The sequence below is a fragment of the Symphalangus syndactylus genome, chromosome 20, assembly GCF_028878055.3.
Source record: "Symphalangus syndactylus isolate Jambi chromosome 20, NHGRI_mSymSyn1-v2.1_pri, whole genome shotgun sequence".
Lineage (NCBI taxonomy): Eukaryota > Metazoa > Chordata > Mammalia > Primates > Hylobatidae > Symphalangus > Symphalangus syndactylus.
The window spans coordinates 3025149-3313506 of NC_072442.2; positions in this window are offsets into that span (position 1 = coordinate 3025149).

Consider the following 288358-nt stretch of genomic DNA (forward strand, 5'->3'; position numbering starts at 1 on the left):
GTGTTTCAAAACTGCTCAATCAAAAGTATGGTTTAACTCTGTTAGCTGAATGCTCAGATCAGAAAGAAGTTTCACAGAATGCTTCTGTGTAGTTTATATTTGAATATACTCCTTTTTCCACTACTACTCTCTTAGCGCTCCAAATGTCCAGTTGCATTTTCTACAGAAAGAGTGTTCAGATCTGCTCAATCAAAAGTATGGTTTAACTCTGTTAGCTGAATGCACAGATCAGAAAGAAGTTTCACAGAATGATTCTGTGTAGTTTATATTTGGAGACATTCCTTTTTCCACTATTACCCTCTTAGCGCTCCGAATCTCCACTTGCATTTTCTACAGAAAGAGTGTTTCAGAACGGCTCAATCAAAACTAAAGTTCAACTCTTTTAATGAACAAACAGAACAGAAAGAAGTTTCACACAATTCTTCTGTGTAGTTTTTATTTGTAGACATTCTTTTTCCCAATATAGGCCTCTTAGCGCTCAGAATGTCCAATTGCAGTTTCTACAGAAAGAGTGTTTCAGAACGGCTCAATCAAAAGTAAGGTTCAACTCTGTTAGTTGAATGCACAGAACAGAAAGAAGTTTCATACAATGCTTCTGTGTAGTTTATATTTGAACATATTCTTTATTCCACTATTACCCACTTAGCGCTACGAATGTCCAGTTGCTTTTTCTACAGACAGAGTGTTTCAAAACTGCTCAATCAAAAGTATGGTTTAACTCTGTTAGCTGAATGCTCAGATCAGAAAGAAGTTTCACAGAATGCTTCTGTGTAGTTTATATTTGAATATATTCCTTTTTCCACTACTACGCTCTTAGCGCTCCAAATGTCCTTTTGCATTTTCTACACAAAGAGTGTTCAGATCTGCTCAATCAAAAGTATGGTTTAACTCTGTTAGCTGAATGCACAGATCAGAAAGAAGTTTCACCGAATGATTCTGTGTAGTTTATATTTCAAGACATTCCTTTTTACACTATTACCCCCTTAGCGCTCCGAATCTCCACTTGCATTTTCTACAAAAAGAGTGTTTCATAACTGCTCAATCAAAAATATGTTTTATCTCTGTTAACTGAATTTACAGATCAGAAATAAGTTTCACAGAATGCATCTGTGTAGTTTTTATTTGACGATATTCTTTTTCCCAATGTAGGCCTCTTAGCGCTTAGCATGTCCAATTGCAGTTTCTACAGAAAGAGTGTTTCACAACGGCTCAATTAAAAGTAAGGTTCAACCCTGTTAGTTGAATGCACAGAACAGAAAGTATTTTCACAGAATGCTACTGTGTAGTTTTTATTTGAATATATTCCTTTTTCCACTATTACCCTCTTAGCGCTCCGAATGTCCACTTGCATTTTCTACAGAAAGAGTGTTCAGAACTGCGCAATCAAAAGTATGGTTTGACTCTGTTAGCTTAATGAACATATCAGAAATAAGTTTCACACAATGCTTCTGTGTAGTTTTTATTTGAAGATATTATTTTTCCCAATAGAGGCCTCTTAGCGCTCAGAATGTCCAATTGCAGTTTCTACAGAAAGAGTGTTTCAGAAAGGCTCAATCAAATGTAAGGTTCAACTCTGTTTGTTGAATGCACAGAACAGAAAGAATTTTCATACAATGCTTCTGTGTAGTTTATATTTGAACATATTCTTTTTTCCACTATTACCCACTTAGCGCTACGAATGTCCAGTTGCATTTTCTACAGACAGAGTGTTTCAAAACTGCTCAATCAAAAGTATGGTTTAACTCTGTTAGCTGAATGCTCAGATCAGAAAGAAGTTTCACAGAATGCTTCTGTGTAGTTTATATTTGAATATATTCCTTTTTCCACTACTACTCTCTTAGCGCTCCAAATGTCCAGTTGCATTTTCTACAGAAAGAGTGTTCAGATCTGCTCAATCAAAAGTATGGTTTAACTCTGTTAGCTGAATGCACAGATCAGAAAGAAGTTTCACAGAATGATTCTGTGTAGTTTATATTTGGAGACATTCCTTTTTCCACTATTACCCTCTTAGCGCTCCGAATCTCCACTTGCATTTTCTACAAAAAGAGAGTTTCATAACTGCTCAATCAAAAATATGTTTTATCTCTGATAACTGAATTTACAGATCAGAAATAAGTTTCACAGAATGCATCTGTGTAGTTTTTATTTGAAGATATTCTTTTTCCCAATGTAGGCCTCTTAGCGCTTAGCATGTCCAATTGCAGTTTCTACAGAAAGAGTGTTTCACAACGGCTCAATTAAAAGTAAGGTTCAACTCTGTTAGTTGAATGCACAGAACAGAAAGAATTTTCACAGAATGCTACTGTGTAGTTTATATTTGAATATATTCCTTTTTCCACTATTACCCTCTTAGCGCTCCGAATGTCCACTTGCATTTTCTACAGAAAGAGTGTTCAGAACTGCGCAATCAAAAGTATGGTTTAACTCTGTTAGCTTAATGAACATATAAGAAATAAGTTTCACACAATTCTTCTGTGTAGTTTTTATTTGAAGATATTATTTTTCCCAATAGAGGCCTCTTAGCGCTCAGAATGTCCAATTGCAGTTTCTACAGAAAGAGTGTTTCAGAAAGGCTCAATCAAAAGTAAGGTTCAACCCTGTTAGTTGAATGCACAGAACAGAAAGAAGTTTCATACAATGCTTCTGTGTAGTTTATATTTGAACATATTCTTTTTTCCACTATTACCCACTTAGCGGTACGAATGTCCAGTTGCATTTTCTACAGACAGAGTGTTTCAAAACTGCTCAATCAAAAGTATGGTTTAATTCTGTTAGCTGAATGCTCAGATCAGAAAGAAGTTTCACAGAATGCTTCTGTGTAGTTTATATTTGAATATATTCCTTTTTCCACTACTACTCTCTTAGCGCTCCAAATGTCCAGTTGCATTTTCTACAGAAAGAGTGTTCAGATCTGCTCAATCAAAAGTATGGTTTAACTCTGTTAGCTGAATGCACAGATCAGAAAGAAGTTTCACAGAGTGATTCTGTGTAGTTTATATTTGGAGACATTCCTTTTTCCACTATTACCCTCTTAGCGCTCCGAATCTCCACTTGCATTTTCTACAGAAAGTGTGTTTCAGAACGGCTCAATCAAAACTAAGGTTCAACTCTTTTAGTTGAACAAACAGAACAGAAAGAAGTTTCACACAATTCTTCTGTGTAGTTTTTATTTGTAGACATTCTTTTTCCCAATATAGGCCTCTTAGCGCTCAGAATGTCCAATTGCAGTTTCTACAGAAAGAGTGTTTCACAACGGCTCAATTAAAAGTAAGGTTCAACCCTGTTAGTTGAATGCACAGAACAGAAAGTATTTTCACAGAATGCTACTGTGTAGTTTATATTTGAATATATTCCTTTTTCCACTATTACCCTCTTAGCGCTCCGAATGTCCACTTGCATTTTCTACAGAAAGAGTGTTCAGAACTGCGCAATCAAAAGTATGGTTTAACTCTGTTAGCTTAATGAACATATCAGAAATAAGTTTCAAACAATGCTTCTGTGTAGTTTTTATTTGAAGATATTATTTTTCCCAATAGAGTCCTCTTAGCGCTCAGAATGTCCAATTGCAGTTTCTACAGAAAGAGTGTTTCAGAAAGGCTCAATCAAATGTAAGGTTCAACTCTGTTTGTTGAATGCACAGAACAGAAAGAATTTTCATACAATGCTTCTGTGTAGTTTATATTTGAACATATTATTTTTTCCACTATTACCCACTTAGCGCTACGAATGTCCAGTTGCATTTTCTACAGACAGAGTGTTTCAAAACTGCTCAATCAAAAGTATGGTTTAACTCTGTTAGCTGAATGCTCAGATCAGAAAGAAGTTTCACAGAATGCTTCTGTGTAGTTTATATTTGAATATATTCCTTTTTCCACTACTACTCTCTTAGCGCTCCAAATGTCCAGTTGCATTTTCTACAGAAAGAGTGTTCAGATCTGCTCAATCAAAAGTATGGTTTAACTCTGTTAGCTGAATGCACAGATCAGAAAGAAGTTTCACAGAATGATTCTGTGTAGTTTATATTTGGAGACATTCCTTTTTCCACTATTACCCTCTTAGCGCTCCGAATCTCCACTTGCATTTTCTACAGAAAGAGTGTTTCAGAACGGATCAATAAAAAATAAGGTTCAACTCTTTTAGTTGAACCAACAGAACAGAAAGAAGTTTCACACAATTCTTCTGTGTAGTTTTTATTTGTAGACATTCTTTTTCCCAATATAGGTCTCTTAGCGCTCAGAATGTCCAATTGCAGTTTCTACAGAAAGAGTGTTTCAGAACGGCTCAATCAAAAGTAAGGTTCAACTCTGTTAGTTGAATGCACAGAACAGAGAGAAGTTTCATACAATGCTTCTGTGTAGTTTATATTTGAACATATTCTTTTTTCCACTATTACCCACTTAGCGCTATGAATGTCCAGTTGCATTTTCTACAGACAGAGTGTTTCAAAACTGCTCAATCAAAAGTATGGTTTAACCCTGTTAGCTGAATGCTCAGATCAGCAAGAAGTTTCACAGAATGCTTCTGTGTAGTTTATATTTGAATATATTCCTTTTTCCACTACTACGCTCTTAGCGCTCCAAATGTCCAGTTGCATTTTCTACAGAAAGAGTGTTCAGATCTGCTCAATCAAAAGTATGGTTTAACTCTGTTAGCTGAATGCACAGATCAGAAAGAAGTTTCACAGAATGATTCTGTGTAGTTTATATTTGGAGACATTCCTTTTTCCACTAGTACCCTCTTAGCGCTCCGAATCTCCACTTGCATTTTCTACAGAAAGAGTGTTTCAGAACGGCTCAATCAAAACTAAAGTTCAACTCTTTTAGTTGAACAAACAGAACAGAAAGAAGTTTCACACAATTCTTCTGTGTAGTTTTTATTTGTAGACATTCTTTTTCCCAATATAGGCCTCTTAGCGCTCAGAATGTCCAATTGCAGTTTCTACAGAAAGAGTGTTTCAGAACGGCTCAATCAAAAGTAAGGTTCAACTCTGTTAGTTGAATGCACAGAACAGAAAGAAGTTTCATACAATTCTTCTGTGTAGTTTATATTTGAACATATTCTTTTTTCCACTATTACCCACTTAGCGCTACGAATGTCCAGTTGCATTTTCTACAGACAGAGTGTTTCAAAACTGCTCAATCAAAAGTATGGTTTAACTCTGTTAGCTGAATGCTCAGATCAGAAAGAAGTTTCACAGAATGCTTCTGTGTAGTTTATATTTGAATATATTCCTTTTTCCACTACTACGCTCTTAGCGCTCCAAATGTCCAGTTGCATTTTCTACACAAAGAGTGTTCAGATCTGCTCAATCAAAAGTATGGTTTAACTCTGTTAGCTGAATGCACAGATCAGAAGGATGTTTCACCGAATGATTCTGTGTAGTTTATATTTGAAGACATTCCTTTTTCCACTATTACCCCCTTAGCGCTCCGAATCTCCACTTGCATTTTCTACAAAAAGAGTGTTTCATAACTGCTCAATCAAAAATATGTTTTATCTCAGTTAACTGAATTTACAGATCAGAAATATGTTTCACAGAATGCATCTGTGTAGTTTTTATTTGAAGATATTCTTTTTCCCAATGTAGGCCTCTTAGCGCTTAGCATGTCCAATTGCAGTTTCTACAGAAAGAGTGTTTCACAACGGCTCAATTAAAAGTAAGGTTCAACCCTGTTAGTTGAATGCACAGAACAGAAAGTATTTTCACAGAATGCTACTGTGTAGTTTATATTTGAATATATTCCTTTTTCCACTATTACCCTCTTAGCGCTCCGAATGTCCACTTGCATTTTCTACAGAAAGAGTGTTCAGAACTGCGCAATCAAAAGTATGGTTTAACTCTGTTAGCTTAATGAACATATCAGAAATAAGTTTCAAACAATGCTTCTGTGTAGTTTTTATTTGAAGATATTATTTTTCCCAATAGAGGCCTCTTAGCGCTCAGAATGTCCAATTGCAGTTTCTACAGAAAGAGTGTTTCAGAAAGGCTCAATCAAATGTAAGGTTCAACTCTGTTTGTTGAATGCACAGAACAGAAAGAATTTTCATACAATGCTTCTGTGTAGTTTATATTTGAACATATTCTTTTTTCCACTATTACCCACTTAGCGCTACGAATGTCCAGTTGCATTTTCTACAGACAGAGTGTTTCAAAACTGCTCAATCAAAAGTATGGTTTAACTCTGTTAGCTGAATGCTCAGATCAGAAAGAAGTTTCACAGAATGCTTCTGTGTAGTTTATATTTGAATATATTCCTTTTTCCACTACTACTCTCTTAGCGCTCCAAATGTCCAGTTGCATTTTCTACAGAAAGAGTGTTCAGATCTGCTCAATCAAAAGTATGGTTTAACTCTGTTAGCTGAATGCACAGATCAGAAATAAGTTTCACACAATGATTCTGTGTAGTTTATATTTGGAGACATTCCTTTTTCCACTATTACCCTCTTAGCGCTCCGAATCTCCACTTGCATTTTCTACAGAAAGAGTGTTTCAGAACGGATCAATAAAAAATAAGGTTCAACTCTTTTAGTTGAACCAACAGAACAGAAAGAAGTTTCACACAATTCTTCTGTGTAGTTTTTATTTGTAGACATTCTTTTTCCCAATATAGGTCTCTTAGCGCTCAGAATGTCCAATTGCAGTTTCTACAGAAAGAGTGTTTCAGAACGGCTCAATCAAAAGTAAGGTTCAACTCTGTTAGTTGAATGCACAGAACAGAGAGAAGTTTCATACAATGCTTCTGTGTAGTTTATATTTGAACATATTCTTTTTTCCACTATTACCCACTTAGCGCTATGAATGTCCAGTTGCATTTTCTACAGACAGAGTGTTTCAAAACTGCTCAATCAAAAGTATGGTTTAACCCTGTTAGCTGAATGCTCAGATCAGCAAGAAGTTTCACAGAATGCTTCTGTGTAGTTTATATTTGAATATATTCCTTTTTCCACTACTACGCTCTTAGCGCTCCAAATGTCCAGTTGCATTTTCTACAGAAAGAGTGTTCAGATCTGCTCAATCAAAAGTATGGTTTAACTCTGTTAGCTGAATGCACAGATCAGAAAGAAGTTTCACAGAATGATTCTGTGTAGTTTATATTTGGAGACATTCCTTTTTCCACTAGTACCCTCTTAGCGCTCCGAATCTCCACTTGCATTTTCTACAGAAAGAGTGTTTCAGAACGGCTCAATCAAAACTAAAGTTCAACTCTTTTAGTTGAACAAACAGAACAGAAAGAAGTTTCACACAATTCTTCTGTGTAGTTTTTATTTGTAGACATTCTTTTTCCCAATATAGGCCTCTTAGCGCTCAGAATGTCCAATTGCAGTTTCTACAGAAAGAGTGTTTCAGAACGGCTCAATCAAAAGTAAGGTTCAACTCTGTTAGTTGAATGCACAGAACAGAAAGAAGTTTCATACAATTCTTCTGTGTAGTTTATATTTGAACATATTCTTTTTTCCACTATTACCCACTTAGCGCTACGAATGTCCAGTTGCATTTTCTACAGACAGAGTGTTTCAAAACTGCTCAATCAAAAGTATGGTTTAACTCTGTTAGCTGAATGCTCAGATCAGAAAGAAGTTTCACAGAATGCTTCTGTGTAGTTTATATTTGAATATATTCATTTTTCCACTACTACGCTCTTAGCGCTCCAAATGTCCAGTTGCATTTTCTACACAAAGAGTGTTCAGATCTGCTCAATCAAAAGTATGGTTTAACTCTGTTAGCTGAATGCACAGATCAGAAAGATGTTTCACCGAATGATTCTGTGTAGTTTATATTTGAAGACATTCCTTTTTCCACTATTACCCCCTTAGCGCTCCGAATCTCCACTTGCATTTTCTACAAAAAGAGTGTTTCATAACTGCTCAATCAAAAATATGTTTTATCTCAGTTAACTGAATTTACAGATCAGAAATATGTTTCACAGAATGCATCTGTGTAGTTTTTATTTGAAGATATTCTTTTTCCCAATGTAGGCCTCTTAGCGCTTAGCATGTCCAATTGCAGTTTCTACAGAAAGAGTGTTTCACAACGGCTCAATTAAAAGTAAGGTTCAAATCTGTTAGTTGAATGCACAGAACAGAAAGAATTTTCACAGAATGCTACTGTGTAGTTTATATTTGAATATATTCCTTTTTCCACTATTACCCTCTTAGCGCTCCGAATGTCCACTTGCATTTTCTACAGAAAGAGTGTTCAGAACTGCGCAATCAAAAGTATGGTTTAACTCTGTTAGCTTAATGAACATATCAGAAATAAGTTTCACACAATTCTTCTGTGTAGTTTTTATTTGAAGATATTATTTTTCCCAATAGAGGCCTCTTAGCGCTCAGAATGTCCAATTGCAGTTTCTACAGAAAGAGTGTTTCAGAAAGGCTCAATCGAAAGTAAGGTTCAACTCTGTTAGTTGAATGCACAGAACAGAAAGAAGTTTCATACAATGCTTCTGTGTAGTTTATATTTGAACATATTCTTTTTTCCACTATTACCCACTTAGCGCTACGAATGTCCAGTTGCATTTTCTACAGACAGAGTGTTTCAAAACTGCTCAATCAAAAGTATGGTTTAATTCAGTTAGCTGAATGCTCAGATCAGAAAGAAGTTTCACAGAATGCTTCTGTGTAGTTTATATTTGAATATATTCCTTTTTCCACTACTACTCTCTTAGCGCTCCAAATGTCCAGTTGCATTTTCTACAGAAAGAGTGTTCAGATCTGCTCAATCAAAAGTATGGTTTAACTCTGTTAGCTGAATGCACAGATCAGAAAGAAGTTTCACAGAGTGATTCTGTGTAGTTTATATTTGGAGACATTCCTTTTTCCACTATTACCCTCTTAGCGCTCCGAATCTCCGCTTGCATTTTCTACAGAAAGAGTGTTTCAGAACGGCTCAATCAAAACTAAGGTTCAACTCTTTTAGTTGAACAAACAGAACAGAAAGAAGTTTCACACAATTCTTCTGTGTAGTTTTTATTTGTAGACATTCTTTTTCCCAATATAGGCCTCTTAGCGCTCAGAATGTCCAATTGCAGTTTCTACAGAAAGAGTGTTTCAGAACGGCTCAATCAAATGTAAGGTTCAACTCTGTTTGTTGAATGCACAGAACAGAAAGAATTTTCATACAATGCTTCTGTGTAGTTTATATTTGAACATATTCTTTTTTCCACTATTACCCACTTAGCGCTACGAATGTCCAGGTGCATTTTCTACAGACAGAGTGTTTCAAAACTGCTCAATCAAAAGTATGGTTTAACTCTCTTAGCTGAATGCTCAGATCAGAAAGAAGTTTCACAGAATGCTTCTGTGTAGTTTATATTTGAATATATTCCTTTTTCCACTACTACTCTCTTAGCGCTCCAAATGTCCAGTTGCATTTTCTACAGAAAGAGTGTTCAGATCTGCTCAATCAAAAGTATGGTTTAACTCTGTTAGCTGAATGCACAGATCAGAAAGAAGTTTCACAGAATGATTCTGTGTAGTTTATATTTGGAGACATTCCTTTTTCCACTATTACCCTCTTAGCACTCCGAATCTCCACTTGCATTTTCTACAGAAAGAGTGTTTCAGAACGGATCAATCAAAACTAAGGTTCAACTCTTTTAGTTGAACCAACAGAACAGAAAGAAGTTTCACACAATTCTTCTGTGTAGTTTTTATTTGTAGACATTCTTTTTCCCAATATAGGCCTCTTAGCGCTCAGAATGTCCAATTGCAGTTTCTACAGAAAGAGTGTTTCAGAACGGCTCAATCAAAAGTAAGGTTCAACTCTGTTAGTTGAATGCACAGAACAGAGAGAAGTTTCATACAATGCTTCTGTGTAGTTTATATTTGAACATATTCTTTTTTCCACTATTACCCACTTAGCGCTATGAATGTCCAGTTGCATTTTCTACAGACAGAGTGTTTCAAAACTGCTCAATCAAATGTATGGTTTAACCCTGTTAGCTGAATGCTCAGATCAGCAAGAAGTTTCACAGAATGCTTCTGTGTAGTTTATATTTGAATATATTCCTTTTTCCACTACTACGCTCTTAGCGCTCCAAATGTCCAGTTGCATTTTCTACACAAAGAGTGTTCAGATCTGCTCAATCAAAAGTATGGTTTAACTCTGATAGCTGAATGCACAGATCAGAAAGATGTTTCACCGAATGATTCTGTGTAGTTTATATTTGAAGACATTCCTTTTTCCACTATTACCCCCTTAGCGCTCCGAATCTCCACTTGCATTTTCTACAAAAAGAGTGTTTCATAACTGCTCAATCAAAAATATGTTTTATCTCAGTTAACTGAATTTACAGATCAGAAATATGTTTCACAGAATGCATCTGTGTAGTTTTTATTTGAAGATATTCTTTTTCCCAATGTAGGCCTCTTAGCGCTTAGCATGTCCAATTGCAGTTTCTACAGAAAGAGTGTTTCACAACGGCTCAATTAAAAGTAAGGTTCAAATCTGTTAGTTGAATGCACAGAACAGAAAGAATTTTCACAGAATGCTACTGTGTAGTTTATATTTGAATATATTCCTTTTTCCACTATTACCCTCTTAGCGCTCCGAATGTCCACTTGCATTTTCTACAGAAAGAGTGTTCAGAACTGCGCAATCAAAAGTATGGTTTAACTCTGTTAGCTTAATGAACATATCAGAAATAAGTTTCACACAATTCTTCTGTGTAGTTTTTATTTGAAGATATTATTTTTCCCAATAGAGGCCTCTTAGCGCTCAGAATGTCCAATTGCAGTTTCTACAGAAAGAGTGTTTCAGAAAGGCTCAATCAAAAGTAAGGTTCAACTCTGTTAGTTGAATGCACAGAACAGAAAGAAGTTTCATACAATGCTTCTGTGTAGTTTATATTTGAACATATTCTTTTTTCCACTATTACCCACTTAGCGCTACGAATGTCCAGTTGCATTTTCTACAGACAGAGTGTTTCAAAACTGCTCAATCAAAAGTATGGTTTAATTCAGTTAGCTGAATGCTCAGATCAGAAAGAAGTTTCACAGAATGCTTCTGTGTAGTTTATATTTGAATATATTCCTTTTTCCACTACTACTCTCTTAGCGCTCCAAATGTCCAGTTGCATTTTCTACAGAAAGAGTGTTCAGATCTGCTCAATCAAAAGTATGGTTTAACTCTGTTAGCTGAATGCACAGATCAGAAAGAAGTTTCACAGAGTGATTCTGTGTAGTTTATATTTGGAGACATTCCTTTTTCCACTATTACCCTCTTAGCGCTCCGAATCTCCACTTGCATTTTCTACAGAAAGAGTGTTTCAGAACGGCTCAATCAAAACTAAGGTTCAACTCTTTTAGTTGAACAAACAGAACAGAAAGAAGTTTCACACAATTCTTCTGTGTAGTTTTTATTTGTAGACATTCTTTTTCCCAATATAGGCCTCTTAGCGCTCAGAATGTCCAATTGCAGTTTCTACAGAAAGAGTGTTTCAGAACGGCTCAATCAAATGTAAGGTTCAACTCTGTTAGTTGAATGCACAGAACAGAAAGAAATTTCATACAATGCTTCTGTGTAGTTTATATTTGAACATATTCTTTTTTCCACTATTACCCACTTAGCGCTACGAATGTCCAGTTGCATTTTCTACAGACAGAGTGTTTCAAAACTGCTCAATCAAAAGTATGGTTTAACTCTGTTAGCTGAATGCTCAGATCAGAAAGAAGTTTCACAGAATGCTTCTGTGTAGTTTATATTTGAATATATTCCTTTTTCAAGTACTACGCTCTTAGCGCTCCAAATGTCCAGTTGCATTTTCTACAGAAAGAGTGTTAAGATCTGCTCAATCAAAAGTATGGTTTAACTCTGTTAGCTGAATGCACAGATCAGAAAGAAGTTTCACCGAATGATTCTGTGTAGTTTATATTTGAAGACATTCCTTTTTCCACTATTACCCTCTTAGCGCTCCGAATCTCCACTTGCATTTTCTACAAAAAGAGTGTTTCATAACTGCTCAATCAAAAATATGTTTTATCTCTGTTAACTGAATTTACAGATCAGAATTAAGTTTCACAGAATGCATCTGTGTAGTTTTTATTTGAAGATATTCTTTTTCCCAATGTAGGCCTCTTAGCGCTTAGCATGTCCAATTGCAGTTTCTACAGAAAGAATGTTTCAGAACGGCTCAATCATAAGTAAGGTTCAACTCTGTTAGTTGAATGCACAAAACAGAAAGAATTTTCACAGAATGCTACTGTGTAGTTTATATTTGAATATATTCCTTTTTCCACTATTACCCTCTTAGCGCTCCGAATGTCCACTTGCATTTTCTACAGAAAGAGTGTTCAGAACTGCGCAATCAAAAGTATGGTTTAACTCTGTTAGTTTAATGAACATATCAGAAATAAGTTTCACACAATGCTTCTGTGTAGTTTTTATTTGAAGATATTTTTTCTCCCAATATAGGCCTCTTAGCGCTCAGAATGTCCAATTGCAGTTTCTACAGAAAGAGTGTTTCAGAAACGCTCAATCAAAACTAAGGTTCAACTCTGTTAGTTGAATGCACAGAACAGAAAGTAATTTCATACAATGCTTCTGTGTAGTTTATATTTGAACATATTCTTTTTTCCACTATTACCCACTTGGCGCTACGAATGTCCAGTTGCATTTTCTACAGACAGAGTGTTTCAAAACTGCTCACTCAAAAGTATGGTTTAACTCTGTTAGCTGAATGCTCAGATCAGAAAGAAGTTTCACAGAATGTTTCTGTGTAGTTTATATTTGAATATATTCCTTTTTCCACTACTACTCTCTTAGCGCTCCAAATGTCCAGTTGCATTTTCTACAGAAAGAGTGTTCAGATCTGCTCAATCAAAAGTATGTTTTAACTCTGTTAGCTGAATGCACAGATCAGAAAGAAGTTTCACAGAATGATTCTGTGTAGTTTATATTTGGAGACTTTCCTTTTTCCACTATTACCCTCTTAGCGCTCCGAATCTCCACTTGCATTTTCTACAGAAAGAGTGTTTCAGAACGGCTCAATCAAAACTAAAGTTCAACTCTTTTAATGAACAAACAGAACAGAAAGAAGTCTCACACAATTCTTCTGTGTAGTTTTTATTTGTAGACATTCTTTTTCCCAATATAGGCCTCTTAGCGCTCAGAATGTCCAATTGCAGTTTCTACAGAAAGAGTGTTTCAGAACGGCTCAATCAAAAGTAAGGTTCAACTCTGTTAGTTGAATGCACAGAACAGAAAGAAGTTTCATACAATGCTTCTGTGTAATTTATATTTGAATATATTCTTTTTTCCACTATTACCCACTTAGCGCTACGAATGTCCAGTTGCATTTTCTACAGACAGAGTGTTTCAAAACTGCTCAATCAAAAGTATGGTTTAACTCTGTTAGCTGAATGCTCAGATAAGAAGGAAGTTTCACAGAATGCTTCTGTGTAGTTTATATTTGAATATATTCCTTTTTCCACCACTTCGCTCTCAGCGCTCCAAATGTCCAGTTGCATTTTCTACACAAAGAGTGTTCAGATCTGCTCAATCAAAAGTGTGGTTTAACTCTGTTAGCTGAATGAACAGATCAGAAAGAAGTTTCACCGAATGATTCTGTGTAGTTTATATTTGAAGACATTCCTTTTTCCACTATTACCCTCTTAGCGCTCCGAATCTCCACTTTCATTTTCTACAAAAAGAGTGTTTCATAACTGCTCAATCAAAAATATGTTTTATCTCTGTTAACTGAATTTACAGATCAGAAATAAGTTTCACAGAATGCATCTGTGTAGTTTTTATTTGAAGATATTCTTTTTCCCAATGTAGGCCTCTTAGCGCTTAGCATGTCCAATTGCAGTTTCTACAGAAAGAGTGTTTCAGAACGGCTCAATTAAAAGTAAGGTTCAACTCTGTTAGTTGAATGCACAGAACAGAAAGAATTTTCACAGAATGCTACTGTGTAGTTTATATTTGAATATATTCCTTTTTCCACTATTACCCTCTTAGCGCTCCGAATGTCCACTTGCATTTTCTACAGAAAGAGTGTTCAGAACTGTGCAATCAAAAGTATGGTTTAACTCTGTTAGCTTAATGAACATATCAGAAATAAGTTTCACACAATGCTTCTGTGTAGTTTTTATTTGAAGATATTATTTTTCCCAATAGAGGCCTCTTAGCGCTCAGAATGTCCAATTGCAGTTTCTACAGAAAGAGTGTTTCAGAAAGGCTCAATCAAATGTAAGGTTCAACTCTGTTAGTTGAATGCACAGAACAGAAAGAAGTTTCATACAATGCTTCTGTGTAGTTTATATTTGAACATATTATTTTTTCCACTGTTACCCACTTAGCGCTACGAATGTCCAGTTGCATTTTCTACAGACAGAGTGTTTCAAAACTGCTCAATCAAAAGTATGGTTTAACTCTGTTAGCTGAATGCTCAGATCAGAAAGAAGTTTCACAGAATGCTTCTGTGTAGTTTATATTTGAATATATTCCTTTTTCCACTACTACTCTCTTAGCGCTCCAAATGTCCAGTTGCATTTTCTACAGAAAGAGTGTTCAGATCTGCTCAATCAAAAGTATGGTTTAACTCTGTTAGCTGAATGCACAGATCAGAAAGAAGTTTCACAGAATGATTCTGTGTAGTTTATATTTGGAGACATTCCTTTTTCCACTATTACCCTCTTAGCGCTCCGAATCTCCACTTGCATTTCCTACAGAAAGAGTGTTTCAGAACGGCTCAATCAAAACTAAGGTTCAACTCTTTTAGTTGAACAAACAGAACAGAAAGAAGTTTCACACAATTCTTCTGTGTAGTTTTTATTTGTAGACGTTCTTTTTCCCAATATAGGTCTCTTAGCGCTCAGAATGTCCAATTGCAGTTTCTACAGAAAGAGAGTTTCAGAACGGCTCAATCAAAAGTAAGGTTCAACTCTGTTAGTTGAATGCACAGAACCGAAAGAAGTTTCATACAATGCTTCTGTGTAGTTTATATTTGAACATATTCTTTTTTCCACTATTACCCACTTAGCGCTACGAATGTCCAGTTGCATTTTCTACAGACAGAGTGTTTCAAAACTGCTCAATCAAAAGTATGGTTTAACTCTGTTAGCTGAATGCTCAGATCAGAAAGAAGTTTCACAGAATGCTTCTGTGTAGTTTATATTTGAATATATTCCTTTTTCCACTACTACTCTCTTAGCGCTCCAAATGTCCAGTTGCATTTTCTACAGAAAGAGTGTTCAGATCTGCTCAATCAAAAGTATGGTTTAACTCTGTTAGCTGAATGCACAGATCAGAAAGAAGTTTCACAGAATGATTCTGTGTAGTTTATATTTGGAGACATTCCTTTTTCCACTATTACCCTCTTAGCGCTCCGAATCTCCACTTGCATTTTCTACAGAAAGAGTGTTTCAGAACGTCTCAATCAAAACTAAAGTTCAACACTTTTAATGAACAAACAGAACAGAAAGAAGTTTCACACAATTCGTCTGTGTAGTTTTTATTTGTAGACATTCTTTTTCCCAATATAGGCCTCTTAGCGCTCAGAATGTCCAATTGCAGTTTCTACAGAAAGTGTGTTTCAGAACGGCTCAATCAAAAGTAAGGTTCAACTCTGTTAGTTGAATGCACAGAACAGAAAGAAGTTTCATACAATGCTTCTGTGTAGTTTATATTTGAACATATTCTTTTTTCAACTATTACCCACTTAGCGCTACGAATGTCCAGTTGCATTTTCTACAGACAGAGTGTTTCAAAACTGCTCAATCAAAAGTATGGTTTAATTCTGTTAGCTGAATGCTCAGATCAGAAAGAAGTTTCACAGAATGCTTCTGTGTAGTTCATATTTGAACATATTCCTTTTTCCACCACTTCGCTCTTAGCGCTCCAAATGTCCAGTTGCATTTTCTACACAAAGAGTGTTCAGATCTGCTCAATCAAAAGTATGGTTTAACTCTGTTAGCTGAATGAACAGATCAGAAAGACATTTCACCGAATGATTCTGTGTAGTTTATATTTGAAGACATTACTTTTTCCACTATTACCCTCTTAGCGCTCCGAATCTCCACTTGCATTTTCTACAAAAAGAGTGTTTCATAACTGCTCAATCAAAAATATGTTTTATCTCTGTTAACTGAATTTACAGATCAGAAATAAGTTTCACAGAATGCATCTGTGTAGTTTTTATTTGAAGATATTCTTTTTCCCAATGTAGGCCTCTTAGCGCTTAGCATGTCCAATTGCAGTTTCTACAGAAAGAGTGTTTCAGAACGGCTCAATTAAAAGTAAGGTTCAACTCTGTTAGTTGAATGCACAGAACAGAAAGAATTTTCACAGAATGCTACTGTGTAGTTTATATTTGAATATATTCCTTTTTCCACTATTACCCTCTTAGCGCTCCGAATGTCCACATGCATTTTCTACAGAAAGAGTGTTCAGAACTGCGCAATCAAAAGTATGGTTTAACTCTGTTAGCTTAATGAACATATCAGAAATAAGTTTCACACAATGCTTCTGTGTAGTTTTTATTTGAAGATATTATTTTTCCCAATAGAGGCCTCTTAGCACTCAGAATGTCCAATTGCAGTTTCTACAGAAAGAGTGTTTCAGAAAGGCTCAATCAAATGTAAGGTTCAACTCTGTTAGTTGAATGCACAGAACAGAAAGAAGTTTCATACAATGCTTCTGTGTAGTTTATATTTGAACATATTCTTTTATCCACTGTTACCCACTTAGCGCTACGAATGTCCAGTTGCATTTTCTACAGACAGAGTGTTTCAAAACTGCTCAATCAAAGTATGGTTTAACTCTGTTAGCTGAATGCTCAGATCAGAAAGAAGTTTCACAGAATGCTTCTGTGTAGTTTATATTTGAATATATTCCTTTTTCCACTACTACTCTCTTAGCGCTCCAAATGTCCAGTTGCATTTTCTACAGAAAGAGTGTTCAGATCTGCTCAATCAAAAGTATGGTTTAACACTGTTAGCTGAATGCACAGATCAGAAAGAAATTTCACAGAATGATTCTGTGTAGTTTATATTTGGAGACATTCCTTTTTCCACTATTACCCTCTTAGCGCTCCGAATCTCCACTTGCATTTTCTACAGAAATAGTGTTTCAGAACGGCTCAATCAAAACTAAGGTTCAACTCTTTTAGTTGAACAAACAGAACAGAAAGAAGTTTCACACAATTCTTCTGTGTAGTTTTTATTTGTAGACATTCTTTTTCCCAATATAGGCCTCTTAGCGCTCAGAATGTCCAATTGCAGTTTCTACAGAAAGAGAGTTTCAGAACGGCTCAATCAAATGTAAGGTTCAACTCTGTTAGTTGAATGCACAGAACCGAAAGAAGTTTCATACAATGCTTCTGTGTAGCTTATATTTGAACATATTCTTTTTTCCACTATTACCCACTTAGCGCTACGAATGTCCAGTTGCATTTTCTACAGACAGAGTGTTTCAAAACTGCTCAATCAAAAGTATGGTTTAACTCTGTTAGCTGAATGCTCAGATCAGAAAGAAATTTCACAGAATGCTTCTGTGTAGTTTATATTTGAATATATTCCTTTTTCCACTACTACTCTCTTAGCGCTCCAAATGTCCAGTTGCATTTTCTACAGAAAGAGTGTTCAGATCTGCTCAATCAAAACTATGGTTTAACTCTGTTAGCTGAATGCACAGATCAGAAAGAAGTTTCACAGAATGATTCTGTGTAGTTTATATTTGGAGACATTCCTTTTTCCACTATTACCCTCTTAGCGCTCCGAATCTCCACTTGCATTTTCTACAGAAAGAGTGTTTCAGAACGGCTCAATCAAAACTAAAGTTCAAATCTTTTAATGAACAAACAGAACAGAAAGAAATTTCACACAATTCTTCTGTGTAGTTTTTATTTGTAGACATTCTTTTTCCCAATATAGGCCTCTTAGCGCTCAGAATGTCCAATTGCAGTTTCTACAGAAAGAGTGTTTCAGAACGGCTCAATCAAAAGTAAGGTTCAACTCTGTTAGTTGAATGCACAGAACAGAAAGATGTTTCATACAATGCTTCTGTGTAGTTTATATTTGAACATATTCTTTTTTCCACTATTACCCACTTAGCGCTACGAATGTCCAGTTGCATTTTCTACAGACAGAGTGTTTCAAAACTGCTCAATCAAAAGTATGGTTTAACTCTGTTAGCTGAATGCTCAGATCAGAAAGAAGTTTCACAGAATGCTTCTGTGTAGTTTATATTTGAATATATTCCTTTTTCCACCACTTCGCTCTTAGCGCTCCAAATGTCCAGTTGCATTTTCTACACAAAGATTGTTCAGATCTGCTCAATCAAAAGTATGGATTAACTCTGTTAGCTGAAAGAACAGATCAGAAAGAAGTTTCACCGAATGATTCTGTGTAGTTTATATTTGAAGACATTCCTTTTTCCACTATTACCCTCTTAGCGCTCCGAATCTCCACTTTCATTTTCTACAAAAAGAGTGTTTCATAACTGCTCAATCAAAAATATGTTTTATCTCTGTTAACTGAATTTACAGATCAGAAATAAGTTTCACAGAATGCATCTGTGTAGTTTTTTTTTGAAGATATTCTTTTTCCCAATGTAGGCCTCTTAGCGCTTAGCATGTCCAATTGCAGTTTCTACAGAAAGAGTGTTTCAGAACGGCTCAATTAAAAGTAAGGTTCAACTCTGTTAGTTGAATGCACAGAACAGAAAGAATTTTCACAGAATGCTACTGTGTAGTTTATATTTGAATATATTCCTTTTTCCACTATTACCCTCTTAGCGCTCCGAATGTCCACTTGCATTTTCTACAGAAAGAGTGTTCAGAACTGCGCAATCAAAAGTATGGTTTAACTCTGTTAGCTTAATGAACATATCAGAAATAAGTTTCACACAATGCTTCTGTGTAGTTTTTATTTGAAGATATTATTTTTCCCAATAGAGGCCTCTTAGCGCTCAGAATGTCCAATTGCAGTTTCTACAGAAAGAGTGTTTCAGAAAGGCTCAATCAAAAGTAAGGTTCAACTCTGTTAGTTGAATGCACAGAACAGAAAGAAGTTTCATACAATGCTTCTGTGTAGTTTATATTTGAACATATTCTTTTTTCCACTGTTACCCACTTAGCGCTACGAATGTCCAGTTGCATTTTCTACAGACAGAGTGTTTCAAAACTGCTCAATCAAAAGTATGGTTTAACTCTGTTAGCTGAATGCTCAGATCAGAAAGAAGTTTCACAGAATGCTTCTGTGTAGTTTATATTTGAATATATTCCTTTTTCCACTACTACTCTCTTAGCGCTCCAAATGTCCAGTTGCATTTTCTACAGAAAGAGTGTTCAGATCTGCTCAATCAAAAGTATGGTTTAACTCTGTTAGCTGAATGCACAGATCAGAAAGAAGTTTCACAGAATGATTCTGTGTAGTTTATATTTGGAGACATTCCTTTTTCCACTATTACCCTCTTAGCGCTCCGAATCTCCACTTGCATTTTCTACAGAAAGAGTGTTTCAGAACGGCTCAATCAAAACTAAGGTTCAACTCTTTTAGTTGAACAAACAGAACAGAAAGAAGTTTCACACAATTCTTCTGTGTAGTTTTTATTTGTAGACATTCTTTTTCCCAATATAGGCCTCTTAGCGCTCAGAATGTCCAATTGCAGTTTCTACAGAAAGAGAGTTTCAGAACGGCTCAATCAAAAGTAAGGTTCAACTCTGTTAGTTGAATGCACAGAACCGAAAGAAGTTTCATACAATGCTTCTGTGTAGTTTATATTTGAACATATTCTTTTTTCCACTATTACCCACTTAGCGCTACGAATGTCCGGTTGCATTTTCTACAGACAGAGTGTTTCAAAACTGCTCAATCAAAAGTATGGTTTAACTCTGTTAGCTGAATGCTCAGATCAGAAAGAAGTTTCACAGAATGCTTCTGTGTAGTTTATATTTGAATATATTCCTTTTTCCACTACTACTCTCTTAGCGCTCCAAATGTCCAGTTGCATTTTCTACAGAAAGAGTGTTCAGATCTGCTCAATCAAAAGTATGGTTTAACTCTGTTAGCTGAATGCACAGATCAGAAAGAAGTTTCACAGAATGATTCTGTGTAGTTTATATTTGGAGACATTCCTTTTTCCACTATTACCCTCTTAGCGCTCCGAATCTCCACTTGCATTTTCTACAAAAAGAGTGTTTCATAACTGCTCAATCAAAAATATGTTTTATCTCTGTTAACTGAATTTACAGATCAGAAATAAGTTTCACAGAATGCATCTGTGTGGTTTTTATTTGAAGATATTCTTTTTCCCAATGTAGGCCTCTTAGCGCTTAGCATGTCCAATTGCAGTTTCTACAGAAATAGTGTTTCAGAACGGCTCAATTAAAAGTAAGGTTCAACTCTGTTAGTTGAATGCACAGAACAGAAAGAATTTTCACAGAATGCTACTGTGTAGTTTATATTTGAATATATTCCTTTTTCCACTATTACCCTCTTAGCGCTCCGAATGTCCACTTGCATTTTCTACAGAAAGAGTGTTCAGAACTGCGCAATCAAAAGTATGGTTTAACTCTGTTAGCTTAATGAACATATCAGAAATAAGTTTCACACAATGCTTCTGTGTAGTTTTTATTTGAAGATATTATTTTTCCCAATAGAGGCCTCTTAGCGCTCAGAATGTCCAATTGCAGTTTCTACAGAAAGAGTGTTTCAGAGAGGCTCAATCAAAACTAAGGTTCAACTCTGTTAGTTGAATGCACAGAACAGAAAGTAATTTCATACAATGCTTCTGTGTAGTTTATATTTGAACATATTCTTTTTTCCACTATTACCCACTTGGCGCTACGAATGTCCAGTTGCATTTTCTACAGACAGAGTGTTTCAAAACTGCTCAATCAAAAGTATGGTTTAAATCTGTTAGCTGAATGCTCAGATCAGAAAGAAGTTTCACAGAATGCTTCTGTGTAGTTTATATTTGAATATATTCCTTTTTCCACTACTACTCTCTTAGCGCTCCAAATGTCCAGTTGCATTTTCTACAGAAAGAGTGTTCAGATCTGCTCAATCAAAAGTATGGTTTAACTCTGTTAGCTGAATGCACAGATCAGAAAGAAGTTTCACAGAATGATTCTGTGTAGTTTATATTTGGAGACATTACCTTTTCCACTATTACCCTCTTAGCGCTCCGAATGTCCACTTGCATTTTCTACAGAAAGAGTGTTTCAGAACGGCTCAATCAAAACTAAGTTTCAACTCTTTTAGTTGAACAAACAGAACAGAAAGAAGTTTCACACAATTCTTCTGTGTAGTTTTTATTTGTAGACATTCTTTTTCCCAATATAGGCCTCTTAGCGCTCAGAATGTCCAATTGCAGTTTCTACAGAAAGAGTGTTTCAGAACGGCTCAATCAAAAGTAAGGTTCAACTCTGTTAGTTGAATGCACAGAACAGAAAGAAGTTTCATACAATGCTTATGTGTAGTTTATATTTGAACATATTCTTTTTTCCACTATTACCCACTTAGCGCTACGAATGTCCAGTTGCATTTTCTACAGACAGAGTGTTTCAAAACTGCTCAATCAAAAGTATGGTTTAACTCTGTTAGCTGAATGCTCAGATCAGAAAGAAGTTTCACAGAATGCTTCTGTGTAGTTTATATTTGAATATATTCCTTTTTCCACTACTACTCTCTTAGCGCTCCAAATGTCCAGTTGCATTTTCTACAGAAAGAGTGTTCAGATCTGCTCAATCAAAAGTATGGTTTAACTCTGTTAGCTGAATGCACAGATCAGAAAGAAGTTTCACAGAATGATTCTGTGTAGTTTATATTTGGAGACATTCCTTTTTCCACTATTACCCTCTTAGCGCTCCGAATCTCCACTTGCATTTTCTACAGAAAGAGTGTTTCAGAACGGCTCAATCAAAACTAAAGTTCAACTCTTTTAATGAACAAACAGAACAGAAAGAAATTTCACACAATTCTTCTGTGTAGTTTTTATTTGTAGACATTCTTTTTCCCAATATAGGCCTCTTAGCGCTCAGAATGTCCAATTGCAGTTTCTACAGAAAGAGTGTTTCAGAACGGCTCAATCAAAAGTAAGGTTCAACTCTGTTAGTTGAATGCACAGAACAGAAAGATGTTTCATACAATGCTTCTGTGTAGTTTATATTTGAACATATTCTTTTTTCCACTATTACCCACTTAGCGCTACGAATGTCCAGTTGCATTTTCTACAGACAGAGTGTTTCAAAACTGCTCAATCAAAAGTATGGTTTAACTCTGTTAGCTGAATGCTCAGATCAGAAAGAAGTTTCACAGAATGCTTCTGTGTAGTTTATATTTGAATATATTCCTCTTTCCACTACTACGCTCTTAGCGCTCCAAATGTCCAGTTGCATTTTCTACACAAAGAGTGTTCAGATCTGCTCAATCAAAAGTATGGTTTAACTCTGTTAGCTGAATGCACAGATCAGAAAGAAGTTTCACCGAATGATTCTGTGTAGTTTATATTTGAAGACATTCCTTTTTCCACTATTACCCTCTTAGCGCTCCGAATCTCCACTTGCATTTTCTACAAAAAGAGTGTTTCATAGCTGCTCAATCAAAAATATGTTTTATCTCTGTTAACTGAATTTACAGATCAGAAATAAGTTTCACAGAATGCATCTGTGTAGTTTTTATTTGAAGATATTCTTTTTCCCAAGGTAGGCCTCTTAGCGCTTAGCATGTCCAATTGCAGTTTCTACAGAAAGAGTGTTTCAGAACGGCTCAATCAAAAGTAAGGTTCAACTCTGTTAGTTGAATGCACAGAACAGAAAGAATTTTCACAGAATGCTACTGTGTAGTTTATATTTGAATATATTCCTTTTTCCACTATACCCTCTTAGCGCTCCGAATGTCCACTTGCATTTTCTACAGAAAGAGTGTTCAGAACTGCGCAATCAAAAGTATGGTTTAACTCTGTTAGCTTAATGAACATATCAGAAATAAGTTTCACACAATGCTTCTGTGTAGTTTTTATTTGAAGATATTATTTTTCCCAATATAGGCCTCTTAGCGCTCAGAATGTCCAATTGCAGTTTCTACAGAAAGAGTGTTTCAGAAAGGCTCAATCAAAACTAAGGTTCAACTCTGTTAGTTGAATGCACAGAACAGAAAAAAATTTCATACAATGCTTCTGTGTAGTTTATATTTGAACATATTCTTTTTTCCACTATTACCCAATTGGCGCTACGAATGTCCAGTTGCATTTTCTACAGACAGAGTGTTTCAAAACTGCTCAATCAAAAGTATGGTTTAACTCTGTTAGCTGAATGCTCAGATCAGAAAGAAGTTTCACAGAATGCTTCTGTGTAGTTTATATTTGAATATATTCCTTTTTCCACTACTACTCTCTTAGCGCTCCAAATGTCCAGTTGCATTTTCTACAGAAAGAGTGTTCAGATCTGCTCAATCAAAAGTATGGTTTAACTCTGTTAGCTGAATGCACAGATCAGAAAGAAGTTTCACAGAATGATTCTGTGTAGTTTATATTTGGAGACATTACTTTTTCCACTATTACCCTCTTAGCGCTCCGAATGTCCACTTGCATTTTCTACAGAAAGAGTGTTTCAGAACGGCTCAATCAAAACTAAGGTTCAACTCTTTTAGTTGAACAAACAGAACAGAAAGAAGTTTCACACAATTCTTCTGTGTAGTTTTTATTTGTAGACATTCTTTTTCCCAATATAGGCCTCTTAGCGCTCAGAATGTCCAATTGCAGTTTCTACAGAAAGAGTGTTTCAGAACGGCTCAATCAAAAGTAAGGTTCAACTCTGTTAGTTGAGTGCACAGAACAGAAAGAAGTTTCATACAATGCTTCTGTGTAGTTTATATTTGAACATATTCTTTTTTCCACTATTACCCACTTAGCGCTACGAATGTCCAGTTGCATTTTCTACAGACAGAGTGTTTCAAAACTGCTCAATCAAAAGTACGGTTTAACTCTGTTAGCTGAATGCTCTGATCAGAAAGAAGTTTCACAGAATGCTTCTGTGTAGTTTATATTTGAATATATTCCTTTTTCCACTACTACTCTCTTAGCGCTCCAAATGTCCAGTTGCATTTTCTACAGAAAGAGTGTTCAGATCTGCTCAATCAAAAGTATGGTTTAACTCTGTTAGCTGAATGCACAGATCAGAAAGAAGTTTCACAGAATGATTCTGTGTAGTTTATATTTGGAGACATTCCTTTTTCCACTATTACCCTCTTAGCGCTCCGAATCTCCACTTGCATTTTCTACAGAAAGAGTGTTTCAGAACGGCTCAATCAAAACTAAAGTTCAACTCTTTTAATGAACAAACAGAACAGAAAGAAATTTCACACAATACTTCTGTGTAGTTTTTATTTGTAGATATTCTTTTTCCCAATATAGGCCTCTTAGCGCTCAGAATGTCCAATTGCAGTTTCTACAGAAAGAGTGTTTCAGAACGGCTCAATCAAAAGTAAGGTTCAACTCTGTTAGTTGAATGCACAGAACAGAAAGATGTTTCATACAATGCTTCTGTGTAGTTTATATTTGAACATATTCTTTTTTCCACTATTACCCACTTAGCGCTACGAATGTCCAGTTGCATTTTCTACAGACAGAGTGTTTCAAAACTGCTCAATCAAAAGTATGGTTTAACTCTGTTAGCTGAATGCTCAGATCAGAAAGAAGTTTCACAGAATGCTTCTGTGTAGTTTATATTTGAATATATTCCTTTTTCCACCACTTCGCTCTTAGCGCTCCAAATGTCCAGTTGCATTTTCTACACAAAGAGTGTTCAGATCTGCTCAATCAAAAGTATGGTTTAACTCTGTTAGCTGAAAGAACAGATCAGAAAGAAGTTTCACCGAATGATTCTGTGTAGTTTATATTTGAAGACATTCCTTTTTCCACTATTACCCTCATAGCGCTCCGAATCTCCACTTTCATTTTCTACAAAAAGAGTGTTTCATAACTGCTCAATCAAAAATATGTTTTATCTCTGTTAACTGAATTTACAGATCAGAAATAAGTTTCACAGAATGCATCTGTGTAGTTTTTATTTGAAGATATTCTTTTTCCCAATGTAGGCCTCTTAGCGCTTAGCATGTCCAATTGCAGTTTCTACAGAAAGAGTGTTTCAGAACGGCTCAATTAAAAGTAAGGTTCAACTCTGTTAGTTGAATGCACAGAACAGAAAGAATTTTCACAGAATGCTACTGTGTAGTTTATATTTGAATATATTCCTTTTTCCACTATTACCCTCTTAGCGCTCCGAATGTCCACTTGCATTTTCTACAGAAAGAGTGTTCAGAACTGCGCAATCAAAAGTATGGTTTAACTCTGTTAGCTTAATGAACATATCAGAAATAAGTTTCACACAATGCTTCTGTGTAGTTTTTATTTGAAGATATTATTTTTCCCAATAGAGGCCTCTTAGCGCTCAGAATGTCCAATTGCAGTTTCTACAGAAAGAGTGTTTCAGAAAGGCTCAATCAAAACTAAGGTTCAACTCTGTTAGTTGAATGCACAGAACCGAAAGAAGTTTCATACAATGCTTCTGTGAAGTTTATATTTGAACATATTCTTTTTTCCACTATTACCCACTTAGCGCTACGAATGTCCAGTTGCATTTTCTACAGACAGAGTGTTTCAAAACTGCTCAATCAAAAGTATGGTTTAACTCTGTTAGCTGAATGCTCAGATCAGAAAGAAGTTTCACAGAATGCTTCTGTGTAGTTTATATTTGAATATATTCCTTTTTCCACTACTACTCTCTTAGCGCTCCAAATGTCCAGTTGCATTTTCTACAGAAAGAGTGTTCAGATCTGCTCAATCAAAAGTATGGTTTAACTCTGTTAGCTGAATGCACAGATCAGAAAGAAGTTTCACAGAATAATTCTGTGTAGTTTATATTTGGAGACATTCCTTTTTCCACTATTACCCTCTTAGCGCTCCGAATCTCCACTTGCATTTTCTACAAAAAGAGTGTTTCATAACTGCTCAATCAAAAATATGTTTTATCTCTGTTAACTGAATTTACAGATCAGAAATAAGTTTCACAGAATGCATCTGTGTAGTTTTTATTTGAAGATATTCTTTTTCCCAATGTAGGCCTCTTAGCGCTTAGCATGTCCAATTGCAGTTTCTACAGAAAGAGTGTTTCAGAACGGCTGAATTAAAAGTAAGGTTCAACTCTGTTAGTTGAATGCACAGAACAGAAAGAATTTTCACAGAATGCAACTGTGTAGTTTATATTTGAATATATTCCTTTTTCCACTATTACCCTCTTAGCGCTCCGAATGTCCACTTGCATTTTCTACAGAAAGAGTGTTCAGAACTGCGCAATCAAAAGTATGGTTTAACTCTGTTAGCTTAATGAACATATCAGAAATAAGTTTCACACAATGCTTCTGTGTAGTTTTTATTTGAAGATATTATTTTTCCCAATAGAGGCCTCTTAGCGCTCAGAATGTCCAATTGCAGTTTCTACAGAAAGAGTGTTTCAGAAAGGCTCAATCAAAACTAAGGTTCAACTCTGTTAGTTGAATGCACAGAACAGAAAGAAATTTCATACAATGCTTCTGTGTAGTTTATATTTGAACATATTCTTTTTTCCACTATTACCCACTTGGCGCTACGAATGTCCAGTTGCATTTTCTACAGACAGAGTGTTTCAAAACTGCTCAATCAAAAGTATGGTTTAAATCTGTTAGCTGAATGCTCAGATCAGAAAGAAGTTTCACAGAATGCTTCTGTGTAGTTTATATTTGAATATATTCCTTTTTCCACTACTACTCTCTTAGCGCTCCAAATGTCCAGTTGCATTTTCTACAGAAAGAGTGTTCAGATCTGCTCAATCAAAAGTATGGTTTAACTCTGTTAGCTGAATGCACAGATCAGAAAGAAGTTTCACAGAATGATTCTGTGTAGTTTATATTTGGAGACATTACTTTTTCCACTATTACCCTCTTAGCGCTCCGAATGTCCACTTGCATTTTCTACAGAAAGAGTGTTTCAGAACGGCTCAATCAAACTAAGGTTCAACTCTTTTAGTTGAACAAACAGAACAGAAAGAAGTTTCACACAATTCTTCTGTGTAGTTTTTATTTGTAGACATTCTTTTTCCCAATATAGGCCTCTTAGCGCTCAGAATGTCCAATTGCAGTTTCTACAGAAAGAGTGTTTCAGAACGGCTCAATCAAAAGTAAGGTTCAACTCTGTTAGTTGAATGCACAGAACAGAATGTAGTTTCATACAATGCTTCTGTGTAGTTTATATTTGAACATATTCTTTTTTCCACTATTACCCACTTGGCGCTACGAATGTCCAGTTGCATTTTCTACAGACAGAGTGTTTCAAAACTGCTCAATCAAAAGTATGGTTTAACTCTGTTAGCTGAATGCTCAGATCAGAAAGAAGTTTCACAGAATGCTTCTGTGTAGTTTATATTTGAATATATTCCTTTTTCCACTACTACTCTCTTAGCGCTCCAAATGTCCAGTTGCATTTTCTACAGAAAGAGTGTTCAGATCTGCTCAATCAAAAGTATGGTTTAACTCTGTTAGCTGAATGCACAGATCAGAAAGAAGTTTCACAGAATGATTCTGTGTAGTTTATATTTGGAGACATTCCTTTTTCCACTATTACCCTCTTAGCGCTCCGAATCTCCACTTGCATTTTCTACAGAAAGAGTGTTTCAGAACGGCTCAATCAAAACTAAGATTCAACTCTTTTAGTTGAACAAACAGAACAGAAAGTAGTTTCACACAATTCTTCTGTGTAGTTTTTATTTGTAGACATTCTTTTTCCCAATATAGGCCTCTTAGCGCTCAGAATGTCCAATTGCAGTTTCTACAGAAAGAGTGTTTCAGAACGGCTCAATCAAAAGTAAGGTTCAACTCTGTTAGTTGAATGCACAGAACAGAAAGAAGTTTCATACAATGCTTCTGTGTAGTTTATATTTGAACATATTCTTTTTTCCACTATTACCCACTTAGCGCTACGAATGTCCAGTTGCATTTTCTACAGACAGAGTGTTTCAAAACTGCTCAATCAAAAGTATGGTTTAACTCTGTTAGCTGAATGCTCAGATCAGAAAGAAGTTTCACAGAATGCTTCTGTGTAGTTTATATTTGAATATATTCCTTTTTCCACTACTACGCTCTTAGCGCTCCAAATGTCCAGTTGCATTTTCTACACCAAGAGTGTTCAGATCTGCTCAATCAAAAGTATGGTTTAACTCTGTTAGCTGAATGCACAGATCAGAAAGAAGTTTCACCGAATAATTCTGTGTAGTTTATATTTGAAGACATTCCTTTTTCCACTATTACCCTCTTAGCGCTCCGAATCTCCACTTGCATTTTCTACAAAAAGAGTGTTTCATAGCTGCTCAATCAAAAATATGTTTTATCTCTGTTAACTGAATTTACAGATCAGAAATAAGTTTCACAGAATGCATCTGTGTAGTTTTTATTTGAAGATATTCTTTTTCCCAATGTAGGCCTCTTAGCGCTTAGCATGTCCAATTGCAGTTTCTACAGAAAGAGTGTTTCAGAACGGCTCAATCAAAAGTAAGGTTCAACTCTGTTAGTTGAATGCACAGAACAGAAAGAATTTTCACAGAATGCTACTGTGTAGTTTATATTTGAATATATTCCTTTTTCCACTATTACCCTCTTAGTGCTCCGAATGTCCACTTGCATTTTCTACAGAAAGAGTGTTCAGAACTGCGCAATCAAAAGTATGGTTTAACTCTGTTAGCTTAATGAACATATCAGAAATAAGTTTCACACAATGCTTCTGTGTAGTTTTTATTTGAAGATATTATTTTTCCCAATATAGGCCTCTTAGCGCTCAGAATGTCCAATTGCAGTTTCTACAGAAAGAGTGTTTCAGAAAGGCTCAATCAAAACTAAGGTTCAACTCTGTTAGTTGAATGCACAGAACAGAAAGAAATTTCATACAATGCTTCTGTGTAGTTTATATTTGAACATATTCTTTTTTCCACTATTACCCAATTGGCGCTACGAATGTCCAGTTGCATTTTCTACAGACAGAGTGTTTCAAAACTGCTCAATCAAAAGTATGGTTTAACTCTGTTAGCTGAATGCTCAGATCAGAAAGAAGTTTCACAGAATGCTTCTGTGTAGTTTATATTTGAATATATTCCTTTTTCCACTACTACTCTCTTAGCGCTCCAAATGTCCAGTTGCATTTTCTACAGAAAGAGTGTTCAGATCTGCTCAATCAAAAGTATGGTTTAACTCTGTTAGCTGAATGCACAGATCAGAAAGAAGTTTCACAGAATGATTCTGTGTAGTTTATATTTGGAGACATTACTTTTTCCACTATATCCCTCTTAGCGCTCCGAATGTCCACTTGCATTTTCTACAGAAAGAGTGTTTCAGAACGGCTCAATCAAAACAAAGGTTCAACTCTTTTAGTTGAACAAACAGAACAGAAAGAAGTTTCACACAATTCTTCTGTGTAGTTTTTATTTGTAGACATTCTTTTTCCCAATATAGGCCTCTTAGCGCTCAGAATGTCCAATTGCAGTTTCTACAGAAAGAGTGTTTCAGAACGGCTCAATCAAAAGTAAGGTTCAACTCTGTTAGTTGAATGCACAGAACAGAAAGAAGTTTCATACAATGCTTCTGTGTAGTTTATATTTGAACATATTCTTTTTTCCACTATTACCCGCTTAGCGCTACGAATGTCCAGTTGCATTTTCTACAGACAGAGTGTTTCAAAACTGCTCAATCAAAGTATGGTTTAACTCTGTTAGCTGAATGCTCAGATCAGAAAGAAGTTTCACAGAATGCTTCTGTGTAGTTTATATTTGAATATATTCCTTTTTCCACTACTACGCTCTTAGCGCTCCAAATGTCCAGTTGCATTTTCTACACAAAGAGTGTTCAGATGTGCTCAATCAAAAGTATGGTTTAACTCTGTTAGCTGAATGCACAGATCAGAAAGAAGTTTCACCGAATGATTCTGTGTAGTTTATATTTGAAGACATTCCTTTTTCCACTATTACCCTCTTAGCGCTCCGAATCTCCACTTGCATTTTCTACAAAAAGAGTGTTTCATAGCTGCTCAATCAAAAATATGTTTTATCTCTGTTAACTGAATTTACAGATCAGAAATAAGTTTCACAGAATGCATCTGTGTAGTTTTTATTTGAAGATATTCTTTTTCCCAATGTAGGCCTCTTAGCGCTTAGCATGTCCAATTGCAGTTTCTACAGAAAGAGTGTTTCAGAACGGCTCAATCAAAAGTAAGGCTCAACTCTGTTAGTTCAATGCACAGAACAGAAAGAATTTTCACAGAATGCTACTGTGTAGTTTATATTTGAATATATTCCTTTTTCCACTATTACCCTCTTAGCGCTCCGAATGTTCACTTGCATTTTCTACAGAAAGAGTGTTCAGAACTGCGCAATCAAAAGTATGTTTTAACTCTGTTAGCTTAATGAACATATCAGAAATAAGTTTCACACAATGCTTCTGTGTAGTTTTTATTTGAAGATATTATTTTTCCCAATATAGGCCTCTTAGCGCTCAGAATGTCCAATTGCAGTTTCTACAGAAAGAGTGTTTCAGAAAGGCTCAATAAAAACTAAGGTTCAACTCTGTTAGTTGAATGCACAGATCAGAAAGAAATTTCATACAATGCTTCCGTGTAGTTTATATTTGAACATATTCTTTTTTCCACTATTACCCACTTGGCGCTACGAATGTCCAGTTGCATTTTCTACAGACAGAGTGTTTCAAAACTGCTCAATCAAAAGTATGGTTTAACTCTGTTAGCTGAATGCTCAGATCAGAAAGAAGTTTCACAGAATGCTTCTGTGTAGTTTATATTTGAATATATTCCTTTTTCCACTAATACTCTCTTAGCGCTCCAAATGTCCAGTTGCATTTTCTACAGAAAGAGTGTTCAGATCTGCTCAATCAAAAGTATGGTTTAACTCTGTTAGCTGAATGCACAGATCAGAAAGAAGTTTCACAGAATGATTCTGTGTAGTTTATATTTGGAGACATTTCTTTTTCCACTATTACCCTCTTAGCGCTACGAATCTCCACTTGCATTTTCTACAGAAAGAGTGTTTCAGAACGGCTCAATCAAAACTAAGGTTCAACTCTTTTAGTTGAACAAACAGAACAGAAAGTAGTTTCACACAATTCTTCTGTGTAGTTTTTATTTGTAGACATTCTTTTTCCCAATATAGGCCTCTTAGCGCTCAGAATGTCCAATTGCAGTTTCTACAGAAAGAGTGTTTCAGAACGGCTCAATCAAAAGTAAGGTTCAACTCTGTTAGTTGAATGCACAGAACAGAAAGAAGTTTCATACAATGCTTCTGTGTAGTTTATATTTGAACATATTCTTTTTTCCACTATTACCCACTTAGCGCTACGAATGTCCAGTTGCATTTTCTACAGACAGAGTGTTTCAAAACTGCTCAATCAAAAGTATGGTTTAACTCTGTTAGCTGAATGCTCAGATCAGAAAGAAGTTTCACAGAATGCTTCTGTGTAGTTTATATTTGAATATATTCCTTTTTCCACTACTACGCTCTTAGCGCTCCAAATGTCCAGTTGCATTTTCTACAGAAAGAGTGTTCAGATCTGCTCAATCAAAAGTATGGTTTAACTCTGTTAGCTGAATGCACAGATCAGAAAGAAGTTTCACCGAATGATTCTGTGTAGTTTATATTTGAAGACATTCCTTTTTCCACTATTACCCTCTTAGCGCTCCGAATCTCCACTTGCATTTTCTACAAAAAGAGTGTTTCATAGCTGCTCAATCAAAAATATGTTTTATCTCTGTTAACTGAATTTACAGATCTGAAATATGTTTCACAGAATGCATCTGTGTAGTTTTTATTTGAAGATATTCTTTTTCCCAATGTAGGCCTCTTAGCGCTTAGCATGTCCAATTGCAGTTTCTACAGAAAGAGTGTTTCAGAACGGCTCAATCAAAAGTAAGGTTCAACTCTGTTAGTTGAATGCACAGAACAGAAAGAATTTTCACAGAATGCTACTGTGTAGTTTATATTTGAATATATTCCTTTTTCCACTATTACCCTCTTAGCGCTCCGAATGTCCACTTGCATTTTCTACAGAAAGAGTGTTCAGAACTGCGCAATCAATAGTATGGTTTAACTCTGTTAGCTTAATGAACATATCAGAAATAAGTTTCACACCATGCTTCTGTGTAGTTTTTATTTGAAGATATTATTTTTCCCAATATAGGCCTCTTAGCGCTCAGAATGTCCAATTGCAGTTTCTACAGAAAGAGTGTTTCAGAAAGGCTCATTCAAAACTAAGGTTCAACTCTGTTAGTTGAATGCACAGAACAGAAAGTAATTTCATACAATGATTCTGTGTAGTTTATATTTGAACATATTCTTTTTTCCACTATTACCCACTTGGCGCTACGAATGTCCAGTTGCATTTTCTACAGACAGAGTGTTTCAAAACTGCTCAATCAAAAGTATGGTTTAACTCTGTTAGCTGAATGCTCAGATCAGAAAGAAGTTTCACAGAATGCTTCTGTGTAGTTTATATTTGAATATATTCCTTTTTCCACTACTACTCTCTTAGCGCTCCAAATGTCCAGTTGCATTTTCTACAGAAAGAGTGTTCAGATCTGCTCAATCAAAAGTATGGTTTAACTCTGTTAGCTGAATGCACAGATCAGAAAGAAGTTTCACAGAATGATTCTGTGTAGTTTATATTTGGAGACATTCCTTTTTCCACTATTACCCTCTTAGCGCTCCGAATCTCCACTTGCATTTTCTACAGAAAGAGTGTTTCAGAACGGCTCAATCAAAACTAAAGTTCAACTCTTTTAGTTGAACAAACAGAACAGAAAGAAGTTTCACACAATTCTTCTGTGTAGTTTTTATTTGTAGACATTCTTTTTCCCAATACAGGCCACTTAGCGCTCAGAATGTCCAATTGCAGTTTCTACAGAAAGAGTGTTTCAGAACGGCTCAATCAAAAGTAAGGTTCAACTCTGTTAGTTGAATGCACAGAACAGAAAGAAGTTTCATACAATGCTTCTGTGTAGTTTATATTTGAACATATTCTTTTTTCCACTATTACCCTCTTAGCGCTACGAATGTCCAGTTGCATTTTCTACAGACAGAGTGTTTCAAAACTGCTCAATCAAAAGTATGGTTTAACTCTGTTAGCTGAATGCTCAGAATAAAAAGAAGTTTCACAGAATGCTTCTGGGTAGTTTATATTTGAATATATTACTTTTTCCACTACTACGCTCTTAGCGCTCCAAATGTCCAGTTGCATTTTCTACAGAAAGAGTGTTCAGATCTGCTCAATCAAAAGTATGGTTTAACTCTGTTAGCTGAATGCACAGATCAGAAAGAAGTTTCACCGAATGATTCTGTGTAGTTTATATTTGAAGACATTCCTTTTTCCACTATTACCCTCTTAGCGCTCCGAATCTCCACTTGCATTTTCTACAAAAAGAGTGTTTCATAACTGCTCAATCAAAAATATGTTTTATCTGTGTTAACTGAATTTACAGATCAGAAATAAGTTTCACAGAATGCATCTGTGTAGTTTTTATTTGAAGATATTCTTTTTCCCAATGTAGGCCTCTTAGCGCTTAGCATGTCCAATTGCAGTTTCTACAGAAAGAGTGTTTCAGAACGGCTCAATCAAAAGTAAGGTTCAACTCTGTTAGTTGAATGCACAGAACAGAAAGAATTTTCACAGAATGCTACTGTGTAGTTTATATTTGAATATATTCCTTTTTCCACTATTACCCTCTTAGCGCTCCGAATGTCCACTTGCATTTTCTACAGAAAGAGTGTTCAGAACTGCGCAATCAAAAGTATGGTTTAACTCTGTTAGCTTAATGAACATATCAGAAATAAGTTTCACACAATGCTTCTGTGTAGTTTTTATTTGAAGATATTATTTTTCCCAATATAGGCCTCTTAGCGCTCAGAATGTCCACTTGCAGTTTCTACAGAAAGAGTGTTTCAGAAAGGCTCAATCAAAACTAAGGTTCAACTCTGTTAGTTGAATGCACAGAACAGAAAGAAATTTCATACAATGCTTCTGTGTAGTTTATATTTGAACATATTCTTTTTTCCACTATTACCCACTTGGCGCTACGAATGTCCAGTTGCATTTTCTACAGACAGAGTGTTTCAAAACTGCTCAATCAAAAGTATGGTTTATCTCTGTTAGCTGAATGCTCAGATCAGAAAGAAGTTTCACAGAATGCTTCTGTGTAGTTTATATTTGAATATATTCCTTTTTCCACTACTACTCTCTTAGCGCTCCAAATGTCCAGTTGCATTTTCTACAGAAAGAGTGTTCAGATCTGCTCAATCAAAAGTATGGTTTAACTCTGTTAGCTGAATGCACAGATCAGAAAGAAGTTTCACAGAATGATTCTGTGTAGTTTATATTTGGAGACATTCCTTTTTCCACTATTACCCTCTTAGCGCTCCAAATCTCCACTTGCATTTTCCACAGATAGAGTGTTTCAGAACGGCTCAATCAAAACTAAGGTTCAAATCTTTTAGTTGAACAAACAGAACAGAAAGAAGTTTCACACAATTCTTCTGTGTAGTTTTTATTTGTAGACATTCTTTTTCCCAATATAGGCCTCTTAGCGCTCAGAATGTCCAATTGCAGTTTCTACAGAAAGAGTGTTTCAGAACGGCTCAATCAAAAGTAAGGTTCAACTCTGTTAGTTGAATGCACAGAACAGAAAGGAGTTTCATACAATGCTTCTGTGTAGTTTATATTTGAACATATTCTTTTTTCCACTATTACCCACTTAGCGCTACGAATGTCCAGTTGCATTTTCTACAGACAGAGTGTTTCAAAACTGCTCAATCAAAAGTATGGTTTAACTCTGTTAGCTGAATGCTCAGATCAGAAAGAAGTTTCACAGAATGCTTCTGTGTAGTTTATATTTGAATATATTCCTTTTTCCACTACTACTCTCTTAGCGCTCCAAATGTCCAGTTGCATTTTCTACAGAAAGAGTTTTCAGATCTGCTCAATCAAAAGTATGGTTTAACTCTGTTAGCTGAATGCACAGATCAGAAATAAGTTTCACAGAATGATTCCGTGTAGTTTATATTTGGAGACATTCCTTTTTCCACTATTACCCTCTTAGCGCTCTGAAACTCCACTTGCATTTTCTACAGAAAGAGTGTTTCAGAACGGCTCAATCAAAACTAAGGTTCAACTCTTTTAGTTGAACAAACAGAACAGAAAGAAGTTTCACACAATTCTTCTGTGTAGTTTTTATTTGTAGACATTCTTTTTCCCAATATAGGCCTCTTAGCGCTCAGAATGTCCAATTGCAGTTTCTACAGAAAGAGTGTTTCAGAACGGCTCAATCAAAGGTAGGGTTCAACTCTGTTAGTTGAATGCACAGAACAGAAAGTAGTTTCATACAATGCTTCTGTGTAGTTTATATTTGTACATATTCTTTTTTCCACTATTACCCACTTAGCGCTACGAATGTCCAGTTGCATTTTCTACAGACAGAGTGTTTCAAAACTGCTCAATCAAAAGTATGGTTTAACTCTGTTAGCTGAATGCTCAGATCAGAAAGAAGTTTCACAGAATGCTTCTGTGTAGTTTATATTTGAATATATTCCTTTTTCCACTACAACGCTCTTAGCGCTCCAAATGTCCAGTTGCATTTTCTACAGAAAGAGTGTTCAGATCTGCTCAATCAAAAGTATGGTTTAACTCTGTTAGCTGAATGCACACATCAGAAAGAAGTTTCACCGAATGATTCTGTGTAGTTTATATTTGAAGACATTCCTTTTTCCACTATTACCCTCTTAGCGCTCCGAATCTCCACTTGCATTTTCTACAAAAAGACTGTTTCATAACTGCTCAATCAAAAATATGTTTTATCTCTGTTAACTGAATTTACAGATCAGAAATAAGTTTCACAGAATGCATCTGTGTAGTTTTTATTTGAAGATATTCTTTTTCCCAATGTAGGCCTCTTAGCGCTTAGCATGTCCAATTGCAGTTTCTACAGAAAGAGTGTTTCAGAACGGCTCAATCAAAAGTAAGGTTCAACTCTGTTAGTTGAATGCACAGAACAGAAAGAATTTTCACATAATGCTACTGTGTAGTTTATATTTGAATATATTCCTTTTTCCACTATTACCCTCTTAGCGCTCCGAATGTCCACTTGCATTTTCTACAGAAAGAGTGTTCAGAACTGCACAATCAAAAGTATGGTTTAACTCTGATAGCTTAATGAACATATCAGAAATAAGTTTCACACAATGCTTCTGTGTAGTTTTTATTTGAAGATATTATTTTTCCCAATATAGGCCTCTTAGCGCTCAGAATGTCCAATTGCAGTTTCTACAGAAAGAGTGTTTCAGAAAGGCTCAATCAAAACTAAGGTTCAACTCTGTTAGTTGAATGCACAGAACAGAAAGAAATTTCATACAATGCTTCTGTGTAGTTTATATTTGAACATATTCTTTTTTCCACTATTACCCACTTGGCGCTACGAATGTCCAGTTGCATTTTCTACAGACAGAGTGTTTCAAAACTGCTCAATCAAAAGTATGGTTTAACTCTGTTAGCTGAATGCTCAGATCAGAAAGAAGTTTCACAGAATGCTTCTGTGTAGTTTATATTTGAATATATTCCTTTTTCCACTACTACTCTCTTAGCGCTCCAAATGTCCAGTTGCATTTTCTACAGAAAGAGTGTTCAGATCTGCTCAATCAAAAGTATGGTTTAACTCTGTTAGCTGAATGCACAGATCAGAAAGAAGTTTCACAGAATGATTCTGTGTAGTTTATATTTGGAGACATTCCTTTTTCCACTATAACCCTCTTAGCGCTCCAAATCTCCACTTGCATTTTCCACAGAAAGAGTGTTTCAGAACGGCTCAATCAAAACTAAGGTTCAAATCTTTTAGTTGAACAAACAGAACAGAAAGAAGTTTCACACAATTCTTCTGTGTAGTTTTTATTTGTAGACATTCTTTTTCCCAATATAGGCCTCTTAGCGCTCAGAATGTCCAATTGCAGTTTCTACAGAAAGAGTGTTTCAGAACGGCTCAATCAAAAGTAAGGTTCAACTCTGTTAGTTGAATGCACAGAACAGAAAGAAGTTTCATACAATGTTTCTGTGTAGTTTATATTTGAACATATTCTTTTTTCCACTATTACCCACTTAGCGCTACGAATGTCCAGTTGCATTTTCTACAGACAGAGTGTTTCAAAACTGCTCAATCAAAAGTATGGTTTAACTCTGTTAGCTGAATGCTCAGATCAGAAAGAAGTTTCACAGAATGCTTCTGTGTAGTTTATATTTGAATATATTACTTTTTCCACTACTACTCTCTTAGCGCTCCAAATGTCCAGTTGCATTTTCTACAGAAAGAGTTTTCAGATCTGCTCAATCAAAAGTATGGTTTAAATCTGTTAGCTGAATGCACAGATCAGAAAGAAGTTTCACAGAATGATTCTGTGTATTTTATATTTGGAGACATTCCTTTTTCCACTATTACCCTCTTAGCGCTCTGAAACTCCACTTGCATTTTCTACAGAAAGAGTGTTTCAGAACGGCTCAATCAAAACTAAGGTTCAACTCTTTTAGTTGAACAAACAGAACAGAAAGAAGTTTCACACAATTCTTCTGTGTAGTTTTTATTTGTAGACATTCTTTTTCCCAATATAGGCCTCTTAGCGCTCAGAATGTCCAATTGCAGTTTCTACAGAAAGAGTGTTTCAGAACGGCTCAATCAAAAGTAGGGTTCAACTCTGTTAGTTGAATGCACAGAACAGAAAGAAGTTTCATACAATGCTTCTGTGTAGTTTATATTTGAACATATTCTTTTTTCCACTATTACCCACTTAGCGCTACGAATGTCCAGTTGCATTTTCTACAGACAGAGTGTTTCAAAACTGCTCAATCAAAAGTATGGTTTAACTCTGTTAGCTGAATGCTCAGATCAGAAAGAAGTTTCACAGAATGCTTCTGTGTAGTTTATATTTGAATATATTCCTTTTTCCACTACTACGCTCTTAGCGCTCCAAATGTCCAGTTGCATTTTCTACAGAAAGAGTGTTCAGATCTGCTCAATCAAAAGTATGGTTTAACTCTGTTAGCTGAATGCACACATCAGAAAGAAGTTTCACCGAATGATTCTGTGTAGTTTATATTTGAAGACATTCCTTTTTCCACTATTACCTTCTTAGCGCTCCGAATCTCCACTTGCATTTTCTACAAAAAGAGTGTTTCATAACTGCTCAATCAAAAATATGTTTTATCTCTGTTAACTGAATTTACAGATCAGAAATAAGTTTCACAGAATGCATCTGTGTAGTTTTTATTTGAAGATATTCTTTTTCCCAATGTAGGCCTCTTAGCGCTTAGCATGTCCAATTGCAGTTTCTACAGAAAGAGTGTTTCAGAACGGCTCAATCAAAAGTAAGGTTCAACTCTGTTAGTTGAATGCACAGAACAGAAAGAATTTTCACATAATGCTACTGTGTAGTTTATATTTGAATATATTCCTTTTTCCACTATTACCCTCTTAGCGCTCCGAATGTCCACTTGCATTTTCTACAGAAAGAGTGTTCAGAACTGCGCAATCAAAAGTATGGTTTAACTCTGATAGCTTAATGAACATATCAGAAATAAGTTTCACACAATGCTTCTGTGTAGTTTTTATTTGAAGATATTATTTTTCCCAATATAGGCCTCTTAGCGCTCAGAATGTCCAATTGCAGTTTCTACAGAAAGAGTGTTTCAGAAAGGCTCAATCAAAACTAAGGTTCAACTCTGTTAGTTGAATGCACAGAACAGAAAGAAATTTCATACAATGCTTCTGTGTAGTTTATATTTGAACATATTCTTTTTTCCACTATTACCCACTTGGCGCTACGAATGTCCAGTTGCATTTTCTACAGACAGAGTGTTTCAAAACTGCTCAATCAAAAGTATGGTTTAAATCTGTTAGCTGAATGCTCAGATCAGAAAGAAGTTTCACAGAATGCTTCTGTGTAGTTTATATTTGAATATATTCCTTTTTCCACTACTACTCTCTTAGCGCTCCAAATGTCCAGTTGCATTTTCTACAGAAAGAGTGTTCAGATCTGCTCAATCAAAAGTATGGTTTAACTCTGTTAGCTGAATGCACAGATCAGAAAGAAGTTTCACAGAATGATTCTGTGTAGTTTATATTTGGAGACATTACTTTTTCCACTATTACCCTCTTAGCGCTCCGAATCTCCACTTGCATTTTCTACAGAAAGAGTGTTTCAGAACGGCTCAATCAAAACTAAAGTTCAACTCTTTTAGTTGAACAAACAGAACAGAAAGAAGTTTCACACAATTCTTCTGTGTAGTTTTTATTTGTAGACATTCTTTTCCCCAATACAGGCCACTTAGCGCTCAGAATGTCCAATTGCAGTTTCTACAGAAAGAGTGTTTCAGAACGGCTCAATCAAAAGTAAGGTTCAACTCTGTTAGTTGAATGCACAGAACAGAAAGAAGTTTCATACAATGCTTCTGTGTAGTTTATATTTGAACATATTCTTTTTTCCACTATTACCCTCTTAGCGCTACGAATGTCCAGTTGCATTTTCTACAGACAGAGTGTTTCAAAACTGCTCAATCAAAAGTATGGTTTAACTCTGTTAGCTGAATGCTCAGAATAAAAAGAAGTTTCACAGAATGCTTCTGGGTAGTTTATATTTGAATATATTCCTTTTTCCACTACTACGCTCTTAGCGCTCCAAATGTCCAGTTGCATTTTCTACAGAAAGAGTGTTCAGATCTGCTCAATCAAAAGTATGGTTTAACTCTGTTAGCTGAATGCACAGATCAGAAAGAAGTTTCACCGAATGATTCTGTGTAGTTTATATTTGAAGACATTCCTTTTTCCACTATTACCCTCTTAGCGCTCCGAATCTCCACTTGCATTTTCTACAAAAAGAGTGTTTCATAACTGCTCAATCAAAAATATGTTTTATCTGTGTTAACTGAATTTACAGATCAGAAATAAGTTTCACAGAATGCATCTGTGTAGTTTTTATTTGAAGATATTCTTTTTCCCAATGTAGGCCTCTTAGCGCTTAGCATGTCCAATTGCAGTTTCTACAGAAAGAGTGTTTCAGAACGGCTCAATCAAAAGTAAGGTTCAACTCTGTTAGTTGAATGCACAGAACAGAAAGAATTTTCACAGAATGCTACTGTGTAGTTTATATTTGAATATATTCCTTTTTCCACTATTACCCTCTTAGCGCTCCGAATGTCCACTTGCATTTTCTACAGAAAGAGTGTTCAGAACTGCGCAATCAAAAGTATGGTTTAACTCTGTTAGCTTAATGAACATATCAGAAATAAGTTTCACACAATGCTTCTGTGTAGTTTTTATTTGAAGATATTATTTTTCCCAATATAGGCCTCTTAGCGCTCAGAATGTCCAATTGCAGTTTCTACAGAAAGAGTGTTTCAGAAAGGCTCAATCAAAACTAAGGTTCAACTCTGTTAGTTGAATGCACAGAACAGAAAGAAATTTCATACAATGCTTCTGTGTAGTTTATATTTGAACATATTCTTTTTTCCACTATTACCCACTTGGCGCTACGAATGTCCAGTTGCATTTTCTACAGACAGAGTGTTTCAAAACTGCTCAATCAAAAGTATGGTTTAACTCTGTTAGCTGAATGCTCAGATCAGAAAGAAGTTTCACAGAATGCTTCTGTGTAGTTTATATTTGAATATATTCCTTTTTCCACTACTACTCTCTTAGCGCTCCAAATGTCCAGTTGCATTTTCTACAGAAAGAGTGTTCAGATCTGCTCAATCAAAAGTATGGTTTAACTCTGTTAGCTGAATGCACAGATCAGAAAGAAGTTTCACAGAATGATTCTGTGTAGTTTATATTTGGAGACATTCCTTTTTCCACTATAACCCTCTTAGCGCTCCAAATCTCCACTTGCATTTTCCACAGAAAGAGTGTTTCAGAACGGCTCAATCAAAACTAAGGTTCAAATCTTTTAGTTGAACAAACAGAACAGAAAGAAGTTTCACACAATTCTTCTGTGTAGTTTTTATTTGTAGACATTCTTTTTCCCAATATAGGCCTCTTAGCGCTCAGAATGTCCAATTGCAGTTTCTACAGAAAGAGTGTTTCAGAACGGCTCAATCAAAAGTAAGGTTCAACTCTGTTAGTTGAATGCACAGAACAGAAAGAAGTTTCATACAATGTTTCTGTGTAGTTTATATTTGAACATATTCTTTTTTCCACTATTACCCACTTAGCGCTACGAATGTCCAGTTGCATTTTCTACAGACAGAGTGTTTCAAAACTGCTCAATCAAAAGTATGGTTTAACTCTGTTAGCTGAATGCTCAGATCAGAAAGAAGTTTCACAGAATGCTTCTGTGTAGTTTATATTTGAATATATTACTTTTTCCACTACTACTCTCTTAGCGCTCCAAATGTCCAGTTGCATTTTCTACAGAAAGAGTTTTCAGATCTGCTCAATCAAAAGTATGGTTTAAATCTGTTAGCTGAATGCACAGATCAGAAAGAAGTTTCACAGAATGATTCTGTGTATTTTATATTTGGAGACATTCCTTTTTCCACTATTACCCTCTTAGCGCTCTGAAACTCCACTTGCATTTTCTACAGAAAGAGTGTTTCAGAACGGCTCAATCAAAACTAAGGTTCAACTCTTTTAGTTGAACAAACAGAACAGAAAGAAGTTTCACACAATTCTTCTGTGTAGTTTTTATTTGTAGACATTCTTTTTCCCAATATAGGCCTCTTAGCGCTCAGAATGTCCAATTGCAGTTTCTACAGAAAGAGTGTTTCAGAACGGCTCAATCAAAAGTAGGGTTCAACTCTGTTAGTTGAATGCACAGAACAGAAAGAAGTTTCATACAATGCTTCTGTGTAGTTTATATTTGAACATATTCTTTTTTCCACTATTACCCACTTAGCGCTACGAATGTCCAGTTGCATTTTCTACAGACAGAGTGTTTCAAAACTGCTCAATCAAAAGTATGGTTTAACTCTGTTAGCTGAATGCTCAGATCAGAAAGAAGTTTCACAGAATGCTTCTGTGTAGTTTATATTTGAATATATTCCTTTTTCCACTACTACGCTCTTAGCGCTCCAAATGTCCAGTTGCATTTTCTACAGAAAGAGTGTTCAGATCTGCTCAATCAAAAGTATGGTTTAACTCTGTTAGCTGAATGCACACATCAGAAAGAAGTTTCACCGAATGATTCTGTGTAGTTTATATTTGAAGACATTCCTTTTTCCACTATTACCTTCTTAGCGCTCCGAATCTCCACTTGCATTTTCTACAAAAAGAGTGTTTCATAACTGCTCAATCAAAAATATGTTTTATCTCTGTTAACTGAATTTACAGATCAGAAATAAGTTTCACAGAATGCATCTGTGTAGTTTTTATTTGAAGATATTCTTTTTCCCAATGTAGGCCTCTTAGCGCTTAGCATGTCCAATTGCAGTTTCTACAGAAAGAGTGTTTCAGAACGGCTCAATCAAAAGTAAGGTTCAACTCTGTTAGTTGAATGCACAGAACAGAAAGAATTTTCACATAATGCTACTGTGTAGTTTATATTTGAATATATTCCTTTTTCCACTATTACCCTCTTAGCGCTCCGAATGTCCACTTGCATTTTCTACAGAAAGAGTGTTCAGAACTGCGCAATCAAAAGTATGGTTTAACTCTGATAGCTTAATGAACATATCAGAAATAAGTTTCACACAATGCTTCTGTGTAGTTTTTATTTGAAGATATTATTTTTCCCAATATAGGCCTCTTAGCGCTCAGAATGTCCAATTGCAGTTTCTACAGAAAGAGTGTTTCAGAAAGGCTCAATCAAAACTAAGGTTCAACTCTGTTAGTTGAATGCACAGAACAGAAAGAAATTTCATACAATGCTTCTGTGTAGTTTATATTTGAACATATTCTTTTTTCCACTATTACCCACTTGGCGCTACGAATGTCCAGTTGCATTTTCTACAGACAGAGTGTTTCAAAACTGCTCAATCAAAAGTATGGTTTAAATCTGTTAGCTGAATGCTCAGATCAGAAAGAAGTTTCACAGAATGCTTCTGTGTAGTTTATATTTGAATATATTCCTTTTTCCACTACTACTCTCTTAGCGCTCCAAATGTCCAGTTGCATTTTCTACAGAAAGAGTGTTCAGATCTGCTCAATCAAAAGTATGGTTTAACTCTGTTAGCTGAATGCACAGATCAGAAAGAAGTTTCACAGAATGATTCTGTGTAGTTTATATTTGGAGACATTACTTTTTCCACTATTACCCTCTTAGCGCTCCGAATCTCCACTTGCATTTTCTACAGAAAGAGTGTTTCAGAACGGCTCAATCAAAACTAAAGTTCAACTCTTTTAGTTGAACAAACAGAACAGAAAGAAGTTTCACACAATTCTTCTGTGTAGTTTTTATTTGTAGACATTCTTTTCCCCAATACAGGCCACTTAGCGCTCAGAATGTCCAATTGCAGTTTCTACAGAAAGAGTGTTTCAGAACGGCTCAATCAAAAGTAAGGTTCAACTCTGTTAGTTGAATGCACAGAACAGAAAGAAGTTTCATACAATGCTTCTGTGTAGTTTATATTTGAACATATTCTTTTTTCCACTATTACCCTCTTAGCGCTACGAATGTCCAGTTGCATTTTCTACAGACAGAGTGTTTCAAAACTGCTCAATCAAAAGTATGGTTTAACTCTGTTAGCTGAATGCTCAGAATAAAAAGAAGTTTCACAGAATGCTTCTGGGTAGTTTATATTTGAATATATTCCTTTTTCCACTACTACGCTCTTAGCGCTCCAAATGTCCAGTTGCATTTTCTACAGAAAGAGTGTTCAGATCTGCTCAATCAAAAGTATGGTTTAACTCTGTTAGCTGAATGCACAGATCAGAAAGAAGTTTCACCGAATGATTCTGTGTAGTTTATATTTGAAGACATTCCTTTTTCCACTATTACCCTCTTAGCGCTCCGAATCTCCACTTGCATTTTCTACAAAAAGAGTGTTTCATAACTGCTCAATCAAAAATATGTTTTATCTGTGTTAACTGAATTTACAGATCAGAAATAAGTTTCACAGAATGCATCTGTGTAGTTTTTATTTGAAGATATTCTTTTTCCCAATGTAGGCCTCTTAGCGCTTAGCATGTCCAATTGCAGTTTCTACAGAAAGAGTGTTTCAGAACGGCTCAATCAAAAGTAAGGTTCAACTCTGTTAGTTGAATGCACAGAACAGAAAGAATTTTCACAGAATGCTACTGTGTAGTTTATATTTGAATATATTCCTTTTTCCACTATTACCCTCTTAGCGCTCCGAATGTCCACTTGCATTTTCTACAGAAAGAGTGTTCAGAACTGCGCAATCAAAAGTATGGTTTAACTCTGTTAGCTTAATGAACATATCAGAAATAAGTTTCACACAATGCTTCTGTGTAGTTTTTATTTGAAGATATTATTTTTCCCAATATAGGCCTCTTAGCGCTCAGAATGTCCACTTGCAGTTTCTACAGAAAGAGTGTTTCAGAAAGGCTCAATCAAAACTAAGGTTCAACTCTGTTAGTTGAATGCACAGAACAGAAAGAAATTTCATACAATGCTTCTGTGTAGTTTATATTTGAACATATTCTTTTTTCCACTATTACCCACTTGGCGCTACGAATGTCCAGTTGCATTTTCTACAGACAGAGTGTTTCAAAACTGCTCAATCAAAAGTATGGTTTATCTCTGTTAGCTGAATGCTCAGATCAGAAAGAAGTTTCACAGAATGCTTCTGTGTAGTTTATATTTGAATATATTCCTTTTTCCACTACTACTCTCTTAGCGCTCCAAATGTCCAGTTGCATTTTCTACAGAAAGAGTGTTCAGATCTGCTCAATCAAAAGTATGGTTTAACTCTGTTAGCTGAATGCACAGATCAGAAAGAAGTTTCACAGAATGATTCTGTGTAGTTTATATTTGGAGACATTCCTTTTTCCACTATTACCCTCTTAGCGCTCCAAATCTCCACTTGCATTTTCCACAGATAGAGTGTTTCAGAACGGCTCAATCAAAACTAAGGTTCAAATCTTTTAGTTGAACAAACAGAACAGAAAGAAGTTTCACACAATTCTTCTGTGTAGTTTTTATTTGTAGACATTCTTTTTCCCAATATAGGCCTCTTAGCGCTCAGAATGTCCAATTGCAGTTTCTACAGAAAGAGTGTTTCAGAACGGCTCAATCAAAAGTAGGGTTCAACTCTGTTAGTTGAATGCACAGAACAGAAAGAAGTTTCATACAATGCTTCTGTGTAGTTTATATTTGTACATATTCTTTTTTCCACTATTACCCACTTAGCGCTACGAATGTCCAGTTGCATTTTCTACAGACAGAGTGTTTCAAAACTGCTCAATCAAAAGTATGGTTTAACTCTGTTAGCTGAATGCTCAGATCAGAAAGAAGTTTCACAGAATGCTTCTGTGTAGTTTATATTTGAATATATTCCTTTTTCCACTACAACGCTCTTAGCGCTCCAAATGTCCAGTTGCATTTTCTACAGAAAGAGTGTTCAGATCTGCTCAATCAAAAGTATGGTTTAACTCTGTTAGCTGAATGCACACATCAGAAAGAAGTTTCACCGAATGATTCTGTGTAGTTTATATTTGAAGACATTCCTTTTTCCACTATTACCCTCTTAGCGCTCCGAATCTCCACTTGCATTTTCTACAAAAAGACTGTTTCATAACTGCTCAATCAAAAATATGTTTTATCTCTGTTAACTGAATTTACAGATCAGAAATAAGTTTCACAGAATGCATCTGTGTAGTTTTTATTTGAAGATATTCTTTTTCCCAATGTAGGCCTCTTAGCGCTTAGCATGTCCAATTGCAGTTTCTACAGAAAGAGTGTTTCAGAACGGCTCAATCAAAAGTAAGGTTCAACTCTGTTAGTTGAATGCACAGAACAGAAAGAATTTTCACATAATGCTACTGTGTAGTTTATATTTGAATATATTCCTTTTTCCACTATTACCCTCTTAGCGCTCCGAATGTCCACTTGCATTTTCTACAGAAAGAGTGTTCAGAACTGCGCAATCAAAAGTATGGTTTAACTCTGATAGCTTAATGAACATATCAGAAATAAGTTTCACACAATGCTTCTGTGTAGTTTTTATTTGAAGATATTATTTTTCCCAATATAGGCCTCTTAGCGCTCAGAATGTCCAATTGCAGTTTCTACAGAAAGAGTGTTTCAGAAAGGCTCAATCAAAACTAAGGTTCAACTCTGTTAGTTGAATGCACAGAACAGAAAGAAATTTCATACAATGCTTCTGTGTAGTTTATATTTGAACATATTCTTTTTTCCACTATTACCCACTTGGCGCTACGAATGTCCAGTTGCATTTTCTACAGACAGAGTGTTTCAAAACTGCTCAATCAAAAGTATGGTTTAACTCTGTTAGCTGAATGCTCAGATCAGAAAGAAGTTTCACAGAATGCTTCTGTGTAGTTTATATTTGAATATATTCCTTTTTCCACTACTACTCTCTTAGCGCTCCAAATGTCCAGTTGCATTTTCTACAGAAAGAGTGTTCAGATCTGCTCAATCAAAAGTATGGTTTAACTCTGTTAGCTGAATGCACAGATCAGAAAGAAGTTTCACAGAATGATTCTGTGTAGTTTATATTTGGAGACATTCCTTTTTCCACTATAACCCTCTTAGCGCTCCAAATCTCCACTTGCATTTTCCACAGAAAGAGTGTTTCAGAACGGCTCAATCAAAACTAAGGTTCAAATCTTTTAGTTGAACAAACAGAACAGAAAGAAGTTTCACACAATTCTTCTGTGTAGTTTTCATTTGAACATATTCTTTTTTCCACTATTACCCACTTAGCGCTACGAATGTCCAGTTGCATTTTCTACAGACAGAGTGTTTCAAAACTGCTCAATCAAAAGTATGGTTTAACTCTGTTAGCTGAATGCTCAGATCAGAAAGAAGTTTCACAGAATGCTTCTGTGTAGTTTATATTTGAATATATTACTTTTTCCACTACTACTCTCTTAGCGCTCCAAATGTCCAGTTGCATTTTCTACAGAAAGAGTTTTCAGATCTGCTCAATCAAAAGTATGGTTTAAATCTGTTAGCTGAATGCACAGATCAGAAAGAAGTTTCACAGAATGATTCTGTGTATTTTATATTTGGAGACATTCCTATTTCCACTATTACCCTCTTAGCGCTCTGAAACTCCACTTGCATTTTCTACAGAAAGAGTGTTTCAGAACGGCTCAATCAAAACTAAGGTTCAACTCTTTTAGTTGAACAAACAGAACAGAAAGAAGTTTCACACAATTCTTCTGTGTAGTTTTTATTTGTAGACATTCTTTTTCCCAATATAGGCCTCTTAGCGCTCAGAATGTCCAATTGCAGTTTCTACAGAAAGAGTGTTTCAGAACGGCTCAATCAAAAGTAGGGTTCAACTCTGTTAGTTGAATGCACAGAACAGAAAGAAGTTTCACACAATGCTTCTGTGTAGTTTATATTTGAACATATTCTTTTTTCCACTATTACCCACTTAGCGCTACGAATGTCCAGTTGCATTTTCTACAGACAGAGTGTTTCAAAACTGCTCAATCAAAAGTATGGTTTAACTCTGTTAGCTGAATGCTCAGATCAGAAAGAAGTTTCACAGAATGCTTCTGTGTAGTTTATATTTGAATATATTCCTTTTTCCACTACTACGCTCTTAGCGCTCCAAATGTCCAGTTGCATTTTCTACAGAAAGAGTGTTCAGATCTGCTCAATCAAAAGTATGTTTTAACTCTGTTAGCTGAATGCACACATCAGAAAGAAGTTTCACCGAATGATTCTGTGTAGTTTATATTTGAAGACATTCCTTTTTCCACTATTACCTTCTTAGCGCTCCGAATCTCCACTTGCATTTTCTACAAAAAGAGTGTTTCATAACTGCTCAATCAAAAATATGTTTTATCTCTGTTAACTGAATTTACAGATCAGAAATAAGTTTCACAGAATGCATCTGTGTAGTTTTTATTTGAAGATATTCTTTTTCCCAATGTAGGCCTCTTAGCGCTTAGCATGTCCAATTGCAGTTTCTACAGAAAGAGTGTTTCAGAACGGCTCAATCAAAAGTAAGGTTCAACTCTGTTAGTTGAATGCACAGAACAGAAAGAATTTTCACATAATGCTACTGTGTAGTTTATATTTGAATATATTCCTTTTTCCACTATTACCCTCTTAGCGCTCCGAATGTCCACTTGCATTTTCTACAGAAAGAGTGTTCAGAACTGCGCAATCAAAAGTATGGTTTAACTCTGATAGCTTAATGAACATATCAGAAATAAGTTTCACACAATGCTTCTGTGTAGTTTTTATTTGAAGATATTATTTTTCCCAATATAGGCCTCTTAGCGCTCAGAATGTCCAATTGCAGTTTCTACAGAAAGAGTGTTTCAGAAAGGCTCAATCAAAACTAAGGTTCAACTCTGTTAGTTGAATGCACAGAACAGAAAGAAATTTCATACAATGCTTCTGTGTAGTTTATATTTGAACATATTCTTTTTTCCACTATTACCCACTTGGCGCTACGAATGTCCAGTTGCATTTTCTACAGACAGAGTGTTTCAAAACTGCTCAATCAAAAGTATGGTTTAACTCTGTTAGCTGAATGCTCAGATCAGAAAGAAGTTTCACAGAATGCTTCTGTGTAGTTTATATTTGAATATATTCCTTTTTCCACTACTACTCTCTTAGCGCTCCAAATGTCCAGTTGCATTTTCTACAGAAAGAGTGTTCAGATCTGCTCAATCAAAAGTATGGTTTAACTCTGTTAGCTGAATGCACAGATCAGAAAGAAGTTTCACAGAATGATTCTGTGTAGTTTATATTTGGAGACATTCCTTTTTCCACTATTACCCTCTTAGCGCTCCAAATCTCCACTTGCATTTTCCACAGAAAGAGAGTTTCAGAACGGCTCAATCAAAACTAAGGTTCAAATCTTTTAGTTGAACAAACAGAACAGAAAGAAGTTTCACACAATTCTTCTGTGTAGTTTTTATTTGTAGACATTCTTTTTCCCAATATAGGCCTCTTAGCGCTCAGAATGTCCAATTGCAGTTTCTACAGAAAGAGTGTTTCAGAACGGCTCAATCAAAAGTAAGGTTCAACTCTGTTAGTTGAATGCACAGAACAGAAAGAAGTTTCATACAATGCTTCTGTGTAGTTTATATTTGAACATATTCTTTTTTCCACTATTACCCACTTAGCGCTACGAATGTCCAGTTGCATTTTCTACAGACAGAGTGTTTCAAAACTGCTCAATCAAAAGTATGGTTTAACTCTGTTAGCTGAATGCTCAGATCAGAAAGAAGTTTCACAGAATGCTTCTGTGTAGTTTATATTTGAATATATTACTTTTTCCACTACTACTCTCTTAGCGCTCCAAATGTCCAGTTGCATTTTCTACAGAAAGAGTTTTCAGATCTGCTCAATCAAAAGTATGGTTTAAATCTGTTAGCTGAATGCACAGATCAGAAAGAAGTTTCACAGAATGATTCTGTGTATTTTATATTTGGAGACATTCCTTTTTCCACTATTACCCTCTTAGCGCTCTGAAACTCCACTTGCATTTTCTACAGAAAGAGTGTTTCAGAACGGCTCAATCAAAACTAAGGTTCAACTCTTTTAGTTGAACAAACAGAACAGAAAGAAGTTTCACACAATTCTTCTGTGTAGTTTTTATTTGTAGACATTCTTTTTCCCAATATAGGCCTCTTAGCGCTCAGAATGTCCAATTGCAGTTTCTACAGAAAGAGTGTTTCAGAACGGCTCAATCAAAAGTAAGGTTCAACTCTGTTAGTTGAATGCACAGAACAGAAAGAAGTTTCATACAATGCTTCTGTGTAGTTTATATTTGAACATATTCTTTTTTCAACTATTACCCACTTAGCGCTACGAATGTCCAGTTGCATTTTCTACAGACAGAGTGTTTCAAAACTGCTCAATCAAAAGTATGGTTTAACTCTGTTAGCTGAATGCTCAGATCAGAAAGAAGTTTCACAGAATGTTTCTGTGTAGTTTATATTTGAATATATTCCTTTTTCCACTACTACTCTCTTAGCGCTCCAAATGTCCAGTTGCATTTTCTACAGAAAGAGTGTTCAGATCTGCTCAATCAAAAGTATGGTTTAACTCTGTTAGCTGAATGCACAGATCAGAAAGAAGTTTCACAGAATGATTCTGTGTAGTTTATATTTGGAGACATTCCTTTTTCCACTATTACCCTCTTAGCGCTCCGAATCTCCTCTTGCATTTTCTACAAAAAGAGTGTTTCATAACTGATCAATCAAAAATATGTTTTATCTCTGTTAACTGAATTTACAGATCAGAAATAAGTTTCACAGAATGCATCTGTGTAGTTTTTATTTGAAGATATTCTTTTTCCCAATGTAGGCCTCTTAGCGCTTAGCATGTCCAATTGCAGTTTCTACAGAAAGAGTGTTTCAGAACGGCTCAATCAAAAGTAAGGTTCAACTCTGTTAGTTGAATGCACAGAACAGAAAGAATTTTCACAGAATGCTACTGTGTAGTTTATATTTGAATATATTCCTTTTTCCACTATTACCCTCTTAGCGCTCCGAATGTCCACTTGCATTTTCTACAGAAAGAGTGTTCAGAACTGCGCAATCCAAAGTATGGTTTAACTCTGTTAGCTTAATGAACATATCAGAAATAAGTTTCACACAATGCTTCTGTGTAGTTTTTATTTGAAGATATTATTTTTCCCAATAGAGGCCTCTTAGCGCTCAGAATGTCCAATTGCAGTTTCTACAGAAAGAGTGTTTCAGAAAGGCTCAATCAAAAGTAAGGTTCAACTCTGTTAGTTGAATGCACAGAACAGAAAGAAGTTTCATACAATGTTTCTGTGTAGTTTATATTTGAACATATTCTTTTTTCCACTATTACCCACTTAGCGCTACGAATGTCCAGTTGCATTTTCTACAGACAGAGTGTTTCAAAACTGCTCAGTCAAAAGTATGGTTTAACTCTGTTAGCTGAATGCTCAGATCAGAAAGAAGTTTAACAGAATGCTTCTGTGTAGTTTATATTTGAATATATTCCTTTTTCCACTACTACTCTCTTAGCGCTCCAAATGTACAGTAGCATTTTCTACAGAAAGAGTGTACAGATCTGCTCAATCAAAAGAATGTTTTAACTCTGTTAGCTGAATGCACAGATCAGAAAGAAGTTTCACAGAATGATTGTGTGTAGTTTATATTTGCAGACATTCCTTTTTCCACTATTACCCTCTTAGCGCTCCGAATCTCCACTTGCATTTTCTACAGAAAGAGTGTTTCAGAACGGCTCAATGAAAACTAAGGTTCAACTCTTTTAGTTGAACAAACAGAACAGAAAGAATTTTCACACAATTCTTCTGTGTAGTTTTTATTTGTAGACATTCTTTTTCCCAATATAGGCCTCTTAGCACTCAGAATGTCCAATTGCAGTTTCTACAGAAAGAGTGTTTCAGAACGGCTCAATCAAAAGTAAGGTTCAACTCTGTTAGTTGAATGCACAGAACAGAAAGAAGTTTCATACAATGCTTCTGTGTAGTTTATATTTGAACATATTCTTTTTTCCACTATTACCCACTTAGCGCTACGAATGTCCAGTTGCATTTTCTACAGACAGAGTGTTTCAAAACTGCTCAATCAAAAGTATGGTTTAACTCTGTTAGCTGAATGCTCAGATCAGAAAGAAGTTTCACATAATGCTTCTGTGTAGTTTATATTTGAATATATTCCTTTTTCCACTACTACGCTCTTAGCGCTCCAAATGTCCAGTTGCATTTTCTACACAAAGACTGTTCAGATCTGCTCAATCAAAAGTATGGTTTAACTCTGTTAGCTGAATGCACAGATCAGAAAGAAGTTTCACCGAATGATTCTGTGTAGTTTTTATTTGAAGACATTCCTTTTTCCACTATTACCCTCTTAGCGCTCCGAATCTCCACTTGCATTTTCTACAAAAAGAGTGTTTCATAACTGCTCAATCAAAAATATGTTTTATCTCTGTTAACTGAATTTACAGATCAGAAATAAGTTTCACAGAATGCATCTGTGTAGTTTTTATTTGAAGATATTCTTTTTCCCAATGTAGGCCTCTTAGCGCTTAGCATGTCCAATTGCAGTTTCTACAGAAAGAGTGTTTCAGAACGGCTCAATCAAAAGTAAGGTTCAACTCTGTTAGTTGAATGCACAGAACAGAAAGAATTTTCACAGAATGCTACTGTGTAGTTTATATTTGAATATATTCCTTTTTCCACTATTACCCTCTTAGCGCTCCGAATGTCCACTTGCATTTTCTACAGAAAGAGTGTTCAGAACTGCGCAATCAAAAGTATGGTTTAACTCTGTTATCTTAATGAACATATCAGAAATAAGTTTCACACAATGCTTCTGTGTAGTTTTTATTTGAAGATATTATTTTTCCCAATATAGGCCTCTTAGCGCTCAGAATGTCCAATGGCAGTTTCTACAGAAAGAGTGTTTCAGAAAGGCTCAATCAAAAGTAAGTTTCAACTCTGCTAGTTGAATGCACAGAACAGAAAGAAGTTTCATACAATGCTTCTGTGTAGTTTATATTTGAACATATTCTTTTTTCCACTATTACCCACTTAGCGCTACGAATGTCCAGTTGCATTTTCTACAGACAGAGTGTTTCAAAACTGCTCAATCAAAAGTATGGTTTAACTCCGTTAGCTGAATGCTCAGATCAGAAAGAAGTTTCACAGAATGCTTCTGTGTAGTTTATATTTGAATATATTCCTTTTTCCACTACTACTCTCTTAGCGCTCCAAATGTCCAGTTGCATTTTCTACAGAAAGAGTGTTCAGATCTGCTCAATCAAAAGTATGGTTTAACTCTGTTAGCTGAATGCACAGATCAGAAAGAAGTTTCACAGAATGATTCTGTGTAGTTTATATTTGGAGACATTCCTTTTTCCACTATTACCCTCTTAGCGCTCCGAATCTCCACTTGCATTTTCTACAGAAAGAGTGTTTCAGAACGGCTCAATCAAAACTAAGGTTCAACTCTTTTAGTTGAACAAACAGAACAGAAAGAAGTTTCACACAATTTTTCTGTGTAGTTTTTATTTGTAGACATTCTTTTTCCCAATATAAGCCTCTTAGCGCTCAGAATGTCCAATTGCAGTTTCTACAGAAAGAGTGTTTCAGAACGGCTCAATCAAAAGTAAGGTTCAACTCTGTTATTTGAATGCACAGAACAGAAAGAAGTTTCATAAAATGCTTCTGTGTAGTTTATATTTGAACATGTTCTTTTTTCCACTACTACCCACTTAGCGCTGCGAATGTCCAGTTGCATTTTCTACAGACAGAGTGTTTCAAAACTGCTCAATCAAAAGTATGGTTTAACTCTGTTAGCTGAATGCTCAGATCAGAAAGAAGTTTCACAGAATGCTTCTGTGTAGTTTATATTTGAATATATTCCTTTTTCCACTACTACGCTCTTAGCGCTCCAAATGTCCAGTTGCATTTTCTACAGAAAGAGTGTTCAGATCTGCTCAATCAAAAGTATGGTTTAACTCTGTTAGCTGAATGCACAGATCAGAAAGAAGTTTCACAGAATGATTCTGTGTAGTTTATATTTGGAGACATTCCTTTTTCCACTATTACCCTCTTAGCGCTCCGAATCTCCACTTGCATTTTCTACAGAAAGTGTGTTTCAGAACGGCTCAATCAAACCTAAGTTTCAACTCTTTTAGTTGAACAAACAGAACAGAAAGAAGTTTCACACAATTCTTCTGTGTAGTTTTTATTTGTAGACATTCTTTTTCCCAATATAGGCCTCTTAGCGCTCAGAATGTCCAATTGCAGTTTCTACAGAAAGAGTGTTTCAGAACGGCTCAATCAAAAGTAAGGTTCAACTCTGTTAGTTGAATGCACAGAACAGAAAGAAGTTTCATACAATGCTTCTGTGTAGTTTATATTTGAACATATTCTTTTTTCCACTATTACCCACTTAGCGCTACGAATGTCCAGTTGCATTTTCTACAGACAGAGTGTTTCAAAACTGCTCAATCAAAAGTATGGTTTAACTCTGTTAGCTGAATGCTCAGATCAGAAAGAAGTTTCACAGAATGCCTCTGTGTAGTTTATATTTGAATATATTCCTTTTTCCACTACTACGCTCTTAGCGCTCCAAATGTCCAGTTGCATTTTCTACAGAAAGAGTGTTCAGATCTGCTCAATCAAAAGTATGGTTTAGCTCTGTTAGCTGAATGCACGGATCAGAAAGAAGTTTCACCGAATGATTCTGTGTAGTTTATATTTGAAGACATTCCTTTTTCCACTATTACCCTCTTAGCGCTCCCAATCTCCACTTGCATTTTCTACAAAAAGAGTGTTTCATAACTGCTCAATCAAAAATATGTTTTATCTCTGTTAACTGAATTTACAGATCAGAAATAAGTTTCACAGAATGCATCTGTGTAGTTTTTATTTGAAGATATTCTTTTTCCCAATGTAGGCTTCTTAGCGCTTAGCATGTCCAATTGCTGTTTCTACAGCAAGAGTGTTTCAGAACGGCTCAATCAAAAGTAAGGTTCAACTCTGTTAGTTGAATGCACAGAACAGAAAGAATTTTCACAGAATGCTACTGTGTAGTTTATATTTGAATATATTCCTTTTTCCACTATTACCCTCTTAGCGCTCCGAATGTCCACTTGCATTTTCTACAGAAAGAGTGTTCAGAACTGCGCAATCAAAAGTATGGTTTAACTCTGTTAGCTTAATGAACATATCAGAAATAAGTTTCACACAATGCTTCTGTGTAGTTTTTATTTGAAGATATTATTTTTCCCAATATAGGCCTCTTAGCGCTCAGAATGTCCAATTGCAGTTTCTACAGAAAGAGTGTTTCAGAAAGGCTCAATCAAAAGTAAGGTTCAACTCTGTTAGTTGAATGCACAGAACAGAAAGAAGTTTCATACAATGCTTCTGTGTAGTTTATATTTGAACATATTCTTTTTTCCACTATTACCCACTTAGCGCTACGAATGTCCAGTTGCATTTTCTACAGACAGAGTGTTTCAAAACTGGTCAATCAAAAGTATGGTTTAACTCTGTTAGCTGAATGCTCAGATCAGAAAGAAGTTTCACAGAATGCTTCTGTGTAGTTTATATTTGAATATATTCCTTTTTCCACTACTACTCTCTTAGCGCTCCAAATGTCCAGATGCATTTTCTACAGAAAGAGTGTTCAGATCTGCTCAATCAAAAGTATGGTTTAACTCTGTTAGCTGAATGCTCAGATCAGAAAGAAGTTTCACAGAATGATTCTGTGTAGTTTATATTTGGAGACATTCCTTTTTCCACTATTACCCTCTTAGCGCTCCGAATCTCCACTTGTATTTTCTACAGAAAATGTGTTTCAGAACGGCTCAATCAAAACTAAGTTTCAACTCTTTTAGTTGAACAAACCGAACAGAAAGATGTTTCACACAATTCTTCTGTGTAGTTTTTATTTGTAGACATTCTTTTTCCCAATATAGGCCTCTTAGCGCTCAGAATGTCCAATTGCAGTTTCTAAAGAAAGAGTGTTTCAGAACGGCTCAATCAAAAGTAAGGTTCAATTCTGTTAGTTGAATGGACAGAACAGAAAGAAGTTTCATACAATGCTTCTGTGTAGTTTATATTTGAACATATTCTTTTTTCCACTATTACCCACTTAGCGCTACGAATGTCCAGTTGCATTTTCTACAGACAGAGTGTTTCAAAACTGCTCAATCAAAAGTATGGTTTAACTCTGTTAGCTGAATGCTCAGATCAGAAAGAAGTTTCACAGAATGCCTCTCTGTAGTTTATATTTGAATATACTCCTTTTTCCACTACTACGCCCTTAGCGCTCCAAATGTCCAGTTGCATTTTCTACAGAAAGAGTGTTCAGATCTGCTCAATCAAAAGTATGGTTTAACTCTGTTAGCTGAATGCACAGATCAGAAAGAAGTTTCACCGAATGATTCTGTGTAGTTTATATTTGAAGACATTCCTTTTTCCACTATTACCCTCTTAGCGCTCCCAATCTCAACTTGCATTTTCTACAAAAAGAGTGTTTCATAACTGCTCAATCAAAAATATGTTTTATCTCTGTTAACTGAATTTACAGATCAGAAATAAGTTTCACAGAATGCATCAGTGTAGTTTTTATTTGAAGATATTCTTTTTCCCAATGTAGGCCTCTTAGCGCTTAGCATGTCCAATTGCAGTTTCTACAGAAAGAGTGTTTCAGAACGGCTCAATCAAAAGTAAGGTTCAACTCTGTTAGTTGAATGCACAGAACAGAAAGAATTTTCACAGAATGCTACTGTGTAGTTTATATTTGAATATATTCCTTTTTCCACTATTACCCTCTTAGCGCTCCGAATGTCCACTTGCATTTTCTACAGAAAGAGTGTTCAGAACTGCGCAATCAAAAGTATGGTTTAACTCTGTTAGCTTAATGAACATATCAGAAATATGTTTCACACAATGCTTCTGTGTAGTTTTTATTTGAAGATATTATTTTTCCCAATATAGGCCTCTTAGCGCTCAGAATGTCCAATTGCAGTTTCTACAGAAAGAGTGTTTCAGAAAGGCTCAATCAAAAGTAAGGTTCAACTCTGTTAGTTGAATTCACAGAACAGAAAGAAGTTTCATACACTGCTTCTGTTTAGTTTATAATTGAACATATTTTTTTTCCACAATTACCCACTTAGCGCTACGAATGTCCAGTTGCATTTTCTACAGACAGAGTGTTTCAAAACTGCTCAATCAAAAGTATGGTTTAACTCTGTTAGCTGAATGCTCAGATCAGAAAGAAGTTTCACAGAATGCTTCTGTGTAGTTTATATTTGAATATATTCCTTTTTCCACTACTACTCTCTTAGCGCTCCAAATGTCCAGTTGCATTTTCTACAGAAAGAGTGTTCAGATCTGCTCTATCAAAAGTATGGTTTAATTCTGTTAGCTGAATGCACAGATCAGAAAAAAGTTTCACAGAATGATTCTGTGTAGTTTATATTTGGAGACATTCTTTTTTCCACTATTACCCTCTTAGCGCTCCGAATCTCCACTTGCATTTTCTACAGAAAGAGTTTCTCAGAACGACACAATCAAAACTACGGTTCAATTCTTTTAGTTGAACAAACAGAACAGAAAGAAGTTTCACACAATTCTTCTCTGTAGTTTTTATTTGTAGACATTCTTTTTCCCAATATAGGCCTTCTAGCGCTCAGAATGTCCAATTGCAGTTTCTACAGAAAGAGTGTTTCAGAACGGCTCAATCAAAAGTAAGGTTCAACTCTGTTAGTTGAATGCACAGAACAGAAAGAAGTTTCACAGAATGCTTCTGTGTAGTTTATATTTGAACATATTCTTTTTTCCACTATTACCCACTTAGCGCTACGAATGTCCAGTTGCATTTTCTACAGACAGAGTGTTTCAAAACTGCTCAATCAAAAGTATGGTTTAACTCTGTTAGCTGAATGCTCAGATCAGAAAGAAGTTTCACAGAATGCTTCTGTGTAGTTTATATTTGAATATATTCCTTTTTCCACTATTACCCTCTTAGCACTCCGAATCTCCACTTGCATTTTCTACAAAAAGAGTGTTTCATAACTGCTCAATCAAAAATATGTTTTATCTCTGTTAATTGAATTTACAGATAAGAAATAAGTTTCACCGAATGCATCTGTGTAGTTTTTATTTGAAGATATTCTTTTTCCCAATGTAGGCCTCTTAGCGCTTAGCATGTCCAATTGCAGTTTCTACAGAAAGAGTGTTTCAGAACGGCTCAATCAAAAGTAAGGTTCAACTCTGTTGGCTGAATGCACAGTACAGTAAGAGTTTTCACAGAATGCTACTGTGTAGTTTATATTTGAATATATTCCTTTTTCCACTATTACCCTCTTAGCGCTCCGAATGTCCACTTGCATTTTCTACAGAAAGAGTGTTCAGAACTGCGCAATCAAAAGTATGGTTTAACTCTGTTAGCTTAATGAACATATCAGAAATAAGTTTCACACAATGCTTCTGTGTAGTTTTTATTTGAAGATATTACTTTTACCAATAGAGACCTCTTAGCGCTCAGAATGTCCAATTGCAGTTTCTTCAGAAAGAGTGTTTCAGAACGGCTCAATCAAAAGTAAGGTTCAACTCTGTTAGTTGAATGCACAGAACAGCAAGAAGTTTCACAGAATGCTTCTGTGTAGTTTATATTTGAACATATACTTTTTTCCACTATACCCACTTAGCGCTACGAATGTCCAGTTGCATTTTCTACAGACACAGTGTTTCAAAACTGCTCAATCAAAAGTATGGTTTAACTCTGTTAGCTGAATGCTCAGATCAGAAAGAAGTTTCACAGAATGCTTCTGTGTTGTTTATATTTGAATATATTCCTTTTTCCACTACTACGCTCTTAGCGCTCCAAATGTCCAGTTGCATTTTCTACAGAAAGAGTGTTCAGATCTGCTCAATCAAAAGTATGGTTTAACTCTGTTAGCTGAATGCACAGATCAGAAAGAAGTTTCACCGAATGATTCTGTGTAGTTTATATTTGAAGACATTCCTTTTTCCACTATTACCCTCTTAGCGCTCCGAATCTCCACTTGCATTTTCTACAAAAAGAGTGTTTCATAACTGCTCAATCAAAAATATGTTTTATCTCTGTTAACTGAATTTACAGATCAGAAATAAGTTTCACAGAATGCATCTGTGTAGTTTTTATTTGAAGATATTCTTTTTCCCTATGTAGGCCTCTTAGCGCTTAGCATGTCCAATTGCAGTTTCTACAGAAAGAGTGTTTCAGAACGGCTCAATCAAAAGTAAGGTTCAACTCTGTTAGTTGAATGCACAGAACAGAAAGAATTTTCACAGAATGCTACTGTGTAGTTTATATTTGAATATATTCCTTTTTCCACTATTACCCTCTTAGCGCTCCGAATGTCCACTTGCATTTTCTACAGAAAGAGTGTTCAGAACTGCGCAATCAAAAGTACGGTTTAACTCTGTTAGCTTAATGAACATATCAGAAATAAGTTTCACACAATGCTTCTGTGTAGTTTTTATTTGAAGATATTATTTTTCCCAATAGAGGCCTCTTAGCGCTCAGAATGTCCAATTGCAGTTTCTACAAAAAGAGTGTTTCAGAAAGGCTCAATCAAAAGTAAGGTTCAACTCTGTTAGTTGAATGCACAGAACAGAAAGAAGTTTCATACAATGCTTCTGTGTAGTTTATATTTGAACGTATTCTTTTTTCCACTATTACCCACTTAGCGCTGCGAATGTCCAGTTGCATTTTCTACAGACAGAGTGTTTCAAAACTGCTCAATCAAAAGTATGGTTTAACTCTGTTAGCTGAATGCTCAGATCAGAAGGAAGTTTCACAGAATGCTTCTGTGTAGTTTATATTTGAATATATTCCTTTTTCCACTACTACGCTCTTAGCGCTCCAAATGTCCATTTGCATTTTCTACAGAAAGAGTGTTCAGATCTGCTCAATCAAAAGTATGGTTTAACTCTGTTAGCTGAATGCACAGATCAGAAAGAAGTTTCACCGAATGATTCTGTGTAGTTTATATTTGAAGACATTCCTTTTTCCACTATTACCCTCTTAGCGCTCCGAATCTCCACTTGCATTTTCTACAAAAAGAGTGTTTCATAACTGCTCAATCAAAAATATGTTTTATCTCTGTTAACTGAATTTACAGATCAGAAATAAGTTTCACAGAATGCATCTGTGTAGTTTTTATTTGAAGATATTCTTTTTCCCAATGTAGGACTCTTAGCGCTTAGCATGTCCAATTGCAGTTTCTACAGAAAGAGTGTTTCAGAACGGCTGAATCAAAAGTAAGGTTCAACTCTGTTAGTTGAATGCACAGAACAGAAAGAATTTTCACAGAATGCTACTGTGTAGTTTATATTTGAATATATTCCTTTTTCCACTATTACCCTCTTAGCGCTCCGAATGTCCACTTGCATTTTCTACAGAAAGAGTGTTCAGAACTGCGCAATCAAAAGTATGGTTTAACTCTGTTAGCTTAATGAACATATCAGAAATAAGTTTCACACAATGCTTCTGTGTAGTTTTTATTTGAAGATATTATTTTTCCCAATAGAGTCCTCTTAGCGCTCAGAATGTCCAATTGCAGTTTCTACAGAAAGAGTGTTTCAGAAAGGCTCAATCAAAAGTAAGGTTCAACTCTGTTAGTTGAATGCACAGAACAGAAAGAAGTTTCATACAATGCTTCTGTGTAGTTTATATTTGAACATATTCTTTTTTCCACTATTACCCACTTAGCGCTACGAATGTCCAGTTGCATTTTCTACAGACAGAGTGTTTCAAAACTGCTCAATCAAAAGTATAGTTTAACTCTGTTAGCTGAATGCTCATATCAGAAAGAAGTTTCACTGAATGCTTCTGTGTAGTTTATATTTGAATATATTCCTTTTTCCACTAGTACTCTCTTAGCGCTCCAAATGTCCAGTTGCATTTTCTACAGAAAGAGTGTTCAGATCTGCTCAATCAAAAGTATGTTTTAACTCTGTTAGCTGAATGCACAGATCAGAAAGAAGTTTCACAGAATGATTCTGTGTAGTTTATATTTGGAGACATTCCTTTTTCCACTATTACCCTCTTAGCGCTCCGAATCTCCACTTGCATTTTCTACAGAAAGAGTGTTTCAGAACGGCTCAATCAAAACTAAGGTTCAACTCTTTTAGTTGAACAAACAGAACAGAAAGAAGTTTCACACAATTCTTCTGTGTAGTTTTTATTTGTAGACATTCTTTTTCCCAATATAGGCCTCCTAGCGCTCAGAATGTCCAATTGCAGTTTCTACAGAAAGAGTGTTTCAGAACGGCTCAATCAAAAGTAAGATTCAACTCTGTTAGTTGAATGCACAGAACAGAAAGAAGTTTCATACAATGCTTCTGTGTAGTTTATATTTGAACATATTCTTTTTTCACTATACCCACTTAGCGCTACGAATGTCCAGTTGCATTTTCTACGGACACAGTGTTTCAAAACTGCTCAATCAAAATTATGGTTTAACTCTGTTAGCTGAATGCTCAGATCAGAAAGAAGTTTCACAGAATGCTTCTGTGTTGTTTATATTTGATTATATTCCTTTTTCCACTACTACGCTCTTAGTGCTCCAAATGTCCAGTTGCATTTTCTACAGAAAGAGTGTTCAGATCTGCTCAATCAAAAGTATGGTTTAACTCTGTTAGCTGAATGCACAGATCAGAAAGAAGTTTCACCGAATGATTCTGTGTAGTTTATATTTGAAGACATTCCTTTTTCCACTATTACCCTCTTAGCGCTCCGAATCTCCACTTGCATTTTCTACAAAAAGAGTGTTTCATAACTGCTCAATCAAAAATATATTTTATCCCAGTTAACTGAATTTACAGATCAGAAATAAGTTTCACAGAATGCATCTGTGTAGTTTTTATTTGAAGATATTCTTTTTCCCTATGTAGGCCTCTTAGCGCTTAGCATGTCCAATTGCAGTTTCTACAGAAAGAGTGTTTCAGAACGGCTCAATCAAAAGTAAGGTTCAACTCTGTTAGTTGAATGCACAGAACAGAAAGAATTTTCACAGAATGCTACTGTGTAGTTTATATTTGAATATATTCCTTTTTCCACTATTACCCTCTTAGCGCTCCGAATGTCCACTTGCATTTTCTACAGAAAGAGTGTTCAGAACTGCGCAATCAAAAGTACGGTTTAACTCTGTTAGCTTAATGAACATATCAGAAATAAGTTTCACACAATGCTTCTGTGTAGTTTTTATTTGAAGATATTATTTTTCCCAATAGAGGCCTCTTAGCGCTCAGAATGTCCAATTGCAGTTTCTACAGAAAGAGTGTTTCAGAAAGGCTCAATCAAAAGTAAGGTTCAACTCTGTTAGTTGAATGCACAGAACAGAAAGAAGTTTCATACAATGCTTCTGTGTAGTTTATATTTGAACGTATTCTTTTTTCCACTATTACCCACTTAGCGCTACGAATGTCCAGTTGCATTTTCTACAGACAGAGTGTTTCAAAACTGCTCAATCAAAAGTATGGTTTAACTCTGTTAGCTGAATGCTCTGATCAGATAGAATTTTCACAGAATGCTTCTGTGTAGTTTATATTTGAATATATTCCTTTTTCCACTACTACGCTCTTAGCGCTCCAAATGTCCAGTTGCATTTTCTACAGAAAGAGTGTTCAGATCTGCTCAATCAAAAGTATGTTTTAACTCTGTTAGCTGAATGCACAGATCAGAAAGAAGTTTCACAGAATGATTCTGTGTAGTTTATATTTGGAGACATTCCTTTTTCCACTATTACCCTCTTAGCGCTCCGAATCTCCACTTGCATTTTCTACAGAAAGAGTGTTTCAGAACGGCTCAATCAAAACTAAGGTTCAACTCTTTTAGTTGAAAAAACAGAACAGAAAGAAGTTTCACACAATTCTTCTGTGTAGTTTTTATTTGTAGACATTCTTTTTCCCAATATAGGCCTCCTAGCGCTCAGAATGTCCAATTGCAGTTTCTACAGAAAGAGTGTTTCAGAACGGCTCAATCAAAAGTAAGGTTCAACTCTGTTAGTTGAATGCACAGAACAGAAAGAAGTTTCATACAATGCTTCTGTGTAGTTTATATTTGAACATATTCTTTTTTCACTATACCCACTTAGCGCTACGAATGTCCAGTTGCATTTTCTACGGACACAGTGTTTCAAAACTGCTCAATCAAAATTATGGTTTAACTCTGTTAGCTGAATGCTCAGATCAGAAAGAAGTTTCACAGAATGCTTCTGTGTTGTTTATATTTGATTATATTCCTTTTTCCACTACTACGCTCTTAGTGCTCCAAATGTCCAGTTGCATTTTCTACAGAAAGAGTGTTCAGATCTGCTCAATCAAAAGTATGGTTTAACTCTGTTAGCTGAATGCACAGATCAGAAAGAAGTTTCACCGAATGATTCTGTGTAGTTTATATTTGAAGACATTCCTTTTTCCACTATTACCCACTTAGCGCTCCGAATCTCCACTTGCATTTTCTACAAAAAGAGTGTTTCATAACTGCTCAATCAAAAATATGTTTTATCTCTGTTAACTGAATTTACAGATCAGAAATAAGTTTCACAGAATGCATCTGTGTAGTTTTTATTTGAAGATATTCCTTTTCCCAATGTAGGCCTCTTAGCGCTTAGCATGTCCAATTGCAGTTTCTACAGAAAGAGTGTTTCAGAACGGCTCAATCAAAAGTAAGGTTCAACTCTGTTAGTTGAATGCACAGAACAGAAAGAATTTTCACAGAATGCTACTGTGTAGTTTATATTTGAATATATTCCTTTTTCCACTATTACCCTCTTAGCGCTCCGAATGTCCACTTGCATTTTCTACAGAAAGAGTGTTCAGAACTGCGCAATCAAAAGTATGGTTTAACTCTGTTAGCTGAATGCTCAGATCAGAAAGAAGTTTCACAGAATGCTTCTGTGTAGTTTATATTTGGATATATTCCTTTTTCCACTACTACTCTCTTAGCGCTCCAAATGTCCAGTTGCATTTTCTACAGAAAGAGTGTTCAGATCTGCTCAATCAAAATATGGTTTAACACTCTTAGCTGAATGCACAGATCAGAAAGAAGTTTCACAGAATGATTCTGTGTAGTTTATATTTGGAGACATTCCTTTTTCCACTATTACCCTCTTAGCGCTCCGAATGTCCACTTGCATTTTCTACAGAAAGAGTGTTCAGAACTGCGCAATCAAAAGTATGGTTAAACTCTGTTAGCTTAATGAACATATCAGAAATAAGTTTCACACAATTCTTCTGTGTAGTTTTTATTTGAAGATATTTTTTTTCCCAATATAGGCCTCTTAGCGCTCAGAATGTCCAATTGCAGTTTCTACAGAAAGAGTGTTTCAGAAAGGCTCAATCAAAAGTAAGGTTCAACTCTGTTAGTTGAATGCACAGAACAGAAAGAAGTTTCATACAATGCTTCTGTGTAGTTTATATTTGAACATATTCTTTTTTCCACTATTACCCACTTAGCGCTACGAATGTCCAGTTGCATTTTCTACAGACAGAGTGTTTCAAAACTGCTCAATCAAAAGTATGGTTTAACTCTGTTAGCTGAATGCTCTGATCAGAAAGAAGTTTCACAGAATGCTTCTGTGTAGTTTATATTTGAATATATTCCTTTTTCCACTACTACGCTCTTAGCGCTCCAAATGTCCAGTTGCATTTTCAACAGAAAGAGTGTTCAGATCTGCTCAATCAAAAGTATGGTTTAACTCTATTAGCTGAATGCACTGATCAGAAAGAAGTTTCACCGAATGATTCTGTGTGGTTTATATTTGAAGACATTCCTTTTTCCACTATTACCCTCTTAGCGCTCCGAATCTCCACTTGCATTTTCTACAAAAAGAGTGTTTCATACCTGCTCAATCAAAAATATGTTTTATCTCTGTTAACTGAATTTACAGATCAGAAATAAGTTTCACAGAATGCATCTGTGTAGTTTTTATTTGAAGATATTCTTTTTCCCAATGTAGGCCTCTTAGCGCTTAGCATGTCCAATTGCAGTTTCTACAGAAAGTGTTTCAGAACGGCTCAATCAAAAGTAAGGTTCAACTCTGTTAGTTGAATGCACAGAACAGAAAGAATTTTCACAGAATGCTACTGTGTAGTTTATATTTGAATATATTCCTTTTTCCACTATTACCCTCTTAGCGCTCCGAATGTCCACTTGCATTTTCTACAGAAAGAGTGTTCAGAACTGCGCAATCAAAAGTATGGTTTAACTCTGTTAGCTTAATGAACATATCAGAAATAAGTTTCACACAATGCTTCTGTGTAGTTTTTATTTGAAGATATTTTTTTTCAAAATATAGGCCTCTTAGAGCTCAGAATGTCCAATTGCAGTTTCTACAGAAAGAGTGTTTCAGAAAGGCTCAATCAAAAGTAAGGTTCAACTCTGTTAGTTAAATGCACAGAACAGAAAGAAGTTTCATACAATGCTTCTGTGTAGTTTATATTTGAACATATTCTTTTTTCCACTATTACCCACTTAGCGCTACGAATGTCCAGTTGCATTTTCTACAGACAGAGTGTTTCAAAACTGCTCAATCATAAGTATGCTTTAACTCTGTTAGCTGAATGCTCAGATCAGAAAGAAGTTTCACAGAATGCTTCTGTGTAGTTTATATTTGAATATATTCCTTTTTCCACTACTACTCTCTTAGCGCTCCAAATGTCCAGTTGCATTTTCTACAGAAAGAGTGTTCAGATCTGCTCAATCAAAAGTATGGTTTAACTCTGTTAGCTGAATGCACAGAACAGAAAGAAGTTTCACAGAATGATTCTGTGTAGTTTATATTTGGAGAAATTCCTTTTTCCACTATTACCCTCTTAGCGCTCCGAATCTCCACTTGCATTTTCTACAGAAAGAGTGTTTCAGAACGGCTCAATCAAAACTAAGGCTCAACTCTTTTAGTTGAACAAACAGAACAGAAAGAAGTTTCACACAATTCTTCTGTGTAGTTTTTATTTGTAGACATTCTTTTTCCCAATATAGGCCTCTTAGCGCTCAGAATGTCCAATTGCAGTTTCTACAGAAAGAGTGTTTCAGAACGGCTCAATCAAAAGTAAGGTTCAACTCTGTTAGTTGAATGCACAGAACAGAAAGAAGTTTCATACAATGCTTCTGTGTAGTTTATATTTGAACATATTCTCTTTTCCACTATTACCCACTTAGCGCTACGAATGTCCAGTTGCATTTTCTACAGACAGAGTGTTTCAAAACTGCTCAATCAAAAGTATGGTTTAACTCCGTTAGCTCAATGCTCAGATCAGAAAGAAGTTTCACAGAATGCTTCTGTGTAGTTTATATTTGAATATATTCCTTTTTCCACTACTACGCTCTTAGCTCTCCAAATGTCCAGTTGCATTTTCAACAGAAAGAGTGTTCAGATCTGCTCAATCAAAAGTATGGTTTAACTCTATTAGCTGAATGCACTGATCAGAAAGAAGTTTCACCGAATGATTCTGTGTAGTTTATATTTGAAGACATTCCTTTTTCCACTATTACCCTCTTAGCGCTCCGAATCTCCACTTGCATTTTCTACAAAAAGAGTGTTTCATACCTGCTCAATCAAAAATATGTTTTATCTCTGTTAACTGAATTTACAGATCAGAAATAAGTTTCACAGAATGCATCTGTGTAGTTTTTATTTGAAGATATTCTTTTTCCCAATGTAGGCCTCTTAGCGCTTAGCATGTCCAATTGCAGTTTCTACAGAAAGTGTTTCAGAACGGCTCAATCAAAAGTAAGGTTCAACTCTGTTAGTTGAATGCACAGAACAGAAAGAATTTTCACAGAATGCTACTGTGTAGTTTATATTTGAATATATTCCTTTTTCCACTATTACCCTCTTAGCGCTCCGAATGTCCACTTGCATTTTCTACAGAAAGAGTGTTCAGAACTGCGCAATCAAAAGTATGGTTTAACTCTGTTAGCTTAATGAACATATCAGAAATAAGTTTCACACAATGCTTCTGTGTAGTTTTTATTTGAAGATATTATTTTTCCCAATAGAGGCCTCTTAGCGCTCAGAATGTCCAATTGCAGTTTCTACAGAAAGAGTGTTTCAGAACGGCTCAATCAAAAGTAAGGTTCAACTCTGTTAGTTGAATGCACAGAACAGAAAGAAGTTTCATACAATGCTTCTGTGTAGTTTATATTTGAACATATTCTTTTTTCCACTATTACCCACTTAGCGCTACGAATGTCCGGTTGCATTTTCTACAGACAGAGTGTTTCAAAACTGCTCAATCAAAAGTATGGTTTAACTCTGTTAGCTGAATGCTCAGATCAGAAAGAAGTTTCACAGAATGCTTCTGTGTAGTTTATATTTGAATATATTCCTTTTTCCACTACTACGCTCTTAGCGCTCCAAATGTCCAGTTGCATTTTCTACAGAAAGTGTGTTCAGATCTGCTCAATCAAAAGTATGGTTTAACTCTGTTAGCTGAATGCACAGATCAGAAAGAAGTTTCACCGAATGATTCTGTGTAGTTTATATTTGAAGACATTCCTTTTTCCACTATTACCCTCTTAGCGCTCCGAATCTCCACTTGCATTTTCTACAAAAAGAGTGTTTCATAACTGCTCAATCAAAAATATGTTTTATCTCTGTTAACTGAATTTACAGATCAGAAATAAGTTTCACAGAATGCATCTGTGTAGTTTTTATTTGAAGATATTCTTTTTCCCAATGTAGGCCTCTTAGCGCTTAGCATGTCCAATTGCAGTTTCTACAGAAAGAGTGTTTCAGAACGGCTCAATCAAAAGTAAGGTTCAACTCTGTTAGTTGAATGCACAGAACAGAAAGAATTTTCACAGAATGCTACTGTGTATTTTATATTTGAATATATTCCTTTTTCCACTATTACCCTCTTAGCGCTCCGAATGTCCACTTGCATTTTCTACAGAAAGAGTGTTCAGAACTGCGCAATCAAAAGTATGGTTTAACTCTCTTAGCTTAATGAACATATCAGAAATAAGTTTCACACAATACTTCTGTGTAGTTTTTATTTGAAGATATTATTTTTCCCAATAGAGGCCTCTTAGCGCTCAGAATGTCCAATTGCAGTTTCTACAGAAAGAGTGTTTCAGAAAGGCTCTATCAAAAGTAACGTTCAACTCTGTTAGTTGAATGCACAGAACAGAAAGAAGTTTCATAAAATGCTTCTGTGTAGTTTATATTTGAACATATTCTTTTTTCCACTATTACCGACTTAGCGCTACGAATATCCAGTTGCATTTTCTACAGACAGAGTGTTTCAAAACTGCTCAATCAAAAGTATGGTTTAACTCTGTTAGCTGAATGCTCAGATCAGAAAGAAGTTTCACAGAATGCTTCTGTGTAGTTTATATTTGAATATATTCCTTTTTCCACTACTACTCTCTTAGCGCTCCAAATGTCCAGTTGCATTTTCTACAGAAAGAGTGTTCAGATCTGCTCAATCAAAAGTATGGTTTAACTCTGTTAGCTGAATGCGCAGATCAGAAAGAAGTTTCACAGAATGATTCTGTGTAGTTTATATTTGGAGACATTCCTTTTTCCACTATTACCCTCTTAGCGCTCCGAATCTCCACTTGCATTTTCTACAAAAAGAGTGTTTCATAACTGCTCAATCAAAAATATGTTTTATCTCTGTTAACTGAATTTACAGATCAGAAATAAGTTTCACAGAATGCATCTGTGTAGTTTTTATTTGAAGATATTCTTTTTCCCAATGTAGGCCTCTTAGCGCTTAGCATGTCCAATTGCAGTTTCTACAGAAAGAGTGTTTCAGAACGGCTCAATCAAAAGTAAGGTTCAACTCTGTTAGTTGAATGCACAGAACAGAAAGAATTTTCACAGAATGCTACTGTGTAGTTTATATTTGAATATATTCCTTTTTCCACTATTACCCTCTTAGCGCTCCGAATGTCCACTTGCATTTTCTACAGAAAGAGTGTTCAGAACTGCGCAATCAAAAGTATGGTTTAACTCTGTTAGCTTAATGAACATATCAGAAATAAGTTTCACACAATGCTTCTGTGTAGTTTTTATTTGAAGATATTATTTTTCCCAATAGAGGCCTCTTAGCGCTCAGAATGTCCAATTGCAGTTTCTACAGAAAGAGTGTTTCAGAACGGCTCAATCAAAAGTAAGGTTCAACTCTGTTAGTTGAATGCACAGAACAGAAAGGAGTTTCATACAATGCTTCTGTGTAGTTTATATTTGAACATATTCTTTTTTCACTATACCCACTTAGCGCTACGAATGTCCAGTTGCATTTTCTACGGACACAGTGTTTCAAAACTGCTCAATCAAAATTATGGTTTAACTCTGTTAGCTGAATGCTCAGATCAGAAAGAAGTTTCACAGAATGCTTCTGTGTTGTTTATATTTGATTATATTCCTTTTTCCACTACTACGCTCTTAGTGCTCCAAATGTCCAGTTGCATTTTCTACAGAAAGAGTGTTCAGATCTGCTCAATCAAAAGTATGGTTTAACTCTGTTAGCTGAATGCACAGATCAGAAAGAAGTTTCACCGAATGATTCTGTGTAGTTTATATTTGAAGACATTCCTTTTTCCACTATTACCCACTTAGCGCTCCGAATCTCCACTTGCATTTTCTACAAAAAGAGTGTTTCATAACTGCTCAATCAAAAATATGTTTTATCTCTGTTAACTGAATTTACAGATCAGAAATAAGTTTCACAGAATGCATCTGTGTAGTTTTTATTTGAAGATATTCCTTTTCCCAATGTAGGCCTCTTAGCGCTTAGCATGTCCAATTGCAGTTTCTACAGAAAGAGTGTTTCAGAACGGCTCAATCAAAAGTAAGGTTCAACTCTGTTAGTTGAATGCACAGAACAGAAAGAATTTTCACAGAATGCTACTGTGTAGTTTATATTTGAATATATTCCTTTTCCCACTATTACCCTCTTAGCGCTCCGAATGTCCACTTGCATTTTCTACAGAAAGAGTGTTCAGAACTGCGCAATCAAAAGTATGGTTTAACTCTGTTAGCTGAATGCTCAGATCAGAAAGAAGTTTCACAGAATGCTTCTGTGTAGTTTATATTTGGATATATTCCTTTTTCCACTACTACTCTCTTAGCGCTCCAAATGTCCAGTTGCATTTTCTACAGAAAGAGTGTTCAGATCTGCTCAATCAAAATATGGTTTAACACTCTTAGCTGAATGCACAGATCAGAAAGAAGTTTCACAGAATGATTCTGTGTAGTTTATATTTGGAGACATTCCTTTTTCCACTATTACCCTCTTAGCGCTCCGAAGGTCCACTTGCATTTTCTACAGAAAGAGTGTTCAGAACTGCGCAATCAAAAGTATGGTTAAACTCTGTTAGCTTAATGAACATATCAGAAATAAGTTTCACACAATTCTTCTGTGTAGTTTTTATTTGAAGATATTTTTTTTCCCAATATAGGCCTCTTAGCGCTCAGAATGTCCAATTGCAGTTTCTACAGAAAGAGTGTTTCAGAAAGGCTCAATCAAAAGTAAGGTTCAACTCTGTTAGTTGAATGCACAGAACAGAAAGAAGTTTCATACAATGCTTCTGTGTAGTTTATATTTGAACATATTCTTTTTTCCACTATTACCCACTTAGCGCTACGAATGTCCAGTTGCATTTTCTACAGACAGAGTGTTTCAAAACTGCTCAATCAAAAGTATGGTTTAACTCTGTTAGCTGAATGCTCTGATCAGAAAGAAGTTTCACAGAATGCTTCTGTGTAGTTTATATTTGAATATATTCCTTTTTCCACTACTACGCTCTTAGCGCTCCAAATGTCCAGTTGCATTTTCAACAGAAAGAGTGTTCAGATCTGCTCAATCAAAAGTATGGTTTAACTCTATTAGCTGAATGCACTGATCAGAAAGAAGTTTCACCGAATGATTCTGTGTGGTTTATATTTGAAGACATTCCTTTTTCCACTATTACCCTCTTAGCGCTCCGAATCTCCACTTGCATTTTCTACAAAAAGAGTGTTTCATACCTGCTCAATCAAAAATATGTTTTATCTCTGTTAACTGAATTTACAGATCAGAAATAAGTTTCACAGAATGCATCTGTGTAGTTTTTATTTGAAGATATTCTTTTTCCCAATGTAGGCCTCTTAGCGCTTAGCATGTCCAATTGCAGTTTCTACAGAAAGTGTTTCAGAACGGCTCAATCAAAAGTAAGGTTCAACTCTGTTAGTTGAATGCACAGAACAGAAAGAATTTTCACAGAATGCTACTGTGTAGTTTATATTTGAATATATTCCTTTTTCCACTATTACCCTCTTAGCGCTCCGAATGTCCACTTGCATTTTCTACAGAAAGAGTGTTCAGAACTGCGCAATCAAAAGTATGGTTTAACTCTGTTAGCTTAATGAACATATCAGAAATAAGTTTCACACAATGCTTCTGTGTAGTTTTTATTTGAAGATATTTTTTTTCAAAATATAGGCCTCTTAGAGCTCAGAATGTCCAATTGCAGTTTCTACAGAAAGAGTGTTTCAGAAAGGCTCAATCAAAAGTAAGGTTCAACTCTGTTAGTTAAATGCACAGAACAGAAAGAAGTTTCATACAATGCTTCTGTGTAGTTTATATTTGAACATATTCTTTTTTCCACTATTACCCACTTAGCGCTAGGAATGTCCAGTTGCATTTTCTACAGACAGAGTGTTTCAAAACTGCTCAATCATAAGTATGCTTTAACTCTGTTAGCTGAATGCTCAGATCAGAAAGAAGTTTCACAGAATGCTTCTGTGTAGTTTATATTTGAATATATTCCTTTTTCCACTACTACTCTCTTAGCGCTCCAAATGTCCAGTTGCATTTTCTACAGAAAGAGTGTTCAGATCTGCTCAATCAAAAGTATGGTTTAACTCTGTTAGCTGAATGCACAGAACAGAAAGAAGTTTCACAGAATGATTCTGTGTAGTTTATATTTGGAGAAATTCCTTTTTCCACTATTACCCTCTTAGCGCTCCGAATCTCCACTTGCATTTTCTACAGAAAGAGTGTTTCAGAACGGCTCAATCAAAACTAAGGCTCAACTCTTTTAGTTGAACAAACAGAACAGAAAGAAGTTTCACACAATTCTTCTGTGTAGTTTTTATTTGTAGACATTCTTTTTCCCAATATAGGCCTCTTAGCGCTCAGAATGTCCAATTGCAGTTTCTACAGAAAGAGTGTTTCAGAACGGCTCAATCAAAAGTAAGGTTCAACTCTGTTAGTTGAATGCACAGAACAGAAAGAAGTTTCATACAATGCTTCTGTGTAGTTTATATTTGAACATATTCTCTTTTCCACTATTACCCACTTAGCGCTACGAATGTCCAGTTGCATTTTCTACAGACAGAGTGTTTCAAAACTGCTCAATCAAAAGTATGGTTTAACTCCGTTAGCTCAATGCTCAGATCAGAAAGAAGTTTCACAGAATGCTTCTGTGTAGTTTATATTTGAATATATTCCTTTTTCCACTACTACGCTCTTAGCGCTCCAAATGTCCAGTTGCATTTTCAACAGAAAGAGTGTTCAGATCTGCTCAATCAAAAGTATGGTTTAACTCTGTTAGCTGAATGCACAGATCAGAAAGAAGTTTCACCGAATGATTCTGTGTAGTTTATATTTGAAGACATTCCTTTTTCCACTATTACCCTCTTAGCGCTCCGAATCTCCACTTGCATTTTCTACAAAAAGAGTGTTTCATAACTGCTCAATCAAAAATATGATTTATCTCTGTTAACTGAATTTACAGATCAGAAATATGTTTCACAGAATGCATCTGTGTAGTTTTTATTTGAGGATATTTTTTTACCAATGTAGGCCTCTTAGCGCTTAGCATGTCTAATTGCAGTTTCTACAGAAAGAGTGTTTCAGAACGGCTCAATCAAAAGTAAGGTTCAACTCTGTTAGTTGAATGCACAGAACAGAAAGAATTTTCACAGAATGCTACTGTGTAGTTTATATTTGAATATATTCCTTTTTCCACTATTACCCTCTTAGCGCTCCGAATGTCCACTTGCATTTTCTACAGAAAGAGTGTTCAGAACTGCGCAATCAAAAGTATGGTTAAACTCTGTTAGCTTAATGAACATATCAGAAATAAGTTTCACACAATTCTTCTGTGTAGTTTTTATTTGAAGATATTTTTTTTCCCAATATAGGCCTCTTAGCGCTCAGAATGTCCAATTGCAGTTTCTACAGAAAGAGTGTTTCAGAAAGGCTCAATCAAAAGTAAGGTTCAACTCTGTTAGTTGAATGCACAGAACAGAAAGAAGTTTCATACAATGCTTCTGTGTAGTTTATATTTGAACATATTCTTTTTTCCACTATTACCCACTTAGCGCTACGAATGTCCAGTTGCATTTTCTACAGACAGAGTGTTTCAAAACTGCTCAATCAAAAGTATGGTTTAACTCTGTTAGCTGAATGCTCTGATCAGAAAGAAGTTTCACAGAATGCTTCTGTGTAGTTTATATTTGAATATATTCCTTTTTCCACTATTACGCTCTTAGCGCTCCAAATGTCCAGTTGCATTTTCAACAGAAAGAGTGTTCAGATCTGCTCAATCAAAAGTATGGTTTAACTCTATTAGCTGAATGCACTGATCAGAAAGAAGTTTCACCGAATGATTCTGTGTAGTTTATATTTGAAGACATTCCTTTTTCCACTATTACCCTCTTAGCGCTCCGAATCTCCACTTGCATTTTCTACAAAAAGAGTGTTTCATACCTGCTCAATCAAAAATATGTTTTATCTCTGTTAACTGAATTTACAGATCAGAAATAAGTTTCACAGAATGCATCTGTGTAGTTTTTATTTGAAGATATTCTTTTTCCCAATGTAGGCCTCTTAGCGCTTAGCATGTCCAATTGCAGTTTCTACAGAAAGTGTTTCAGAACGGCTCAATCAAAAGTAAGGTTCAACTCTGTTAGTTGAATGCACAGAACAGAAAGAATTTTCACAGAATGCTACTGTGTAGTTTATATTTGAATATATTCCTTTTTCCACTATTACCCTCTTAGCGCTCCGAATGTCCACTTGCATTTTCTACAGAAAGAGTGTTCAGAACTGCGCAATCAAAAGTATGGTTTAACTCTGTTAGCTTAATGAACATATCAGAAATAAGTTTCACACAATGCTTCTGTGTAGTTTTTATTTGAAGATATTATTTTTCCCAATAGAGGCCTCTTAGCGCTCAGAATGTCCAATTGCAGTTTCTACAGAAAGAGTGTTTCAGAACGGCTCAATCAAAAGTAAGGTTCAACTCTGTTAGTTGAATGCACAGAACAGAAAGAAGTTTCATACAATGCTTCTGTGTAGTTTATATTTGAACATATTCTTTTTTCCACTATTACCCACTTAGCGCTACGAATGTCCGGTTGCATTTTCTACAGACAGAGTGTTTCAAAACTGCTCAATCAAAAGTATGGTTTAACTCTGTTAGCTGAATGCTCAGATCAGAAAGAAGTTTCACAGAATGCTTCTGTGTAGTTTATATTTGAATATATTCCTTTTTCCACTACTACGCTCTTAGCGCTCCAAATGTCCAGTTGCATTTTCTACAGAAAGTGTGTTCAGATCTGCTCAATCAAAAGTATGGTTTAACTCTGTTAGCTGAATGCACAGATCAGAAAGAAGTTTCACCGAATGATTCTGTGTAGTTTATATTTGAAGACATTCCTTTTTCCACTATTACCCTCTTAGCGCTCCGAATCTCCACTTGCATTTTCTACAAAAAGAGTGTTTCATAACTGCTCAATCAAAAATATGTTTTATCTCTGTTAACTGAATTTACAGATCAGAAATAAGTTTCACAGAATGCATCTGTGTAGTTTTTATTTGAAGATATTCTTTTTCCCAATGTAGGCCTCTTAGCGCTTAGCATGTCCAATTGCAGTTTCTACAGAAAGAGTGTTTCAGAACGGCTCAATCAAAAGTAAGGTTCAACTCTGTTAGTTGAATGCACAGAACAGAAAGAATTTTCACAGAATGCTACTGTGTATTTTATATTTGAATATATTCCTTTTTCCACTATTACCCTCTTAGCGCTCCGAATGTCCACTTGCATTTTCTACAGAAAGAGTGTTCAGAACTGCGCAATCAAAAGTATGGTTTAACTCTCTTAGCTTAATGAACATATCAGAAATAAGTTTCACACAATACTTCTGTGTAGTTTTTATTTGAAGATATTATTTTTCCCAATAGAGGCCTCTTAGCGCTCAGAATGTCCAATTGCAGTTTCTACAGAAAGAGTGTTTCAGAAAGGCTCTATCAAAAGTAACGTTCAACTCTGTTAGTTGAATGCACAGAACAGAAAGAAGTTTCATAAAATGCTTCTGTGTAGTTTATATTTGAACATATTCTTTTTTCCACTATTACCCACTTAGCGCTACGAATATCCAGTTGCATTTTCTACAGACAGAGTGTTTCAAAACTGCTCAATCAAAAGTATGGTTTAACTCTGTTAGCTGAATGCTCAGATCAGAAAGAAGTTTCACAGAATGCTTCTGTGTAGTTTATATTTGAATATATTCCTTTTTCCACTACTACTCTCTTAGCGCTCCAAATGTCCAGTTGCATTTTCTACAGAAAGAGTGTTCAGATCTGCTCAATCAAAAGTATGTTTTAACTCTGTTAGCTGAATGCGCAGATCAGAAAGAAGTTTCACAGAATGATTCTGTGTAGTTTATATTTGGAGACATTCCTTTTTCCACTATTACCCTCTTAGCGCTCCGAATCTCCACTTGCATTTTCTACAAAAAGAGTGTTTCATAACTGCTCAATCAAAAATATGTTTTATCTCTGTTAACTGAATTTACAGATCAGAAATAAGTTTCACAGAATGCATCTGTGTAGTTTTTATTTGAAGATATTCTTTTTCCCAATGTAGGCCTCTTAGCGCTTAGCATGTCCAATTGCAGTTTCTACAGAAAGAGTGTTTCAGAACGGCTCAATCAAAAGTAAGGTTCAACTCTGTTAGTTGAATGCACAGAACAGAAAGAATTTTCACAGAATGCTACTGTGTAGTTTATATTTGAATATATTCCTTTTTCCACTATTACCCTCTTAGCGCTCCGAATGTCCACTTGCATTTTCTACAGAAAGAGTGTTCAGAACTGCGCAATCAAAAGTATGGTTTAACTCTGTTAGCTTAATGAACATATCAGAAATAAGTTTCACACAATGCTTCTGTGTAGTTTTTATTTGAAGATATTATTTTTCCCAATAGAGGCCTCTTAGCGCTCAGAATGTCCAATTGCAGTTTCTACAGAAAGAGTGTTTCAGAACGGCTCAATCAAAAGTAAGGTTCAACTCTGTTAGTTGAATGCACAGAACAGAAAGAAGTTTCATACAATGCTTCTGTGTAGTTTATATTTGAACATATTCTTTTTTCCACTATTACCCACTTAGCGCTACGAATGTCCAGTTGCATTTTCTACAGACAGAGTGTTTCAAAACTGCTCAATCAAAAGTATGGTTTAACTCTGTTAGCTGAATGATCAGATCAGAAAGAAGTTTCACAGAATGCTTCTGTGTAGTTTATATTTGAATATATTCCTTTTTCCACTACTACGCTCTTAGCGCTCCAAATGTCCAGTTGCATTTTCTACAGAAAGTGTGTTCAGATCTGCTCAATCAAAAGTATGGTTTAACTCTGTTAGCTGAATGCACAGATCAGAAAGAAGTTTCACCGAATGATTCTGTGTAGTTTATATTTGAAGACATTCCTTTTTCCACTATTACCCTCTTAGCGCTCCGAATCTCCACTTGCATTTTCTACAAAAAGAGTGTTTCATAACTGCTCAATCAAAAATATGTTTTATCTCTGTTAACTGAATTTACAGATCAGAAATAAGTTTCACAGAATGCATCTGTGTAGTTTTTATTTGAAGATATTCTTTTTCCCAATGTAGGCCTCTTAGCGCTTAGCATGTCCAATTGCAGTTTCTACAGAAAGAGTGTTTCAGAACGGCTCAATCAAAAGTAAGGTTCAACTCTGTTAGTTGAATGCACAGAACAGAAAGAATTTTCACAGAATGCTACTGTGTATTTTATATTTGAATATATACCTTTTTCCACTATTACCCTCTTAGCGCTCCGAATGTCCACTTGCATTTTCTACAGAAAGAGTGTTCAGAACTGCGCAATCAAAAGTATGGTTTAACTCTGTTAGCTTAATGAACATATCAGAAATAAGTTTCACACAATGCTTCTGTGTAGTTTTTATTTGAAGATAGTATTTTTCCCAATAGAGGCCTCTTAGCGCTCAGAATGTCCAATTGCAGTTTCTACAGAAAGAGTGTTTCAGAAAGGCTCTATCAAAAGTAAGGTTCAACTCTGTTAGTTGAATGCACAGAACAGAAAGAAGTTTCATACAATGCTTCTGTGTAGTTTATATTTGAACATATTCTTTTTTCCACTATTACCCACTTAGCGCTACGAATGTCCAGTTGCATTTTCTACAGACAGAGTGTTTCAAAACTGCTCAATCAAAAGTATGGTTTAACTCTGTTAGCTGAATGCTCAGATCAGAAAGAAGTTTCACAGAATGCCTCTGTGTAGTTTATATTTGAATATATTCCTTTTTCCACTACTACGCTCTTAGCGCTCCAAATGTCCAGTTGCATTTTCTACAGAAAGAGTGTTCAGATCTGCTCAATCAAAAGTATGGTTTAACCCTGTTAGCTGAATGCACGGATCAGAAAGAAGTTTCACCGAATGATTCTGTGTAGTTTATATTTGAAGACATTCCTTTTTCCACTATTACCCTCTTAGCGCTCCAAATCTCCACTTGCATTTTCTACAAAAAGAGTGTTTCATAACTGCTCAATCAAAAATATGTTTTATCTCTGTTAACTGAATTTACAGATCAGAAATAAGTTTCACAGAATGCATCTGTGTAGTTTTTATTTGAAGATATTCTTTTTCCCAATGTAGGCCTCTTAGCGCTTAGCATGTCCAATTGCAGTTTCTACAGAAAGAGTGTTTCAGAACGGCTCAATCAAAAGTAAGGTTCAACTCTGTTAGTTGAATGCACAGAACAGAAAGAATTTTCACAGAATGCTACTGTGTAGTTTATATTTGAATATATTCCTTTTTCCACTATTACCCTCTTAGCGCTCCGAATGTCCACTTGCATTTTCTACAGAAAGAGTGTTCAGAACTGCGCAATCAAAAGTATGGTTTAACTCTGTTAGCTTAATGAACATATCAGAAATAAGTTTCACACAATGCTTCTGTGTAGTTTTTATTTGAAGATATTATTTTTCCCAATATAGGCCTCTTAGCGCTCAGAATGTCCAATTGCAGTTTCTACAGAAAGAGTGTTTCAGAAAGGCTCAATCAAAAGTAAGGTTCAACTCTGTTAGTTGAATGCACAGAACAGAAAGAAGTTTCATACAATGCTTCTGTGTAGTTTATATTTGAACATATTCTTTTTTCCACTATTACCCACTTAGCGCTACGAATGTCCAGTTGCATTTTCTACAGACAGAGTGTTTCAAAACTGCTCAATCAAAAGTATGGTTTAACTCTGTTAGCTGAATGCTCAGATCAGAAAGAAGATTCACAGAATGCCTCTGTGTAGTTTATATTTGAATATATTCCTTTTTCCACTACTACGCTCTTAGCGCTCCAAATGTCCAGTTGCATTTTCTACAGAAAGAGTGTTCAGATCTGCTCAATCAAAAGTATGGTTTAACTCTGTTAGCTGAATGCACGGATCAGAAAGAAGTTTCACCGAATGATTCTGTGTAGTTTATATTTGAAGACATTCCTTTTTCCACTATTAACCTCTTAGCGCTCCCAATCTCCACTTGCATTTTCTACAAAAAGAGTGTTTCATAACTGCTCAATCAAAAATATGTTTTATCTCTGTTAACTGAATTTACAGATCAGAAATAAGTTTCACAGAATGCATCTGTGTAGTTTTTATTTGAAGATATTCTTTTTCCCAATGTAGGCCACTTAGCGCTTAGCATGTCCAATTGCAGTTTCTACAGAAAGAGTGTTTCAGAACGGCTCAATCAAAAGTAAGGTTCAACTCTGTTAGTTGAATGCACAGAACAGAAAGAATTTTCACAGAATGCTACTGTGTAGTTTATATTTGAATATATTCCTTTTTCCACTATTACCCTCTTAGCGCTCCGAATGTCCACTTGAATTTTCTACAGAAAGAGTGTTCAGAACTTCGCAATCAAAAGTATGGTTTAACTCTGTTAGCTTAATGAACATATCAGAAATAAGTTTCACACAATGCTTCTGTGTAGTTTTTATTTGAAGATATTATTTTTCCCAATATAGGCCTCTTAGCGCTCAGAATGTCCAATTGCAGTTTCTACAGAAAGAGTGTTTCAGAAAGTCTCAATCAAAAGTAAGGTTCAAATCTGTTAGTTGAATTCACAGAACAGAAAGAAGTTTCATACACTGCTTCTGTGTAGTTTATATTTGAACATATTCTTTTTTCCACAATTACCCACTTAGCGCTACGAATGTCCAGTTGCATTTTCTACAGACAGAGTGTTTCAAAACTGCTCAATCAAAAGTATGGTTTAACTCTGTTAGCTGAATGCTCAGATCAGAAAGAAGTTTCACAGAATGCTTCTGTGTAGTTTATATTTGAATATATTCCTTTTTCCACTACTACTCTCTTAGCGCTCCAAATGTCCAGTTGCATTTTCTACAGAAAGAGTGTTCAGATCTGCTCAATCAAAAGTATGGTTTAACTCTGTTAGCTGAATGCACAGATCAGAAAGAAGTTTCACAGAATGATTCTGTGTAGTTTATATTTGGAGACATTCCTTTTTCCACTATTACCCTCTTAGCGCTCCGAATCTCCACTTGCATTTTCTACAGAAAGAGTGTTTCAGAACGGCTCAATCAAAACTAAGGTTCAACTCTTTTAGTTGAACAAACAGAACAGAAAGAAGTTTCACACAATTCTTCTGTGTAGTTTTTATTTGTAGACATTCTTTTTCCCAATATAGGCCTCTTAGCGCTCAGAATGTCCAATTGCAGTTTCTACAGAAAGAGTGTTTCAGAACGGCTCAATCAAAAGTAAGGTTCAACTCTGTTAGTTGAATGCACAGAACAGAAAGAAGTTTCATACAATGCTTCTGTGTAGTTTATATTTGAACATATTCTCTTTTCCACTATTACCCACTTAGCGCTACGAATGTCCAGTTGCATTTTCTACAGACAGAGTGTTTCAAAACTGCTCAATCAAAAGTATGGTTTAACACTGTTAGCTGTATGCTCAGATCAGAAAGAAGTTTCACAGAATGATTCTGTGTAGTTTATATTTGAATATATTCCTTTTTCCACTACTACGCTCCTAGCGCTCCAAATGTCCAGTTGCATTCTCAACAGAAAGAGTGTTCAGATCTGCTCAATCAAAAGTATGGTTTAACTCTGTTAGCTGAATGCACAGATCAGAAAGAAGTTTCACCGAATGATTCTGTGTAGTTTATATTTGAAGACATTCCTTTTTCCACTACTACCCTCTTAGTGCTCCGAATCTCCACTTGCATTTTCTACAAAAAGAGTGTTTCATATCTGCTCAATCAAAAATATGTTTTATCTCTGTTAACTGAATTTACAGATCAGAAATAAGTTTCACAGAATGCATCTGTGTAGTTTTTATTTGAAGATATTCTTTTTCCCAATGTAGGCCTCTTAGCGCTTAGCATGACCAATTGCAGTTTCTACAGAAAGAGTGTTTCAGAACGGCTCAATCAAAAGTAAGGTTCAACTCTGTTAGTTGAATGCACAGAACAGAAAGAATTTTCACAGAATTCTACTGTGTAGTTTATATTTGAATATATTCCTTTTTCCACTATTACCCTCTTAGCGCTCCGAATGTCCACTTGCATTTTCTACAGAAAGAGTGTTCAGAACTGCGCAATCAAAAGTATGGTTTAACTCTGTTAGCTTAATGAACATATCAGAAATAAGTTTCACACAATGCTTCTGTGTAGTTTTTATTTGAAGATATTATTTTTCCCAATATAGGCCTCTTAGCGCTCAGAATGTCCAATTGCAGTGTCTACAGAAAGAGTGTTTCAGAAAGGCTCAATCAAAAGTAAGGTTCAACTCTGTTAGTTGAATGCACAGACCAGAAAGAAGTTTCATACAATGCTTCTGTGTAGTTTATATTTGAACATATTCTTTTTTCCACTATTACCCACTTAGCGCTACGAATGTCCAGTTGCATTTTCTACAGACAGAGAGTTTCAAAACTGCTCAATCAAAAGTATGGTTTAACGCTGTTAGCTGAATGCTCAGATCAGAAAGAAGTTTCACAGAATGCTTCTGTGTAGTTTATATTTGAATATATTCCTTTTTCCACTACTACGCTCTTAGCGCTCCAAATGTCCAGTTGCATTTTCTACAGAAAGTGTGTTCAGATCTGCTCAATCAAAAGTATGGTTTAACACTGTTAGCTGAATGCACAGATCAGAAAGAAGTTTCACCGAATGATTCTGTGTAGTTTATATTTGAAGACATTCCTTTTTCCACTATTACCCTCTTAGCGCTCCGAATCTCCACTTGCATTTTCTACAAAAAGAGTGTTTCATAACTGCTCAATCAAAAATATGTTTTATCTCTGTTAACTGAATTTACAGATCAGAAATAAGTTTCACAGAATGCATCTGTGTAGTTTTTATTTGAAGATATTCTTTTTCCCAATGTAGGCCTCTTAGCGCTTAGCATGTCCAATTGCAGTTACTACAGAAAGAGTGCTTCAGAACGGCTCAATCAAAAGTAAGGTTCAACTCTGTTAGTTGAATGCACAGAACAGAAAGAATTTTCACAGAATGCTACTGTGTAGTTTATATTTGAATATATTCCTTTTTCCACTATTACCCTCTTAGCGCTCCGAATGTCCACTTGCATTTTCTACAGAAAGAGTGTTCAGAACTGCGCAATCAAAAGTATGGTTTAACTCTGTTAGCTTAATGAACATATCAGAAATAAGTTTCACACAATTCTTCTGTGTAGTTTTTATTTGATGATATTATTTTTCCCCATAGAGGCCTCTTAGCGCTCAGAATATCCAATTGCAGTTTCTACAGAAAGAGTGTTTCAGAAAGGCTCAATCAAAAGTAAGGTTCAACTCTGTTAGTTGAATGCGCAGAACAGAAAGAAGTTTCATACAATGCTTCTGTGTAGTTTATATTTGAACATATTCTTTTTTCCACTATTACCCACTTAGCGCTACGAATGTCCAGTTGCATTTTCTACAGACAGAGTGTTTCAAAACTGCTCAATCAAAAGTATGGTTTAACTCTGTTAGCTGAATGCTCAGATCAGAAAGAAGTTTCACAGAATGATTCTGTGTAGTTTATATTTGAATATATTCCTTTTTCCACTACTAATCTCTTAGCGCTCCAAATGTCCAGTTGCATTTTCTACAGAAAGAGTGTTCAGATCTGCTCAATCAAAAGTATGGTTTAACTCTGTTAGCTGAATGCACAGATCAGAAAGAAGTTTCACAGAATGATTCTGTGTAGTTTATATTTGGAGACATTCCTTTTTCCACTATTACCCTCTTAGCGCTCCGAATCTCCACTTGCATTTTCTACAGAAAGACTGTTACAGAACGGCTCAATCAAAACTAAGGTTCAACTCTTTTAGTTGAACAAACAGAACAGAAAGAAGTTTCACACAATTCTTCTGTGTAGTTTTTATTTGTAGACATTCTTTTTCCCAATATAGGCCTCTTAGCGCTCAGAATGTCCAATTGCAGTTTCTACAGAAAGAGTGTTTCTGAACGGCTCAATCAAAAGTAAGGTTCAACTCTGTTAGTTGAATGCACAGAACAGAAAGAAGTTTCATACAATGCTTCTGTGTAGTTTATATTTGAACATATTCTTTTTTCCACTATTACCCACTTAGCGCTACGAATGTCCAGTTGCATTTTCTACACACAGAGTGTTTCAAAACTGCTCAATCAAAAGTATTTTTTAACTCTGTTAGCTGAATGCTCAGATCAGAAAGAAGTTTCACAGAATGCTTCTGTGTAGTTTATATTTGAATATATTCCTTTTTCCACTACTACGCTCTTAGCGCTCCAAATGTCCAGTTGCATTTTCAACAGGAAGAGTGTTCAGATCTGCTCAATCAAAAGTATGGTTTAACTCTGTTAGCTGAATGCACAGATCAGAAAGAAGTTTCACAGAATGATTCTGTGTAGTTTATATTTGGAGACATTCCTTTTTCCAATATTACCCTCTTAGCGCTCCGAATCTCCACTTGCATTTTCTACAAAAAGAGTGTTTCATAACTGCTCAATCAAAAATATGTTTTATCTCTGTTAACTGAATTTACATATCAGAAATAAGTTTCACAGAATGCATCTGTGTAGTTTTTATTTGAAGATATTCTTTTTCCCAATGTAGGCCTCTTAGCGCTTAGCATGTCCAATTGCAGTTTCTACAGAAAGAGTGTTTCAGAACGGCTCAATCAAAAGTAAGGTTCAACTCTGTTAGTTGAATGCACAGAACAGAAAGAATTTTCACAGAATGCTACTGTGTAGTTTATATTTGAATATATTCCTTTTTCCACTATTACCCTCGTAGCGCTCCGAATGTCCACTTGCATTTTCTACAGAAAGAGTGTTCAGAACTGCGCAATCAAAAGTATGGTTTAAATCTGTTAGCTTAATGAACATATCAGAAATAAGTTTCACACAATGCTTTTGTGTAGTTTTTATTTGAAGATATTATTTTTCCCAATAGAGGCCTCTTAGCGCTCAGAATGTCCAATTGCAGTTTCTACAGAAAGAGTGTTTCAGAAAGGCTCAATCAAAAGTAAGGTTCAACTCTGTTAGTTGAATGCACAGAACAGAAAGAAGTTTCATACACTGCTTCTGTGTAGTTTATATTTGAACATATTCTTTTTTCCACAATTACCCACTTAGCGCTACGAATGTCCAGTTGCATTTTCTACAGACAGAGTGTTTCAAAACTGCTCAATCAAAAGTATGGTTTAACTCTGTTAGCTGAATGCTCAGATCAGAAAGAAGTTTCACAGAATGCTTCTGTGTAGTTTATATTTGAATATATTCCTTTTTCCACTACTACTCTCTTAGCGCTCCAAATGTCCAGTTGCATTTTCTACAGAAAGAGTGTTCAGATCTGCTCAATCAAAAGTATGGTTTAACTCTGTTAGCTGAATGCACAGATCAGAAAGAAGTTTCACAGAATGATTCTGTGTAGTTTATATTTGGAGACATTCCTTTTTCCACTATTACCCTCTTAGCGCTCCGAATCTCCACTTGCATTTTCTACAGAAAGAGTGTTTCAGAACGGCTCAATCAAAACTAAGGTTCAACTCTTTTAGTTGAACAAACAGAACAGAAAGAAGTTTCACACAATTCTTCTGTGTAGTTTTTATTTGTAGACATTCTTTTTCCCAATATAGGCCTCTTAGCGCTCAGAATGTCCAATTGCAGTTTCTACAGAAAGAGTGTTTCAGAACGGCTCAATCAAAAGTAAGGTTCAACTCTGTTAGTTGAATGCACAGAACAGAAAGAAGTTTCATACAATGCTTCTGTGTAGTTTATATTTGAACATATTCTCTTTTCCACTATTACCCACTTAGCGCCACGAATGTCCAATTGCATTTTCTACAGACAGAGTGTTTCAAAACTGCTCAATCAAAAGTATGGTTTAACACTGTTAGCTGTATGCTCAGATCAGAAAGAAGTTTCACAGAATGATTCTGTGTAGTTTATATTTGAATATATTCCTTTTTCCACTACTACGCTCCTAGCGCTCCAAATGTCCAGTTGCATTCTCAACAGAAAGAGTGTTCAGATCTGCTCAATCAAAAGTATGGTTTAACTCTGTTAGCTGAATGCACAGATCAGAAAGAAGTTTCACAGAATGATTCTGTGTAGTTTATATTTGGAGACATTCCTTTTTCCAATATTACTCTCTTAGCGCTCCGAATCTCCACTTGCACTTTCTACAAAAAGAGTGTTTCATAACTGCTCAATCAAAAATATGTTTTATCTCTGTTAACTGAATTTACATATCAGAAATAAGTTTCACAGAATGCATCTGTGTAGTTTTTATTTGAAGATATTCTTTTTCCCAATGTAGGCCTCTTAGCGCTTAGCATGTCCAATTGCAGTTTCTACAGAAAGAGTGTTTCAGAACGGCTCAATCAAAAGTAAGGTTCAACTCTGTTAGTTGAATGCACAGAACAGAAAGAATTTTCACAGAATGCTACTGTGTAGTTTATATTTGAATATATTCCTTTTTCCACTATTACCCTCGTAGCGCTCCGAATGTCCACTTGCATTTTCTACAGAAAGAGTGTTCAGAACTGCGCAATCAAAAGTATGGTTTAAATCTGTTAGCTTAATGAACATATCAGAAATAAGTTTCACACAATGCTTTTGTGTAGTTTTTATTTGAAGATATTATTTTTCCCAATAGAGGCCTCTTAGCGCTCAGAATGTCCAATTGCAGTTTCTACAGAAAGAGTGTTTCAGAAAGGCTCAATCAAAAGTAAGGTTCAACTCTGTTAGTTGAATGCACAGAACAGAAAGAAGTTTCATACACTGCTTCTGTGTAGTTTATATTTGAACATATTCTTTTTTCCACAATTACCCACTTAGCGCTACGAATGTCCAGTTGCATTTTCTACAGACAGAGTGTTTCAAAACTGCTCAATCAAAAGTATGGTTTAACTCTGTTAGCTGAATGCTCAGATCAGAAAGAAGTTTCACAGAATGCTTCTGTGTAGTTTATATTTGAATATATTCCTTTTTCCACTACTACTCTCTTAGCGCTCCAAATGTCCAGTTGCATTTTCTACAGAAAGAGTGTTCAGATCTGCTCAATCAAAAGTATGGTTTAACTCTGTTAGCTGAATGCACAGATCAGAAAGAAGTTTCACAGAATGATTCTGTGTAGTTTATATTTGGAGACATTCCTTTTTCCACTATTACCCTCTTAGCGCTCCGAATCTCCACTTGCATTTTCTACAGAAAGAGTGTTTCAGAACGGCTCAATCAAAACTAAGGTTCAACTCTTTTAGTTGAACAAACAGAACAGAAAGAAGTTTCACACAATTCTTCTGTGTAGTTTTTATTTGTAGACATTCTTTTTCCCAATATAGGCCTCTTAGCGCTCAGAATGTCCAATTGCAGTTTCTACAGAAAGAGTGTTTCAGAACGGCTCAATCAAAAGTAAGGTTCAACTCTGTTAGTTGAATGCACAGAACAGAAAGAAGTTTCATACAATGCTTCTGTGTAGTTTATATTTGAACATATTCTCTTTTCCACTATTACCCACTTAGCGCTACGAATGTCCAATTGCATTTTCTACAGACAGAGTGTTTCAAAACTGCTCAATCAAAAGTATGGTTTAACACTGTTAGCTGTATGCTCAGATCAGAAAGAAGTTTCACAGAATGATTCTGTGTAGTTTATATTTGAATATATTCCTTTTTCCACTACTACGCTCCTAGCGCTCCAAATGTCCAGTTGCATTCTCAACAGAAAGAGTGTTCAGATCTGCTCAATCAAAAGTATGGTTTAACTCTGTTAGCTGAATGCACAGATCAGAAAGAAGTTTCACCGAATGATTCTGTGTAGTTTATATTTGAAGACATTCCTTTTTCCACTACTACCCTCTTAGCGCTCCGAATCTCCACTTGCATTTTCTACAAAAAGAGTGTTTCATATCTGCTCAATCAAAAATATGTTTTATCTCTGTTAACTGAATTTACAGATCAGAAATAAGTTTCACAGAATGCATCTGTGTAGTTTTTATTTGAAGATATTCTTTTTCCCAATGTAGGCCTCTTAGCGCTTAGCATGTCCAATTGCAGTTTCTACAGAAAGAGTGTTTCAGAACGGCTCAATCAAAAGTAAGGTTCAACTCTGTTAGTTGAATGCACAGAACAGAAAGAATTTTCACAGAATTCTACTGTGTAGTTTATATTTGAATATATTCCTTTTTCCACTATTACCCTCTTAGCGCTCCGAATGTCCACTTGCATTTTCTACAGAAAGAGTGTTCAGAACTGCGCAATCAAAAGTATGGTTTAACTCTGTTAGCTTAATGAACATATCAGAAATAAGTTTCACACAATGCTTCTGTGTAGTTTTTATATGAAGATATTATTTTTCCCAATATAGGCCTCTTAGCGCTCAGAATGTCCAATTGCAGTGTCTACAGAAAGAGTGTTTCAGAAAGGCTCAATCAAAAGTAAGGTTCAACTCTGTTAGTTGAATGCACAGACCAGAAAGAAGTTTCATACAATGCTTCTGTGTAGTTTATATTTGAACATATTCTTTTTTCCACTATTACCCACTTAGCGCTACGAATGTCCAGTTGCATTTTCTACAGACAGAGAGTTTCAAAACTGCTCAATCAAAAGTATGGTTTAACGCTGTTAGCTGAATGCTCAGATCAGAAAGAAGTTTCACAGAATGCTTCTGTGTAGTTTATATTTGAATATATTCCTTTTTCCACTACTACGCTCTTAGCGCTCCAAATGTCCAGTTGCATTTTCTACAGAAAGTGTGTTCAGATCTGTTCAATCAAAAGTATGGTTTAACACTGTTAGCTGAATGCACAGATCAGAAAGAAGTTTCACCGAATGATTCTGTGTAGTTTATATTTGAAGACATTCCTTTTTCCACTATTACCCTCTTAGCGCTCCGAATCTCCACTTGCATTTTCTACAAAAAGAGTGTTTCATAACTGCTCAATCAAAAATATGTTTTATCTCTGTTAACTGAATTTACAGATCAGAAATAAGTTTCACAGAATGCATCTGTGTAGTTTTTATTTGAAGATATTCTTTTTCCCAATGTAGGCCTCTTAGCGCTTAGCATGTCCAATTGCAGTTACTACAGAAAGAGTGCTTCAGAACGGCTCAATCAAAAGTAAGGTTCAACTCTGTTAGTTGAATGCACAGAACAGAAAGAATTTTCACAGAATGCTACTGTGTAGTTTATATTTGAATATATTCCTTTTTCCACTATTACCCTCTTAGCGCTCCGAATGTCCACTTGCATTTTCTACAGAAAGAGTGTTCAGAACTGCGCAATCAAAAGTATGGTTTAACTCTGTTAGCTTAATGAACATATCAGAAATAAGTTTCACACAATTCTTCTGTGTAGTTTTTATTTGATGATATTATTTTTCCCCATAGAGGCCTCTTAGCGCTCAGAATATCCAATTGCAGTTTCTACAGAAAGAGTGTTTCAGAAAGGCTCAATCAAAAGTAAGGTTCAACTCTGTTAGTTGAATGCGCAGAACAGAAAGAAGTTTCATACAATGCTTCTGTGTAGTTTATATTTGAACATATTCTTTTTTCCACTATTACCCACTTAGCGCTACGAATGTCCAGTTGCATTTTCTACCGACAGAGTGTTTCAAAACTGCTCAATCAAAATTATGGTTTAACTCTGTTAGCTGAATGCTCAGATCAGAAAGAAGTTTCACAGAATGATTCTGTGTAGTTTATATTTGAATATATTCCTTTTTCCACTACTAATCTCTTAGCGCTCCAAATGTCCAGTTGCATTTTCTACAGAAAGAGTGTTCAGATCTGCTCAATCAAAAGTATGGTTTAACTCTGTTAGCTGAATGCACAGATCAGAAAGAAGTTTCACAGAATGATTCTGTGTAGTTTATATTTGGAGACATTCCTTTTTCCACTATTACCCTCTTAGCGCTCCGAATCTCCACTTGCATTTTCTACAGAAAGACTGTTACAGAACGGCTCAATCAAAACTAAGGTTCAACTCTTTTAGTTGAACAAACAGAACAGAAAGAAGTTTCACACAATTCTTCTGTGTAGTTTTTATTTGTAGACATTCTTTTTCCCAATATAGGCCTCTTAGCGCTCAGAATGTCCAATTGCAGTTTCTACAGAAAGAGTGTTTCTGAACGGCTCAATCAAAAGTAAGGTTCAACTCTGTTAGTTGAATGCACAGAACAGAAAGAAGTTTCATACAATGCTTCTGTGTAGTTTATATTTGAACATATTCTTTTTTCCACTATTACCCACTTAGCGCTACGAATGTCCAGTTGCATTTTCTACACACAGAGTGTTTCAAAACTGCTCAATCAAAAGTATTTTTTAACTCTGTTAGCTGAATGCTCAGATCAGAAAGAAGTTTCACAGAATGCTTCTGTGTAGTTTATATTTGAATATATTCCTTTTTCCACTACTACGCTCTTAGCGCTCCAAATGTCCAGTTGCATTTTCAACAGGAAGAGTGTTCAGATCTGCTCAATCAAAAGTATGGTTTAACTCTGTTAGCTGAATGCACAGATCAGAAAGAAGTTTCACAGAATGATTCTGTGTAGTTTATATTTGGAGACATTCCTTTTTCCAATATTACCCTCTTAGCGCTCCGAATCTCCACTTGCATTTTCTACAAAAAGAGTGTTTCATAACTGCTCAATCAAAAATATGTTTTATCTCTGTTAACTGAATTTACATATCAGAAATAAGTTTCACAGAATGCATCTGTGTAGTTTTTATTTGAAGATATTCTTTTTCCCAATGTAGGCCTCTTAGCGCTTAGCATGTCCAATTGCAGTTTCTACAGAAAGAGTGTTTCAGAACGGCTCAATCAAAAGTAAGGTTCAACTCTGTTAGTTGAATGCACAGAACAGAAAGAATTTTCACAGAATGCTACTGTGTAGTTTATATTTGAATATATTCCTTTTTCCACTATTACCCTCGTAGCGCTCCGAATGTCCACTTGCATTTTCTACAGAAAGAGTGTTCAGAACTGCGCAATCAAAAGTATGGTTTAAATCTGTTAGCTTAATGAACATATCAGAAATAAGTTTCACACAATGCTTTTGTGTAGTTTTTATTTGAAGATATTATTTTTCCCAATAGAGGCCTCTTAGCGCTCAGAATGTCCAATTGCAGTTTCTACAGAAAGAGTGTTTCAGAAAGGCTCAATCAAAAGTAAGGTTCAACTCTGTTAGTTGAATGCACAGAACAGAAAGAAGTTTCATACACTGCTTCTGTGTAGTTTATATTTGAACATATTCTTTTTTCCACAATTACCCACTTAGCGCTACGAATGTCCAGTTGCATTTTCTACAGACAGAGTGTTTCAAAACTGCTCAATCAAAAGTATGGTTTAACTCTGTTAGCTGAATGCTCAGATCAGAAAGAAGTTTCACAGAATGCTTCTGTGTAGTTTATATTTGAATATATTCCTTTTTCCACTACTACTCTCTTAGCGCTCCAAATGTCCAGTTGCATTTTCTACAGAAAGAGTGTTCAGATCTGCTCAATCAAAAGTATGGTTTAACTCTGTTAGCTGAATGCACAGATCAGAAAGAAGTTTCACAGAATGATTCTGTGTAGTTTATATTTGGAGACATTCCTTTTTCCACTATTACCCTCTTAGCGCTCCGAATCTCCACTTGCATTTTCTACAGAAAGAGTGTTTCAGAACGGCTCAATCAAAACTAAGGTTCAACTCTTTTAGTTGAACAAACAGAACAGAAAGAAGTTTCACACAATTCTTCTGTGTAGTTTTTATTTGTAGACATTCTTTTTCCCAATATAGGCCTCTTAGCGCTCAGAATGTCCAATTGCAGTTTCTACAGAAAGAGTGTTTCAGAACGGCTCAATCAAAAGTAAGGTTCAACTCTGTTAGTTGAATGCACAGAACAGAAAGAAGTTTCATACAATGCTTCTGTGTAGTTTATATTTGAACATATTCTCTTTTCCACTATTACCCACTTAGCGCCACGAATGTCCAATTGCATTTTCTACAGACAGAGTGTTTCAAAACTGCTCAATCAAAAGTATGGTTTAACACTGTTAGCTGTATGCTCAGATCAGAAAGAAGTTTCACAGAATGATTCTGTGTAGTTTATATTTGAATATATTCCTTTTTCCACTACTACGCTCCTAGCGCTCCAAATGTCCAGTTGCATTCTCAACAGAAAGAGTGTTCAGATCTGCTCAATCAAAAGTATGGTTTAACTCTGTTAGCTGAATGCACAGATCAGAAAGAAGTTTCACAGAATGATTCTGTGTAGTTTATATTTGGAGACATTCCTTTTTCCAATATTACCCTCTTAGCGCTCCGAATCTCCACTTGCATTTTCTACAAAAAGAGTGTTTCATAACTGCTCAATCAAAAATATGTTTTATCTCTGTTAACTGAATTTACATATCAGAAATAAGTTTCACAGAATGCATCTGTGTAGTTTTTATTTGAAGATATTCTTTTTCCCAATGTAGGCCTCTTAGCGCTTAGCATGTCCAATTGCAGTTTCTACAGAAAGAGTGTTTCAAAACGGCTCAATCAAAAGTAAGGTTCAACTCTGTTAGTTGAATGCACAGAACAGAAAGAATTTTCACAGAATGCTACTGTGTAGTTTATATTTGAATATATTCCTTTTTCCACTATTACCCTCGTAGCGCTCCGAATGTCCACTTGCATTTTCTACAGAAAGAGTGTTCAGAACTGCGCAATCAAAAGTATGGTTTAAATCTGTTAGCTTAATGAACATATCAGAAATAAGTTTCACACAATGCTTTTGTGTAGTTTTTATTTGAAGATATTATTTTTCCCAATAGAGGCCTCTTAGCGCTCAGAATGTCCAATTGCAGTTTCTACAGAAAGAGTGTTTCAGAAAGGCTCAATCAAAAGTAAGGTTCAACTCTGTTAGTTGAATGCACAGAACAGAAAGAAGTTTCATACACTGCTTCTGTGTAGTTTATATTTGAACATATTCTTTTTTCCACAATTACCCACTTAGCGCTACGAATGTCCAGTTGCATTTTCTACAGACAGAGTGTTTCAAAACTGCTCAATCAAAAGTATGGTTTAACTCTGTTAGCTGAATGCTCAGATCAGAAAGAAGTTTCACAGAATGCTTCTGTGTAGTTTATATTTGAATATATTCCTTTTTCCACTACTACTCTCTTAGCGCTCCAAATGTCCAGTTGCATTTTCTACAGAAAGAGTGTTCAGATCTGCTCAATCAAAAGTATGGTTTAACTCTGTTAGCTGAATGCACAGATCAGAAAGAAGTTTCACAGAATGATTCTGTGTAGTTTATATTTGGAGACATTCCTTTTTCCACTATTACCCTCTTAGCGCTCCGAATCTCCACTTGCATTTTCTACAGAAAGAGTGTTTCAGAACGGCTCAATCAAAACTAAGGTTCAACTCTTTTAGTTGAACAAACAGAACAGAAAGAAGTTTCACACAATTCTTCTGTGTAGTTTTTATTTGTAGACATTCTTTTTCCCAATATAGGCCTCTTAGCGCTCAGAATGTCCAATTGCAGTTTCTACAGAAAGAGTGTTTCAGAACGGCTCAATCAAAAGTAAGGTTCAACTCTGTTAGTTGAATGCACAGAACAGAAAGAAGTTTCATACAATGCTTCTGTGTAGTTTATATTTGAACATATTCTCTTTTCCACTATTACCCACTTAGCGCTACGAATGTCCAATTGCATTTTCTACAGACAGAGTGTTTCAAAACTGCTCAATCAAAAGTATGGTTTAACACTGTTAGCTGTATGCTCAGATCAGAAAGAAGTTTCACAGAATGATTCTGTGTAGTTTATATTTGAATATATTCCTTTTTCCACTACTACGCTCCTAGCGCTCCAAATGTCCAGTTGCATTCTCAACAGAAAGAGTGTTCAGATCTGCTCAATCAAAAGTATGGTTTAACTCTGTTAGCTGAATGCACAGATCAGAAAGAAGTTTCACCGAATGATTCTGTGTAGTTTATATTTGAAGACATTCCTTTTTCCACTACTACCCTCTTAGCGCTCCGAATCTCCACTTGCATTTTCTACAAAAAGAGTGTTTCATATCTGCTCAATCAAAAATATGTTTTATCTCTGTTAACTGAATTTACAGATCAGAAATAAGTTTCACAGAATGCATCTGTGTAGTTTTTATTTGAAGATATTCTTTTTCCCAATGTAGGCCTCTTAGCGCTTAGCATGTCCAATTGCAGTTTCTACAGAAAGAGTGTTTCAGAACGGCTCAATCAAAAGTAAGGTTCAACTCTGTTAGTTGAATGCACAGAACAGAAAGAATTTTCACAGAATTCTACTGTGTAGTTTATATTTGAATATATTCCTTTTTCCACTATTACCCTCTTAGCGCTCCGAATGTCCACTTGCATTTTCTACAGAAAGAGTGTTCAGAACTGCGCAATCAAAAGTATGGTTTAACTCTGTTAGCTTAATGAACATATCAGAAATAAGTTTCACACAATGCTTCTGTGTAGTTTTTATATGAAGATATTATTTTTCCCAATATAGGCCTCTTAGCGCTCAGAATGTCCAATTGCAGTGTCTACAGAAAGAGTGTTTCAGAAAGGCTCAATCAAAAGTAAGGTTCAACTCTGTTAGTTGAATGCACAGACCAGAAAGAAGTTTCATACAATGCTTCTGTGTAGTTTATATTTGAACATATTCTTTTTTCCACTATTACCCACTTAGCGCTACGAATGTCCAGTTGCATTTTCTACAGACAGAGAGTTTCAAAACTGCTCAATCAAAAGTATGGTTTAACGCTGTTAGCTGAATGCTCAGATCAGAAAGAAGTTTCACAGAATGCTTCTGTGTAGTTTATATTTGAATATATTCCTTTTTCCACTACTACGCTCTTAGCGCTCCAAATGTCCAGTTGCATTTTCTACAGAAAGTGTGTTCAGATCTGCTCAATCAAAAGTATGGTTTAACACTGTTAGCTGAATGCACAGATCAGAAAGAAGTTTCACCGAATGATTCTGTGTAGTTTATATTTGAAGACATTCCTTTTTCCACTATTACCCTCTTAGCGCTCCGAATCTCCACTTGCATTTTCTACAAAAAGAGTGTTTCATAACTGCTCAATCAAAAATATGTTTTATCTCTGTTAACTGAATTTACAGATCAGAAATAAGTTTCACAGAATGCATCTGTGTAGTTTTTATTTGAAGATATTCTTTTTCCCAATGTAGGCCTCTTAGCGCTTAGCATGTCCAATTGCAGTTACTACAGAAAGAGTGCTTCAGAACGGCTCAATCAAAAGTAAGGTTCAACTCTGTTAGTTGAATGCACAGAACAGAAAGAATTTTCACAGAATGCTACTGTGTAGTTTATATTTGAATATATTCCTTTTTCCACTATTACCCTCTTAGCGCTCCGAATGTCCACTTGCATTTTCTACAGAAAGAGTGTTCAGAACTGCGCAATCAAAAGTATGGTTTAACTCTGTTAGCTTAATGAACATATCAGAAATAAGTTTCACACAATTCTTCTGTGTAGTTTTTATTTGATGATATTATTTTTCCCCATAGAGGCCTCTTAGCGCTCAGAATATCCAATTGCAGTTTCTACAGAAAGAGTGTTTCAGAAAGGCTCAATCAAAAGTAAGGTTCAACTCTGTTAGTTGAATGCGCAGAACAGAAAGAAGTTTCATACAATGCTTCTGTGTAGTTTATATTTGAACATATTCTTTTTTCCACTATTACCCACTTAGCGCTACGAATGTCCAGTTGCATTTTCTACCGACAGAGTGTTTCAAAACTGCTCAATCAAAATTATGGTTTAACTCTGTTAGCTGAATGCTCAGATCAGAAAGAAGTTTCACAGAATGATTCTGTGTAGTTTATATTTGAATATATTCCTTTTTCCACTACTAATCTCTTAGCGCTCCAAATGTCCAGTTGCATTTTCTACAGAAAGAGTGTTCAGATCTGCTCAATCAAAAGTATGGTTTAACTCTGTTAGCTGAATGCACAGATCAGAAAGAAGTTTCACAGAATGATTCTGTGTAGTTTATATTTGGAGACATTCCTTTTTCCACTATTACCCTCTTAGCGCTCCGAATCTCCACTTGCATTTTCTACAGAAAGACTGTTACAGAACGGCTCAATCAAAACTAAGGTTCAACTCTTTTAGTTGAACAAACAGAACAGAAAGAAGTTTCACACAATTCTTCTGTGTAGTTTTTATTTGTAGACATTCTTTTTCCCAATATAGGCCTCTTAGCGCTCAGAATGTCCAATTGCAGTTTCTACAGAAAGAGTGTTTCTGAACGGCTCAATCAAAAGTAAGGTTCAACTCTGTTAGTTGAATGCACAGAACAGAAAGAAGTTTCATACAATGCTTCTGTGTAGTTTATATTTGAACATATTCTTTTTTCCACTATTACCCACTTAGCGCTACGAATGTCCAGTTGCATTTTCTACAGACAGAGTGTTTCAAAACTGCTCAATCAAAAGTATTTTTTAACTCTGTTAGCTGAATGCTCAGATCAGAAAGAAGTTTCACAGAATGCTTCTGTGTAGTTTATATTTGAATATATTCCTTTTTCCACTACTACGCTCTTAGCGCTCCAAATGTCCAGTTGCATTTTCAACAGGAAGAGTGTTCAGATCTGCTCAATCAAAAGTATGGTTTAACTCTGTTAGCTGAATGCACAGATCAGAAAGAAGTTTCACCGAATGATTCTGTGTAGTTTATATTTGAAGACATTACTTTTTCCACTATTACCCTCTTAGCGCTCCGAATCTCCACTTGCATTTTCTACAAAAAGAGTGTTTCATAACTGCTCAATCAAAAATATGTTTTATCTCTGTTAACTGAATTTACATATCAGAAATAAGTTTCACAGAATGCATCTGTGTAGTTTTTATTTGAAGATATTCTTTTTCCCAATGTAGGCCTCTTAGCGCTTAGCATGTCCAATTGCAGTTTCTACAGAAAGAGTGTTTCAGAACGGCTCAATCAAAAGTAAGGTTCAACTCTGTTAGTTGAATGCACAGAACAGAAAGAATTTTCACAGAATTCTACTGTGTAGTTTATATTTGAATATATTCCTTTTTCCACTATTACCCTCTTAGCGCTCCGAATGTCCACTTGCATTTTCTACAGAAAGAGTGTTCAGAACTGCGCAATCAAAAGTATGGTTTAACTCTGTTAGCTTAATGAACATATCAGAAATAAGTTTCACACAATGCTTCTGTGTAGTTTTTATATGAAGATATTATTTTTCCCAATATAGGCCTCTTAGCGCTCAGAATGTCCAATTGCAGTGTCTACAGAAAGAGTGTTTCAGAAAGGCTCAATCAAAAGTAAGGTTCAACTCTGTTAGTTGAATGCACAGACCAGAAAGAAGTTTCATACAATGCTTCTGTGTAGTTTATATTTGAACATATTCTTTTTTCCACTATTACCCACTTAGCGCTACGAATGTCCAGTTGCATTTTCTACAGACAGAGAGTTTCAAAACTGCTCAATCAAAATTATGGTTTAACGCTGTTAGCTGAATGCTCAGATCAGAAAGAAGTTTCACAGAATGCTTCTGTGTAGTTTATATTTGAATATATTCCTTTTTCCACTACTACGCTCTTAGCGCTCCAAATGTCCAGTTGCATTTTCTACAGAAAGTGTGTTCAGATCTGCTCAATCAAAAGTATGGTTTAACACTGTTAGCTGAATGCACAGATCAGAAAGAAGTTTCACCGAATGATTCTGTGTAGTTTATATTTGAAGACATTCCTTTTTCCACTATTACCCTCTTAGCGCTCCGAATCTCCACTTGCATTTTCTACAAAAAGAGTGTTTCATAACTGCTCAATCAAAAATATGTTTTATCTCTGTTAACTGAATTTACAGATCAGAAATAAGTTTCACAGAATGCATCTGTGTAGTTTTTATTTGAAGATATTCTTTTTCCCAATGTAGGCCTCTTAGCGCTTAGCATGTCCAATTGCAGTTACTACAGAAAGAGTGCTTCAGAACGGCTCAATCAAAAGTAAGGTTCAACTCTGTTAGTTGAATGCACAGAACAGAAAGAATTTTCACAGAATGCTACTGTGTAGTTTATATTTGAATATATTCCTTTTTCCACTATTACCCTCTTAGCGCTCCGAATGTCCACTTGCATTTTCTACAGAAAGAGTGTTCAGAACTGCGCAATCAAAAGTATGGTTTAACTCTGTTAGCTTAATGAACATATCAGAAATAAGTTTCACACAATTCTTCTGTGTAGTTTTTATTTGATGATATTATTTTTCCCCATAGAGGCCTCTTAGCGCTCAGAATATCCAATTGCAGTTTCTACAGAAAGAGTGTTTCAGAAAGGCTCAATCAAAAGTAAGGTTCAACTCTGTTAGTTGAATGCGCAGAACAGAAAGAAGTTTCATACAATGCTTCTGTGTAGTTTATATTTGAACATATTCTTTTTTCCACTATTACCCACTTAGCGCTACGAATGTCCAGTTGCATTTTCTACCGACAGAGTGTTTCAAAACTGCTCAATCAAAATTATGGTTTAACTCTGTTAGCTGAATGCTCAGATCAGAAAGAAGTTTCACAGAATGATTCTGTGTAGTTTATATTTGAATATATTCCTTTTTCCACTACTAATCTCTTAGCGCTCCAAATGTCCAGTTGCATTTTCTACAGAAAGAGTGTTCAGATCTGCTCAATCAAAAGTATGGTTTAACTCTGTTAGCTGAATGCACAGATCAGAAAGAAGTTTCACAGAATGATTCTGTGTAGTTTATATTTGGAGACATTCCTTTTTCCACTATTACCCTCTTAGCGCTCCGAATCTCCACTTGCATTTTCTACAGAAAGACTGTTACAGAACGGCTCAATCAAAACTAAGGTTCAACTCTTTTAGTTGAACAAACAGAACAGAAAGAAGTTTCACACAATTCTTCTGTGTAGTTTTTATTTGTAGACATTCTTTTTCCCAATATAGGCCTCTTAGCGCTCAGAATGTCCAATTGCAGTTTCTACAGAAAGAGTGTTTCTGAACGGCTCAATCAAAAGTAAGGTTCAACTCTGTTAGTTGAATGCACAGAACAGAAAGAAGTTTCATACAATGCTTCTGTGTAGTTTATATTTGAACATATTCTTTTTTCCACTATTACCCACTTAGCGCTACGAATGTCCAGTTGCATTTTCTACAGACAGAGTGTTTCAAAACTGCTCAATCAAAAGTATTTTTTAACTCTGTTAGCTGAATGCTCAGATCAGAAAGAAGTTTCACAGAATGCTTCTGTGTAGTTTATATTTGAATATATTCCTTTTTCCACTACTACGCTCTTAGCGCTCCAAATGTCCAGTTGCATTTTCAACAGGAAGAGTGTTCAGATCTGCTCAATCAAAAGTATGGTTTAACTCTGTTAGCTGAATGCACAGATCAGAAAGAAGTTTCACAGAATGATTCTGTGTAGTTTATATTTGGAGACATTCCTTTTTCCAATATTACCCTCTTAGCGCTCCGAATCTCCACTTGCATTTTCTACAAAAAGAGTGTTTCATAACTGCTCAATCAAAAATATGTTTTATCTCTGTTAACTGAATTTACATATCAGAAATAAGTTTCACAGAATGCATCTGTGTAGTTTTTATTTGAAGATATTCTTTTTCCCAATGTAGGCCTCTTAGCGCTTAGCATGTCCAATTGCAGTTTCTACAGAAAGAGTGTTTCAGAACGGCTCAATCAAAAGTAAGGTTCAACTCTGTTAGTTGAATGCACAGAACAGAAAGAATTTTCACAGAATGCTACTGTGTAGTTTATATTTGAATATATTCCTTTTTCCACTATTACCCTCGTAGCGCTCCGAATGTCCACTTGCATTTTCTACAGAAAGAGTGTTCAGAACTGCGCAATCAAAAGTATGGTTTAAATCTGTTAGCTTAATGAACGTATCAGAAATAAGTTTCACACAATGCTTTTGTGTAGTTTTTATTTGAAGATATTATTTTTCCCAATAGAGGCCTCTTAGCGCTCAGAATGTCCAATTGCAGTTTCTACAGAAAGAGTGTTTCAGAAAGGCTCAATCAAAAGTAAGGTTCAACTCTGTTAGTTGAATGCACAGAACAGAAAGAAGTTTCATACACTGCTTCTGTGTAGTTTATATTTGAACATATTCTTTTTTCCACAATTACCCACTTAGCGCTACGAATGTCCAGTTGCATTTTCTACAGACAGAGTGTTTCAAAACTGCTCAATCAAAAGTATGGTTTAACTCTGTTAGCTGAATGCTCAGATCAGAAAGAAGTTTCACAGAATGCTTCTGTGTAGTTTATATTTGAATATATTCCTTTTTCCACTACTACTCTCTTAGCGCTCCAAATGTCCAGTTGCATTTTCTACAGAAAGAGTGTTCAGATCTGCTCAATCAAAAGTATGGTTTAACTCTGTTAGCTGAATGCACAGATCAGAAAGAAGTTTCACAGAATGATTCTGTGTAGTTTATATTTGGAGACATTCCTTTTTCCACTATTACCCTCTTAGCGCTCCGAATCTCCACTTGCATTTTCTACAGAAAGAGTGTTTCAGAACGGCTCAATCAAAACTAAGGTTCAACTCTTTTAGTTGAACAAACAGAACAGAAAGAAGTTTCACACAATTCTTCTGTGTAGTTTTTATTTGTAGACATTCTTTTTCCCAATATAGGCCTCTTAGCGCTCAGAATGTCCAATTGCAGTTTCTACAGAAAGAGTGTTTCAGAACGGCTCAATCAAAAGTAAGGTTCAACTCTGTTAGTTGAATGCACAGAACAGAAAGAAGTTTCATACAATGCTTCTGTGTAGTTTATATTTGAACATATTCTCTTTTCCACTATTACCCACTTAGCGCCACGAATGTCCAATTGCATTTTCTACAGACAGAGTGTTTCAAAACTGCTCAATCAAAAGTATGGTTTAACACTGTTAGCTGTATGCTCAGATCAGAAAGAAGTTTCACAGAATGATTCTGTGTAGTTTATATTTGAATATATTCCTTTTTCCACTACTACGCTCCTAGCGCTCCAAATGTCCAGTTGCATTCTCAACAGAAAGAGTGTTCAGATCTGCTCAATCAAAAGTATGGTTTAACTCTGTTAGCTGAATGCACAGATCAGAAAGAAGTTTCACAGAATGATTCTGTGTAGTTTATATTTGGAGACATTCCTTTTTCCAATATTACCCTCTTAGCGCTCCGAATCTCCACTTGCATTTTCTACAAAAAGAGTGTTTCATAACTGCTCAATCAAAAATATGTTTTATCTCTGTTAACTGAATTTACATATCAGAAATAAGTTTCACAGAATGCATCTGTGTAGTTTTTATTTGAAGATATTCTTTTTCCCAATGTAGGCCTCTTAGCGCTTAGCATGTCCAATTGCAGTTTCTACAGAAAGAGTGTTTCAAAACGGCTCAATCAAAAGTAAGGTTCAACTCTGTTAGTTGAATGCACAGAACAGAAAGAATTTTCACAGAATGCTACTGTGTAGTTTATATTTGAATATATTCCTTTTTCCACTATTACCCTCGTAGCGCTCCGAATGTCCACTTGCATTTTCTACAGAAAGAGTGTTCAGAACTGCGCAATCAAAAGTATGGTTTAAATCTGTTAGCTTAATGAACATATCAGAAATAAGTTTCACACAATGCTTTTGTGTAGTTTTTATTTGAAGATATTATTTTTCCCAATAGAGGCCTCTTAGCGCTCAGAATGTCCAATTGCAGTTTCTACAGAAAGAGTGTTTCAGAAAGGCTCAATCAAAAGTAAGGTTCAACTCTGTTAGTTGAATGCACAGAACAGAAAGAAGTTTCATACACTGCTTCTGTGTAGTTTATATTTGAACATATTCTTTTTTCCACAATTACCCACTTAGCGCTACGAATGTCCAGTTGCATTTTCTACAGACAGAGTGTTTCAAAACTGCTCAATCAAAAGTATGGTTTAACTCTGTTAGCTGAATGCTCAGATCAGAAAGAAGTTTCACAGAATGCTTCTGTGTAGTTTATATTTGAATATATTCCTTTTTCCACTACTACTCTCTTAGCGCTCCAAATGTCCAGTTGCATTTTCTACAGAAAGAGTGTTCAGATCTGCTCAATCAAAAGTATGGTTTAACTCTGTTAGCTGAATGCACAGATCAGAAAGAAGTTTCACAGAATGATTCTGTGTAGTTTATATTTGGAGACATTCCTTTTTCCACTATTACCCTCTTAGCGCTCCGAATCTCCACTTGCATTTTCTACAGAAAGAGTGTTTCAGAACGGCTCAATCAAAACTCAGGTTCAACTCTTTTAGTTGAACAAACAGAACAGAAAGAAGTTTCACACAATTCTTCTGTGTAGTTTTTATTTGTAGACATTCTTTTTCCCAATATAGGCCTCTTAGCGCTCAGAATGTCCAATTGCAGTTTCTACAGAAAGAGTGTTTCAGAACGGCTCAATCAAAAGTAAGGTTCAACTCTGTTAGTTGAATGCACAGAACAGAAAGAAGTTTCATACAATGCTTCTGTGTAGTTTATATTTGAACATATTCTCTTTTCCACTATTACCCACTTAGCGCTACGAATGTCCAATTGCATTTTCTACAGACAGAGTGTTTCAAAACTGCTCAATCAAAAGTATGGTTTAACACTGTTAGCTGTATGCTCAGATCAGAAAGAAGTTTCACAGAATGATTCTGTGTAGTTTATATTTGAATATATTCCTTTTTCCACTACTACGCTCCTAGCGCTCCAAATGTCCAGTTGCATTCTCAACAGAAAGAGTGTTCAGATCTGCTCAATCAAAAGTATGGTTTAACTCTGTTAGCTGAATGCACAGATCAGAAAGAAGTTTCACCGAATGATTCTGTGTAGTTTATATTTGAAGACATTCCTTTTTCCACTACTACCCTCTTAGCGCTCCGAATCTCCACTTGCATTTTCTACAAAAAGAGTGTTTCATATCTGCTCAATCAAAAATATGTTTTATCTCTGTTAACTGAATTTACAGATCAGAAATAAGTTTCACAGAATGCATCTGTGTAGTTTTTATTTGAAGATATTCTTTTTCCCAATGTAGGCCTCTTAGCGCTTAGCATGTCCAATTGCAGTTTCTACAGAAAGAGTGTTTCAGAACGGCTCAATCAAAAGTAAGGTTCAACTCTGTTAGTTGAATGCACAGAACAGAAAGAATTTTCACAGAATTCTACTGTGTAGTTTATATTTGAATATATTCCTTTTTCCACTATTACCCTCTTAGCGCTCCGAATGTCCACTTGCATTTTCTACAGAAAGAGTGTTCAGAACTGCGCAATCAAAAGTATGGTTTAACTCTGTTAGCTTAATGAACATATCAGAAATAAGTTTCACACAATGCTTCTGTGTAGTTTTTATATGAAGATATTATTTTTCCCAATATAGGCCTCTTAGCGCTCAGAATGTCCAATTGCAGTGTCTACAGAAAGAGTGTTTCAGAAAGGCTCAATCAAAAGTAAGGTTCAACTCTGTTAGTTGAATGCACAGACCAGAAAGAAGTTTCATACAATGCTTCTGTGTAGTTTATATTTGAACATATTCTTTTTTCCACTATTACCCACTTAGCGCTACGAATGTCCAGTTGCATTTTCTACAGACAGAGAGTTTCAAAACTGCTCAATCAAAAGTATGGTTTAACGCTGTTAGCTGAATGCTCAGATCAGAAAGAAGTTTCACAGAATGCTTCTGTGTAGTTTATATTTGAATATATTCCTTTTTCCACTACTACGCTCTTAGCGCTCCAAATGTCCAGTTGCATTTTCTACAGAAAGTGTGTTCAGATCTGCTCAATCAAAAGTATGGTTTAACACTGTTAGCTGAATGCACAGATCAGAAAGAAGTTTCACCGAATGATTCTGTGTAGTTTATATTTGAAGACATTCCTTTTTCCACTATTACCCTCTTAGCGCTCCGAATCTCCACTTGCATTTTCTACAAAAAGAGTGTTTCATAACTGCTCAATCAAAAATATGTTTTATCTCTGTTAACTGAATTTACAGATCAGAAATAAGTTTCACAGAATGCATCTGTGTAGTTTTTATTTGAAGATATTCTTTTTCCCAATGTAGGCCTCTTAGCGCTTAGCATGTCCAATTGCAGTTACTACAGAAAGAGTGCTTCAGAACGGCTCAATCAAAAGTAAGGTTCAACTCTGTTAGTTGAATGCACAGAACAGAAAGAATTTTCACAGAATGCTACTGTGTAGTTTATATTTGAATATATTCCTTTTTCCACTATTACCCTCTTAGCGCTCCGAATGTCCACTTGCATTTTCTACAGAAAGAGTGTTCAGAACTGCGCAATCAAAAGTATGGTTTAACTCTGTTAGCTTAATGAACATATCAGAAATAAGTTTCACACAATTCTTCTGTGTAGTTTTTATTTGATGATATTATTTTTCCCCATAGAGGCCTCTTAGCGCTCAGAATATCCAATTGCAGTTTCTACAGAAAGAGTGTTTCAGAAAGGCTCAATCAAAAGTAAGGTTCAACTCTGTTAGTTGAATGCGCAGAACAGAAAGAAGTTTCATACAATGCTTCTGTGTAGTTTATATTTGAACATATTCTTTTTTCCACTATTACCCACTTAGCGCTACGAATGTCCAGTTGCATTTTCTACCGACAGAGTGTTTCAAAACTGCTCAATCAAAATTATGGTTTAACTCTGTTAGCTGAATGCTCAGATCAGAAAGAAGTTTCACAGAATGATTCTGTGTAGTTTATATTTGAATATATTCCTTTTTCCACTACTAATCTCTTAGCGCTCCAAATGTCCAGTTGCATTTTCTACAGAAAGAGTGTTCAGATCTGCTCAATCAAAAGTATGGTTTAACTCTGTTAGCTGAATGCACAGATCAGAAAGAAGTTTCACAGAATGATTCTGTGTAGTTTATATTTGGAGACATTCCTTTTTCCACTATTACCCTCTTAGCGCTCCGAATCTCCACTTGCATTTTCTACAGAAAGACTGTTACAGAACGGCTCAATCAAAACTAAGGTTCAACTCTTTTAGTTGAACAAACAGAACAGAAAGAAGTTTCACACAATTCTTCTGTGTAGTTTTTATTTGTAGACATTCTTTTTCCCAATATAGGCCTCTTAGCGCTCAGAATGTCCAATTGCAGTTTCTACAGAAAGAGTGTTTCTGAACGGCTCAATCAAAAGTAAGGTTCAACTCTGTTAGTTGAATGCACAGAACAGAAAGAAGTTTCATACAATGCTTCTGTGTAGTTTATATTTGAACATATTCTTTTTTCCACTATTACCCACTTAGCGCTACGAATGTCCAGTTGCATTTTCTACAGACAGAGTGTTTCAAAACTGCTCAATCAAAAGTATTTTTTAACTCTGTTAGCTGAATGCTCAGATCAGAAAGAAGTTTCACAGAATGCTTCTGTGTAGTTTATATTTGAATATATTCCTTTTTCCACTACTACGCTCTTAGCGCTCCAAATGTCCAGTTGCATTTTCAACAGGAAGAGTGTTCAGATCTGCTCAATCAAAAGTATGGTTTAACTCTGTTAGCTGAATGCACAGATCAGAAAGAAGTTTCACCGAATGATTCTGTGTAGTTTATATTTGAAGACATTACTTTTTCCACTATTACCCTCTTAGCGCTCCGAATCTCCACTTGCATTTTCTACAAAAAGAGTGTTTCATAACTGCTCAATCAAAAATATGTTTTATCTCTGTTAACTGAATTTACATATCAGAAATAAGTTTCACAGAATGCATCTGTGTAGTTTTTATTTGAAGATATTCTTTTTCCCAATGTAGGCCTCTTAGCGCTTAGCATGTCCAATTGCAGTTTCTACAGAAAGAGTGTTTCAGAACGGCTCAATCAAAAGTAAGGTTCAACTCTGTTAGTTGAATGCACAGAACAGAAAGAATTTTCACAGAATGCTACTGTGTAGTTTATATTTGAATATATTCCTTTTTCCACTATTACCCTCGTAGCGCTCCGAATGTCCACTTGCATTTTCTACAGAAAGAGTGTTCAGAACTGCGCAATCAAAAGTATGGTTTAAATCTGTTAGCTTAATGAACATATCAGAAATAAGTTTCACACAATGCTTTTGTGTAGTTTTTATTTGAAGATATTATTTTTCCCAATAGAGGCCTCTTAGCGCTCAGAATGTCCAATTGCAGTTTCTACAGAAAGAGTGTTTCAGAAAGGCTCAATCAAAAGTAAGGTTCAACTCTGTTAGTTGAATGCACAGAACAGAAAGAAGTTTCATACAATGCTTCTGTGTAGTTTATATTTGAACATATTCTTTTTTCCACTATTACCCACTTAGCGCTACGAATGTCCAGTTGCATTTTCTACAGACAGAGTGTTTCAAAACTGCTCAATCAAAAGTATTGTTTAACTCTGTTAGCTGAATGCTCAGATCAGAAAGAAGTTTCACAGAATGCTTCTGTGTAGTTTATATTTGAATATATTCCTTTTTCCACTACTACTCTCTTAGCGCTCCAAATGTACAGTTGCATTTTCTACAGAAAGAGTGTTCAGATCTGCTCAATCAAAAGTATGGTTTAACTCTGTTAGCTGAATGCACAGATCAGAAAGAAGTTTCACAGAATGATTCTGTGTAGTTTATATTTGGAGACATTCCTTTTTCCACTATTACCCTCTTAGCGCTCGGAATTTCCACTTGCATTTTCTACAGAAAGAGTGTTTCAGAACGGCTCAATCAAAACTAAGGATCAACTCTTTTAGTTGAACAAACAGAACAGAAAGCAGTTTCACACAATTCTTCTGTGTAGTTTTTATTTGTAGACATTCTTTTTCCCAATATAGGCCTCTTAGCGCTCAGAATGTCCAATTGCAGTTTCTACAGAAAGAGTGTTTCAGAACGGCTCAATCAAAAGTAAGGTTCAACTCTGTTAGTTGAATGCACAGAACAGAAAGAAGTTTCATACAATGCTTCTGTGTAGTTTATATTTGAACATATACTCTTTTCCACTATTACCCACTTAGCGCTAGGAATGTCCAGTTGCATTTTCTACAGACAGAGTGTTTCAAAACTGCTCAATCAAAAGTATGGTTTAAGTCTGTTAGCTGAATGCTCAGATCAGAAAGAAGTTTCACAGAATGCTTCTGTGTAGTTTATATTTGAATATATTCCTTTTTCCACTACTACGCTCTTACCGCTGCAAATGTCCAGCTGCATTTTCAACAGAAAGAGTGTTCAGATCTGCTCAATCAAAAGTATGGTTTAACTCTCTTAGCTGAATGCACAGATCAGAAAGAAGTTTCACCGAATGATTCTGTGTAGTTTATATTTGAAGACATTCGTTTTTCCACTATTACCCACTTAGCGCTCCGAATCTCCACTTGCATTTTCTACAAAAAGAGTGTTTCATAACTGCTCAATCAAAAATATGTTTTATCTCTGTTAACTGAATTTACAGATCAGAAATAAGTTTCACAGAATGCATCTGTGTAGTTTTTATTTGAAGATATTCTTTATCCCAGTGTAGGCCTCTTAGCGCTTAGCATGTCCAATTGCAGTTTCTATAGAAAGAGTGTTTCAGAACGGCTCAATCAAAAGTAAGGTTCAAATCTGTTAGTTGAATGCACAGAATAGAAAGAATTTTCACAGAATGCTACTGTGTAGTTTATATTTGAATATATTCCTTTTTCCACTATTACCCTATTAGCGCTCCGAATGTCCACTTGCATTTTCTACAGAAAGAGTGTTCAGAACTGCGCAATCAAAAGTATGGTTTAACTCTGTTAGCTTAATGAACATATCAGAAATAAGTTTCACACAATGCTTCTGTGTAGTTTTTATTTGAAGATATTATTTTTCCCAATAGAGGCCTCTTAGCGCTCAGAATGTCCAATTGCAGTTTCTACAGAAAGAGTGTTTCAGAAAGGCTCAATCAAAAGTAAGGTTCAACTCTGTTAGTTGAATGCACAGAACAGAAAGTAGTTTCATACAATGCTTCTGTGTAGTTTATATTTGAACATATTTTTTTTCAACTATTACCCACTTAGCGCTACGAATGTCCAGTTGCATTTTCTACAGACAGAGTGTTTCAAAACTGCTCAATCAAAAGTATGGTTTAACTCTGTTAGCTGAATGCTCAGATCAGAAAGAAGTTTCACAGAATGCTTCTGTGTAGTTTATATTTGAATATATTCCTTTTTCCACTACTACTCTCTTAGCGCTCCAAATGTCCAGTTGCATTTTCTACAGAAAGAGTGTTCAGATCTGCTCAATCAAAAGTATGGTTTAACTCTGTTAGCTGAATGCACAGATCAGAAAGAAGTTTCACAGAATGATTCTATGTAGTTTATATATGGAGACATTCCTTTTTCCACTATTACCCTCTTAGCGCTCCGAATCTCCACTTGCATTTTCTACAGAAAGAATGTTTCAGAACGGCTCAATCAAAACTAAGGTTCAACTCTTTTAGTTGAACAAACAGAACAGAAAGAAGTTTCACACAATTCTTCTGTGTAGTTTTTATTTGTAGACATTCTTTTTTCCAATATAGGCCTCTTAGCGCTCACAATGTCCAATTGCAGTTTCTACAGAAAGAGTGTTTCAGAACGGCTCAATCAAAAGTAAGGTTCAACTCTGTTAGTTGAATGCACAGAACAGAAAGAAGTTTCATACAATGCTTCTGTGTAGTTTATATTTGAACATATTCTTTTTTCCACTACTACCCACTTAGCGCTACGAATGTCCAGTTGCATATTCTACAGACAGAGTGTTTCAAAACTGCTCAATCAAAAGTATGGTTTAAATCTGTTAGCTGAATGCTCAGATCAGAAAGAAGTTTCACAGAATGCTTCTGTGTAGTTTATATTTGAATATATTCCTTTTTCCACTACTACGCTCTTAGCGCTCCAAATGTCCAGTTGCATTTTCTACAGAAAGAGTGTTCAGATCTGCTCAATCAAAAGTATGGTTTAACTCTGTTAGCTGAATGCACAGATCAGAAAGAAGTTTCACCGAATGATTCTGTGTAGTTTATATTTGAAGACATTCCTTTTTCCACTATTACCCTCTTAGCGCTCCGAATCTCCACTTGCATTTTCTACAAAAAGAGTGTTTCATAACTGCTCAATCAAAAATATGTTTTATCTCTGTTAAATGAATTTACAGATCAGAAATAAGTTCCACAGAATGCATCTGTGTAGTTTTTATTTGAAGATATTCTTTTTCCCAATGTAGGCCTCTTAGCGCTTAGCATGTCCAATTGCAGTTTCTACAGAAAGAGTGTTTCAGAACGGCTCAATCAAAAGTAAGGTTCAACTCTGTTAGTTGAATGCACAGAACAGAAAGAATTTTCACAGAATGCTACTGTGTAGTTTATATTTGAATATATTACTTTTTCCACTATTACCCTCTTAGCGCTCCGAATGTCCACTTGCATTTTCTACAGAAAGAGTGTTCAGAACTGCGCAATCAAAAGTATGGTTTAAATCTGTTAGCTTAATGAACATATCAGAAATAAGTTTCACACAATGCTTCTGTGTAGTTTTTATGTGAAGATATTATTTTTCCCAATAGAGGCCTCTTAGCGCTCAGAATGTCCAATTGCAGTTTCTACAGAAAGAGTGTTTCAGAAAGGCTCAATCAAAAGTAAGGTACAACTCTGTTAGTTGAATGCACAGAACAGAAAGTAGTTTCATACGATGCTTCTGTGTAGTTTATATTTGAACATACTCTTTTTTCCACTATTACCCACTTAGCGCTACGAATGTCCAGTTGTATTTTCTACAGACATAGTGTTTCAAAACTGCTCAATCAAAAGTATGGTTTAACTCTGTTAGCTGAATGCTCAGATCAGAAAGAAGTTTCACAGAATGCTTCTGTGTAGTTTATATTTGAATATATTCCTTTTTCCACTACTACTCTCTTAGCGCTCCAAATGTCCAGTTGCATTTTCTACAGAAAGAGTGTTCAGATCTGCTCAATCAAAGTATGCTTTAACTCTGTTAGCTGAATGCACAGATCAGAAAGAAGTTTCACAGAATGATTCTGTGTAGTTTATATATGGAGACATTCCTTTTTCCACTATTACCCTCTTAGCGCTCCGAATCTCCACTTGCATTTTCTACAGAAAGAGTGTTTCAGAACGGCTCAATCAAAACTAAGGTTCAACTCTTTTAGTTGAACAAACAGAACAGAAAGAAGTTTCACACAATTCTTCTGTGTAGTTTTTATTTGTAGACATTCTTTTTCCCAATATAGGCCTCTTAGCGCTCAGAATGTCCAATTGCAGTTTCTACAGAAAGAGTGTTTCAGAACGGCTCAATCAAAAGTAAGGTTCAACTCTGTTAGTTGAATGCACAGAACAGAAAGAAGTTTCATACAATGCTTCTGTGTAGTTTATATTTGAACATATTCTTTTTTCCACTATTACCCACATAGCGCTACGAATGTCCAGTTGCATTTTCTACAGACAGAGTGTTTCAAAACTGCTCAATCAAAAGTATGGTTTAAATCTGTTAGCTGAATGCTCAGATCAGAAAGAAGTTTCACAGAATGCTTCTGTGTAGTTTATATTTGAATATATTCCTTTTTCCACTACTACGCTCTTAGCGCTCCAAATGTCCAGTTGCATTTTCTACAGAAAGAGTGTTCAGATCTGCTCAATCAAAAGTATGGTTTAATTCTGTTAGCTGAATGCACAGATCAGAAAGAAGTTTCACCGAATGATTCTGTGTAGTTTATATTTGAAGACATTCCTTTTTCCACTATTACCCTCTTAGCGCTCCGAATCTCCACTTGCATTTTCTACAAAAAGAGTGTTTCATAACTGCTCAATCAAAAATATGTTATATCTCTGTTAACTGAATTTACAGATCAGAAATAAGTTTCACAGAATGCATCTGTGTAGTTTTTATTTGAAGATATTCTTTATCCCAGTGTAGGCCTCTTAGCGCTTAGCATGTCCAATTGCAGTTTCTACAGAAAGAGTGTTTCAGAACGGCTCAATCAAAAGTAAGGTTCAACTCTGTTAGTTGAATGCACAGAACAGAAAGAATTTTCACAGAATGCTACTGTGTAGTTTATATTTGAATATATTCCTTTTTCCACTATTACCCTCTTAGCGCTCCGAATGTCCACTTGCATTTTCTACAGAAAGAGTGTTCAGAACTGCGCAATCAAAAGTATGGTTTAACTCTGTTAGCTTAATGAACATATCAGAAATAAGTTTCACACAATTCTTCTGTGTAGTTTTTATTTGAAGATATTATTTTTCCCAATAGAGGCCTCTTAGCGCGCAGAATGTCCAATTGCAGTTTCTACAGAAAGAGTGTTTCAGAAAGGCTCAATCAAAAGTAAGGTTCAACTCTGTTAGTTGAATGCACAGAACAGAAAGTAGTTTCATACAATGCTTCTGTGTAGTTTATATTTGAACATATTCTTTTTTCCACTATTACCCACTTAGCGCTACGAATGTCCAGTTGCATTTTCTACAGACAGAGTGTTTCAAAACTGCTCAATCAAAAGTATGGTTTAACTCTGTTAGCTGAATGCTCAGATCAGAAAGAAGTTTCACAGAATGCTTCTGTGTAGTTTATATTTGAATATATTCCTTTTTCCACTACTACTCTCTTAGCGCTCCAAATGTCCAGTTGCATTTTCTACAGAAAGAGTGTTCAGATCTGCTCAATCAAAAGTATGGTTTAACTCTGTTAGCTGAATGCACAGATCAGAAAGAAGTTTCACAGAATGATTCTGTGTAGTTTATATATGGAGACATTCCTTTTTCCACTATTACCCTCTTAGCGCTCCGAATCTCCACTTGCATTTTCTACAGAAAGAGTGTTTCAGAACGGCTCAATCAAAACTAAGGTTCAACTCTTTTAGTTGAACAAACAGAACAGAAAGATGTTTCACACAATTATTCTGTGTAGTTTTTATTTGTAGACATTCTTTTTCCCAATATAGGCCTCTTAGCGCTCAGAATGTCCAATTGCAGTTTCTACAGAAAGAGTGGTTCAGAACGGCTCAATCAAAAGTAAGGTTCAACTCTGTTAGTTGAATGCACAGAACAGAAAGAAGTTTCATACAATGCTTCTGTGTAGTTTATATTTGAACATATTCTTTTTTCCACTACTACCCACTTAGCGCTACGAATGTCCAGTTGCATTTTCTACAGACAGAGTGTTTCAAAACTGCTCAATCAAAAGAAGGTTTAAATCTGTTAGCTGAATGCTCAGATCAGAAAGAAGTTTCACAGAATGCTTCTGTGTAGTTTATATTTGAATATATTCCTTTTTCCACTACTACGCTCTTAGCGCTCCAAATGTCCAGTTGCATTTTCTACAGAAAGAGTGTTCAGATCTGCTCAATCAAAACTATGGTTTAACTCTGTTAGCTGAATGCACAGATCAGAAAGAAGTTTCACCGAATGATTCTGTGTAGTTTATATTTGAAGACATTCCTTTTTCCACTATTACCCTCTTAGCGCTCCGAATCTCAACTTGCATTTTCTACAAAAAGAGTGTTTCATAACTGCTCAATCAAAAATATGTTTTATCTCTGTTAAATGAATTTACAGATCAAAAATAAGCTCCACAGAATGCATCTGTGTAGTTTTTATTTGAAGATATTCTTTTTCCCAATGTAGGCCTCTTAGCGCTTAGCATGTCCAATTGCAGTTTCTACAGAAAGAGTGTTTCAGAACGGCTCAATCAAAAGTAAGGTTCAACTCTGTTAGTTGAATGCACAGAACAGAAAGAATTTTCACAGAATGATACTGTGTAGTTTATATTTGAATATATTACTTTTTCCACTATTACCCTCTTAGCGCTCCGAATGTCCACTTGCATTTTCTACAGAAAGAGTGTTCAGAACTGCGCAATCAAAAGTATGGTTTAAATCTGTTAGCTTAATGAACATATCAGAAATAAGTTTCACACAATGCTTCTGTGTAGTTTTTATGTGAAGATATTATTTTTCCCAATAGAGGCCTCTTAGCGCTCAGAATGTCCAATTGCAGTTTCTACAGAAAGAGTGTTTCAGAAAGGCTCAATCAAAAGTAAGGTACAACTCTGTTAGTTGAATGCACAGAACAGAAAGTAGTTTCATACGATGCTTCTGTGTAGTTTATATTTGAACATACTCTTTTTTCCACTATTACCCACTTAGCGCTACGAATGTCCAGTTGTATTTTCTACAGACATAGTGTTTCAAAACTGCTCAATCAAAAGTATGGTTTAACTCTGTTAGCTGAATGCTCAGATCAGAAAGAAGTTTCACAGAATGCTTCTGTGTAGTTTATATTTGAATATATTCCTTTTTCCACTACTACTCTCTTAGCGCTCCAAATGTCCAGTTGCATTTTCTACAGAAAGAGTGTTCAGATCTGCTCAATCAAAGTATGCTTTAACTCTGTTAGCTGAATGCACAGATCAGAAAGAAGTTTCACAGAATGATTCTGTGTAGTTTATATATGGAGACATTCCTTTTTCCACTATTACCCTCTTAGCGCTCCGAATCTCCACTTGCATTTTCTACAGAAAGAGTGTTTCAGAACGGCTCAATCAAAACTAAGGTTCAACTCTTTTAGTTGAACAAACAGAACAGAAAGAAGTTTCACACAATTCTTCTGTGTAGTTTTTATTTGTAGACATTCTTTTTCCCAATATAGGCCTCTTAGCGCTCAGAATGTCCAATTGCAGTTTCTACAGAAAGAGTGTTTCAGAACGGCTCAATCAAAAGTAAGGTTCAACTCTGTTAGTTGAATGCACAGAACAGAAAGAAGTTTCATACAATGCTTCTGTGTAGTTTATATTTGAACATATTCTTTTTTCCACTATTACCCACATAGCGCTACGAATGTCCAGTTGCATTTTCTACAGACAGAGTGTTTCAAAACTGCTCAATCAAAAGTATGGTTTAAATCTGTTAGCTGAATGCTCAGATCAGAAAGAAGTTTCACAGAATGCTTCTGTGTAGTTTATATTTGAATATATTCCTTTTTCCACTACTACGCTCTTAGCGCTCCAAATGTCCAGTTGCATTTTCTACAGAAAGAGTGTTCAGATCTGCTCAATCAAAAGTATGGTTTAATTCTGTTAGCTGAATGCACAGATCAGAAAGAAGTTTCACCGAATGATTCTGTGTAGTTTATATTTGAAGACATTCCTTTTTCCACTATTACCCTCTTAGCGCTCCGAATCTCCACTTGCATTTTCTACAAAAAGAGTGTTTCATAACTGCTCAATCAAAAATATGTTATATCTCTGTTAACTGAATTTACAGATCAGAAATAAGTTTCACAGAATGCATCTGTGTAGTTTTTATTTGAAGATATTCTTTATCCCAGTGTAGGCCTCTTAGCGCTTAGCATGTCCAATTGCAGTTTCTACAGAAAGAGTGTTTCAGAACGGCTCAATCAAAAGTAAGGTTCAACTCTGTTAGTTGAATGCACAGAACAGAAAGAATTTTCACAGAATGCTACTGTGTAGTTTATATTTGAATATATTCCTTTTTCCACTATTACCCTCTTAGCGCTCCGAATGTCCACTTGCATTTTCTACAGAAAGAGTGTTCAGAACTGCGCAATCAAAAGTATGGTTTAACTCTGTTAGCTTAATGAACATATCAGAAATAAGTTTCACACAATTCTTCTGTGTAGTTTTTATTTGAAGATATTATTTTTCCCAATAGAGGCCTCTTAGCGCGCAGAATGTCCAATTGCAGTTTCTACAGAAAGAGTGTTTCAGAAAGGCTCAATCAAAAGTAAGGTTCAACTCTGTTAGTTGAATGCACAGAACAGAAAGTAGTTTCATACAATGCTTCTGTGTAGTTTATATTTGAACATATTCTTTTTTCCACTATTACCCACTTAGCGCTACGAATGTCCAGTTGCATTTTCTACAGACAGAGTGTTTCAAAACTGCTCAATCAAAAGTATGGTTTAACTCTGTTAGCTGAATGCTCAGATCAGAAAGAAGTTTCACAGAATGCTTCTGTGTAGTTTATATTTGAATATATTCCTTTTTCCACTACTACTCTCTTAGCGCTCCAAATGTCCAGTTGCATTTTCTACAGAAAGAGTGTTCAGATCTGCTCAATCAAAAGTATGGTTTAACTCTGTTAGCTGAATGCACAGATCAGAAAGAAGTTTCACAGAATGATTCTGTGTAGTTTATATATGGAGACATTCCTTTTTCCACTATTACCCTCTTAGCGCTCCGAATCTCCACTTGCATTTTCTACAGAAAGAGTGTTTCAGAACGGCTCAATCAAAACTAAGGTTCAACTCTTTTAGTTGAACAAACAGAACAGAAAGAAGTTTCACACAATTATTCTGTGTAGTTTTTATTTGTAGACATTCTTTTTCCCAATATAGGCCTCTTAGCGCTCAGAATGTCCAATTGCAGTTTCTACAGAAAGAGTGGTTCAGAACGGCTCAATCAAAAGTAAGGTTCAACTCTGTTAGTTGAATGCACAGAACAGAAAGAAGTTTCATACAATGCTTCTGTGTAGTTTATATTTGAACATATTCTTTTTTCCACTACTACCCACTTAGCGCTACGAATGTCCAGTTGCATTTTCTACAGACAGAGTGTTTCAAAACTGCTCAATCAAAAGAAGGTTTAAATCTGTTAGCTGAATGCTCAGATCAGAAAGAAGTTTCACAGAATGCTTCTGTGTAGTTTATATTTGAATATATTCCTTTTTCCACTACTACGCTCTTAGCGCTCCAAATGTCCAGTTGCATTTTCTACAGAAAGAGTGTTCAGATCTGCTCAATCAAAACTATGGTTTAACTCTGTTAGCTGAATGCACAGATCAGAAAGAAGTTTCACCGAATGATTCTGTGTAGTTTATATTTGAAGACATTCCTTTTTCCACTATTACCCTCTTAGCGCTCCGAATCTCAACTTGCATTTTCTACAAAAAGAGTGTTTCATAACTGCTCAATCAAAAATATGTTTTATCTCTGTTAAATGAATTTACAGATCAAAAATAAGCTCCACAGAATGCATCTGTGTAGTTTTTATTTGAAGATATTCTTTTTCCCAATGTAGGCCTCTTAGCGCTTAGCATGTCCAATTGCAGTTTCTACAGAAAGAGTGTTTCAGAACGGCTCAATCAAAAGTAAGTTTCAACTCTGTTAGTTGAATGCACAGAACAGAAAGAATTTTCACAGAATGCTACTGTGTAGTTTATATTTGAATATATTCCTTTTTCCACTATTACCCTCTTAGCGCTCCGAATGTCCACTTGCATTTTCTACAGAAAGAGTGTTCAGAACTGCGCAATCAAAAGTATGGTTTAACTCTGTTAGCTTAATGAACATATCAGAAATAAGTTTCACACAATGCTTCTGTGTAGTTTTTATGTGAAGATATTATTTTTCCCAATAGAGGCCTCTTAGCGCTCAGAATGTCCAATTGCAGTTTCTACAGAAAGAGTGTTTCAGAAAGGCTCAATCAAAAGTAAGGTTCAACTCTGTTAGTTGAATGCACAGAACAGGAAGAAGTTTCATACGATGATTCTGTGTAGTTTATATTTGAACATACTCTTTTTTCCACTATTACCCACTTAGCGCTACGAATGTCCAGTTGTATTTTCTACAGACATAGTGTTTCAAAACTGCTCAATCAAAAGTATGGTTTAACTCTGTTAGCTGAATGCTCAGATCAGAAAGAAGTTTCACAGAATGCTTCTGTGTAGTTTATATTTGAATATATTCCTTTTTCCACTACTACTCTCTTAGCGCTCCAAATGTCCAGTTGCATTTTCTACAGAAAGAGTGTTCAGATCTGCTCAATCAAAAGTATGCTTTAACTCTGTTAGCTGAATGCACAGATCAGAAAGAAGTTTCACAGAATGATTCTGTGTAGTTTATATATGGAGACATTCCTTTTTCCACTATTACCCTCTTAGCGCTCCGAATGTCCACTTGCATTTTCTACAGAAAGAGTGTTCAGAACTGCGCAATCAAAAGTATGGTTTAACTCTGTTAGCTTAATGAACATATCAGAAATAAGTTTCACACAATGCTTCTGTGTAGTTTTTATGTGAAGATATTATTTTTCCCAATAGAGGCCTCTTAGCGCTCAGAATGTCCAATTGCAGTTTCTACAGAAAGAGTGTTTCAGAAAGGCTCAATCAAAAGTAAGGTTCAACTCTGTTAGTTGAATGCACAGAACAGAAAGAAGTTTCATACAATGCTTCTGTGTAGTTTATATTTGAACATATTCTTTTCTCCACTATTACCCACTTAGCGCTACGAATGTCCAGTTGCATTTTCTACAGACAGAGTGTTTCAAAACTGCTCAATCATAAGTACGGTTTAACTCTGTTAGCTGAATGCTCAGATCAGAAAGAAGTTTCACAGAATGCTTCTGTGTAGTTTATATTTGAATATATTCCTTTTTCCACTACTACTCTCTTAGCGCTCCAAATGTCCAGTTGCATTTTCTACAGAAAGAGTGTTCAGATCTGCTCAATCAAAAGTATGGTTTAACTCTGTTAGCTGAATGCACAGATCAGAAAGAAGTTTCACAGAATGATTCTGTGTAGTTTATATTTGGAGACATTCCTTTTTCCACTATTACCCTCTTAGCGCTCCGAATCTCCACTTGCCTTTTCTCCATAAAGAGTGTTTCAGAACGGCTCAATCAAAACTAAGGTTCAACTCTTTTAGTTGAACAAACAGAACAGAAAGTAGTTTCACACAATTCTTCTGTGTAGTTTTTATTTTTAGACATTCTTTTTCCCAATATAGGCCTCTTAGCTCTCAGAATGTCCAATTGCAGTTTCTACAGAAAGAGTGTTTCAGAACGGCTCAATCAAAAGTAAGGTTCAACTCTGTTAGTTGAATGCACAGAACAGAAAGAAGTTTCATACAATGCTTCTGTGTAGTTTATATTTGAACATATTCTTTTTTCCACTATTACCCACTTAGCGCTACGAATGTCCTGTTGCATTTTCTACAGACAGAGTGTTTCAAAACTGCTCAATCAAAAGTATGGTTTAACTCTGTTAGCTGTATGCTCAGATCAGAAAGAAGTTTCACAGAATGCTTCTGTGTAGTTTATATTTGAATATATTCCTTTTTCCACTACTACGCTCTTAGCGCTCCAAATGTCCAGTTGCATTTTCTACAGAAAGAGTGTTCAGATCTGCTCAATCAAAAGTATGGTTTAACTCTTTTAGCTGAATGCACAGATCAGAAAGAAATTTCACCGAATGATTCTGTGTAGTTTATATTTGAAGACATTACTTTTTCCTCTATTACCCTCTTAGCGCTCCGAATCTCCACTTGCATTTTCTACAAAAAGAGTGTTTCATAACTGCTCAATCAAAAATATGTTTTATCTCTGTTAACTGAAATTACAGATCAGAAATAAGTTTCACAGAATGCATCTGTGTAGTTTTTATTTGAAGATATTCTTTTTCCCAATGTAGGCCTCTTAGCGCTTAGCATGTCCAATTGCAGTTTCTACAGAAAGAGTGTTTCAGAACGGCTCAATCAAAAGTAAGGTTCAACTCTGTTAGTTGAATGCACAGAACAGAAAGAATTTTCACAGAATGCTACTATGTAGTTTATATTTGAATATATTCCTTTTTCCACTATTACCCTCTTAGCGCTCCGAATGTCCACTTGCATTTTCTACAGAAAGAGTGTTCAGAACTGCGCAATCAAAAGTATGGTTTAACTCTGTTAGCTTAATGAACATATCAGAAATAAGTTTCACACAATGCTTCTGTGTAGTTTTTATTTGAAGATATTATTTTTCCCAATATAGGCCTCTTAGCGCTCAGAATGTCCAATTGCAGATTCTACAGAAAGAGTGTTTCAGAAAGGCTCAATTATAAGTAAGGTTCAACTCTGTTAGTTGAATGCACAGAACAGAAAGAAGTTTCATACAATGCTTCTGTGTAGTTTATATTTGAACATATTCCTTTTTCCACTATTACCCACTTAGCGCTACGAATGTCCAGTTGCATTTTCTACAGAGACAGTGTTTCAAAACTGCTCAATCAAAAGTATGGTTTAACTCTGTTAGCTGAATGCTCAGATCAGAAAGAAGTTTCACAGAATGCTTCTGTGTAGTTTATATTTGAATATATTCCTTTTTCCACTACTACTCTCTTAGCGCTCCAAATGTCCAGTTGCATTTTCTACAGAAAGAGTGTTCAGATCTGCTCAATCAAAAGTATGGTTTAACTCTGTTAGCTGAATGCACAGATCAGAAAGAAGTTTCACAGAATGATTCTGTGTAGTTTATATTTGGAGACATTCCTTTTTCCACTATTACCCTCTTAGCGCTCCGAATCTCCACTTGCCTTTTCTCCATAAAGAGTGTTTCAGAACGGCTCAATCGAAACTAAGGTTCAACTCTTTTAGTTGAACAAACAGAACAGAAAGAAGTTTCACACAATTCTTCTGTGTAGTTTTTATTTGTAGACATTCTTTTTCCCAATATAGGCCTCTTAGCTCTCAGAATGTCCAATTGCAGTTTCTACAGAAAGAGTGTTTCAGAACGGCTCAATCAAAAGTAAGGTTCAACTCTGTTAGTTGAATGCACAGAACAGAAAGAAGTTTCATACAATGCTTCTGTGTAGTTTATATTTGAACATATTCTTTTTTTCCACTATTACCCACTTAGCGCTACGAATGTCCAGTTGCATTTTCTACAGACAGAGTGTTTCAAAACTGCTCAATCAAAAGTATGGTTTAACTCTGTTAGCTGTATGCTCAGATCAGAAAGAAGTTTCACAGAATGCTTCTGTGTAGTTTATATTTGAATATATTCCTTTTTCCACTACTACGCTCTTAGCGCTCCAAATGTCCAGTTGCATTTTCTACAGAAAGAGTGTTCAGATCTGCTCAATCAAAAGTATGGTTTAACTCTTTTAGCTGAATGCACAGATCAGAAAGAAGTTTCACCGAATGATTCTGTGTAGTTTATATTTGAAGACATTACTTTTTCCTCTATTACCCTCTTAGCGCTCCGAATCTCCACTTGCATTTTCTACAAAAAGAGTGTTTCATAACTGCTCAATCAAAAATATGTTTTATCTCTGTTAACTGAAATTACAGATGAGAAATAAGTTTCACAGAATGCATCTGTGTAGTTTTTATTGGAAGATATTCTTTTTCCCAATGTAGGCCTCTTAGCGCTTAGCATGTCCAATTGCAGTTTCTACAGAAAGAGTGTTTCAGAACGGCTCAATCAAAAGTAAGGTTCAACTCTGTTAGTTGAATGCACAGAACAGAAAGAATTTTCACAGAATTCTACTGTGTAGTTTATATTTGAATATATTCCTTTTTCCACTATTACCCTCTTAGCGCTCCGAATGTCCACTTGCATTTTCTACAGAAAGAGTGTTCAGAACTGCGCAATCAAAAGTATGGTTTAACTCTGTTAGCTTAATGAACATATCAGAAATAAGTTTCACACAATGCTTCTGTGTAGTTTTTATTTGAAGATATTATTTTTTCCAATATAGGCCTCTTAGCGCTCAGAATATCCAATTGCAGTTTCTACAGAAAGAGTGTTTCAGAAAGGCTCAATCAAAAGTAAGGTTCAACTCTGTTAGTTGAATGCACAGAACAGAAAGAAGTTTCATACAATGCTTCTGTGTAGTTTATATTTGAACATATTCTTTTTTCCACTATTACCCACTTAGCGCTACGAATGTCCAGTTGCATTTTCTACAGACAGAGTGTTTCAAAACTGCTCAATCAAAAGTATGGTTTAACTCTGTTAGCTGAATGCTCAGATCAGAAAGAAGTTTCACAGAATGCTTCTGTGTAGTTTATATTTGAATATATTCCTTTTTCCACTAGTACTCTCTTAGCGCTCCATATGTCCAGTTGCATTTTCTACAGAAAGAGTGTTCAGAACTGCGCAATCAAAAGTATGGTTTAACTCTGTTAGCTTAATGAACATATCAGAAATAAGTTTCACACAATGCTTCTGTGTAGTTTTTATGTGAAGGTATTATTTTTCCCAATAGAGGCCTCTTAGCGCTCAGAATGTCCAATTGCAGTTTCTACAGAAAGAGTGTTTCAGAAAGGCTCAATCAAAAGTAAGGTTCAACTCTGTTAGTTGAATGCACAGAACAGAAAGAAGTTTCATACAATGCTTCTGTGTAGTTTATATTTGAACATATTCTTTTCTCCACTATTACCCACTTAGCGCTACGAATGTACAGTTGCATTTTCTACAGACAGAGTGTTTCAAAACTGCTCAATCATAAGTACGGTTTAACTCTGTTAGCTGAATGCTCAGATCAGAAAGAAGTTTCACAGAATGCTTCTGTGTAGTTTATATTTGAATATATTCCTTTTTCCACTACTACTCTCTTAGCGCTCCAAATGTCCAGTTGCATTTTCTACAGAAAGAGTGTTCAGATCTGCTCAATCAAAAGTATGTTTTAACTCTGTTAGCTGAATGCACAGATCAGAAAGAAGTTTCACAGAATGATTCTGTGTAGTTTATATTTGGAGACATTCCTTTTTCCACTATTACCCTCTTAGCGCTCCGAATCTCCACTTGCCTTTTCTCCATAAAGAGTGTTTCAGAACGGCTCAATCAAAACTAAGGTTCAACTCTTTTAGTTGAACAAACAGAACAGAAAGAAGTTTCACACAATTCTTCTGTGTAGTTTTTATTTTTAGACATTCTTTTTCCCAATATAGGCCTCTTAGCTCTCAGAATGTCCAATTGCAGTTTCTACAGAAAGAGTGTTTCAGAACGGCTCAATCAAAAGTAAGGTTCAACTCTGTTAGTTGAATGCACAGAACAGAAAGAAGTTTCATACAATGCTTCTGTGTAGTTTATATTTGAACATATTCTTTTTTCCACTATTACCCACTTAGCGCTACGAATGTCCTGTTGCATTTTCTACAGACAGAGTGTTTCAAAACTGCTCAATCAAAAGTATGGTTTAACTCTGTTAGCTGTATGCTCAGATCAGAAAGAAGTTTCACAGAATGCTTCTGTGTAGTTTATATTTGAATATATTCCTTTTTCCACTACTACGCTCTTAGCGCTCCAAATGTCCAGTTGCATTTTCTACAGAAAGAGTGTTCAGATCTGCTCAATCAAAAGTATGGTTTAACTCTTTTAGCTGAATGCACAGATCAGAAAGAAGTTTCACAGAATGATTCTGTGTAGTTTATATTTGGAGACATTCCTTTTTCCACTATTACCCTCTTAGCGCTCCGAATCTCCACTTGCCTTTTCTCCATAAAGAGTGTTTCAGAACGGCTCAATCAAAACTAAGGTTCAACTCTTTTAGTTGAACAAACAGAACAGAAAGAAGTTTCACACAATTCTTCTGTGTAGTTTTTATTTTTAGACATTCTTTTTCCCAATATAGGCCTCTTAGCTCTCAGAATGTCCAATTGCAGTTTCTACAGAAAGAGTGTTTCAGAACGGCTCAATCAAAAGTAAGGTTCAACTCTGTTAGTTGAATGCACAGAACAGAAAGAAGTTTCATACAATGCTTCTGTGTAGTTTATATTTGAACATATTCTTTTTTCCACTATTACCCACTTAGCGCTACGAATGTCCTGTTGCATTTTCTACAGACAGAGTGTTTCAAAACTGCTCAATCAAAAGTATGGTTTAACTCTGTTAGCTGTATGCTCAGATCAGAAAGAAGTTTCACAGAATGCTTCTGTGTAGTTTATATTTGAATATATTCCTTTTTCCACTACTACGCTCTTAGCGCTCCAAATGTCCAGTTGCATTTTCTACAGAAAGAGTGTTCAGATCTGCTCAATCAAAAGTATGGTTTAACTCTTTTAGCTGAATGCACAGATCAGAAAGAAATTTCACCGAATGATTCTGTGTAGTTTATATTTGAAGACATTACTTTTTCCTCTATTACCCTCTTAGCGCTCCGAATCTCCACTTGCATTTTCTACAAAAAGAGTGTTTCATAACTGCTCAATCAAAAATATGTTTTATCTCTGTTAACTGAAATTACAGATCAGAAATAAGTTTCACAGAATGCATCTGTGTAGTTTTTATTTGAAGATATTCTTTTTCCCAATGTAGGCCTCTTAGCGCTTAGCATGTCCAATTGCAGTTTCTACAGAAAGAGTGTTTCAGAACGGCTCAATCAAAAGTAAGGTTCAACTCTGTTAGTTGAATGCACAGAACAGAAAGAATTTTCACAGAATGCTACTATGTAGTTTATATTTGAATATATTCCTTTTTCCACTATTACCCTCTTAGCGCTCCGAATGTCCACTTGCATTTTCTACAGAAAGAGTGTTCAGAACTGCGCAATCAAAAGTATGGTTTAACTCTGTTAGCTTAATGAACATATCAGAAATAAGTTTCACACAATGCTTCTGTGTAGTTTTTATTTGAAGATATTATTTTTCCCAATATAGGCCTCTTAGCGCTCAGAATGTCCAATTGCAGATTCTACAGAAAGAGTGTTTCAGAAAGGCTCAATTATAAGTAAGGTTCAACTCTGTTAGTTGAATGCACAGAACAGAAAGAAGTTTCATACAATGCTTCTGTGTAGTTTATATTTGAACATATTCCTTTTTCCACTATTACCCACTTAGCGCTACGAATGTCCAGTTGCATTTTCTACAGAGACAGTGTTTCAAAACTGCTCAATCAAAAGTATGGTTTAACTCTGTTAGCTGAATGCTCAGATCAGAAAGAAGTTTCACAGAATGCTTCTGTGTAGTTTATATTTGAATATATTCCTTTTTCCACTACTACTCTCTTAGCGCTCCAAATGTCCAGTTGCATTTTCTACAGAAAGAGTGTTCAGATCTGCTCAATCAAAAGTATGGTTTAACTCTGTTAGCTGAATGCACAGATCAGAAAGAAGTTTCACAGAATGATTCTGTGTAGTTTATATTTGGAGACATTCCTTTTTCCACTATTACCCTCTTAGCGCTCCGAATCTCCACTTGCCTTTTCTCCATAAAGAGTGTTTCAGAACGGCTCAATCGAAACTAAGGTTCAACTCTTTTAGTTGAACAAACAGAACAGAAAGAAGTTTCACACAATTCTTCTGTGTAGTTTTTATTTGTAGACATTCTTTTTCCCAATATAGGCCTCTTAGCTCTCAGAATGTCCAATTGCAGTTTCTACAGAAAGAGTGTTTCAGAACGGCTCAATCAAAAGTAAGGTTCAACTCTGTTAGTTGAATGCACAGAACAGAAAGAAGTTTCATACAATGCTTCTGTGTAGTTTATATTTGAACATATTCTTTTTTTCCACTATTACCCACTTAGCGCTACGAATGTCCAGTTGCATTTTCTACAGACAGAGTGTTTCAAAACTGCTCAATCAAAAGTATGGTTTAACTCTGTTAGCTGTATGCTCAGATCAGAAAGAAGTTTCACAGAATGCTTCTGTGTAGTTTATATTTGAATATATTCCTTTTTCCACTACTACGCTCTTAGCGCTCCAAATGTCCAGTTGCATTTTCTACAGAAAGAGTGTTCAGATCTGCTCAATCAAAAGTATGGTTTAACTCTTTTAGCTGAATGCACAGATCAGAAAGAAGTTTCACCGAATGATTCTGTGTAGTTTATATTTGAAGACATTACTTTTTCCTCTATTACCCTCTTAGCGCTCCGAATCTCCACTTGCATTTTCTACAAAAAGAGTGTTTCATAACTGCTCAATCAAAAATATGTTTTATCTCTGTTAACTGAAATTACAGATGAGAAATAAGTTTCACAGAATGCATCTGTGTAGTTTTTATTGGAAGATATTCTTTTTCCCAATGTAGGCCTCTTAGCGCTTAGCATGTCCAATTGCAGTTTCTACAGAAAGAGTGTTTCAGAACGGCTCAATCAAAAGTAAGGTTCAACTCTGTTAGTTGAATGCACAGAACAGAAAGAATTTTCACAGAATTCTACTGTGTAGTTTATATTTGAATATATTCCTTTTTCCACTATTACCCTCTTAGCGCTCCGAATGTCCACTTGCATTTTCTACAGAAAGAGTGTTCAGAACTGCGCAATCAAAAGTATGGTTTAACTCTGTTAGCTTAATGAACATATCAGAAATAAGTTTCACACAATGCTTCTGTGTAGTTTTTATTTGAAGATATTATTTTTTCCAATATAGGCCTCTTAGCGCTCAGAATATCCAATTGCAGTTTCTACAGAAAGAGTGTTTCAGAAAGGCTCAATCAAAAGTAAGGTTCAACTCTGTTAGTTGAATGCACAGAACAGAAAGAAGTTTCATACAATGCTTCTGTGTAGTTTATATTTGAACATATTCTTTTTTCCACTATTACCCACTTAGCGCTACGAATGTCCAGTTGCATTTTCTACAGACAGAGTGTTTCAAAACTGCTCAATCAAAAGTATGGTTTAACTCTGTTAGCTGAATGCTCAGATCAGAAAGAAGTTTCACAGAATGCTTCTGTGTAGTTTATATTTGAATATATTCCTTTTTCCACTAGTACTCTCTTAGCGCTCCATATGTCCAGTTGCATTTTCTACAGAAAGAGTGTTCAGAACTGCGCAATCAAAAGTATGGTTTAACTCTGTTAGCTTAATGAACATATCAGAAATAAGTTTCACACAATGCTTCTGTGTAGTTTTTATGTGAAGGTATTATTTTTCCCAATAGAGGCCTCTTAGCGCTCAGAATGTCCAATTGCAGTTTCTACAGAAAGAGTGTTTCAGAAAGGCTCAATCAAAAGTAAGGTTCAACTCTGTTAGTTGAATGCACAGAACAGAAAGAAGTTTCATACAATGCTTCTGTGTAGTTTATATTTGAACATATTCTTTTCTCCACTATTACCCACTTAGCGCTACGAATGTACAGTTGCATTTTCTACAGACAGAGTGTTTCAAAACTGCTCAATCATAAGTACGGTTTAACTCTGTTAGCTGAATGCTCAGATCAGAAAGAAGTTTCACAGAATGCTTCTGTGTAGTTTATATTTGAATATATTCCTTTTTCCACTACTACTCTCTTAGCGCTCCAAATGTCCAGTTGCATTTTCTACAGAAAGAGTGTTCAGATCTGCTCAATCAAAAGTATGTTTTAACTCTGTTAGCTGAATGCACAGATCAGAAAGAAGTTTCACAGAATGATTCTGTGTAGTTTATATTTGGAGACATTCCTTTTTCCACTATTACCCTCTTAGCGCTCCGAATCTCCACTTGCCTTTTCTCCATAAAGAGTGTTTCAGAACGGCTCAATCAAAACTAAGGTTCAACTCTTTTAGTTGAACAAACAGAACAGAAAGAAGTTTCACACAATTCTTCTGTGTAGTTTTTATTTTTAGACATTCTTTTTCCCAATATAGGCCTCTTAGCTCTCAGAATGTCCAATTGCAGTTTCTACAGAAAGAGTGTTTCAGAACGGCTCAATCAAAAGTAAGGTTCAACTCTGTTAGTTGAATGCACAGAACAGAAAGTAGTTTCATACAATGCTTCTGTGTAGTTTATATTTGAACATATTCTTTTTCCACTATTACCCACTTAGCGCTACGAATGTCCAGTTGCATTTTCTACAGACAGAGTGTTTCAAAACTGCTCAATCAAAAGTATGGTTTAACTCTGTTAGCTGTATGCTCAGATCAGAAAGAAGTTTCACAGAATGCTTCTGTGTAGTTTATATTTGAATATATTCCTTTTTCCACTACTACGCTCTTAGCGCTCCAAATGTCCAGTTGCATTTTCTACAGAAAGAGTGTTCAGATCTGCTCAATCAAAAGTATGGTTTAACTCTGTTAGCTGAATGCACAGATCAGAAAGAAGTTTCACCGAATGATTCTGTGTAGTTTATATTTGAAGACATTCCTTTTTCCACTATTACCCTCTTAGCGCTCCGAATCTCCACTTGCATTTTCTACAAAAAGAGAGTTTCATAACTGCTCAATCAAAAATATGTTTTATCTCTGTTAACTGAATTTACAGATCAGAAATAAGTTTCACAGAATGCATCTGTGTAGTTTTTATTTGAAGATATTCCTTTTCCCAATGTAGGCCTCTTAGCGCTTAGCATGTCCAATTGCAGTTTCTACAGAAAGAGTGTTTCAGAACGGCTCAATCAAAAGTAAGGTTCAACTCTGTTAGTTGAATGCACAGAACACAAAGAATTTTCACAGAATGCTACTGTGTAGTTTATATTTGAATATATTCCTTTTTCCACTATTACCCTCTTAGCGCTCCGAATGTCCACTTGCATTTTCTACAGAAAGAGTGTTCAGAACTGCGCAATCAAAAGTATGGTTTAACTCTGTTAGCTTAATGAACATATCAGAAATAAGTTTCACACAATGCTTCTGTGTAGTTTTTATTTGAAGATATTATTTTTCCCAATATAGGCCTCTTAGCGCTCAGAATGTCCAATTGCAGATTCTACAGAAAGAGTGTTTCAGAAAGGCTCAATTATAAGTAAGGTTCAACTCTGTTAGTTGAATGCACAGAACAGAAAGAAGTTTCATACAATGCTTCTGTGTAGTTTATATTTGAACATATTCTTTTTTCCACTATTACCCACTTAGCGCTACGAATGTCCAGTTGCATTTTCTACAGAGAGAGTGTTTCAAAACTGCTCAATCAAAAGTATGGTTTAACTCTGTTAGCTGAATGCTCAGATCAGAAAGAAGTTTCACAGAATGCTTCTGTGTAGTTTATATTTGAATATATTCCTTTTTCCACTACTACTCTCTTAGCGCTCCAAATGTCCAGTTGCATTTTCTACAGAAAGAGTGTTCAGATCTGCTCAATCAAAAGTATGGTTTAACTCTGTTAGCTGAATGCACAGATCAGAAAGAAGTTTCACAGAATGATTCTGTGTAGTTTATATTTGGAGACATTCCTTTTTCCACTATTACCCTCTTAGCGCTCCGAATCTCCACTTGCCTTTTCTCCATAAAGAGTGTTTCAGAACGGCTCAATCGAAACTAAGGTTCAACTCTTTTAGTTGAACAAACAGAACAGAAAGAAGTTTCACACAATTCTTCTGTGTAGTTTTTATTTGTAGACATTCTTTTTCCCAATATAGGCCTCTTAGCTCTCAGAATGTCCAATTGCAGTTTCTACAGAAAGAGTGTTTCAGAACGGCTCAATCAAAAGTAAGGTTCAACTCTGTTAGTTGAATGCACAGAACAGAAAGAAGTTTCATACAATGCTTCTGTGTAGTTTATATTTGAACATATTCTTTTTTCCACTATTACCCACTTAGCGCTACGAATGTCCAGTTGCATTTTCTACAGACAGAGTGTTTCAAAACTGCTCAATCAAAAGTATGGTTTAACTCTGTTAGCTGTATGCTCAGATCAGAAAGAAGTTTCACAGAATGCTTCTGTGTAGTTTATATTTGAATATATTCCTTTTTCCACTACTACGCTCTTAGCGCTCCAAATGTCCAGTTGCATTTTCTACACAAAGAGTGTTCAGATCTGCTCAATCAAAAGTATGGTTTAACTCTTTTAGCTGAATGCACAGATCAGAAAGAAGTTTCACCGAATGATTCTGTGTAGTTTATATTTGAAGACATTACTTTTTCCTCTATTACCCTCTTAGCGCTCCGAATCTCCACTTGCATTTTCTACAAAAAGAGTGTTTCATAACTGCTCAATCAAAAATATGTTTTATCTCTGTTAACTGAAATTACAGATAAGAAATAAGTTTCACAGAATGCATCTGTGTAGTTTTTATTGGAAGATATTCTTTTTCCCAATGTAGGCCTCTTAGCGCTTAGCATGTCCAATTGCAGTTTCTACAGAAAGAGTGTTTCAGAACGGCTCAATCAAAAGTAAGGTTCAACTCTGTTAGTTGAATGCACAGAACAGAAAGAATTTTCACAGAATTCTACTGTGTAGTTTATATTTGAATATATTCCTTTTTCCACTATTACCCTCTTAGCGCTCCGAATGTCCACTTGCATTTTCTACAGAAAGAGTGTTCAGAACTGCGCAATCAAAAGTATGGTTTAACTCTGTTAGCTTAATGAACATATCAGAAATAAGTTTCACACAATGCTTCTGTGTAGTTTTTATTTGAAGATATTATTTTTCCCAATATAGGCCTCTTAGCGCTCAGAATATCCAATTGCAGTTTCTACAGAAAGAGTGTTTCAGAAAGGCTCAATCAAAAGTAAGGTTCAACTCTGTTAGTTGAATGCACAGAACAGAAAGAAGTTTCATACAATGCTTCTGTGTAGTTTATATTTGAACATATTCTTTTTTCCACTTTTACCCACTTAGCGCTACGAATGTCCAGTTGCATTTTCTACAGACAGAGTGTTTCAAAACTGCTCAATCAAAAGTATGGTTTAACTCTGTTAGCTGAATGCTCAGATCAGAAAGAAGTTTCACAGAATGCTTCTGTGTAGTTTATATTTGAATATATTCCTTTTTCCACTAGTACTCTCTTAGCGCTCCATATGTCCAGTTGCATTTTCTACAGAAAGAGTGTTCAGAACTGCGCAATCAAAAGTATGGTTTAACTCTGTTAGCTTAATGAACATATCAGAAATAAGTTTCACACAATGCTTCTGTGTAGTTTTTATGTGAAGGTATTATTTTTCCCAATAGAGGCCTCTTAGCGCTCAGAATGTCCAATTGCAGTTTCTACAGAAAGAGTGTTTCAGAAAGGCTCAATCAAAAGTAAGGTTCAACTCTGTTAGTTGAATGCACAGAACAGAAAGAAGTTTCATACAATGCTTCTGTGTAGTTTATATTTGAACATATTCTTTTCTCCACTATTACCCACTTAGCGCTACGAATGTCCAGTTGCATTTTCTACAGACAGAGTGTTTCAAAACTGCTCAATCATAAGTACGGTTTAACTCTGTTAGCTGAATGCTCAGATCAGAAAGAAGTTTCACAGAATGCTTCTGTGTAGTTTATATTTGAATATATTCCTTTTTCCACTACTACTCTCTTAGCGCTCCAAATGTCCAGTTGCATTTTCTACAGAAAGAGTGTTCAGATCTGCTCAATCAAAAGTATGGTTTAACTCTGTTAGCTGAATGCACAGATCAGAAAGAAGTTTCACAGAATGATTCTGTGTAGTTTATATTTGGAGACATTCCTTTTTCCACTATTACCCTCTTAGCGCTCCGAATCTCCACTTGCCTTTTCTCCATAAAGAGTGTTTCAGAACGGCTCAATCAAAACTAAGGTTCAACTCTTTTAGTTGAACAAACAGAAAAGAAAGAAGTTTCACACAATTCTTCTGTGTAGTTTTTATTTTTAGACATTCTTTTTCCCAATATAGGCCTCTTAGCTCTCAGAATGTCCAATTGCAGTTTCTACAGAAAGAGTGTTTCAGAACGGCTCAATCAAAAGTAAGGTTCAACTCTGTTAGTTGAATGCACAGAACAGAAAGAAGTTTCATACAATGATTCTGTGTAGTTTATATTTGAACATATTCTTTTTTCCACTATTACCCACTTAGCGCTACGAATGTCCAGTTGCATTTTCTACAGACAGAGTGTTTCAAAACTGCTCAATCAAAAGTATGGTTTAACTCTGTTAGCTGTATGCTCAGATCAGAAAGAAGTTTCACAGAATGCTTCTGTGTAGTTTATATTTGAATATATTCCTTTTTCCACTACTACGCTCTTAGCGCTCCAAATGTCCAGTTGCATTTTCTACAGAAAGAGTGTTCAGATCTGCTCAATCAAAAGTATGGTTTAACACTTTTAGCTGAATGCACAGATCAGAAAGAAGTTTCACCGAATGATTCTGTGTAGTTTATATTTGAAGACATTACTTTTTCCTCTATTACCCTCTTAGCGCTCCGAATCTCCACTTGCATTTTCTACAAAAAGAGTGTTTCATAACTGCTCAATCAAAAATATGTTTTATCTCTGTTAACTGAAATTACAGATGAGAAATAAGTTTCACAGAATGCATCTGTGTAGTTTTTATTTGAAGATATTCTTTTTCCCAATGTAGGCCTCTTAGCGCTTAGCATGTCCAATTGCAGTTTCTACAGAAAGAGTGTTTCAGAACGGCTCAATCAAAAGTAAGGTTCAACTCTGTTAGTTGAATGCACAGAACAGAAAGAATTTTCACAGAATTCTACTGTGTAGTTTATATTTGAATATATTCCTTTTTCCACTATTACCCTCTTAGCGCTCCGAATGTCCACTTGCATTTTCTACAGAAAGAGTGTTCAGAACTGCGCAATCAAAAGTATGGTTTAACTCTGTTAGCTTAATGAACATATCAGAAATAAGTTTCACACAATGCTTCTGTGTAGTTTTTATTTGAAGATATTATTTTTCCCAATATAGGCCTCTTAGCGCTCAGAATATCCAATTGCAGTTTCTACAGAAAGAGTGTTTCAGAAAGGCTCAATCAAAAGTAAGGTTCAACTCTGTTAGTTGAATGCACAGAACAGAAAGAAGTTTCATACAATGCTTCTGTGTAGTTTATATTTGAACATATTCTTTTTTCCACTATTACCAACTTAGCGCTACGAATGTCCAGTTGCATTTTCTACAGACAGAGTGTTTCAAAACTGCTCAATCAAAAGTATGGTTTAACTCTGTTAGCTGAATGCTCAGATCAGAAAGAAGTTTCACAGAATGCTTCTGTGTAGTTTATATTTGAATATATTCCTTTTTCCACTACTATTCTCTTAGTGCTCCAAATGTCCAGTTGCATTTTCTACAGAAAGAGTGTTCAGATCTGCTCAATCAAAAGTATGGTTTAACTCTGTTAGCTGAATGCACAGATCAGAAAGAAGTTTCACAGAATGATTCTGTGTAGTTTATATTTGGAGACATTCCTTTTTCCACTATTACCCTCTTAGCGCTCCAAATCTCCACTTGCATTTTCTACAGAAAGAGTGTTTCCGAACGGCTAAATCAAAACTAAGGTTCAACTCATTTAGTTGAACAAACAGAACAGAAAGAAGTTTCACACAATTCTTCTGTGTAGTTTTTATTTGTAGACATTCTTTTTCCCAATATAGGCCTCTTAACGCTCAGAATGTCCAATTGCAGTTTCTACAGAAAGAGTGTTTCAGAACGGCTCAATCAAAAGTAAGGTTCAACTCTGTTAGTTGAATGCACAGAACAGAAAGAAGTTTCATACAATGCTTCTGTGTAGTTTATATTTGAACATATTCTTTTTCCACTATTACCCACTTAGCGCTACGAATGTCCAGTTGCATTTTCTACAGACAGAGTGTTTCAAAACTGCTCAATCAAAAGTATGGTTTAACTCTGTTAGCTGTATGCTCAGATCAGAAAGAAGTTTCACAGAATGCTTCTGTGTAGTTTATATTTGAATATATTCCTTTTTCCACTACTACGCTCTTAGCGCTCCAAATGTCCAGTTGCATTTTCTACAGAAAGAGTGTTCAGATCTGCTCAATCAAAAGTATGGTTTAACTCTGTTAGCTGAATGCACAGATCAGAAAGAAGTTTCACCGAATGATTCTGTGTAGTTTATATTTGAAGACATTCCTTTTTCCACTATTACCCTCTTAGCGCTCCGAATCTCCACTTGCATTTTCTACAAAAAGAGAGTTTCATAACTGCTCAATCAAAAATATGTTTTATCTCTGTTAACTGAATTTACAGATCAGAAGTAAGTTTCACAGAATGCATCTGTGTAGTTTTTATTTGAAGATATTCCTTTTCCCAATGTAGGCCTCTTAGCGCTTAGCATGTCCAATTGCAGTTTCTACAGAAATAGTGTTTCAGAACGGCTCAATCAAAAGTAAGGTTCAACTCTGTTAGTTGAATGCACAGAACAGAAAGAATTTTCACAGAATGCTACTGTGTAGTTTATATTTGAATATATTACTTTTTCCACTATTACCCTCTTAGCGCTCCGAATGTCCACTTGCATTTTCTACAGAAAGAGTGTTCAGAACTGCGCAATCAAAAGTATGGTTTAACTCTGTTAGCTTAATGAACATATCAGAAATAAGTTTCACACAATGCTTCTGTGTAGTTTTTATTTGAAGATATTATTTTTCCCAATATAGGCCTCTTAGCGCTCAGAATGTCCAATTGCAGATTCTACAGAAAGAGTGTTTCAGAAAGGCTCAATTATAAGTAAGGTTCAACTCTGTTAGTTGAATGCACAGAACAGAAAGAAGTTTCATACAATGCTTCTGTGTAGTTTATATTTGAACATATTCTTTTTTCCACTATTACCCACTTAGCGCTACGAATGTCCAGTTGCATTTTCTACAGAGAGAGTGTTTCAAAACTGCTCAATCAAAAGTATGGTTTAACTCTGTTAGCTGAATGCTCAGATCAGAAAGAAGTTTCACAGAATGCTTCTGTGTAGTTTATATTTGAATATATTCCTTTTTCCACTACTACTCTCTTAGCGCTCCAAATATCCAGTTGCATTTTCTACAGAAAGAGTGTTCAGATCTGCTCAATCAAAAGTATGGTTTAACTCTGTTAGCTGAATGCACAGATCAGAAAGAAGTTTCACAGAATGATTCTGTGTAGTTTATATTTGGAGACATTCCTTTTTCCACTATTACCCTCTTAGCGCTCCGAATCTCCACTTGCCTTTTCTCCATAAAGAGTGTTTCAGAACGGCTCAATCGAAACTAAGGTTCAACTCTTTTAGTTGAACAAACAGAACAGAAAGAAGTTTCACACAATTCTTCTGTGTAGTTTTTATTTGTAGACATTCTTTTTCCCAATATAGGCCTCTTAGCTCTCAGAATGTCCAATTGCAGTTTCTACAGAAAGAGTGTTTCAGAACGGCTCAATCAAAAGTAAGGTTCAACTCTGTTAGTTGAATGCACAGAACAGAAAGAAGTTTCATACAATGCTTCTGTGTAGTTTATATTTGAACATATTCTTTTTTCCACTATTACCCACTTAGCGCTACGAATGTCCAGTTGCATTTTCTACAGACAGAGTGTTTCAAAACTGCTCAATCAAAAGTATGGTTTAACTCTGTTAGCTGTATGCTCAGATCAGAAAGAAGTTTCACAGAATGCTTCTGTGTAGTTTATATTTGAATATATTACTTTTTCCACTACTACGCTCTTAGCGCTCCAAATGTCCAGTTGCATTTTCTACACAAAGAGTGTTCAGATCTGCTCAATCAAAAGTATGGTTGAACTCTTTTAGCTGAATGCACAGATCAGAAAGAAGTTTCACCGAATGATTCTGTGTAGTTTATATTTGAAGACATTACTTTTTCCTCTATTACCCTCTTAGCGCTCCGAATCTCCACTTGCATTTTCTACAAAAAGTGTGTTTCATAACTGCTCAATCAAAAATATGTTTTATCTCTGTTAACTGAAATTACAGATCAGAAATAAGTTTCACAGAATGCATCTGTGTAGTTTTTATTTGAAGATATTCTTTTTCCCAATGTAGGCCTCTTAGCGCTTAGCATGTCCAATTGCAGTTTCTACAGAAAGAGTGTTTCAGAACGGCTCAATCAAAAGTAAGGTTCAACTCTGTTAGTTGAATGCACAGAACAGAAAGAATTTTCACAGAATTCTACTGTGTAGTTTATATTTGAATATATTCCTTTTTCCACTATTACCCTCTTAGCGCTCCGAATGTCCACTTGCATTTTCTACAGAAAGAGTGTTCAGAACTGCGCAATCAAAAGTATGGTTTAACTCTGTTAGCTTAATGAACATATCAGAAATAAGTTTCACACAATGCTTCTGTGTAGTTTTTATTTGAAGATATTATTTTTCCCAATATAGGCCTCTTAGCGCTCAGAATATCCAATTGCAGATTCTACAGAAAGAGTGTTTCAGAAAGGCTCAATCAAAAGTAAGGTTCAACTCTGTTAGTTGAATGCACAGAACAGAAAGAAGTTTCATACAATGCTTCTGTGTAGTTTATATTTGAACATATTCTTTTTTCCACTATTACCCACTTAGCGCTACGAATGTCCAGTTGCATTTTCTACAGACAGAGTGTTTCAAAACTGCTCAATCAAAAGTATGGTTTAACTCTGTTAGCTGAATGCTCAGATCAGAAAGAAGTTTCACAGAATGCTTCTGTGTAGTTTATATTTGAATATATTCCTTTTTCCACTACTACTCTCTTAGCGCTCCAAATGTCCAGTTGCATTTTCTACAGAAAGAGTGTTCAGATCTGCTCAATCAAAAGTATGGTTTAACTCTGTTAGCTGAATGCACAGATCAGAAAGAAGTTTCACAGAATGATTCTGTGTAGTTTATATTTGGAGACATTCCTTTTTCCACTATTACCCTCTTAGCGCTCCGAATCTCCACTTGCATTTTCTACAGAAAGAGTTTTTCCGAACGGCTAAATCAAAACTAAGGTTCAACTCATTTAGTTGAACAAACAGAAGAGAAAGAAGTTTCACACAATTCTTCTGTGTAGTTTTTATTTGTAGACATTCTTTTTCCCAATATAGGCCTCTTAACGCTCAGAATGTCCAATTGCAGTTTCTACAGAAAGAGTGTTTCAGAACGGCTCAATCAAAAGTAAGGTTCAACTCTGTTAGTTGAATGCACAGAACAGAAAGAAGTTTCACAGAATGCTTCTGTGTAGTTTATATTTGAACATATTCTTTTTCCACTATTACCCACTTAGCGCTACGAATGTAAGAGTTGCATTTACTACAGACAGAGTGTTTCAAAACTGCTCAATCAAAATTATGGTTTAACTCTGTTAGCTGTATGCTCAGATCAGAAAGAAGTTTCACAGAATGCTTCTGTGTAGTTTATATTTGAATATATTCCTTTTTCCACTACTACGCTCTTAGCGCTCCAAATGTCCAGTTGCATTTTCTACACAAAGGGTGTTCAGATCTGCTCAATCAAAAGTATGGTTTAACTCTGTTAGCTGAATGCACAGATCAGAAAGAAGTTTCACCGAATGATTCTGTGTAGTTTATATTTGAAGACATTCCTTTTTCCACTATTACCCTCTTAGCGCTCCGAATCTCCACTTGCATTTTCTACAAAAAGAGAGTTTCATAACTGCTCAATCAAAAATATGTTTTATCTCTGTTAACTGAATTTACAGATCAGAAATATGTTTCACAGAATGCATCTGTGTAGTTTTTATTTGAAGATATTCCTTTTCCCAATGTAGGCCTCTTAGCGCTTAGCATGTCCAATTGCAGTTTCTACAGAAAGAGTGTTTCAGAACGGCTCAATCAAAAGTAAGGTTCAACTCTGTTAGTTGAATGCACAGAACAGAAAGAATTTTCACAGAATGCTACTGTGTAGTTTATATTTGAATATATTCCTTTTTCCACTATTACCCTCTTAGCGCTCCGAATGTCCACTTGCATTTTCTACAGAAAGAGTGTTCAGAACTGCGCAATCAAAAGTATGGTTTAACTCTGTTAGCTTAATGAACATATCAGAAATAAGTTTCACACAATGCTTCTGTGTAGTTTTTATTTGAAGATATTATTTTTCCCAATATAGGCCTCTTAGCGCTCAGAATGTCCAATTGCAGATTCTACAGAAAGAGTGTTTCAGAAAGGCTCAATTATAAGTAAGGTTCAACTCTGTTAGTTGAATGCACAGAACAGAAAGAAGTTTCATACAATGCTTCTGTGTAGTTTATATTTGAACATATTCTTTTTTCCACTATTACCCACTTAGCGCTACGAATGTCCAGTTGCATTTTCTACAGAGAGAGTGTTTCAAAACTGCTCAATCAAAAGTATGGTTTAACTCTGTTAGCTGAATGCTCAGATCAGAAAGAAGTTTCACAGAATGCTTCTGTGTAGTTTATATTTGAATATATTCCTTTTTCCACTACTACTCTCTTAGCGCTCCAAATGTCCAGTTGCATTTTCTACAGAAAGAGTGTTCAGATCTGCTCAATCAAAAGTATGGTTTAACTCTGTTAGCTGAATGCACAGATCAGAAAGAAGTTTCACAGAATGATTCTGTGTAGTTTATATTTGGAGACATTCCTTTTTCCACTATTACCCTCTTAGCGCTCCGAATCTCCACTTGCCTTTTCTCCATAAAGAGTGTTTCAGAACGGCTCAATCAAAACTAAGGTTCAACTCTTTTAGTTGAACAAACAGAACAGAAAGAAGTTTCACACAATTCTTCTGTGTAGTTTTTATTTTTAGACATTATTTTTCCCAATATAGGCCTCTTAGCTCTCAGAATGTCCAATTGCAGTTTCTACAGAAAGAGTGTTTCAGAACGGCTCAATCAAAAGTAAGGTTCAACTCTGTTAGTTGAATGCACAGAACAGAAAGAAGTTTCATACAATGCTTCTGTGTAGTTTATATTTGAACATATTCTTTTTTCCACTATTACCCACTTAGCGCTACGAATGTGCAGTTGCATTTTCTACAGACAGAGTGTTTCAAAACTGCTCAATCAAAAGTATGGTTTAACTCTGTTAGTTGTATGCTCAGATCAGAAAGAAGTTTCACAGAATGCTTCTGTGTAGTTTATATTTGAATATATTCCTTTTTCCACTACTACGCTCTTAGCGCTCCAAATGTCCAGTTGCATTTTCTACACAAAGAGTGTTCAGATCTGCTCAATCAAAAGTATGGTTTAACTCTTTTAGCTGAATGCACAGATCAGAAAGAAGTTTCACCGAATGATTCTGTGTAGTTTATATTTGAATATATTCCTTTTTCCACTACTACGCTCTTAGCGCTCCAAATGTCCAGTTGCATTTTCTACACAAAGAGTGTTCAGATCTGCTCAATCAAAAGTATGGTTTAACTCTGTTAGCTGAATGCACAGATCAGAATGAAGTTTCACCGAATGATTCTGTGTAGTTTATATTTGAAGACATTCCTTTTTCCACTATTACCCTCTTAGCGCTCCGAATCTCCACTTGCATTTTCTACAAAAAGAGAGTTTCATAACTGCTCAATCAAAAATATGTTTTATCTCTGTTAACTGAATTTACAGATCAGAAATAAGTTTCACAGAATGCATCTGTGTAGTTTTTATTTGAAGATATTCCTTTTCCCAATGTAGGCCTCTTAGCGCATAGCATGTCCAATTGCAGTTTCTACAGAAAGAGTGTTTCAGAACGGCTCAATCAAAAGTAAGGTTCAACTCTGTTAGTTGAATGCACAGAACAGAAAGAATTTTCACAGAATGCTACTGTGTAGTTTATATTTGAATATATTCCTTTTTCCACTATTACCCTCTTAGCGCTCCGAATGTCCACTTGCATTTTCTACAGAAAGAGTGTTCAGAACTGCGCAATCAAAAGTATGGTTTAACTCTGTTAGCTTAATGAACATATCAGAAATAAGTTTCACACAATGCTTCTGAGTAGTTTTCATTTGAAGATATTATTTTTCCCAATATAGGCCTCTTAGCGCTCAGAATGTCCAATTGCAGATTCTACAGAAAGAGTGTTTCAGAAAGGCTCAATTATAAGTAAGGTTCAACTCTGTTAGTTGAATGCACAGAACAGAAAGAAGTTTCATACAATGCTTCTGTGTAGTTTATATTTGAACATATTCTTTTTTCCACTATTACCCACTTAGCGCTACGAATGTCCAGTTGCATTTTCTACAGAGAGAGTGTTTCAAAACTGCTCAATCAAAAGTATGGTTTAACTCTGTTAGCTGAATGCTCAGATCAGAAAGTAGTTTCACAGAATGCTTCTGTGTAGTTTATATTTGAATATATTCCTTTTTCCACTACTAATCTCTTAGCGCTCCAAATGTCCAGTTGCATTTTCTACAGAAAGAGTGTTCAGATCTGCTCAATCAAAAGTATGGTTTAACTCTGTTAGCTGAATGCACAGATCAGAAAGAAGTTTCACAGAATGATTCTGTGTAGTTTATATTTGGAGACATTCCTTTTTCCACTATTACCCTCTTAGCGCTCCGAATCTCCACTTGCCTTTTCTCCATAAAGAGTGTTTCAGAACGGCTCAATCAAAACTAAGGTTCAACTCTTTTAGTTGAACAAACAGAACAGAAAGAAGTTTCACACAATTCTTCTGTGTAGTTTTTATTTTTAGACATTCTTTTTCCCAATATAGGCCTCTTAGCTCTCAGAATGTCCAATTGCAGTTTCTACAGAAAGAGTGTTTCAGAACGGCTCAATCAAAAGTAAGGTTCAACTCTGTTAGTTGAATGCACAGAACAGAAAGAAGTTTCATACAATGATTCTGTGTAGTTTATATTTGAACATATTCTTTTTTCCACTATTACCCACTTAGCGCTACGAATGTGCAGTTGCATTTTCTACAGACAGAGTGTTTCAAAACTGCTCAATCAAAAGTATGGTTTAACTCTGTTAGCTGTATGCTCAGATCAGAAAGAAGTTTCACAGAATGCTTCTGTGTAGTTTATATTTGAATATATTACTTTTTCCACTACTACGCTCTTAGCGCTCCAAATGTCCAGTTGCATTTTCTACAGAAAGAGTGTTCAGATCTGCTCAATCAAAAGTATGGTTTAACTCTTTTAGCTGAATGCACAGATCAGAAAGAAGTTTCACCGAATGATTCTGTGTAGTTTATATTTGAAGACATTACTTTTTCCTCTATTACCCCCTTAGCGCTCCGAATCTCCACTTGCATTTTCTACAAAAAGAGTGTTTCATAACTGCTCAATCAAAAATATGTTTTATCTCTGTTAACTGAAATTACAGATCAGAAATAAGTTTCACAGAATGCATCTGTGTAGTTTTTATTTGAAGATATTCTTTTTCCCAATGTAGGCCTCTTAGCGCTTAGCATGTCCAATTGCAGTTTCTACAGAAAGAGTGTTTCAGAACGGCTCAATCAAAAGTAAGGTTCAACTCTGTTAGTTGAATGCACAGAACAGAAAGAATTTTCACAGAATTCTACTGTGTAGTTTATATTTGAATATATTCCTTTTTCCACTATTACCCTCTTAGCGCTCCGAATGTCCACTTGCATTTTCTACAGAAAGAGTGTTCAGAACTGCGCAATCAAAAGTATGGTTTAACTCTGTTAGCTTAATGAACATATCAGAAATAAGTTTAACACAATGCTTCTGTGTAGTTTTTATTTGAAGATATTATTTTTCCCAATATAGGCCTCTTAGCGCTCAGAATATCCAATTGCAGTTTCTACAGAAAGAGTGTTTCAGAACGGCTCAATCAAAAGTAAGGTTCAACTCTGTTAGTTGAATGCACAGAACAGAAAGAAGTTTCATACAATGCTTCTGTGTAGTTTATATTTGAACATATTCTTTTTTCCACTATTACCCACTTAGCGCTACGAATGTCCAGTTGCATTTTCTACAGACAGAGTGTTTCAAAACTGCTCAATCAAAAGTATGGTTTAACTCTGTTAGCTGAATGCTCAGATCAGAAAGAAGTTTCACAGAATGCTTCTGTGTAGTTTATATTTGAATATATTCCTTTTTCCACTACTACTCTCTTAGCGCTCCAAATGTCCAGTTGCATTTTCTACAGAAAGAGTGTTCAGATCTGCTCAATCAAAAGTATGGTTTAACTCTGTTAGCTGAATGCTCAGATCAGAAAGAAGTTTCACAGAATGATTCTGTGTAGTTTATATTTGGAGACATTCCTTTTTCCACTATTACCCTCTTAGCGCTCCGAATCTCCACTTGCATTTTCTACAGAAAGAGTGTTTCAGAACGGCTCAATCAAAACTAAGATTCAACTCTTTTAGTTGAACAAACAGAACAGAAAGTAGTTTCACACAATTCTTCTGTGTAGTTTTTATTTGTAGACATTCTTTTTCCCAATATAGGCCTCTTAGCGCTCAGAATGTCCAATTGCAGTTTCTACAGAAAGAGTGTTTCAGAACGGCTCAATCAAAAGTAAGGTTCAACTCTGTTAGTTGAATGCACAGAACAGAAAGAAGTTTCATACAATGCTTCTGTGTAGTTTATATTTGAACATATTCTTTTTTCCACTATTACCCACTTAGCGCTACGAACGTCCAGTTGCATTTTCTACAGACAGAGTGTTTCAAAACTGCTCAATCAAAAGTATGGTTTAACTCTGTTAGCTGAATGCTCAGATCAGAAAGAAGTTCCACAGAATGCTTCTGTGTAGTTTATATTTGAATATATTCCTTTTTCCACTACTACTCTCTTAGCGCTCCAAATGTCCATTTGCATTTTCTACACAAAGAGTGTTCAGATCTGCTCAATCAAAAGTATGGTTTAACTCTGTTAGCTGAATGCACAGATCAGAAAGAAGTTTCACCGAATGATTCTGTGTAGTTTATATTTGAAGACATTCCTTTTTCCACTATTACCCTCTTAGCGCTCCGAATCTCCACTTGCATTTTCTACAAAAAGAGTGTTTCATAGCTGCTCAATCAAAAATATGTTTTATCTCTGTTAACTGAATTTACAGATCAGAAATAAGTTTCACAGAATGCATCTGTGTAGTTTTTATTTGAAGATATTCTTTTTCCCAATGTAGGCCTCTTAGCGCTTAGCATGTCCAATTGCAGTTTCTACAGAAAGAGTGTTTCAGAACGGCTCAATCAAAAGTAAGGTTCAACTCTGTTAGTTGAATGCACAGAACAGAAAGAATTTTCACAGAATGCTACTGTGTAGTTTATATTTGAATATATTCCTTTTTCCACTATTACCCTCTTAGCGCTCCGAATGTCCACTTGCATTTTCTACAGAAAGAGTGTTCAGAACTGCGCAATCAAAAGTATGGTTTAACTCTGTTAGCTTAATGAACATATCAGAAATAAGTTTCACACAATGCTTCTGTGTAGTTTTTATTTGAAGATATTATTTTTCCCAATATAGGCCTCTTAGCGCTCAGAATGTCCAATTGCAGTTTCTACAGAAAGAGTGTTTCAGAAAGGCTCAATCAAAACTAAGGTTCAACTCTGTTAGTTGAATGCACAGAACAGAAAGAAATTTCATACAATGCTTCTGTGTAGTTTATATTTGAACATATTCTTTTTTCCACTATTACCCAATTGGCGCTACGAATGTCCAGTTGCATTTTCTACAGACAGAGTGTTTCAAAACTGCTCAATCAAAAGTATGGTTTAACTCTGTTAGCTGAATGCTCAGATCAGAAAGAAGTTTCACAGAATGCTTCTGTGTAGTTTATATTTGAATATATTCCTTTTTCCACTAATACTCTCTTAGCGCTCCAAATGTCCAGTTGCATTTTCTACAGAAAGAGTGTTCAGATCTGCTCAATCAAAAGTATGGTTTAACTCTGTTAGCTGAATGCACAGATCAGAAAGAAGTTTCACAGAATGATTCTGTGTAGTTTATATTTGGAGACATTCCTTTTTCCACTATTACCCTCTTAGCGCTACGAATCTCCACTTGCATTTTCTACAGAAAGAGTGTTTCAGAACGGCTCAATCAAAACTAAGGTTCAACTCTTTTAGTTGAACAAACAGAACAGAAAGTAGTTTCACACAATTCTTCTGTGTAGTTTTTATTTGGAGACATTCTTTTTCCCAATATAGGCCTCTTAGCGCTCAGAATGTCCAATTGCAGTTTCTACAGAAAGAGTGTTTCAGAAAGGCTCAATCAAAAGTAAGGTTCAACTCTGTTAGTTGAATGCACAGAACAGAAAATGTTTCATACAATGCTTCTGTGTAGTTTATATTTGAACATATTCTTTTTTCCACTATTACCCACTTAGCGCTACGAATGTCCAGTTGCATTTTCTACAGACAGAGTGTTTCAAAACTGCTCAATCAAAAGTATGGTTTAACTCTGTTAGCTGAATGCTCAGATCAGAAAGAAGTTTCACAGAATGCTTCTGTGTAGTTTATATTTGAATATATTCCTTTTTCCACTACTACTCTCTTAGCGCTCCAAATGTCCAGTTGCATTTTCTACAGAAAGAGTGTTCAGTTCTGCTCAATCAAAAGTATGGTTTAACTCTGTTAGCTGAATGCACAGATCAGAAAGAAGTTTCACAGAATGATTCTGTGTAGTTTATATTTGGAGACATTCCTTTTTCCACTATTACCCTCTTAGCGCTCCGAATCTCCACTTGCATTTTCTACAGAAAGAGTGTTTCAGAACGGCTCAATCAAAACTAAGGTTCAACTCTTTTAGTTGAACACACAGAACAGAAAGAAGTTTCACACAATTCTTCTGTGTAGTTTTTATTTGTAGACATTCCTTTTCCCAATATAGGCCTCTTAGCGCTCAGAATGTTCAATTGCAGTTTCTACAGAAAGAGTGTTTCAGAACGGCTCAATCAAAAGTAAGGTTCAACTCTGTTAGTTGAATGCACAGAATAGAAAGAAGTTTCATACAATGCTTCTGTGTAGTTTATATTTGAACATATTCTTTTTTCCACTATTACCCACTTAGCGCTACGAATGTCCAGTTGCATTTTCTACAGACAGAGTGTTTCAAAACTGCTCAATCAAAAGTATGGTTTAACTCTGTTAGCTGAATGCTCAGATCAGAAAGAAGTTTCACAGAATGCTTCTGTGTAGTTTATATTTGAATATATTCCTTTTTCCACTACTACTCTCTTAGCGCTCCAAATGTCCAGTTGCATTTTCTACAGAAAGAGTTTTCAGATCTGCTCAATCAAAAGTATGGTTTAACTCTGTTAGCTTAATGAACATATCAGAAATAAGTTTCACACAATGCTTCTGTGTAGTTTTTATTTGAAGATATTATTTTTCCCAATATAGGCCTCTTAGCGCTCAGAATGTCCAATTGCAGTTTCTACAGAAAGAGTGTTTCAGAAAGGCTCAATCAAAAGTAAGGTTCAACTCTGTTAGTTGAATGCACAGAACAGAAAGAAGTTTCATACAATGTTTCTGTGTAGTTTATATTTGAACATATTCTTTTTTCCACTATTACCCACTTAGCGCTACGAATGTCCAGTTGCATTTTCTACAGACAGAGTGTTTCAAAACTGCTCAGTCAAAAGTATGGTTTAACTCTGTTAGCTGAATGCTCAGATCAGAAAGAAGTTTCACAGAATGCTTCTGTGTAGTTTATATTTGAATATATTCCTTTTTCCACTACTACTCTCTTAGCGCTCCAAATGTACAGTAGCATTTTCTACAGAAAGAGTGTTCAGATCTGCTCAATCAAAAGAATGTTTTAACTCTGTTAGCTGAATGCACAGATCAGAAAGAAGTTTCACAGAATGATTGTGTGTAGTTTATATTTGCAGACATTCTTTTTCCACTATTACCCTCTTAGCGCTCCGAATCTCCACTTGCATTTTCTACAGAAAGAGTGTTTCAGAACGGCTCAATCAAAACTAAGGTTCAACTCTTTTAGTTGAACAAACAGAACAGAAAGAATTTTCACACAATTCTTCTGTGTAGTTTTTATTTGTAGACATTCTTTTTCCCAATATAGGCCTCTTAGCACTCAGAATGTCCAATTGCAGTTTCTACAGAAAGAGTGTTTCAGAACGGCTCAATCAAAAGTAAGGTTCAACTCTGTTAGTTGAATGCACAGAACAGAAAGAAGTTTCATACAATGCTTCTGTGTAGTTTATATTTGAACATATTCTTTTTTCCACTATTACCCACTTAGCGCTACGAATGTCCAGTTGCATTTTCTACAGACAGAGTGTTTCAAAACTGCTCAATCAAAAGTATGGTTTAACTCTGTTAGCTGAATGCTCAGATCAGAAAGAAGTTTCACAGAATGCTTCTGTGTAGTTTATATTTGAATATATTCCTTTTTCCACTACTACGCTCTTAGCGCTCCAAATGTCCAGTTGCATTTTCTACAGAAAGAGTGTTCAGATCTGCTCAATCAAAAGTATGGTTTAACTCTGTTAGCTGAATGCACAGATCAGAAAGAAGTTTCACCGAATGATTCTGTGTAGTTTATATTTGAATATATTCCTTTTTCCACTACTACGCTCTTAGCGCTCCAAATGTCCAGTTGCATTTTCTACACAAAGAGTGTTCAGATCTGCTCAATCAAAAGTATGGTTTAACTCTGTTAGCTGAATGCACAGATCAGAAAGAAGTTTCACCGAATGATTCTGTGTAGTTTATATTTGAAGACATTCCTTTTTCCACTATTACCCTCTTAGCGCTCCGAATCTCCACTTGCATTTTCTACAAAAAGAGAGTTTCATAACTGCTCAATCAAAAATATGTTTTATCTCTGTTAACTGAATTTACAGATCAGAAATAAGTTTCACAGAATGCATCTGTGTAGTTTTTATTTGAAGATATTCCTTTTCCCAATGTAGGCCTCTTAGCGCTTAGCATGTCCAATTGCAGTTTCTACAGAAAGAGTGTTTCAGAACGGCTCAATCAAAAGTAAGGTTCAACTCTGTTAGTTGAATGCACAGAACAGAAAGAATTTTCACAGAATGCTACTGTGTAGTTTATATTTGAATATATTCCTTTTTCCACTATTACCCTCTTAGCGCTCCGAATGTCCACTTGCATTTTCTACAGAAAGAGTGTTCAGAACTGCGCAATCAAAAGTATGGTTTAACTCTGTTAGCTTAATGAACATATCAGAAATAAGTTTCACACAATGCTTCTGAGTAGTTTTCATTTGAAGATATTATTTTTCCCAATATAGGCCTCTTAGCGCTCAGAATGTCCAATTGCAGATTCTACAGAAAGAGTGTTTCAGAAAGGCTCAATTATAAGTAAGGTTCAACTCTGTTAGTTGAATGCACAGAACAGAAAGAAGTTTCATACAATGCTTCTGTGTAGTTTATATTTGAACATATTCTTTTTTCCACTATTACCCACTTAGCGCTACGAATGTCCAGTTGCATTTTCTACAGAGAGAGTGTTTCAAAACTGCTCAATCAAAAGTATGGTTTAACTCTGTTAGCTGAATGCTCAGATCAGAAAGTAGTTTCACAGAATGCTTCTGTGTAGTTTATATTTGAATATATTCCTTTTTCCACTACTAATCTCTTAGCGCTCCAAATGTCCAGTTGCATTTTCTACAGAAAGAGTGTTCAGATCTGCTCAATCAAAAGTATGGTTTAACTCTGTTAGCTGAATGCACAGATCAGAAAGAAGTTTCACAGAATGATTCTGTGTAGTTTATATTTGGAGACATTCCTTTTTCCACTATTACCCTCTTAGCGCTCCGAATCTCCACTTGCCTTTTCTCCATAAAGAGTGTTTCAGAACGGCTCAATCAAAACTAAGGTTCAACTCTTTTAGTTGAACAAACAGAACAGAAAGAAGTTTCACACAATTCTTCTGTGTAGTTTTTATTTTTAGACATTCTTTTTCCCAATATAGGCCTCTTAGCTCTCAGAATGTCCAATTGCAGTTTCTACAGAAAGAGTGTTTCAGAACGGCTCAATCAAAAGTAAGGTTCAACTCTGTTAGTTGAATGCACAGAACAGAAAGAAGTTTCATACAATGATTCTGTGTAGTTTATATTTGAACATATTCTTTTTTCCACTATTACCCACTTAGCGCTACGAATGTGCAGTTGCATTTTCTACAGACAGAGTGTTTCAAAACTGCTCAATCAAAAGTATGGTTTAACTCTGTTAGCTGTATGCTCAGATCAGAAAGAAGTTTCACAGAATGCTTCTGTGTAGTTTATATTTGAATATATTACTTTTTCCACTACTACGCTCTTAGCGCTCCAAATGTCCAGTTGCATTTTCTACAGAAAGAGTGTTCAGATCTGCTCAATCAAAAGTATGGTTTAACTCTTTTAGCTGAATGCACAGATCAGAAAGAAGTTTCACCGAATGATTCTGTGTAGTTTATATTTGAAGACATTACTTTTTCCTCTATTACCCCCTTAGCGCTCCGAATCTCCACTTGCATTTTCTACAAAAAGAGTGTTTCATAACTGCTCAATCAAAAATATGTTTTATCTCTGTTAACTGAAATTACAGATCAGAAATAAGTTTCACAGAATGCATCTGTGTAGTTTTTATTTGAAGATATTCTTTTTCCCAATGTAGGCCTCTTAGCGCTTAGCATGTCCAATTGCAGTTTCTACAGAAAGAGTGTTTCAGAACGGCTCAATCAAAAGTAAGGTTCAACTCTGTTAGTTGAATGCACAGAACAGAAAGAATTTTCACAGAATTCTACTGTGTAGTTTATATTTGAATATATTCCTTTTTCCACTATTACCCTCTTAGCGCTCCGAATGTCCACTTGCATTTTCTACAGAAAGAGTGTTCAGAACTGCGCAATCAAAAGTATGGTTTAACTCTGTTAGCTTAATGAACATATCAGAAATAAGTTTAACACAATGCTTCTGTGTAGTTTTTATTTGAAGATATTATTTTTCCCAATATAGGCCTCTTAGCGCTCAGAATATCCAATTGCAGTTTCTACAGAAAGAGTGTTTCAGAACGGCTCAATCAAAAGTAAGGTTCAACTCTGTTAGTTGAATGCACAGAACAGAAAGAAGTTTCATACAATGCTTCTGTGTAGTTTATATTTGAACATATTCTTTTTTCCACTATTACCCACTTAGCGCTACGAATGTCCAGTTGCATTTTCTACAGACAGAGTGTTTCAAAACTGCTCAATCAAAAGTATGGTTTAACTCTGTTAGCTGAATGCTCAGATCAGAAAGAAGTTTCACAGAATGCTTCTGTGTAGTTTATATTTGAATATATTCCTTTTTCCACTACTACTCTCTTAGCGCTCCAAATGTCCAGTTGCATTTTCTACAGAAAGAGTGTTCAGATCTGCTCAATCAAAAGTATGGTTTAACTCTGTTAGCTGAATGCTCAGATCAGAAAGAAGTTTCACAGAATGATTCTGTGTAGTTTATATTTGGAGACATTCCTTTTTCCACTATTACCCTCTTAGCGCTCCGAATCTCCACTTGCATTTTCTACAGAAAGAGTGTTTCAGAACGGCTCAATCAAAACTAAGATTCAACTCTTTTAGTTGAACAAACAGAACAGAAAGTAGTTTCACACAATTCTTCTGTGTAGTTTTTATTTGTAGACATTCTTTTTCCCAATATAGGCCTCTTAGCGCTCAGAATGTCCAATTGCAGTTTCTACAGAAAGAGTGTTTCAGAACGGCTCAATCAAAAGTAAGGTTCAACTCTGTTAGTTGAATGCACAGAACAGAAAGAAGTTTCATACAATGCTTCTGTGTAGTTTATATTTGAACATATTCTTTTTTCCACTATTACCCACTTAGCGCTACGAACGTCCAGTTGCATTTTCTACAGACAGAGTGTTTCAAAACTGCTCAATCAAAAGTATGGTTTAACTCTGTTAGCTGAATGCTCAGATCAGAAAGAAGTTCCACAGAATGCTTCTGTGTAGTTTATATTTGAATATATTCCTTTTTCCACTACTACTCTCTTAGCGCTCCAAATGTCCATTTGCATTTTCTACACAAAGAGTGTTCAGATCTGCTCAATCAAAAGTATGGTTTAACTCTGTTAGCTGAATGCACAGATCAGAAAGAAGTTTCACCGAATGATTCTGTGTAGTTTATATTTGAAGACATTCCTTTTTCCACTATTACCCTCTTAGCGCTCCGAATCTCCACTTGCATTTTCTACAAAAAGAGTGTTTCATAGCTGCTCAATCAAAAATATGTTTTATCTCTGTTAACTGAATTTACAGATCAGAAATAAGTTTCACAGAATGCATCTGTGTAGTTTTTATTTGAAGATATTCTTTTTCCCAATGTAGGCCTCTTAGCGCTTAGCATGTCCAATTGCAGTTTCTACAGAAAGAGTGTTTCAGAACGGCTCAATCAAAAGTAAGGTTCAACTCTGTTAGTTGAATGCACAGAACAGAAAGAATTTTCACAGAATGCTACTGTGTAGTTTATATTTGAATATATTCCTTTTTCCACTATTACCCTCTTAGCGCTCCGAATGTCCACTTGCATTTTCTACAGAAAGAGTGTTCAGAACTGCGCAATCAAAAGTATGGTTTAACTCTGTTAGCTTAATGAACATATCAGAAATAAGTTTCACACAATGCTTCTGTGTAGTTTTTATTTGAAGATATTATTTTTCCCAATATAGGCCTCTTAGCGCTCAAAATGTCCAATTGCAGTTTCTACAGAAAGAGTGTTTCAGAAAGGCTCAATCAAAACTAAGGTTCAACTCTGTTAGTTGATTGCACAGAACAGAAAGAAATTTCATACAATGCTTCTGTGTAGTTTATATTTGAACATATTCTTTTTTCCACTATTACCCAATTGGCGCTACGAATGTCCAGTTGCATTTTCTACAGACAGAGTGTTTCAAAACTGCTCAATCAAAAGTATGGTTTAACTCTGTTAGCTGAATGCTCAGATCAGAAAGAAGTTTCACAGAATGCTTCTGTGTAGTTTATATTTGAATATATTCCTTTTTCCACTAATACTCTCTTAGCGCTCCAAATGTCCAGTTGCATTTTCTACAGAAAGAGTGTTCAGATCTGCTCAATCAAAAGTATGGTTTAACTCTGTTAGCTGAATGCACAGATCAGAAAGAAGTTTCACAGAATGATTCTGTGTAGTTTATATTTGGAGACATTCCTTTTTCCACTATTACCCTCTTAGCGCTCCGAATCTCCACTTGCATTTTCTACAGAAAGAGTGTTTCAGAACGGCTCAATCAAAACTAAGGTTCAACTCTTTTAGTTGAACACACAGAACAGAAAGAAGTTTCACACAATTCTTCTGTGTAGTTTTTATTTGTAGACATTCCTTTTCCCAATATAGGCCTCTTAGCGCTCAGAATGTTCAATTGCAGTTTCTACAGAAAGAGTGTTTCAGAACGGCTCAATCAAAAGTAAGGTTCAACTCTGTTAGTTGAATGCACAGAATAGAAAGAAGTTTCATACAATGCTTCTGTGTAGTTTATATTTGAACATATTCTTTTTTCCACTATTACCCACTTAGCGCTACGAATGTCCAGTTGCATTTTCTACAGACAGAGTGTTTCAAAACTGCTCAATCAAAAGTATGGTTTAACTCTGTTAGCTGAATGCTCAGATCAGAAAGAAGTTTCACAGAATGCTTCTGTGTAGTTTATATTTGAATATATTCCTTTTTCCACTACTACTCTCTTAGCGCTCCAAATGTCCAGTTGCATTTTCTACAGAAAGAGTTTTCAGATCTGCTCAATCAAAAGTATGGTTTAACTCTGTTAGCTTAATGAACATATCAGAAATAAGTTTCACACAATGCTTCTGTGTAGTTTTTATTTGAAGATATTATTTTTCCCAATATAGGCCTCTTAGCGCTCAGAATGTCCAATTGCAGTTTCTACAGAAAGAGTGTTTCAGAAAGGCTCAATCAAAAGTAAGGTTCAACTCTGTTAGTTGAATGCACAGAACAGAAAGAAGTTTCATACAATGTTTCTGTGTAGTTTATATTTGAACATATTCTTTTTTCCACTATTACCCACTTAGCGCTACGAATGTCCAGTTGCATTTTCTACAGACAGAGTGTTTCAAAACTGCTCAGTCAAAAGTATGGTTTAACTCTGTTAGCTGAATGCTCAGATCAGAAAGAAGTTTCACAGAATGCTTCTGTGTAGTTTATATTTGAATATATTCCTTTTTCCACTACTACTCTCTTAGCGCTCCAAATGTACAGTAGCATTTTCTACAGAAAGAGTGTTCAGATCTGCTCAATCAAAAGAATGTTTTAACTCTGTTAGCTGAATGCACAGATCAGAAAGAAGTTTCACAGAATGATTGTGTGTAGTTTATATTTGCAGACATTCTTTTTCCACTATTACCCTCTTAGCGCTCCGAATCTCCACTTGCATTTTCTACAGAAAGAGTGTTTCAGAACGGCTCAATCAAAACTAAGGTTCAACTCTTTTAGTTGAACAAACAGAACAGAAAGAATTTTCACACAATTCTTCTGTGTAGTTTTTATTTGTAGACATTCTTTTTCCCAATATAGGCCTCTTAGCACTCAGAATGTCCAATTGCAGTTTCTACAGAAAGAGTGTTTCAGAACGGCTCAATCAAAAGTAAGGTTCAACTCTGTTAGTTGAATGCACAGAACAGAAAGAAGTTTCATACAATGCTTCTGTGTAGTTTATATTTGAACATATTCTTTTTTCCACTATTACCCACTTAGCGCTACGAATGTCCAGTTGCATTTTCTACAGACAGAGTGTTTCAAAACTGCTCAATCAAAAGTATGGTTTAACTCTGTTAGCTGAATGCTCAGATCAGAAAGAAGTTTCACAGAATGCTTCTGTGTAGTTTATATTTGAATATATTCCTTTTTCCACTACTACGCTCTTAGCGCTCCAAATGTCCAGTTGCATTTTCTACAGAAAGAGTGTTCAGATCTGCTCAATCAAAAGTATGGTTTAACTCTGTTAGCTGAATGCACAGATCAGAAAGAAGTTTCACCGAATGATTCTGTGTAGTTTATATTTGAATATATTCCTTTTTCCACTACTACGCTCTTAGCGCTCCAAATGTCCAGTTGCATTTTCTACACAAAGAGTGTTCAGATCTGCTCAATCAAAAGTATGGTTTAACTCTGTTAGCTGAATGCACAGATCAGAAAGAAGTTTCACCGAATGATTCTGTGTAGTTTATATTTGAAGACATTCCTTTTTCCACTATTACCCTCTTAGCGCTCCGAATCTCCACTTGCATTTTCTACAAAAAGAGAGTTTCATAACTGCTCAATCAAAAATATGTTTTATCTCTGTTAACTGAATTTACAGATCAGAAATAAGTTTCACAGAATGCATCTGTGTAGTTTTTATTTGAAGATATTCCTTTTCCCAATGTAGGCCTCTTAGCGCTTAGCATGTCCAATTGCAGTTTCTACAGAAAGAGTGTTTCAGAACGGCTCAATCAAAAGTAAGGTTCAACTCTGTTAGTTGAATGCACAGAACAGAAAGAATTTTCACAGAATGCTACTGTGTAGTTTATATTTGAATATATTCCTTTTTCCACTATTACCCTCTTAGCGCTCCGAATGTCCACTTGCATTTTCTACAGAAAGAGTGTTCAGAACTGCGCAATCAAAAGTATGGTTTAACTCTGTTAGCTTAATGAACATATCAGAAATAAGTTTCACACAATGCTTCTGTGTAGTTTTCATTTGAAGATATTATTTTTCCCAATATAGGCCTCTTAGCGCTCAGAATGTCCAATTGCAGATTCTACAGAAAGAGTGTTTCAGAAAGGCTCAATTATAAGTAAGGTTCAACTCTGTTAGTTGAATGCACAGAACAGAAAGAAGTTTCATACAATGCTTCTGTGTAGTTTATATTTGAACATATTCTTTTTTCCACTATTACCCACTTAGCGCTACGAATGTCCAGTTGCATTTTCTACAGAGAGAGTGTTTCAAAACTGCTCAATCAAAAGTATGGTTTAACTCTGTTAGCTGAATGCTCAGATCAGAAAGTAGTTTCACAGAATGCTTCTGTGTAGTTTATATTTGAATATATTCCTTTTTCCACTACTAATCTCTTAGCGCTCCAAATGTCCAGTTGCATTTTCTACAGAAAGAGTGTTCAGATCTGCTCAATCAAAAGTATGGTTTAACTCTGTTAGCTGAATGCACAGATCAGAAAGAAGTTTCACAGAATGATTCTGTGTAGTTTATATTTGGAGACATTCCTTTTTCCACTATTACCCTCTTAGCGCTCCGAATCTCCACTTGCCTTTTCTCCATAAAGAGTGTTTCAGAACGGCTCAATCAAAACTAAGGTTCAACTCTTTTAGTTGAACAAACAGAACAGAAAGAAGTTTCACACAATTCTTCTGTGTAGTTTTTATTTTTAGACATTCTTTTTCCCAATATAGGCCTCTTAGCTCTCAGAATGTCCAATTGCAGTTTCTACAGAAAGAGTGTTTCAGAACGGCTCAATCAAAAGTAAGGTTCAACTCTGTTAGTTGAATGCACAGAACAGAAAGAAGTTTCATACAATGATTCTGTGTAGTTTATATTTGAACATATTCTTTTTTCCACTATTACCCACTTAGCGCTACGAATGTGCAGTTGCATTTTCTACAGACAGAGTGTTTCAAAACTGCTCAATCAAAAGTATGGTTTAACTCTGTTAGCTGTATGCTCAGATCAGAAAGAAGTTTCACAGAATGCTTCTGTGTAGTTTATATTTGAATATATTACTTTTTCCACTACTACGCTCTTAGCGCTCCAAATGTCCAGTTGCATTTTCTACAGAAAGAGTGTTCAGATCTGCTCAATCAAAAGTATGGTTTAACTCTTTTAGCTGAATGCACAGATCAGAAAGAAGTTTCACCGAATGATTCTGTGTAGTTTATATTTGAAGACATTACTTTTTCCTCTATTACCCCCTTAGCGCTCCGAATCTCCACTTGCATTTTCTACAAAAAGAGTGTTTCATAACTGCTCAATCAAAAATATGTTTTATCTCTGTTAACTGAAATTACAGATCAGAAATAAGTTTCACAGAATGCATCTGTGTAGTTTTTATTTGAAGATATTCTTTTTCCCAATGTAGGCCTCTTAGCGCTTAGCATGTCCAATTGCAGTTTCTACAGAAAGAGTGTTTCAGAACGGCTCAATCAAAAGTAAGGTTCAACTCTGTTAGTTGAATGCACAGAACAGAAAGAATTTTCACAGAATTCTACTGTGTAGTTTATATTTGAATATATTCCTTTTTCCACTATTACCCTCTTAGCGCTCCGAATGTCCACTTGCATTTTCTACAGAAAGAGTGTTCAGAACTGCGCAATCAAAAGTATGGTTTAACTCTGTTAGCTTAATGAACATATCAGAAATAAGTTTAACACAATGCTTCTGTGTAGTTTTTATTTGAAGATATTATTTTTCCCAATATAGGCCTCTTAGCGCTCAGAATATCCAATTGCAGTTTCTACAGAAAGAGTGTTTCAGAACGGCTCAATCAAAAGTAAGGTTCAACTCTGTTAGTTGAATGCACAGAACAGAAAGAAGTTTCATACAATGCTTCTGTGTAGTTTATATTTGAACATATTCTTTTTTCCACTATTACCCACTTAGCGCTACGAATGTCCAGTTGCATTTTCTACAGACAGAGTGTTTCAAAACTGCTCAATCAAAAGTATGGTTTAACTCTGTTAGCTGAATGCTCAGATCAGAAAGAAGTTTCACAGAATGCTTCTGTGTAGTTTATATTTGAATATATTCCTTTTTCCACTACTACTCTCTTAGCGCTCCAAATGTCCAGTTGCATTTTCTACAGAAAGAGTGTTCAGATCTGCTCAATCAAAAGTATGGTTTAACTCTGTTAGCTGAATGCTCAGATCAGAAAGAAGTTTCACAGAATGATTCTGTGTAGTTTATATTTGGAGACATTCCTTTTTCCACTATTACCCTCTTAGCGCTCCGAATCTCCACTTGCATTTTCTACAGAAAGAGTGTTTCAGAACGGCTCAATCAAAACTAAGATTCAACTCTTTTAGTTGAACAAACAGAACAGAAAGTAGTTTCACACAATTCTTCTGTGTAGTTTTTATTTGTAGACATTCTTTTTCCCAATATAGGCCTCTTAGCGCTCAGAATGTCCAATTGCAGTTTCTACAGAAAGAGTGTTTCAGAACGGCTCAATCAAAAGTAAGGTTCAACTCTGTTAGTTGAATGCACAGAACAGAAAGAAGTTTCATACAATGCTTCTGTGTAGTTTATATTTGAACATATTCTTTTTTCCACTATTACCCACTTAGCGCTACGAACGTCCAGTTGCATTTTCTACAGACAGAGTGTTTCAAAACTGCTCAATCAAAAGTATGGTTTAACTCTGTTAGCTGAATGCTCAGATCAGAAAGAAGTTCCACAGAATGCTTCTGTGTAGTTTATATTTGAATATATTCCTTTTTCCACTACTACTCTCTTAGCGCTCCAAATGTCCATTTGCATTTTCTACACAAAGAGTGTTCAGATCTGCTCAATCAAAAGTATGGTTTAACTCTGTTAGCTGAATGCACAGATCAGAAAGAAGTTTCACCGAATGATTCTGTGTAGTTTATATTTGAAGACATTCCTTTTTCCACTATTACCCTCTTAGCGCTCCGAATCTCCACTTGCATTTTCTACAAAAAGAGTGTTTCATAGCTGCTCAATCAAAAATATGTTTTATCTCTGTTAACTGAATTTACAGATCAGAAATAAGTTTCACAGAATGCATCTGTGTAGTTTTTATTTGAAGATATTCTTTTTCCCAATGTAGGCCTCTTAGCGCTTAGCATGTCCAATTGCAGTTTCTACAGAAAGAGTGTTTCAGAACGGCTCAATCAAAAGTAAGGTTCAACTCTGTTAGTTGAATGCACAGAACAGAAAGAATTTTCACAGAATGCTACTGTGTAGTTTATATTTGAATATATTCCTTTTTCCACTATTACCCTCTTAGCGCTCCGAATGTCCACTTGCATTTTCTACAGAAAGAGTGTTCAGAACTGCGCAATCAAAAGTATGGTTTAACTCTGTTAGCTTAATGAACATATCAGAAATAAGTTTCACACAATGCTTCTGTGTAGTTTTTATTTGAAGATATTATTTTTCCCAATATAGGCCTCTTAGCGCTCAAAATGTCCAATTGCAGTTTCTACAGAAAGAGTGTTTCAGAAAGGCTCAATCAAAACTAAGGTTCAACTCTGTTAGTTGAATGCACAGAACAGAAAGAAATTTCATACAATGCTTCTGTGTAGTTTATATTTGAACATATTCTTTTTTCCACTATTACCCAATTGGCGCTACGAATGTCCAGTTGCATTTTCTACAGACAGAGTGTTTCAAAACTGCTCAATCAAAAGTATGGTTTAACTCTGTTAGCTGAATGCTCAGATCAGAAAGAAGTTTCACAGAATGCTTCTGTGTAGTTTATATTTGAATATATTCCTTTTTCCACTAATACTCTCTTAGCGCTCCAAATGTCCAGTTGCATTTTCTACAGAAAGAGTGTTCAGATCTGCTCAATCAAAAGTATGGTTTAACTCTGTTAGCTGAATGCACAGATCAGAAAGAAGTTTCACAGAATGATTCTGTGTAGTTTATATTTGGAGACATTCCTTTTTCCACTATTACCCTCTTAGCGCTACGAATCTCCACTTGCATTTTCTACAGAAAGAGTGTTTCAGAACGGCTCAATCAAAACTAAGGTTCAACTCTTTTAGTTGAACAAACAGAACAGAAAGTAGTTTCACACAATTCTTCTGTGTAGTTTTTATTTGGAGACATTCTTTTTCCCAATATAGGCCTCTTAGCGCTCAGAATGTCCAATTGCAGTTTCTACAGAAAGAGTGTTTCAGAAAGGCTCAATCAAAAGTAAGGTTCAACTCTGTTAGTTGAATGCACAGAACAGAAAATGTTTCATACAATGCTTCTGTGTAGTTTATATTTGAACATATTCTTTTTTCCACTATTACCCACTTAGCGCTACGAATGTCCAGTTGCATTTTCTACAGACAGAGTGTTTCAAAACTGCTCAATCAAAAGTATGGTTTAACTCTGTTAGCTGAATGCTCAGATCAGAAAGAAGTTTCACAGAATGCTTCTGTGTAGTTTATATTTGAATATATTCCTTTTTCCACTACTACTCTCTTAGCGCTCCAAATGTCCAGTTGCATTTTCTACAGAAAGAGTGTTCAGTTCTGCTCAATCAAAAGTATGGTTTAACTCTGTTAGCTGAATGCACAGATCAGAAAGAAGTTTCACAGAATGATTCTGTGTAGTTTATATTTGGAGACATTCCTTTTTCCACTATTACCCTCTTAGCGCTCCGAATCTCCACTTGCATTTTCTACAGAAAGAGTGTTTCAGAACGGCTCAATCAAAACTAAGGTTCAACTCTTTTAGTTGAACACACAGAACAGAAAGAAGTTTCACACAATTCTTCTGTGTAGTTTTTATTTGTAGACATTCCTTTTCCCAATATAGGCCTCTTAGCGCTCAGAATGTTCAATTGCAGTTTCTACAGAAAGAGTGTTTCAGAACGGCTCAATCAAAAGTAAGGTTCAACTCTGTTAGTTGAATGCACAGAATAGAAAGAAGTTTCATACAATGCTTCTGTGTAGTTTATATTTGAACATATTCTTTTTTCCACTATTACCCACTTAGCGCTATGAATGTCCAGTTGCATTTTCTACAGACAGAGTGTTTCAAAACTGCTCAATCAAAAGTATGGTTTAACTCTGTTAGCTGAATGCTCAGATCAGAAAGAAGTTTCACAGAATGCTTCTGTGTAGTTTATATTTGAATATATTCCTTTTTCCACTACTACTCTCTTAGCGCTCCAAATGTCCAGTTGCATTTTCTACAGAAAGAGTTTTCAGATCTGCTCAATCAAAAGTATGGTTTAACTCTGTTAGCTTAATGAACATATCAGAAATAAGTTTCACACAATGCTTCTGTGTAGTTTTTATTTGAAGATATTATTTTTCCCAATATAGGCCTCTTAGCGCTCAGAATGTCCAATTGCAGTTTCTACAGAAAGAGTGTTTCAGAAAGGCTCAATCAAAAGTAAGGTTCAACTCTGTTAGTTGAATGCACAGAACAGAAAGAAGTTTCATACAATGTTTCTGTGTAGTTTATATTTGAACATATTCTTTTTTCCACTATTACCCACTTAGCGCTACGAATGTCCAGTTGCATTTTCTACAGACAGAGTGTTTCAAAACTGCTCAGTCAAAAGTATGGTTTAACTCTGTTAGCTGAATGCTCAGATCAGAAAGAAGTTTCACAGAATGCTTCTGTGTAGTTTATATTTGAATATATTCCTTTTTCCACTACTACTCTCTTAGCGCTCCAAATGTACAGTAGCATTTTCTACAGAAAGAGTGTTCAGATCTGCTCAATCAAAAGAATGTTTTAACTCTGTTAGCTGAATGCACAGATCAGAAAGAAGTTTCACAGAATGATTGTGTGTAGTTTATATTTGCAGACATTCCTTTTTCCACTATTACCCTCTTAGCGCTCCGAATCTCCACTTGCATTTTCTACAGAAAGAGTGTTTCAGAACGGCTCAATCAAAACTAAGGTTCAACTCTTTTAGTTGAACAAACAGAACAGAAAGAATTTTCACACAATTCTTCTGTGTAGTTTTTATTTGTAGACATTCTTTTTCCCAATATAGGCCTCTTAGCACTCAGAATGTCCAATTGCAGTTTCTACAGAAAGAGTGTTTCAGAACGGCTCAATCAAAAGTAAGGTTCAACTCTGTTAGTTGAATGCACAGAACAGAAAGAAGTTTCATACAATGCTTCTGTGTAGTTTATATTTGAACATATTCTTTTTTCCACTATTACCCACTTAGCGCTACGAATGTCCAGTTGCATTTTCTACAGACAGAGTGTTTCAAAACTGCTCAATCAAAAGTATGGTTTAACTCTGTTAGCTGAATGCTCAGATCAGAAAGAAGTTTCACAGAATGCTTCTGTGTAGTTTATATTTGAATATATTCCTTTTTCCACTACTACGCTCTTAGCGCTCCAAATGTCCAGTTGCATTTTCTACAGAAAGAGTGTTCAGATCTGCTCAATCAAAAGTATGGTTTAACTCTGTTAGCTGAATGCACAGATCAGAAAGAAGTTTCACCGAATGATTCTGTGTAGTTTTTATTTGAAGACATTCCTTTTTCCACTATTACCCTCATAGCGCTCCGAATCTCCACTTGCATTTTCTACAAAAAGAGTGTTTCATAACTGCTCAATCAAAAATATGTTTTATCTCTGTTAACTGAATTTACAGATCAGAAATAAGTTTCACAGAATGCATCTGTGTAGTTTTTATTTGAAGATATTCTTTTTCCCAATGTAGGCGTCTTAGCGCTTAGCATGTCCAATTGCAGTTTCTACAGAAAGAGTGTTTCAGAACGGCTCAATCAAAAGTAAGGTTCAACTCTGTTAGTTGAATGCACAGAACAGAAAGAATTTTCTCAGAATGCTACTGTGTAGTTTATATTTGAATATATTCCTTTTTCCACTATTACCCTCTTAGCGCTCCGAATGTCCACTTGCATTTTCTACAGAAAGAGTGTTCAGAACTGCGCAATCAAAAGTATGGTTTAACTCTGTTATCTTAATGAACATATCAGAAATAAGTTTCACACAATGCTTCTGTGTAGTTTTTATTTGAAGATATTATTTTTCCCAATATAGGCCTCTTAGCGCTCAGAATGTCCAATTGCAGTTTCTACAGAAAGAGTGTTTCAGAAAGGCTCAATCAAAAGTAAGTTTCAACTCTGCTAGTTGAATGCACAGAACAGAAAGAAGTTTCATACAATGCTTCTGTGTAGTTTATATTTGAACATATTCTTTTTTCCACTATTACCCACATAGCGCTACGAATGTCCAGTTGCATTTTCTACAGACAGAGTGTTTCAAAACTGCTCAATCAAAAGTATGGTTTAACTCTGTTAGCTGAATGCTCAGATCAGAAAGAAGTTTCACAGAATGCTTCTGTGTAGTTTATAATTGAATATATTCCTTTTTCCACTACTACTCTCTTAGCGCTCCAAATGTCCAGTTGCATTTTCTACAGAAAGAGTGTTCAGATCTGCTCAATCAAAAGTATGGTTTAACTCTGTTAGCTGAATGCACAGATCAGAAAGAAGTTTCACAGAATGATTCTGTGTAGTTTATATTTGGAGACATTCCTTTTTCCACTATTACCCTCTTAGCGCTCCGAATCTCCACTTGCATTTTCTACAGAAAGAGTGTTTCAGAACGGCTCAATCAAAACTAAGATTCAACTCTTTTAGTTGAACAAACAGAACAGAAAGTAGTTTCACACAATTCTTCTGTGTAGTTTTTATTTGTAGACATTCTTTTTCCCAATATAGGCCTCTTAGCGCTCAGAATGTCCAATTGCAGTTTCTACAGAAAGAGTGTTTCAGAACGGCTCAATCAAAAGTAAGGTTCAACTCTGTTAGTTGAATGCACAGAACAGAAAGAAGTTTCATACAATGCTTCTGTGTAGTTTATATTTGAACATATTCTTTTTTCCACTATTACCCACTTAGCGCTACGAATGTCCAGTTGCATTTTCTACAGACAGAGTGTTTCAAAACTGCTCAATCAAAAGTATGGTTTAACTCTGTTAGCTGAATGCTCAGATCAGAAAGAAGTTTCACAGAATGATTCTGTGTAGTTTATATTTGAATATATTCCTTTTTCCACTACTACGCTCTTAGCGCTCCAAATGTCCAGTTGCATTTTCTACACAAAGAGTGTTCAGATCTGCTCAATCAAAAGTATGGTTTAACTCTGTTAGCTGAATGCACAGATCAGAAAGAAGTTTCACCGAATGATTCTGTGTAGTTTATATTTGAAGACATTCCTTTTTCCACTATTACCCTCTTAGCGCTCCGAATCTCCACTTGCATTTTCTACAAAAAGAGTGTTTCATAGCTGCTCAATCAAAAATATGTTTTATCTCTGTTAACTGAATTTACAGATCAGAAATAAGTTTCACAGAATGCATCTGTGTAGTTTTTATTTGAAGATATTCTTTTTCCCAATGTAGGCCTCTTAGCGCTTAGCATGTCCAATTGCAGTTTCTACAGAAAGAGTGTTTCAGAACGGCTCAATCAAAAGTAAGGTTCAACTCTGTTAGTTGAATGCACAGAACAGAAAGAATTTTCACAGAATGCTACTGTGTAGTTTATATTTGAATATATTCCTTTTTCCACTATTACCCTCTTAGCGCTCCGAATGTCCACTTGCATTTTCTACAGAAAGAGTGTTCAGAACTGCGCAATCAAAAGTATGGTTTAACTCTGTTAGCTTAATGAACATATCAGAAATAAGTTTCACACAATGCTTCTGTGTAGTTTTTATTTGAAGATATTATTTTTCCCAATATAGGCCTCTTAGCGCTCAGAATGTCCAATTGCAGTTTCTACAGAAAGAGTGTTTCAGAAAGGCTCAATCAAAACTAAGGTTCAACTCTGTTAGTTGAATGCACAGAACAGAAAGAAATTTCATACAATGCTTCTGTGTAGTTTATATTTGAACATATTCTTTTTTCCACTATTACCCAATTGGCGCTACGAATGTCCAGTTGCATTTTCTACAGACAGAGTGTTTCAAAACTGCTCAATCAAAAGTATGGTTTAACTCTGTTAGCTGAATGCTCAGATCAGAAAGAAGTTTCACAGAATGCTTCTGTGTAGTTTATATTTGAATATATTCCTTTTTCCACTACTACTCTCTTAGCGCTCCAAATGTCCAGTTGCATTTTCTACAGAAAGAGTGTTCAGATCTGCTCAATCAAAAGTATGGTTTAACTCTGTTAGCTGAATGCACAGATCAGAAAGAAGTTTCACAGAATGATTCTGTGTAGTTTATATTTGGAGACATTATTTTTCCACTATTACCCTCTTAGCGCTCCGAATGTCCACTTGCATTTTCTACAGAAAGAGTGTTTCAGAACGGCTCAATCAAAACTAAGGTTCAACTCTTTTAGTTGAACAAACAGAACAGAAAGTAGTTTCACACAATTCTTCTGTGTAGTTTTTATTTGTAGACATTCTTTTTCCCAATATAGGCCTCTTAGCGCTCAGAATGTCCAATTGCAGTTTCTACAGAAAGAGTGTTTCAGAACGGCTCAATCAAAAGTAAGGTTCAACTCTGTTAGTTGAATGCACAGAACAGAAAGAAGTTTCATACAATGCTTCTGTGTAGTTTATATTTGAACATATTCTTTTTTCCACTATTACCCACTTAGCGCTACGAATGTCCAGTTGCATTTTCTACAGACAGAGTGTTTCAAAACTGCTCAATCAAAAGTATGGTTTAACTCTGTTAGCTGAATGCTCAGATCAGAAAGAAGTTTCACAGAATGCTTCTGTGTAGTTTATATTTGAATATATTCCTTTTTCCACTACTACGCTCTTAGCGCTCCAAATGTCCAGTTGCATTTTCTACAGAAAGAGTGTTCAGATCTGCTCAATCAAAAGTATGGTTTAACTCTGTTAGCTGAATGCACAGATCAGAAAGAAGTTTCACCGAATGATTCTGTGTAGTTTATATTTGAAGACATTCCTTTTTCCACTATTACCCTCTTAGCGCTCCGAATCTCCACTTGCATTTTCTACAAAAAGAGTCTTTCATAGCTGCTCAATCAAAAATATGTTTTATCTCTGTTAACTGAATTTACAGATCAGAAATATGTTTCACAGAATGCATCTGTGTAGTTTTTATTTGAAGATATTCTTTTTCCCAATGTAGGCCTCTTAGCGCTTAGCATGTCCAATTGCAGTTTCTACAGAAAGAGTGTTTCAGAACGGCTCAATCAAAAGTAAGGTTCAACTCTGTTAGTTGAATGCACAGATCAGAAAGAAGTTTCACAGAATGATTCTGTGTAGTTTATATTTGGAGACATTCCTTTTTCCACTATTACCCTCTTAGCGCTCTGAATCTCCACTTGAATTTTCTACAGAAAGAGTGTTTCAGAACAGCTCAATCAAAACTAAGGTTCAACTCTTTTAGTTGAACAAACAGAACAGAAAGAAGTTTCACACAATTCTTCTGTGTAGTTTTTATTTGTAGACATTCTTTTTCCCAATATAAGCCTCTTAGCGCTCAGAATGTCCAATTGCAGTTTCTACAGAAAGAGTGTTTCAGAACGGCTCAATCAAAAGTAAGGTTCAACTCTGTTAGTTGAATGCACAGAACAGAAAGAAGTTTCATACAATGCTTCTGTGTAGTTTATATTTGAACATATTCTTTTTTCCACTATTACCCACTTAGCGCTGCGAATGTCCAGTTGCATTTTCTACAGACAGAGTGTTTCAAAACTGCTCAATCAAAAGTATGGTTTAACTCTGTTAGCTGAATGCTCAGATCAGAAAGAAGTTTCACAGAATGCTTCTGTGTATTTTATATTTGAATATATTCCTTTTTCCACTACTACGCTCTTAGCGCTCCAAATGTCCAGTTGCATTTTCTACAGAAAGAGTGTTCAGATCTGCTCAATCAAAATATGGTTTAACTCTGTTAGCTGAATGCACAGATCAGAAAGAAGTTTCACAGAATGATTCTGTGTAGTTTATATTTGGAGACATTCCTTTTTCCACTATTACCCTCTTAGCGCTCCGAATCTCCACTTGCATTTTCTACAGAAAGAGTGTTTCAGAACGGCTCAATCAAAACTAAGGTTCAACTCTTTTAGTTGAACAAACAGAACAGAAAGAAGTTTCACACAATTCTTCTGTGTAGTTTTTATTTGTAGACATTCTTTTTCCCAATATAGGCCTCTTAGCGCTCAGAATGTCCAATTGCAGTTTCTACAGAAAGAGTGTTTCAGAACGGCTCAATCAAAAGTAAGGTTCAACTCTGTTAGTTGAATGCACAGAACAGAAAGAAGTTTCATACAATGCTTCTGTGTAGTTTATATTGGAACATATTCTTTTTTCCACTATTACCCACTTAGCGCTACGAATGTCCAGTTGCATTTTCTACATACAGAGGGTTTCAAAACTGCTCAATCAAAAGTATGGCTTAACTCCGTTAGCTGAATGCTCAGATCAGAAAGAAGTTTCACAGAATGCTTCTGTGTAGTTTATATTTGAATATATTCCTTTTTCCACTACTACGCTCTTAGCGCTCCAAATGTCCAGTTGCATTTTCTACAGAAAGAGTGTTCAGATCTGCTCAATCAAAAGTATGGTTTAACTCTGTTAGCTGAATGCACAGATCAGAAAGAAGTTTCACCGAATGATTCTGTGTAGTTTATATTTGAAGACATTCCGTTTTCAACTATTACCCTCTTAGCGCTCCGAATCTCCACTTGCATTTTCTACAAAAAGAGTGTTTCATAACTGCTCAATGAAAAATATGTTTTATCTCTGTTAACTGAATTTACAGATCAGAAATAAGTTTCACAGAATGCATCTGTGTAGTTTTTATTTGAAGATATTTTTTTCCCAATGTAGGCCTCTTAGCGCTTAGCATGTCTAATTGCAGTTTCTACAGAAAGAGTGTTTCAGAACGGCTCAATCAAAAGTAAGGTTCAACTCTGTTAGTTGAATGCACAGAACAGAAAGAATTTTCACAGAATGCTACTGTGTAGTTTATATTTGAATATAATCCTTTTTCCACTATTACCCTCTTAGCGCTCCGAATGTCCACTTGCATTTTCTACAGAAAGAGTGTTCAGAACTGCGCAATCAAAAGTATGGTTTAACTCTGTTAGCTTAATGAACATATCAGAAATAAGTTTCACACAATGCTTCTGTGTAGTTTTTATTTGAAGATATTATTTTTCCCAATATAGGCCTCTTAGCGCTCAAAATGTCCAATTGCAGTTTCTACAGAAAGAGTGTTTCAGAAAGGCTCAATCAAAACTAAGGTTCAACTCTGTTAGTTGAATGCACAGAACAGAAAGAAATTTCATACAATGCTTCTGTGTAGTTTATATTTGAACATATTCTTTTTTCCACTATTACCCAATTGGCGCTACGAATGTCCAGTTGCATTTTCTACAGACAGAGTGTTTCAAAACTGCTCAATCAAAAGTATGGTTTAACTCTGTTAGCTGAATGCTCAGATCAGAAAGAAGTTTCACAGAATGCTTCTGTGTAGTTTATATTTGAATATATTCCTTTTTCCACTAATACTCTCTTAGCGCTCCAAATGTCCAGTTGCATTTTCTACAGAAAGAGTGTTCAGATCTGCTCAATCAAAAGTATGGTTTAACTCTGTTAGCTGAATGCACAGATCAGAAAGAAGTTTCACAGAATGATTCTGTGTAGTTTATATTTGGAGACATTCCTTTTTCCACTATTACCCTCTTAGCGCTACGAATCTCCACTTGCATTTTCTACAGAAAGAGTGTTTCAGAACGGCTCAATCAAAACTAAGGTTCAACTCTTTTAGTTGAACAAACAGAACAGAAAGTAGTTTCACACAATTCTTCTGTGTAGTTTTTATTTGGAGACATTCTTTTTCCCAATATAGGCCTCTTAGCGCTCAGAATGTCCAATTGCAGTTTCTACAGAAAGAGTGTTTCAGAAAGGCTCAATCAAAAGTAAGGTTCAACTCTGTTAGTTGAATGCACAGAACAGAAAATGTTTCATACAATGCTTCTGTGTAGTTTATATTTGAACATATTCTTTTTTCCACTATTACCCACTTAGCGCTACGAATGTCCAGTTGCATTTTCTACAGACAGAGTGTTTCAAAACTGCTCAATCAAAAGTATGGTTTAACTCTGTTAGCTGAATGCTCAGATCAGAAAGAAGTTTCACAGAATGCTTCTGTGTAGTTTATATTTGAATATATTCCTTTTTCCACTACTACTCTCTTAGCGCTCCAAATGTCCAGTTGCATTTTCTACAGAAAGAGTGTTCAGTTCTGCTCAATCAAAAGTATGGTTTAACTCTGTTAGCTGAATGCACAGATCAGAAAGAAGTTTCACAGAATGATTCTGTGTAGTTTATATTTGGAGACATTCCTTTTTCCACTATTACCCTCTTAGCGCTCCGAATCTCCACTTGCATTTTCTACAGAAAGAGTGTTTCAGAACGGCTCAATCAAAACTAAGGTTCAACTCTTTTAGTTGAACACACAGAACAGAAAGAAGTTTCACACAATTCTTCTGTGTAGTTTTTATTTGTAGACATTCCTTTTCCCAATATAGGCCTCTTAGCGCTCAGAATGTTCAATTGCAGTTTCTACAGAAAGAGTGTTTCAGAACGGCTCAATCAAAAGTAAGGTTCAACTCTGTTAGTTGAATGCACAGAATAGAAAGAAGTTTCATACAATGCTTCTGTGTAGTTTATATTTGAACATATTCTTTTTTCCACTATTACCCACTTAGCGCTATGAATGTCCAGTTGCATTTTCTACAGACAGAGTGTTTCAAAACTGCTCAATCAAAAGTATGGTTTAACTCTGTTAGCTGAATGCTCAGATCAGAAAGAAGTTTCACAGAATGCTTCTGTGTAGTTTATATTTGAATATATTCCTTTTTCCACTACTACTCTCTTAGCGCTCCAAATGTCCAGTTGCATTTTCTACAGAAAGAGTTTTCAGATCTGCTCAATCAAAAGTATGGTTTAACTCTGTTAGCTTAATGAACATATCAGAAATAAGTTTCACACAATGCTTCTGTGTAGTTTTTATTTGAAGATATTATTTTTCCCAATATAGGCCTCTTAGCGCTCAGAATGTCCAATTGCAGTTTCTACAGAAAGAGTGTTTCAGAAAGGCTCAATCAAAAGTAAGGTTCAACTCTGTTAGTTGAATGCACAGAACAGAAAGAAGTTTCATACAATGTTTCTGTGTAGTTTATATTTGAACATATTCTTTTTTCCACTATTACCCACTTAGCGCTACGAATGTCCAGTTGCATTTTCTACAGACAGAGTGTTTCAAAACTGCTCAGTCAAAAGTATGGTTTAACTCTGTTAGCTGAATGCTCAGATCAGAAAGAAGTTTCACAGAATGCTTCTGTGTAGTTTATATTTGAATATATTCCTTTTTCCACTACTACTCTCTTAGCGCTCCAAATGTACAGTAGCATTTTCTACAGAAAGAGTGTTCAGATCTGCTCAATCAAAAGAATATTTTAACTCTGTTAGCTGAATGCACAGATCAGAAAGAAGTTTCACAGAATGATTGTGTGTAGTTTATATTTGCAGACATTCCTTTTTCCACTATTACCCTCTTAGCGCTCCGAATCTCCACTTGCATTTTCTACAGAAAGAGTGTTTCAGAACGGCTCAATCAAAACTAAGGTTCAACTCTTTTAGTTGAACAAACAGAACAGAAAGAATTTTCACACAATTCTTCTGTGTAGTTTTTATTTGTAGACATTCTTTTTCCCAATATAGGCCTCTTAGCACTCAGAATGTCCAATTGCAGTTTCTACAGAAAGAGTGTTTCAGAACGGCTCAATCAAAAGTAAGGTTCAACTCTGTTAGTTGAATGCACAGAACAGAAAGAAGTTTCATACAATGCTTCTGTGTAGTTTATATTTGAACATATTCTTTTTTCCACTATTACCCACTTAGCGCTACGAATGTCCAGTTGCATTTTCTACAGACAGAGTGTTTCAAAACTGCTCAATCAAAAGTATGGTTTAACTCTGTTAGCTGAATGCTCAGATCAGAAAGAAGTTTCACAGAATGCTTCTGTGTAGTTTATATTTGAATATATTCCTTTTTCCACTACTACGCTCTTAGCGCTCCAAATGTCCAGTTGCATTTTCTACAGAAAGAGTGTTCAGATCTGCTCAATCAAAAGTATGGTTTAACTCTGTTAGCTGAATGCACAGATCAGAAAGAAGTTTCACCGAATGATTCTGTGTAGTTTTTATTTGAAGACATTCCTTTTTCCACTATTACCCTCATAGCGCTCCGAATCTCCACTTGCATTTTCTACAAAAAGAGTGTTTCATAACTGCTCAATCAAAAATATGTTTTATCTCTGTTAACTGAATTTACAGATCAGAAATAAGTTTCACAGAATGCATCTGTGTAGTTTTTATTTGAAGATATTCTTTTTCCCAATGTAGGCGTCTTAGCGCTTAGCATGTCCAATTGCAGTTTCTACAGAAAGAGTGTTTCAGAACGGCTCAATCAAAAGTAAGGTTCAACTCTGTTAGTTGAATGCACAGAACAGAAAGAATTTTCTCAGAATGCTACTGTGTAGTTTATATTTGAATATATTCCTTTTTCCACTATTACCCTCTTAGCGCTCCGAATGTCCACTTGCATTTTCTACAGAAAGAGTGTTCAGAACTGCGCAATCAAAAGTATGGTTTAACTCTGTTATCTTAATGAACATATCAGAAATAAGTTTCACACAATGCTTCTGTGTAGTTTTTATTTGAAGATATTATTTTTCCCAATATAGGCCTCTTAGCGCTCAGAATGTCCAATTGCAGTTTCTACAGAAAGAGTGTTTCAGAAAGGCTCAATCAAAAGTAAGTTTCAACTCTGCTAGTTGAATGCACAGAACAGAAAGAAGTTTCATACAATGCTTCTGTGTAGTTTATATTTGAACATATTCTTTTTTCCACTATTACCCACATAGCGCTACGAATGTCCAGTTGCATTTTCTACAGACAGAGTGTTTCAAAACTGCTCAATCAAAAGTATGGTTTAACTCTGTTAGCTGAATGCTCAGATCAGAAAGAAGTTTCACAGAATGCTTCTGTGTAGTTTATAATTGAATATATTCCTTTTTCCACTACTACTCTCTTAGCGCTCCAAATGTCCAGTTGCATTTTCTACAGAAAGAGTGTTCAGATCTGCTCAATCAAAAGTATGGTTTAACTCTGTTAGCTGAATGCACAGATCAGAAAGAAGTTTCACAGAATGATTCTGTGTAGTTTATATTTGGAGACATTCCTTTTTCCACTATTACCCTCTTAGCGCTCCGAATCTCCACTTGCATTTTCTACAGAAAGAGTGTTTCAGAACGGCTCAATCAAAACTAAGGTTCAACTCTTTTAGTTGAACAAACAGAACAGAAAGAATTTTCACACAATTCTTCTGTGTAGTTTTTATTTGTAGACATTCTTTTTCCCAATATAGGCCTCTTAGCACTCAGAATGTCCAATTGCAGTTTCTACAGAAAGAGTGTTTCAGAACGGCTCAATCAAAAGTAAGGTTCAACTCTGTTAGTTGAATGCACAGAACAGAAAGAAGTTTCATACAATGCTTCTGTGTAGTTTATATTTGAACATATTCTTTTTTCCACTATTACCCACTTAGCGCTACGAATGTCCAGTTGCATTTTCTACAGACAGAGTGTTTCAAAACTGCTCAATCAAAAGTATGGTTTAACTCTGTTAGCTGAATGCTCAGATCAGAAAGTAGTTTCACAGAATGCTTCTGTGTAGTTTATATTTGAATATATTCCTTTTTCCACTACTACGCTCTTAGCGCTCCAAATGTCCAGTTGCATTTTCTACAGAAAGAGTGTTCAGATCTGCTCAATCAAAAGTATGGTTTAACTCTGTTAGCTGAATGCACAGATCAGAAAGAAGTTTCACCGAATGATTCTGTGTAGTTTTTATTTGAAGACATTCCTTTTTCCACTATTACCCTCATAGCGCTCCGAATCTCCACTTGCATTTTCTACAAAAAGAGTGTTTCATAACTGCTCAATCAAAAATATGTTTTATCTCTGTTAACTGAATTTACAGATCAGAAATAAGTTTCACAGAATGCATCTGTGTAGTTTTTATTTGAAGATATTCTTTTTCCCAATGTAGGCGTCTTAGCGCTTAGCATGTCCAATTGCAGTTTCTACAGAAAGAGTGTTTCAGAACGGCTCAATCAAAAGTAAGGTTCAACTCTGTTAGTTGAATGCACAGAACAGAAAGAATTTTCTCAGAATGCTACTGTGTAGTTTATATTTGAATATATTCCTTTTTCCACTATTACCCTCTTAGCGCTCCGAATGTCCACTTGCATTTTCTACAGAAAGAGTGTTCAGAACTGCGCAATCAAAAGTATGGTTTAACTCTGTTATCTTAATGAACATATCAGAAATAAGTTTCACACAATGCTTCTGTGTAGTTTTTATTTGAAGATATTATTTTTCCCAATATAGGCCTCTTAGCGCTCAGAATGTCCAATTGCAGTTTCTACAGAAAGAGTGTTTCAGAAAGGCTCAATCAAAAGTAAGTTTCAACTCTGCTAGTTGAATGCACAGAACAGAAAGAAGTTTCATACAATGCTTCTGTGTAGTTTATATTTGAACATATTCTTTTTTCCACTATTACCCTCATAGCGCTACGAATGTCCAGTTGCATTTTCTACAGACAGAGTGTTTCAAAACTGCTCAATCAAAAGTATGGTTTAACTCTGTTAGCTGAATGCTCAGATCAGAAAGAAGTTTCACAGAATGCTTCTGTGTAGTTTATAATTGAATATATTCCTTTTTCCACTACTACTCTCTTAGCGCTCCAAATGTCCAGTTGCATTTTCTACAGAAAGAGTGTTCAGATCTGCTCAATCAAAAGTATGGTTTAACTCTGTTAGCTGAATGCACAGATCAGAAAGAAGTTTCACAGAATGATTCTGTGTAGTTTATATGTGTAGACATTCCTTTTTCCACTATTACCCTCTTAGCGCTCCGAATCTCCACTTGCATTTTCTACAGAAAGAGTGTTTCAGAACGGCTCAATCAAAACTAAGGTTCAACTCTTTTAGTTGAACAAACAGAACAGAAAGAAGTTTCACACAATTTTTCTGTGTAGTTTTTATTTGTAGACATTTTTTTCCCAATATAAGCCTCTTAGCGCTCAGAATGTCCAATTGCAGTTTCTACAGAAAGAGTGTTTCAGAACGGCTCAATCAAAAGTAAGGTTCAACTCTGTTAGTTGAATGCACAGAACAGAAAGAAGTTTCATAAAATGCTTCTGTGTAGTTTATATTTGAACATGTTCTTTTTTCCACTACTACCCACTTAGCGCTGCGAATGTCCAGTTGCATTTTCTACAGACAGAGTGTTTCAAAACTGCTCAATCAAAAGTATGGTTTAACTCTGTTAGCTGAATGCTCAGATCAGAAAGAAGTTTCACAGAATGCTTCTGTGTAGTTTATACTTGAATATATTCCTTTTTCCACTACTACGCTCTTAGCGCTCCAAATGTCCAGTTGCATTTTCTACAGAAAGAGTGTTCAGATCTGCTCAATCAAAAGTATGGTTTAACTCTGTTAGCTGAATGCACAGATCAGAAAGAAGTTTCACAGAATGATTCTGTGTAGTTTATTTTTGGAGACATTCCTTTTTCCACTATTACCCTCTTAGCGCTCCGAATCTCCACTTGCATTTTCTACAGAAAGAGTGTTTCAGAACGGCTCAATCAAAACTAAGTTTCAACTCTTTTAGTTGAACAAACAGAACAGAAAGAAGTTTCACACAATTCTTCTGTGTAGTTTTTATTTGTAGACATTCTTTTTCCCAATATAGGCCTCTTAGCGCTCAGAATGTCCAATTGCAGTTTCTACAGAAAGAGTGTTTCAGAACGGCTCAATCAAAAGTAAGGTTCAACTCTGTTAGTTGAATGCACAGAACAGAAATAAGTTTCATACAATGCTTCTGTGTAGTTTATATTTGAACATATTCTTTTTTCCACTATTACCCACTTAGCGCTACGAATGTCCAGTTGCATTTTCTACAGACAGAGTGTTTCAAAACTGCTCAATCAAAAGTATGGTTTAACTCCGTTAGCTGAATGCTCAGATCAGAAAGAAGTTTCACAGAATGCTTCTGTGTAGTTTATATTTGAATATATTCCTTTTTCCACTACTACGCTCTTAGTGCTCCAAATGTCCAGTTGCATTTTCTACAGAAAGAGTGTTCAGATCTGCTCAATCAAAAGTATGGTTTAACTCTGTTACCTGAATGCACAGATCAGAAAGAAGTTTCACCGAATGATTCTGTGTAGTTTATATTTGAAGACATTCCGTTTTCCACTATTACCCTCTTAGCGCTCCGAATCTCCACTTGCATTTTCTACAAAAAGAGAGTTTCATAACTGCTCAATCAAAAATATGTTTTATCTCTGTTAACTGAATTTACAGATCAGAAATAAGTTTCACAGAATGCATCTGTGTAGTTTTTATTTGAAGATATTCCTTTTCCCAATGTAGGCCTCTTAGCGCTTAGCATGTCCAATTGCAGTTTCTACAGAAAGAGTGTTTCAGAACGGCTCAATCAAAAGTAAGGTTCAACTCTGTTAGTTGAATGCACAGAACAGAAAGAATTTTCACAGAATGCTACTGTGTAGTTTATATTTGAATATATTCCTTTTTCCACTATTACCCTCTTAGCGCTCCGAATGTCCACTTGCATTTTCTACAGAAAGAGTGTTCAGAACTGCGCATTCAAAAGTATGGTTTAACTCTGTTAGCTTAATGAACATATCAGAAATAAGTTTCACACAATGCTTCTGAGTAGTTTTCATTTGAAGATATTATTTTTCCCAATATAGGCCTCTTAGCGCTCAGAATGTCCAATTGCAGATTCTACAGAAAGAGTGTTTCAGAAAGGCTCAATTATAAGTAAGGTTCAACTCTGTTAGTTGAATGCACAGAACAGAAAGAAGTTTCATACAATGCTTCTGTGTAGTTTATATTTGAACATATTCTCTTTTCCACTATTACCCACTTAGTGCTACGAATGTCCAGTTGCATTTTCTACAGAGAGAGTGTTTCAAAACTGCTCAATCAAAAGTATGGTTTAACTCTGTTAGCTGAATGCTCAGATCAGAAAGTAGTTTCACAGAATGCTTCTGTGTAGTTTATATTTGAATATATTCCTTTTTCCACTACTAATCTCTTAGCGCTCCAAATGTCCAGTTGCATTTTCTACAGAAAGAGTGTTCAGATCTGCTCAATCAAAAGTATGGTTTAACTCTGTTAGCTGAATGCACAGATCAGAAAGAAGTTTCACAGAATGATTCTGTGTAGTTTATATTTGGAGACATTCCTTTTTCCACTATTACCCTCTTAGCGCTCCGAATCTCCACTTGCCTTTTCTCCATAAAGAGTGTTTCAGAACGGCTCAATCAAAACTAAGGTTCAACTCTTTTAGTTGAACAAACAGAACAGAAAGAAGTTTCACACAATTCTTCTGTGTAGTTTTTATTTTTAGACATTCTTTTTCCCAATATAGGCCTCTTAGCTCTCAGAATGTCCAATTGCAGTTTCTACAGAAAGAGTGTTTCAGAACGGCTCAATCAAAAGTAAGGTTCAACTCTGTTAGTTGAATGCACAGAACAGAAAGTAGTTTCATACAATGATTCTGTGTAGTTTATATTTGAACATATTCTTTTTTCCACTATTACCCACTTAGCGCTACGAATGTGCAGTTGCATTTTCTACAGACAGAGTGTTTCAAAACTGCTCAATCAAAAGTATGGTTTAACTCTGTTAGCTGTATGCTCAGATCAGAAAGAAGTTTCACAGAATGCTTCTGTGTAGTTTATATTTGAATATATTCCTTTTTCCACTACTACGCTCTTAGCGCTCCAAATGTCCAGTTGCATTTTCTACAGAAAGAGTGTTCAGATCTGCTCAATCAAAAGTATGGTTTAACTCTTTTAGCTGAATGCACAGATCAGAAAGAAGTTTCACCGAATGATTCTGTGTAGTTTATATTTGAAGACATTACTTTTTCCTCTATTACCCCCTTAGCGCTCCGAATCTCCACTTGCATTTTCTACAAAAAGAGTGTTTCATAGCTGCTCAATCAAAAATATGTTTTATCTCTGTTAACTGAATTTACAGATCAGAAATAAGTTTCACAGAATGCATCTGTGTAGTTTTTATTTGAAGATATTCTTTTTCCCAATGTAGGCCTCTTAGCGCTTAGCATGTCCAATTGCAGTTTCTACAGAAAGAGTGTTTCAGAACGGCTCAATCAAAAGTAAGGTTCAACTCTGTTAGTTGAATGCACAGAACAGAAAGAATTTTCACAGAATGCTACTGTGTAGTTTATATTTGAATATATTCCTTTTTCCACTATTACCCTCTTAGCGCTCCGAATGTCCACTTGCATTTTCTACAGAAAGAGTGTTCAGAACTGCGCAATCAAAAGTATGGTTTAACTCTGTTAGCTTAATGAACATATCAGAAATAAGTTTCACACAATGCTTCTGTGTAGTTTTTATTTGAAGATATTATTTTTCCCAATATAGGCCTCTTAGCGCTCAGAATGTCCAATTGCAGTTTCTACAGAAAGAGTGTTTCAGAAAGGCTCAATCAAAACTAAGGTTCAACTCTGTTAGTTGAATGCACAGAACAGAAAGAAATTTCATACAATGCTTCTGTGTAGTTTATATTTGAACATATTCTTTTTTCCACTATTACCCAATTGGCGCTACGAATGTCCAGTTGCATTTTCTACAGACAGAGTGTTTCAAAACTGCTCAATCAAAAGTATGGTTTAACTCTGTTAGCTGAATGCTCAGATCAGAAAGAAGTTTCACAGAATGCTTCTGTGTAGTTTATATTTGAATATATTCCTTTTTCCACTAATACTCTCTTAGCGCTCCAAATGTCCAGTTGCATTTTCTACAGAAAGAGTGTTCAGATCTGCTCAATCAAAAGTATGGTTTAACTCTGTTAGCTGAATGCACAGATCAGAAAGAAGTTTCACAGAATGATTCTGTGTAGTTTATATTTGGAGACATTCCTTTTTCCACTATTACCCTCTTAGCGCTACGAATCTCCACTTGCATTTTCTACAGAAAGAGTGTTTCAGAACGGCTCAATCAAAACTAAGGTTCAACTCTTTTAGTTGAACAAACAGAACAGAAAGTAGTTTCACACAATTCTTCTGTGTAGTTTTTATTTGTAGACATTCTTTTTCCCAATATAGGCCTCTTAGCGCTCAGAATGTCCAATTGCAGTTTCTACAGAAAGAGTGTTTCAGAAAGGCTCAATCAAAAGTAAGGTTCAACTCTGTTAGTTGAATGCACAGAACAGAAAATGTTTCATACAATGCTTCTGTGTAGTTTATATTTGAACATATTCTTTTTTCCACTATTACCCACTTAGCGCTACGAATGTCCAGTTGCATTTTCTACAGACAGAGTGTTTCAAAACTGCTCAATCAAAAGTATGGTTTAACTCTGTTAGCTGAATGCTCAGATCAGAAAGAAGTTTCACAGAATGCTTCTGTGTAGTTTATATTTGAATATATTCCTTTTTCCACTACTACTCTCTTAGCGCTCCAAATGTCCAGTTGCATTTTCTACAGAAAGAGTGTTCAGTTCTGCTCAATCAAAAGTATGGTTTAACTCTGTTAGCTGAATGCACAGATCAGAAAGAAGTTTCACAGAATGATTCTGTGTAGTTTATATTTGGAGACATTCCTTTTTCCACTATTACCCTCTTAGCGCTCCGAATCTCCACTTGCATTTTCTACAGAAAGAGTGTTTCAGAACGGCTCAATCAAAACTAAGGTTCAACTCTTTTAGTTGAACACACAGAACAGAAAGAAGTTTCACACAATTCTTCTGTGTAGTTTTTATTTGTAGACATTCCTTTTCCCAATATAGGCCTCTTAGCGCTCAGAATGTTCAATTGCAGTTTCTACAGAAAGAGTGTTTCAGAACGGCTCAATCAAAAGTAAGGTTCAACTCTGTTAGTTGAATGCACAGAATAGAAAGAAGTTTCATACAATGCTTCTGTGTAGTTTATATTTGAACATATTCTTTTTTCCACTATTACCCACTTAGCGCTACGAATGTCCAGTTGCATTTTCTACAGACAGAGTGTTTCAAAACTGCTCAATCAAAAGTATGGTTTAACTCTGTTAGCTGAATGCTCAGACCAGAAAGAAGTTTCACAGAATGCTTCTGTGTAGTTTATATTTGAATATATTCCTTTTTCCACTACTACTCTCTTAGCGCTCCAAATGTCCAGTTGCATTTTCTACAGAAAGAGTTTTCAGATCTGCTCAATCAAAAGTATGGTTTAACTCTGTTAGCTTAATGAACATATCAGAAATAAGTTTCACACAATGCTTCTGTGTAGTTTTTATTTGAAGATATTATTTTTCCCAATATAGGCCTCTTAGCGCTCAGAATGTCCAATTGCAGTTTCTACAGAAAGAGTGTTTCAGAAAGGCTCAATCAAAAGTAAGGTTCAACTCTGTTAGTTGAATGCACAGAACAGAAAGAAGTTTCATACAATGTTTCTGTGTAGTTTATATTTGAACATATTCTTTTTTCCACTATTACCCACTTAGCGCTACGAATGTCCAGTTGCATTTTCTACAGACAGAGTGTTTCAAAACTGCTCAGTCAAAAGTATGGTTTAACTCTGTTAGCTGAATGCTCAGATAAGAAAGAAGTTTCACAGAATGCTTCTGTGTAGTTTATATTTGAATATATTCCTTTTTCCACTACTACTCTCTTAGCGCTCCAAATGTACAGTAGCATTTTCTACAGAAAGAGTGTTCAGATCTGCTCAATCAAAAGAATGTTTTAACTCTGTTAGCTGAATGCACAGATCAGAAAGAAGTTTCACAGAATGATTGTGTGTAGTTTATATTTGCAGACATTCCTTTTTCCACTATTACCCTCTTAGCGCTCCGAATCTCCACTTGCATTTTCTACAGAAAGAGTGTTTCAGAACGGCTCAATCAAAACTAAGGTTCAACTCTTTTAGTTGAACAAACAGAACAGAAAGAATTTTCACACAATTCTTCTGTGTAGTTTTTATTTGTAGACATTCTTTTTCCCAATATAGGCCTCTTAGCACTCAGAATGTCCAATTGCAGTTTCTACAGAAAGAGTGTTTCAGAACGGCTCAATCAAAAGTAAGGTTCAACTCTGTTAGTTGAATGCACAGAACAGAAAGAAGTTTCATACAATGCTTCTGTGTAGTTTATATTTGAACATATTCTTTTTTCCACTATTACCCACTTAGCGCTACGAATGTCCAGTTGCATTTTCTACAGACAGAGTGTTTCAAAACTGCTCAATCAAAAGTATGGTTTAACTCTGTTAGCTGAATGCTCAGATCAGAAAGAAGTTTCACAGAATGCTTCTGTGTAGTTTATATTTGAATATATTCCTTTTTCCACTACTACGCTCTTAGCGCTCCAAATGTCCAGTTGCATTTTCTACAGAAAGAGTGTTCAGATCTGCTCAATCAAAAGTATGGTTTAACTCTGTTAGCTGAATGCACAGATCAGAAAGAAGTTTCACCGAATGATTCTGTGTAGTTTTTATTTGAAGACATTCCTTTTTCCACTATTACCCTCATAGCGCTCCGAATCTCCACTTGCATTTTCTACAAAAAGAGTGTTTCATAACTGCTCAATCAAAAATATGTTTTATCTCTGTTAACTGAATTTACAGATCAGAAATAAGTTTCACAGAATGCATCTGTGTAGTTTTTATTTGAAGATATTCTTTTTCCCAATGTAGGCGTCTTAGCGCTTAGCATGTCCAATTGCAGTTTCTACAGAAAGAGTGTTTCAGAACGGCTCAATCAAAAGTAAGGTTCAACTCTGTTAGTTGAATGCACAGAACAGAAAGAATTTTCTCAGAATGCTACTGTGTAGTTTATATTTGAATATATTCCTTTTTCCACTATTACCCTCTTAGCGCTCCGAATGTCCACTTGCATTTTCTACAGAAAGAGTGTTCAGAACTGCGCAATCAAAAGTATGGTTTAACTCTGTTATCTTAATGAACATATCAGAAATAAGTTTCACACAATGCTTCTGTGTAGTTTTTATTTGAAGATATTATTTTTCCCAATATAGGCCTCTTAGCGCTCAGAATGTCCAATTGCAGTTTCTACAGAAAGAGTGTTTCAGAAAGGCTCAATCAAAAGTAAGTTTCAACTCTGCTAGTTGAATGCACAGAACAGAAAGAAGTTTCATACAATGCTTCTGTGTAGTTTATATTTGAACATATTCTTTTTTCCACTATTACCCACATAGCGCTACGAATGTCCAGTTGCATTTTCTACAGACAGAGTGTTTCAAAACTGCTCAATCAAAAGTATGGTTTAACTCTGTTAGCTGAATGCTCAGATCAGAAAGAAGTTTCACAGAATGCTTCTGTGTAGTTTATAATTGAATATATTCCTTTTTCCACTACTACTCTCTTAGCGCTCCAAATGTCCAGTTGCATTTTCTACAGAAAGAGTGTTCAGATCTGCTCAATCAAAAGTATGGTTTAACTCTGTTAGCTGAATGCACAGATCAGAAAGAAGTTTCACAGAATGATTCTGTGTAGTTTATATTTGGAGACATTCCTTTTTCCACTATTACCCTCTTAGCGCTCCGAATCTCCACTTGCATTTTCTACAGAAAGAGTGTTTCAGAACGGCTCAATCAAAACTAAGGTTCAACTCTTTTAGTTGAACAAACAGAACAGAAAGAATTTTCACACAATTCTTCTGTGTAGTTTTTATTTGTAGACATTCTTTTTCCCAATATAGGCCTCTTAGCACTCAGAATGTCCAATTGCAGTTTCTACAGAAAGAGTGTTTCAGAACGGCTCAATCAAAAGTAAGGTTCAACTCTGTTAGTTGAATGCACAGAACAGAAAGAAGTTTCATACAATGCTTCTGTGTAGTTTATATTTGAACATATTCTTTTTTCCACTATTACCCACTTAGCGCTACGAATGTCCAGTTGCATTTTCTACAGACAGAGTGTTTCAAAACTGCTCAATCAAAAGTATGGTTTAACTCTGTTAGCTGAATGCTCAGATCAGAAAGAAGTTTCACAGAATGCTTCTGTGTAGTTTATATTTGAATATATTCCTTTTTCCACTACTACGCTCTTAGCGCTCCAAATGTCCAGTTGCATTTTCTACAGAAAGAGTGTTCAGATCTGCTCAATCAAAAGTATGGTTTAACTCTGTTAGCTGAATGCACAGATCAGAAAGAAGTTTCACCGAATGATTCTGTGTAGTTTTTATTTGAAGACATTCCTTTTTCCACTATTACCCTCATAGCGCTCCGAATCTCCACTTGCATTTTCTACAAAAAGAGTGTTTCATAACTGCTCAATCAAAAATATGTTTTATCTCTGTTAACTGAATTTACAGATCAGAAATAAGTTTCACAGAATGCATCTGTGTAGTTTTTATTTGAAGATATTCTTTTTCCCAATGTAGGCGTCTTAGCGCTTAGCATGTCCAATTGCAGTTTCTACAGAAAGAGTGTTTCAGAACGGCTCAATCAAAAGTAAGGTTCAACTCTGTTAGTTGAATGCACAGAACAGAATGAATTTTCTCAGAATGCTACTGTGTAGTTTATATTTGAATATATTCCTTTTTCCACTATTACCCTCTTAGCGCTCCGAATGTCCACTTGCATTTTCTACAGAAAGAGTGTTCAGAACTGCGCAATCAAAAGTATGGTTTAACTCTGTTATCTTAATGAACATATCAGAAATAAGTTTCACACAATGCTTCTGTGTAGTTTTTATTTGAAGATATTATTTTTCCCAATATAGGCCTCTTAGCGCTCAGAATGTCCAATTGCAGTTTCTACAGAAAGAGTGTTTCAGAAAGGCTCAATCAAAAGTAAGTTTCAACTCTGCTAGTTGAATGCACAGAACAGAAAGAAGTTTCATACAATGCTTCTGTGTAGTTTATATTTGAACATATTCTTTTTTCCACTATTACCCACATAGCGCTACGAATGTCCAGTTGCATTTTCTACAGACAGAGTGTTTCAAAACTGCTCAATCAAAAGTATGGTTTAACTCTGTTAGCTGAATGCTCAGATCAGAAAGAAGTTTCACAGAATGCTTCTGTGTAGTTTATAATTGAATATATTCCTTTTTCCACTACTACTCTCTTAGCGCTCCAAATGTCCAGTTGCATTTTCTACAGAAAGAGTGTTCAGATCTGCTCAATCAAAAGTATGGTTTAACTCTGTTAGCTGAATGCACAGATCAGAAAGAAGTTTCACAGAATGATTCTGTGTAGTTTATATTTGGAGACATTCCTTTTTCCACTATTACCCTCTTAGCGCTCCGAATCTCCACTTGCATTTTCTACAGAAAGAGTGTTTCAGAACGGCTCAATCAAAACTAAGGTTCAACTCTTTTAGTTGAACAAACAGAACAGAAAGAAGTTTCACACAATTCTTCTGCGTAGTTTTTATTTGTAGACATTTTTTTCCCAATATAGGCCTCTTAGCGCTCAGAATGTCCAATTGCAGTTTCTACAGAAAGAGTGTTTCAGAACGGCTCAATCAAAAGCAAGGTTCAACTCTGTTAGTTGAATGCACAGAACAGAAAGAAGTTTCATACAATGCTTCTGTGTAGTTTATATTTGAACATATTCTCTTTTCCACTATTACCCACTTAGCGCTACGAATGTCCAGTTGCATTTTCTACAGACAGAGTGTTTCAAAACTGCTCAATCAAAAGTATGGTTTAACTCTGTTAGCTGTATGCTCAGATCAGAAAGAAGTTTCACAGAATGCTTCTGTGTAGTTTATATTTGAATATATTCCTTTTTCCACTACAACGCTGTTAGCGCTCCAATTGTCCAGTTGCATTTTCAACAGACAGAGTGTTCAGATCTGCTCAATCAAAAGTATGGTTTAACACTGTTAGCTGAATGCACAGATCAGAATGAAGTTTCACCGAATGATTCTGTGTAGTTTATATTTGAAGACATTACTTTTTCCACTATTACCCTCTTAGCGCTCCGAATCTCCACTTGCATTTTCTACAAAAAGAGTGTTTCATAACTGCTCAATCAAAAATATGTTTTATCTCTGTTAACTGAATTTACAGATCAGAAATAAGTTTCACAGAATGCATCTGTGTAGTTTTTATTTGAAGATATTCTTTTTCCCAATGTAGGCCTCTTAGCGCTTAGCATGTCCAATTGCAGTTTCTACAGAAAGAGTGTTTCAGAACGGCTCAATCAAAAGTAAGGTTCAACTCTGTTAGTTGAATGCACAGAACAGAAAGAATTTTCACAGAATGCTACTGTGTAGTTTATATTTGAATATATTCCTTTTTCCACTATTACCCTCTTAGCGCTCCGAATGTCCACTTGCATTTTCTACAGAAATAGTGTTCAGAACTGCGCAATCAAAAGTATGGTTTAACTCTGTTAGCTTAATGAACATATCAGAAATAAGTTTCACACAATGCTTCTGTGTAGTTTTTATTTGAAGATATTATTTTTCCCAATAGAGGCCTCTTAGCGCTTAGCATGTCCAATTGCAGTTTCTACAGAAAGAGTGTTTCAGAAAGGCTCAATCAAAAGTAAGGTTCAACTCTGTTAGTTGAATGCACAGAACAGAAAGAAGTTTCATACAATGCTGCTGTGTAGTTTATATGTGAACATATTCTTTTTTCCACTATTACCCACTTAGCGCTACGAATGTCCAGTTGCATTTTCTACAGACAGAGTGTTTCAAAACTGCTCAATCAAAAGTATGGTTTAACTCTGTTAGCTGAATGCTCAGATCAGAAAGAAGTTTCACAGAATGCTTCTGTGTAGTTTATATTTGAATATATTCCTTTTTCCGCTATTACTCTCTTAGCGCTCCAAATGTCCAGTTGCATTTACTACAGAAAGAGTGTACAGATATGCTCAATCAAAAGTATGGTTTAACTCTGTTAGCTGAATGCACAGATCAGAAAGAAGTTTCACAGAATGATTTTGTGTAGTTTATATTTGGAGACATTTCTTTTTCCACTATTACCCTCTTAGCGCTCGGAATCTCCACTTGCATTTTCTACAGAAAGAGTGTTTCAGAACGGCTCAATCAAAACTAAGGTTCAACTCATTTAGTTGAACAAACAGAACAGAAACAAGTTTCACACAATTCTTCTGTGTAGTTTTTATTTGTAGACATCCTTTTTCCCAATATAGGCCTCTTAGCGCTCAGAATGTCCAACTGCAGTTTCTACAGAAAGAGTGTTTCAGAACGGCTCAATAAAAAGTAAGGTTCAACTCTGTTAGTTGAATGCACAGAACAGAAAGGAGTTTCATACAATGCTTCTGTGTAGTTTATATTTGAATATATTCTTTTTTCCACTATTACCCACTTAGCGCTACGAATGTCCAGTTGCATTTTCTACAGACAGAGTGTTTCAAAACTGCTCAATCAAAAGTATGGTTTAACTCTGCTAGCTGAATGCTCAGATCAGAAAGAAGTTTCACAGAATGCTTCTGTGTAGTTTATATTTGAATATATTCCTTTTTCCACTATTACTCTCTTAGCGCTCCAAATGTCCAGTTGCATTTTCTACAGAAAGAGAGTACAGATATGCTCAATCAAAAGTATGGTTTAACTCTGTTAGCTGAATGCACAGATCAGAAAGAAGTTTCACAGAATGATTCTGTGTAGTTTATATTTGGAGACATTCCTTTTTCCACTATTACCCTCTTAGCGCTCGGAATCTCCACTTGCATTTTCTACAGAAAGAGTGTTTCAGAACGGCTCAATCAAAACTAAGGTTCAACTCATTTAGTTGAACAAACAGAACAGAAACAAGTTTCACACAATTCTTCTGTGTAGTTTTTATTTGTAGACATCCTTTTTCCCAATATAGGCCTCTTACCGCTCAGAATGTCCAACTGCAGTTTCTACAGAAAGAGTGTTTCAGAACGGCTCAATCAAAAGTAAGGTTCAACTCTGTTAGTTGAATGCACAGAACAGAAAGAATTTTCATACAATGCTTCTGTGTAGTTTATATTTGAACATATTCTTTTTTCCACTATTACCCACTTAGCGCTACGAATGTCCAGTTGCATTTTCTACAGACAGAGTGTTTCAAAACTGCTCAATCAAAAGTATGGTTTAACTCTGTTAGCTGAATGCTCAGATCAGAAAGAAGTTTCACAGAATGCTTCTGTGTAGTTTATATTTGAATATATTCCTTTTTCCACTACTACGCTCTTAGCGCTCCAAATGTCCAGTTGCATTTTCTACACAAAGAGTGTTCAGATCTGCTCAATCAAAAGTATGGTTTAACTCTGTTAGCTGAATGCACAGATCAGAAAGAATTTTCACCGAATGATTCTGTGTAGTTTATATTTGAAGACATTCCTTTTTCAACTATTACCCACTTAGCGCTCCGAATCTCCACTTGCATTTCCTACAAAAAGAGTGTTTCATAACTGCTCAATCAAAAATATGTTTTATCTCTGTTAACTGAATTTACAGATCAGAAATAAGTTTCACAGAATGCATCTGTGTAGTTTTTATTTGAAGATATTCTTTTTCCCAATGTAGGCCTCTTAGCGCTTAGCATGTCCAATTGCAGTTTCTACAGAAAGAGTGTTTCACAACGGCTCAATTAAAAGTAAGGTTCAACCCTGTTAGTTGAATGCACAGAACAGAAAGAATTTTCACAGAATGCTACTGTGTAGTTTATATTTGAATATATTCCTTTTTCCACTATTACCCTCTTAGCGCTCCGAATGTCCACTTGCATTTTCTACAGAAAGAGTGTTCAGAACTGCGCAATCAAAAGTATGGTTTAACTCTGTTAGCTTAATGAACATATCAGAAATAAGTTTCACACAATGCTTCTGTGTAGTTTTTATTTGAAGATATCATTTTTCCCAATATAGGCCTCTTAGCGCTCAGAATGTCCAATTGCAGTTTCTACAGAAAGAGTGTTTCAGAAAGGCTCAATCAAAACTAAGGTTCAACTCTGTTAGTTGAATGCACAGAACAGAAAGTAATTTCATACAATGCTTCTGTGTAGTTTATATTTGAACATATTCTTTTTTCCACTATTACCCACTTGGCGCTACGAATGTCCAGTTGCATTTTCTACAGACAGAGTGTTTCAAAACTGCTCAATCAAAAGTATGGTTTAACTCTGTTAGCTGAAAGCTCAGATCAGAAAGAAGTTTCACAGAATGCTTCTGTGTAGTTTATATTTGAATATATTCCTTTTTCCACTACTACTCTCTTAGCGCTCCAAATGTCCAGTTGCATTTTCTACAGAAAGAGTGTTCAGATCTGCTCAATCAAAAGTATGGTTTAACTCTGTTAGCTGAATGCACAGATCAGAAAGAAGTTTCACAGAATGATTCTGTGTAGTTTATATTTGAATATATTCCTTTTTCCACTACTACTCTCATAGCGCTCCAAATGTCCAGTTGCATTTTCTACAGAAAGAGTATTCAGATCTGCTCAATCAAAAGTATGGTTTAACTCTGTTAGCTGAATGCACAGATCAGAAAGAAGTTTCACAGAATGATTCTGTGTAGTTTATAGTTGGAGACATTCCTTTTTCCACTATTACCCTCTTAGCGCTCCGAAACTCCACTTGCATTTTCTACAGAAAGAGTGTTTCAGAACGGCTCAATCAAAACTAAGGTTCAACTCTTTTAGTTGAACCAACAGAACAGAAAGAAGTTTCACACAATTCTTCTGTGTAGTTTTTATTTGTAGACATTCTTTTTCCCAATATAGGCCTCTTAGCGCTCAGAATGTCCAATTGCAGTTTCTACAGAAAGAGTGTTTCAGAACGGCTCAATAAAAAGTAAGGTTCAACTCTGTTAGTTGAATGCACAGAACAGAGAGAAGTTTCATACAATGCTTCTGTGTAGTTTATATTTGAACATATTCTTTTTTCCACTATTACCCACTTAGCGCTATGAATGTCCAGTTGCATTTTCTACAGACAGAGTGTTTCAAAACTGCTCAATCAAATGTATGGTTTAACCCTGTTAGCTGAATGCTCAGATCAGCAAGAAGTTTCACAGAATGCTTCTGTGTAGTTTATATTTGAATATATTCCTTTTTCCACTACTACGCTCTTAGCGCTCCAAATGTCCAGTGGCATTTTCTACAGAAAGAGTGTTCAGATCTGCTCAATCAAAAGTATGGTTTAACTCTGTTAGCTGAATGCACAGATCAGAAAGAAGTTTCACAGAATGATTCTGTGTAGTTTATATTTGGAGACATTCCTTTTTCCACTAGAACCCTCTTAGCGCTCCGAATCTCCACTTGCATTTTCTACAGAAAGAGTGTTTCAGAACGGCTCAATCAAAACTAAAGTTCAACTCTTTTAGTTGAACAAACAGAACAGAAAGAAGTTTCACACAATTCTTCTGTGTAGTTTTTATTTGTAGACATTCTTTTTCCCAATATAGGCCTCTTAGCGCTCAGAATGTCCAATTGCAGTTTCTACAGAAAGAGTGTTTCAGAACGGCTCAATCAAAAGTAAGGTTCAACTCTGTTAGTTGAATGCACAGAACAGAAAGAAGTTTCATACAATGCTTCTGTGTAGTTTATATTTGAACATATTCTTTTTTCCACTATTACCCACTTAGCGCTACGAATGTCCAGTTGCATTTTCTACAGACAGAGTGTTTCAAAACTGCTCAATCAAAAGTGTGGTTTAACTCTGTTAGCTGAATGCTCAGATCAGAAAGAAGTTTCACAGAATGCTTCTGTGTAGTTTATATTTGAATATATTCCTTTTTCCACTACTACGCTCTTAGTGCTCCAAATGTCCAGTTGCATTTTCTACACAAAGAGTGTTCAGATCTGCTCAATCAAAAGTATGGTTTAACTCTGTTAGCTGAATGCACACATCAGAAAGAAGTTTCACAGAATGATTCTGTGTAGTTTATATTTGAAGACATTCCTTTTTCCACTATTACCCCCTTAGCGCTCCGAATCTCCACTTGCATTTTCTACAAAAAGAGTGTTTCATAACTGCTCAATCAAAAATATGTTTTATCTCTGTTAACTGAATTTACAGATCAGAAATAAGTTTCACAGAATGCATCTGTGTAGTTTTTATTTGAAGATATTCTTTTTCCCAATGTAGGCCTCTTAGCGCTTAGCATGTCCAACTGCAGTTTCTACAGAAAGAGTGTTTCACAACGGCTCAATTAAAAGTAAGGTTCAACCCTGTTAGTTGAATGCACAGAACAGAAAGAATTTTCACAGAATGCTACTGTGTAGTTTATATTTGAATATATTCCTTTTTCCACTATTACCCTCTTAGCGCTCCGAATGTCCACTTGCATTTTCTACAGAAAGAGTGTTCAGAACTGCGCAATCAAAAGTATGGTTTAACTCTGTTAGCTTAATGAACATATCAGAAATAAGTTTCACACAATGCTTCTGTGTAGTTTTTATTTGAAGATATTATTTTTCCCAATAGAGGCCTCTTAGCGCTCAGAATGTCCAATTGCAGTTTCTACAGAAAGAGTGTTTCAGAAAGGCTCAATCAAAAGTAAGGTTCAACTCTGTTAGTTGAATGCACAGAACAGAAAGAATTTTCATACAATGCTTCTGTGTAGTTTATATTTGAACATATTATTTTTTCCTCTATTACCCACTTAGCGCTACGAATGTCCAGTTGCATTTTCTACAGACAGAGTGTTTCAAAACTGCTCAATCAAAAGTATGGTTTAACTCTGTTAGCTGAATGCTCAGATCAGAAAGAAGTTTCACAGAATGCTTCTGTGTAGTTTATATTTGAATATATTCCTTTTTCCACTACTACTCTCTTAGCGCTCCAAATGTCCAGTTGCATTTTCTACAGAAAGAGTATTCAGATCTGCTCAATCAAAAGTATGGTTTAACCCTGTTAGCTGAATGCACAGATCAGAAAGAAGTTTCACAGAATGATTCTGTGTAGTTTATATTTGGAGACATTCCTTTTTCCACTATTACCCTCCTAGCGCTCCGAATCTCCACTTGCATTTTCTACAGAAAGAGTGTTTCAGAACGGCTCAATCAAAACTAAGGTTCAACTCTTTAGTTGAACCAACAGAACAGAAAGAAGTTTCACACAATTCTTCTGTGTAGTTTTTATTTGTAGACATTCTTTTTCCCAATATAGGCCTCTTAGCGCTCAGAATGTCCAATTGCAGTTTCTACAGAAAGAGTGTTTGAGAATGGCTCAATCAAAAGTAAGGTTCAACTCTGTTAGTTGAATGCACAGAACAGAGAGAAGTTTCATACAATGCTTCTGTGTAGTTTATATTTGAACATATTCTTTTTTCCACTATTACCCACTTAGCGCTATGAATGTCCAGTTGCATTTTCTACAGACAGAGTGTTTCAAAACTGCTCAATCAAAAGTATGGTTTAACCCTGTTAGCTGAAGGCTCAGATCAGCAAGAAATTTCACAGAATGCTTCTGTGTAGTTTATATTGAATATATTCCTTTTTCCACTACTACGCTCTTAGCGCTCCAAATGTCCAGTTGCATTTTCTACAGAAAGAGTGTTCAGATCTGCTCAATCAAAAGTATGGTTTAACTCTGTTAGCTGAATGCACAGATCAGAAAGAAGTTTCACACAATGCTTCTGTGTAGTTTTTATTTGAAGATATTATTTTTCCCAATAGAGGCCTCTTAGCGCGCAGAATGTCCAATTGCAGTTTCTACAGAAAGAGTGTTTCAGAAAGGCTCAATCAAAAGTAAGGTTCAACTCTGTTAGTTGAATGCACAGAACAGAAAGAATTTTCATACAATGCTTCTGTGTAGTTTATATTTGAATATATTCTTTTTTCCACTATTACCCACTTAGCGCTACGAATGTCCAGTTGCATTTTCTACAGACAGAGTGTTTCAAAACTGCTCAATCAAACGTATGGTTTAACTCTGTTAGCTGAATGCTCAGATCAGAAAGAAGTTTCACAGAATGCTTCTGTGTAGTTTATATTTGAATATATTCCTTTTTCCACTACTACTCTCATAGCGCTCCAAATGTCCAGTTGCATTTTCTACAGAAAGAGTATTCAGATCTGCTCAATCAAAAGTATGGTTTAACCCTGTTAGCTGAATGCACAGATCAGAAAGAAGTTTCACAGAATGATTCTGTGTAGTTTATATTTGGAGACATTCCTTTTTCCACTATTAACCTCTTAGCGCTCCGAAACTCCACTTGCATTTTCTACAGAAAGAGTGTTTCAGAACGGCTCAATCAAAACTAAGGTTCAACTCTTTTAGTTGAACCAACAGAACAGAAAGAAGTTTCACACAATTCTTCTGTGTAGTTTTTATTTGTAGACATTCTTTTTCCCAATATAGGCCTCTTAGCGCTCAGAATGTCCAATTGCAGTTTCTACAGAAAGAGTGTTTCAGAACGGCTCAATAAAAAGTAAGGTTCAACTCTGTTAGTTGAATGCACAGAACAGAGAGAAGTTTCATACAATGCTTCTGTGTAGTTTATATTTGAACATATTCTTTTTTCCACTATTACCCACTTAGCGCTATGAATGTCCAGTTGCATTTTCTACAGACAGAGTGTTTCAAAACTGCTCAATCAAATGTATGGTTTAACCCTGTTAGCTGAATGCTCAGATCAGCAAGAAGTTTCACAGAATGCTTCTGTGTAGTTTATATTTGAATATATTCCTTTTTCCACTACTACGCTCTTAGCGCTCCAAATGTCCAGTGGCATTTTCTACAGAAAGAGTGTTCAGATCTGCTCAATCAAAAGTATGGTTTAACTCTGTTAGCTGAATGCACAGATCAGAAAGAAGTTTCACAGAATGATTCTGTGTAGTTTATATTTGGAGACATTCCTTTTTCCACTAGAACCCTCTTAGCGCTCCGAATCTCCACTTGCATTTTCTACAGAAAGAGTGTTTCAGAACGGCTCAATCAAAACTAAAGTTCAACTCTTTTAGTTGAACAAACAGAACAGAAAGAAGTTTCACACAATTCTTCTGTGTAGTTTTTATTTGTAGACATTCTTTTTCCCAATATAGGCCTCTTAGCGCTCAGAATGTCCAATTGCAGTTTCTACAGAAAGAGTGTTTCAGAACGGCTCAATCAAAAGTAAGGTTCAACTCTGTTAGTTGAATGCACAGAACAGAAAGAAGTTTCATACAATGCTTCTGTGTAGTTTATATTTGAACATATTCTTTTTTCCACTATTACCCACTTAGCGCTACGAATGTCCAGTTGCATTTTCTACAGACAGAGTGTTTCAAAACTGCTCAATCAAAAGTATGGTTTAACTCTGTTAGCTGAATGCTCAGATCAGAAAGAAGTTTCACAGAATGCTTCTGTGTAGTTTATATTTGAATATATTCCTTTTTCCACTACTACGCTCTTAGTGCTCCAAATGTCCAGTTGCATTTTCTACACAAAGAGTGTTCAGATCTGCTCAATCAAAAGTATGGTTTAACTCTGTTAGCTGAATGCACAGATCAGAAAGAAGTTTCACAGAATGATTCTGTGTAGTTTATATTTGAAGACATTCCTTTTTCCACTATTACCCCCTTAGCGCTCCGAATCTCCACTTGCATTTTCTACAAAAAGAGTGTTTCATAACTGCTCAATCAAAAATATGTTTTATCTCTGTTAACTGAATTTACAGATCAGAAATAAGTTTCACAGAATGCATCTGTGTAGTTTTTATTTGAAGATATTCTTTTTCCCAATGTAGGCCTCTTAGTGCTTAGCATGTCCAACTGCAGTTTCTACAGAAAGAGTGTTTCACAACGGCTCAATTAAAAGTAAGGTTCAACCCTGTTAGTTGAATGCACAGAACAGAAAGAATTTTCACAGAATGCTGCTGTGTAGTTTATATTTGAATATATTCCTTTTTCCACTATTACCCTCTTAGCGCTCCGAATGTCCACTTGCATTTTCTACAGAAAGAGTGTTCAGAACTGCGCAATCAAAAGTATGGTTTAACTCTGTTAGCTTAATGAACATATCAGAAATAAGTTTCACACAATGCTTCTGTGTAGTTTTTATTTGAAGATATTATTTTTCCCAATAGAGGCCTCTTAGCGCTCAGAATGTCCAATTGCAGTTTCTACAGAAAGAGTGTTTCAGAAAGGCTCAATCAAAAGTAAGGTTCAACTCTGTTAGTTGAATGCACAGAACAGAAAGAATTTTCATACAATGCTTCTGTGTAGTTTATATTTGAACATATTATTTTTTCCTCTATTACCCACTTAGCGCTACGAATGTCCAGTTGCATTTTCTACAGACAGAGTGTTTCAAAACTGCTCAATCAAAAGTATGGTTTAACTCTGTTAGCTGAATGCTCAGATCAGAAAGAAGTTTCACAGAATGCTTCTGTGTAGTTTATATTTGAATATATTCCTTTTTCCACTACTACTCTCTTAGCGCTCCAAATGTCCAGTTGCATTTTCTACAGAAAGAGTATTCAGATCTGCTCAATCAAAAGTATGGTTTAACTCTGTTAGCTGAATGCACAGATCAGAAAGAAGTTTCACAGAATGATTCTGTGTAGTTTATATTTGGAGACATTCCTTTTTCCACTATTACCCTCCTAGCGCTCCGAATCTCCACTTGCATTTTCTACAGAAAGAGTGTTTCAGAACGGCTCAATCAAAACTAAGGTTCAACTCTTTAGTTGATCCAACAGAACAGAAAGAAGTTTCACACAATTCTTCTGTGTAGTTTTTATTTGTAGACATTCTTTTTCCCAATATAGGCCTCTTAGCGCTCAGAATGTCCAATTGCAGTTTCTACAGAAAGAGTGTTTGAGAACGGCTCAATCAAAAGTAAGGTTCAACTCTGTTAGTTGAATGCACAGAACAGAGAGAAGTTTCATACAATGCTTCTGTGTAGTTTATATTTGAACATATTCTTTTTTCCACTATTACCCACTTAGCGCTATGAATGTCCAGTTGCATTTTCTACAGACAGAGTGTTTCAAAACTGCTCAATCAAAAGTATGGTTTAACCCTGTTAGCTGAATGCTCAGATCAGCAAGAAGTTTCACAGAATGCTTCTGTGTAGTTTATATTGAATATATTCCTTTTTCCACTACTACTCTCTTAGCGCTCCAAATGTCCAGTTGCATTTTCTACAGAAAGAGTGTTCAGATCTGCTCAATCAAAAGTATGGTTTAACTCTGTTAGCTGAATGCACAGATCAGAAAGAAGTTTCACAGAATGATTCTGTGTAGTTTATATTTGGAGACATTCCTTTTTCCACTATTACCCTCTTAGCGCTCCGAATCTCCACTTGCATTTTCTACAGAAAGAGTGTTTCAGAACGGCTCAATCAAAACTAAGGTCCAAATCTTTTAGTTGAACAAACAGAACAGAAAGAAGTTTCACACAATTCTTCTGTGTAGTTTTTATTTGTAGACATCCTTTTTCCCAATATAGGCCTCTTAGCGCTCAGAATGTCCACCTGCAGTTTCTACAGAAAGAGTGTTTCAGAACGGCTCAATCAAAAGTAAGGTTCAACTCTGTTAGTTGAATGCACAGAACAGAAAGTAGTTTCAAACAATGCTTCTGTGTAGTTTATATTTGAACATATTCTTTATTCCACTATTACCCACTTAGCGCTACGAATGTCCAGTTGCATTTTCTACAGACAGAGTGTTTCAAAACTGCTCAATCAAAAGTATGGTTTAACTCTGTTAGCTGAATGCTCAGATCAGAAAGAAGTTTCACAGAATGCTTCTGTGTAGTTTATATTTGAATATATTCCTTTTTCCACTACTACGCTCTTAGCGCTCCAAATGTCCAGTTGCATTTTCTACAGAAAGTGTGTTCAGATCTGCTCAATCAAAAGTATGGTTTAACCCTGTTAGCTGAATGCACAGATCAGAAAGAAGTTTCACCGAATGATTCTGTGTAGTTTATATTTGAAGACATTCGTTTTTCCACTATTACCCCCTTAGCGCTCCGAAACTCCACTTGCATTTTCTACAAAAAGAGTGTTTCATAACTGCTCAATCAAAAATATGTTTTATCTCCTTTAACTGAATTTACAGATCAGAAATAAGTTTCACAGAATGCATCTGTGTAGTTTTTATTTGAAGATATTCTTTTTCCCAATGTAGGCCTCTTAGCGCTTAGCATGTCCAATTGCAGTTTCTACAGAAAGAGTGTTTCAGAACGGCTCAATCAAAAGTAAGGTACAACTCTGTTAGTTGAATGCACAGAACAGAAAGAATTTTCACAGAATGCTACTGTGTAGTTTATATTTGAATATATTCCTTTTTCCACTATTACCCTCTTAGCGCTCCGAATGTCCACTTGCATTTTCTACAGAAAGAGTGTTCAGAACTGCGCAATCAAAAGTATGGTTTAACTCTGTTATCTTAATGAACATATCAGAAATAAGTTTCACACAATGCTTCTGTGTAGTTTTTATTTGAAGATATTATTTTTCCCAATATAGGCCTCTTAGCGCTCAGAATGTCCAATTGCAGTTTCTACAGAAAGAGTGTTTCAGAAAGGCTCAATCAAAAGTAAGTTTCAACTCTGCTAGTTGAATGCACAGAACAGAAAGAAGTTTCATACAATGCTTCTGTGTAGTTTATATTTGAACATATTCTTTTTTCCACTATTACCCACATAGCGCTACGAATGTCCAGTTGCATTTTCTACAGACAGAGTGTTTCAAAACTGCTCAATCAAAAGTATGGTTTAACTCTGTTAGCTGAATGCTCAGATCAGAAAGAAGTTTCACAGAATGCTTCTGTGTAGTTTATAATTGAATATATTCCTTTTTCCACTACTACTCTCTTAGCGCTCCAAATGTCCAGTTGCATTTTCTACAGAAAGAGTGTTCAGATCTGCTCAATCAAAAGTATGGTTTAACTCTGTTAGCTGAATGCACAGATCAGAAAGAAGTTTCACAGAATGATTCTGTGTAGTTTATATTTGGAGACATTCCTTTTTCCACTATTACCCTCTTAGCGCTCCGAATCTCCACTTGCATTTTCTACAGAAAGAGTGTTTCAGAACGGCTCAATCAAAACTAAGGTTCAACTCTTTTAGTTGAACAAACAGAACAGAAAGAATTTTCACACAATTCTTCTGTGTAGTTTTTATTTGTAGACATTCTTTTTCCCAATATAGGCCTCTTAGCACTCAGAATGTCCAATTGCAGTTTCTACAGAAAGAGTGTTTCAGAACGGCTCAATCAAAAGTAAGGTTCAACTCTGTTAGTTGAATGCACAGAACAGAAAGAAGTTTCATACAATGCTTCTGTGTAGTTTATATTTGAACATATTCTTTTTTCCACTATTACCCACTTAGCGCTACGAATGTCCAGTTGCATTTTCTACAGACAGAGTGTTTCAAAACTGCTCAATCAAAAGTATGGTTTAACTCTGTTAGCTGAATGCTCAGATCAGAAAGTAGTTTCACAGAATGCTTCTGTGTAGTTTATATTTGAATATATTCCTTTTTCCACTACTACGCTCTTAGCGCTCCAAATGTCCAGTTGCATTTTCTACAGAAAGAGTGTTCAGATCTGCTCAATCAAAAGTATGGTTTAACTCTGTTAGCTGAATGCACAGATCAGAAAGAAGTTTCACCGAATGATTCTGTGTAGTTTTTATTTGAAGACATTCCTTTTTCCACTATTACCCTCATAGCGCTCCGAATCTCCACTTGCATTTTCTACAAAAAGAGTGTTTCATAACTGCTCAATCAAAAATATGTTTTATCTCTGTTAACTGAATTTACAGATCAGAAATAAGTTTCACAGAATGCATCTGTGTAGTTTTTATTTGAAGATATTCTTTTTCCCAATGTAGGCGTCTTAGCGCTTAGCATGTCCAATTGCAGTTTCTACAGAAAGAGTGTTTCAGAACGGCTCAATCAAAAGTAAGGTTCAACTCTGTTAGTTGAATGCACAGAACAGAAAGAATTTTCTCAGAATGCTACTGTGTAGTTTATATTTGAATATATTCCTTTTTCCACTATTACCCTCTTAGCGCTCCGAATGTCCACTTGCATTTTCTACAGAAAGAGTGTTCAGAACTGCGCAATCAAAAGTATGGTTTAACTCTGTTATCTTAATGAACATATCAGAAATAAGTTTCACACAATGCTTCTGTGTAGTTTTTATTTGAAGATATTATTTTTCCCAATATAGGCCTCTTAGCGCTCAGAATGTCCAATTGCAGTTTCTACAGAAAGAGTGTTTCAGAAAGGCTCAATCAAAAGTAAGTTTCAACTCTGCTAGTTGAATGCACAGAACAGAAAGAAGTTTCATACAATGCTTCTGTGTAGTTTATATTTGAACATATTCTTTTTTCCACTATTACCCTCATAGCGCTACGAATGTCCAGTTGCATTTTCTACAGACAGAGTGTTTCAAAACTGCTCAATCAAAAGTATGGTTTAACTCTGTTAGCTGAATGCTCAGATCAGAAAGAAGTTTCACAGAATGCTTCTGTGTAGTTTATAATTGAATATATTCCTTTTTCCACTACTACTCTCTTAGCGCTCCAAATGTCCAGTTGCATTTTCTACAGAAAGAGTGTTCAGATCTGCTCAATCAAAAGTATGGTTTAACTCTGTTAGCTGAATGCACAGATCAGAAAGAAGTTTCACAGAATGATTCTGTGTAGTTTATATGTGTAGACATTCCTTTTTCCACTATTACCCTCTTAGCGCTCCGAATCTCCACTTGCATTTTCTACAGAAAGAGTGTTTCAGAACGGCTCAATCAAAACTAAGGTTCAACTCTTTTAGTTGAACAAACAGAACAGAAAGAAGTTTCACACAATTTTTCTGTGTAGTTTTTATTTGTAGACATTTTTTTCCCAATATAAGCCTCTTAGCGCTCAGAATGTCCAATTGCAGTTTCTACAGAAAGAGTGTTTCAGAACGGCTCAATCAAAAGTAAGGTTCAACTCTGTTAGTTGAATGCACAGAACAGAAAGAAGTTTCATAAAATGCTTCTGTGTAGTTTATATTTGAACATGTTCTTTTTTCCACTACTACCCACTTAGCGCTGCGAATGTCCAGTTGCATTTTCTACAGACAGAGTGTTTCAAAACTGCTCAATCAAAAGTATGGTTTAACTCTGTTAGCTGAATGCTCAGATCAGAAAGAAGTTTCACAGAATGCTTCTGTGTAGTTTATACTTGAATATATTCCTTTTTCCACTACTACGCTCTTAGCGCTCCAAATGTCCAGTTGCATTTTCTACAGAAAGAGTGTTCAGATCTGCTCAATCAAAAGTATGGTTTAACTCTGTTAGCTGAATGCACAGATCAGAAAGAAGTTTCACAGAATGATTCTGTGTAGTTTATTTTTGGAGACATTCCTTTTTCCACTATTACCCTCTTAGCTCTCTGAATTTCCACTTGCATTTTCTACAGAAAGAGTGTTCAGAACTGCGCAATCAAAAGTATGGTTTAACTCTGTTAGCTTAATGAACATATCAGAAATAAGTTTCACACAATGCTTCTGTGTAGTTTTTATTTGAAGATATTATTTTTCCCAATAGAGGCCTCTTAGCGCTCAGAATGTCCAATTGCAGTTTCTACAGAAAGAGTGTTTCAGAACGGCTCAATCAAAAGTAAGGTTCAACTCTGTTAGTTGAATGCACAGAACAGAAAGAAGTTTCATACAATGCTTCTGTGTAGTTTATATTTGAACATATTCTTTTTTCCACTATTACCCACTTAGCGCTACGAATGTCCAGTTGCATTTTCTACAGACAGAGTGTTTCAAAACTGCTCAATCAAAAGTATGGTTTAACTCAGTTAGCTAAATGCTCAGATCAGAAAGAAGTTTCACAGAATGCTTCTGTGTAGTTTATATTTGAATATATTCCTTTTTCCACTACTACTCTCTTAGCGCTCCAAATGTCCAGTTGCATTTTCTACAGAAAGAGTGTTCAGATCTGCTCAATCAAAAGTATGGTTTAACTCTGTTAGCTGAATGCACAGGTCAGAAAGAAGTTTCACAGAATGATTCTGTGCAGTTTATATTTGGAGACATTCCTTTTTCAACTATTACCCTCTTAGCGCTCCGAATCTCCACTTGCATTTTCTACAGAAAGAGTGTTTCAGAACGACTCAATGAAAACTAATGTTCAACTCTTTTAGTGGAACAAACAGAACAGAAAAAAGTTTCACACAATTCTTCTGTGTAGTTTTTATTTGTAGACATTCTTTTTCCCAATATAGGCCTCTTAGCGCTCAGAATGTCCAATTGCAGTTTCTACAGAAAGAGTGTTTCAGAACGGCTCAATCAAAAGTATGGTTCAACTCTGTTAGTTGAATGCACAGAACAGAAAGTAGTTTCATACAATGCTTCTGTGTAGTTTATATTTGAACATATACTTTTTTCCACTATTACCCACTTAGCGCTAGGAAAGTCCAGTTGCATTTTCAACAGACAGAGTGTTTCAAAACTGCTCAATCAAAAGTATGGTTTAACTCTGTTAGCTGTATGCTCAGATCAGAAAGAAGTTTCACAGAATGCTTCTGTGTAGTTTATATTTGAATATATTCCTTTTTCCACTACTACGCTCTTAGCGCTCCAAATGTCCAGTTGCATTTTCAACAGAAAGAGTGTTCAGATCTGCTCAATCAAAAGTATGGTTTAACTCTGTTAGCTGAATGCACATATCAGAAAGAAGTTTCACAGAATGATTCTGTGTAGTTTATATTTGGAGACATTCCTTTTTCCACTATAACCCTCTTAGCGCTCTGAATCTCCACTTGCATTTTCTACAGAAAGACTGTTACAGAATGGCTCAATCAAAACTAAGGTTCAACTCTTTTAGTTGAACAAACAGAACAGAAAGAAGTTTCACAAAATTCTTCTGTGTAGTTTTTATTTGTAGACATTCTTTTTCCCAATATAGGCCTCTTAGCGCTCAGAATGTCCAATTGCAGTTTCTACAGAAAGAGTGTTTCAGAACGGCTCAATCAAAAGTAAGGTTCAACTCTGTTAGTTGAATGCACAGAACAGAAAGAAGTTTCATACAATGCTTCTGTGTAGTTTATATTTGAACATATTCTTTTTTCCACTATTACCCACTTAGCGCTACGAATGTCCAGTTGCATTTTCTACAGACAGAGTGTTTCAAAACTGCTCAATCAAAAGTATGGTTTAACTCTGTTAGCTGAATGCTCAGATCAGAAAGAAGTTTCACAGAATGCTTCTGTGTAGTTTATATTTGAATATATTCCTTTTTCCACTACTACGCTCTTAGCGCTCCAAATGTCCAGTTGCATTTTCAACAGAAAGAGTGTTCAGATCTGCTCAATCAAAAGTATGGTTTAACTCTGTTAGGTGAATGCACAGATCAGAAAGAAGTTTCACCGAATGATTCTGTGTAGTTTATATTTGAAGACATTCCTTTTTCCACTATTACCCACTTAGCGCTCCGAATCTCCACTTGCATTTTCTACAAAAAGAGTGTTTCATAACTGCTCAATCAAAAATATGTTTTATCTCTGTTAACTGAATTTACAGATCAGAAATAAGTTTCACAGAATGCATCTGTGTAGTTTTTATTTGAAGATATTATTTTTCCCAATGTAGGCCTCTTAGCGCTTAGCATGTCCAAATGCAGTTTCTACAGAAACAGTGTTTCAGAACGGCTCAATCAAAAGTAAGGCTCAACTCTGTTAGTTGAATGCACAGAACAGAAAGAATTTTCACAGAATGCTACTGTGTAGTTTATATTTGAATATATTCCGTTTTCCACTATTACCCTCTTAGCGCTCCGAATATCCACTTGCATTTTCTACAGAAAGAGTGTTCAGAACTGCGCAATCAAAAGTATGGTTTAACTCTGTTAGCTTAATGAACATATCAGAAATAAGTTTCACACAATGCTTCTGTGTAGTTTTTATTTGAAGATATTATTTTTCCCAATAGAGGCCTCTTAGCGCTCAGAATGTCCAATTGCAGTTTCTACAGAAAGAGTGTTTCAGAAAGGCTCAATCAAAAGTAAGGTTCAACTCTGTAAGTTTAATGCACAGAACAGAAAGAAGTTTCATACAATGCTTCTGTGTAGTTTATATTTGAACATATTCTTTTTTCCACTATTACCCACTTAGCGCTAGGAATGTCCAGTTGCATTTTCTACAGACAGAGTGTTTCAAAACTGCTCAATCAAAAGTATGGTTTAACTCTCTTAGCTGAATGCTCAGATCAGAAAGAAGTTTCACAGAATGCTTCTGTGTAGTTTATATTTGAATATATTCCTTTTTCCACTATTACTCTCTTAGCGCTCCAAATGTCCAGTTGCATTTTCTACAGAAAGAGTGTACAGATATGCTCAAACAAAAGTATGGTTTAACTCTGTTAGCTGAATGCACAGATCAGAAAGAAGTTTCACAGAATGATTCTGTGTAGTTTATATTTGGAGACATTCCTTTTTCCACTATTACCCTCTTAGCGCTCGGAATCTCCACTTGCATTTTCTACAGAAAGAGTGTTTCAGAACGGCTCAATCAAAACTAAGGTTCAACTCATTTAGTTGAACAAACAGAACAGAAACAAGTTTCACACAATTCTTCTGTGTAGTTTTTATTTGTAGACATTCTTTTTTACAATATAGGCCTCTTAGCGCTGAGAATGTCCAATTGCAGTTTCTACAGAAAGAGTGTTTCAGAACGGCTCAATCAAAAGTAAGGTTCAACTCTGTTAGTTGAATGCACAGAACAGAAAGAAGTTTCATACAATGCTTCTGTGTAGTTTATATTTGAACATATTCTTTTTTCCACTATTACCAACTTAGCGCTTCGAATGTCCAGTTGCATTTTCTACAGACAGAGTGTTTCAAAACTGCTCAATCAAAAGTATGGTTTAACTCTGTTAGCTGAATGCTCAGATCAGAAAGAAGTTTCACAGAATGCTTCTGTGTAGTTTATATTTGAATATATTACTTTTTCCACTACTACGCTCTTACCGCTCCAAATGTCCAGTTGCATTTTCAACAGAAAGAGTGTTCAGATCTGCTCAATCAAAAGTATGTTTTAACTCTGGTAGCTGAATGCACAGATCAGAAAGAAGTTTCACCGAATTATTCTGTGTAGTTTATATTTGAAGACATTCCTTTTTCCACTATTACCCTCTTAGCGCTCCGAATCTCCACTTGCATTTTCTACAAAAAGAGTGTTTCATAACTGCTCAATCAAAAATATGTTTTATCTCTGTTAACTGAATTTACAAATCAGAAATAAGTTTCACAGAGTGCATCTGTGTAGTTTTTATTTGAAGATATTCTTTTTCCCAATGTAGGCCTCTTAGCGCTTAGCATGTCCAATTGCAGTTTCTACAGAAAGAGTGTTTCAGAACGGCTCAATCAAAAGTAAGGTTCAACTCTGTTAGCTGAATGCACAGAACAGAAAGAGATTTCACAGAATGCTACTGTGTAGTTTATATTTGAATATATTCCTTTTTCCACTATTACCCTCTTAGCGCTCCGAATGTCCACTTGCATTTTCTACAGAAAGAGTGTTCAGAACTGCGCAATCAAAAGTATGGTTTAACTCTGTTAGCTTAATGAACATATCAGAAATAAGTTTCACACAATGCTTCTGTGTAGTTTTTATTTGAAGATATTATTTTTCCCAATATAGGCCTCTTAGCGCTCAGAATGTCCAATTGCAGTTTCTACAGAAAGAGTGTTTCAGAAAGGCTCAATCAAAAGTAAGGTTCAACTCTGTTAGTTGAATGCACAGAACAGAAAGAAGTTTCATACAATGCTTCTGTGTAGTTTATATTTGAACATATTCTTTTTTCCACTATTACCCACTTAGCGCTACGAATGTCCAGTTGCATTTTCTACAGACAGAGTGTTTCAAAACTGCTCAATCAAAAGTATGGTTTAACTCTGTTAGCTGAATGCTCAGATCAGAAAGAAGTTTCACAGAATGCTTCTGTGTAGTTTATATTTGAATATATTCCTTTTTCCACTACTACGCTCTTAGCGCTCCAAATGTCCAGTTGCATTTTCAACAGAAAGAGTGTTCAGATCTGCTCAATCAAAAGTATGGTTTAAATCTGTTAGCTGAATGCACAGATCAGAAAGAAGTTTCACAGAATGATTCTGTGTAGTTTATATTTGGAGACATTCCTTTTTCCACTATTACCCTCTTAGCGCTCCGAATCTACACTTGCATTTTCTACAGAAAGAGTGTTTCAGAACGGCTCAATCAAAACTAAGGTTCAACTCTTTTAGTTGAACAAACAGAACAGAAAGAAGTTTCACACAATTCTTCTGTGTAGTTTTTATTTGTAGACATCCTTTTTCCCAATATAGGCCTCTTAGCGCTCAGAATGTCCAACTGCAGTTTCTACAGAAAGAGTGTTTCAGAACGGCTCAATCAAAAGTAAGGTTCAACTCTGTTAGTTGAATGCACAGAACAGAAAGGAGTTTCATACAATGCTTCTGTGTAGTTTATATTTGAACATATTCTTTTTTCCACTATTACCCACTTAGCGCTACGAATGTCCAGTTGCATTTTCTACAGACAGAGTGTTTCAAAACTGCTCAATCAAAAGTATGGTTTAACTCTGTTAGCTGAATGCTCAGATCAGAAAGAAGTTTCACAGAATGCTTCTGTGTAGTTTATATTTGAATATATTCCTTTTTCCACTACTACGCTCTTAGCGCTCCAAATGTCCAGTTGCATTTTCTACAGAAAGTGTGTTCAGATCTGCTCAATCAAAAGTATGGTTTAACTCTGTTAGCTGAATGCACAGATCAGAAAGAAGTTTCACCGAATGATTCTGTGTAGTTTATATTTGAAGACATTCGTTTTTCCACTATTACCCCCTTAGGGCTCCGAATCTCCACTTGCATTTTCTACAAAAAGAGTGTTTCATAACTGCTCAATCAAAAATATGTTTTATCTCTGTTAACTGAATTTACAGATCAGAAATAAGTTTCACAGAATGCATCTGTGTAGTTTTTATTTGAAGATATTCTTTTTCCCAATGTAGGCCTCTTAGCGCTTAGCATGTCCAATTGCAGTTTCTACAGAAAGATTGTTTCAGAACGGCTCAATCAAAAGTAAGGTTCAACTCTGTTAGTTGAATGCACAGAACAGAAAGAATTTTCACAGAATGCTACTGTGTAGTTTATATTTGAATATATTCCTTTTTCCACTATTACCCTATTAGCGCTCCGAATGTCCACTTGCATTTTCTACAGAAAGAGTGTTCAGAACTGCGCAATCAAAAGTATGGTTTAACTCTGTTAGCTTAATGAACATATCAGAAATAAGTTTCACACAATGCTTCTGTGTAGTTTTTATTTGAAGATATTATTTTTCCCAATAGAGGCCTCTTAGCGCTCAGAATGTCCAATTGCAGTTTCTACAGAAAGAGTGTTTCAGAAAGGCTCAATCAAAAGTAAGGTTCAACTCTGTTAGTTGAATGCACAGAACAGAAAGAAGTTTCATACAATGCTTCTGTGTAGTTTATATTTGAACATATTCTTTTTTCCACTATTACCCACTTAGCTCTACGAATGTCCAGTTGCATTTTCTACAGACAGAGTGTTTCAAAACTGCTCAATCAAAAGTATGGTTTAACTCTGTTAGCTGAATGCTCAGATCAGAAAGAAGTTTCACAGAATGCTTCTGTGTAGTTTATATTTGAATATATTCCTTTTTCCACTACTACGCTCTTAGCGCTCCAAATGTCCAGTTGCATTTTCAACAGAAAGAGTGTTCAGATCTGCTCAATCAAAAGTATGGTTTAACTCTGTTAGCTGAATGCACAGATCAGAAAGAAGTTTCACCGAATGATTCTGTGTAGTTTATATTTGAAGACATTCCTTTTTCCACTATTACCCTCTTAGCGCTCCGAATCTCCACTTGCATTTTCTACAAAAAGAGTGTTTCATAACTGCTCAATCAAAAATATGTTTTATCTCTGTTAACTGAATTTACAGATCAGAAATAAGTTTCACAGAATGCATCTGTGTAGTTTTTATTTGTAGATATTCTTTTTCCCAATGTAGGCCTCTTAGCGCTTAGCATGTCCAATTGCAGTTTCTACAGAAAGAGTGTTTCAGAACGGCTCAATCAAAAGTAAGGTTCAACTCTGTTAGTTGAATGCACAGAACAGAAAGAATTTTCACAGAATGCTACTGTGTAGTTTATATTTGAATATATTCCTTTTTCCACTATTACCCTCTTAGCGCTCCGAATGTCCACTTGCATTTTCTACAGAAAGAGTGTTCAGAACTGCGCAATCAAAAGTATGGGTTAACTCTGTTAGCTTAATGAACATATCAGAAATAAGTTTCACAAAATGCTTCTGTGTAGTTTTTATTTGAAGATATTATTTTTCCCAATATAGGCCTCTTAGCGCTCAGAATGTCCAATTGCAGTTTCTACAGAAAGAGTGTTTCAGAAAGGCTCAATCAAAAGTAAGGTTCAACTCTGTTAGTTGAATGCACAGAACAGAAAGAAGTTTCATACAATGCTTCTGTGTAGTTTATATTTGAACATATTCTTTTTTCCACTATTACCCACTTAGCGCTACGAATGTCCCGTTGCATTTTCTACAGACAGAGTGTTTCAAAACTGCTCAATCATAAGTATGGTTTAACTCTGTTAGCTGAATGCTCAGATCAGAAAGAAGTTTCACAGAATGCTTCTGTGTAGTTTATATTTGAATATATTCCTTTTTCCACTACTACTCTCTTAGCGCTCCAAATGTCCAGTTGCATTTTCTACAGAAAGAGTGTTTCAGAACGGCTCAATCAAAAGTAAGGTTCAATTCTGTTAGTTGAATGCACAGAACAGAAAGGAGTTTCATACAATGCTTCTGTGTAGTTTATATTTGAACATATTCTTTTTTCCACTATTACCCACTTAGCGCTACGAATGTCCAGTTGCATTTTCTACAGACAGAGTGTTTCAAAACTGCTCAATCAAAAGTATGGTTTAACTCTGTTAGCTGAATGCTCAGATCAGAAAGAAGTTTCACAGAATGCTTCTGTGTAGTTTATATTTGAATATATTCCTTTTTCCACTACTACGCTCTTAGCGCTCCAAATGTCCAGTTGCATTTTCTACAGAAAGTGTGTTCAGATCTGCTCAATCAAAAGCATGGTTTAACTCTGTTAGCTGAATGTACAGATCAGAAAGAAGTTTCACCGAATGATTCTGTGTAGTTTATATTTGAAGACATTCGTTTTTCCACTATTACCCCCTTAGCGCTCCGAATCTCCACTTGCATTTTCTACAAAAAGAGTGTTTCATAACTGCTCAATCAAAAATATGTTTTATCTCTGTTAACTGAATTTACAGATCAGAAATAAGTTTCACAGAATGCATCTGTGTAGTTTTTATTTGAAGATATTCTTTTTCCCAATGTAGGCCTCTTAGCGCTTAGCATGTCCAATTGCAGTTTTTACAGAAAGATTGTTACAGAACGGCTCAATCAAAAGTAAGGTTCAACTCTGTTAGTTGAATGCACAGAACAGAAAGAATTTTCACAGAATGCTACTGTGTAGTTTATATTTGAATATATTCCTTTTTCCACTATTACCCTATTAGCGCTCCGAATGTCCACTTGCATTTTCTACAGAAAGAGTGTTCAGAACTGCGCAATCAAAAGTATGGTTTAACTCTGTTAGCTTAATGAACATATCAGAAATAAGTTTCACACAATGCTTCTGTGTAGTTTTTATTTGAAGATATTATTTTTCCCAATATAGGCCTCTTAGCGCTCAGAATGTCCAATTGCAGTTTCTACAGAAAGAGTGTTTCAGAAAGGCTCAATCAAAAGTAAGGTTCAACTCTGTTAGTTGAATGCACAGAACAGAAAGAAGTTTCATACAATGCTTCTGTGTAGTTTATATTTGAACATATTCTTTTTTCCACTATTACCCACTTAGCTCTACGAATGTCCAGTTGCATTTTCTACAGACAGAGTGTTTCAAAACTGCTCAATCAAAAGTATGGTTTAACTCTGTTAGCTGAATGCTCAGATCAGAAAGAAGTTTCACAGAATGCTTCTGTGTAGTTTATATTTGAATATATTCCTTTTTCCACTACTACGCTCTTAGCGCTCCAAATGTCCAGTTGCATTTTCAACAGAAAGAGTGTTCAGATCTGCTCAATCAAAAGTATGGTTTAACTCTGTTAGCTGAATGCACAGATCAGAAAGAAGTTTCACCGAATGATTCTGTGTAGTTTATATTTGAAGACATTCCTTTTTCCACTATTACCCTCTTAGCGCTCCGAATCTCCACTTGCATTTTCTACAAAAAGAGTGTTTCATAACTGCTCAATCAAAAATATGTTTTATCTCTGTTAACTGAATTTACAGATCAGAAATAAGTTTCACAGAATGCATCTGTGTAGTTTTTATTTGAAGATATTCTTTTTCCCAATGTAGGCCTCTTAGCGCTTAGCATGTCCAATTGCAGTTTCTACAGAAAGAGTGTTTCAGAACGGCTCAATCAAAAGTAAGGTTCAACTCTGTTAGTTGAATGCACAGAACAGAAAGAATTTTCACAGAATGCTACTGTGTAGTTTATATTGGAATATATTCCTTTTTACACTATTACCCTCTTAGCGCTCCGAATGTCCACTTGCATTTTCTACAGAAAGAGTGTTCAAAACTGCGCAATCAAAATTATGGGTTAACTCTGTTAGCTTAATGAACATATCAGAAATAAGTTTCACAAAATGCTTCTGTGTAGTTTTTATTTGAAGATATTATTTTTCCCAATATAGGCCTCTTAGCGCTCAGAATGTCCAATTGCACTTTCTACAGAAAGAGTGTTTCAGAAAGGCTCAATCAAAAGTAAGGTTCAACTCTGTTAGTTGAATGCACAGAACAGAAAGAAGTTTCATACAATGCTTCTGTGTAGTTTATATTTGAACATATTCTTTTTTCCACTATTACCCACTTAGCGCTACGAATGTCCCGTTGCATTTTCTACAGACAGAGTGTTTCAAAACTGCTCAATCATAAGTATGGTTTAACTCTGTTAGCTGAATGCTCAGATCAGAAAGAAGTTTCACAGAATGCTTCTGTGTAGTTTATATTTGAATATATTACTTTTTCCACTACTACTCTCTTAGCGCTCCAAATGTCCAGTTGCATTTTCTACAGAAAGAGTGTTCAGATCTGCTCAATCAAAAGTATGGTTTAACTCTGTTAGCTGAATGCACAGATCAGAAAGAAGTTTCACAGAATGATTCTGTGTAGTTTATATTTGGAGACATTCCTTTTTCCACTATTACCCTCTTAGCGCTCCGAAACTCCACTTGCATTTTCTACAGAAAGAGTGTTTCAGAACGGCTCAATCAAAACTAAGGTTCAACTCTTTTAGTTGAACAAACAGAACAGAAAGAAGTTTCACACAATTCTTCTGCGTAGTTTTTATTTGTAGACATTTTTTTCCCAATATAGGCCTCTTAGCGCTCAGAATGTCCAACTGCAGTTTCTACAGAAAGAGTGTTTCAGAACGGCTCAATCAAAAGTAAGGTTCAACTCTGTTAGTTGAATGCACAGAACAGAAAGGAGTTTCATACAATGCTTCTGTGTAGTTTATATTTGAACATATTCTTTTTTCCACTATTACCCACTTAGCGCTACGAATGTCCAGTTGCATTTTCTACAGACAGAGTGTTTCAAAACTGCTCAATCAAAAGTATGGTTTAACTCTGTTAGCTGAATGCTCAGATCAGAAAGAAGTTTCACAGAATGCTTCTGTGTAGTTTATATTTGAATATATTCCTTTTTCCACTACTACGCTCTTAGCGCTCCAAATGTCCAGTTGCATTTTCTACAGAAAGTGTGTTCAGATCTGCTCAATCAAAAGTATGGTTTAACTCTGTTAGCTGAATGCACAGATCAGAAAGAAGTTTCACCGAATGATTCTGTGTAGTTTATATTTGAAGACATTCGTTTTTCCACTATTACCCCCTTAGCGCTCCGAATCTCCACTTGCATTTTCTACAAAAAGAGTGTTTCATAACTGCTCAATCAAAAATATGTTTTATCTCTGTTAACTGAATTTACAGATCAGAAATAAGTTTCACAGAATGCATCTGTGTAGTTTTTATTTGAAGATATTCTTTTTCCCAATGTAGGCCTCTTAGCGCTTAGCATGTCCAATTGCAGTTTCTACAGAAAGATTGTTTCAGAACGGCTCAATCAAAAGTAAGGTTCAACTCTGTTAGTTGAATGCACAGAACAGAAAGAATTTTCACAGAATGCTACTGTGTAGTTTATATTTGAATATATTCCTTTTTCCACTATTACCCTATTAGCGCTCCGAATGTCCACTTGCATTTTCTACAGAAAGAGTGTTCAGAACTGCGCAATCAAAAGTATGGTTTAACTCTGTTAGCTTAATGAACATATCAGAAATAAGTTTCACACAATGCTTCTGTGTAGTTTTTATTTGAAGATATTATTTTTCCCAATATAGGCCTCTTAGCGCTCAGAATGTCCAATTGCAGTTTCTACAGAAAGAGTGTTTCAGAAAGGCTCAATCAAAAGTAAGGTTCAACTCTGTTAGTTGAATGCACAGAACAGAAAGAAGTTTCATACAATGCTTCTGTGTAGTTTATATTTGAACATATTCTTTTTTCCACTATTTCCCACATAGCTCTACGAATGTCCAGTTGCATTTTCTACAGACAGAGTGTTTCAAAACTGCTCAATCAAAAGTATGGTTTAACTCTGTTAGCTGAATGCTCAGATCAGAAAGAAGTTTCACAGAATGCTTCTGTGTAGTTTATATTTGAATATATTCCTTTTTCCACTACTACGCTCTTAGCGCTCCAAATGTCCAGTTGCATTTTCAACAGAAAGAGTGTTCAGATCTGCTCAATCAAAAGTATGGTTTAACTCTGTTAGCTGAATGCACAGATCAGAAAGAAGTTTCACCGAATGATTCTGTGTAGTTTATATTTGAAGACATTCCTTTTTCCACTATTACCCTCTTAGCGCTCCGAATCTCCACTTGCATTTTCTACAAAAAGAGTGTTTCATAACTGCTCAATCAAAAATATGTTTTATCTCTGTTAACTGAATTTACAGATCAGAAATAAGTTTCACAGAATGCATCTGTGTAGTTTTTATTTGAAGATATTCTTTTTCCCAATGTAGGCCTCTTAGCGCTTAGCATGTCCAATTGCAGTTTCTACAGAAAGAGTGTTTCAGAACGGCTCAATAAAAAGTAAGGTTCAACTCTGTTAGTTGAATGCACAGAACAGAAAGAATTTTCACAGAATGCTACTGTGTAGTTTATATTGGAATATATTCCTTTTTACACTATTACCCTCTTAGCGCTCCGAATGTTCACTTGCATTTTCTACAGAAAGAGTGTTCAGAACTGCGCAATCAAAATTATGGGTTAACTCTGTTAGCTTAATGAACATATCAGAAATAAGTTTCACAAAATGCTTCTGTGTAGTTTTTATTTGAAGATATTATTTTTCCCAATAGAGGCCTCTTAGCGCTCAGAATGTCCAATTGCAGTTTCTACAGAAAGAGTGTTTTAGAACGGCTCAATCAAAAGTAAGGTTCAACTCTGTTAGTTGAATGCACAGAACAGAAAGAAGTTTCATACAATGCTTCTGTGTAGTTTATATTTGAACATATTCTTTTTTCCACTATTACCCACTTAGCGCTACGAATGTCCAGTTGCATTTTCTACAGACAGAGTGTTTCAAAACTGCTCAATCAAAAGTATGGTTTAACTCTGTTAGCTAAATGCTCAGACCAGAAAGAAGTTTCACAGAATGCTTCTGTGTAGTTTATATTTGAATATATTCCTTTTTCCACTACTACTCTCTTAGCGCTCCAAATGTCCAGTTGCATTTTCTACAGAAAGAGTGTTCAGATCTGCTCAATCAAAAGTATGGTTTAACACTGTTAGCTGAATGCACAGGTCAGAAAGAAGTTTCACAGAGTGATTCTGTGCAGTTTATATTTGGAGACATTCCTTTTTCAACTATTACCCTCTTAGCGCTCCGAATCTCCACTTGCATTTTCTACAGAAAGAGTGTTTCAGAACGGCTCAATGAAAACTAATGTTCAAGTCTTTTAGTGGAACAAACAGAACAGAAAGAAGTTTCACACAATTCTTCTGTGTAGTTTTTATTTGTAGACATTCTTTTTCCCAATATAGGCCTCTTAGCGCTCAGAATGTCCAATTGCAGTTTCTACAGAAAGAGTGTTTCAGAACGGCTCAATCAAAAGTAAGGTTCAACTCTGTTAGTTGAATGCACAGAACAGAAAGAAGTTTCATACAATGCTTCTGTGTAGTTTATATTTGAACATATACTTTTTTCCACTATTACCCACTTAGCGCTAGGAAAGTCCAGTTGCATTTTCAAAAGACAGAGTGTTTCAAAACTGCTCAATCAAAAGTATGGTTTAACTCTGTTAGCTGTATGCTCAGATCAGAAAGAAGTTTTACAGAATGCTTCTGTGTAGTTTATATTTGAATATATTCCTTTTTCCACTACTACGCTCTTAGCGCTCCAAATGTCCAGTTGCATTTTCAACAGAAAGAGTGTTCAGATCTGCTCAATCAAAAGTATGGTTTAACTCTGTTAGCTGAATGCACAGGTCAGAAAGAAGTTTCACAGAATGATTCTGTGCAGTTTATATTTGGAGACATTCCTTTTTCAACTATTACCCTCTTAGCGCTCCGAATCTCCACTTGCATTTTCTACAGAAAGAGTGTTTCAGAACGGCTCAATGAAAACTAATGTTCTACTCTTTTAGTGGAACAAACAGAACAGAAAGAAGTTTCACACAATTCTTCTGTGTAGTTTTTATTTGTAGACATTCTTTTTCCCAATATAGGCCTCTTAGCGCTCAGAATGTCCAATTGCAGTTTCTACAGAAAGAGTGTTTCAGAACGGCTCAATCAAAAGTAAGGTTCAACTCTGTTAGTTGAATGCACAGAACAGAAAGAAGTTTCATACAATGCTTCTGTGTAGTTTATATTTGAACATATACTTTTTTCCACTATTACCCACTTAGCGCTAGGAAAGTCCAGTTGCATTTTCTACAGACACAGTGTTTCAAAACTGCTCAATCAAAAGTATGGTTTAACTCTGTTAGCTGTATGCTCAGATCAGAAAGAAGTTTCACAGAATCCTTCTGTGTAGTTTATATTTGAATATATTCCTTTTTCCACTACTACGCTCTTAGCGCTCCAAATGTCCAGTTGCATTTTCAACAGAAAGAGTGTTCAGATCTGCTCAATCAAAAGTATGGTTTAACTCTGTTAGCTGAATGCACAGATCAGAAAGAAGTTTCACCGAATGATTCTGTGTAGTTTATATTTGAAGACATTACTTTTTCCACTATTACCCTCTTAGCGCTCCGAATCTCCACTTGCATTTTCTACAAAAAGAGTGTTTCATAACTGCTCAATCGAAAATATGTTTTATCTCTGTTAACTGAATTTACAGATCAGAAATAAGTTTCACAGAATGCATCTGTGTAGTTTTTATTTGAATATATTCTTTTTCCCAATGTAGGCCTCTTAGCGCTTAGCATGTCCAATTGCAGTTTCTACAGAAAGAGTGTTTCAGAACGGCTCAATCAAAAGTAAGGTTCAACTCTGTTAGTTGAATGCACAGAACAGAAAGAATTTTCACAGAATGCTACTGTGTAGTTTATATTTGAATATATTCCTTTTTCCACTATTACCCTCTTAGCGCTCCGAATGTCCACTTGCATTTTCTACAGAAAGAGTGTTCAGAACTGCGCAATCAAAAGTATGGGTTAACTCTGTTAGCTTAATGAACATATCAGAAATAAGTTTCACAAAATGCTTCTGTGTAGTTTTTATTTGAAGATATTATTTTTCCCAATATAGGCCTCTTAGCGCTCAGAATGTCCAATTGCAGTTTCTACAGAAAGAGTGTTTCAGAAAGGCTCAATCAAAAGTAAGGTTCAACTCTGTTATTTGAATGCACAGAACAGAAAGAAGTTTCATACAATGCTTCTGTGTAGTTTATATTTGAACATATTCTTTTTTCCACTATTACCCACTTAGCGCTACGAATGTCCAGTTGCATTTTCTACAGACAGAGTGTTTCAAAACTGCTCAATCAAAAGTATGGTTTAACTCCGTTAGCTGAATGCTCAGATCAGAAAGAAGTTTCACAGAATGCTTCTGTGTAGTTTATATTTGAATATATTCCTTTTTCCACTACTACGCTCTTAGTGCTCCAAATGTCCAGTTGCATTTTCTACAGAAAGAGTGTTCAGATCTGCTCAATCAAAAGTATGGTTTAACTCTGTTACCTGAATGCACAGATCAGAAAGAAGTTTCACCGAATGATTCTGTGTAGTTTATATTTGAAGACATTCCGTTTTCCACTATTACCCTCTTAGCGCTCCGAATCTCCACTTGCATTTTCTACAAAAAGAGAGTTTCATAACTGCTCAATCAAAAATATGTTTTATCTCTGTTAACTGAATTTACAGATCAGAAATAAGTTTCACAGAATGCATCTGTGTAGTTTTTATTTGAAGATATTCCTTTTCCCAATGTAGGCCTCTTAGCGCTTAGCATGTCCAATTGCAGTTTCTACAGAAAGAGTGTTTCAGAACGGCTCAATCAAAAGTAAGGTTCAACTCTGTTAGTTGAATGCACAGAACAGAAAGAATTTTCACAGAATGCTACTGTGTAGTTTATATTTGAATATATTCCTTTTTCCACTATTACCCTCTTAGCGCTCCGAATGTCCACTTGCATTTTCTACAGAAAGAGTGTTCAGAACTGCGCATTCAAAAGTATGGTTTAACTCTGTTAGCTTAATGAACATATCAGAAATAAGTTTCACACAATGCTTCTGAGTAGTTTTCATTTGAAGATATTATTTTTCCCAATATAGGCCTCTTAGCGCTCAGAATGTCCAATTGCAGATTCTACAGAAAGAGTGTTTCAGAAAGGCTCAATTATAAGTAAGGTTCAACTCTGTTAGTTGAATGCACAGAACAGAAAGAAGTTTCATACAATGCTTCTGTGTAGTTTATATTTGAACATATTCTCTTTTCCACTATTACCCACTTAGTGCTACGAATGTCCAGTTGCATTTTCTACAGAGAGAGTGTTTCAAAACTGCTCAATCAAAAGTATGGTTTAACTCTGTTAGCTGAATGCTCAGATCAGAAAGTAGTTTCACAGAATGCTTCTGTGTAGTTTATATTTGAATATATTCCTTTTTCCACTACTAATCTCTTAGCGCTCCAAATGTCCAGTTGCATTTTCTACAGAAAGAGTGTTCAGATCTGCTCAATCAAAAGTATGGTTTAACTCTGTTAGCTGAATGCACAGATCAGAAAGAAGTTTCACAGAATGATTCTGTGTAGTTTATATTTGGAGACATTCCTTTTTCCACTATTACCCTCTTAGCGCTCCGAATCTCCACTTGCCTTTTCTCCATAAAGAGTGTTTCAGAACGGCTCAATCAAAACTAAGGTTCAACTCTTTTAGTTGAACAAACAGAACAGAAAGAAGTTTCACACAATTCTTCTGTGTAGTTTTTATTTTTAGACATTCTTTTTCCCAATATAGGCCTCTTAGCTCTCAGAATGTCCAATTGCAGTTTCTACAGAAAGAGTGTTTCAGAACGGCTCAATCAAAAGTAAGGTTCAACTCTGTTAGTTGAATGCACAGAACAGAAAGAAGTTTCATACAATGATTCTGTGTAGTTTATATTTGAACATATTCTTTTTTCCACTATTACCCACTTAGCGCTACGAATGTGCAGTTGCATTTTCTACAGACAGAGTGTTTCAAAACTGCTCAATCAAAAGTATGGTTTAACTCTGTTAGCTGTATGCTCAGATCAGAAAGAAGTTTCACAGAATGCTTCTGTGTAGTTTATATTTGAATATATTCCTTTTTCCACTACTACGCTCTTAGCGCTCCAAATGTCCAGTTGCATTTTCTACAGAAAGAGTGTTCAGATCTGCTCAATCAAAAGTATGGTTTAACTCTTTTAGCTGAATGCACAGATCAGAAAGAAGTTTCACCGAATGATTCTGTGTAGTTTATATTTGAAGACATTACTTTTTCCTCTATTACCCCCTTAGCGCTCCGAATCTCCACTTGCATTTTCTACAAAAAGAGTGTTTCATAACTGCTCAATCAAAAATATGTTTTATCTCTGTTAACTGAAATTACAGATCAGAAATAAGTTTCACAGAATGCATCTGTGTAGTTTTTATTTGAAGATATTCTTTTTCCCAATGTAGGCCTCTTAGCGCTTAGCATGTCCAATTGCAGTTTCTACAGAAAGAGTGTTTCAGAACGGCTCAATCAAAAGTAAGGTTCAACTCTGTTAGTTGAATGCACAGAACAGAAAGAATTTTCACAGAATTCTACTGTGTAGTTTATATTTGAATATATTCCTTTTTCCACTATTACCCTCTTAGCGCTCCGAATGTCCACTTGCATTTTCTACAGAAAGAGTGTTCAGAACTGCGCAATCAAAAGTATGGTTTAACTCTGTTAGCTTAATGAACATATCAGAAATAAGTTTAACACAATGCTTCTGTGTAGTTTTTATTTGAAGATATTATTTTTCCCAATATAGGCCTCTTAGCGCTCAGAATATCCAATTGCAGTTTCTACAGAAAGAGTGTTTCAGAACGGCTCAATCAAAAGTAAGGTTCAACTCTGTTAGTTGAATGCACAGAACAGAAAGAAGTTTCATACAATGCTTCTGTGTAGTTTATATTTGAACATATTCTTTTTTCCACTATTACCCACTTAGCGCTACGAATGTCCAGTTGCATTTTCTACAGACAGAGTGTTTCAAAACTGCTCAATCAAAAGTATGGTTTAACTCTGTTAGCTGAATGCTCAGATCAGAAAGAAGTTTCACAGAATGCTTCTGTGTAGTTTATATTTGAATATATTCCTTTTTCCACTACTACTCTCTTAGCGCTCCAAATGTCCAGTTGCATTTTCTACAGAAAGAGTGTTCAGATCTGCTCAATCAAAAGTATGGTTTAACTCTGTTAGCTGAATGCTCAGATCAGAAAGAAGTTTCACAGAATGATTCTGTGTAGTTTATATTTGGAGACATTCCTTTTTCCACTATTACCCTCTTAGCGCTCCGAATCTCCACTTGCATTTTCTACAGAAAGAGTGTTTCAGAACGGCTCAATCAAAACTAAGATTCAACTCTTTTAGTTGAACAAACAGAACAGAAAGTAGTTTCACACAATTCTTCTGTGTAGTTTTTATTTGTAGACATTCTTTTTCCCAATATAGGCCTCTTAGCGCTCAGAATGTCCAATTGCAGTTTCTACAGAAAGAGTGTTTCAGAACGGCTCAATCAAAAGTAAGGTTCAACTCTGTTAGTTGAATGCACAGAACAGAAAGAAGTTTCATACAATGCTTCTGTGTAGTTTATATTTGAACATATTCTTTTTTCCACTATTACCCACTTAGCGCTACGAACGTCCAGTTGCATTTTCTACAGACAGAGTGTTTCAAAACTGCTCAATCAAAAGTATGGTTTAACTCTGTTAGCTGAATGCTCAGATCAGAAAGAAGTTCCACAGAATGCTTCTGTGTAGTTTATATTTGAATATATTCCTTTTTCCACTACTACTCTCTTAGCGCTCCAAATGTCCATTTGCATTTTCTACACAAAGAGTGTTCAGATCTGCTCAATCAAAAGTATGGTTTAACTCTGTTAGCTGAATGCACAGATCAGAAAGAAGTTTCACCGAATGATTCTGTGTAGTTTATATTTGAAGACATTCCTTTTTCCACTATTACCCTCTTAGCGCTCCGAATCTCCACTTGCATTTTCTACAAAAAGAGTGTTTCATAGCTGCTCAATCAAAAATATGTTTTATCTCTGTTAACTGAATTTACAGATCAGAAATAAGTTTCACAGAATGCATCTGTGTAGTTTTTATTTGAAGATATTCTTTTTCCCAATGTAGGCCTCTTAGCGCTTAGCATGTCCAATTGCAGTTTCTACAGAAAGAGTGTTTCAGAACGGCTCAATCAAAAGTAAGGTTCAACTCTGTTAGTTGAATGCACAGAACAGAAAGAATTTTCACAGAATGCTACTGTGTAGTTTATATTTGAATATATTCCTTTTTCCACTATTACCCTCTTAGCGCTCCGAATGTCCACTTGCATTTTCTACAGAAAGAGTGTTCAGAACTGCGCAATCAAAAGTATGGTTTAACTCTGTTAGCTTAATGAACATATCAGAAATAAGTTTCACACAATGCTTCTGTGTAGTTTTTATTTGAAGATATTATTTTTCCCAATATAGGCCTCTTAGCGCTCAGAATGTCCAATTGCAGTTTCTACAGAAAGAGTGTTTCAGAAAGGCTCAATCAAAACTAAGGTTCAACTCTGTTAGTTGAATGCACAGAACAGAAAGAAATTTCATACAATGCTTCTGTGTAGTTTATATTTGAACATATTCTTTTTTCCACTATTACCCAATTGGCGCTACGAATGTCCAGTTGCATTTTCTACAGACAGAGTGTTTCAAAACTGCTCAATCAAAAGTATGGTTTAACTCTGTTAGCTGAATGCTCAGATCAGAAAGAAGTTTCACAGAATGCTTCTGTGTAGTTTATATTTGAATATATTCCTTTTTCCACTAATACTCTCTTAGCGCTCCAAATGTCCAGTTGCATTTTCTACAGAAAGAGTGTTCAGATCTGCTCAATCAAAAGTATGGTTTAACTCTGTTAGCTGAATGCACAGATCAGAAAGAAGTTTCACAGAATGATTCTGTGTAGTTTATATTTGGAGACATTCCTTTTTCCACTATTACCCTCTTAGCGCTACGAATCTCCACTTGCATTTTCTACAGAAAGAGTGTTTCAGAACGGCTCAATCAAAACTAAGGTTCAACTCTTTTAGTTGAACAAACAGAACAGAAAGTAGTTTCACACAATTCTTCTGTGTAGTTTTTATTTGTAGACATTCTTTTTCCCAATATAGGCCTCTTAGCGCTCAGAATGTCCAATTGCAGTTTCTACAGAAAGAGTGTTTCAGAAAGGCTCAATCAAAAGTAAGGTTCAACTCTGTTAGTTGAATGCACAGAACAGAAAATGTTTCATACAATGCTTCTGTGTAGTTTATATTTGAACATATTCTTTTTTCCACTATTACCCACTTAGCGCTACGAATGTCCAGTTGCATTTTCTACAGACAGAGTGTTTCAAAACTGCTCAATCAAAAGTATGGTTTAACTCTGTTAGCTGAATGCTCAGATCAGAAAGAAGTTTCACAGAATGCTTCTGTGTAGTTTATATTTGAATATATTCCTTTTTCCACTACTACTCTCTTAGCGCTCCAAATGTCCAGTTGCATTTTCTACAGAAAGAGTGTTCAGTTCTGCTCAATCAAAAGTATGGTTTAACTCTGTTAGCTGAATGCACAGATCAGAAAGAAGTTTCACAGAATGATTCTGTGTAGTTTATATTTGGAGACATTCCTTTTTCCACTATTACCCTCTTAGCGCTCCGAATCTCCACTTGCATTTTCTACAGAAAGAGTGTTTCAGAACGGCTCAATCAAAACTAAGGTTCAACTCTTTTAGTTGAACACACAGAACAGAAAGAAGTTTCACACAATTCTTCTGTGTAGTTTTTATTTGTAGACATTCCTTTTCCCAATATAGGCCTCTTAGCGCTCAGAATGTTCAATTGCAGTTTCTACAGAAAGAGTGTTTCAGAACGGCTCAATCAAAAGTAAGGTTCAACTCTGTTAGTTGAATGCACAGAATAGAAAGAAGTTTCATACAATGCTTCTGTGTAGTTTATATTTGAACATATTCTTTTTTCCACTATTACCCACTTAGCGCTACGAATGTCCAGTTGCATTTTCTACAGACAGAGTGTTTCAAAACTGCTCAATCAAAAGTATGGTTTAACTCTGTTAGCTGAATGCTCAGACCAGAAAGAAGTTTCACAGAATGCTTCTGTGTAGTTTATATTTGAATATATTCCTTTTTCCACTACTACTCTCTTAGCGCTCCAAATGTCCAGTTGCATTTTCTACAGAAAGAGTTTTCAGATCTGCTCAATCAAAAGTATGGTTTAACTCTGTTAGCTTAATGAACATATCAGAAATAAGTTTCACACAATGCTTCTGTGTAGTTTTTATTTGAAGATATTATTTTTCCCAATATAGGCCTCTTAGCGCTCAGAATGTCCAATTGCAGTTTCTACAGAAAGAGTGTTTCAGAAAGGCTCAATCAAAAGTAAGGTTCAACTCTGTTAGTTGAATGCACAGAACAGAAAGAAGTTTCATACAATGTTTCTGTGTAGTTTATATTTGAACATATTCTTTTTTCCACTATTACCCACTTAGCGCTACGAATGTCCAGTTGCATTTTCTACAGACAGAGTGTTTCAAAACTGCTCAGTCAAAAGTATGGTTTAACTCTGTTAGCTGAATGCTCAGATAAGAAAGAAGTTTCACAGAATGCTTCTGTGTAGTTTATATTTGAATATATTCCTTTTTCCACTACTACTCTCTTAGCGCTCCAAATGTACAGTAGCATTTTCTACAGAAAGAGTGTTCAGATCTGCTCAATCAAAAGAATGTTTTAACTCTGTTAGCTGAATGCACAGATCAGAAAGAAGTTTCACAGAATGATTGTGTGTAGTTTATATTTGCAGACATTCCTTTTTCCACTATTACCCTCTTAGCGCTCCGAATCTCCACTTGCATTTTCTACAGAAAGAGTGTTTCAGAACGGCTCAATCAAAACTAAGGTTCAACTCTTTTAGTTGAACAAACAGAACAGAAAGAATTTTCACACAATTCTTCTGTGTAGTTTTTATTTGTAGACATTCTTTTTCCCAATATAGGCCTCTTAGCACTCAGAATGTCCAATTGCAGTTTCTACAGAAAGAGTGTTTCAGAACGGCTCAATCAAAAGTAAGGTTCAACTCTGTTAGTTGAATGCACAGAACAGAAAGAAGTTTCATACAATGCTTCTGTGTAGTTTATATTTGAACATATTCTTTTTTCCACTATTACCCACTTAGCGCTACGAATGTCCAGTTGCATTTTCTACAGACAGAGTGTTTCAAAACTGCTCAATCAAAAGTATGGTTTAACTCTGTTAGCTGAATGCTCAGATCAGAAAGAAGTTTCACAGAATGCTTCTGTGTAGTTTATATTTGAATATATTACTTTTTCCACTACTACGCTCTTAGCGCTCCAAATGTCCAGTTGCATTTTCTACAGAAAGAGTGTTCAGATCTGCTCAATCAAAAGTATGGTTTAACTCTGTTAGCTGAATGCACAGATCAGAAAGAAGTTTCACCGAATGATTCTGTGTAGTTTTTATTTGAAGACATTCCTTTTTCCACTATTACCCTCATAGCGCTCCGAATCTCCACTTGCATTTTCTACAAAAAGAGTGTTTCATAACTGCTCAATCAAAAATATGTTTTATCTCTGTTAACTGAATTTACAGATCAGAAATAAGTTTCACAGAATGCATCTGTGTAGTTTTTATTTGAAGATATTCTTTTTCCCAATGTAGGCGTCTTAGCGCTTAGCATGTCCAATTGCAGTTTCTACAGAAAGAGTGTTTCAGAACGGCTCAATCAAAAGTAAGGTTCAACTCTGTTAGTTGAATGCACAGAACAGAAAGAATTTTCTCAGAATGCTACTGTGTAGTTTATATTTGAATATATTCCTTTTTCCACTATTACCCTCTTAGCGCTCCGAATGTCCACTTGCATTTTCTACAGAAAGAGTGTTCAGAACTGCGCAATCAAAAGTATGGTTTAACTCTGTTATCTTAATGAACATATCAGAAATAAGTTTCACACAATGCTTCTGTGTAGTTTTTATTTGAAGATATTATTTTTCCCAATATAGGCCTCTTAGCGCTCAGAATGTCCAATTGCAGTTTCTACAGAAAGAGTGTTTCAGAAAGGCTCAATCAAAAGTAAGTTTCAACTCTGCTAGTTGAATGCACAGAACAGAAAGAAGTTTCATACAATGCTTCTGTGTAGTTTATATTTGAACATATTCTTTTTTCCACTATTACCCACATAGCGCTACGAATGTCCAGTTGCATTTTCTACAGACAGAGTGTTTCAAAACTGCTCAATCAAAAGTATGGTTTAACTCTGTTAGCTGAATGCTCAGATCAGAAAGAAGTTTCACAGAATGCTTCTGTGTAGTTTATAATTGAATATATTCCTTTTTCCACTACTACTCTCTTAGCGCTCCAAATGTCCAGTTGCATTTTCTACAGAAAGAGTGTTCAGATCTGCTCAATCAAAAGTATGGTTTAACTCTGTTAGCTGAATGCACAGATCAGAAAGAAGTTTCACAGAATGATTCTGTGTAGTTTATATTTGGAGACATTCCTTTTTCCACTATTACCCTCTTAGCGCTCCGAATCTCCACTTGCATTTTCTACAGAAAGAGTGTTTCAGAACGGCTCAATCAAAACTAAGGTTCAACTCTTTTAGTTGAACAAACAGAACAGAAAGAATTTTCACACAATTCTTCTGTGTAGTTTTTATTTGTAGACATTCTTTTTCCCAATATAGGCCTCTTAGCACTCAGAATGTCCAATTGCAGTTTCTACAGAAAGAGTGTTTCAGAACGGCTCAATCAAAAGTAAGGTTCAACTCTGTTAGTTGAATGCACAGAACAGAAAGAAGTTTCATACAATGCTTCTGTGTAGTTTATATTTGAACATATTCTTTTTTCCACTATTACCCACTTAGCGCTACGAATGTCCAGTTGCATTTTCTACAGACAGAGTGTTTCAAAACTGCTCAATCAAAAGTATGGTTTAACTCTGTTAGCTGAATGCTCAGATCAGAAAGAAGTTTCACAGAATGCTTCTGTGTAGTTTATATTTGAATATATTCCTTTTTCCACTACTACGCTCTTAGCGCTCCAAATGTCCAGTTGCATTTTCTACAGAAAGAGTGTTCAGATCTGCTCAATCAAAAGTATGGTTTAACTCTGTTAGCTGAATGCACAGATCAGAAAGAAGTTTCACCGAATGATTCTGTGTAGTTTTTATTTGAAGACATTCCTTTTTCCACTATTACCCTCATAGCGCTCCGAATCTCCACTTGCATTTTCTACAAAAAGAGTGTTTCATAACTGCTCAATCAAAAATATGTTTTATCTCTGTTAACTGAATTTACAGATCAGAAATAAGTTTCACAGAATGCATCTGTGTAGTTTTTATTTGAAGATATTCTTTTTCCCAATGTAGGCGTCTTAGCGCTTAGCATGTCCAATTGCAGTTTCTACAGAAAGAGTGTTTCAGAACGGCTCAATCAAAAGTAAGGTTCAACTCTGTTAGTTGAATGCACAGAACAGAATGAATTTTCTCAGAATGCTACTGTGTAGTTTATATTTGAATATATTCCTTTTTCCACTATTACCCTCTTAGCGCTCCGAATGTCCACTTGCATTTTCTACAGAAAGAGTGTTCAGAACTGCGCAATCAAAAGTATGGTTTAACTCTGTTATCTTAATGAACATATCAGAAATAAGTTTCACACAATGCTTCTGTGTAGTTTTTATTTGAAGATATTATTTTTCCCAATATAGGCCTCTTAGCGCTCAGAATGTCCAATTGCAGTTTCTACAGAAAGAGTGTTTCAGAAAGGCTCAATCAAAAGTAAGTTTCAACTCTGCTAGTTGAATGCACAGAACAGAAAGAAGTTTCATACAATGCTTCTGTGTAGTTTATATTTGAACATATTCTTTTTTCCACTATTACCCACATAGCGCTACGAATGTCCAGTTGCATTTTCTACAGACAGAGTGTTTCAAAACTGCTCAATCAAAAGTATGGTTTAACTCTGTTAGCTGAATGCTCAGATCAGAAAGAAGTTTCACAGAATGCTTCTGTGTAGTTTATAATTGAATATATTCCTTTTTCCACTACTACTCTCTTAGCGCTCCAAATGTCCAGTTGCATTTTCTACAGAAAGAGTGTTCAGATCTGCTCAATCAAAAGTATGGTTTAACTCTGTTAGCTGAATGCACAGATCAGAAAGAAGTTTCACAGAATGATTCTGTGTAGTTTATATGTGTAGACATTCCTTTTTCCACTATTACCCTCTTAGCGCTCTGAATCTCCACTTGCATTTTCTACAGAAAGAGTGTTTCAGAACGGCTCAATCAAAACTAAGGTTCAACTCTTTTAGTTGAACAAACAGAACAGAAAGAAGTTTCACACAATTTTTCTGTGTAGTTTTTATTTGTAGACATTTTTTTCCCAATATAAGCCTCTTAGCGCTCAGAATGTCCAATTGCAGTTTCTACAGAAAGAGTGTTTCAGAACGGCTCAATCAAAAGTAAGGTTCAACTCTGTTAGTTGAATGCACAGAACAGAAAGAAGTTTCATAAAATGCTTCTGTGTAGTTTATATTTGAACATGTTCTTTTTTCCACTACTACCCACTTAGCGCTGCGAATGTCCAGTTGCATTTTCTACAGACAGAGTGTTTCAAAACTGCTCAATCAAAAGTATGGTTTAACTCTGTTAGCTGAATGCTCAGATCAGAAAGAAGTTTCACAGAATGCTTCTGTGTAGTTTATACTTGAATATATTCCTTTTTCCACTACTACGCTCTTAGCGCTCCAAATGTCCAGTTGCATTTTCTACAGAAAGAGTGTTCAGATCTGCTCAATCAAAAGTATGGTTTAACTCTGTTAGCTGAATGCACAGATCAGAAAGAAGTTTCACAGAATGATTCTGTGTAGTTTATATTTGGAGACATTCCTTTTTCCACTATTACCCTCTTAGCGCTCCGAATCTCCACTTGCATTTTCTACAGAAAGAGTGTTTCAGAACGGCTCAATCAAAACTAAGTTTCAACTCTTTTAGTTGAACAAACAGAACAGAAAGAAGTTTCACACAATTCTTCTGTGTAGTTTTTATTTGTAGACATTCTTTTTCCCAATATAGGCCTCTTAGCGCTCAGAATGTCCAATTGCAGTTTCTACAGAAAGAGTGTTTCAGAACGGCTCAATCAAAAGTAAGGTTCAACTCTGTTAGTTGAATGCACAGAACAGAAATAAGTTTCATACAATGCTTCTGTGTAGTTTATATTTGAACATATTCTTTTTTCCACTATTACCCACTTAGCGCTACGAATGTCCAGTTGCATTTTCTACAGACAGAGTGTTTCAAAACTGCTCAATCAAAAGTATGGTTTAACTCCGTTAGCTGAATGCTCAGATCAGAAAGAAGTTTCACAGAATGCTTCTGTGTAGTTTATATTTGAATATATTCCTTTTTCCACTACTACGCTCTTAGCGCTCCAAATGTCCAGTTGCATTTTCTACAGAAAGAGTGTTCAGATCTGCTCAATCAAAAGTATGGTTTAACTCTGTTACCTGAATGCACAGATCAGAAAGAAGTTTCACCGAATGATTCTGTGTAGTTTATATTTGAAGACATTCCGTTTTCCACTATTACCCTCTTAGCGCTCCGAATCTCCACTTGCATTTTCTACAAAAAGAGTGTTTCATAACTGCTCAATGAAAAATATGTTTTATCTCTGTTAACTAAATTTACAGATCAGAAATAAGTTTCACAGAATGCATCTGTGTAGTTTTTATTTGAAGATATTATTTTTCCCAATGTAGGCCTCTTAGCGCTTAGCATATCCAATTGCAGTTTCTACAGAAAGAGTGTTTCAGAACGGCTCAATCAAAAGTAAGGTTCAACTCTGTTAGTTGAATGCACAGAACAGAAAGAATTTTCACAGAATGCTACTGTGTAGTTTATATTTGAATATATTCCTTTTTACACTATTACCCTCTTAGCGCTCCGAATGTCCACTTGCATTTTCTACAGAAAGAGTGTTCAGAACTGCGCAATCAAAAGTATGGTTTAACTCTGTTCGCTTAATGAACATATCAGAAATAAGTTTCACACAATGCTTCTGTGTAGTTTTTATTTGAAGATATTATTTTTCCCAATAGAGTCCTCTTAGCACTCAGAATGTCCAATTGCAGTTTCTACAGAAAGAGTGTTTCAGAAAGGCTCAATCAAAAGTACGGTTCAACTCTGTTAGTTGAATGCACAGAACAGAAAGAAGTTTCATACAATGCTTCTGTGTAGTTTATATTTGAACATATTCTTTTTTCCACTATTACCCACTTAGCGCTACGAATGTCCAGTTTCATTTTCTACATACAGAGTGTTTCAAAACTGCTCAATCAAAAGTATGGTTTAACTCTGTTAGCTGAATGCTCAGATCAGAAAGAAGTTTCACAGAATGCTTCTGTGTAGTTTATATTTGAATATATTCCTTTTTCCACTACTACTCTCTTAGCGCTCCAAATGTACAGTAGCATTTTCTACAGCAAGAGTGTTCAGATCTGCTCAATCAAAAGTATGTTTTAACTCTGTTAGCTGAATGCACAGATCAGAAAGAAGTTTCACAGAATGATTCTGTGTAGTTTATATTTGGAGACATTCCTTTTTCCACTATTACCCTCTTAGCGCTCCGAATCTCCACTTGCATTTTCTACAGAAAGAGTGTTTCAGAACGGCTCAATCAAAACTAAGGTTCAACTCTTTTAGTTGAACAAACAGAACAGAAAGAAGTTTCACAAAATTCTTCTGTGTAGTTTTTATTTGTAGACATTCTTTTTCCCAATATAGGCCTCTTAGCGCTCAGAATGTCCAATTGCAGTTTCTACAGAAAGAGTGTTTCTGAACGGCTCACTCAAAAGTAAGGTTCAACTCCGTTAGTTGAATGCACAGAACAGAAAGAAGTTTCATAGAATGCTTCTGTGTAGTTTATATTTGAACATATTCTTTTTTCCACTATTACCCACTTAGCGCTACGAATGTCCAGTTGCATTTTCTACAGACAGAGTGTTTCAAAACTGCTCAATAAAAAGTATGGTTTAACTCTGTTAGCTGAATGCTCAGATGAGAAAGAAGTTTCACAGAATGCTTCTGTGTAGTTTATATTTGAATATATTCCTTTTTCCACTACTACGCTCTTAGCGCTCCAAATGTCCAGTTGCATTTTCTACAGAAAGAGTGTTCAGATCTGCTCAATCAAAAGTATGGTTTAACTCTGTTAGCTGAATGCACAGATCAGAAAGAAGTTTCACCGAATGATTCTGTGTAGTTTTTATTTGAAGGCATTCCTTTTTCCACTATTACCCTCTTAGCGCTCCGAATCTCCACTTGCATTTTCTACAAAAAGAGTGTTTCAAAACTGCTCAATCAAAAATATGTTTTATCTCTGTTAACTGAATTTACAGATCAGAAATTAGTTTCACAGAATGCATCTGTGTAGTTTTATTTGAAGATATTCTTTTTCCCAATGTAGGCCTCTTAGCGCTTAGCATGTCCAATTGCAGTTTCTACAGAAAGAGTGTTTCAGAACGGCTCAATCAAAAGTAAGGTTCAACTCTGTTAGTTGAATGCACAGAACAGAAAGAATTTTCACAGAATGCTACTGTGTAGTTTATATTTGAATATATTCCTTTTTCCACTATTACCCTCTTAGCGCTCCGAATGTCCACTTGCATTTTCTACAGAAAGAGTGTTCAGAACTGCGCAATCAAAAGTATGGTTTAACTCTGTTCGCTTAATGAACATATCAGAAATAAGTTTCACACAATGCTTCTGTGTAGTTTTTATTTGAAGATATTATTTTTCCCAATAGAGGCCTCTTAGCACTCAGAATGTCCAATTGCAGTTTCTACAGAAAGAGTGTTTCAGAAAGGCTCAATCAAAAGTACGGTTCAACTCTGTTAGTTGAATGCACAGAACAGAAAGAAGTTTCATACAATGCTTCTGTGTAGTTTATATTTGAACATATTCTTTTTTCCACTATTACCCACTTAGCGCTACGAATGTCCAGTTTCATTTTCTACATACAGAGTGTTTCAAAACTGCTCAATCAAAAGTATGGTTTAACTCTGTTAGCTGAATGCTCAGATCAGAAAGAAGTTTCACAGAATGCTTCTGTGTAGTTTATATTTGAATATATTCCTTTTTCCACTACTACTCTCTTAGCGCTCCAAATGTACAGTAGCATTTTCTACAGCAAGAGTGTTCAGATCTGCTCAATCAAAAGTATGTTTTAACTCTGTTAGCTGAATGCACAGATCAGAAAGAAGTTTCACAGAATGATTCTGTGTAGTTTATATTTGGAGACATTCCTTTTTCCACTATTACCCTCTTAGCGCTCCGAATCTCCACTTGCATTTTCTACAGAAAGAGTGTTTCAGAACGGCTCAATCAAAACTAAGGTTCAACTCTTTTAGTTGAACAAACAGAACAGAAAGAAGTTTCACAAAATTCTTCTGTGTAGTTTTTATTTGTAGACATTCTTTTTCCCAATATAGGCCTCTTAGCGCTCAGAATGTCCAATTGCAGTTTCTACAGAAAGAGTGTTTCTGAACGGCTCACTCAAAAGTAAGGTTCAACTCCGTTAGTTGAATGCACAGAACAGAAAGAAGTTTCATAGAATGCTTCTGTGTAGTTTATATTTGAACATATTCTTTTTTCCACTATTACCCACTTAGCGCTACGAATGTCCAGTTGCATTTTCTACAGACAGAGTGTTTCAAAACTGCTCAATAAAAAGTATGGTTTAACTCTGTTAGCTGAATGCTCAGATGAGAAAGAAGTTTCACAGAATGCTTCTGTGTAGTTTATATTTGAATATATTAATTTTTCCACTACTACGCTCTTAGCGCTCCAAATGTCCAGTTGCATTTTCTACAGAAAGAGTGTTCAGATCTGCTCAATCAAAAGTATGGTTTAACTCTGTTAGCTGAATGCACAGATCAGAAAGAAGTTTCACCGAATGATTCTGTGTAGTTTTTATTTGAAGGCATTCCTTTTTCCACTATTACCCTCTTAGCGCTCCGAATCTCCACTTGCATTTTCTACAAAAAGAGTGTTTCAAAACTGCTCAATCAAAAATATGTTTTATCTCTGTTAACTGAATTTACAGATCAGAAATTAGTTTCACAGAATGCATCTGTGTAGTTTTATTTGAAGATATTCTTTTTCCCAATGTAGGACTCTTAGCGCTTAGCATGTCCAATTGCAGTTTCTACAGAAAGAGTGTTTCAGAACGGCTCAATCAAAAGGAAGGTTCAACTCTGTTAGTTGAATGCACAGAACAGAAAGGATTTTCACAGAATGCTACTGTGTAGTTTATATTTGAATATATTCCTTTTTCCACTATTACCCTCTTAGCGCTCCGAATGTCCACTTGCATTTTCTACAGAAAGAGTGTTCAGAACTGCGCAATCAAAAGTATGGTTTAACTCTGTTAGCTTAATGAACATATCAGAAATAAGTTTCACACAATGCTTCTGTGTAGTTTTTATTTGATGATATTATTTTTCCCAATAGAGGCCTCTTAGCGCTCAGAATGTCCAATTGCAGTTTCTACAGAAAGAGTGTTTCAGAAAGGCTCAATCAAAACTAAGGTTCAACTCTGCTAGTTGAATGCACAGAACAGAAAGAAGTCTCATACAATGCTTCTGTGTAGTTTATATTTGAACATATTCTTTTTTCCACTATTACCCACTTAGCGCTACGAATGTCCAGTTTCATTTTCTACATACAGAGTGTTTCAAAACTGCTCAATCAAAAGTATGGTTTAACTCTGTTAGCTGAATGCTCAGATCAGAAAGAAGTTTCACAGAATGCTTCTGTGTAGTTTATATTTGAATATATTCCTTTTTCCACTACTACTCTCTTAGCGCTCCAAATGTCCAGTTGCATTTTCTACAGAAAGAGTGTTCAGATCTGCTCAATCAAAAGTATGGTTTAACTCTGTTAGCTGAATGCACAGATCAGAAAGAAGTTTCACAGAATGATTCTGTGTAGTTTATATTTGGAGACATTCCTTTTTCCACTATTACCCTCTTAGCGCTCCGAATCTCCACTTGCATTTTCTACAGAAAGAGTGTTTCAGAACAGCTCAATCAAAACTAAGGTTCAACTCTTTTAGTTGAACAAACAGAACAGAAAGAAGTTTCACACAATTCTTCTGTGTAGTTTTTATTTGTAGACATTCTTTTTCCCAATATAGGCCTCTTAGCGCTCAGAATGTCCAATTGCAGTTTCTACAGAAAGAGTGTTTCAGAACGGCTCAATCAAAAGTAAGGTTCAACTCTGTTAGTTGAATGCACAGAACAGAAAGAAGTTTCATACAATGCTTCTGTGTAGTTTATATTTGAACATATTCTCTTTTCCACTATTACCCACTTAGCGCTGCGAATGTCCAGTTGCATTTTCTACAGAAAGAGTGTTTCAAAACTGCTCAATCAAAAGTATGGTTTAACTCTGTTAGCTCTATGCTCAGATCAGAAAGAAGTTTCACAGAATGCTTCTGTGTAGTTTATATTTGAATATATTCCTTTTTCCACTACTACGCTCTTAGCGCTCCAAATGTCCAGTTGCATTTTCAACAGAAAGAGTGTTCAGATCTGCTCAATCAAAAGTATGGTTTAACTCTGTTAGCTGAATGCACAGATCAGAAAGAAGTTTCACCGAATGATTCTGTGTAGTTTATATTTGAAGACATTCCTTTTTCCACTATTACCCTCTTAGCGCTCCGAATCTCCACTTGCATTTTCTACAAAAAGAGTGTTTCATAACTGCTCAATCAAAAATATGTTTTATCTCTGTTAACTGAATTTACAGATCAGAAATAAGTTTCACAGAATGCATCTGTGTAGTTTTTATTTGAAGATATTTTTTTACCAATGTAGGCCTCTTAGCGCTTAGCATGTCTAATTGCAGTTTCTACAGAAAGAGTGTTTCAGAACGGCTCAATCAAAAGTGAGGTTCAACTCTGTTAGTTGAATGCACAGAACAGAAAGAATTTTCACAGAATGCTATTGTGTAGTTTATATTTGAATATATTCCTTTTTCCACTATTACCCTCTTAGCGCTCCGAATTTCCACTTGCATTTTCTACAGAAAGAGTGTTCAGAACTGCGCAATCAAAAGTATGGTTAAACTCTGTTAGCTTAATGAACATATCAGAAATAAGTTTCACACAATTCTTCTGTGTAGTTTTTATTTGAAGATATTTTTTTTCCCAATATAGGCCTCTTAGCGCTCAGAATGTCCAATTGCAGTTTCTACAGAAAGAGTGTTTCAGAAAGGCTCAATCAAAAGTAAGGTTCAACTCTGTTAGTTGAATGCACAGAACAGAAAGAAGTTTCATACAATGCTTCTGTGTAGTTTATATTTGAACATATTCTTTTTTCCACTATTACCCACTTAGCGCTACGAATGTCCAGTTGCATTTTCTACAGACAGAGTGTTTCAAAACTGCTCAATCAAAAGTATGGTTTAACTCTGTTAGCTGAATGCTCTGATCAGAAAGAAGTTTCACAGAATGCTTCTGTGTAGTTTATATTTGAATATATTCCTTTTTCCACTACTACGCTCTTAGCGCTCCAAATGTCCAGTTGCATTTTCAACAGAAAGAGTGTTCAGATCTGCTCAATCAAAAGTATGGTTTAACTCTGTTAGCTGAATGCACAGATCAGAAAGAAGTTTCACCGAATGATTCTGTGTAGTTTATATTTGAAGACATTCCTTTTTCCACTATTACCCTCCTAGCGCTCCGAATCTCCACTTGCATTTTCTACAAAAAGAGTGTTTCATAACTGCTCAATCAAAAATATGTTTTATCTCTGTTAACTGAATTTACAGATCAGAAATAAGTTTCACAGAATGCATCTGTGTAGTTTTTATTTGAAGATATTCTTTTTCCCAATGTAGGCCTCTTAGCGCTTAGCATGTCCAATTGCAGTTTCTACAGAAAGAGTGTTTCAGAACGGCTCAATCAAAAGTAAGGTTCAACTCTGTTAGTTGAATGCACAGAACAGAAAGAATTTTCACAGAATGCTACTGTGTATTTTATATTTGAATATATTCCTTTTTCCACTATTACCCTCTTAGCGCTCCGAATGTCCACTTGCATTTTCTACAGAAAGAGTGTTCAGAACTGCGCAATCAAAAGTATGGTTTAACTCTGTTAGCTTAATGAACATATCAGAAATAAGTTTCACACAATACTTCTGTGTAGTTTTTATTTGAAGTTATTATTTTTCCCAATAGAGGCCTCTTAGCGCTCAGAATGTCCAATTGCAGTTTCTACAGAAAGAGTGTTTCAGAAAGGCTCTATCAAAAGTAACGTTCAACTCTGTTAGTTGAATGCACAGAACAGAAAGAAGTTTCATAAAATGCTTCTGTGTAGTTTATATTTGAACATATTCTTTTTTCCACTATTACCCACTTAGCGCTACGAATATCCAGTTGCATTTTCTACAGACAGAGTGTTTCAAAACTGCTCAATCAAAAGTATGGTTTAACTCTGTTAGCTGAATGCTCAGATCAGAAAGAAGTTTCACAGAATGCTTCTGTGTAGTTTATATTTGAATATATTCCTTTTTCCACTACTACTCTCTTAGCGCTCCAAATGTCCAGTTGCATTTTCTACAGAAAGAGTGTTCATATCTGCTCAATCAAAAGTATGTTTTAACTCTGTTAGCTGAATGCACAGATCAGAAAGAAGTTTCACAGAATGATTCTGTGTAGTTTATATTTGGAGACATTCCTTTTTCCACTATTACCCTCTTAGCGCTCCGAATCTCCACTTGCATTTTCTACAAAAAGAGTGTTTCATAACTGCTCAATCAAAAATATGTTTTATCTCTGTTAACTGAATTTACAGATCAGAAATAAGTTTCACAGAATGCATCTGTGTAGTTTTTATTTGAAGATATTCTTTTTCCCAATGTAGGCCTCTTAGTGCTTAGCATGTCCAATTGCAGTTTCTACAGAAAGAGTGTTTCAGAACGGCTCAATCAAAAGTAAGGTTCAACTCTGTTAGTTGAATGCACAGAACAGAAAGAATTTTCACAGAATGCTACTGTGTAGTTTATATTTGAATATATTCCTTTTTCCACTATTACCCTCTTAGCGCTCCGAATGTCCACTTGCATTTTCTACAGAAAGAGTGTTCAGAACTGCGCAATCAAAAGTATGGTTTAACTCTGTTAGCTTAATGAACATATCAGAAATAAGTTTCACACAATGCTTCTGTGTAGTTTTTATTTGAAGATATTATTTTTCCCAATAGAGGCCTCTTAGCGCTCAGAATGTCCAATTGCAGTTTCTACAGAAAGAGTGTTTCAGAACGGCTCAATCAAAAGAAAGGTTCAACTCTGTTAGTTGAATGCACAGAACAGAAAGAAGTTTCATACAATGCTTCTGTGTAGTTTATATTTGAACATATTCTTTTTTCCACTATTACCCACTTAGCGCTACGAATGTCCAGTTGCATTTTCTACAGACAGAGTGTTTCAAAACTGCTCAATCAAAAGTATGGTTTAACTCTGTTAGCTGAATGCTCAGATCAGAAAGAAGTTTCACAGAATGCTTCTGTGTAGTTTATATTTGAATATATTCCTTTTTCCACTACTACGCTCTTAGCGCTCCAAATGTCCAGTTGCATTTTCTACAGAAAGTGTGTTCAGATCTGCTCAATCAAAAGTATGGTTTAACTCTGTTACCTGAATGCACAGATCAGAAAGAAGTTTCACCGAATGATTCTGTGTAGTTTATATTTGAAGACATTCCTTTTTCCACTATTACCCTCTTAGCGCTCCGAATCTCCACTTGCATTTTCTACAAAAAGAGTGTTTCATAACTGCTCAATCAAAAATATGTTTTATCTCTGTTAACTGAATTTACAGATCAGAAATAAGTTTCACAGAATGCATCTGTGTAGTTTTTATTTGAAGATATTCTTTTTCCCAATTTAGGCCTCTTAGCGCTTAGCATGTCCAATTGCAGTTTCTACAGAAAGAGTGTTTCAGAACGGCTCAATCAAAAGTAAGGTTCAACTCTGTTAGTTGAATGCACAGAACAGAAAGAATTTTCACAGAATGCTACTGTGTATTTTATATTTGAGTATATTCCTTTTTCCACTATTACCCTCTTAGCGCTCCGAATGTCCACTTGCATTTTCTACAGAAAGAGTGTTCAGAACTGCGCAATCAAAAGTATGGTTTAACTCTGTTAGCTTAATGAACATATCAGAAATAAGTTTCACACAATGCTTCTGTGTAGTTTTTATTTGAAGATATTATTTTTCCCAATAGAGGCCTCTTAGCGCTCAGAATGTCCAATTGCAGTTTCTACAGAAAGAGTGTTTCAGAAAGGCTCTATCAAAAGTAAGGTTCAACTCTGTTAGTTGAATGCACAGAACAGAAAGAAGTTTCATACAATGCTTCTGTGTAGTTTATATTTGAACATATTCTTTTTTCCACTATTACCCACTTAGCGCTACGAATGTCCAGTTGCATTTTCTACAGACAGAGTGTTTCAAAACTGCTCAATCAAAAGTATGGTTTAACTCTGTTAGCTGAATGCTCAGATCAGAAAGAAGTTTCACAGAATGCCTCTGTGTAGTTTATATTTGAATATATTCCTTTTTCCACTACTACGCTCTTAGCGCTCCAAATGTCCAGTTGCATTTTCTACAGAAAGAGTGTTCAGATCTGCTCAATCAAAAGTATGGTTTAACCCTGTTAGCTGAATGCACGGATCAGAAAGAAGTTTCACCGAATGATTCTGTGTAGTTTATATTTGAAGACATTCCTTTTTCCACTATTACCCTCTTAGCGCTCCCAATCTCCACTTGCATTTTCTACAAAAAGAGTGTTTCATAACTGCTCAATCAAAAATATGTTTTATCTCTGTTAACTGAATTTACAGATCAGAAATAAGTTTCACAGAATGCATCTGTGTAGTTTTTATTTGAAGATATTCTTTTTCCCAATGTAGGCCTCTTAGCGCTTAGCATGTCCAATTGCAGTTTCTACAGAAAGAGTGTTTCAGAACGGCTGAATCAAAAGTAAGGTTCAACTCTGTTAGTTGAATGCACAGAACAGAAAGAATTTTCACAGAATGCTACTGTGTAGTTTATATTTGAATATATTCCTTTTTCCACTATTACCCTCTTAGCGCTCCGAATGTCCACTTGCATTTTCTACAGAAAGAGTGTTCAGAACTGCGCAATCAAAAGTATGGTTTAACTCTGTTAGCTTAATGAACATATCAGAAATAAGTTTCACACAATGCTTCTGTGTAGTTTTTATTTGAAGATATTTTTTTTCCCAATATAGGCCTCTTAGCGCTCAGAATGTCCAATTGCAGTTTCTACAGAAAGAGTGTTTCAGAAAGGCTCAATCAAAAGTAAGGTTCAACTCTGTTAGTTGAATGCACAGAACAGAAAGAAGTTTCATACAATGCTTCTGTGTAGTTTATATTTGAACATATTCTTTTTTCCACTATTACCCACTTAGCGCTACGAATGTCCAGTTGCATTTTCTACAGACAGAGTGTTTCAAAACTGCTCAATCAAAAGTATGGTTTAACTCTGTTAGCTGAATGCTCAGATCAGAAAGAAGATTCACAGAATGCCTCTGTGTAGTTTATATTTGAATATATTCCTTTTTCCACTACTACGCTCTTAGCGCTCCAAATGTCCAGTTGCATTTTCTACAGAAAGAGTGTTCAGATCTGCTCAATCAAAAGTATGGTTTAACTCTGTTAGCTGAATGCACGGATCAGAAAGAAGTTTCACCGAATGATTCTGTGTAGTTTATATTTGAAGACATTCCTTTTTCCACTATTATCCTCTTAGCGCTCCCAATCTCCACTTGCATTTTCTACAAAAAGAGTGTTTCATAACTGCTCAATCAAAAATATGTTTTATCTCTGTTAACTGAATTTACAGATCAGAAATAAGTTTCACAGAATGCATCTCTGTAGTTTTTATTTGAAGATATTCTTTTTCCCAATGTAGGCCTCTTAGCGCTTAGCATGTCCAATTGCAGTTTCTACAGAAAGAGTGTTTCAGAACGGCTCAATCAAAAGTAAGGTTCAACTCTGTTACTTGAATGCACAGAACAGAAAGAATTTTCACAGAATGCTACTGTGTAGTTTATATTTGAATATATTCCTTTTTCCACTATTACCCTCTTAGCGCTCCGAATGTCCACTTGCATTTTCTACAGAAAGAGTGTTCAGAACTTCGCAATCAAAAGTATGGTTTAACTCTGTTAGCTTAATGAACATATCAGAAATAAGTTTCACACAATGCTTCTGTGTAGTTTTTATTTGAAGATATTATTTTTCCCAATATAGGCCTCTTAGCGCTCAGAATGTCCAATTGCAGTTTCTACAGAAAGAGTGTTTCAGAAAGGCTCAATCAAAAGTAAGGTTCAACTCTGTTAGTTGAATTCACAGAACAGAAAGAAGTTTCATACACTGCTTCTGTGTAGTTTATATTTGAACATATTCTTTTTTCCACAATTACCCACTTAGCGCTACGAATGTCCAGTTGCATTTTCTACAGACAGAGTGTTTCAAAACTGCTCAATCAAAAGTATGGTTTAACTCTGTTAGCTGAATGCTCAGATCAGAAAGAAGTTTCACAGAATGCTTCTGTGTAGTTTATATTTGAATATATTCCTTTTTCCACTACTACTCTCTTAGCGCTCCAAATGTACAGTTGCATTTTCTACAGAAAGAGAGTTCAGATCTGCTCAATCAAAAGTATGGTTTAACTCTGTTAGCTGAATGCACAGATCAGAAAGAAGTTTCACCGAATGATTCTGTGTAGTTTATATTAGGAGACATTCCTTTTTCCACTATTACCCTCTTAGCGCTCCGAATCTCCACTTGCATTTTCTACAGAAAGAGTGTTTCAGAACGGCGCAGTCAAAACTAAGGTTCAACTCTTTTAGTTGAACAAACAGAACAGAAAGAAGTTTCACACAATTCTTCTGTGTAGTTTTTATTTGTAGACATTCTTTTTCCCAATATAGGCCTCTTAGCGCTCAGAATGTCCAATTGCAGTTTCTACAGAAAGAGTGTTTCAGAACGGCTCAACCAATAGTAAGGTTCAACTCTGTTAGTTGAATGCACAGAACAGAAAGAGGTTTCATACAATGCTTCTGTGTAGTTTATATTTGAACATATTCTTTTTTCCACTATTACCCACTTAGCGCTACGAATGTCCAGTTGCATTTTCTACAGACAGAGTGTTTCAAAACTGCTCAATCAAAAGTATGGTTTAACTCTGTTAGCTGAATGCTCAGATCAGAAAAAAGTTTCACAGAATGCTTCTGTGTAGTTTATATTTGAATATATTCCTTTTTCCACTACTACGCTCTTAGCGCTCCAAATGTCCAGTTGCATTTTCTACAGAAAGAGTGTTCAGATCTGCTCAATCAAAAGTATGGTTTAACTCTGTTAGCTGAATGCACAGATCAGAAAGAAGTTTCACCGAATGATTCTGTGTAGTTTATATTTGAAGACATTCCTTTTTCCACTATTACCCACTTAGCGCTCCGAATCTCCACTTGCATTTTCTACAAAAAGAGTGTTTCATAACTGCTCAATCAAAAATATGTTTTATCTCTGTTAACTGAATTTACAGATCAGAAATAAGTTTCACAGAATGCATCTGTGTAGTTTTTATTTGAAGATATTCTTTTTCCCAATGTAGGCCTCTTAGCGCTTAGCATGTCCAATTGCAGTTTCTACAGAAAGAGTGTTTCAGAACGGCTCAATCAAAAGTAAGGTTCAACTCTGTTAGTTGAATGCACAGAACAGAAAGAATTTTCACAGAATGCTTCTGTGTAGTTTATATTTGAACATATTCTTTTTTCCACTATTACCCACTTAGCGCTACGAATGTCCAGTTGCATTTTCTACAGACAGAGTGTTTCAAAACTGCTCAATCAAAAGTATGGTTTAACTCTGTTAGCTGAATGCTCAGATCAGAAAGAAGTTTCACAGAATGCCTCTGTGTAGTTTATATTTGAATATATTCCTTTTTCCACTACTACGCTCTTAGCGCTCCAAATGTCCAGTTGCATTTTCTACAGAGAGAGTGTTCAGATCTGCTCAATCAAAAGTATGGTTTAACTCTGTTAGCTGAATGCACAGATCAGAAAGAAGTTTCACCGAATGATTCTGTGTAGTTTATATTTGAAGACATTCCTTTTTCCACTATTACCCTCTTAGCGCTCCCAATCTCCACTTGCATTTTCTACAAAAAGAGTGTTTCATAACTGCTCAATCAAAAATATGTTTTATCTCTGTTAACTGAATTTACAGATCAGAAATAAGTTTCACAGAATGCATCTGTGTAGATTTTATTTGAATATATTCTTTTTCCCAATGTAGGCCTCTTAGCGCTTAGCATGTCCAATTGCAGTTTCTACAGCAAGAGTGTTTCAGAACGGCTCAATAAAAAGTAAGGTTCAACTCTGTTAGTTGAATGCACAGAACAGAAAGAATTTTCACAGAATGCTACTGTGTAGTTTATATTTGAATATATTCCTTTTTCCAATATTACCCTCTTAGCGCTCCGAATGTCCACTTGCATTTTCTACAGAAAGAGTGTTCAGAACTGCGCAATCAAAAGTATGGTTTAACTCTGTTAGCTTAATGAACATATCAGAAATAAGTTTCACACAATGCTTCTGTGTAGTTTTTATTTGAAGATATTATTTTTCCCAATATAGGCCTCTTAGCGCTCAGAATGTCCAATTGCAGTTTCAACAGAAAGAGTGTTTCAGAAAGGCTCAATCAAAAGTAAGGTTCAACTCTGTTAGTTTAATGCACAGAACAGAAAGAAGTTTCATACAATGCTTCTGTGTAGTTTATATTTGAACATATTCTTTTTTCCACTATTACCCACTTAGCGCGACGAATGTCCAGTTGCATTTTCTACAGACAGAGTGTTTCAAAACTGGTCAATCAAAAGTATGGTTTAACTCTGTTAGATGAATGCTCAGATCAGAAAGAAGTTTCACAGAATGCTTCTGTGTAGTTTATATTTGAATATATTCCTTTTTCCACTACTACTCTCTTAGCGCTCCAAATGTCCAGTTGCATTTTCTACAGAAAGAGTGTTCAGATCTGCTCAATCAAAAGTATGGTTTAACTCTGTTAGCTGAATGCACAGATCAGAAAGAAGTTTCACAGAATGATTCTGTGTAGTTTATATTTGGAGACATTCCTTTTTCCACTATTACCCTCTTAGCGCTCCGAATCTCCACTTGCATTTTCTACAGAAAGTGTGTTTCAGAACGGCTCAATCAAAACTAAGTTTCAACTCTTTTAGTTGAACAAACCGAACAGAAAGAAGTTTCACACAATTCTTCTGTGTAGTTTTTATTTGTAGACATTCTTTTTCCCAATATAGGCCTCTTAGCGCTCAGAATGTCCAATTGCAGTTTCTACAGAAAGAGTGTTTCAGAACGGCTCAACCAATAGTAAGGTTCAACTCTGTTAGTTGAATGCACAGAACAGAAAGAGGTTTCATACAATGCTTCTGTGTAGTTTATATTTGAACATATTCTTTTTTCCACTATTACCCACTTAGCGCTACGAATGTCCAGTTGCATTTTCTACAGACAGAGTGTTTCAAAACTGCTCAATCAAAAGTATGGTTTAACTCTGTTAGCTGAATGCTCAGATCAGAAAAAAGTTTCACAGAATGCTTCTGTGTAGTTTATATTTGAATATATTCCTTTTTCCACTACTACGCTCTTAGCGCTCCAAATGTCCAGTTGCATTTTCTACAGAAAGAGTGTTCAGATCTGCTCAATCAAAAGTATGGTTTAACTCTGTTAGCTGAATGCACAGATCAGAAAGAAGTTTCACCGAATGATTCTGTGTAGTTTATATTTGAAGACATTCCTTTTTCCACTATTACCCACTTAGCGCTCCGAATCTCCACTTGCATTTTCTACAAAAAGAGTGTTTCATAACTGCTCAATCAAAAATATGTTTTATCTCTGTTAACTGAATTTACAGATCAGAAATAAGTTTCACAGAATGCATCTGTGTAGTTTTTATTTGAAGATATTCTTTTTCCCAATGTAGGCCTCTTAGCGCTTAGCATGTCCAATTGCAGTTTCTACAGAAAGAGTGTTTCAGAACGGCTCAATCAAAAGTAAGGTTCAACTCTGTTAGTTGAATGCACAGAACAGAAAGAATTTTCACAGAATGCTTCTGTGTAGTTTATATTTGAACATATTCTTTTTTCCACTATTACCCACTTAGCGCTACGAATGTCCAGTTGCATTTTCTACAGACAGAGTGTTTCAAAACTGCTCAATCAAAAGTATGGTTTAACTCTGTTAGCTGAATGCTCAGATCAGAAAGAAGTTTCACAGAATGCCTCTGTGTAGTTTATATTTGAATATATTCCTTTTTCCACTACTACGCTCTTAGCGCTCCAAATGTCCAGTTGCATTTTCTACAGAGAGAGTGTTCAGATCTGCTCAATCAAAAGTATGGTTTAACTCTGTTAGCTGAATGCACAGATCAGAAAGAAGTTTCACCGAATGATTCTGTGTAGTTTATATTTGAAGACATTCCTTTTTCCACTATTACCCTCTTAGCGCTCCCAATCTCCACTTGCATTTTCTACAAAAAGAGTGTTTCATAACTGCTCAATCAAAAATATGTTTTATCTCTGTTAACTGAATTTACAGATCAGAAATAAGTTTCACAGAATGCATCTGTGTAGATTTTATTTGAATATATTCTTTTTCCCAATGTAGGCCTCTTAGCGCTTAGCATGTCCAATTGCAGTTTCTACAGCAAGAGTGTTTCAGAACGGCTCAATAAAAAGTAAGGTTCAACTCTGTTAGTTGAATGCACAGAACAGAAAGAATTTTCACAGAATGCTACTGTGTAGTTTATATTTGAATATATTCCTTTTTCCAATATTACCCTCTTAGCGCTCCGAATGTCCACTTGCATTTTCTACAGAAAGAGTGTTCAGAACTGCGCAATCAAAAGTATGGTTTAACTCTGTTAGCTTAATGAACATATCAGAAATAAGTTTCACACAATGCTTCTGTGTAGTTTTTATTTGAAGATATTATTTTTCCCAATATAGGCCTCTTAGCGCTCAGAATGTCCAATTGCAGTTTCTACAGAAAGAGTGTTTCAGAAAGGCTCAATCAAAAGTAAGGTTCAACTCTGTTAGTTTAATGCACAGAACAGAAAGAAGTTTCATACAATGCTTCTGTGTAGTTTATATTTGAACATATTCTTTTTTCCACTATTACCCACTTAGCGCTACGAATGTCCAGTTGCATTTTCTACAGACAGAGTGTTTCAAAACTGGTCAATCAAAAGTATGGTTTAACTCTGTTAGATGAATGCTCAGATCAGAAAGAAGTTTCACAGAATGCTTCTGTGTAGTTTATATTTGAATATATTCCTTTTTCCACTACTACTCTCTTAGCGCTCCAAATGTCCAGTTGCATTTTCTACAGAAAGAGTGTTCAGATCTGCTCAATCAAAAGTATGGTTTAACTCTGTTAGCTGAATGCACAGATCAGAAAGAAGTTTCACAGAATGATTCTGTGTAGTTTATATTTGGAGACATTCCTTTTTCCACTATTACCCTCTTAGCGCTCCGAATCTCCACTTGCATTTTCTACAGAAAGTGTGTTTCAGAACGGCTCAATCAAAACTAAGTTTCAACTCTTTTAGTTGAACAAACCGAACAGAAAGAAGTTTCACACAATTCTTCTGTGTAGTTTTTATTTGTAGACATTCTTTTTCCCAATATAGGCCTCTTAGCGCTCAGAATGTCCAATTGCAGTTTCTACAGAAAGAGTGTTTCAGAACGGCTCAATCAAAAGTAACGTTCAACTCTGTTAGTTGAATGCACAGAACAGAAAGAAGTTTCATACAATGCTTCTGTGTAGTTTATATTTGAACATATTCTTTTTTCCACTATTACCCACTTAGCGCTACGAATGTCCAGTTGCATTTTCTACAGACAGAGTGTTTCAAAACTGCTCAATCAAAAGTATGGTTTAACTCTGTTAGCTGAATTTACAGATCAGAAAGAAGTTTCACAGAATGCCTCTCTGTAGTTTATATTTGAATATATTCCTTTTTCCACTACTACGCTCTTAGCGCTCCAAATGTCCAGTTGCATTTTCTACAGAAAGTGTGTTCAGATCTGCTCAATCAAAAGTATGGTTTATCACTGTTAGCTGAATGCACAGATCAGAAAGAAGTTTCACAGAATGATTCTGTGTAGTTTATATTTGAAGACATTCCTTTTTCCACTATTACCCTCTTAGCGCTCCGAATCTCCACTTGCATTTTCTACAAAAAGAGTGTTTCATAACTGCTCAATCAAAAATATGTTTTATCTCTGTTAACTGAATTTACAGATCAGAAATAAGTTTCACAGAATGCATCTGTGTAGTTTTTATTTGAAGATATTCTTTTTCCCAATGTAGGCCTCTTAGCGCTTAGCATGTCCAATTGCAGTTACTACAGAAAGAGTGCTTCAGAACGGCTCAATCAAAAGTAAGGTTCAACTCTGTTAGTTGAATGCACAGAACAGAAAGAATTTTCACAGAATGCTACTGTGTAGTTTATATTTGAATATATTCCTTTTTCCACTATTACCCTCTTAGCGCTCCGAATGTCCACTTGCATTTTCTACAGAAAGAGTGTTCAGAACTGCGCAATCAAAAGTATGGTTTAACTCTGTTAGCTTAATGAACATATCAGAAATAAGTTTCACACAATTCTTCTGTGTAGTTTTTATTTGAAGATATTATTTTTCCCCATAGAGGCCTCTTAGCGCTCAGAATATCCAATTGCAGTTTCTACAGAAAGAGTGTTTCAGAAAGGCTCAATCAAAAGTAAGGTTCAACTCTGTTAGTTGAATGCACAGAACAGAAAGAAGTTTCATACAATGCTTCTGTGTAGTTTATATTTGAACATATTCTTTTTTCCACTATTACCCACTTAGCGCTACGAATGTCCAGTTGCATTTTCTACAGACAGAGTGTTTCAAAACTGCTCAATCAAAAGTATGGTTTAACTCTGTTAGCTGAATGCTCAGATCAGAAAGAAGTTTCACAGAATGATTCTGTGTAGTTTATATTTGAATATATTCCTTTTTCCACTACTACTCTCTTAGCGCTCCAAATGTCCAGTTGCATTTTCTACAGAAAGAGTGTTCAGATCTGCTCAATCAAAAGTATGGTTTAACTCTGTTAGCTGAATGCACAGATCAGAAAGAAGTTTCACAGAATGATTCTGTGTAGTTTATATTTGGAGACATTCCTTTTTCCACTATTACCCTCTTAGCGCTCCGAATCTCCACTTGCATTTTCTACAGAAAGACTGTTACAGAACGGCTCAATCAAAACAAGGTTCAACTCTTTTAGTTGAACAAACAGAACAGAAAGAAGTTTCACACAATTCGTCTGTGTAGTTTTTATTTGTAGACATTCTTTTTCCCAATATAGGCCTCTTAGCGCTCAGAATGTCCAATTGCAGTTTCTACAGAAAGAGTGTTTCTGAACGGCTCAATCAAAAGTAAGGTTCAACTCTGTTAGTTGAATGCACAGAACAGAAAGAAGTTTCATACAATGCTTCTGTGTAGTTTATATTTGAACATATTCTTTTTTCCACTATTACCCACTTAGCGCTACGAATGTCCAGTTGCATTTTCTACAGACAGAGTGTTTAAAAACTGCTCAATCAAAAGTATTTTTTAACTCTGTTAGCTGAATGCTCAGATCAGAAAGAAGTTTCACAGAATGCTTCTGTGTAGTTTATATTTGAATATATTCCTTTTTCCACTACTACGCTCTTAGCGCTCCAAATGTCCAGTTGCATTTTCAACAGAAAGAGTGTTCAGATCTGCTCAATCAAAAGTATGGTTTAACTCTGTTAGCTGAATGCACAGATCAGAAAGAAGTTTCACCGAATGATTCTGTGTAGTTTATATTTGAAGACATTCCTTTTTCCACTATTACCCTCTTAGCGCTCCGAATCTCCACTTGCATTTTCTACAAAAAGAGTGTTTCATAACTGCTCAATCAAAAATATGTTTTATCTCTGTTAACTGAATTTACATATCAGAAATAAGTTTCACAGAATGCATCTGTGTAGTTTTTATTTGAAGATATTCTTTTTCCCAATGTAGGCCTCTTAGCGCTTAGCATGTCCAATTGCAGTTTCTACAGAAAGAGTGTTTCAGAACGGCTCAATCAAAAGTAAGGTTCAACTCTGTTAGTTGAATGCACAGAACAGAAAGAATTTTAGGAGAATGCTACTGTGTAGTTTATATTTGAATATATTCCTTTTTCCACTATTACCCTCGTAGCGCTCCGAATGTCCACTTGCATTTTCTACAGAAAGAGTGTTCAGAACTGCGCAATCAAAAGTTTGGTTTAAATCTGTTAGCTTAATGAACATATCAGAAATAAGTTTCACACAATGCTTTTGTGTAGTTTTTATTTGAAGATATTATTTTTCCCAATAGAGGCCTCTTAGCGCTCAGAATGTCCAATTGCAGTTTCTACAGAAAGAGTGTTTCAGAAAGGCTCAATCAAAAGTAAGGTTCAACTCTGTTAGTTGAATGCACAGAACAGAAAGAAGTTTCATACAATGCTTCTGTGTAGTTTATATTTGAACATATTCTTTATTCCACTATTACCCACTTAGCGCTACGAATGTCCAGTTGCATTTTCTAAAGACAGAGTGTTTCAAAACTGCTCAATCAAAAGTATTGTTTAACTCTGTTAGCTGAATGCTCAGATCAGAAAGAAGTTTCACAGAATGCTTCTGTGTAGTTTATATTTGAATATATTCCTTTTTCCACTACTACTCTCTTAGCGCTCCAAATGTACAGTTGCATTTTCTACAGAAAGAGTGTTCAGATCTGCTCAATCAAAAGTATGGTTTAACTCTGTTAGCTGAATGCACAGATCAGAAAGATGTTTCACAGAATGATTCTGTGTAGTTTATATTTGGAGACATTCCTTTTTCCACTATTACCCTCTTAGCGCTCGGAATCTCCACTTGCATTTTCTACAGAAAGAGTGTTTCAGAACGGCTCAATCAAAACTAAGGTTCAACTCTTTTAGTTGAACAAACAGAACAGAAAGAAGTTTCACACAACTCTTCTGTGTAGTTTTTATTTTTAGACATTCTTTTTCCCAATATAGGCCTCTTAGCGCTCAGAATGTCCAATTGCAGTTTCTACAGAAAGAGTGTTTCAGAACGGCTCAATCAAAAGTAAGGTTCAACTCTGTTAGTTGAATGCACAGAACAGAAAGAAGTTTCATACAATGCTTCTGTGTAGTTTATATTTGAACATATTCTCTTTTCCACTATTACCCACTTAGCGCTAGGAATGTCCAGTTGCATTTTCTACAGACAGAGTGTTTCAAAACTGCTCAATCAAAAGTATGGTTTAAGTCTGTTAGCTGAATGCTCAGATCAGAAAGAAGTTTCACAGAATGCTTCTGTGTAGTTTATATTTGAATATATTCCTTTTTCCACTACTACGCTCTTACCGCTGCAAATGTCCAGCTGCATATTCAACAGAAAGAGTGTTCAGATCTGCTCAATCAAAAGTATGGTTTAACTCTCTTAGCTGAATGCACAGATCAGAAAGAAGTTTCACCGAATGATTCTGTGTAGTTTATATTTGAAGACATTCGTTTTTCCACTATTACCCACTTAGCGCTCCGAATCTCCACTTGCATTTTCTACAAAAAGAGTGTTTCATAACTGCTCAATCAAAAATATGTTTTATCTCTGTTAACTGAATTTACAGATCAGAAATAAGTTTCACAGAATGCATCTGTGTAGTTTTTATTTGAAGATATTCTTTATCCCAGTGTAGGCCTCTTAGCGCTTAGCATGTCCAATTGCAGTTTCTATAGAAAGAGTGTTTCAGAACGGCTCAATCAAAAGTAAGGTTCAACTCTGTTAGTTGAATGCACAGAACAGAAAGAATTTTCACAGAATGCTACTGTGTAGTTTATATTTGAATATATTCCTTTTTCCACTATTACCCTCTTAGCGCTCCGAATGTCCACTTGCATTTTCTACAGAAAGAGTGTTCAGAACTGCGCAATCAAAAGTATGGTTTAACTCTGTTAGCTTAATGAACATATCAGAAATAAGTTTCACACAATGCTTCTGTGTAGTTTTTATTTGAAGATATTATTTTTCCCAATAGAGGCCTCTTAGCGCTCAGAATGTCCAATTGCAGTTTCTACAGAAAGAGTGTTTCAGAAAGGCTCAATCAAAAGTAAGGTTCAACTCTGTTAGTTGAATGCACAGAACAGAAAGAAGTTTCATACGATGCTTCTTTGTAGTTTATATTTGAACATACTCTTTTTTCCACTATTACCCACTTAGCGCTACGAATGTCCAGTTGTATTTTCTACAGACATAGTGTTTCAAAACTGCTCAATCAAAAGTATGGTTTAACTCTGTTAGCTGAATGCTCAGATCAGAAAGAAGTTTCACAGAATGCTTCTGTGTAGTTTATATTTGAATATATTCCTTTTTCCACTACTACTCTCTTAGCGCTCCAAATGTCCAGTTGCATTTTCTACAGAAAGAGTGTTCAGATCTGCTCAATCAAAGTATGCTTTAACTCTGTTAGCTGAATGCACAGATCAGAAAGAAGTTTCACAGAATGATTCTGTGTAGTTTATATATGGAGACATTCCTTTTTCCACTATTACCCTCTTAGCGCTCCGAATCTCCACTTGCATTTTCTACAGAAAGAGTGTTTCAGAACGGCTCAATCAAAACTAAGGTTCAACTCTTTTAGTTGAACAAACAGAACAGAAAGAAGTTTCACACAATTCTTCTGTGTAGTTTTTATTTGTAGACATTCTTTTTCCCAATATAGGCCTCTTAGCGCTCAGAATGTCCAATTGCAGTTTCTACAGAAAGAGTGTTTCAGAACGGCTCAATCAAAAGTAAGGTTCAACTCTGTTAGTTGAATGCACAGAACAGAAAGAAGTTTCATACAATGCTTCTGTGTAGTTTATATTTGAACATATTCTTTTTTCCACTATTACCCACATAGCGCTACGAATGTCCAGTTGCATTTTCTACAGACAGAGTGTTTCAAAACTGCTCAATCAAAAGTATGGTTTAAATCTGTTAGCTGAATGCTCAGATCAGAAAGAAGTTTCACAGAATGCTTCTGTGTAGTTTATATTTGAATATATTCCTTTTTCCACTACTACGCTCTTAGCGCTCCAAATGTCCAGTTGCATTTTCTACAGAAAGAGTGTTCAGATCTGCTCAATCAAAAGTATGGTTTAACTCTGTTAGCTGAATGCACAGATCAGAAAGAAGTTTCACCGAATGATTCTGTGTAGTTTATATTTGAAGACATTCCTTTTTCCACTATTACCCTCTTAGCGCTCCGAATCTCCACTTGCATTTTCTACAAAAAGAGTGTTTCATAACTGCTCAATCAAAAATATGTTATATCTCTGTTAACTGAATTTACAGATCAGAAATAAGTTTCACAGAATGCATCTGTGTAGTTTTTATTTGAAGATATTCTTTATCCCAGTGTATGCCTCTTAGCGCTTAGCATGTCCAATTGCAGTTTCTATAGAAAGAGTGTTTCAGAACGGCTCAATCAAAAGTAAGGTTCAACTCTGTTAGTTGAATGCACAGAACAGAAAGAATTTTCACAGAATGCTACTGTGTAGTTTATATTTGAATATATTCCTTTTTCCACTATTACCCTCTTAGCGCTCCGAATGTCCACTTGCATTTTCTACAGAAAGAGTGTTCAGAACTGCGCAATCAAAAGTATGGTTTAACTCTGTTAGCTTAATGAACATATCAGAAATAAGTTTCACACAATGCTTCTGTGTAGTTTTTATTTGAAGATATTATTTTTCCCAATAGAGGCCTCTTAGCGCTCAGAATGTCCAATTGCAGTTTCTACAGAAAGAGTGTTTCAGAAAGGCTCAATCAAAAGTAAGGTTCAACTCTGTTAGTTGAATGCACAGAACAGAAAGTAGTTTCATACAATGCTTCTGTGTAGTTTATATTTGAACATATTCTTTTTTCCACTATTACCCACTTAGCGCTACGAATGTCCAGTTGCATTTTCTACAGACAGAGTGTTTCAAAACTGCTCAATCAAAAGTATGGTTTAACTCTGTTAGCTGAATGCTCAGATCAGAAAGAAGTTTCACAGAATGCTTCTGTGTAGTTTATATTTGAATATATTCCTTTTTCCACTACTACTCTCTTAGCGCTCCAAATGTCCAGTTGCATTTTCTACAGAAAGAGTGTTCAGATCTGCTCAATCAAAAGTATGGTTTAACTCTGTTAGCTGAATGCACAGATCAGAAAGAAGTTTCACAGAATGATTCTGTGTAGTTTATATATGGAGACATTCCTTTTTCCACTAAAACCCTCTTAGCGCTCCGAATCTCCACTTGCATTTTCTACAGAAAGAGTGTTTCAGAACGGCTCAATCAAAACTAAGGTTCAACTTTTTTAGTTGAACAAACAGAACAGAAAGAAGTTTCACACAATTCTTCTGTGTAGTTTTTATTTGTAGACATTCTTTTTCCCAATATAGGCCTCTTAGCGCTCAGAATGTCCAATTGCAGTTTCTACAGAAAGAGTGTTTCAGAACGGCTCAATCAAAAGTAAGGTTCAACTCTGTTAGTTGAATGCACAGAACAGAAAGAAGTTTCATACAATGCTTCTGTGTAGTTTATATTTGAACATATTCTTTTTTCCACTACTACCCACTTAGCGCTACGAATGTCCAGTTGCATTTTCTACAGACAGAGTGTTTCAAAACTACTCAATCAAAAGTATGGTTTAAATCTGTTAGCTGAATGCTCAGATCAGAAAGAAGTTTCACAGAATGCTTCTGTGTAGTTTATATTTGAATATATTCCTTTTTCCACTACTACGCTCTTAGCGCTCCAAATGTCCAGTTGCATTTTCTACAGAAAGAGTGTTCAGATCTGCTCAATCAAAACTATGGTTTAACTCTGTTAGCTGAATGCACAGATCAGAAAGAATTTTCACCGAATGATTCTGTGTAGTTTATATTTGAAGACATTCCTTTTTCCACTATTACCCTCTTAGCGCTCCGAATCTCCACTTGCATTTTCTACAAAAAGAGTGTTTCATAACTGCTCAATCAAAAATATGTTTTATCTCTATTAAATGAATTTACAGATCAGAAATAAGTTCCACAGAATGCACCTGTGTAGTTTTTATTTGAAGATATTCTTTTTCAAAATGTAGGCCTCTTAGCGCTTAGCATGTCCAATTGCAGTTTCTACAGAATGAGTGTTTCAGAACGGCTCAATCAAAAGTAAGGTTCAACTCTGTTAGTTGAATGCACAGAACAGAAAGGATTTTAACAGAATGCTACTGTGTAGTTTATATTTGAATATATTCCTTTTTCCACTATTACCCTCGTAGCGCTCCGAATGTCCACTTGCATTTTCTACAGAAAGAGTGTTCAGAACTGCGCAATCAAAAGTATGGTTTAAATCTGTTAGCTTAATGAACATATCAGAAATAAGTTTCACACAATGCTTTTGTGTAGTTTTTATTTGAAGATATTATTTTTCCCAATAGAGGCCACTTAGCGCTCAGAATGTCCAATTGCAGTTTCTACAGAAAGAGTGTTTCAGAAAGGCTCAATCAAAAGTAAGGTTCAACTCTGTTAGTTGAATGCACAGAACAGAAAGAAGTTTCATACAATGCTTCTGTGTAGTTTATATTTGAACATATTCTTTATTCCACTATTACCCACTTAGCGCTACGAATGTCCAGTTGCATTTTCTAAAGACAGAGTGTTTCAAAACTGCTCAATCAAAAGTATTGTTTAACTCTGTTAGCTGAATGCTCAGATCAGAAAGAAGTTTCACAGAATGCTTCTGTGTAGTTTATATTTGAATATATTCCTTTTTCCACTACTACTCTCTTAGCGCTCCAAATGTACAGTTGCATTTTCTACAGAAAGAGTGTTCAGATCTGCTCAATCAAAAGTATGGTTTAACTCTGTTAGCTGAATGCACAGATCAGAAAGATGTTTCACAGAATGATTCTGTGTAGTTTATATTTGGAGACATTCCTTTTTCCACTATTACCCTCTTAGCGCTCGGAATCTCCACTTGCATTTTCTACAGAAAGAGTGTTTCAGAACGGCTCAATCAAAACTAAGGTTCAACTCTTTTAGTTGAACAAACAGAACAGAAAGAAGTTTCACACAACTCTTCTGTGTAGTTTTTATTTGTAGACATTCTTTTTCCCAATATAGGCCTCTTAGCGCTCAGAATGTCCAATTGCAGTTTCTACAGAAAGAGTGTTTCAGAACGGCTCAATCAAAAGTAAGGTTCAACTCTGTTAGTTGAATGCACAGAACAGAAAGAATTTTAACAGAATGCTACTGTGTAGTTTATATTTGAATATATTCCTTTTTCCACTATTACCCTCGTAGCGCTCCGAATGTCCACTTGCATTTTCTACAGAAAGAGTGTTCAGAACTGCGCAATCAAAAGTATGGTTTAAATCTGTTAGCTTAATGAACATATCAGAAATAAGTTTCACACAATGCTTTTGTGTAGTTTTTATTTGAAGATATTATTTTTCCCAATAGAGGCCTCTTAGCGCTCAGAATGTCCAATTGCAGTTTCTACAGAAAGAGTGTTTCAGAAAGGCTCAATCAAAAGTAAGGTTCAACTCTGTTAGTTGAATGCACAGAACAGAAAGAAGTTTCATACAATGCTTCTGTGTAGTTTATATTTGAACATATCCTTTATTCCACTATTACCCACTTAGCGCTACGAATGTCCAGTTGCATTTTCTAAAGACAGAGTGTTTCAAAACTGCTCAATCAAAAGTATTGTTTAACTCTGTTAGCTGAATGCTCAGATCAGAAAGAAGTTTCACAGAATGCTTCTGTGTAGTTTATATTTGAATATATTCATTTTTCCACTACTACTCTCTTAGCGCTCCAAATGTACAGTTGCATTTTCTACAGAAAGAGTGTTCAGATCTGCTCAATCAAAAGTATGGTTTAACTCTGTTAGCTGAATGCACAGATCAGAAAGATGTTTCACAGAATGATTCTGTGTAGTTTATATTTGGAGACATTCCTTTTTCCACTATTACCCTCTTAGCGCTCGGAATCTCCACTTGCATTTTCTACAGAAAGAGTGTTTCAGAACGGCTCAATCAAAACTAAGGTTCAACTCTTTTAGTTGAACAAACAGAACAGAAAGAAGTTTCACACAACTCTTCTGTGTAGTTTTTATTTGTAGACATTCTTTTTACCAATATAGGCCTCTTAGCGCTCAGAATGTCCAATTGCAGTTTCTACAGAAAGAGTGTTTCAGAACGGCTCAATGAAAAGTAAGGTTCAACTCTGTTAGTTGAATGCACAGAACAGAAAGAAGTTTCATACAATGCTTCTGTGTAGTTTATATTTGAACATATTCTCTTTTCCACTATTACCCACTTAGCGCTAGGAATGTCCAGTTGCATTTTCTACAGACAGAGTGTTTCAAAACTGCTCAATCAAAAGTATGGTTTAAGTCTGTTAGCTGAATGCTCAGATCAGAAAGAAGTTTCACAGAATGCTTCTGTGTAGTTTATATTTGAATATATTCCTTTTTCCACTACTACGCTCTTACCGCTGCAAATGTCCAGCTGCATTTTCAACAGAAAGAGTGTTCAGATCTGCTCAATCAAAAGTATGGTTTAACTCTCTTAGCTGAATGCACAGATCAGAAAGAAGTTTCACCGAATGATTCTGTGTAGTTTATATTTGAAGACATTCGTTTTTCCACTATTACCCACTTAGCGCTCCGAATCTCCACTTGCATTTTCTACAAAAAGAGTGTTTCATAACTGCTCAATCAAAAATATGTTTTATCTCTGTTAACTGAATTTACAGATCAGAAATAAGTTTCACAGAATGCATCTGTGTAGTTTTTATTTGAAGATATTCTTTATCCCAGTGTAGGCCTCTTAGCGCTTAGCATGTCCAATTGCAGTTTCTATAGAAAGAGTGTTTCAGAACGGCTCAATCAAAAGTAAGGTTCAACTCTGTTAGTTGAATGCACAGAACAGAAAGAATTTTCACAGAATGCTACTGTGTAGTTTATATTTGAATATATTCCTTTTTCCACTATTACCCTCTTAGCGCTCCGAATGTCCACTTGCATTTTCTACAGAAAGAGTGTTCAGAACTGCGCAATCAAAAGTATGGTTTAACTCTGTTAGCTTAATGAACATATCAGAAATAAGTTTCACACAATGCTTCTGTGTAGTTTTTATTTGAAGATATTATTTTTCCCAATAGAGGCCTCTTAGCGCTCAGAATGTCCAATTGCAGTTTCTACAGAAAGAGTGTTTCAGAAAGGCTCAATCAAAAGTAAGGTTCAACTCTGTTAGTTGAATGCACAGAACAGAAAGTAGTTTCATACAATGCTTCTGTGTAGTTTATATTTGAACATATTCTTTTTTCTACTATTACCCACTTAGCGCTACTAATGTCCAGTTGCATTTTCTACAGACACAGTGTTTCAAAACTGCTCAATCAAAAGTATGGTTTAACTCTGTTAGCTGAATGCTCAGATCAGAAAGAAGTTTCACAGAATGCTTCTGTGTAGTTTATATTTGAATATATTCCTTTTTCCACTACTACTCTCTTAGCGCTCCAAATGTCCAGTTGCATTTTCTACAGAAAGAGTGTTCAGATCTGCTCAATCAAAAGTATGGTTTAACTCTGTTAGCTGAATGCACAGATCAGAAAGAAGTTTCACAGAATGATTCTATGTAGTTTATATATGGAGACATTCCTTTTTCCACTATTACCCTCTTAGCGCTCCGAATCTCCACTTGCATTTTCTACAGAAAGAGTGTTTCAGAACGGCTCAATCAAAACTAAGGTTCAACTCTTTTAGTTGAACAAACAGAACAGAAAGAAGTTTCACACAATTCTTCTGTGTAGTTTTTATTTGTAGACATTCTTTTTCCCAATATAGGCCTCTTAGCGCTCAGAATGTCCAATTGCAGTTTCTACAGAAAGAGTGTTTCAGAACGGCTCAATCAAAAGTAAGGTTCAACTCTGTTAGTTGAATGCACAGAACAGAAAGAAGTTTCATACAATGCTTCTGTGTAGTTTATATTTGAACATATTCTTTTTTCCACTACTACCCACTTAGCGCTACGAATGTCCAGTTGCATTTTCTACAGACAGAGTGTTTCAAAACTGCTCAATCAAAAGTATGGTTTAAATCTGTTAGCTGAATGCTCAGATCAGAAAGAAGTTTCACAGAATGCTTCTGTGTAGTTTATATTTGAATATATTCCTTTTTCCACTACTACGCTCTTAGCGCTCCAAATGTCCAGTTGCATTTTCTACAGAAAGAGTGTTCAGATCTGCTCAATCAAAACTATGTTTTAACTCTGTTAGCTGAATGCACAGATCAGAAAGAAGTTTCACCGAATGATTCTGTGTAGTTTATATTTGAAGACATTCCTTTTTCCACTATTACCCTCTTAGCGCTCCGAATCTCCACTTGCATTTTCTACAAAAAGATTGTTTCATAACTGCTCAATCAAAAATATGTTTTATCTCTGTTAAATGAATTTACAGATCAGAAATAAGTTCCACAGAATGCATCTGTGTAGTTTTTATTTGAAGATATTCTTTTTCCCAATGTAGGCCTCTTAGCGCTTAGCATGTCCAATTGCAGTTTCTACAGAAAGAGTGTTTCAGAACGGCTCAATCAAAAGTAAGGTTCAACTCTGTTAGTTGAATGCACAGAACAGAAAGAATTTTCACAGAATGCTACTGTGTAGTTTATATTTGAATATATTCCTTTTTCCACTATTACCCTCTTAGCGCTCCGAATGTCCACTTGCATTTTCTACAGAAAGAGTGTTCAGAACCGCGCAATCAAAAGTATGGTTTAACTCTGTTAGCTTAATGAACATATCAGAAATAAGTTTCACACAATGCTTCTGTGTAGTTTTTATGTGAAGATATTATTTTTCCCAATAGAGTCCTCTTAGCGCTCAGAATGTCCAATTGCAGTTTCTACAGAAAGAGTGTTTCAGAAAGGCTCAATCAAAAGTAAGGTTCAACTCTGTTAGTTGAATGCACAGAACAGAAAGAAGTTTCATACGATGCTTCTTTGTAGTTTATATTTGAACATACTCTTTTTTCCACTATTACCCACTTAGCGCTACGAATGTCCAGTTGTATTTTCTACAGACATAGTGTTTCAAAACTGCTCAATCAAAAGTATGGTTTAACTCTGTTAGCTGAATGCTCAGATCAGAAAGAAGTTTCACAGAATGCTTCTGTGTAGTTTATATTTGAATATATTCCTTTTTCCACTACTACTCTCTTAGCGCTCCAAATGTCCAGTTGCATTTTCTACAGAAAGAGTGTTCAGATCTGCTCAATCAAAGTATGCTTTAACCCTGTTAGCTGAATGCACAGATCAGAAAGAAGTTTCACAGAATGATTCTGTGTAGTTTATATATGGAGACATTCCTTTTTCCACTATTACCCTCTTAGCGCTCCGAATCTCCACTTGCATTTTCTACAGAAAGAGTGTTTCAGAACGGCTCAATCAAAACTAAGGTTCAACTCTTTTAGTTGAACAAACAGAACAGAAAGAAGTTTCACACAATTCTTCTGTGTAGTTTTTATTTGTAGACATTCTTTTTCCCAATATAGGCCTCTTAGCGCTCAGAATGTCCAATTGCAGTTTCTACAGAAAGAGTGTTTCAGAACGGCTCAATCAAAAGTAAGGTTCAACTCTGTTAGTTGAATGCACAGAACAGAAAGGAGTTTCATACAATGCTTCTGTGTAGTTTATATTTGTACCTATTCTTTTTTCCACTATTACCCACATAGCGCTACGAATGTCCAGTTGCATTTTCTACAGACAGAGTGTTTCAAAACTGCTCAATCAAAAGTATGGTTTAAATCTGTTAGCTGAATGCTCAGATCAGAAAGAAGTTTCACAGAATGCTTCTGTGTAGTTTATATTTGAATATATTCCTTTTTCCACTACTACGCTCTTAGTGCTCCAAATGTCCAGTTGCATTTTCTACAGAAAGAGTGTTCAGATCTGCTCAATCAAAAGTATGGTTTAACTCTGTTAGCTGAATGCACAGATCAGAAAGAAGTTTCACCGAATGATTCTGTGTAGTTTATATTTGAAGACATTCCTTTTTCCACTATTACCCTCTTAGCGCTCCGAATCTCCACTTGCATTTTCTACAAAAAGAGTGTTTCATAACTGCTCAATCAAAAATATGTTATATCTCTGTTAACTGAATTTACAGATCAGAAATAAGTTTCACAGAATGCATCTGTGTAGTTTTTATTTGAAGATATTCTTTATCCCAGTGTATGCCTCTTAGCGCTTAGCATGTCCAATTGCAGTTTCTATAGAAAGAGTGTTTCAGAACGGCTCAATCAAAAGTAAGGTTCAACTCTGTTAGTTGAATGCACAGAACAGAAAGAATTTTCACAGAATGCTACTGTGTAGTTTATATTTGAATATATTCCTTTTTCCACTATTACCCTCTTAGCGCTCCGAATGTCCACTTGCATTTTCTACAGAAAGAGTGTTCAGAACTGCGCAATCAAAAGTATGGTTTAACTCTGTTAGCTTAATGAACATATCAGAAATAAGTTTCACACAATGCTTCTGTGTAGTTTTTATTTGAAGATATTATTTTTCCCAATAGAGGCCTCTTAGCGCTCAGAATGTCCAATTGCAGTTTCTACAGAAAGAGTGTTTCAGAAAGGCTCAATCAAAAGTAAGGTTCAACTCTGTTAGTTGAATGCACAGAACAGAAAGTAGTTTCATACAATGCTTCTGTGTAGTTTATATTTGAACATATTCTTTTTTCCACTATTACCCACTTAGCGCTACGAATGTCCAGTTGCATTTTCTACAGACAGAGTGTTTCAAAACTGCTCAATCAAAAGTATGGTTTAACTCTGTTAGCTGAATGCTCAGATCAGAAAGAAGTTTCACAGAATGCTTCTGTGTAGTTTATATTTGAATATATTCCTTTTTCCACTACTACTCTCTTAGCGCTCCAAATGTCCAGTTGCATTTTCTACAGAAAGAGTGTTCAGATCTGCTCAATCAAAAGTATGGTTTAACTCTGTTAGCTGAATGCACAGATCAGAAAGAAGTTTCACAGAATGATTCTGTGTAGTTTATATATGGAGACATTCCTTTTTCCACTATTACCCTCTTAGCGCTCCGAATCTCCACTTGCATTTTCTACAGAAAGAGTGTTTCAGAACGGCTCAATCAAAACTAAGGTTCAACTCTTTTAGTTGAACAAACAGAACAGAAAGTAGTTTCACACAATTATTCTGTGTAGTTTTTATTTGTAGACATTCTTTTTCCCAATATAGGCCTCTTAGCGCTCAGAATGTCCAATTGCAGTTTCTACAGAAAGAGTGTTTCAGAACGGCTCAATCAAAAGTAAGGTTCAACTCTGTTAGTTGAATGCACAGAACAGAAAGTAGTTTCATACAATGCTTCTGTGTAGTTTATATTTGAACATATTCTTTTTTCCACTACTACCCACTTAGCGCTACGAATGTCCAGTTGCATTTTCTACAGACAGAGTGTTTCAAAACTGCTCAATCAAAAGTATGGTTTAAATCTGTTAGCTGAATGCTCAGATCAGAAAGAAGTTTCACAGAATGCTTCTGTGTAGTTTATATTTGAATATATTCCTTTTTCCACTACTACGCTCTTAGCGCTCCAAATGTCCAGTTGCATTTTCTACAGAAAGAGTGTTCAGATCTGCTCAATCAAAACTATGTTTTAACTCTGTTAGCTGAATGCACAGATCAGAAAGAAGTTTCACCGAATGATTCTGTGTAGTTTATATTTGAAGACATTCCTTTTTCCACTATTACCCTCTTAGCGCTCCGAATCTCCACTTGCATTTTCTACAAAAAGATTGTTTCATAACTGCTCAATCAAAAATATGTTTTATCTCTGTTAAATGAATTTACAGATCAGAAATAAGTTCCACAGAATGCATCTGTGTAGTTTTTATTTGAAGATATTCTTTTTCCCAATGTAGGCCTCTTAGCGCTTAGCATGTCCAATTGCAGTTTCTACAGAAAGAGTGTTTCAGAACGGCTCAATCAAAAGTAAGGTTCAACTCTGTTAGTTGAATGCACAGAACAGAAAGAATTTTCACAGAATGCTACTGTGTAGTTTATATTTGAATATATTCCTTTTTCCACTATTACCCTCTTAGCGCTCCGAATGTCCACTTGCATTTTCTACAGAAAGAGTGTTCAGAACCGCGCAATCAAAAGTATGGTTTAACTCTGTTAGCTTAATGAACATATCAGAAATAAGTTTCACACAATGCTTCTGTGTAGTTTTTATGTGAAGATATTATTTTTCCCAATAGAGTCCTCTTAGCGCTCAGAATGTCCAATTGCAGTTTCTACAGAAAGAGTGTTTCAGAAAGGCTCAATCAAAAGTAAGGTTCAACTCTGTTAGTTGAATGCACAGAACAGAAAGAAGTTTCATACGATGCTTCTTTGTAGTTTATATTTGAACATACTCTTTTTTCCACTATTACCCACTTAGCGCTACGAATGTCCAGTTGTATTTTCTACAGACATAGTGTTTCAAAACTGCTCAATCAAAAGTATGGTTTAACTCTGTTAGCTGAATGCTCAGATCAGAAAGAAGTTTCACAGAATGCTTCTGTGTAGTTTATATTTGAATATATTCCTTTTTCCACTACTACTCTCTTAGCGCTCCAAATGTCCAGTTGCATTTTCTACAGAAAGAGTGTTCAGATCTGCTCAATCAAAGTATGCTTTAACCCTGTTAGCTGAATGCACAGATCAGAAAGAAGTTTCACAGAATGATTCTGTGTAGTTTATATATGGAGACATTCCTTTTTCCACTATTACCCTCTTAGCGCTCCGAATCTCCACTTGCATTTTCTACAGAAAGAGTGTTTCAGAACGGCTCAATCAAAACTAAGGTTCAACTCTTTTAGTTGAACAAACAGAACAGAAAGAAGTTTCACACAATTCTTCTGTGTAGTTTTTATTTGTAGACATTCTTTTTCCCAATATAGGCCTCTTAGCGCTCAGAATGTCCAATTGCAGTTTCTACAGAAAGAGTGTTTCAGAACGGCTCAATCAAAAGTAAGGTTCAACTCTGTTAGTTGAATGCACAGAACAGAAAGGAGTTTCATACAATGCTTCTGTGTAGTTTATATTTGTACCTATTCTTTTTTCCACTATTACCCACATAGCGCTACGAATGTCCAGTTGCATTTTCTACAGACAGAGTGTTTCAAAACTGCTCAATCAAAAGTATGGTTTAAATCTGTTAGCTGAATGCTCAGATCAGAAAGAAGTTTCACAGAATGCTTCTGTGTAGTTTATATTTGAATATATTCCTTTTTCCACTACTACGCTCTTAGTGCTCCAAATGTCCAGTTGCATTTTCTACAGAAAGAGTGTTCAGATCTGCTCAATCAAAAGTATGGTTTAACTCTGTTAGCTGAATGCACAGATCAGAAAGAAGTTTCACCGAATGATTCTGTGTAGTTTATATTTGAAGACATTCCTTTTTCCACTATTACCCTCTTAGCGCTCCGAATCTCCACTTGCATTTTCTACAAAAAGAGTGTTTCATAACTGCTCAATCAAAAATATGTTATATCTCTGTTAACTGAATTTACAGATCAGAAATAAGTTTCACAGAATGCATCTGTGTAGTTTTTATTTGAAGATATTCTTTATCCCATTGTATGCCTCTTAGCGCTTAGCATGTCCAATTGCAGTTTCTATAGAAAGAGTGTTTCAGAACGGCTCAATCAAAAGTAAGGTTCAACTCTGTTAGTTGAATGCACAGAACAGAAAGAATTTTCACAGAATGCTACTGTGTAGTTTATATTTGAATATATTCCTTTTTCCACTATTACCCTCTTAGCGCTCCGAATGTCCACTTGCATTTTCTACAGAAAGAGTGTTCAGAACTGCGCAATCAAAAGTATGGTTTAACTCTGTTAGCTTAATGAACATATCAGAAATAAGTTTCACACAATGCTTCTGTGTAGTTTTTATTTGAAGATATTATTTTTCCCAATAGAGGCCTCTTAGCGCTCAGAATGTCCAATTGCAGTTTCTACAGAAAGAGTGTTTCAGAAAGGCTCAATCAAAAGTAAGGTTCAACTCTGTTAGTTGAATGCACAGAACAGAAAGTAGTTTCATACAATGCTTCTGTGTAGTTTATATTTGAACATATTCTTTTTTCCACTATTACCCACTTAGCGCTACGAATGTCCAGTTGCATTTTCTACAGACAGAGTGTTTCAAAACTGCTCAATCAAAAGTATGGTTTAACTCTGTTAGCTGAATGCTCAGATCAGAAAGAAGTTTCACAGAATGCTTCTGTGTAGTTTATATTTGAATATATTCCTTTTTCCACTACTACTCTCTTAGCGCTCCAAATGTCCAGTTGCATTTTCTACAGAAAGAGTGTTCAGATCTGCTCAATCAAAAGTATGGTTTAACTCTGTTAGCTGAATGCACAGATCAGAAAGAAGTTTCACAGAATGATTCTGTGTAGTTTATATATGGAGACATTCCTTTTTCCACTATTACCCTCTTAGCGCTCCGAATCTCCACTTGCATTTTCTACAGAAAGAGTGTTTCAGAACGGCTCAATCAAAACTAAGGTTCAACTCTTTTAGTTGAACAAACAGAACAGAAAGTAGTTTCACACAATTATTCTGTGTAGTTTTTATTTGTAGACATTCTTTTTCCCAATATAGGCCTCTTAGCGCTCAGAATGTCCAATTGCAGTTTCTACAGAAAGAGTGTTTCAGAACGGCTCAATCAAAAGTAAGGTTCAACTCTGTTAGTTGAATGCACAGAACAGAAAGTAGTTTCATACAATGCTTCTGTGTAGTTTATATTTGAACATATTCTTTTTTCCACTACTACCCACTTAGCGCTACGAATGTCCAGTTGCATTTTCTACAGACAGAGTGTTTCAAAACTGCTCAATCAAAAGTATGGTTTAAATCTGTTAGCTGAATGCTCAGATCAGAAAGAAGTTTCACAGAATGCTTCTGTGTAGTTTATATTTGAATATATTCCTTTTTCCACTACTACGCTCTTAGCGCTCCAAATGTCCAGTTGCATTTTCTACAGAAAGAGTGTTCAGATCTGCTCAATCAAAACTATGGTTTAACTCTGTTAGCTGAATGCACAGATCAGAAAGAAGTTTCACCGAATGATTCTGTGTAGTTTATATTTGAAGACATTACTTTTTCCACTATTACCCTCTTAGCGCTCCGAATCTCCACTTGCATTTTCTACAAAAAGAGTGTTTCATAACTGCTCAATCAAAAATATGTTTTATCTCTATTAAATGAATTTACAGATCAGAAATAAGTTCCACAGAATGCACCTGTGTAGTTTTTATTTGAAGATATTCTTTTTCAAAATGTAGGCCTCTTAGCGCTTAGAATGTCCAATTGCAGTTTCTACAGAAAGAGTGTTTCAGAACGGCTCAATCAAAAGTAAGGTTCAACTCTGTTAGTTGAATGCACAGAACAGAAAGAATTTTCACAGAATGCTACTGTGTAGTTTATATTTGAATATATTCCTTTTTCCACTATTACCCTCTTAGCGCTCCGAATGTCCACTTGCATTTTCTACAGAAAGAGTGTTCAGAACTGCGCAATCAAAAGTATGGTTTAACTCTGTTAGCTTAATGAACATATCAGAAATAAGTTTCACACAATGCTTCTGTGTAGTTTTTATTTGAAGATATTATTTTTCCCAATATAGGCCTCTTAGCGCTCAGAATGTCCAATTGCAGATTCTACAGAAAGAGTGTTTCAGAAAGGCTCAATGATAAGTAAGTTTCAACTCTGTTAGTTGAATGCACAGAACAGAAAGAAGTTTCATACAATGCTTCTGTGTAGTTTATATTTGAACATATTCTTTTTTCCACTATTACCCACTTAGCGCTACGAATGTCCAGTTGCATTTTCTACAGAGAGAGTGTTTCAAAACTGCTCAATCAAAAGTATGGTTTAAGTCTGTTAGCTGAATGCTCAGATCAGAAAGAAGTTTCACAGAATGCTTCTGTGTAGTTTATATTTGAATATATTCCTTTTTCCACTACTACTTTCTTAGCGCTCCAAATGTCCAGTTGAATTTTCTACAGAAAGAGTGTTCAGATCTGCTCAATCAAAAGTATGGTTTAACTCTGTTAGCTGAATGCACAGATCAGAAAGAAGTTTCACAGAATGATTCTGTGTAGTTTATATTTGGAGACATTCCTTTTTCCACTATTACCCTCTTAGCGCTACGAATCTCCACTTGCCTTTTCTCCATAAAGAGTGTTTCAGAACGGCTCAATCAAAACTAAGGTTCAACTCTTTTAGTTGAACAAACAGAACAGAAAGAAGTTTCACACAATTCTTCTGTGTAGTTTTTATTTGTAGACATTCTTTTTCCCAATATAGGCCTCTTAACGCTCAGAATGTCCAATTGCAGTTTCTACAGAAAGAGTGTTTCAGAACGGCTCAATCAAAAGTAAGGTTCAACTCTGTTAGTTGAATGCACAGAACAGAAAGAAGTTTCATACAATGCTTCTGTGTAGTTTATATTTGAACATATTCTTTTTCCACTATTACCCACTTAGCGCTACGAATGTCCAGTTGCATTTTCTACAGACAGAGTGTTTCAAAACTGCTCAATCAAAAGTATGGTTTAACTCTGTTAGCTGTATGCTCAGATCAGAAAGAAGTTTCACAGAATGCTTCTGTGTAGTTTATATTTGAATATATTCCTTTTTCCACTACTACGCTCTTAGCGCTCCAAATGTCCAGTTGCATTTTCTACAGAAAGAGTGTTCAGATCTGCTCAATCAAAAGTATGGTTTAACTCTGTTAGCTGAATGCACAGATCAGAAAGAAGTTTCACCGAATGATTCTGTGTAGTTTATATTTGAAGACATTCCTTTTTCCACTATTACCCTCTTAGCGCTCCGAATCTCCACTTGCATTTTCTACAAAAAGAGAGTTTCATAACTGCTCAATCAAAAATATGTTTTATCTCTGTTAACTGAATTTACAGATCAGAAATAAGTTTCACAGAATGCATCTGTGTAGTTTTTATTTGAAGATATTCCTTTTCCCAATGTAGGCCTCTTAGCGCTTAGCATGTCCAATTGCAGTTTCTACAGAAAGAGTGTTTCAGAACGGCTCAATCAAAAGTAAGGTTCAACTCTGTTAGTTGAATGCACAGAACAGAAAGAATTTTCACAGAATGCTACTGTGTAGTTTATATTTGTATATATTATTTTTCCACTATTACCCTCTTAGCGCTCCGAATGTCCACTTGCATTTTCTACAGAAAGAGTGTTCAGAACTGCGCAATCAAAAGTATGGTTTAACTCTGTTAGCTTAATGAACATATCAGAAATAAGTTTCACACAATGCTTCTGTGTAGTTTTTATTTGAAGATATTATTTTTCCCAATATAGGCCTCTTAGCGCTCAGAATGTCCAATTGCAGATTCTACAGAAAGAGTGTTTCAGAAAGGCTCAATTATAAGTAAGGTTCAACTCTGTTAGTTGAATGCACAGAACAGAAAGAAGTTTCATACAATGCTTCTGTGTAGTTTATATTTGAACATATTCTTTTTTCCACTATTACCCACTTAGCGCTACGAATGTCCAGTTGCATTTTCTACAGAGAGAGTGTTTCAAAACTGCTCAATCAAAAGTATGGTTTAACTCTGTTAGCTGAATGCTCAGATCAGAAAGAAGTTTCACAGAATGCTTCTGTGTAGTTTATATTTGAATATATTCCTTTTTCCACTACTACTCTCTTAGCGCTCCAAATGTCCAGTTGCATTTTCTACAGAAAGAGTGTTCAGATCTGCTCAATCAAAAGTATGGTTTAACTCTGTTAGCTGAATGCACAGATCAGAAAGAAGTTTCACAGAATGATTCTGTGTAGTTTATATTTGGAGACATTCCTTTTTCCACTATTACCCTCTTAGCGCTCCGAATCTCCACTTGCCTTTTCTCCATATAGAGTGTTTCAGAACGGCTCAATCAAAACTAAGTTTCAACTCTTTTAGTTGAACAAACAGAACAGAAAGAAGTTTCACACAATTCTTCTGTGTAGTTTTTATTTTTAGACATTCTTTTTCCCAATATAGGCCTCTTAGCTCTCAGAATGTCCAATTGCAGTTTCTACAGAAAGAGTGTTTCAGAACGGCTCAATCAAAAGTAAGGTTCAACTCTGTTAGTTGAATGCACAGAACAGAAAGAAGTTTCATACAATGCTTCTGTGTAGTTTATATTTGAACATATTCTTTTTTCCACTATTACCCACTTAGCGCTACGAATGTCCAGTTGCATTTTCTACAGACAGAGTGTTTCAAAACTGCTCAATCAAAAGTATGGTTTAACTCTGTTAGCTGTATGCTCAGATCAGAAAGAAGTTTCACAGAATGCTTCTGTGTAGTTTATATTTGAATATATTCCTTTTTCCACTACTACGCTCTTAGCGCTCCAAATGTCCAGTTGCATTTTCTACACAAAGAGTGTTCAGATCTGCTCAATCAAAAGTATGGTTTAACTATTTTAGCTGAATGCACAGATCAGAAAGAAGTTTCACCGAATGATTCTGTGTAGTTTATATTTGAAGACATTACTTTTTCCTCTATTACCCTCTTAGCGCTCCGAATCTCCACTTGCATTTTCTACAAAAAGAGTGTTTCATAACTGCTCAATCAAAAATATGTTTTATCTCTGTTAACTGAAATTACAGATCAGAAATAAGTTTCACAGAATGCATCTGTGTAGTTTTTATTGGAAGATATTCTTTTTCCCAATGTAGGCCTCTTAGCGCTTAGCACGTCCAATTGCAGTTTCTACAGAAAGAGTGTTTCAGAACGGCTCAATCAAAAGTAAGGTTCAACTCTGTTAGTTGAATGCACAGAACAGAAAGAATTTTCACAGAATTCTACTGTGTAGTTTATATTTGAATATATTCCTTTTTCCACTATTACCCTCTTAGCGCTCCGAATCTCCACTTGCATTTTCTACAGAAAGAGTGTTCAGAACTGCGCAATCAAAAGTATGGTTTAACTCTGTTAGCTTAATGAACATATCAGAAATAAGTTTCACACAATGCTTCTGTGTAGTTTTTATTTGAAGATATTATTTTTCCCAATATAGGCCTCTTAGCGCTCAGAATATCCAATTGCAGTTTCTACAGAAAGAGTGTTTCAGAAAGGCTCAATCAAAAGTAAGGTTCAACTCTGTTAGTTGAATGCACAGAACAGAAAGAAGTTTCATACAATGCTTCTGTGTAGTTTATATTTGAACATATTCTTTTTTCCACTATTACCCTCTTAGCGCTACGAATGTCCAGTTGCATTTTCTACAGACAGAGTGTTTCAAAACTGCTCAATCAAAAGTATGGTTTAACTCTGTTAGCTGAATGCTCAGATCAGAAAGAAGTTTCACAGAATGCTTCTGTGTAGTTTATATTTGAATATATTCCTTTTTCCACTAGTACTCTCTTAGCGCTCCAAATGTCCAGTTGCATTTTCTACAGAAAGAGTGTTCAGATCTGCTCAATCAAAAGTATGGTTTAACTCTGTTAGCTGAATGCACAGATCAGAAAGAAGTTTCACAGAATGATTCTGTGTAGTTTATATTTGGAGACATTCCTTTTTCCACTATTACCCTCTTAGCGCTCCGAATCTCCACTTGCATTTTCTACAGAAAGAGTGTTTCAGAACGGCTCAATCAAAACTAAGGTTCAACTCTTTTAGTTGAACAAACAGAACAGAAAGAAGTTTCACACAATTCTTCTCTGTAGTTTTTATTTGTAGACATTCTTTTTCCCAATATAGGCCTCCTAGCGCTCAGAATGTCCAATTGCAGTTTCTACAGAAAGAGTGTTTCAGAACGGCTCAATCAAAAGTAAGGTTCAACTCTGTTATTTGAATGCACAGAAAAGAAAGAAGTTTCATACAATGCTTCTGTGTAGTTTATATTTGAACATATTCTTTTTTCCACTATTACCCACTTAGCGCTACGAATGTCCAGTTTCATTTTCTACAGACAGAGTGTTTCAAAACTGCTCAATCAAAAGTATGGTTTAACTCTGTTAGCTGAATGCTCAGATCAGAAAGAAGTTTCACAGAATGCTTCTGTGTAGTTTATATTTGAATATATTCCTTTTTCCACTACTACGCTCTTAGCGCTCCAAATGTCCAGTTGCATTTTCTACAGAAAGAGTGTTCAGATGTGCTCAATCAAAAGTATGGTTTAACTCTGTTAGCTGAATGCACAGATCAGAAAGAATTTTCACCGAATGATTCTGTGTAGTTTATATTTGAAGACATTCCTTTTTCCACTATTACCCTCTTAGCGCTCCGAATCTCCACTTGCATTTTCTACAAAAAGAGAGTTTCATACCTGCTAAATCAAAAATATGTTTTATCTCCGTTAACTGAATTTACAGATCAGAAATAAGTTTCACAGAATACATCTGTGTAGTTTTTATTTGAAGATATTCCTTTTCCCAATGTAGGCCTCTTAGCGCTTAGCATGTCCAATTGCAGTTTCTACAGAAAGAGTGTTTCAGAACGGCTCAATCAAAAGTAAGGTTCAACTCTGTTAGTTGAATGCACAGAACAGAAAGAATTTTCACAGAATTCTACTGTGTAGTTTATATTTGAATATATTCCTTTTTCCACTATTACCCTCTTAGCGCTCCGAATGTCCACTTGCATTTTCTACAGAAAGAGTGTTCAGAACTGCGCAATCAAAAGTATGGTTTAACTCTGTTAGCTTAATGAACATATCAGAAATAAGTTTCACACAATGCTTCTGTGTAGTTTTTATTTGAAGATATTATTTTTCCCAATATAGGCCTCTTAGCGCTCAGAATATCCAATTGCAGTTTCTACAGAAAGAGTGTTTCAGAAAGGCTCAATCAAAAGTAAGGTTCAACTCTGTTAGTTGAATGCACAGAACAGAAAGAAGTTTCATACAATGCTTCTGTGTAGTTTATATTTGAACATATTCTTTTTTCCACTATTACCCACTTAGCGCTACGAATGTCCAGTTGCATTTCCTACAGACAGAGTGTTTCAAAACTGCTCAATCAAAAGTATGGTTTAACTCTGTTAGCTGAATGCTCAGATCAGAAAGAAGTTTCACAGAATGCGTCTGTGTAGTTTATATTTGAATATATTCCTTTTTCCACTACTACTCTCTTAGCGCTCCAAATGTCCAGTTGCATTTTCTACAGAAAGAGTGTTCAGATCTGCTCAATCAAAAGTATGGTTTAACTCTGTTAGCTGAATGCACAGATCAGAAAGAAGTTTCACAGAATGATTCTGTGTAGTTTATATTTGGAGACATTCCTTTTTCCACTATTACCCTCTTAGCGCTCCGAATCTCCACTTGCATTTTCTACAGAAAGAGTGTTTCAGAACGGCTCAATCAAAACTAAGGTTCAACTCTTTTAGTTGAACAAACAGAACAGAAAGAAGTTTCACACAATTCTTCTCTGTAGTTTTTATTTGTAGACATTCTTTTTCCCAATATAGGCCTCCTAGCGCTCAGAATGTCCAATTGCAGTTTCTACAGAAAGAGTGTTTCAGAACGGCTCAATCAAAAGTAAGGTTCAACTCTGTTAGTTGAATGCACAGAACAGAAAGAAGTTTCATACAATGCTTCTGTGTAGTTTATATTTGAACATATTCTTTTTCCACTATTACCCACTTAGCGCTACGAATGTCCAGTTGCATTTTCTACAGACAGAGTGTTTCAAAACTGCTCAATCAAAAGTATGGTTTAACTCTGTTAGCTGTATGCTCAGATCAGAAAGAAGTTTCACAGAATGCTTCTGTGTAGTTTATATTTGAATATATTCCTTTTTCCACTACTACGCTCTTAGCGCTCCAAATGTCCAGTTGCATTTTCTACAGAAAGAGTGTTCAGATCTGCTCAATCAAAAGTATGGTTTAACTCTGTTAGCTGAATGCACAGATCAGAAAGAAGGTTCACCGAATGATTCTGTGTAGTTTATATTTGAAGACATTCCTTTTTCCACTATTACCCACTTAGCGCTCCGAATCTCCACTTGCATTTTCTACAAAAAGAGAGTTTCATAACTGCTCAATCAAAAATATGTTTTATCTCTGTTAACTGAATTTACAGATCAGAAATAAGTTTCACAGAATGCATCTGTGTAGTTTTTATTTGAAGATATTCCTTTTCCCAATGTAGGCCTCTTAGCGCTTAGCATGTCCAATTGCAGTTTCTACAGAAAGAGTGTTTCAGAACGGCTCAATCAAAAGTAAGGTTCAACTCTGTTAGTTGAATGCACAGAACAGAAAGAATTTTCACAGAATGCTACTGTGTAGTTTATATTTGAATATATTACTTTTTCCACTATTACCCTCTTAGCGCTCCGAATGTCCACTTGCATTTTCTACAGAAAGAGTGTTCAGAACTGCGCAATCAAAAGTATGGTTTAACTCTGTTAGCTTAATGAACATATCAGAAATAAGTTTCACACAATGCTTCTGTGTAGTTTTTATTTGAAGATATTATTTTTCCCAATATAGGCCTCTTAGCGCTCAGAATGTCCAATTGCAGATTCTACAGAAAGAGTGTTTCAGAAAGGCTCAATTATAAGTAAGGTTCAACTCTGTTAGTTGAATGCACAGAACAGAAAGAAGTTTCATACAATGCTTCTGTGTAGTTTATATTTGAACATCTTCTTTTTTCCACTATTACCCACTTAGCGCTACGAATGTCCAGTTGCATTTTCTACAGAGAGAGTGTTTCAAAACTGCTCAATCAAAAGTATGGTTTAACTCTGTTAGCTGAATGCTCAGATCAGAAAGAAGTTTCACAGAATGCTTCTGTGTAGTTTATATTTGAATATATTCCTTTTTCCACTACTACTCTCTTAGCGCTCCAAATGTCCAGTCGCATTTTCTACAGAAAGAGTGTTCAGATCTACTCAATCAAAAGTATGGTTTAACTCTGTTAGCTGAATGCACAGATCAGAAAGAAGTTTCACAGAATGATTCTGTGTAGTTTATATTTGGAGACATTCCTTTTTCCACTATTACCCTCTTAGCGCTCCGAATCTCCACTTGCCTTTTCTCCATAAAGAGTGTTTCAGAACGGCTCAATCAAAACTAAGGTTCAACTCTTTTAGTTGAACAAACAGAACAGAAAGAAGTTTCACACAATTCTTCTGTGTAGTTTTTATTTGTAGACATTCTTTTTCCCAATATAGGCCTCTTAGCTCTCAGAATGTCCAATTGCAGTTTCTACAGAAAGAGTGTTTCAGAACGGCTCAATCAAAAGTAAGGTTCAACTCTGTTAGTTGAATGCACAGAACAGAAAGAAGTTTCATACAATGCTTCTGTGTAGTTTATATTTGAACATATTCTTTTTTCCACTATTACCCACTTAGCGCTACGAATGTCCAGTTGCATTTTCTACAGACAGAGTGTTTCAAAACTGCTCAATCAAAAGTATGGTTTAACTCTGTTAGCTGTATGCTCAGATCAGAAAGAAGTTTCACAGAATGCTTCTGTGTAGTTTATATTTGAATATATTCCTTTTTCCACTACTACGCTCTTAGCGCTCCAAATGTCCAGTTGCATTTTCTACACAAAGAGTGTTCAGATCTGCTCAATCAAAAGTATGGTTTAACTCTTTTAGCTGAATGCACAGATCAGAAAGAAGTTTCACCGAATGATTCTGTGTAGTTTATATTTGAAGACATTACTTTTTCCTCTATTACCCTCTTAGCGCTCCGAATCTCCACTTGCATTTTCTACAAAAAGAGTGTTTCATAACTGCTCAATCAAAAATATGTTTTATCTCTGTTAACTGAAATTACAGATCAGAAATAAGTTTCACAGAATGCATCTGTGTAGTTTTTATTGGAAGATATTCTTTTTCCCAATGTAGGCCTCTTAGCGCTTAGCATGTCCAATTGCAGTTTCTACAGAAAGAGTGTTTCAGAACGGCTTAATCAAAAGTAAGGTTCAACTCTGTTAGTTGAATGCACAGAACAGAAAGAATTTTCACAGAATTCTACTGTGTAGTTTATATTTGAATATATTCCTTTTTCCACTATTACCCTCTTAGCGCTCCGAATGTCCACTTGCATTTTCTACAGAAAGAGTGTTCAGAACTGCGCAATCAAAAGTATGGTTTAACTCTGTTAGCTTAATGAACATATCAGAAATAAGTTTCACACAATGCTTCTGTGTAGTTTTTATTTGAAGATATTATTTTTCCCAATAGAGGCCTCTTAGCGCTCAGAATATCCAATTGCAGTTTCTACAGAAAGAGTGTTTCAGAAAGGCTCAATCAAAAGTAAGGTTCAACTCTGTTAGTTGAATGCACAGAACAGAAAGAAGTTTCATACAATGCTTCTGTGTAGTTTATATTTGAACATATTATTTTTTCCACTATTACCCACTTAGCGCTACGAATGTCCAGTTGCATTTTCTACAGACAGAGTGTTTCAAAACTGCTCAATCAAAAGTATGGTTTAACTCTGTTAGCTGAATGCTCAGAACAGAAAGAAGTTTCACAGAATGCTTCTGTGTAGTTTATATTTGAATATATTCCTTTTTCCACTAGTACTCTCTTAGCGCTCCATATGTCCAGTTGCATTTTCTACAGAAAGAGTGTTCAGATCTGCTCAATCAAAAGTATGGTTTAACTCTGTTAGCTGAATGCACAGATCAGAAAGAAGTTTCACAGAATGATTCTGTGTAGTTTATATTTGGAGACATTCCTTTTTCCACTATTACCCTCTTAGCGCTCCAAATCTCCACTTGCATTTTCTACAGAAAGAGTGTTTCAGAACGGCTCAATCAAAACTAAGGTTCAACTCTTTTAGTTGAACAAACAGAACAGAAAGAAGTTTCACACAATTCTTCTCTGTAGTTTTTATTTGTAGACATTCTTTTTCCCAATATAGGCCTCCTAGCGCTCAGAATGTCCAATTGCAGTTTCTACAGAAAGAGTGTTTCAGAACGGCTCAATCAAAAGTAAGGTTCAACTCTGTTAGTTGAATGCACAGAACAGAAAGAAGTTTCATACAATGCTTCTGTGTAGTTTATATTTGAACATATTCTTTTCCACTATTACCCACTTAGCGCTACGAATGTCCAGTTGCATTTTCTACAGACAGAGTGTTTCAAAACTGCTCAATCAAAAGTATCGTTTAACTCTGTTAGCTGTATGCTCAGATCAGAAAGAAGTTTCACAGAATGCTTCTGTGTAGTTTATATTTGAATATATTCCTTTTGCCACTACTACGCTCTTAGCGCTCCAAATGTCCAGTTGCATTTTCTACAGAAAGAGTGTTCAGATCTGCTCAATCAAAAGTATGGTTTAACTCTGTTAGCTGAATGCACAGATCAGAAAGAAGTTTCACCGAATGATTCTGTGTAGTTTATATTTGAAGACATTCCTTTTTCCACTATTACCCTCTTAGCGCTCCGAATCTCCACTTGCATTTTCTACAAAAAGAGAGTTTCATAACTGCTCAATCAAAAATATGTTTTATCTCTGTTAACTGAATTTACAGATCAGAAATAAGTTTCACAGAATGCATCTGTGTAGTTTTTATTTGAAGATATTCCTTTTCCCAATGTAGGCCTCTTAGCGCTTAGCATGTCCAATTGCAGTTTCTACAGAAAGAGTGTTTCAGAACGGCTCAATCAAAAGTAAGGTTCAACTCTGTTAGTTGAATGCACAGAACAGAAAGAATTTTCACAGAATGCTACTGTGTAGTTTATATTTGAATATATTCCTTTTTCCACTATTACCCTCTTAGCGCTCCGAATGTCCACTTGCATTTTCTACAGAAAGAGTGTTCAGAACTGCGCAATCAAAAGTATGGTTTAACTCTGTTAGCTTAATAAACATATCAGAAATAAGTTTCACACAATGCTTCTGTGTAGTTTTTATTTGAAGATATTATTTTTCCCAATATAGGCCTCTTAGCGCTCAGAATGTCCAATTGCAGATTCTACAGAAAGAGTGTTTCAGAAAGGCTCAATTATAAGTAAGGTTCAACTCTGTTAGTTGAATGCACAGAACAGAAAGAAGTTTCATACAATGCTTCTGTGTAGTTTATATTTGAACATCTTCTTTTTTCCACTATTACCCACTTAGCGCTACGAATGTCCAGTTGCATTTTCTACAGAGAGAGTGTTTCAAAACTGCTCAATCAAAAGTATGGTTTAACTCTGTTAGCTGAATGCTCAGATCAGAAAGAAGTTTCACAGAATGCTTCTGTGTAGTTTATATTTGAATATATTCCTTTTTCCACTACTACTCTCTTAGCGCTCCAAATGTCCAGTTGCATTTTCTACAGAAAGAGTGTTCAGATCTGCTCAATCAAAAGTATGGTTTAACTCTGTTAGCTGAATGCACAGATCAGAAAGAAGTTTCACAGAATGATTCTGTGTAGTTTATATTTGGAGACATTCCTTTTTCCACTATTACCCTCTTAGCGCTCCGAATCTCCACTTGCCTTTTCTCCATAAAGAGTGTTTCAGAACGGCTCAATCAAAACTAAGGTTCAACTCTTTTAGTTGAACAAGCAGAACAGAAAGAAGTTTCACACAATTCTTCTGTGTAGTTTTTATTTGTAGACATTCTTTTTCCCAATATAGGCCTCTTAGCTCTCAGAATGTCCAATTGCAGTTTCTACAGAAAGAGTGTTTCAGAACGGCTCAATCAAAAGTAAGGTTCAATTCTGTTAGTTGAATGCACAGAACAGAAAGAAGTTTCATACAATGCTTCTGTGTAGTTTATATTTGAACATATTCTTTTTTCCACTATTACCCACTTAGCGCTACGAATGTCCAGTTGCATTTTCTACAGACAGAGTGTTTCAAAACTGCTCAATCAAAAGTATGGTTTAACTCTGTTAGCTGTATGCTCAGATCAGAAAGAAGTTTCACAGAATGCTTCTGTGTAGTTTATATTTGAATATATTCCTTTTTCCACTACTACGCTCTTAGCGCTCCAAATGTCCAGTTGCATTTTCTACACAAAGAGTGTTCAGATCTGCTCAATCAAAAGTATGGTTTAACTCTTTTAGCTGAATGCACAGATCAGAAAGAAGTTTCACCGAATGATTCTGTGTAGTTTATATTTGAAGACATTACTTTTTCCTCTATTACCCTCTTAGCGCTCCGAATCTCCACTTGCATTTTCTACAAAAAGAGTGTTTCATAACTGCTCAATCAAAAATATGTTTTATCTCTGTTAACTGAAATTACAGATCAGAAATAAGTTTCACAGAATGCATCTGTGTAGTTTTTATTGGAAGATATTCTTTTTCCCAATGTAGGCCTCTTAGCGCTTAGCATGTCCAATTGCAGTTTCTACAGAAAGAGTGTTTCAGAACGGCTCAATCAAAAGTAAGGTTCAACTCTGTTAGTTGAATGCACAGAACAGAAAGAATTTTCACAGAATTCTACTGTGTAGTTTATATTTGAATATATTCCTTTTTCCACTATTACCCTCTTAGCGCTCCGAATGTCCACTTGCATTTTCTACAGAAAGAGTGTTCAGAACTGCGCAATCAAAAGTATGGTTTAACTCTGTTAGCTTAATGAACATATCAGAAATAAGTTTCACACAATGCTTCTGTGTAGTTTTTATTTGAAGATATTATTTTTCCCAATAGAGGCCTCTTAGCGCTCAGAATATCCAATTGCAGTTTCTACAGAAAGAGTGTTTCAGAAAGGCTCAATCAAAAGTAAGGTTCAACTCTGTTAGTTGAATGCACAGAACAGAAAGAAGTTTCATACAATGCTTCTGTGTAGTTTATATTTGAACATATTATTTTTTCCACTATTACCCACTTAGCGCTACGAATGTCCAGTTGCATTTTCTACAGACAGAGTGTTTCAAAACTGCTCAATCAAAAGTATGGTTTAACTCTGTTAGCTGAATGCTCAGAACAGAAAGAAGTTTCACAGAATGCTTCTGTGTAGTTTATATTTGAATATATTCCTTTTTCCACTAGTACTCTCTTAGCGCTCCATATGTCCAGTTGCATTTTCTACAGAAAGAGTGTTCAGATCTGCTCAATCAAAAGTATGGTTTAACTCTGTTAGCTGAATGCACAGATCAGAAAGAAGTTTCACAGAATGATTCTGTGTAGTTTATATTTGGAGACATTCCTTTTTCCACTATTACCCTCTTAGCGCTCCGAATCTCCACTTGCATTTTCTACAGAAAGAGTGTTTCAGAACGGCTCAATCAAAACTAAGGTTCAACTCTTTTAGTTGAACAAACAGAACAGAAAGAAGTTTCACACAATTCTTCTCTGTAGTTTTTATTTGTAGACATTCTTTTTCCCAATATAGGCCTCCTAGCGCTCAGAATGTCCAATTGCAGTTTCTACAGAAAGAGTGTTTCAGAACGGCTCAATCAAAAGTAAGGTTCAACTCTGTTAGTTGAATGCACAGAACAGAAAGAAGTTTCATACAATGCTTCTGTGTAGTTTATATTTGAACATATTCTTTTCCACTATTACCCACTTAGCGCTACGAATGTCCAGTTGCATTTTCTACAGACAGAGTGTTTCAAAACTGCTCAATCAAAAGTATCGTTTAACTCTGTTAGCTGTATGCTCAGATCAGAAAGAAGTTTCACAGAATGCTTCTGTGTAGTTTATATTTGAATATATTCCTTTTGCCACTACTACGCTCTTAGCGCTCCAAATGTCCAGTTGCATTTTCTACAGAAAGAGTGTTCAGATCTGCTCAATCAAAAGTATGGTTTAACTCTGTTAGCTGAATGCACAGATCCGAAAGAAGTTTCACCGAATGATTCTGTGTAGTTTATATTTGAAGACATTCCTTTTTCCACTATTACCCTCTTAGCGCTCCGAATCTCCACTTGCATTTTCTACAAAAAGAGAGTTTCATAACTGCTCAATCAAAAATATGTTTTATCTCTGTTAACTGAATTTACAGATCAGAAATAAGTTTCACAGAATGCATCTGTGTAGTTTTTATTTGAAGATATTCCTTTTCCCAATGTAGGCCTCTTAGCGCTTAGCATGTCCAATTGCAGTTTCTACAGAAAGAGTGTTTCAGAACGGCTCAATCAAAAGTAAGGTTCAACTCTGTTAGTTGAATGCACAGAACAGAAAGAATTTTCACAGAATGCTACTGTGTAGTTTATATTTGAATATATTCCTTTTTCCACTATTACCCTCTTAGCGCTCCGAATGTCCACTTGCATTTTCTACAGAAAGAGTGTTCAGAACTGCGCAATCAAAAGTATGGTTTAACTCTGTTAGCTTAATGAACATATCAGAAATAAGTTTCACACAATGCTTCTGTGTAGTTTTTATTTGAAGATATTATTTTTCCCAATATAGGCCTCTTAGCGCTCAGAATGTCCAATTGCAGATTCTACAGAAAGAGTGTTTCAGAAAGGCTCAATTATAAGTAAGGTTCAACTCTGTTAGTTGAATGCACAGAACAGAAAGAAGTTTCATACAATGCTTCTGTGTAGTTTATATTTGAACATCTTCTTTTTTCCACTATTACCCACTTAGCGCTACGAATGTCCAGTTGCATTTTCTACAGAGAGAGTGTTTCAAAACTGCTCAATCAAAAGTATGGTTTAACTCTGTTAGCTGAATGCTCAGATCAGAAAGAAGTTTCACAGAATGCTTCTGTGTAGTTTATATTTGAATATATTCCTTTTTCCACTACTACTCTCTTAGCGCTCCAAATGTCCAGTTGCATTTTCTACAGAAAGAGTGTTCAGATCTGCTCAATCAAAAGTATGGTTTAACTCTGTTAGCTGAATGCACAGATCAGAAAGAAGTTTCACAGAATGATTCTGTGTAGTTTATATTTGGAGACATTCCTTTTTCCACTATTACCCTCTTAGCGCTCCGAATCTCCACTTGCCTTTTCTCCATAAAGAGTGTTTCAGAACGGCTCAATCAAAACTAAGGTTCAACTCTTTTAGTTGAACAAGCAGAACAGAAAGAAGTTTCACACAATTCTTCTGTGTAGTTTTTATTTGTAGACATTCTTTTTCCCAATATAGGCCTCTTAGCTCTCAGAATGTCCAATTGCAGTTTCTACAGAAAGAGTGTTTCAGAACGGCTCAATCAAAAGTAAGGTTCAACTCTGTTAGTTGAATGCACAGAACAGAAAGAAGTTTCATACAATGGTTCTGTGTAGTTTATATTTGAACATATTCTTTTTTCCACTATTACCCACTTAGCGCTACGAATGTCCAGTTGCATTTTCTACAGACAGAGTGTTTCAAAACTGCTCAATCAAAAGTATGGTTTAACTCTGTTAGCTGTATGCTCAGATCAGAAAGAAGTTTCACAGAATGCTTCTGTGTAGTTTATATTTGAATATATTCCTTTTTCCACTACTACGCTCTTAGCGCTCCAAATGTCCAGTTGCATTTTCTACACAAAGAGTGTTCAGATCTGCTCAATCAAAAGTATGGTTTAACTCTTTTAGCTGAATGCACAGATCAGAAAGAAGTTTCACCGAATGATTCTGTGTAGTTTATATTTGAAGACATTACTTTTTCCTCTATTACCCTCTTAGCGCTCCGAATCTCCACTTGCATTTTCTACAAAAAGAGTGTTTCATAACTGCTCAATCAAAAATATGTTTTATCTCTGTTAACTGAAATTACAGATCAGAAATAAGTTTCACAGAATGCATCTGTGTAGTTTTTATTGGAAGATATTCTTTTTCCCAATGTAGGCCTCTTAGCGCTTAGCATGTCCAATTGCAGTTTCTACAGAAAGAGTGTTTCAGAACGGCTCAATCAAAAGTAAGGTTCAACTCTGTTAGTTGAATGCACAGAACAGAAAGAATTTTCACAGAATTCTACTGTGTAGTTTATATTTGAATATATTCCTTTTTCCACTATTACCCTCTTAGCGCTCCGAATGTCCACTTGCATTTTCTACAGAAAGAGTGTTCAGAACTGCGCAATCAAAAGTATGGTTTAACTCTGTTAGCTTAATGAACATATCAGAAATAAGTTTCACACAATGCTTCTGTGTAGTTTTTATTTGAAGATATTATTTTTCCCAATAGGGGCCTCTTAGCGCTCAGAATATCCAATTGCAGTTTCTACAGAAAGAGTGTTTCAGAAAGGCTCAATCAAAAGTAAGGTTCAACTCTGTTAGTTGAATGCACAGAACAGAAAGAAGTTTCATACAATGCTTCTGTGTAGTTTATATTTGAACATATTATTTTTTCCACTATTACCCACTTAGCGCTACGAATGTCCAGTTGCATTTTCTACAGACAGAGTGTTTCAAAACTGCTCAATCAAAAGTATGGTTTAACTCTGTTAGCTGAATGCTCAGAACAGAAAGAAGTTTCACAGAATGCTTCTGTGTAGTTTATATTTGAATATATTCCTTTTTCCACTAGTACTCTCTTAGCGCTCCATATGTCCAGTTGCATTTTCTACAGAAAGAGTGTTCAGATCTGCTCAATCAAAAGTATGGTTTAACTCTGTTAGCTGAATGCACAGATCAGAAAGAAGTTTCACAGAATGATTCTGTGTAGTTTATATTTGGAGACATTCCTTTTTCCACTATTACCCTCTTAGCGCTCCGAATCTCCACTTGCATTTTCTACAGAAAGAGTGTTTCAGAACGGCTCAATCAAAACTAAGGTTCAACTCTTTTAGTTGAACAAACAGAACAGAAAGAAGTTTCACAGAATTCTTCTCTGTAGTTTTTATTTGTAGACATTCTTTTTCCCAATATAGGCCTCCTAGCGCTCAGAATGTCCAATTGCAGTTTCTACAGAAAGAGTGTTTCAGAACGGCTCAATCAAAAGTAAGGTTCAACTCTGTTAGTTGAATGCACAGAACAGAAAGAAGTTTCATACAATGCTTCTGTGTAGTTTATATTTGAACATATTCTTTTCCACTATTACCCACTTAGCGCTACGAATGTCCAGTTGCATTTTCTACAGACAGAGTGTTTCAAAACTGCTCAATCAAAAGTATGGTTTAACTCTGTTAGCTGTATGCTCAGATCAGAAAGAAGTTTCACAGAATGCTTCTGTGTAGTTTATATTTGAATATATTCCTTTTTCCACTACTACGCTCTTAGCGCTCCAAATGTCCAGTTGCATTTTCTACAGAAAGAGTGTTCAGATCTGCTCAATCAAAAGTATGGTTTAACTCTGTTAGCTGAATGCACAGATCAGAAAGAAGTTTCACCGAATGATTCTGTGTAGTTTATATTTGAAGACATTCCTTTTTCCACTATTACCCTCTTAGCGCTCCGAATCTCCACTTGCATTTTCTACAAAAAGAGAGTTTCATAACTGCTCAATCAAAAATATATTTTATCTCTGTTAACTGAATTTACAGATCAGAAATAAGTTTCACAGAATGCATCTGTGTAGTTTTTATTTGAAGATATTCCTTTTCCCAATGTAGGCCTCTTAGCGCTTAGCATGTCCAATTGCAGTTTCTACAGAAAGAGTGTTTCAGAACGGCTCAATCAAAAGTAAGGTTCAACTCTGTTAGTTGAATGCACAGAACAGAAAGAATTTTCACAGAATGCTACTGTGTAGTTTATATTTGAATATATTCCTTTTTCCACTATTACCCTCTTAGCGCTCCGAATGTCCACTTGCATTTTCTACAGAAAGAGTGTTCAGAACTGCGCAATCAAAAGTATGGTTTAACTCTGTTAGCTTAATGAACATATCAGAAATAAGTTTCACACAATGCTTCTGTGTAGTTTTTATGTGAAGATATTATTTTTCCCAATAGAGGCCTCTTAGCGCTCAGAATGTCCAATTGCAGTTTCTACAGAAAGAGTGTTTCAGAAAGGCTCAATCAAAAGTAAGGTTCAACTCTGTTAGTTGAATGCACAGAACAGAAAGAAGTTTCATACAATGCTTCTGTGTAGTTTATATTTGAACATATTCTTTTCTCCACTATTACCCACTTAGCGCTACGAATGTCCAGTTGCATTTTCTACAGACAGAGTGTTTCAAAACTGCTCAATCATAAGTACGGTTTAACTCTGTTAGCTGAATGCTCAGATCAGAAAGAAGTTTCACAGAATGCTTCTGTGTAGTTTATATTTGAATATATTCCTTTTTCCACTACTACTCTCTTAGCGCTCCAAATGTCCAGTTGCATTTTCTACAGAAAGAGTGTTCAGATCTGCTCATTCAAAAGTATGGTTTAACTCTGTTAGCTGAATGCACAGATCAGAAAGAAGTTTCACAGAATGATTCTGTGTAGTTTATATTTGGAGACATTCCTTTTTCCACTATTACCCTCTTAGCGCTCCGAATCTCCACTTGCCTTTTCTCCATATAGAGTGTTTCAGAACGGCTCAATCAAAACTAAGGTTCAACTCTTTTAGTTGAACAAACAGAACAGAAAGAAGTTTCACACAATTCTTCTGTGTAGTTTTTATTTTTAGACATTCTTTTTCCCAATATAGGCCTCTTAGCTCTCAGAATGTCCAATTGCAGTTTCTACAGAAAGAGTGTTTCAGAACGGCTCAATCAAAAGTAAGGTTCAACTCTGTTAGTTGAATGCACAGAACAGAAAGAAGTTTCATACAATGATTCTGTGTAGTTTATATTTGAACATATTCTTTTTTCCACTATTACCCACTTAGCGCTACGAATGTCCAGTTGCATTTTCTACAGACAGAGTGTTTCAAAACTGCTCAATCAAAAGTATGGTTTAACTCTGTTAGCTGTATGCTCAGATCAGAAAGAAGTTTCACAGAATGCTTCTGTGTAGTTTATATTTGAATATATTCCTTTTTCCACTACTACGCTCTTAGCGCTCCAAATGTCCAGTTGCATTTTCTACAGAAAGAGTGTTCAGATCTGCTCAATCAAAAGTATGGTTTAACTCTTTTAGCTGAATGCACAGATCAGAAAGAAGTTTCACCGAATGATTCTGTGTAGTTTATATTTGAAGACATTACTTTTTCCTCTATTACCTTCTTAGCGCTCCGAATCTCCACTTGCATTTTCTACAAAAAGAGTGTTTCATAACTGCTCAATCAAAAATATGTTTTATCTGTGTTAACTGAAATTACAGATCAGAAATAAGTTTCACAGAATGCATCTGTGTAGTTTTTATTTGAAGATATTCTTTTTCCCAATGTAGGCCTCTTAGCGCTTACCATGTCCAATTGCAGTTTCTACAGAAAGAGTGTTTCAGAACGGCTCAATCAAAAGTAAGGTTCAACTCTGTTAGTTGAATGCACAGAACAGAAAGAATTTTCACAGAATTCTACTGTGTAGTTTATATTTGAATATATTCCTTTTTCCACTATTACCCTCTTAGCGCTCCGAATGTCCACTTGCATTTTCTACAGAAAGAGTGTTCAGAACTGCGCAATCAAAAGTATGGTTTAACTCTGTTAGCTTAATGAACATATCAGAAATAAGTTTCACACAATGCTTCTGTGTAGTTTTTATTTGAAGATATTATTTTTCCCAATATAGGCCTCTTAGCGCTCAGAATATCCAATTGCAGTTTCTACAGAAAGAGTGTTTCAGAAAGGCTCAATCAAAAGTAAGGTTCAACTCTGTTAGTTGAATGCACAGAACAGAAAGAAGTTTCATACAATGCTTCTGTGTAGTTTATATTTGAACATATTCTTTTTTCCACTATTACCCACTTAGCGCTACGAATGTCCAGTTGCATTTTCTACAGACAGAGTGTTTCAAAACTGCTCAATCAAAAGTATGGTTTAACTCTGTTAGCTGAATGCTCAGATCAGAAAGAAGTTTCACAGAATGCTTCTGTGTAGTTTATATTTGAATATATTCCTTTTTCCACTACTACTCTCTTAGCGCTCCAAATGTCCAGTTGCATTTTCTACAGAAAGAGTGTTCAGATCTGCTCAATCAAAAGTATGGTTTAACTCTGTTAGCTGAATGCACAGATCAGAAAGAAGTTTCACAGAATGATTCTGTGTAGTTTATATTTGGAGACATTCCTTTTTCCACTATTACCCTCTTAGCGCTCCGAATCTCCACTTGCATTTTCTACAGAAAGAGTGTTTCAGAACGGCTAAATCAAAACTAAGGTTCAACTCATTTAGTTGAACAAACAGAACAGAAAGAAGTTTCACACAATTCTTCTGTGTAGTTTTTATTTGTAGACATTCTTTTTCCCAATATAGGCCTCTTAACGCTCAGAATGTCCAATTGCAGTTTCTACAGAAAGAGTGTTTCAGAACGGCTCAATCAAAAGTAAGGTTTAACTCTGTTAGTTGAATGCACAGAACAGAAAGAAGTTTCATACAATGCTTCTGTGTAGTTTATATTTGAACATATTCTTTTTCCACTATTACCCACTTAGCGCTACGAATGTCCAGTTGCATTTTCTACAGACAGAGTGTTTCAAAACTGCTCAATCAAAAGTATGGTTTAACTCTGTTAGCTGTATGCTCAGATCAGAAAGAAGTTTCACAGAATGCTTCTGTGTAGTTTATATTTGAATATATTCCTTTTTCCACTACTACGCTCTTAGCGCTCCAAATGTCCAGTTGCATTTTCTACAGAAAGAGTGTTCAGATCTGCTCAATCAAAAGTATGGTTTAACTCTGTTAGCTGAATGCACAGATCAGAAAGAAGTTTCACCGAATGATTCTGTGTAGTTTATATTTGAAGACATTCCTTTTTCCACTATTACCCTCTTAGCGCTCCGAATCTCCACTTGCATTTTCTACAAAAAGAGAGTTTCATAACTGCTCAATCAAAAATATGTTTTATCTCTGTTAACTGAATTTACAGATCAGAAATAAGTTTCACAGAATGCATCTGTGTAGTTTTTATTTGAAGATATTCCTTTTCCCAATGTAGGCCTCTTAGCGCTTAGCATGTCCAATTGCAGTTTCTACAGAAAGAGTGTTTCAGAACGGCTCAATCAAAAGTAAGGTTCAACTCTGTTAGTTGAATGCACAGAACAGAAAGAATTTTCACAGAATGCTACTGTGTAGTTTATATTTGAATATATTACTTTTTCCACTATTACCCTCTTAGCGCTCCGAATGTCCACTTGCATTTTCTACAGAAAGAGTGTTCAGAACTGCGCAATCAAAAGTATGGTTTAACTCTGTTAGCTTAATGAACATATCAGAAATAAGTTTCACACAATGCTTCTGTGTAGTTTTTATTTGAAGATATTATTTTTCCCAATATAGGCCTCTTAGCGCTCAGAATGTCCAATTGCAGATTCTACAGAAAGAGTGTTTCAGAAAGGCTCAATTATAAGTAAGGTTCAACTCTGTTAGTTGAATGCACAGAACAGAAAGAAGTTTCATACAATGCTTCTGTGTAGTTTATATTTGAACATCTTCTTTTTTCCACTATTACCCACTTAGCGCTACGAATGTCCAGTTGCATTTTCTACAGAGAGAGTGTTTCAAAACTGCTCAATCAAAAGTATGGTTTAACTCTGTTAGCTGAATGCTCAGATCAGAAAGAAGTTTCACAGAATGCTTCTGTGTAGTTTATATTTGAATATATTCCTTTTTCCACTACTACTCTCTTAGCGCTCCAAATGTCCAGTTGCATTTTCTACAGAAAGAGTGTTCAGATCTGCTCAATCAAAAGTATGGTTTAACTCTGTTAGCTGAATGCACAGATCAGAAAGAAGTTTCACAGAATGATTCTGTGTAGTTTATATTTGGAGACATTCCTTTTTCCACTATTACCCTCTTAGCGCTCCGAATCTCCACTTGCCTTTTCTCCATAAAGAGTGTTTCAGAACGGCTCAATCAAAACTAAGGTTCAACTCTTTTAGTTGAACAAACAGAACAGAAAGAAGTTTCACACAATTCTTCTGTGTAGTTTTTATTTGTAGACATTCTTTTTCCCAATATAGGCCCCTTAGCTCTCAGAATGTCCAATTGCAGTTTCTACAGAAAGAGTGTTTCAGAACGGCTCAATCAAAAGTAAGGTTCAACTCTGTTAGTTGAATGCACAGAACAGAAAGAAGATTCATACAATGCTTCTGTGTAGTTTATATTTGAACATATTCTTTTTTCCACTATTACCCACTTAGCGCTACGAATGTCCAGTTGCATTTTCTACAGACAGAGTGTTTCAAAACTGCTCAATCAAATTATGGTTTAACTCTGTTAGCTGTATGCTCAGATCAGAAAGAAGTTTCACAGAATGCTTCTGTGTAGTTTATATTTGAATATATTCCTTTTTCCACTACTACGCTCTTAGCGCTCCAAATGTCCAGTTGCATTTTCTACACAAAGAGTGTTCAGATCTGCTCAATCAAAAGTATGGTTTAACTCTTTTAGCTGAATGCACAGATCAGAAAGAAGTTTCACCGAATGATTCTGTGTAGTTTATATTTGAAGACATTACTTTTTCCTCTATTACCCTCTTAGCGCTCCGAATCTCCACTTGCATTTTCTACAAAAAGAGTGTTTCATAACTGCTCAATCAAAAATATGTTTTATCTCTGTTAACTGAAATTACAGATCAGAAATAAGTTTCACAGAATGCATCTGTGTAGTTTTTGTTTGAAGATATTCTTTTTCCCAATGTAGGCCTCTTAGCGCTTAGCATGTCCAATTGCAGTTTCTACAGAAAGAGTGTTTCAGAACGGCTCAATCAAAAGTAAGGTTCAACTCTGTTAGTTGAATGCACAGAACAGAAAGAATTTTCACAGAATGCTACTGTGTAGTTTATATTTGAATATATTCCTTTTTCCACTATTACCCTCTTAGCGCTCCGAATGTCCACTTGCATTTTCTACAGAAAGAGTGTTCAGAACTGCGCAATCAAAAGTATGGTTTAACTCTGTTAGCTTAATGAACATATCAGAAATAAGTTTCACACAATGCTTCTGTGTAGTTTTTATTTGAAGATATTATTTTTCCCAATATAGGCCTCTTAGCGCTCAGAATGTCCAATTGCAGATTCTACAGAAAGAGTGTTTCAGAAAGGCTCAATTATAAGTAAGGTTCAACTCTGTTAGTTGAATGCACAGAACAGAAAGAAGTTTCATACAATGCTTCTGTGTAGTTTATATTTGAACATCTTCTTTTTTCCACTATTACCCACTTAGCGCTACGAATGTCCAGTTGCATTTTCTACAGAGAGAGTGTTTCAAAACTGCTCAATCAAAAGTATGGTTTAACTCTGTTAGCTGAATGCTCAGATCAGAAAGAAGTTTCACAGAATGCTTCTGTGTAGTTTATATTTGAATATATTCCTTTTTCCACTACTACTCTCTTAGCGCTCCAAATGTCCAGTTGCATTTTCTACAGAAAGAGTGTTCAGATCTGCTCAATCAAAAGTATGGTTTAACTCTGTTAGCTGAATGCACAGATCAGAAAGAAGTTTCACAGAATGATTCTGTGTAGTTTATATTTGGAGACATTCCTTTTTCCACTATTACCCTCTTAGCGCTCCGAATCTCCACTTGCCTTTTCTCCATAAAGAGTGTTTCAGAACGGCTCAATCAAAACTAAGGTTCAACTCTTTTAGTTGAACAAACAGAACAGAAAGAAGTTTCACACAATTCTTCTGTGTAGTTTTTATTTGTAGACATTCTTTTTCCCAATATAGGCCTCTTAGCTCTCAGAATGTCCAATTGCAGTTTCTACAGAAAGAGTGTTTCAGAACGGCTCAATCAAAAGTAAGGTTCAACTCTGTTAGTTGAATGCACAGAACAGAAAGAAGTTTCATACAATGCTTCTGTGTAGTTTATATTTGAACATATTCTTTTTTCCACTATTACCCACTTAGCGCTACGAATGTCCAGTTGCATTTTCTACAGACAGAGTGTTTCAAAACTGCTCAATCAAAAGTATGGTTTAACTCTGTTAGCTGTATGCTCAGATCAGAAAGAAGTTTCACAGAATGCTTCTGTGTAGTTTATATTTGAATATATTCCTTTTTCCACTACTACGCTCTTAGCGCTCCAAATGTCCAGTTGCATTTTCTACACAAAGAGTGTTCAGATCTGCTCAATCAAAAGTATGGTTTAACTCTTTTAGCTGAATGCACAGATCAGAAAGAAGTTTCACCGAATGATTCTGTGTAGTTTATGTTTGAAGACATTACTTTTTCCTCTATTACCCTCTTAGCGCTCCGAATCTCCACTTGCATTTTCTACAAAAAGAGTGTTTCATAACTGCTCAATCAAAAATATGTTTTATCTCTGTTAACTGAAATTACAGATCAGAAATAAGTTTCACAGAATGCATCTGTGTAGTTTTTATTGGAAGATATTCTTTTTCCCAATGTAGGCCTCTTAGCGCTTAGCATGTCCAATTGCAGTTTCTACAGAAAGAGTGTTTCAGAACGGCTCAATCAAAAGTAAGGTTCAACTCTGTTAGTTGAATGCACAGAACAGAAAGAATTTTCACAGAATGCTACTGTGTAGTTTATATTTGAATATATTCCTTTTTCCACTATTACCCTATTAGCGCTCCGAATGTCCACTTGCATTTTCTACAGAAAGAGTGTTCAGAACTGCGCAATCAAAAGTATGGTTTAACTCTGTTAGCTTAATGAACATATCAGAAATAAGTTTCACACAATGCTTCTGTGTAGTTTTTATTTGAAGATATTATTTTTCCCAATAGAGGCCTCTTAGCGCTCAGAATGTCCAATTGCAGTTTCTACAGAAAGAGTGTTTCAGAAAGGCTCAATCAAAAGTAAGGTTCAACTCTGTTAGTTGAATGCACAGAACAGAAAGAAGTTTCATACAATGCTTCTGTGTAGTTTATATTTGAACATATTCTTTTTTCCACTATTACCCACTTAGCTCTACGAATGTCCAGTTGCATTTTCTACAGACAGAGTGTTTCAAAACTGCTCAATCAAAAGTATGGTTTAACTCTGTTAGCTGAATGCTCAGATCAGAAAGAAGTTTCACAGAATGCTTCTGTGTAGTTTATATTTGAATATATTCCTTTTTCCACTACTACGCTCTTAGCGCTCCAAATGTCCAGTTGCATTTTCAACAGAAAGAGTGTTCAGATCTGCTCAATCAAAAGTATGGTTTAACTCTGTTAGCTGAATGCACAGATCAGAAAGAAGTTTCACCGAATGATTCTGTGTAGTTTATATTTGAAGACATTCCTTTTTCCACTATTACCCTCTTAGCGCTCCGAATCTCCACTTGCATTTTCTACAAAAAGAGTGTTTCATAACTGCTCAATCAAAAATATGTTTTATCTCTGTTAACTGAATTTACAGATCAGAAATAAGTTTCACAGAATGCATCTGTGTAGTTTTTATTTGTAGATATTCTTTTTCCCAATGTAGGCCTCTTAGCGCTTAGCATGTCCAATTGCAGTTTCTACAGAAAGAGTGTTTCAGAACGGCTCAATCAAAAGTAAGGTTCAACTCTGTTAGTTGAATGCACAGAACAGAAAGAATTTTCACAGAATGCTACTGTGTAGTTTATATTTGAATATATTCCTTTTTCGACTATTACCCTCTTAGCGCTCCGAATGTCCACTTGCATTTTCTACAGAAAGAGTGTTCAGAACTGCGCAATCAAAAGTATGGGTTAACTCTGTTAGCTTAATGAACATATCAGAAATAAGTTTCACAAAATGCTTCTGTGTAGTTTTTATTTGAAGATATTATTTTTCCCAATATAGGCCTCTTAGCGCTCAGAATGTCCAATTGCAGTTTCTACAGAAAGAGTGTTTCAGAAAGGCTCAATCAAAAGTAAGGTTCAACTCTGTTAGTTGAATGCACAGAACAGAAAGAAGTTTCATACAATGCTTCTGTGTAGTTTATATTTGAACATATTCTTTTTTCCACTATTACCCACTTAGCGCTACGAATGTCCCGTTGCATTTTCTACAGACAGAGTGTTTCAAAACTGCTCAATCATAAGTATGGTTTAACTCTGTTAGCTGAATGCTCAGATCAGAAAGAAGTTTCACAGAATGCTTCTGTGTAGTTTATATTTGAATATATTCCTTTTTCCACTACTACTCTCTTAGCGCTCCAAATGTCCAGTTGCATTTTCTACAGAAAGAGTGTTCAGATCTGCTCAATCAAAAGTATGGTTTAACTCTGTTAGCTGAATGCACAGATCAGAAAGAAGTTTCACAGAATGATTCTGTGCAGTTTATATTTGGAGACATTCCTTTTTCAACTATTACCCTCTTAGCGCTCCGAATCTCCACTTGCATTTTCTACAGAAAGAGTGTTTCAGAACGACTCAATGAAAACTAATGTTCAACTCTTTTAGTGGAACAAACAGAACAGAAAGAAGTTTCACAAAATTCTTCTGTGTAGTTTTTATTTGTAGACATTCTTTTTCCCAATATAGGCCTCTTAGCGCTCAGAATGTCCAATTGCAGTTTCTACAGAAAGAGTGTTTCAGAACGGCTCAATCAAAAGTAAGGTTCAACTCTGTTAGTTGAATGCACAGAACAGAAAGAAGTTTCATACAATGCTTCTGTGTAGTTTATATTTGAACATATTCTTTTTTCCACTATTACCAACTTAGCGCTTCGAATGTCCAGTTGCATTTTCTACAGACAGAGTGTTTCAAAACTGCTCAATCAAAAGTATGGTTTAACTCTGTTAGCTGAATGCTCAGATCAGAAAGAAGTTTCACAGAATGCTTCTGTGTAGTTTATATTTGAATATATTACTTTTTCCACTACTACGCTCTTACCGCTCCAAATGTCCAGTTGCATTTTCAACAGAAAGAGTGTTCAGATCTGCTCAATCAAAAGTATGTTTTAACTCTGGTAGCTGAATGCACAGATCAGAAAGAAGTTTCACCGAATTATTCTGTGTAGTTTATATTTGAAGACATTCCTTTTTCCACTATTACCCTCTTAGCGCTCCGAATCTCCACTTGCATTTTCTACAAAAAGAGTGTTTCATAACTGCTCAATCAAAAATATGTTTTATCTCTGTTAACTGAATTTACAGATCAGAAATAAGTTTCACAGAGTGCATCTGTGTAGTTTTTATTTGAAGATATTCTTTTTCCCAATGTAGGCCTCTTAGCGCTTAGCATGTCCAATTGCAGTTTCTACAGAAAGAGTGTTTCAGAACGGCTCAATCAAAAGTAAGGTTCAACTCTGTTAGCTGAATGCACAGAACAGAAAGAGATTTCACAGAATGCTACTGTGTAGTTTATATTTGAATATATTCCTTTTTCCACTATTACCCTCTTAGCGCTCCGAATGTCCACTTGCATTTTCTACAGAAAGAGTGTTCAGAACTGCGCAATCAAAAGTATGGTTTAACTCTGTTAGCTTAATGAACATATCAGAAATAAGTTTCACACAATGCTTCTGTGTAGTTTTTATTTGAAGATATTATTTTTCCCAATATAGGCCTCTTAGCGCTCAGAATGTCCAATTGCAGTTTCTACAGAAAGAGTGTTTCAGAAAGGCTCAATCAAAAGTAAGGTTCAACTCTGTTAGTTGAATGCACAGAACAGAAAGAAGTTTCATACAATGCTTCTGTGTAGTTTATATTTGAACATATTCTTTTTTCCACTATTACCCACTTAGCGCTACGAATGTCCAGTTGCATTTTCTACAGACAGAGTGTTTCAAAACTGCTCAATCAAAAGTATGGTTTAACTCTGTTAGCTGAATGCTCAGATCAGAAAGAAGTTTCACAGAATGCTTCTGTGTAGTTTATATTTGAATATATTCCTTTTTCCACTACTACGCTCTTAGCGCTCCAAATGTCCAGTTGCATTTTCAACAGAAAGAGTGTTCAGATCTGCTCAATCAAAAGTATGGTTTAAATCTGTTAGCTGAATGCACAGATCAGAAAGAAGTTTCACAGAATGATTCTGTGTAGTTTATATTTGGAGACATTCCTTTTTCCACTATTACCCTCTTAGCGCTCCGAATCTACACTTGCATTTTCTACAGAAAGAGTGTTTCAGAACGGCTCAATCAAAACTAAGGTTCAACTCTTTTAGTTGAACAAACAGAACAGAAAGAAGTTTCACACAATTCTTCTGTGTAGTTTTTATTTGTAGACATCCTTTTTCCCAATATAGGCCTCTTAGCGCTCAGAATGTCCAACTGCAGTTTCTACAGAAAGAGTGTTTCAGAACGGCTCAATCAAAAGTAAGGTTCAACTCTGTTAGTTGAATGCACAGAACAGAAAGGAGTTTCATACAATGCTTCTGTGTAGTTTATATTTGAACATATTCTTTTTTCCACTATTACCCACTTAGCGCTACGAATGTCCAGTTGCATTTTCTACAGACAGAGTGTTTCAAAACTGCTCAATCAAAAGTATGGTTTAACTCTGTTAGCTGAATGCTCAGATCAGAAAGAAGTTTCACAGAATGCTTCTGTGTAGTTTATATTTGAATATATTCCTTTTTCCACTACTACGCTCTTAGCGCTCCAAATGTCCAGTTGCATTTTCTACAGAAAGTGTGTTCAGATCTGCTCAATCAAAAGTATGGTTTAACCCTGTTAGCTGAATGCACAGATCAGAAAGAAGTTTCACCGAATGATTCTGTGTAGTTTATATTTGAAGACATTCGTTTTTCCACTATTACCCCCTTAGGGCTCCGAATCTCCACTTGCATTTTCTACAAAAAGAGTGTTTCATAACTGCTCAATCAAAAATATGTTTTATCTCTGTTAACTGAATTTACAGATCAGAAATAAGTTTCACAGAATGCATCTGTGTAGTTTTTATTTGAAGATATTCTTTTTCCCAATGTAGGCCTCTTAGCGCTTAGCATGTCCAATTGCAGTTTCTACAGAAAGATTGTTTCAGAACGGCTCAATCAAAAGTAAGGTTCAACTCTGTTAGTTGAATGCACAGAACAGAAAGAATTTTCACAGAATGCTACTGTGTAGTTTATATTTGAATATATTCCTTTTTCCACTATTACCCTATTAGCGCTCCGAATGTCCACTTGCATTTTCTACAGAAAGAGTGTTCAGAACTGCGCAATCAAAAGTATGGTTTAACTCTGTTAGCTTAATGAACATATCAGAAATAAGTTTCACACAATGCTTCTGTGTAGTTTTTATTTGAAGATATTATTTTTCCCAATAGAGGCCTCTTAGCGCTCAGAATGTCCAATTGCAGTTTCTACAGAAAGAGTGTTTCAGAAAGGCTCAATCAAAAGTAAGGTTCAACTCTGTTAGTTGAATGCACAGAACAGAAAGAAGTTTCATACAATGCTTCTGTGTAGTTTATATTTGAACATATTCTTTTTTCCACTATTACCCAATTAGCTCTACGAATGTCCAGTTGCATTTTCTACAGACAGAGTGTTTCAAAACTGCTCAATCAAAAGTATGGTTTAACTCTGTTAGCTGAATGCTCAGATCAGAAAGAAGTTTCACAGAATGCTTCTGTGTAGTTTATATTTGAATATATTCCTTTTTCCACTACTACGCTCTTAGCGCTCCAAATGTCCAGTTGCATTTTCAACAGAAAGAGTGTTCAGATCTGCTCAATCAAAAGTATGGTTTAACTCTGTTAGCTGAATGCACAGATCAGAAAGAAGTTTCACCGAATGATTCTGTGTAGTTTATATTTGAAGACATTCCTTTTTCCACTATTACCCTCTTAGCGCTCCGAATCTCCACTTGCATTTTCTACAAAAAGAGTGTTTCATAACTGCTCAATCAAAAATATGTTTTATCTCTGTTAACTGAATTTACAGATCAGAAATAAGTTTCACAGAATGCATCTGTGTAGTTTTTATTTGTAGATATTCTTTTTCCCAATGTAGGCCTCTTAGCGCTTAGCATGTCCAATTGCAGTTTCTACAGAAAGAGTGTTTCAGAACGGCTCAATCAAAAGTAAGGTTCAACTCTGTTAGTTGAATGCACAGAACAGAAAGAATTTTCACAGAATGCTACTGTGTAGTTTATATTTGAATATATTCCTTTTTCCACTATTACCCTCTTAGCGCTCCGAATGTCCACTTGCATTTTCTACAGAAAGAGTGTTCAGAACTGCGCAATCAAAAGTATGGGTTAACTCTGTTAGCTTAATGAACATATCAGAAATAAGTTTCACAAAATGCTTCTGTGTAGTTTTTATTTGAAGATATTATTTTTCCCAATATAGGCCTCTTAGCGCTCAGAATGTCCAATTGCAGTTTCTACAGAAAGAGTGTTTCAGAAAGGCTCAATCAAAAGTAAGGTTCAACTCTGTTAGTTGAATGCACAGAACAGAAAGAAGTTTCATACAATGCTTCTGTGTAGTTTATATTTGAACATATTCTTTTTTCCACTATTACCCACTTAGCGCTACGAATGTCCCGTTGCATTTTCTACAGACAGAGTGTTTCAAAACTGCTCGATCAAAAGTATGGTTTAACTCTGTTAGCTAAATGCTCAGATCAGAAAGAAGTTTCACAGAATGCTTCTGTGTAGTTTATATTTGAATATATTCCTTTTTCCACTACTACTCTCTTAGCACTCCAAATGTCCAGTTGCATTTTCTACAGAAAGAGTGTTCAGATCTGCTCAATCAAAAGTATGGTTTAACACTGTTAGCTGAATGCACAGGTCAGAAAGAAGTTTCACAGAATGATTCTGTGCAGTTTATATTTGGAGACATTGCTTTTTCAACTATTACCCTCTTAGCGCTCCGAATCTCCACTTGCATTTTCTACAGAAAGAGTGTTTCAGAACGGCTCAATGAAAACTAATGTTCAACTCTTTTAGTGGAACAAACAGAACAGAAAGAAGTTTCACACAATTCTTCTGTGTAGTTTTTATTTGTAGACATTCTTTTTACCAATATAGGCCTCTTAGCGCTCAGAATGTCCAATTGCAGTTTCTACAGAAAGAGTGTTTCAGAACGGCTCAATCAAAAGTAAGGTTCAACTCTGTTAGTTGAATGCACAGAACAGAAAGAAGTTTCATACAATGCTTCTGTGTAGTTTATATTTGAACATATACTTTTTTCCACTATTACCCACTTAGCGCTAGGAAAGTCCAGTTGCATTTTCAAAAGACAGAGTGTTTCAAAACTGCTCAATCAAAAGTATGGTTTAACTCTGTTAGCCGTATGCTCAGATCAGAAAGAAGTTTTACAGAATGCTTCTGTGTAGTTTATATTTGAATATATTCCTTTTTCCACTACTACGCTCTTAGCGCTCCAAATGTCCAGTTGCATATTCAACAGAAAGAGTGTTCAGATCTGCTCAATCAAAAGTATGGTTTAACTCTGTTAGCTGAATGCACAGGTCAGAAAGAAGTTTCACAGAATGATTCTGTGCAGTTTATATTTGGAGATATTCCTTTTTCAACTATTACCCTCTTAGCGCTCCGAATCTCCACTTGCATTTTCTACAGAAAGAGTGTTTCAGAACGGCTCAATGAAAACTAATGTTCTACTCTTTTAGTGGAACAAACAGAACAGAAAGAAGTTTCACACAATTCTTCTGTGTAGTTTTTATTTGTAGACATTCTTTTTCCCAATATAGGCCTCTTAGCGCTCAGAATGTCCAATTGCAGTTTCTACAGAAAGAGTGTTTCAGAACGGCTCAATCAAAAGTAAGGTTCAACTCTGTTAGTTGAATGCACAGAACAGAAAGAAGTTTCATACAATGCTTCTGTGTAGTTTATATTTGAACATATACTTTTTTCCACTATTACCCACTTAGCGCTTGGAAAGTCCAGTTGCATTTTCTACAGACACAGTGTTTCAAAACTGCTCAATCAAAAGTATGGTTTAACTCTGTTAGCTGTATGCTCAGATCAGAAAGAAGTTTCACAGAATGCTTCTGTGTAGTTTATATTTGAATATATTCCTTTTTCCACTACTACGCTCTTAGCGCTCCAAATGTCCAGTTGCATTTTCAACAGAAAGAGTGTTCAGATCTGCTCAATCAAAAGTATGGTTTAACTCTGTTAGCTGAATGCACAGATCAGAAAGAAGTTTCACCGAATGATTCTGTGTAGTTTATATTTGAAGACATTACTTTTTCCACTATTACCCTCTTAGCGCTCCGAATCTCCACTTGCATTTTCTACAAAAAGAGTGTTTCATAACTGCTCAATCAAAAATATGTTTTATCTCTGTTAACTGAATTTACAGATCAGAAATAATTTTCACAGAATGCATCTGTGTAGTTTTTATTTGAATATATTCTTTTTCCCAATGTAGGCCTCTTAGCGCTTAGCATGTCCAATTGCAGTTTCTACAGAAAGAGTGTTTCAGAACGGCTCAATCAAAAGTAAGGTTCAACTCTGTTAGTTGAATGCACAGAACAGAAAGAATTTTCACAGAATGCTACTGTGTAGTTTATATTTGAATATATTCCTTTTTCCACTATTACCCTCTTAGCGCTCCGAATGTCCACTTGCATTTTCTACAGAAAGAGTGTTCAGAACTGCGCAATCAAAAGTATGGGTTAACTCTGTTAGCTTAATGAACATATCAGAAATAAGTTTCACAAAATGCTTCTGTGTAGTTTTTATTTGAAGATATTATTTTTCCCAATATAGGCCTCTTAGCGCTCAGAATGTCCAATTGCAGTTTCTACAGAAAGAGTGTTTCAGAAAGGCTCAATCAAAAGTAAGGTTCAACTCTGTTAGTTGAATGCACAGAACAGAAAGAAGTTTCATACAATGCTTCTGTGTAGTTTATATTTGAACATATTCTTTTTTCCACTATTACCCACTTAGCGCTACGAATGTCCCGTTGCATTTTCTACAGACAGAGTGTTTCAAAACTGCTCAATCATAAGTATGGTTTAACTCTGTTAGCTGAATGCTCAGATCAGAAAGAAGTTTCACAGAATGCTTCTGTGTAGTTTATATTTGAATATATTACTTTTTCCACTACTACTCTCTTAGCGCTCCAAATGTCCAGTTGCATTTTCTACAGAAAGAGTGTTCAGATCTGCTCAATCAAAAGTATGGTTTAACTCTGTTAGCTGAATGCACAGATCAGAAAGAAGTTTCACAGAATGATTCTGTGTAGTTTATATTTGGAGACATTCCTTTTTCCACTATTACCCTCTTAGCGCTCCGAAACTCCACTTGCATTTTCTACAGAAAGAGTGTTTCAGAACGGCTCAATCAAAACTAAGGTTCAACTCTTTTAGTTGAACAAACAGAACAGAAAGAAGTTTCACACAATTCTTCTGCGTAGTTTTTATTTGTAGACATTTTTTTCCCAATATAGGCCTCTTAGCGCTCAGAATGTCCAACTGCAGTTTCTACAGAAAGAGTGTTTCAGAACGGCTCAATCAAAAGTAAGGTTCAACTCTGTTAGTTGAATGCACAGAACAGAAAGGAGTTTCATACAATGCTTCTGTGTAGTTTATATTTGAACATATTCTTTTTTCCACTATTACCCACTTAGCGCTACGAATGTCCAGTTGCATTTTCTACAGACAGAGTGTTTCAAAACTGCTCAATCAAAAGTATGGTTTAACTCTGTTAGCTGAATGCTCAGATCAGAAAGAAGTTTCACAGAATGCTTCTGTGTAGTTTATATTTGAATATATTCCTTTTTCCACTACTACGCTCTTAGCGCTCCAAATGTCCAGTTGCATTTTCTACAGAAAGTGTGTTCAGATCTGCTCAATCAAAAGCATGGTTTAACTCTGTTAGCTGAATGCACAGATCAGAAAGAAGTTTCACCGAATGATTCTGTGTAGTTTATATTTGAAGACATTCGTTTTTCCACTATTACCCCCTTAGCGCTCCGAATCTCCACTTGCATTTTCTACAAAAAGAGTGTTTCATAACTGCTCAATCAAAAATATGTTTTATCTCTGTTAACTGAATTTACAGATCAGAAATAAGTTTCACAGAATGCATCTGTGTAGTTTTTATTTGAAGATATTCTTTTTCCCAATGTAGGCCTCTTAGCGCTTAGCATGTCCAATTGCAGTTTTTACAGAAAGATTGTTACAGAACGGCTCAATCAAAAGTAAGGTTCAACTCTGTTAGTTGAATGCACAGAACAGAAAGAATTTTCACAGAATGCTACTGTGTAGTTTATATTTGAATATATTCCTTTTTCCACTATTACCCTATTAGCGCTCCGAATGTCCACTTGCATTTTCTACAGAAAGAGTGTTCAGAACTGCGCAATCAAAAGTATGGTTTAACTCTGTTAGCTTAATGAACATATCAGAAATAAGTTTCACACAATGCTTCTGTGTAGTTTTTATTTGAAGATATTATTTTTCCCAATATAGGCCTCTTAGCGCTCAGAATGTCCAATTGCAGTTTCTACAGAAAGAGTGTTTCAGAAAGGCTCAATCAAAAGTAAGGTTCAACTCTGTTAGTTGAATGCACAGAACAGAAAGAAGTTTCATACAATGCTTCTGTGTAGTTTATATTTGAACATATTCTTTTTTCCACTATTACCCACTTAGCTCTACGAATGTCCAGTTGCATTTTCTACAGACAGAGTGTTTCAAAACTGCTCAATCAAAAGTATGGTTTAACTCTGTTAGCTGAATGCTCAGATCAGAAAGAAGTTTCACAGAATGCTTCTGTGTAGTTTATATTTGAATATATTCCTTTTTCCACTACTACGCTCTTAGCGCTCCAAATGTCCAGTTGCATTTTCAACAGAAAGAGTGTTCAGATCTGCTCAATCAAAAGTATGGTTTAACTCTGTTAGCTGAATGCACAGATCAGAAAGAAGTTTCACCGAATGATTCTGTGTAGTTTATATTTGAAGACATTCCTTTTTCCACTATTACCCTCTTAGCGCTCCGAATCTCCACTTGCATTTTCTACAAAAAGAGTGTTTCATAACTGCTCAATCAAAAATATGTTTTATCTCTGTTAACTGAATTTACAGATCAGAAATAAGTTTCACAGAATGCATCTGTGTAGTTTTTATTTGAAGATATTCTTTTTCCCAATGTAGGCCTCTTAGCGCTTAGCATGTCCAATTGCAGTTTCTACAGAAAGAGTGTTTCAGAACGGCTCAATCAAAAGTAAGGTTCAACTCTGTTAGTTGAATGCACAGAACAGAAAGAATTTTCACAGAATGCTACTGTGTAGTTTATATTGGAATATATTCCTTTTTACACTA